The sequence below is a fragment of the Loxodonta africana genome, chromosome 27 (genome assembly GCF_030014295.1).
Source record: "Loxodonta africana isolate mLoxAfr1 chromosome 27, mLoxAfr1.hap2, whole genome shotgun sequence".
Classification (NCBI taxonomy): domain Eukaryota; kingdom Metazoa; phylum Chordata; class Mammalia; order Proboscidea; family Elephantidae; genus Loxodonta; species Loxodonta africana.
In genome coordinates, this window is record NC_087368.1 from 32,204,759 (window position 1) to 32,432,897 (window position 228,139).

Consider the following 228,139-nt stretch of genomic DNA (forward strand, 5'->3'; position numbering starts at 1 on the left):
GACCTCTTCAAAGTGTTGGAGAGCAAAGATGTCACCCTGAAGACCAAGGTGTGCCTGACCCAAGCTATGGTATTTTCAATCGCATTATATGCATGTGAAAGCTGGACAATGAATAAAGAAGATTGAAGAATTGATGCCTTTGAATTGTGGTGTTGGTGAAAAATTTGAATATACCATGGACTGCCAAAAGAACAAACAAATCTGTCTTGGAAGAAGTACAACCAGAATGCTCCTTAGAAGCAAGGATGGCGAGACTGCGTCTTACATACTTTGGACATGTTGTCAGGAGGGATCAGTCCCTGGAGAAGGACATCATGCTTGGCAAAGTACAGGGTCAGCGGAAAAGAGGAAGACCCTCAATGAGGTGGATTGACACAGTGGCAGCAACAATGAGCTCAAGCATAACAACGATTGTAAGGATGGTGCAGGACCTGGCAGTGTTTTGTTCTGTTGTGCATAGGGAGGGTCGCTATGAGTCGGAACCGACTCGACAGCACCTAAAAACAACACAATACACGTGGAGTCCCTGGGTGATGCAGACGGTTAAGCCCTCAGCTACTAACTTAAATGTTGGCGGTTCGAACCCATCCAGAGGTGCCTTGGAAGACAGGTAATCAGCTGTAGGAAGGTCACAGCCTTGAAAACCCTATGGACCCACTTTGTGAGTGGCATCTGGGGTCTTAAAAGCTAGCAAGCTGCCATCTAAGATGCATCAATTTGTCCCAATGGACCTGGAGCAAAGGCGAATGAAGAACACCAAAGACATAAGGAAAATATGAGCCCAAGAGACAGAAAGGGCCACATAAGCCAGAGATTACTTCAGCCTAAGACCAGAAGTAGATGGTGCCCAGCTACCACCAATAACTCCCCTGACAGGGAACACAACAGAGAGTCCCTGATAGAGCAGGAGAAGAGTAGGGTACAAAACTCAAATTCTAGTAAAAAGACCAGACTTAATGGTCTGACTGAGACTGGAGGCACCCCAGAAGACATAGCCCCTGGACTCTCTGTTAGCCCAAAACTAAAACCATTCCCGAATCCAACTCTTCAGACAAAGATTAGACTGGACTATAAGACATAAAATGTTATTGGTGAGGATTGTGCTTCTTAGCTTAAGTAGACACATGAGACTAAGTGGACAGCTCCTGTCAGGAGGCGAGATGAGAAGGCAGAGGGGACAGGAGCTGGTTGAAAGGACACAGGAAATACAGGGTGGAGAGGAGGAGTGAGCTGTCACATAGGGAGAGCAACTAGGGTCACATAACAATGTGTGTATAAGTGTGTAAGTTTTTGTATGCGAAACTGACTCGAATTGTAAACTTAAAGCGCAATAAAAATAAAAAAACCTCTATGGAGCTGTTCTCTGCACACATGAGGTTGCCATGGGTCAGAATCAACTCGAAGGCAACTAACAAGAACAAGAATACGCATTCTAATCCATATTCCTGTGAAAAACGAATTTAACTAAAATATAATATTTGTGTGCAGTTCATTTTCTGTTTAGTCTTACAATATGTAGTCAAAATACTATTCTTTCTGTGTTTCTTAGTTTGTTTATTTTCTTCCCCAAGCCCTTTAGGGATTTTAATTATTTGGTTTTTGATTTTGTGAAACATTGCCATGGTTCTAAAAGTCCCTCAACGAGATGGACTGACACAGTGGTTGCAACAATGGCCTCATGCGTAACAATGATTGTGAAGATGACGCAGGACCAGGCAATGTTTTGTTCTGCTGTACGTAGGGTCGCTATGAGTTGGAACCAATTCAGTAGCACCTAACAACAACAAAAATCAGAAGTATACAAAAAGATACACTCAGAGGATTTATTCTTCCCTCACCTCTACTGTCTCATTCTCCCGTTCTTTCTACCCTGTTCCCACACACCTCCTCTAGGTAACCACTCTCATTAATTTCTGGTTTATCCTGTAGCCAGTGAAAACCTTATGAATAGCAGTGGAACATTGTGACCCCCACGTGTCTGTCAGTTTGTCAGACTGTGGGGGCTTGAGTGTTGCTGTTTTGCTGGGAGCTATGCTACAGGCATTCAGATACCAGCAGGGTCATCCATGGAGGACAGGTTTCAGCTGAGCTTCCAGACTAAGGCAGACTGGGAAGAAGGACGCAGCGGTCTACTTCTGAAAAGAATTAGCCAGTGAAAACCGTATAAATAGCAGAGGAACCTTGTGATTTTGTTAGGTATTGCCAAATTCATTTCTAGAAGGGTTGTACTAATTTGCATCCCCACCAGCAATATATGAGAGTGCCTGTTTTCCACAGGCTCACCAACAGAGTATGTTACCATTCTTTTTAATTTTTGCCACCTGATAGGTGAAAAATGGTTTGTCACCATTTTCAATTTGCATTTTGTCAGCAGTCCGAATCTACCAGGTACTCCTTGGAAACTGTGGAGCAGTTCTATTCTGTCCAATAAGGTTACTATAAGTCTGAATTGACTCAATGGCAACAGGTTTTTTTTTTTTTTAATATGAGCTTCAGGAGGCCTGGTTGCATAGTGGTTAAAGCACTCGGCAGCTAACCCAAAGGTCAGTGGTTCCAACCCACCAGCAGCTCCACGGGAGAAAGTCGTGACAGTCCATAAGAATTTACAGCCTTGGAACACTATGGGGCAGTTCTACTCTCTCCTATAGGGTCGCTATGAGTCGGAATCGACAACAGTGGGAATATGAGCTTCCTCCACCTGTTTGTCAGTTTGTCATACTGTGGTGGTTTGCATGTTCCTGTCATGCTGGAAAGAATACCACCAATATTTCAAATACCAGCAGGGTCACCCATGGCAGACAGGTTTCAGTGGAGCTTCCAGACTAAGACAGACTAAGAAAGGCCTGGGGATCTACTTCTGAAAATTAGCCAATGAAAACCCTATGGATTACAACAGTATTGTCCCATATGGTCCTGGAAGTCGAGTCCCCTAGGTTGGAGGGCACTTGAAATACAGTGGCCACAACTGACTCAAACATACCAACAATTGATGCCCCAAAATTCATATCCTTGCCACATGTGAAACACATTCACCCCATCATATCATAGCAATAGTCTTAAATCAACTCCAAGTCCAAAATCTAAAAATTCTTTTCATCTGTGAAATACAGGACACAAGTTATCTGCTTCCAAAGTACAATGGTAGAACAGGCACAATCTAGACGTTTTCATTACAAATGGGAGACATTGGAGGAAAAGAAGGGATAACAGGCACCAAGGAAGTCAGCAGAACACATTACATTAGCTTTCAAGGCTTAAAAATAATCATCTGTTCTCTGAGACCATTGAGGCAATGGCCCTGCCCCCCACGCTCTAGGTATTGGCCATACTCTCTGGATTCCAGGTGGAGGCCCCTCAACCCTGGGCTTCAGCGCCATCTCACACCAGTCTTCTGGTTCTGCTGCGGCCACTTCCCTGTCATGGCGGCTTCTCTGCTGTTGCTTCTCGCCATCTGCGCAGTCTCCAGTGTAACGGCTTTCTTCACTTCCTTCTGAGTCCTCACCAGAATTGTCGTGGATGTCCATACTTTCACCAACATTCCTCTTCAAGGCAACCTAGGCTTTTACTATCAGGCACTTTGAAACTCTTCCAGCCTCTATCTGTTCACAGTTTCAAAACTGCTTCCACATTTCAGGTATCTGTTAGAGCAGCACCCTACTCTCTCCATACCAAATTTTTGTCTCAGTTATCTAGGACTGCTTTAACAAATACTACAAGCGGATAGCTTTAACAAAGAGAAATTATTCTTTGACAGTCTAAGAGGCTGGAAGTCCAAATTTAGGGTGTCAGCTCCAGGGGAAGGCTTTCTCTCTCTGTCGGCCTTGGGGTAGGTCCTTGTCATCAATCTACTCCTGGTCTAGGAGCTTCTAAGTGCAGGGACCCCAGCTCCAAAGGATGTGCTCTGCTCTCAGTATTTCTTTCTTGGTGATATGAGGTCCCTCTGTCTCTGCTCGCTTCTCTCTTTTATACCTCAAAAGAAATTGATTTAAGGCAAATCTGAATTTTTTAGATTGTGTCCTGCCTCATTAACATAACTGCCACTAATTCTGCCTTATTAACATCATAGAGGTAGGATTTACAACACAAAGGGAAATCACAACAGATCACAAAATGGTGGACAGTCACACAATATTAGGAATCATGGCCTAGCCAAGTTGACACACATTTTGGGGGGACACAATTCAATCTATAACACTCAGCATCAACCATTGGCTTCCCTTAAAATGCACAAATTGCCATGTCACTCATTGTAAGAAGTCAATCATGAGTTAGTGACTTAATTATAGAACTTAATATTTTTAAAAAATCTTTGTACAAAAAAATCCACATTTTTGTCCATTTTCTTAAAAGAACCATCAAATAAAATTAACTTTCTTTGAGTTTAATTTTGTGTATTCGCTGAAGTACTTTTTCCAGAAACCTTCTCTGGGAAGCTCCCAGAGAGGATTCTCTTCAGTCATTCTGGCTTTGATGATATTGTCTTGTTTATATAAAGGCATGGGATTGGTTTTCTCATTGTGGGCTTTCTATACTCTTGCACAATGTCCCTCTCTTTGACATAAACGCCTCCTGCATTCAGGGTGAGGGGTGTGTATTTAAATTGTATGGGAGGTGAACTATGTTTATGCACATAAGCAAAGCCAGCTGGTCCATTTGGGGACTGAACCCATGACTGACCTCCAGCAGGTTCACATGCATGCCGTAGCCATGTTACCATTTGCAAAAAAGATTTGGGGTGTGTTGACTCATCCCTTGTAATCATATTCAGGGCGTGGTAGTTCAGTTTGGGCATTGTCTAGGGCATTCTAGTCATTAGCTCTTCCATGTATGGAACGGGGGTAAGAAGTCCACTAGAGTCCATTTTGCTAAAGTGTCTTCCTGACAATTTAAAGTGAACTCATCTTTTCCACTGCATTTTTCATTTGTTTTGTTTTTTTATCAAAAGACCATGATTTTTGTTTTAGGCAGGGACATGACTTCTATTTACACTTGATCCTCTGTGCCTAGCTAAGTGCCAGAATAAAGGCATCCCTGGAGGAAATCAGGAGGTTGAGAAGGGAGCCCTTCAGTGGGGAGGAAGAGATACATGGATTTCTGGATTGGGTTTGGGAGGGCAAATTTCCTGTAGCATTAACAAATGTGAAAATGACCTTTTACCTCACAGTCATACAGACCCATGGCGTTGGCTGGGTTTTCACACACTTTTACCTGGTGGTTTCTGTGATACAAATGTACTTTCTGCTCTGTCAAGCCCTTTGGGGCCTGCTAGGACAGGTGGCCTAACAACTTTGTTTTCTTGGGTAGGGTAATTTCCTGATGTTTTACTCAAAAGACTTCAACTTTGATATTAGTGATTGAAGCATACCTTGGCAACTTTTACAGCCAAGCATTTCCAACATGTTTTAAGATGGTTGTGATATACAAGATCCAGCATTCTACTCTGGTAATACGTGCTCTCCTTGTTCCAAAGACTAAAGACAGAGTATTTTCTCTGGGCTGAGATAACTGGCATTGCATCTGAAATATTTAACACCACGTTCTGGGCAAGGGGAGACCCAACTGCCTGCTGGAATTTCATCAGCCGTGTGGACCACCTTCTAACAGATGAGTCATTGGTTATCTGTGTGGGGCTGGCACTAGGACAACTGCTTAGCAAGGATCGGGTAGTGATTGGAACACAGCCTCTTATCTGAACTGGAAGATCTTTTCAGGTTTGGGGACTTGGTTTAGGAGCGTGCCCAGGACTTTACGGTGTGTGATGGAATGAGGAGAGAAGAGGTGTGGATCCACCCAGAGCACACTGTTACATGCCCCTCACACAAGGAGGGTTGGGCAGGTGCCAGCACGTCGAGGTTCCCAGCCAACTCCAGCAGAATTTCTGAGAAACAGACTCTCATGATGCCAGCACCACCCATTATTGCTACACCTTCCAGACAACAGCAATATAACCTCTCCTGAAAAGATCTCCCTCTAGGACATTCTTTCTAAAACAAGGAAGACCAAGATGTGGGCACAAGCCCACCTCCAAGAAGTGGGAAATAGTGTTGGAGACAGGAATGGCCTAGTGGGTGCCTTTGTGTGTGTGGTGGTTTTTCCAATTTGGGCACAAGCCAGGTAGTACCCTCCGTTTTTGAAGGGCCACTCTTTACTTCTTTGGGTTCTTTTCTCTTTTGCTTTAAATATTTTTATTCATGCTCATACAAGATCTGTGTTCATACATGTGACTATGAACCTAGTATGTCGTTTTCCTATTTGTGAGCTCTCCAGGGAGTCCCCACCATTAACAAACTCAACATGCTGTAAGACAGAACCCATCTTCTCTCTTCCCAAAACTGGCTCCCCTTCCCAACTTCTTCGTTTCCTTCAGGGGTGCTTCCATTCTTACAACTCTCAGACTAGAGGCTTTATTTAGCAGTGCCATTCCATTTATTCATTAGTTCATTCATTCATTCAACAAGTAGTTCTTGAGTGCCTATATATGCCAGGCACTGTTCTAGGTGTTTAAGGATACCTCAGTGAACAACACAGACAGAATCCCCTGTCTTCTTGGAGCTCACTTGCTGCATTCCTTTTTCCCAATCTCGATCCCTACACACACACACACATAAACCACACCATTGCCTCAGAGTCAATTCCTACTCATGATGACCACATCTGTTATAGAGTAGAACTGTTCCATAGGTTTTTTTTTTTAATGTAATTTTTATTGTGCTTTAAGTGAAAGTTCACAAATCAAATCAGTCTCTCACACAAAAACCCATATACACCTTGCTACACGCTCCCAATTACTCTCCCCCTAATGAGACAGCCTGCTCTCTCCCACCACTCTCTCTTTTTGTGTCCATTTCGCCAGCTGCTAACCCCTCCACCCTCTCATCTCCCCTCCAGGTAGGAGTTGCCAACAAAGTCTCAAGTGTCCACCTGATCCAAGAAGCTCACTCCTCACCAGCATCCATCTCCAACCCATTGTCCAGTCCACTCCATGTCTGAAGAGTTGGCTTCGGGAATGGTTCCTACCCTGGGCCAACAGAAGGTCTGGGGGCCATGACCACCAGGGTCCTTCTAGTCTCAGTAGGACCATCAAGTCTGGTCTTACGAGAATTTGGGGTCTGCATCCCACTGCTCTCCTGCTCCCTCAGGGGTTCTCTGTTGTGTTCCCTGTCAGGGCAGCCATCAGTTGTAGCTGGGCACCATCTAGTTCTTCTGGTCTCAGGATGATGTAGTCTCTGGTTCATGTGGCCCTTTCTGTGTCTTGGGCTCGTAATTGCCTTGTGTCCTTGGTGTTCTTCATTCTGCTTTGATCCAGGTGGGATGAGACCAATTGATACATCTTAGATGGCTGCTTGCTAGCGTTTAAGACCCCAGACGCCACTCTTCAAAGTGGGATGCAGAGTGTTTTCTTAATAGATTTTATTATGCCAGTTGACTTAGATGTCCCCTGAAACCATGGTCCCCAGACCACTGCCTGTGCTACGCTGGCCTTCGAAGCATTCAGCTTATTCAGGAAACTTCTTTGCTTTTGGTTTAGTCCAATTGTGCTGACCTCCCCTGTATTGTGTGCTGTCTTTCCCTTCACCTAAAGTAGTTCTTATCTGCTATCTAATTAGTGAATACCCCTCTCCCACCCCTCCTCCCTCCCCGCTCTCGTAACCACAAAAGAATGTTTTCTTCTCAGTCTGAACTATTTCTCAAGTTCTGATAATAGTGGTCTTAGACAATATCTGTCCTTTTGCAACTGACTAATTTCACTCAGCATAATGCCTTCCAGGTTCCTCCATGTTATGAAATGTTTCACAGATTCCTCACTCTTCTTTATTGATGCGTAGTATTCCATCGTGTGAATATACCATAATTTATTTATCCAGTCATCCACTGATGGGCACCTTGGTTGCTTCCCTGTTTTTGCTATTGTAAACAGTGCTGCAATAAACATGGGTGTGCATATATCTGTTCATGTAAAGGCTCTTATTTCTCTAGGATATATTCCAAGGAGTGGGATTGCTGGCTCGTATGGTAGTTCTATTTCTAACTTTTTAATGAAGAGCCAAATTGATTTCCAAAGTGGCTGTACCATTTGACATTCCCACCAGCAGTGTAGAAGTGTTCCAATCTCTCCACAGCCTCTCCAACATTTATTATTTTGTGTTTTTTGGATTAATGCCAGCCTTGTTGGAGTGAGATGAAATCTCATTGTAGTTTTGATCTGCATTTCTCTAATGGCTAATGATCGTGAACATTTCCTCTACATCTGTTGGCTACCTGAATGTCTTCTTTAGTGAAGTGTCTATTCATATCTTTTGCCCATTTTTTAATAGGGTTGTTAGTCTTTTTGTAGTTGAGTTTTTGCAGTATCATGTAGATTTTAGAGATCAGGCGCTGAACCATAGGGCTTTGTTGGCTGTAATCCTACTCTGCCATGTAGGGTCGATATGAGTCGGAATTGACTCAACAGCACACAACAACAATCTTTATGGAAGCAGATGGCCAGAGCTTTCTACCATGGCACTACTGCGTGGGTTTGAACCTCCAGCCTTTAGGTTAGTAGTCAAGTGCAAACCATTGGAGCCACCCAGGGACCTCATCTTTCCTCCTGAAGTGGTCCCACCCTTTGCTCTTTCCTCTTCATTTCTCCTTGCACCATGCTTCTTCCTGATGTCTAGGGCACCACAAGGCCTTAGCTCTCTGCTGCCCCTAGTCTCCTGGCCTCGCCTTCCCAGTACCCATTTTCTCCTGTGTTCTATGCCCACACCACAGTGTGTGGGGCTGGAATCCAGTTCTGTCACTCACTAGGAGATGGAACTTGGGGAAGCCAAATAAACCCTAAGAAGACATCCATAGAGCCACGTTCATCCGAAGAACCAGGACGTGTAGCAGACGCTTGTCCTCTTAAATCCCCTTCCCATTTCCCATATCATAGCTGGTATGTGTCCACTCCCAACTGCCAGCCTTGTGTCTCTGTTGACACTTTCTGAGCTAATTCATGGTTTTTTAAAAAAATTTTTTATTGTGCTTTAGATGAAGGTTTACAGAGCAAATTAGTTTCTCATTAAACAATACACATATTGTTTTGTGACATTGGTTGCCAACCTCACAACATCTCGATACTCTCCCCTTCTTGACCTTGGGTTCCCCATTACCAGCTTTCCTGTCCCTTTCTGCCTTCTCGTCCTTGCCCCTGGGCTGGTGTGCCCATTTAGTCTCACTTTGTTTTATGGCCTGTCTAATCTTTGTCTGGAAACCCTGGTGGTGTAGTGGTTAAGAGCTATGACTGCTAACTAAAAGGTCAGCAGTTCAAATCCACCAGATACTCCTTGGAAACCCTATGGGCAGTTCTAGCTGTCAACAGACTCCCCTTCTCAACCTTGAGTTCCCCCTTACCAGCTTTCTGGTCCCTTCCTGCCTTCTTGTGCTTGCCCGGAGCTGGTGTGCCCATTCAGTCTTGTTTTGTCTTATGGACCTGTTTAATGTTTGTCTGAAGGGTGAACCTTAGGAGTGACTTCAGCACCAAGTTAAAAGGGTGTCCAGGGACCATACTCGGGATTTCTCTAGTCTCTGTCAGGCCAGTAAGTCTGGTCTTTTTTTGTGAGTTAGAATTTTGTTCTACATTTTTCCCTAGCTCTGTCTGGAACCCCCTATTGTGATCCCTGTCAGAGTAGTTGGTGGTGTTAGCTGGGCACCATCTAGTTGTACTAGACTCAGTCTGGTGGAGGCTGTGGTAGTCGTGGTCCATTAGTCTATCACTGATATTGCTAATCACCTACTGTGAGCCCGCCAGGCCCTCTGCTAGCTGTCTTATATATATGCTATCTCTTATCCTCAGCAGCCTTCAAGGGAGATATGACGAGCCTTTAGATTTGGACTGAGTTCCCAAGATGCAGACCATGGAATGTGATCCATCAGGACACGTTCCAAGGAAAAATTGGTAAGGGAGTAGAGACACAAGAAGGGAAAGAGGCGGAGCAAGGAAAGTACCATAGGGGGTGTCCTAGCTGCAAGGAAGGTACCACAGGGGGTGTCTTAGTTGCAAGGAAAGTACCACAGGGGGTGTCTTAGTTACCTAGTGCTGCTATAGCAGACATACCACAAGTGGATGGCTTTAACAAACAGAAATTGATTCTCTCACAGTCTAGGAGGCTAGAAGTCCAAATTCGGGGTACCAGCTCCAGGGAGAAGCTTTCTCTTTCTCTGTTGGCTCTGGGGGAAGATCCTTGTCATCAATCTTCCCCTGGTGTAGGAAGTTCTCAGCAAAGGAACCCTGGAGCTGAAGGATGCACGCTGCTCCTGATGCTGCTTTCTCGATGTTAGGAAATCCCCCTATCTTTCTGCTCACTTCTCTCTTTTATGTCTCAAAAGAGATGGATCCAAGACACAACTTAATCTTGTAGATTGAGTCCTGCCTCACTTACAGAACTGCCTCTAATCCTGCCTTATTAACAGCATAGAAGTAGGATTTACAACACAGAGGAAAATCACAGCAGATGACAAAACGGTAGACAATCACACAATACTGGAAATTATGGCCTAGCCAAGTTGACACACATTTTGGGGGGACACAATTCAATCCATAGCAGGAGGTAACTAACTTAATCCCCCAAGGGAGAGCTCTGGAGATAGTGTAGGACATACTCAGGCTTGTCCTAAGCAGAGGCAAGAAAGCTGGGATATTTATATCCTGCACCAGCCAATCTTGGGTTAAGGGTTGCCCCCGGGGTTGTACACTCCTAGTCACTGTGGTTCTGTTCTGTATGCTTGGTGCAAAATGGGCTTTGTCAGTACTCTGTTAGTAAAGCCTTAGATATCATGAGACCAGGAAACTTCAATTTATTGTCAAATGCCTTGCTTGTATTTTCTTGTAGTTAAAGCATTAAGCATCATGACAACAAAAGAAAGCAATAATATCCCCGTTTGGGGGCAGTTTATGCAAAAGTAGGATCCCTGGTGTGCAGTGGTTAAGGGCTTGGCAGTTGGAATCCATCAGCTTCTCCATGGGAGGAAGATGTAGCAATCTGTTTCTGTAAATATTAGAGCCTTGGAAACCCTATGGGGCAATTCTACTCTGTCCTATAATTATGGTCACTACACGTCGGAATTGACTTGACAGCAGCGCGTTTGGTTTTTTATACGTTTATGCAAAGGCCTAATTTACAAGGCTGCTAACCAAAAGGTTGTTGGTTCAAATCCACTCAAAGGCTTGGGTGTCTGCTTCCAAAAAATCAACCATTGAAAACCCTATGGAGCAGTTCTACCCTAACACACATGGTATCGCCGTGAGCCAGAATCGACTGGACAATAATTGGTTTTACTCCCATTATACGGGTGAAGAACCACAAGGGGCTTTGCTTATGGACACAGAGTTAATAAGCGGCAGGGCTGAAATTCTGCCTTAGCTCCAGCTGACTCCCAACATTCTGAGATTTCCAAGCCACCACATGAAGCAAATTTCTACTTGGGCAACTGTGAATGGCAAGGTAGCCGGAAGTGCAAAGAGAGGTGGGGTTATCAGAAAGCCACCCCTTGAGAAGGGGCAGTTTCCTGTTTGGTGAGTTTCTGGAAGAGGTTTATATAAGATTAACCATTACCATTCTATCACGTAAACAAAAAAAAAAAAACAAAATAAAACAGACCGTTGCCTTAGAGTCGATTCGGACTCATAGCAACCCAATAGGACAGAGTACAACTGCCCCATAGGGTTTCCATGGAGCGGCTGGTGGATTCGAACTACCTTTTTAAAAACGACTTTCATGTAATTTTCTCGTTTTTCTCTTCATATCCACCTTTTAAGATAAATTACCACAACCAGCCTTAGACAGAGAGAATCCAAACCCTGCCTTCTCAAACCCTCGGCTGGAGTTGCAAAGAAGAGATGGCTCTGGGTTGAGAGCGATTCTGGAAGGGGTGGAGCCAGTGGGGCCAGCTCAACTGGGCCCAGGTTCCTGGGGGGTTGAGAGATTCCTGTGGGGTTTGAGAGATAGAAGAGAGCCTCAGAGCTCAGCTTAGGGGTTTGGATTTGGTAGGTAGGATATTCAAACAAAAACCCATTGCCGTCGAGTCGATTGTGACTCACAGCGACCCTAAGGGAGCAGACGTGAGCAGAGAATTGGAAAATGGTTTCATGTCAGGCCCAGGAGGCCAGGGCGAGTGGTGAGAAGCAAGAGGGGAGACCGTGGAATAAGTGGGAAGCGCTCAAGCTCAGAAGTACTGAAAAGAAGACACTCGAGCAGGAAACTGGAAGGTTTACTAGAGTTGGAGACGGGAGAGAAATTGGGAAATTCTGCCTTTAATCCAGAGGTTACAGAGGAGCCCAAACCCAGGAGGGTCTCATTCCAACCCATGCTCTTGGCCTTTCTGTATTTTGGTTCTATTGAACCAAGGGAGAACTTGTCTCCTCTCTCCCAGATTTTGTCATCCAGCCCTCAGGGAAGACCTCTGTGGCCCAGATACCTCAGTTTCTGAGACCCTGAATTCAGACCCACTAGCCCCTCACCAAGTCCAAGTGGTCTTTACTTTGGGCTCATGTCTCTCATTTATGCCACGCTGGGTCATTGGGCCTTTCCCAGTTCTCTGAAAATCACCTCCTTCCCTGGCTCTCACCTTTGGATTAGGTCTGCTTCTGAGCAAACCAAGAGACCAAGCATTTCTCAGCCACCCTTCCTTATCTTGACAGTGGAGACCTTCCTTCCTGCCCTGCCTCCATGCACAGGACTGGGGGTGGGTGGGGTGGGAGGGTGAGAGGTGCCCAGGGACTGAGTATCCAATAGCCAGGTATGCCTAAGATTAGTTGTGCTTAGTTACCATATGTGAAAACCCAGGTGAAATTGTGCACTACAGATTTGTTAACCAAAAAATCCAAACTCGTTGCTGTCGAGTCGATTCTGACTCACAGTGACCCTATAGGACAGAACTGTCCTATAGAAGGGAACTATATAGGAGAGAACGGAAACCCTGGTGACATAGTAGTTAAGTGCTATGGCTGCTAACCAAGAGGTTGGGCAGTTCAAATCCGCCAGGCGCTCCTTGGAAACTCTATGGGGCAGTTCTACTCTGTTCTATAGGGTTGCTTTGAGTCGGAATCGACCTGATGGCAATGGGTTTGTTTTGTTTTTGTTTTTTTGTTTATAGAAGAGAACAGCTGAACTCTTAACCGCTGTGCCCCCAGAGCTCCTCAGATGAGTAAGTAAATGCAATTAAGCCCACATATGCCTTCCTTACTTTAAACCTGTACATACCTTGTTAATCCAATGGGGATTAAAATAGCTGCTGTGCACCGGCATTGTGAGAAATAAGTAAAATAGTGGCTGTAAAGGGCCTCACTGAGGGTCTGGCTCGTACTAAACCCTTGGGGGATGGGAACCAGTGTGTTAGGAAAAGGTACTGTCCTTCTTAAAATGTTGGTAATGGGACAACCGCCTCACATTAACAGAAGGCATCTTTTAACTACAGTGATGGTCTGGATGACTGAGACCTGTTTCACTCCTGTGACTCCGCTGACTCCTGGTGGCCGCATCATGGCTCACGAGCGCCCACTCACTGCTTGAGAGATGAAAATAATCAGACCCCCAGAGACTCTGGGGAGCCCTGGTGGCGCAGTGGTTAAGAGCTCAGGCTGCTAACCAAAAAGTTGGAGGTTTGAATCCACCAGCTGCTCCTTGTAAACCCTATGGGGCAGTTCTATTCTGTCCTATAGGGTCGCTATGAGTTGGAATTGACTTGAGGGCAATGGGTTTTATAGTCCTTGGACAAGGAGCCCCGGTGGCACAGTGGTTAAGCGCTTGGCTGCTAACTAAAATGTCGGTGGTTTAAACCCACCAGCCACTCCGTGGGACAAAAGACCTGGCAATCTGCTCCCATAAAGATCACAGCCTTGGAAGCCCTGTGGGGAAGTTCTACTCTGCCCTGTGGGGTCGCTTTGAGTCGGAATATGCTGGACGTCTTATGACAATGACAGAGTCCCTGCACGGTAGCTCCGTGGTAGAACTCATGCCTTCTGTGCAGGAGACCCAGGTTCGATTCCCAGCCAATCCACCTCATGTGCGGCCACCACCCGTCTGTCACAGGAGGCTTGAGTGTTGCTCTGATGCTGAACAGGTTTCAGTGTAGCTTCTAGACTAAGACTAGGAAGAAAGGCCTGGCAATCTACTGCTAAAAATCAGCCAATGGAAACTCTATGGATCCCAATGGTCGGATCACCCCGGATCTCTGGGATGGCCCAGTATTGGGCCGTGAGTCGGGACTCCATGGCGGCTAATAACAGAGTCCTTGGCATAATGGACTTGACTTGGCATAATGTGGTCTGGAAGTCTTTCTCTGGCGCCCCCTGCTGGGCATCCGCTTCTCCTGAACTCTGCAAGGGACAGGACCTTGGTTCTACCGAGGTGATACCTACCTTTGTTTCCACCTGGAAACAAAATTCCTCTGGAGCTCCACGGAATGGACTCCACCTTTGTCCGCATGTTTTCCGTCTACACAGATGTTCATGGCTAAGGCCAGTGGTGAAGTGGAGGGAAAGGTACCTGGGAGTCAGTCTCCTGGCCCAGCTCTTGAAAGCTGTGTGAACTGAGACAGTTACTTAACCTACCTGGGCCTCCTTTGTCTGCAAAAGGTATATGAGGGAACTGGGCTGCTTAAGGGCTCATTTCACCCCCAGCCACGGCGGACAGTGTGGATTAGTATGGGCCAGGGATTAAGAAACGGAATGAGCAAGGAGGACAAGTGTGCTGGAGCTTGCGGCACGATGTGCAAGACATGATGTGAGGGCCTGGGGCTTGGAGCTGGGGCAGCCATCTTGAAACATGAGGTGCCAATCCTGAGAATAAAGCCCGGGTGCTCAGGTCAAAGGAGAGGGGCCGGGTCTCTGCTGGCACTGTTGTGCGCTCTGGGAAACTGTTGTTGTTAGGTGCCGTCGAGTCGGTTCCGACTCATAGCGACACAGAACGAAACACTGCCGGGTCCTGCGCCATCCTCACAATCGTTGTTATGTTTGAGCTCATTGTTGCAGCCACTGTGTCAGTCCACCTTGTTGAGGGTCTTCCTTTTTTCCGCTGACCCTACACTCTGCCAAGCATGATGTCCTTCTCCAGGGACTGATCCCTCCTGACAACATGTCCAAAGTATGTAAGACGCAGTCTCACCATCCTTGCCTCTAAGGAGCATTCTGCCCGCACTTCTTCCAAGACAGATTTGTTCGTTGTTCTGGCAGTCCATGGTATATTCAATATTCTTCGCCAACACCACAATTCAAAGGTGTCAACTCTTCTTCGGTCTTCCTTATTCATTGTCCAGCTTTCATATGCATATGATGCGATTGAAAATACCACGGCTTGAGTCAGGCGCACCTTAGTCTTCAGGGTGACATCTTTGCTCTTCAACACTTTAGAGAGGTCCTTTGCAGCAGATTTGCCCAGTGCAATGCGTCTTTTGATTTCTTGACTGCTGCTTCCATGGCTGTTGGTTGTGGATCCAAGTAAAATGAAATCCTTGACAACTTCAGTCTTTTCTCCATTTATCATGATGTTGCTCATTGGTCCAGTTGTGAGGATTTTTGTTTTCTTTATGTTGAGGTGCAATCCATACTGAAGGCTGTGGTCTTTGATCTTCATTAGTAAGAGCTTCAAGTCCTCTTCAGTTTGAGCAAGCAAGGTTGTGTCATCTGCATAACGCAGGTTGTTAATGAGTCTTCCTCCAATCCTGATGCCCCGTTCTTCTTCATATAGTCCAGCTTCTCGGATTATTTGCTCAGCATACAGACTGAATAGGTATGGTGAAAGAATACAACCCTGACGCACACCTTTCCTGACTTTAAACCAATCAGTATCCCCTTGTTCTGTCCGAACAACTGCCTCTCGATCTATGTAAAGGTTCCTCATGAGCACAATTTATTAATTTCCAGAACACTTAATTGTGGTCATGAGGAAAGCATCCTAATGACCTGGAAAAAAAAAATCCATTTGCCTTCGGGTTGAATCAACCCTAACTCATGGTGACCCCATGTGTGTCAGAGTAAAACTGTGCTCCGTGGGGTTTTCAATGACTGATTTTTCAGAAGTACCTAGCCAGGCCTTTCTTCTGAGGCACCTCTGGGTGGACTCAAACTTCCAACCTTCCGGTTAGCAGCCGAACATGCTGACCATTTGTGCCCCCGGGGACTCTGTCCTAATGACACCTGTATGTGAATCCCCAGGAAGGCAATACTCCATCACCGGAAGTCTAATTATTCTTACCTGTTGGGGGTGCTTGCTAAGGGTGTACAGAGAAGATTCAGAGGTGTTGGTGGGGCCAACACTAATCGCCTAAGTCACACAGGGTCTGCAAATTGTGTGGGGGGGAAGTGCCAGAGGTTTTTTTTTTTTAATTCCCCTGGATTAGCTCTGGAAACTCTGGTGGCGCAGTGGTTAGAGTTACGGCTGCTAACCAAAAGGTCAGCAGCTGGAATCCACCAGGAACTCCTTGGAAACTCTATGGGGCAGTTCTACTGTGTCCTATAGGGTCTCTATTAGTCAGAATCGACTGGACCGCAATGTTTTTTTGTTTGTTTATTTAGTTTTTTGGGGATTAGCTCTGGGTTGACCTGGGTCTTGGAGCCCATGACATTTGATGAATCCTGATAAGGATGTTTTCACCTTCTTAAAAGTAAGAATGACCTCTATTCTAGGTTTTTATTGTGAGGGGCTTTCCACCTGAGAAAGTAGATCAATCATTCCTGTCAGCCTCACTCCATTACAGTTATAAATGTGACTGGGAAAATCTAATTAATTTATATGACATATTTCTGAAAGTGTGGTAATTTGGAGTGAATCTGGAAAGAATCTCAGTTTTTACATTTTAGTTTATATAAAAACAAAGGTCTGCTCCAAAAATTAAGATAGGAAACTGTCTTAAATCACTTTGGGGACATATATTAAAAAGAAATAAGTTTATCTAAATACATACCAATCAGTCTTTTACCTAATCACTCCTTATTTAGGCAAAAATCAAGTTCTATTTAGTTTGTCTTATAACTACAAAAAATGACCCTCTGGGCAAAAAAAAAAAATTGCTTTTGCATTTAAAAATGGCCCCTATTTCTAACAGGCTCAGGTAATACTCCATTTGTTGTTTAGGTTGTTGTTGTTAGGTGCCATCAAATCTGTTCTGACTCATAGCGACCCTATGTACATCAGAATGAAACATGGCCTTAGGCTGGGTTCTCCAGAGAAGCAAACCAATGAAGGGTGGATAGATAGGTAGGTAGGTAGGTAGGCAGGCAGGCAGGTAGGTAGATAGGTAGATAGATAGGTGGATAGATAGGTGGATAGACAGGTGATAGGTAGGTAGATAGATGATAGATTGATTGATTGATAGACAGGTGATAGATTTATCCTAGGGAAATGGCTCATGTGGTTGTGGAGGCTGGCAAGTCCCAAAGTCTGCAGATCAGACGACAAACTTAGGTTCAAGTCCCAAGAACTGTAGGTCAGATGATGACAAGCCAGATGCAGGATCCAGAGTGAGCAGAAGCCAGTGAGCTTTGCCAGCATATCCATATACATTGGATGCAGGCCACACTGCCAAGGAAACTCCCTTACGACTAATTGGCTGATCACATCAGATCACATCATGGAGATGATTACATTATATCACAAAAAGAAGGATAACTACATCATTACATAACTGCCGAATGACATCATCACACAACTGCCAGACTACACCATTACCTAACTGCCAAAACAGTCGTAAGATTTAAATTATTCCATTATGGTTTATTACTAATTGTATTTCCTCTTGTGTGAAATGTCTTTTTAATCATTTTTTCCAACATTGGCATCTTAGTGTTTTTCTTATAGTTTTATTTAAACTATTAGTGTTTAAAAGTGTTAATTCAGCAGGTAATCTTGAGCTCTTTTATGTTCTAGATGTTGGATATATAATGGTTAACAGGAAAAACCCTAGCACTCATTTAGCTTATATTCTAATATGTGAGACAGAAACAATGTAAGAAAATAGAAAACCTAGTATTTTAGATATTAAGAAATGCTGAGAAAAGAAAAATGGAGAATAAGGGTTGATAGGCTGTATCATAAAGTGTTGAACTTTTCAATGGGATAACAGTGGACGTTCTCATTGGAATAGTGATTTTTTTTTTTTTTGGTAAAAACTTGAAGGAAATGAGAGAAACAACCTTGACAGTACATAGCTAGAGAAAAAATATTCTAAAGAGAGGATGCAAAGGCCCAGAAGTGGCAGAACGCCTGGCATCTTTGAGGAAGAGCAAGAAGGCAAAGAGGGGAGAGTGGAGGGAGAAAACGGGAGGAGGTAGGAAATGAGGTGAGAATAAGAAGGGTAGATTATGGAGTGCATGGAAGTCATAATAAGGACACTAGTGGGCGCGCGCACACACACGCATACACACACAGTCACATGTTTCATTCAGATATAATTCAGATGCCATAAAGTTCACCCTTTTGTACAGTTCAGTGGTTTTTAGTGTATATTCACAGAGTTGTACAACCATCACCACAATCAATTTTACAATATTTTCACCAACCACCCCCTAAAAAAAATTCATTAGTCGTCACTCCCCATCCCCCATCTCCTTTGCTCCAGCCCTTGGCAACCACTAATCTACATTCTCTTCCTATAGATTTGCAGATTTGCCTATCCTGGACATTTCATATGTTGTTGTTGTTGTTGTTAGGTGCCATCAAGTCAGTTCCGACTCAGAGCGGCCCAATGCACAACAGAACGAAACACTGCCTGGTCCTGAGCCATCCTTATAATCGTTGTTATGCTTGAGCTCATTGTTGCAGCCACTGTGTCAATCCACCTCGTTGAGGGTCTTCCTATTTTCCGCTGACCCTGTACTCTGCCAAGCATGATGTCCTTCTCCAGGGACTGATCCCTCCTGACAACGTGTCCAAAGTATGTAAGGCACAGTCTCACCATCCTTGCCTCTAAGGAGCATTCTGCCCGCACTTCTTCCAAGACAGATTTGTTCATTCTTTTGGCAGTCCATGGTATATTCAATATTCTTCGCCAACACCACAATTCAAAGGTGTCAACTCTTCTTCGGTCTTCCTTATTCATTGTCCAGCTTTCATATGCATATGATGCGATTGAAAATACCATGGCTTGGGTCAGGCGCACCTTAGTCTTCAAGGTGACATCTTTGCTCTTCAGCGCTTTGAAGAGGTCCTTTGCAGCAGATTTACACAATGCAATGCGTCTTTTGATTTCTTGACTGCTGCTTCCATGGCTGTTGATTGTGGATCCAAGTAAAATGAAATACTTGACAACTTCAGTCTTTTCTCCATTTATCATGATGTTGCTCATTGGTCCAGTTGTGAGGATTTTTGTTTTCTTTATGTTGAGGTGTTATCCATACTGAAGGCTGTGGTCTATGATCTTCATTAGTAAGTGCTTCAAGTCCTCTTCACTTTCAGCAAGCAAAGTTGTATCATTTGCATAACACAGGTTGTTAATGAGTCTTCCTCCAATCCTGATGCCCCATTCTTCTTTGTGTAGTCCAGCTTCTGATATTATTTGCTCAGCATACAGATTAAATAGGTATGGTGAAAGAATGCAACATTTCATATAAGTGGAATCATGTATGTGGTCTTTTGTGTCTGGCTTCTCTCACTTAGGACTTGTTTTCAGGGCTCACCCATGTTGTAGCATGTATCAGTACTTCATTCTTTTTATGGCTGAATAATATTCCACAACGCGGATATACCACATTTTGTTTTCTGTTGATGGCCATTTGGCTCGTTTCCACTTCCGGCTATTATGACTGATGTTTCTAGGAACATCCTTGTACAAGTTTTTGTGTGGACATATGTTTTCATTTCTCTTGTGTTAATACCTAGCAGTGGAATTGCTGGGTCGTATCATAATTCTTTAGAAACACTGGTGGCGTAGTGGTTAACTGCTACGGCTGCTAACCAAAGAGTTGGCAGCTCAAATCTGCCAGGCGCTCCTTGGAAACTCTATGGGTCAGTTCTACTGTGTCCTACAGGGTCGCTATGAGTCAGAATTGACTTGATGGCACTCGGTTTGGTTTTCGTTTGGTATAATAACTCTTTAACTCTTAAGATTCACAAATAACCCTTTGAGGAACTGCCAGTCTTTTCCAAAGTGAATGAACCATTTTACATTCCCACAAAAATGTTTGAGGGTTCTAATTTCTTCACATTCTTGCCAACACTAGCTATCATCTATTTAATTATAGCCATTCTAGTGGGTGTGAAGTAGTATGTCATCAAAGGCTTTTTTTTTTTTTTTTGAGATTGTATTATAATTTTCCCAACGTTTTATTATGAAAAGTTTCAAACATACAGAAAGTGGAAACATTTTTGTGTGTGTGTGTGGTAAAAATATATATAACCTAACACTTGCCAATTCAACAATTTTTACCTGTACAATTCGGTGACATCGATTACGTTCATCCTGTGAAGCCATTAAGGTTTCGATTTCTATTTTTGTGAGGGTTCATGATGTTAAGCACCTTTTCATGTGCAAGACTATTTGTATATCTTCTTTGGAGAAATATCTATTCTCAGCCTTTGTCTACATATTTTAATTGAGTTATTTGTCTTTTATTAATTATTGTGGTAAAATATATATAACAAAACATTTGCCACGTCGAGATTTTTACCTGTACAACTCAGCGACGTGATGTTCACCACATGTGGAACCACCACGGTATCCATGTCCAGCTCTTTTCATCACCCTTAAGAGTAACCCAGTACCCCTTAAACACTAACTCCCCACCCCACACCACCACCCCTGGGAACCACTAACAAATTTTGGTCTCTGTACCTATTTAGATATTTCATATAGATGGGATCACACAATATTTGTCCTTTTGTGGCTGACTTATTTCACTCAGCATGATGTTTTCAAGGTTCATCCATGTTGTAGCATGAATCAGGGCGCCACTTCTCTTTGTGACTGAACAATACGCCATTGTGTGGCACACTGCATTTTGTGTACCCATTCCTCTGTTGATGGACCTTTGGGGTGTTCCACCTTTTGGCTATTGCGAATAACGCTGCAGTGTACGTTGGTGTACAAGTACCCACGTTCCTGCTTTCAATTCTTTTGGGTAGATACATATAGGAGTGGAATTGCTGGGTTTTATGGTAATTCTGTGTTTAACGTGCTGTGCTGAGGAACCACCAAATTTTTCCAGAAACTGCACCCTTTTACAACCAGCAAAGGATGACGGGGAGAGGTGGGACTGAAACCCTAAAGAATAGTAACCCTTGGGTAATGGAGCATCCCGGCATTAGCAGTTGTGGAACTGACAGTTCTCTGTGCTTTAATCCATTAACAGTCTCCCTAGTTTATTTTTATGTCGGATTCCCAGGGGGCAAAAATTGCCGATTTCACACATGGCTCTTCAGTCTGGGACGAGGACAGCATTTGAAGATTTCCTAATAATTAAAGCCGTAGTCCATTTGTCTCTGAAAAAAAGTCACTGAAGTTCATTTCTGGATATTATATTCTATTTGGAAACCTTGTCAGAATCGACTGGACAGCACTGGGTTTGGTTTTTGGGTTTCGGTGGCATAGTGGTTAAGTGCTAAAAAAAAGGCTGGCAGTTCAAATCCACCAGGCACTCCTTGTGGAAACTCTATGGGGCCGTTCTACTCTGTCCTGTAGGGTCACTATGGGTTGGAATCGACTCGACAGAAACAGATTTCAGGTTTTATATTCTATTCCGTTTTTTATTTTTCTATCCCTGTGGAGAGCAGGCTACCTGAAAGCAAATGAAGAAGTAAACAACATATGAAGAAAAGAGATAAAAAAGATGATGTAACTTAGAGGAGAAAAACACCTTTATCAACGGAAGAACGGGGACCAACATGGTCCCAAACAAGGACTTATCTATATCAGCCAAATGGGCTCAAAGAGCTCCAACTAAGTCATAAACAAGGTTTTATCAACACTGGCCAAAAGGGCTCAGAGAGCCCCAACATGTATAAAAGAAGAGACACTAAGACTCAGCTTTGCTCGGAGCGTATCAGAGCCACCCTCTTTCGGACAGTGGAGAGGCGGTGTGAGACCCTTCACCTGCCAGAGGAGTTCCTGTGCAAGAGGTTGATCGACCTAGGTCCCAGAGCCAGCTGAGTTTGGAAGTAAGGGTGATTGGCCTTCGAGCCACCCCCGTCTCCACTCAGTTTGAAGGCAAGTTGATGATCCCTCTGGGACCCTAGCTTGACAAAGGGCTTGCTGAGGTAGAGGCCTGACATAGTGCTCCTGAGCCCAAGGAGACAAAGTGTATCAAGAGTGACAGGGGTTTCTGGACTTTGGATTTTGGACCTTGGACTTTGCACTTTGGAGTGTGTTTGCTGCAAGCTTGCTTGCTCTCTCTCTCTCTTTACCCTTTTGGTGACTGAGGCCTCTGGCATCGGGGGTAGCCAAGAACCTGTGTGCTTAATAATTAATAAAGACATTGTGGAAAGACGCAAATCATGTGGAGTAGTCGATAGCGACCTCCTGCTCACGACAATCCCTGCATCAATACCACAGTATTTTTTATTGGTATTACTTTATAATATCAGATAGGACGAGTACCCACACCTTATTCTTCTTCAGGAGTGTCTCAGGTAGTCTTCACCCTTCGTTCTTTTGCATAAATTTTAGAATAGGCTAATCAGGTTCCTTCAGAAATAAACTCTATCATCTGCAAATAACGACAGTTTTGTTTGTTCCTTTCTTTCTAATTGCTGTATTTCATCCTTTTCAACCAATTAGAATAGAATTGATGCTGGTGGGCATTCTTGTCATTGTCCTGATTTTTAAAGGAATGCATTTTGCTACTTATAGTTAGATAGCATATTTACTAGATGTCTTTTTTTTTTTTTTTTAGTTACCTAGGGCTGCTGCTGTAACAAATACCACAAGTGGGCGGCTTTAACAAACAGAAATTTATTTTCTCACAGGGGAAGCCTTTCTCTGTCTTTTGGTTCAGAGGAAGGTCCTCGTCTCTTCTGATCCTCAGCTCCTGGGTGATCTTCAAGTGGTTTGGTATCTCTCTTCCCCCATCTCTGCTTCCTAGCTGGCTTGTTTAATCTCTTTCATATCTCAAAAGAAATTTGACTCAAGATACACTGTATGCTAATCCTGCCTCATTAACATAACAAAGACAACCCATTCCCAAAGGGAATTATAACCACAGACATAAAAAAAAACAAGAACAACCTGTTGTTGCCTTCAAGTTGATTGTGACTCACAGCGACCCTATAAAACAGAGTAGAACTGTCCTATGGAGTTTCCAAGGAGCAGCTGGTAGATTCGAACTGCCCACCTTTTGGTTAGCAGCTGAATGCATAACCACTGCACCACCAGGGGTCCACCACAGACATAGAGGTTGCGATTTACCGCACATATTTTTGGGGGACACAATTCAATCCATAACACTGAAGAATTTTTTGTAGATACCTTTTATCGGTTTCAACAAAGTTCCCTTCCATTCTTAATTTGCTAGTTTTTTTTTTTTTAAATCATGAAACATTATTCAATGCTTTTGCTGTGACATGACTTTTCTCCTTTTTCTGTTAATGTGGTGAACTGCATTAATAGATTCTCTCATATTAAGCCAGCTTTTCATTTTTGAAATGAACCAAGTTAGTCACTGTGTACTTTGTTTCCAACTTTAGTGTTTTTGGGGTGTTAATATGCCATATAGATATCTGTATCATTATATTCATGAGTGAAATTGGTCTGTAATTTTATTTTCTCTCTTTGGTTTTGTTATCAAGGTTATAATAGCTTCATAAAATGAGTTCAGGAGCACTCTCTCTTTTTGTATTTCTGGGAAAAAAAGATGTTTGAGATTAGAATTCTATGTACCTTAGATGTTTGGTAGAATTTGTCTGTAAAACCATCTGCTCTGGGTTTTTGGTAGTTTGTTTTTATGTGCAGTGCTATGGATTGAATTGTGTCCCTCTAAAATGTGTGTCAACTTGGCCAGTATTGTGTGATTGTCTTCCATTTTGTGATCTGATAATCCTATGTGTTGTAAATCATACCTCTATGATGTTAATGAGGCAGGATTAGAAGCAGTTATGTTAATAAGTCAGGACTCAATCTACAGGATTAGGTTGTATCTTGAGTCAGTCTCTTTTGAGACATAAAAGACAGAAGTGAGCAGAGAGATGTGGGGACCTCATACTATCAGGACAGGAGAGCCGGAGCGGAGCTTGTTCATTGGACGCAGGGTCACTGCAATAAGTTCCTAGATTAGGGGGAAACTGATGACAAGGATCTAGCCGCAGAGTGAAAGAGAGAGAAAGCCTGCCCCTGGAGCTGGCCCCCTGAATTCAGACTTCTAGCCTCCTAAACTGTGAGGGAGTAAGTTTTTCTTTGTTAAAGTCGTCCACTTGTGGCATTTCTGTTATAGCAGCACTAGGTGACTAAGGCCTGCAGCATTTAAACTACTGACTCAATTTTTTAAATAGTTGTAATATAAATCATATTTTACATTTCTTATTGAGCCAATTTTGGTAAGATATATTTTTCTAGAAATGTATCCATTTCAGAGTGTTCAAATTCATGATTATTTTTTAAATCTCTGCTGTATTTGTATTTGATCTCCTTCTACCTTCCCAAGACTGTTTATTTTTTCTTTACCTATCTTCTAGAAGCTTGTCAGTTTTATTAGTGTTTTCAAATACTTTAATGGACCTGTTTTATTTTTGCTTCGTTTAACTAATTTATCCTCTCATATTTATTATTTCCTTCCTTATACCTCCTTTGGGTTTTACAGATACTTTACTATTGTTCAGTTATAAGTGTTTTCTATTTTCCATTATGATATCTTCTTTGACATCCAGGTTACATAAAAATGTGTTTTCTAGTTTCCAAATGTGTAGAGATCTCTAGTTATCTTTAAAAAAAAAAAAAACTTGTAATTCGTTTGCAATCTTTATTTCCTTATAAAAGTTTTTTGTTTGTTCGACCATTTACTGAGTGAGGGACTGTTTAAACTTCATTTTCCTAATGTTAATTCAGTGTTTACTGGGTTTTAAGGATATTAACTCAATTCTCACGAAATCTTATGAGAAAAGTTTACTCTCCCCGTTTTGCAACAAGGAAACAGGCTTAGAGGGGTCATGCAACTTGCCCAAGGTCTAAACTCTTAACCTCTCTGCACACTGCCTCTTGCTTTACTTTCTGAAGCTACATCGGTTCATACAATTTAGAATTGTTTGTATCTGGTTGCTGGGTTCACCTTTTAATTACCCTGAAGTGCCCTGACCAGGTACCGCACTTAGTAACTCCAGGGAATACCGGTTACATAGAATGTTACTATTCAAAGTGTGGTCCTTATTCTAGAAGCTCTGCTGAAAGGTGTTCAGCATCATACAAAAAAAAAAAAAAAGTGCCATCGAGTCGATTCCGGCTCATAGCAACCCTATAGGACAGAGTAAAACTGCCCCATAGACTTTCCAAGGAGCGCCTGGCAGATTTGAACTGCCAACCCTTTGGTTAGCAGCCTTGGCACTTAACCACTACACCATCAGGGTTTCCTTCAGCATCATAGCAACACCCAAGCCTCCACTGACCGATGGGTGGTGGCTGCATGTGAGATGCGTTGGCCGAGAATTGAACTGGGGTCTCCCGCATAAAAGGTGAGAATTCTACCGTTGATCCACCGAGGCTTCAACGTCTCGTCTAGTGTATTGGAATCCATCCTGTCAGACTTACTGAAGAACATTGCTCGTGTGATTTCCCTATCTGTCCTGCATCACCCGTTTCCTGCTCTCTGCTGGGTCTTCCTCATTAACATAGAAGCATTCTAAAATTTCCTCACTGCCACCACTCTCGTCACCAACTACAAGCCCATTTCTCTACACTGTCTCATTCTCCTTTTCGTGTTCTTCCTGATCCTTTTCCGGTTGTATTTTCGCCCCCCACTTCTCCACCAAAGCCACTCTTTTCAAGGTCAGCCATCACCTCGCCACTGCTGAAGCCAATGATCAGTTCTCAAACTTGCCCTTGCTTGACCTGTCATCAGCACAAGACAGAGCTGAGTACTCCTACCTTCTTCAGACATTTCTTGTGGCACTTTTTTCATGTGCTTTCAGGACATGACACTCTCTTGCTTTTCTTTCTTCCTCACTGGCAAAGCCTGCTCCTTGCTGGTCCTGCTAATCTCCCCCAAACTCTTAATATTTGGAGTTGCAAGGCTTGAACCTCTTTTCTGTCTACACTCACTTCCTTAGTGATTTCACCCATACACTGACAAACCCTAAATTTCCTCTCTAGCCCAGACCTTCCTTCTGGAACCCCAGATCCATATTTATCTACTTCACTCAGGTTTATCTCTAACTTAGCCTGTCCACATTGATTTCCTGATCCCCACCACCCTCCAAAAACAGCCTGCTCCTCCCCTGGCTGTTTTCCATCTCAGTTAGTGGAAACTCCGCCCTTCTAGGTGCTCTGGACAAAAACCTTAGCTTCACTCTTGGTTCTTTTTCTTTAATTTTTTCACACTCTACATCTAATCCATCAGCAAATTCTGTCATCTCTATAACCCCAAAAGATATCTGGAGCGCAACTACTCAATACCACCCTGCTACTACTCTGGTCCAAAAAAAAAAAAAAAATTTTTTTTTTTTTTTTCCCACCATTATTTCTTACCTGGAGTTTTGCAGCAGCTTCCTGTTTGGTCCATGTGCTTCTCTCTTCTTCCTCCTTCATTTTATCTCCCACACAGAAATCAGAGGACTGTTAACACTAAAAAAATAAAAATGTCATTCCTCTGCTTAAAACCCTCCAGTGCCTTCCCACTCTTTCAGAGTAAAGGGAAAAGTCCTTATTATAGTGTACAGGCCCCTAAGCCATCCAGTCCCCTCCCTTTTCTCTGGCCTACCCGATCTGAGCTCTTCCCGACTCATGCTGGTCCAGCCACACTGGTCATAAGCGCCAAGCATCCTCCCATCTCCGTGTTTTTGCACTGACTATTCCCTCTGCCTAGAATGCTCTTTCCCACGTAGTCTCAAGGCTCGCTTCCGTACCTCCTTCATACCTGTCCTCAAGAAGACCTTCACTAGCCATTCTAATTTAAGTTGCAATTCCCCCAACATTCCCTATTCCACTTTCCTGCTTTATTTTTCTCCACAGTGTTTGTCAGTATCTACCCACTTAACTTTTATTATCTGAAAAAAAAAGTTTTTTTTTTTTTTTACCCACTTAACTTTTATTATCTGAGTTCCCCATGTCCCCAGTTCCCAGAATAGGGCCTGTCACATGTAGGTGCTCAGTAAATGCTAGTTGAGTGAAAAAATAAATCTCGTCCCATGATGCTTCTCAGAATTTTTAGGATACTTCTTCCATCTTATTATCCAAATTAGTACTCACCCCTGAGATTGGCTCATCATTTATTTCTTGAATCAGCAGATCTTTCAGGTTGGGCCAAAGAGGAAAATTTGACAAACAAAATCCTTTCTGCCCACACACTTTTCCCTCAACCAGCAGAAGCTATTAGGGGCTGCGTAGTGCTGGTCTGTAAGAATCAGTATTAAGTGCTAAGTACTCCTCACGTTCTAAGCGCCATGCCCAGGACCTTACTAAACTTCACAACTATACAGGAGTTAGGAAATGAGGCTCAGGAAGGTTAAGGATCTTGCCCAGAGGCAAAGGCCAGCACTCAAACCCAGGTCTGACACCAAAGCCTGGGTGGTTGACTACCACTGCTCTGTAGCTATGAGTCCTATGGGGCTATTCCTGAAGACTTTGGGAGTTTATTGCTCCTAATTTCAGACATGGAGCCCTGGTGGCTCAGTGGTTAAGAGCTCAGCTGCTAACCAAAAGGTTGGCAGTTCAGATCCACCAGGCGATCCTTGGAAACCCTATGGGGCAGTTCTACTCTGTCCTATAGGGTCGCTATGAGTCAGAATCGACTCGATGGCAGTGGGTTTGGTTTGGTCCCTGTGGGTTGGTATATGGTACATGTGGCCTGGGGAATGCACCTTGATGCCTTTGGAGTAGAAACAAGCCTTCGTACACTAGGGGGCACTGTAGTCTCATGTTACTGCTTTTCTTAGCAAGGATGGCGAGACTTTGGACAAGTCATCAGTAAAGACCAGTTGCTAGAAAAGGGTATCCTATTTGGTAGAGGGTCAGTGAAAATGGGAGAAACCCTCAGTGAGATGGACTCAGATACATCAAAGACCCTGATGATGGTGCAGGACGGGGCAAGAAACATCTGTTCCACATACTATCACCATGAGTTGGAGCTGACTTGATAGCAACTAGCAACAACAAATACTACCTTGGTTTGGGATAGGGTTTGCACTGGGTATTTTAGGTTGGTCTGCTCACCTCTAGTTGGGCTTCAGAAACTGAGCCTAGGGGAAGATGGTGTTAGGAAAATATCAGGCGTGAGGGAGTTAGCCCTGTGTCCGACTGATTGTATTGCCTTGAGCACCTCAGCCTCCTTTCGCCCCCACCCCCGCCCCCCTTCCATTTCCCATTCGATGAAATGGGTGTTACTACAAATTTATCCTTTTTTTGGGTGGAGACAATGTTTAGTTTCAAAGCCCTTACTGGAGGAAAGCCTATTTCCTCTTACTTTTTGTTTGTTTGTAGTAGTTTATTTTGTCATTGTTGAGAATATACACACACCAGTCCAACAGTTTCTACATGTACAATTCAGTGACATTGATTCCATTCTTCGAGTTGTACAACCATTCTCACCCTCCTTTTCTGAGTTGTTCCCCCTCATTAACATAAATTTGCTGCCTCCTAAGGCTCCTATCTAATCTTTCAAATTACTGTAGTCGGTTTCATCCTGTATAGATAGTTCTTAGAAGAGCCTAGTTATCAAGGCAGACATTCTTTACTAGTTGAGCTAAATTATTGTTTGGTTTCAAGAGGACTTCAGGGGATATTTTTGGTTTAAGGTTTAAAGATTATCTCACGACAATAGTTTCGTCCAGCCTCCATGGCTCCAGAAAGTCTGGAATCCATGAGAATTTGAAATTCTGTTCTGTATTTTCCCCTTTTTGATTACAATTCTTTGATAAAGTCTTTGATCAAAATGTTCAGTTCTTCTGGTCTCATGGCAAAGGAGGCAGTTGTTCATGGAGGCAGTTAGTCACACATTCCATATCCCCCTCCTGTTCCTGACTCTCCTTCATATGTTGCTGTAGGTGAATAGAGACAAATTATTGTGCCTTTTTCCTGTTACTTTGGAAGACTGACTTTCTCCAAGGCAATAACCTGCTACAGTGGAAACCTGGAATCTGTTTTTACCTAAACATTGATTCAGGAACTGAATGTGGTCTATTGGGTCCAAGTCCAAATATCCCCTGGGATCCTAATTATGGCTAATAAGGGCAATATGGCATGCTCAGCTATTTCAAGAGAGGAAACCATCCCTGTGTATGTTGTTTATCCTACTAATTTCCACTGCTGGTTCAATTGTTGAGCACCTATATGTACCAAGCACTTGGCTAAGTGCTTTATAAATATTAGCTCATTTAATCCTCCCACAATCCCTTGAGGCACACATTATCCCTCCCGTTTTACAGATGAGAAAATCGAGGTTCACAGAGCTCATAAGTGGTGGCACTAAGGAACAAATCCAGACTCAATGGGCATCAAAACAAGTGCTCTCGACCAACACGCTCCACTGGAGCTCACACTCTCCTCACCCATGGAGTCCCTCATGCCCACCATGTGGCCAAGTTCAGTCAAGAAGGCACTAACTGGCTTTCAAAGGGCCTGCTCTAGAACCACGTTGACCAATGACTACTTATGATGATGTTTGGGATCTGCAGAAGATACCATATGTTCTAGAGTTGTTAACACCACCTCCCTCCAGGCCAGGGCCCATGGATATCTAGACAATGTGCTCAGATGAACACGCCCAGGTCTTGCTGGGGGATGTGATTTCATACCCTTTAGCCTGTACCGCCACAGCTCTGCATTTGGAAAAATATGTTCCATGGAACATCCATCTTGTAAATTATACTGCATGGTGGGTGGAGAGTCACTGGTTGCAGGGCACTGAATTATTTTTATACTGCCCTTCTAGCCATGGCCCTGTAATTTCCACAAAATGAATGGGTGGGGCTATGCAAATGAGGTGCTTGTGGCCCACCAAGGGGATTGGACAGTTTTGCTAATGCAAATAAGGCGCATGGAACCCTTGTGGGGGTGGGCCCATGCAAATAAGGTAGATGGAACCCTTGTAGGGGACTAGTCAGTTTTGCTACCCTACTAGGCTTAAAGGGAGCCAATTCCAGAAGTTGGAGGGGGACCTCACTACCATTAAGAAGAGCCAGGAGTGGAGCATGTCTTTTGGATTCAGGGTCTCTGCACTGAGAACCTCCTAGACCAGGTGATAGAGAGAGCTATAACACCAGGGATGGTGCAAGAAATGGCAGCAAGCATAGCAGAGTCTAGTGGCAGAGAAATGGCATCAGCAGAGCCAGGAGACCTAATCAAAGAACTATATCCTGAGTTGTTCCTGTTACCTTCAAGTTGATCCTGATCCTGAATCGTAATCTATCACTTCCCTAGTAAACCCCATAATTGTGAGTATAGTCCGTGAGTTCTGTGTGGCCATTGCAATGAAATATTGAATTTAGCAGAGAAGTAGAGAGTGCCGTGGCAGGGATGGCTTGTGTCAGAATTGGTAAAAAGTTTGGAGAGTGGAGTTATGTCTGATCTCCACCTCACAGGAGTTAGCCTTGTGGTGATGTTGACCTTGAATTTCTCCAGAATTAGACGAGGTCTGATGCCACGCCATTTTTATACTGATCAAATCGTTTGGGATGGTTTTATTCTATATCTGCCTTCCAGAGACTCACAATGACTTTAGCATTGCAAAGGCCCTGAGAAGCGCTGCAGTAAGGAACTGTGTTTACCTGAACCCAAGCCCAGCATTCTGCAAACTTACCTGACCACAGATCCCCATTCTTCTTTTGTAGGATGTCTACAAATCTGGTCCCACAGTTCATACTCTGGGAAATATCGATCTAGCACAGGGTTTTTCAGTCTTAGCACTACTGACATTTTGGGCCAGATAACTGTCATGTGGGGCTGTCCTGTACGTTATAGAATTTTAGCAGCATCTCGGTGGCTCTTTAAGCTGAACCAAAGAGCTGAGTACCTGTAGACACACGGAGGGGAAACATCTGGAAGCTGGCAATACACTGAGGTTATGCAAGAGACTCAGGATTGATACCAACCCCTTGGCTACCCAGCCCCAAAGGAACTGTGCCATCCCAGTCCACTGTCAGTGAAAGCTCCGCTATTCCTAAGCAGTCCAGGGCCTGGGGGAGCGAAAGGTCTCCCTGCTGGAAAAGGGACTTGAAGCTGTGTTGTCATGTCACCTCACACAAGATTAAAAACCAATTGCTATCAAGTGGACTCCAACTCGTGGCAACCGCACGCGTACCAGAGTAGAACTGGGCTCCCTAGGGTGTTCGGCGGCTGATTTTTTGGAAGTAAATCGCCAGGCTTTTCTACCACAGCACCTCCAGGTGGACTCCAACTGCCAAGCTTTTGGTTAGCATCCCAGCACTTTAAGGACACACCAATTATTGAATTACAGAATGTAGTTGGCTAAAGATAAATTAAAAAAAAAAATTTTTTTAATTTAAAACTTCTCTTAAAAAAAAAAACTTATTTCATTTTTCTCTTTCATATCCAGCAAAGAGCAAAACTTTCTAGTTTTCAGTTATGAGAAATGAGTGACTAAGAGTGGCTAAGAACGACTAAGAGTAATTAAGATTCACTCATTTCTGCTTCTTACTTCTATCAAAAAACCCATTTGAGCTCAGCAGAGATGAGTGAAGGATAGAGCTGCACTCACAGGAAGCCACGTGCCCTTCAAAGGCACCTGTCCTTCTTAGCACTGTACTTCTCCAGCAAGCCTGACACTGCCTCACAGACCTTCCTCAGAGCCACTCAGCAAGGCAAGGTAAGTGGGAATGGGGACACTCCCAGGGCCTCAGGCTACGCACAGCTCTCTAGAGGTGTCTGGACTTGAGGACACACCCAGCCCCAACACTCAGGAGTCTTTGTCATTCCAGCACTCACAGCTGCCACATAACTTGGGTCTCACACACCATCTGAATCCACAATCTCTGAGCCCTCCTCTGCGGGGCGTCTCTCCCTGCACACATCGGGTCTAAGTCCTCGTACACAACACGTCCCGGGTTACAAACGTCTGAACGTCTGATTTATGGACAAGTCCTACCAGCCCTTTAATGCTAAGTAGATTTGCGCTCACTTTGAAACGACTGAACCAACCCCTACTCTCAAAAAATTCTTCACTTGCTGAATGTGCAGGTTTTAAATCACTGAAAAGGCTACGAGCCTTTTCTTGCACTAAAATAAGGCTGAATAGGAGCCGTTCGCCCTCGTTCTGACTTACTGCAAATTCAACTGAAAGGCACACTTGGGAACTGGTTCGCAATCTGGGGACTGCCTGTATGGATAATTTGCTTCCAGAACTACAAACTTCCCTGCTTCTCTCTTCTATCGCGACCCCCCAGGCCAGGAACACACACAAACAAGGGCTAAGGAATAATTCCAAACGGCTACCAGCTGTATTTATAGTCTGTTTGTTCCCAGCCCCTCGGCCTGTTTCATTACTTTAATTTTCACTGATAAAACAGTGGAGAAAGACAAGAACTGTTGCTCACTTAACAAATTTTGGGGGACCCTATACACTGCACCAGGTCTTCGGCGTTGGTTTACAGGAGTAAATCAAAATCCCTCTCTTGAGAAACCCACTGTTTGGGCGTTTGGGTGCGTGTGTGGTGGGGGACAGCGGTGGGAGTAGGTGTGAAAATACCTGAACGGTGAGAAAAAGGTTTTAAAAAGGCATGTCAGGATGCCATGGGAGCATGAGAAAGGAAGCTAGATGGGGTGGCCTTGAGTCAGAAGGGGCCTTCCATCCCTGAATTGCTTTGATTCTCATGAGAGCACGCATGCAGCTTTAAGGTATTAACCTCAATCTGCTGATTTAGGAAATGAGGGTGGCTGGGGAGAGAGAGATTTTATTTCTGGCTATAATATGCCTTTTCTAGATCAGTTAGATGAATTCTCACTCTAACAGAACTCAGGGCAGTTTACATTGGTTCCTATACGCTGTTTGATGAAAAGACCAAGAAATTCCCTCAAATTACCCAACTGAGTATTGCCACCTTCTGACGGGCTTGAAACACATTTGTTGCACGAGTGTCATGTTGGCCCAAGAGCGGCTGGCCACCGGTGCAGGGAAGGCCAGGCACGTTTCCCCTGAGCGGATCCCTTAGAGCAAACCGGGGACGTGGCAGGGGTGTCCTGCAGCCAGCTTGCCCCAACTTCCGAAAGCTGATTGTTAAATATTGAAGAGTTTTGTGAAGCAGTTATTAACACGTTGGTAACTTGAAATTAAAGGAGCCTGTTTTTTTTTTTTTTTTGATGGCACAGTGGTTGCGTGCTCAGCTGCTAACCCGAAGGAGAAAGATGTGGCAGTCTGCTTCCATAAGGATTACGGCCTTGGAAACCCTATGGGGCAGTTCTACTCTGTCCTGTCGAGTTGCTATGAGTTGAAATGGACTCAACAGCAATGAGTTAACCTGAAATTAAGGAGCCCTGGTGGCGCAGTAGTTAAGCCCTTGGCTGCTAACCAAAAGGCCAGTGATTTGAACCCGCTAGCCCCTTGCAGGTGAAAGACATGGCAGCCTGCTTCAGTAAAGATTACAGCCTTAGAAACCCTATCTACCGGGCAGTTCTACTCTGTCCTGCAGGGTCGCCATGAGTCAGAATCGACTCGACGGCAATGGGTAACTTAAAATTGGCCACAGTGAGAGTATTTACACCATGAGAACCAGGCAGTGCTACAACACAGGACATTGTTTCCCCCATCCCCGTCGGAGACCTGATTTACTAGCACATCTCTGGGACTTGGGGTCTGAAGCAAGTTCTACAAGTAGCTGTGTGGTCCTCGGAAGTCAATCCACCTCTCTGAGTCTTTCACGGCTCATCTGAAACACGAGCCCGTTAGGCTTCACTTGGCTCAGAGCACAGGATTTTTGGTGGAGAAGGGGATGGGGCAGGAGCGGGACTGCAGGGTTGAGGTGCATGGTCTGTGCAAAACCTGCTTTGAAATCTATGAAGCGCAAACGAAGCAGGCAGGAGGAATTCCTGTTTTTAAATAAAAGCAAGTGACCAGCCCAGCTCCCTTCGAGTTCTACCTAATTAGAATCAGATAATTCTAATGATTAGATACTTCTATTGGTTATCTCAGCAGTGAATGAGTTTTTAGAGTTACGTACGATCTGAACCGAAGCGTGCCTAGATTTCACACGTTTGCTTGTTTGTGGGGAAGGTCCTGGGTGCCCTACTGTTGGGAATATTAACTGATCTTGTCATCACTGCAAGTGACTTCATTGACACCTGCTGCCAGTTGCTGTCTAGTCAGTTCCGACTCGTGGCGACCCCATGTGTGTCAGAGTAGAACTGTGCTCCACAGGGTCTCCAATGGCTGGTCTTTCAGAACTAGATCACCAGGCCTTTCTTCCAAGGTGCTTCAGGGTGAACTTGAACCTCTAACCTTTCAGTGAGCAACCAAGCACTTTAGCCATTTGCACCACCCAGGGACTCTACCCCAGACTACAAAATACCTTTTATTTATTTTTTTTTAATTGCGCTTTAAGTGAAAGTTTACAATTCAAGTCAGTCTCTCATACAAAAACATACTCCCATTGTTATGTGACCCTAGTTGCTCTCCCTACAATGTGACAGTACACTCCTTCTCTTCATCCAGTATTTCCCGTGTCCGTTCAGCCAGCTTCTGTCCCCCCCTGCCTTCTCATCTCCCCTTCAGACAGGAGCTGCCCACATAGTCTCATGTGTCTACCTGAGCCAAGAAGCTCACTCTTCATGAGTATCATTTTGTGTGTTATAGTCCAGTCTCATCTTGGTCTGAAGAGTTGGCTTTGGGAATGGTTTTAGTTATGGGCTAACAGAGAGTCCCTGGGGCAAAATATCTTTTAGAAACACATCCACGGCCACCTGGAAAAGGAAGTTTTACTATCCCCCACCTTACAAAGGAGAAAACTGAAGCTCCCAGCAGAAAAACCCGCTGCCGTCGAGTCCATTCCAGCTCACAGTGGCCCTGCAGGATGGAGTAGAACTGTCCCATAGGGTTTCCAAGGAGTCGCTGGTGGATTTGAACTGCCAACTCTTTTTGTTGTTGTTGTTTTATTGTGCTTTAAGTGAAAGTTTACAATTCATGTGCACTGCCAACTTTTTGGTTAGCAGCCGAGCTCTTAACCACTGTACCACCAGGGCTCCGCTCCCAGCAGAGGGGAATGAAAATTCCCCTGTAAGTGGCAGCAGCAGTTCAGAATTTGAACCCAATCTGCCTGACTCCAAAGGCCAGGGTTATTTCATTTGGCTGAGCTACCTTTGAGAAACTGAGGCCTTCAGTGTGGGAAGATGTACAACAATCCGGGCAATAAACATTAAGCAGCTCGGTTCTGCATTCAAGGAGCCCTGGTGGTGCAGTGGTTAAGCACTTGGCTGCTAACCAGAAGGTCAGTGGTTCGAACCCACCAGGTGCTGCGTGGGAGGAAGATGTGGCAGCCTGTTTCCGTGAAGACTTACAGCCTTGAAAACCCTCTGGGGCAGTTCTACTCTGTTCTATAGGGTAACTATGAGTCGGAATTGACTCAACAGCAGTGAATTTGGTTTGGTTTTTTGGCTCTGCATTCAGCACAGTTGTGGTTGGTTTCTGTTCTTACACAAATCTCGTTTGCTCTTCCCTTATTAGCTTCTGCGGATTGGGCCCAGGCCTGCCCTGAGGAGTCCGTAGATTTAAAAAAATGAACCCCACGGATATAACAGACACCACCCTGGATGAAAGCATGTATAACAATTATTATCTCTTCGAGAATATCCCCAAGCCTTGCACCAAAGAAGGCATCAAGGCATTTGGGGAGCTCTTCCTGCCCCCTCTTTACTTCTTGGTCTTTCTGTTTGGTCTGCTTGGAAATTCAGTGGTGGTTCTGGTTTTGATCAAGTTCAAGCGGCTCAAGTCCATGACTGACGTGTACCTGCTCAACCTTGCCATCTCTGACCTGCTCTTCGTGTTCTCCCTCCCTTTCTGGGGCTACTACGCTGCCGACCAGTGGGTGTTTGGACTGGGTCTGTGCAAGGTTATCTCCTGGATGTACTTGGTGGGCTTTTACAGTGGCATATTCTTCATCATGCTCATGAGCATTGACAGGTATCTGGCAATTGTGCACGCCGTGTTTTCCTTGAGAGCGAGGACCTTGACTTATGGGGTCATCACCAGCTTGGCCACATGGTCAGTGGCCATACTAGCCTCACTCCCAGGCCTCATATTCAGCACTTGTTATACTGAGCGCAACCACACCTACTGCAAGACCAAGTACTCTTTCAACTCCACGACGTGGAAGGTGCTGAGCTCCCTAGAGATCAACATTCTGGGGCTGGCTGTGCCCTTGGGGATCATGCTGTTCTGCTACTCCATGATCATCAGGACCCTGCAGCACTGTAAAAATGAGAAGAAGAACCGGGCTGTGAAGATGATCTTCGCCGTGGTGGTCCTCTTCCTTGGGTTCTGGACACCTTACAACGTAGTGCTCTTCTTGGAGACCTTGGTGGAGCTCGACATCCTTCAGGACTGCGCCTTTGAAAGACATCTGGACTATGCCATCCAGGCCACAGAAACCCTGGCTTTCGTTCACTGCTGCCTTAACCCGGTCATCTACTTTTTTCTGGGGGAGAAATTTCGGAAGTACATCATTCAGCTCCTCAAAACCTGCAGGGGCCCTTTTGTACTCTGCCAATACTGTGGGCTCCTCCAAATTTACTCCGCTGAGACCCCCAGCTCATCATACACACAGTCCACCGTGGACCACGACCTTCATGATGCCCTGTGACAAACGAGAATGCGAGCACCAGAGCTAAAAAAAAGGACTTCCCAAATGAAGAGCTTATCTTAAAGTAGTATTTCATTAAGAGTTCAGGAAGAAAGCTTACATCCAGAGTGGAAAGTTGACTTCTCACCCCGAAGTTAGCTATCCCTTCCCCTGGGCAATTCCAGCCTGGCCAGAGTTCACCTGGACTGAGGCATCCTGCCACCCATTGGGCTTGCCTGTGGGGATGAGTAAGTTGGAGAAGAATTCTGAGTAGTGTTTCAATGGGGTGACAGATAATATCGAAGGGGAAAGGTCATTTCCTTCTAACTTGAACTGATGGGGTTCTCCAGAGGGGGCTGTAGAGAATTGGCCGATGGAGTACATTGCTACCCTCCTGCTGTGAAAAATAGCCCTGGAATTAATCTCTGCTTTTGTGAAATAACATATAGACAATTTTGACTTGCCGCCCCACCAGAACTTCCCTAACAATATACTTGAGGTGTGGTAGAGGACATGAAGTCAGGTATATGCAGGAAGATTTAGTACTGAACCTAGATCTTCATGCGTTTATTGTAAAGGGTTCTTTGTAAATTGAAGCCAAACATTTCATGCTGATGACAAGCGTGAGGACTTGAAGGCGTTAGCAGGCCTGACTTCCAGTCACGAACAGACAAGGCATTCCCAATGCAAACATACTTGTGGAAATTCAAACACAGTTTTATTTGCTTGTGGGTATGTTTTGTTTTAATTATAACAGGCAAGTATTTAAATTTCAAAAAGAAGACATAGGTCCCCCAAAACACTTTTGGGGTCTTTTAATTGTTTACAAACAGGCCTTCAAAATTAAAAATAAGGAGGTTTTTTTTTTAGATAATGTCTGATGATGCCTCCTTAGTCATTTTGAAGGGCATGCCACCAACTGAGCTTAGAGTGATCAACTACAAGTTACGCTGATGTGGCATAAAAATGACTGTCAAAAAATTATGAAACCGTAAAAAGTGTCATTCTCTCTTGGAACTATTGGCCTCGGTTTTTAACTTTTGGATGACTCAAAATTCTTGTCAGTCATTTCAGTAAACTGATTAACCATTTTACACCATTAAGATAAATTACTGCCTCCATCTTTACAGCCTTAGTTACTCAGGACTGAGCAGAGACGCCCACAAAGTCTGGAGAGACCTCTCATCCCTCAGAAAGCAAAAACCTATTTTGCAAGCTACTGACTGAGTTAATCAGTTTAAGAGGCTTCTGTAAGTTTACACATTATTGCACCTGCTATGTTAAAGAACGCATTTCCAGAAAATTTATTTTCAGGAGAGTGATTTTAAAAGGGAAAGTTGATGTTGCCTTTACAGAAACAAAATAAACTTGTCTTGTTTTTTTTTTTTAATTGTCCCATGCAGCCTTTTTTCCTTATCCTGTTTTCGCTTCGATCTCTTGATACGGATGGGAACCCGAGCTGCCGATATTCCCATTGCTTTGCCACTGGCTGTGGGTGTCATGGGCTTGCCCAAGGGGAGGAGTCAAAGGGTCCACTGCTAAGATCTGTACTTGGGGTAGGGAAAGGAGCTGTTACTTGGTAGTAGTGCACTTGGAGACAAGTGTGGGAAAGAAGTTAAGGGCAGACGAGGATCCTGGGCAGCGTCTCCTTAGAAAACTTCTGCGTGGTATGTTAAAAAAAAAAAAATCTTTTTTTTTTTTTTTAGGACCTGCCAAATTCTACATATATTAGCACCTAGAGTTCAGAGTGATTAAAAAAATAAAAAAGATGATTCATGCAAAACGCCTTTGTTCCTGGGTCAGAGATAAAGGGTGGTTTTGGATCTGCTGGATGAGGGACTACCTTCCCTTTCCTGGTAAAGCCTGTTGCTTTATTCATTTAATCACAGAGAGAAATTTCAGGACACCAAGAGACCAAGACTGGCTAAAGAAGTTAAAAGAACAAAACAAAACAAACCACCCGTAGCCATGGTGTTGATTCCTACACGTGACAACTCAGTGGGTATCAAAGTAGAACTGTGCTCCACAGGGTTTCTTTTTAAAATTTTTTTTTATTGTGCTTTAAGTGAAAGTTGATAAATCAAGTCAGTCTCTCGTACAAAAACTTATACACACCTTGGTATGTACTCCTCGCTGCTCTCCCCCTAGTGAGACAGCACACTCCTCCTCTCCACCCTGTATTTCCTGTGTCCATTCAGCTAGCTTCTGTCCCCCTCTGCCTTCTTATCTTGCCTCCAAACAGGAGTTGCCCACATAGTCTCATGTGTCTACTTGAGCCAAGAAGCTTACTACTCACCAGGATCATTTTCTATCTTATAGTCCAGTCCAATCCCTGTCAGAAGAGTTGGCTTTGGAAATGGTTCCAGTCTTGAGCTAACAGATGGTCTGGGGACCACGACCTCCAGGGTCCCTCTAGTCTCAGTCACACCATTAAGTCTGATCTTTTTACAAGAATTTGAGGTCTGCATCCCATTGTTCTCTGCTCCATCAGGGATTCTCTGTTGTGTTCCCTGTCTGGGCAGTCATTGGTGGTAGCTGGGCACCATCTAGTTCTTCCAGTCTCAGGCTGATATAGTCTCTGGTTTATGTGGCCCTTTCTGTCTCTTGGGCTCATATTTACCTTGTGTCTTTGGTGTTCTTCATTCTCCTTTGCTCCAGGTGGGTTAAAACCAATTGATGCATCAAAAAAAAAAAAAAAATTTTTTTTTTTTTTTTTTTAGATGGCTGCTTGCTAGCGTTTAAGACCCCAGAAGCCACTCTCCAAAGTGGGATGCAGAACATTTTTCTTAATACATTTTGTTATGCCAATTGACCTAGATGTCCCCGGAAACCATGGCCCCCGGGTCCCTGTCCCTGCTACTCTGGCCTTTGAAGCGTTTGGTTGTATTCAGGAAAATTCTTTGCTTTTGGTTTAGTCTAGTTGTGCTGACCTCTCCTGTACCGTGTGTTGTCTTTCCCTTCACCTAAAATAGTTCTTGTCTACTATCTAATTATTCACAGGGCTTTCAATGGCTGATTTTTCAGAAGTAGATCTCCAGGCCTTTCTTTTGAGGTGCCTCTGGGTAAACTTGAACCTTCAACCTTCCCGTTAGCACTGTAACTGCACCTCCCAGGGACTCCCAGGGTCCACGGGGCTCCCATCTGTCTGCCTGGGGGTGGGTGTCTTCCATTGCCTCAAGTCACTCAGGGCTCCCCTTGTTCCAAAGTTGGGGGGTATTCCCTGAGGGCGGGAGTTGAGAGCTTCTGCTGACGTGCACACAAAACCCTCTGAGAACATCAAAAAGAAAGTCTCTTCCCATTTATTGTCAAAAACATAGAAAACAAGCCAGCATGATTTCTACATGAAGGTCGGTTTTAACTGTAACTTCTCAGACGTTAAATGTATTCCTTCCTCACTGCAGCACGCCTAGCTCCTGGGGAACCCAGACTAGGTGTGATTTGTTTAAGAATCATAGAAAATAGCTGAGTCTGGATCTGTCCCATAATAGGCACTCAATAAATTTCATCCACTTCCCACGAGAAGAAAAAACACACGGTGATGCCAAAGGGTCTTCAGACCTTCACAGTTTCCCCCCAAGAAAATTTCACAACAGTTTATAATTATTTGACGTCATTAATTCCTAATTGTTGAGTGTCTGTTTTGTGCCAAGCCTAAGTACTAGGTTATGGAAGGAATAAAGGGATAAATGAGTAAATTCTGCACTTGTGGAGTTTATAGTTTTTTGAGGGGAAAACACAAACGCAAGATTAACTATAGTCCAAGCAAGACAGATTTGATAACAGTGTTTCAGTGTTCTTTGAGGCACCCGGGAAAGGAGAAATTGATTCGATCTTCCATAATACGATTGGCTTTTGAACTAAGCCTTGGGGGGGGGGAGGGGAGCGGGGCATGGTTTTGATGGATGGAAGGGAGGAAGTAGATTCTAGGCTAATGAAATAGCATGTGAAAAGGCAAGGTGGTGTTAGAGAGCATTGTGTTCAGGGAGTGGTGAGAAGTCTTTTTGTGTGTGTGTGTGTGGTTAAAATGAAGTTAAAGTGAGTATGTCTACGTTGGAGGAGAGAGGGGGAAGAGCAAAACAGACCCAACAGGCAGCAGTTTAGAGTTCTCAAGTCATTGCCGCCATCTTGCCCTGGGCTTTAGGAGACTGGAGTGGATGCTGTGGTGTGCTCCCCACACACCCTCCTTCAGTACTGAAACACTGCAGAGTTGGCAGCTGATAGGTCTCAGCTAGTCTCCTTTTAGGAATTGTCCTCTCTGGGGGCAACTCATACCAGTGACTAGATAATGAGGGGCTATAAATACCTTCACCAACACCATAATTACGTTGTTGGCAAAGAATATTAAATATACCATGGACTGCCAGAAGAATGAACAAGTCTGTCAGAGCAAGTACAACTAGAATGCTCCTTAAAAGCAAGGATGACAAGTCTTCACCTCACATACTTTGGACATGTTATCAGAAGGGACCAGTCCCTGGACGAGGATATCATGCTTGGTAAGGTAGAGGTTCAGTGAAAAAGAGGAAGACCCTCAAGGAGCTAGATTGACATAGTGGCTGCAACAATGGGCTTGAACATAGCAATGATTGCAAGGATGGTGTAGGACTGGGCAGTGTTTTGTTCTGTTGTAGATAGGGTCACTATGAGTTGGAACTGACTCCACGGTACCTAACCACAACACAAATACCCACCCCCTTGCCTTGATTTGGTACAACTCTGAAGGACCATTCCAACTACCCAGCTCCCTGTAAAATTAGCTGAGGACTCTGTTGCACCTATAGGGGTGATATGAATCAGGATCAACTCGACAGCAATGGGTTCTGTTGCAACTACATCACAGTCCAACTTTTCCTACTGCCCAGTCCTGTTTCTTTCGCTCCCGTACAGGTATGGTTCCTGGGAGGACCACCATTAAATCTCTCGCACAGTAATCTCTGAGTCCCGGAGTCTGCTTTCAGAAACCCATCTAAAACAGGGACTTTCTGATCACACTAGGGACCGACTCTGCAATTCCCAGATTAGCAAGCAGGAGATTTAATGGTGTGGGGGGGTCCTCTTGCGAACAATATAAGTGGAAACCAATTCCAGGTGTGGGAAAATGTGGAGGCATAATCTTCAACCCCATTTGGATCTTAGTTCCTAGGCTCTTCTTCAGCCAGTCTCACGCTCGCCCCCGTAATTTTCCTATCTCAAGCCCTGAGGCATCAACCACTAAACCACTCTCTCCTGGTTGCGGTCATAGCCCCTCTCTACCCTTGTCCATGCCACAGCCAGCTGACATCCTATTTCCTGTATCGATCAGCAACTGAACACTCCATCCCCTGCCTCTCCTGGCTCAAGTGAACCAGACACAAGCTTCATCCATTCTTGTGGGTACAATACTTCACTCAAAAGTTTACAATGGGGTTGGCTGTGGGTCCTTGGTCTGGCCAGAACCTTTTATCCTGTGCAGAGCTGCTTCAAAGCCTTATTAAAAGTATGTGGATCCATGGTGCCCAGCCACAACCAATGACTGCCCTGACAGGGAGCACAACAGAGAACCCCTGAGGGAGTAGGAGAACTGTAGGATGCAGACCCCAAATTCTCATAAAAAGACCAGACTTAATGGTCTGACTGAGACTAGAAGAATCCCAGCGGTCATGGTCCCCAAACCTTCTGTTGGCCCAGGACAGGAACCATTTCCGAAGACAACTCATCAGACATGGAAGGGACTGGACAATGGGTTGGAGAGAGATGCTGATGAGGAGTGAGCTACTTGTATCAGGTGGACACTTGAGACTGTGTTGGCATCTCCTGTCTGGAGGGGAGATGGGAGGGTAGAGGGGGTTAGAAACTGGCAAAACGGTCACGAAAGGAGATACTGGAAGGAGGGAGCGGGCTGACTCATTAGGGGGAGAGTATGTGGGAATATGTAGTAAGGTGTGTATAAACTTATATGTGACAGACTGACTTGATTTGTAAACTTTCACTTAGGGCACAATAAAAATTATTTAAAAAAAAAAAAAGTATGTGGATCCCTGTGAAGCCCTGCTACCCCCAAGTTTACCAGGTTTGGGTAGGAATGGCTTTGATGGGCTCCATCATTTAGAAAATTAGGAGCGCTGTTAAAAGAAGTAAAACTTTGAAAGCTTCAAGTCCTACGCCTGCCCACGGTTACCACTAACCGACTTTACGTGGAGTTCCCATCAGATGAGACGTCAGCCTGGCTGTAAATTTAAGCAAGTGATGTGAGATAAGGACGGAACATCACTGTACACTCACGCGAGCACCATTTACTTTGTGATGTGAATAAATGTGTCTGTGAGACTTAAAAAAAAAAAAAAAAAAGGCTACAATGGCTCAAAATTCCCCTTTCAGAAAGTCAAAAGTCCACAGAGCACTTTCATATATTGAAACTCATTTCAGCCTCACAAAGTAGGTAAGGTTGGTTTTATTTACCCAAGAAACTGAGGACCAGGGGCAATAATCTTGTAATCACGAATTAGACAACTCCACCAACAGTAACCACCACCTGTCCACCCAGCAAAATGCCTAGGACAAAGCAGCTGTTCAGTTGTTTTTACTGGATGACTGGATTTCATCTCGCAGCAGGCTACGCTGGCAATTAAGTTTCTATTTCACTCTACAAAGTTCACCAGTCCTGTCTTCAAAATCCCCATTGTGTTTCTAATAAAACTTTATGTGGCCAAGTTTCAAAGATTGACTGAATTGCCTTTGAGTTCCAGAAATTAGTGGGTGGGCTTTGGGTCAAAAATGACTTCATGAAGATTTTTGGTACGAGCATCCCTGCGAAAGTCTGCATTTTCACCTTCTCTGGGAAATTGTTAAATAACAGCATGACGAATGCATTTAAAAACACCCACAAACTTCATTTTCAATCAAACCCAGAGGGGGAGAGAGAAATAATTTTCAGACTCCAAACTATTGGTAAGGTTTGTCAAATCAGCCAGTATCAGACAGAAAGTGCAGGGGAGAGAGCAGAAGAGAAGGCTGGAGGGAGGGTGTGGGCGTGGCAGTGACGTCAGAGAACACACTGCAAAAATCCATTTCCTGAAGGTGTCAGGTGCACCACAAGGTTGAGGAGCTGAGTCGAGCAGGGCTGTCAGTCCAATTTCGTTCAGAGGGGGCAGATTCACTAGATTTCAAATTTGCAGGAAGTACATGTCCCTGCAATAGTAGAAAATAAGAGAGCCACTGGGCTGTGAAAATCAGCTGTTCTGGAGAACTACTTGACCACAAAAACAAACAAAACTGAGAACTACTTGACCACTAAAACAACAACAACAAAAAAACTTGTTGCCGTCGAGTTACTTCCGACTCATGATGACCCCATGTGTTGTAGAGCAGAACTGCTCCTTAGGGTTTTCTTGGCTGCAATCTTTACAGAAGCAGATCGCCAGTCTTTTCCTCCGTGATGCTGCTGGGTGGGTTTGAACTGCTGACATTTAGAAGTTGAGTGCAAACCATTTTCACCACCTGGGTACCTTAAAACCCATTGTCATGAAGTGGATTCTAACATATGACAATGCCATGTGTTGCAGAGTAGAACTGTTCCATAGGTTTTATTTTATGGAGGCAGTTTGCCAGGCATTTCTCCCGTGGAGCCACAGGGTGGGTTAGAACCACTAACCTTTAGGTTAGTAGCCAATTGCAAACTGCTTGTGCCACGTGGCTCTTTACTTGATCACACACACACACACACACAAATATAAGCATATTTAACAATTCAAAGATAAACACTAAGTAAAATAATGATGACTATAATCAGGCCGTGGATGAGAGGAGGGAAAGAAGAGAAAAATAGTAATTCAGGAATATGATATTTCATGACAATGAAAAATATACCTATGTCAGCTCAAAATGTATAATGGGGAACCCCAGAAGCATTCCAGCTAAAAACAGGGACCTCCAGAGACAAGAATGCCTGCTATCACCACTTCTATATGGCATCATACTGGAAGTACTAGCTCCAAGCTATGTTGTTGTGATGCGCTGTCAGGTCAGTTCCAACTCATAGTGACCCTATAGGACACAGTAGAACTGCCCCCTAGGGTTTCCAAGGAGCAGCTGGTGGATTCTATCTGCTGACCTTTTGGTTAGCAGCCAATCTCTTAACCACTGCGCCACCTGGGTTCCAAGTTCCAAGCTTTAAGGGGGAAAAAAAAAAACCCAAACCCATTGCCATCCAGTTGATTCTGACTCATAGCGACCATATAAGACAGAGTAGAACTGTCCCAAAGAGTTTCCAAGGAGCGGCTGGTGGATTCAAACTGCCGACATTTTGGTTAGCAGCCAAGCTCTTAACCACAGCAGAACCCAGAATAAATTAGAGGTAAAACAAAAATTGGAATAGAGGGACATTCTACAAAATACCTTATCGGAACCCCTCAAAACTGAGAATATGGAAAATAAAAAACAAGGAAAGTCTGAGAGGTTGTCATAGCCAAGAGGAGCCCGAGACATGGCAACTAACTGTAAGTAGTTCTGGAACAGAAAAAGGACTTAGGTAAAAACTAAGGAAATCTACATAACGTATGAACATTAGTTAATAGTAATGTGTCAACGAAGGTGGCACGGTGGCTCAGTGGAAGAATTCTCCCCTTCCACGCAGGAGACTTGAGTTCAACTCCCAGCCAATACACATTAGGCATAGCCACCACCCGTCTGTCAGTGGAGGGTGCGCGTTGCGGTGGTGCTGAACAGGAGAGCTTCCAGACTAAGATGGACCAGGAAGGAAGGCCTGATGATCTGCTTCTGAAAATCAGCCAGTGAGAACCTCATGGATGACAATGGTCCGATCCCAACAGATCATGAGGATGGTGCAGGACGAGGCAGGGCAGGATTTTGTTCTGTTGTGCGTGGGGTTGCCGTGGGTCGGGTGCTGATTCTGAAGCAGTGAACGACAGCAATAATGTATCAATATTGATTCAGTAATTATAACAAGTGTACTACACCAACAAAAGATAGTAATACTAGCGGAAACTGGGTATACGGGAGCTGTGGACTAGCTTTTCATTTTTCCTGTAAATCTAAAACAGTTCTAAAAAATAACGTTTATTTTAAAAAATTGGAAAGGAAAAGATAAAGTATCTCCAGTTGTAATGATAGCATTGAATACCTGGAAAATCTGAGAGAATTGCTTAAAAAACTATTATAAACAATAAAATAACTAAGCAAATTAAATGGGGAAAAAGGTTAAGACATCAAATTAATTACATTTTTATTTACATAAAACAATCAGAAGATGTAATTTAAAAAACTGACCCACATTATGAAAGAGAATAGAAAAAAATCCTAATTAAAAAATATATGACATATATATGAAATAGAAATAAAATATATAAGCTCCCCCCATGCACATGCTTTAAGACACATTGCAGGACACCAAAAATAATGTATATGAAAAGGCCTGTGTGTACCTGTACAGAAAAGCTCAGTATTATAAAGACACTTGTTGTCATTGCTGAACATTGTATACTTTTCTAGTGATTGGTTTTGCCTCATGACAAGCCCAAAATAAGCAAGACTGTGTCTTGCCACCTTCGCTTCTAAGGAGCATTCTGGCTATACTTCTTTCAAAACTGATTTGTTCTTCTGGCAGTCTACAGTATATTCAATATTCTTTGCCAACACCACAATTCAAAGGCATCAATTCTTCGGTCTTTCTTATTCATTGTCCAACTTTCACTTGCATATGAGGCGATTGAAAAGACTATGGTTTGGGTCAGGCACACCTTAGTCCTCAAAGTGACATCTTTGCTTTTTAACACTTATAAAGAGGTCTTTTGCAGCAGATTTGCCCAATGCAATGCATCGTCTGAGTTTTCCACTGCTGCTTCCATGGCGGTTGATTGTAGATCCAGGTAAAATGAAATCCTTGACAACTTCAGCCTTTTCTCCCTTTATCGTGTTGTTGCTTATTGGTCCAGTTGTGAGGATTTTTGTTTTCTTTATGTTGAGGTGCAATCCATGCTGAAGGCTGTGGTCTTTGATCTTCATTAGTAAGTGCTTCAGGTCCTCTTCACTTTCAGCAAGCAAGGTTGTGTCATCTGCATAACGCAGGTTGTTAATGAGTCTTCCTCCAATCCTGACGCCACGTTCTTCATATAGTCCAGTTTCCTGGATTATCTGCTCAACGTACAGATTGAATAAGTATGATGAAAGAATACAAAACGCTGCCGCACACATTTTCCGATTTTAAACCATGCAGTATCCGCTTGTTCTGTTCTAATGACTGACTCTTGATCTATGTGTTCCTCATGAGCACAATTAACTGTTCTGGAATTCTCATTCTTCTCAATATTATCCATACTTTGTTATGGTCCACACAGCCAAATGCCTTCGCGTAGTCAATAAAACACAGGTAAACATCTTTCTGGTATTTTCTGCTTTTGGCCAAGATCCATCTGACATCCCTTGTTCCACATCCTCTTCTGAATCTGGGTTGAATTTCTGGCAGTTCCTTGTTAATGTACAACTGCAGCCACTTTTAAATTATCTTCAGTGAATTTCTTCAGGGAAAAAAAAATGGTAGTTTTTCCTAAGTTAAATTATTAAATTCAGTGTTATTCTTGAAGACACATCAATGGAATTTTTTTTAAATTACTTAAGATGATTTAAAGTTGATATAAAAATGAATAAAATAGGGCTACTCTGAAAGAGAAGATTAATGAGGATATACATATTATGAGTTAATATGTATATTAAATTAATTAGTTAATTAAGAGAGTATGGCAATGGTACAATGGAATGGAGTGGAATGAGAAATCTAGTACTAGATCAAAATGTTGTTGTTAGGTAATGTCGAGTTGGTTCTAACTCATAGTGACTCAATGTACCATAGAATGAAAAGGTGCCTGGTCCTACACCATCCTCACAATTATTGCTCAAAATACACATGGAATATTAAAGATGGCATCTCAAATCAAAGGAGGGCTATAATGATCTGTTTATTTAAGGAGTGAGCCAAAATAACTGCCATCTGGGGAAAAAATTAAGTTTGATTCATATGTCAGATGTCATGATTAAATTCCAAATAGGTAAAATATTTAAATATAAAAGTTGCAACAATAAAAGTTTTGAAAAAAACACGGGGGAGAATATTTTCCCAACTTTGGTATGGGCAAGACGTTTCTACAAATAACTCGAAATTTAGAAGCCGTCAAAGAAAAGATTAATAAATTCAACTATGAGAAAATTTTTTTTTTTTATGAGAATGTAAAAATATCCGTGACAGAAACATCTCCAAAAGAAAAGTAAAAAGATAAGTAACTGGGGAAATTATTTATATGCAATTGAACTTTGTTCTAATGACTAAGTGGCATGTGGATGTTTGTTAAATTATTCTTGGGATTTTCTTTTGTGGTTGAAATATTTAATAATAAATACATTAATTAATTAATGTATAGCCATACTATGGAATATTAAGTCATTAAAAAGAATCACTTCCAATTTTATTCGTACCGCCATGCAAAAATGTCCATGATGTATTAAGTACATTTTAAAAATCTGAAGGGTAAACCCCAAACTGTTAGCCATTGTACAGAGGAAAGAATTATGCTTTATACTTTCTAGGCTTATTTCTTTAAACAAATGTGCATTATTTTCATAGTCTCTCAAAATAATAGAGATATTTCCATTTTAGAGAACAAAGAGAGAGACCTTCATGACTGATGGAGAGCTGACCAATAAGTCATACAAAGAGTCTCAAAATCTGAGGTCACAGGTGAGGTAAGCAGATGGGTGCTTATCCTGATATGACACCTGCCCACAGAGATGTGCGGTGCTTTGAAGAAGGTGCTGACGTTAGTCCTGGAGATAGGTAGCAGAGTTTACAGAAAGAGACATGTTCAAGACAGCACGTAGGAGCCTGCAGAAAGTTTGTGTTCTTTTGACCACAGATGGGATAAACCAAGACTATAACTGGAGGCCACTCAGGCAAGATGAAGATGAGTGCCAAGACTGGACTGTGTAACCACCTCTCTATGGTTGTCTTGGTTAGAAGGATTCCTCTTCATTTCAATGACACTACATACATGCAAATAAACAGTGATCTAGGTGGAGCATTTTGTGGTCTTACTTTTGGAGAAACGACTAAGAAGGAGTTTGAGAGGGATTGTTCATGAGAGGATGAATTTGTGTTGTAAATAAAGGAATTGTCCTTAATCTGAGTCCTGAGAACTTCTTGGGGGTTGCAGACCTGTTGCATTTACCACCAGGAATACTTCCAATGAAAGTGGAGCAAGAAGATCACATTTTTTTCCTTAGAATTGCTTTTATTGAGCTAATGAATAGATATTTTTATTCCTGAAATATTACATCTTTATTCTTCATATTAATGGCCCTTCCTATGCATGAGTAAATAAATCATCCAGTTACTCGTAGTTCTAAGAAATTCACTGTTTGGGGTCTTCCTGTGTTCCAAAACTCACTGAAATACCATAGATAAAATATAACAAGAGAAGTTTGGAAAGATGGTTGGTACAAAAGCAGGTTTGGAAAACTGTTTGACAGTTCTTTGTAAAATTAAACACATACCTACCCTATGATCCAGGAATTCTACACCTAGGTATTTACCCAAGAGAAATGAAAACCTTAGTCCATAAAAAGACGTGTTCAAGAATGTTCATAATATCATACTTAATGGTGAAAGATGGAATGCTCCCCACCAGTGATCAGAAACAAGGCAAGTATGTCTGTTCTCACCACTTCCATCCAGCATTGTACTGGAGGTTCTAGCCAGGGAAAATAGGTGAGAAAAAGCAATAAAAGTTGTCTGAATTGGAAAGGAAGAAATAAAACTACCTTTAGTCATAGATTACATGATCTTGGATATAAAAATTCCTAAGGAATCCACACACACACACACACAATTTTAGAGCTAATAAATGAGTTCAGCAGATTATACAAGATCAATATACAAAAACCAATTGCATTTCTATACACTAGCGAAGAGCAATCCAAAACTGAAACTAAGCCAGCAATTTCATTTACAGTAGTATAAAAAGAATATACTTTTTTTTTTTTTTTTAACAAAGCTATAAAACGCATGGAAATAAACTAAAGGAGATCTAAATAAATGAAAAGACATCTTTGTTGATGGATTGGAAGATTTAATGTTGCTAAGATGACAATGCTCTCCATATTTATCTACAGATTCAACATAGTCCTTATTATACAATCCCAGTTAACTTTTTTTTTTTTGGTAGAAATTGACGAGCTGATCCTATAATTTATATGGAAATGCAAAGGATCCAGAATAGTAAAACAACAGTGAAAAAGAAGAAAGTTGGAGCGCTTACACTTCGCAATTTCAAAACTTACTACAAAGCTACAATAATCAAGACAATGTGATACTGGTGTTAGAATAGACATATGAATCAATGAAATAGAGCGGAGGGGCTAGAAATAAACCCTCATATTTATCTTCAGCTGATTTTTGACAATGGTGCCAAGACAATTCAATGAGGGAAAGAACGGTCATTTCTATAAATGGTGCAGGGACAACTGGATGTACAAAAGAATGAAGTTGGACTGCTACCTCACCGTACACACAAAACTTAACTCAAAATGGATCTAAATGTAAAAGCTAAAACTGTAAAATTCTTAGAAGAAAACACAGGTGTAAATCTTTATGACCTCGAGTTAGGCGATGGTTTCTTAGCACGACACCAGAAGCACAAGTGACAAAAGAAATAACAGATAAATTGGACTACGTCAAAAATCAAAACTTGGTGCTTCAAAAAAGTTCCAGAAGGCGGAGACTTAATCTCAACCGATTCAGTGTTTCACTCTCTCTTTCCACTGCTCACCAGTAGCATCCAGTGTTTCAATGTTGGAGAAGGGACTGTGGTCTTGGTTTGTCACCTGTTGATGTCAACAGCTGCTGATATGTACCTCATCCTGTTTGGCCTTCAACCATCAATCCATGACATGTTCTGCTGAGCTGATCTGAACTTCCACATACAGGACTTCCACAAGGTCACTTCTCACTCAGATCTTTGGCACTACTCTTAGCACACATGCAAAGCTCTTTTCTCCTGCTCTGCTCTGTGACCTTGGAGACCTAGTGGGGCTATCTAGAGCCTTTGGTACTTCTGCTGGTCTTGATGGTGTGAGACACCATTCTACTGCTCTCCACTGCATTTGGCTCATGGGAACCCTTGAAAGGCTGCTTTGGGCCCATGTGCACAGACATGCACACACTGCTGCACCGTGGTGGGGAACTTAGGGATCTTGCTCCTACCCCAACCTTGACCTTGGAAGTGGTGCCTCAAAAGTTCTATTTTCTCCGATTCCAAAACCTTAGTGGAGATTCTATTGTACTTCCCAAGCCAAAAGGCTTGGTCATGGGAGGGCGTAGTGTAGGACTCTTATCAATGACGCTCACTGGCATCTACCATTTTTGCTTTTCTTCTGACTTCTCTCTCCCTCTTCCCTAGACCAGGAAAGCCTCATGCCTCTAAGGCCCCTTCCTAAGAAGTCTGACCTGAAGGAGAAAGGCAAACTCATGTCATTTCAGGAATAGATATGAGATATGTTTAGTTTTTAAATTATTGGAAGCTCAGAGGTGGGAGTGGACAAAGAGGGGGGGAAGTGAAGACAAAAGGATGGTAGCCAATATGGATGGTGGTAGAGTGTCTTTAAAAACTAAGCATCTAACAGTGAATACTACTGAGCTTATGCTGTTGCAATGTAGACCTCCCTCCTTCCATCTCTTTAAAGCTTTTGTAGTTTCTACATCTAAAAAGGCCCAATGTGGGTGAGGTTTTTGTGAAGCTCAAGGGACTCAGTTTCATACCTGAGTCAAGACATTACAAGAGAATGTGTGGGATGGCAAGATCATCATGAGCTCAACTAATTCAATGGAAGCAGAGCTGAAAAGTCTAGCTAGAGGAAACTGTGAGAAAGTAAGCCCTTCAGGAGTTCATAGAAATTGTGGGAAGGCTTTAAAGACAATCTCATCTAATTTTTTAAAGAGGAGAGACACTTCAGCTGTCATCTGAGCTAGACATGCCTAAAGGAGTGCTGGAAACACTGTGGACCCACCCTTGATCCTTGAATGAAGTCAGCACTCAGCCACTTTTTATTCGTCCTGGAAGTACTGATTGAGGATTATGACCTGAATGTGAGATCCTGGGTAATAAGGATATGAGAATGACAATCCTACGGTACTGTCACAAGTCTCTTTCAGACAATGGTAAACAAATAATTACAATCTTATAAGCTAAGGGCCATGCAGAGTCCCTGAATGCTGCAAATGGCTAAGTGCTCAACTGTGAGCCAAAAGATTGGCAGTTGGCACCCTCCCCAGAGGAGCCTTGGAAGAAATCCCTAGTGATCTGCTTCTAAAAGGCCTTAGCCTTGAAACTCCCATGGAGCAGTTCTACTCTGCACACGCGGGGTCATCACGAGTCAGAATCAACTTGACAGCAGCCAACAACAACCACTACAAGTGCCACACAGAAGAATGTAACCTGAGAAAGGGTTAACAGCCCCTGCATTCGTAAACTTCTGGGAAACCTGGCTTGTAGAGGACAGGTGAGACTTGATTCTCAATTATATTCCATTTCCTTTCTGCCTGCAACAGAATGTTTTGCAAAGATTGTCCTAATTGGAAAGTCTGAATTTCTGACACAGTGCCCCGGATATTTACGTGTCTTTTGACCCACATAAAAGATGAGATTTCCTCTTCGCTTCTGTTTTTATTATTATCACTAACTACTGCTTACAGCCTTCAGTATGGATTACACGTCAACATGAAGAAAACAAATATTCACAACTGGACCAATAAGCAACATCATGATAAATGGAGAAAATATTGAAGTGGCCAAGGATTTCATTTTACTTGGATCCACAACCAACGCCCATGGAAGCAGCAGTCAAACAACGAAATGACACTCATCAACAGGTGGATGGATAAACGAACTATGGTACACACACAACGGAATACTACACAACAATAAAGAACAATGATGAATCTGCCAAACACCTCACAACACGGGTGAATCTGGAGGGCATTATGCTGAGCGAAATCGGTCAATCACAAAAGGCCAAATACTGTATGAGACCACTACTATAAAAATTCATGAAAAGGTTTACACCCAGAAAAAAACAATCCTAGATAGTTACGAGGGAGGGGAGGGGTGGGGAGAGAAAAATGCTAAATAGACAATAGATAAGTGGTAACTTTGGTGACGGGTAAGACAGAACACAATACTGGGGAAGTCAGCACATCTTGACCAAGGCAAGGTGAGGGATGTTTTATAGACACATCCAAACTCCCTGAGGGATTGAATTACTGAGCTGGGGGCTGGGAATCATGGTCTCGGGGGACACCTAGCTCAATTGGCATAACATAGTTTATAAAGAAAATATTCTACCTCCTACTTTGGTGAATAGCGTCTGGGGTCTTAAAAGCTTGTACGCAGCCATCGGAAACCCTGGTAGCATAGTGGTTAAGTGCTACTGCTGCTAACCAAAGGGTTGGCAGTTCGAATTCACCAGGTGCTCCTTGGAAACTCTATGGGGCAGTTTTACTCTGTCCTATAGGGTCGCTATGAGTCGAAATTGACTCGACGGCACTGGGGGTGGGGGAAACAGCCATCTAAGATACTCCACTGGTCCCATCCCATCTGGAGCAAGGGAGAATGAAGAAAACCAAAGACACAAGGGAAAGATTAGTCCAAAGGACCAATAAGCCACAATTACCACAGCCTCCACCAGACTGAGTCCAGCACAACTAGGTGGTGCCTGGCTACCACCACCAACTGGTCTGACAGGGATCACAATAGAGGGTCCCAGGCAGAGCTAGAGAAAAATGTAGAACACAGTTCTAACTCACAAAAAAGAGACCAGGCTTGCTGGTCTGAGAGACTGGAGAAACCCTGAGAGTATGGCCCCAGGACACCCTTTTAACTCAGTACTGAATTCACTCCTGAGGTTCACCCTTCAGCCAATGATTAGACAGGTTCATAAAACAACACAAGACTAAATGGGCAGACCAGCTCAGCGCAAGCACGAGAAGGCAGGAGGGGGCTGGAAAGCTGGTAATGGGGAACTCAAGGTTGAGAAGGGGAGAGTGTTGACATGTTGGGGGGTTGGCAACCAATGTCACAAAACAACATGTGTATTAATTGTTTAATGAGAAACTAATTTGCTCTGTAAACCTTCATCTAAAGCCCGATACAAAAAACGGAAGGATGTATTGCATTGGGCAAATCTGCTGCAAAAGACCTCTTTACAGTGTTAAAAAGCAAAGATGTCACTTTGTGCACCTGCCCCAAGCCATGGTATTTTCAGTCTCCTCAATGCATGTGAAAGCTGGATTATGAATAAGGAAGACCGAAGAATTAGTGCCTTTGAATTATGGTATTAGTGAAGAATATTGAATATATCACGGACTGCCGGAAGAACGAAAAAATCTGTCTTGGAGGAACTACAGCCAGAACGCTCCTTAGAAGCAAGGGTGGCGAGACTTCACCTCACTTATTTTGGAAATGTTATCTTGAGGGACCAGTCCCTGGAGAAGTACATCATGCTTGGTAAAGTAGAGGGTCAGCAAAAAAGAGCAAGACTCTCAGTGAGATGGATTCACACAGTAGCTGCAACAATGGCTCAAGCGTAACAACGATGGTGAGGATGGCGCAGGACCGGGCAGCATTTTGATCTGTTGTACATGGGGTCGCTATGAGTCGGGACTGACTCGACGGCACCTAATAACAACATTGCTAGCAAGTGCAGGACTAGAAACTGCAGAGGCTACGTGACAACCAAATTATTACACTGCGGTTAAGCTGACAGGGAGGAAAGGTAGAGCGTTACGAACATGTGTCACCAAAACAGGAAAATGCCCATTGACTCAAACACCTTTGGGCGAGACCCAGGCCTTAATTTCCACAGTTAGGGCAAAAAATAACAGACTCCTTTGGAGGGGGCATTTGTCTCCAACAGACCAATGGTGAGATTCTCGGCACATTCTACACGAAGATGGAGGGTTTTTACAAGGCGTGCTGTTTTTTTCTTTAAGTGGGAGTTGAAAAGAGCAGCTCTACCCCACCCTTTTCCATAGTGACAGCACCAACATAGAAGAAAACCAATTTTCTAAGTTTCAAGGAGGGAAATAAGTGCCTGCGTTGTAGACTCTTGCAGCGGAGGAGTTGATGGGAATTCTGTAACAACTGTGCAGGAAGTCCAAGGTTTCTTGTTCTTCCCTCTCAATGGATGAACCAACTAAGGCAAAATAACCCTTTGGACAACTCAGCAGAGACAGACAGTTCTTCCTGACTGAGGCCCTGCTTGGGCAGCTGAAATAGCTTTACACGTGATAGGTCTGAGGTGGTGGCAAGAAAGAAGAGAAGGGAAGGGAAGGGCCTAAATCATGGTTCTCTCTCCACCACTGACTCAATTTCCTGATCTGTAACATGAAGGCAAGGTCCCCTGGGTTGTGCAAATGGTTTGTATTCGACTACTAACCTAAAAGTTAGCGGTTCAAACCCACCCAGTGGTGCCGTGGAAGAAAGCCCCAGTGATTTGGTTCCATAAAAACTGCCGCCAAGAAAACCCTATGGAGCGGTTCTACCCTGTAACACATGGGGTCACCACGAGTTGGAATGGACTTGACAGCAACGGGTTTTGGATCAGGAAAGCAGAGGACTCTGAGTCAGAGAGAGGAGGAACAAAGACTTAGTAACACAGTCAGTGGTGGTTTGGGTGTTGTTTGTTATGTAACATAACTTAGCCTATACTGACCGATACAGAATATTAGCCCAATACCTCAAGAATAGTATCTTCATTACACAGTTATATGAGCCCCTTTCCACCTAGCTCCTTGATACCATTCAGGCCCCCTGTGTTCTCAACATCCTCCATCACCCTCACCTGCGTTTCTGTGAATGGCCTTGCACTCACTTACCTCTGGCCATCTGCATATACTGTTTCCTTAACCTGGAGTGCTCTCCTACTCATCCTTCAGGTCTCAGTTTAGATTTCTTGTATTCTAGGAAGGCTTCTTTAGCAGACGTTGATCTCCTTTACAAACTGATGCACCCATTCACCTGCAGCGGTGAGTATTGGTTGCTAACAGCTCAGATACCTGCCTCTCTGGAGCATTATTTTTGGCCAACAGGAGCCACCCCCTCACCACCCCACACAGCACAACTAGCCCTCTCCCTCTCGGTGGCAGCCTGCAACCAATGGCTGGCTGATATGGGGAGAGGGATTATAGGCTGGCCCCCATGACTTAAGGGGAGACTAACTTTGTTGTTCAGTTAAGGTGAGCAGGTTCTCTGGAACTGGACATTCCCATTTGACCCACTGACTGACCTCAGACACAAGGCCAGTGGCGCCTACTCCATACTAGAAGAATCATTAGCATGGAGTCCTGGTGGCACAGTGGTTAAGAGCTCAGCTGCTAACCAGAAGGTCAGAGTTCAAATCTACCAGCCACTCCTTGGAAACCCTGTGAGGCAGTTCTGCTCTGTCCTGTAGGGTCCTATGAGTTGGAATTGGCAACGGGTTTGTTTTTTTTATTTTGACTTAAGCTGAACGTAATTTCCTTGCTTATCTTAATTCCCCTGCCTTCTGCTTGTTCTCTTCCTCCTTAGAGCATCTGCTCTATAAACCACGTGCTCCTGGGTCCCTGTCAGAGGATCTGCTTTAAGGCAGACCCTGACTGTCAGGCCTGATCGGGAAGCCCTTCTGTGCTGCGCTACCACACTGGACTGCCCCAAACTAGGGTGCCTGTGAGGCTCTACTGAACCTGTCATTTACTTCTCTTTCCTGTTAACTGTCAACCCCTTGAAGGCATGGGCCATCCTTCTACTATTATTGCTGTGGATTGTTGTTATTGTTAGTTGCAGTCGAGTTGATTCTGACTCCTAGTGACCCCATGTGTACAGAGTGGGACTGTCCCATAGCGTTTTCAAGGCTCTGACTTTCAGAAGCAGACTGCCAGTTCTATCTTCTGCGGTATCTCTGGGTGGGTTCAAACTGCCAGTCTTTAGGGTAGTAGTGAAGAACTTAACTGTTCACGCCACCCAGGCAATAGTAGCTCAATACTCTAAAAAAAAAAGAGATGGAGGGGTGGTGTGGTGAGGTGGCTACCATTTTACCTCAATGCCTAACATCTAGTAGGTACTCACTAATAGTTATTTGAGTGAAGTGAATAAAGGTTGTCCTGGATTTAACCAAGAGTTGCAGGCTGCGAGCATTTCGTGGGGCATATAGGTGGTAAAAAAAAAAAAAAAATTTTTTTTTTTTTTATAGATGGTTAATAATATTTCCATAAAGAACCGATCTTAGAGAATTTTCAGGCGCAAAGGCCAAGGACTTAAGTAATAGGATCTCTGAAATGAAGACGGGGCAATCCCGGTATATAGAAACATGGAAGCAGAAAATAGCAGCATTTTGTCACCAAAAGAAGAGGAGCAGTTGGGACGATGTTGAAGGGTCCTGTTCAGTGAGGAGGGACCGAAAGTTCAGGCCATATCTGCTGTACAGTGTTCACATTCTACATGCGTTACCATACAGGTAACATGAGCATGAAGCCCTGGTGGTGCAGTGGTTAAGAGCTCAGCTGCTACTCAAAAGGTCGGCAGTTCGGATCCACCAGCTGCTCCTTGGAAACCCTATGGGGCAGTTCTACTCTGTCCTATAGGGTTGCTATGAGTCGAAATTGACTCGACAGCAATGGGTTTATCATGAGCATAAATTTTTATACCAGAGTGAGGTCTAAGCCAGATCTCCCACATGGAAATGAGAATTCTACCACTGAAACACCACTGCCCTCAGTGGCAGATATTTACTGCAAAAATCCTGTCTAGTTCAAGGATTTGGCACTTGGGTTCTAGGAGATCCTAATTTTAGAGTACAAAACAATTAAGGACTCATGACTATCACCAGGGGGCCCTGGGAGGGACTCAACAACCTCTGATCCACTACAAACAAGCTCTTTGGTGTTTTCTCAATACTTTGTTGTATTCATTCTTTGGGCTTTGCAGATATGTGTTGGTGTCTACTGAGCATGGCAGACAGTGGACAGATGAACCCAGTCACCCACAAGGAAAGTTGTAGGGTTCTTACCATACAGAGGGCTAGAGTTGATGTCAGTCTGCAGTGCTTCTCCACCCACTCTCTGTCTCCTTAGACCCTGTCAAGCCTCAAGAAAGAGCTCCCTCAGGGGAAAAACCAAGAGTCGCCATTTGTCTGCTCAACTTCAATTCCATGTAACTTTACTCACTTCTTTCAGAGAAACTCACTACTCGCTGAACTTGTCACGTAAGTTACTGGCGAGTTTGCTGTGTGTCAAAGAGCAAACTAAGCAGAAGAGACGCTTGGCTATGAGATGGTGGGTTTTGTCAGCAAGGGAAGCGGGGCCTTGGGAGCAAGCCATCTTCCAGTGTGGAAGATTCCTTGCTATCTGTGTCCATTGGTCCCACGTATATAGGTCTGTCCGCTCAACACAGATGCACACAAGACTCATAGTCATTCACCAGAGCCTGGAGCTACAGCATGTATCTGATCTGACTATTAGGCTGGGCACAGTGAATGAAATATTGTTCTTCCGTGTTTTGAGTTTGAGTTTTCTCAAATGGAATATAAACCTTTCTCCCTGAAGCTCAATCAATCCAGGCAACCTGTGTATGGGAAAAGAAAGTGGGATTTGGAGGCAAGACGCTTGGGTGTGAATTTTGGCTTCTTCCTTTAATTTTTGGTAGGTTACAATCCTCTCTGACCCTCAAATCTTCTAACCTGTAAATTGGGTTGCACATTACTACTAACCTGTAAATTGGGTTGCACGTTACTACTGGCCCTATTTCTTCTGCCCTATAAAGACTGCGTAAGATACTGTGTGCAAAATAAAACATTAAGAACCTTTTATATGGGATGCAGACCTCAAATTCTAGTAAAAAGACCAGACTTAATGGTCTGACTGAGACTGGAGGGACCCCAGAAGACATGGCCCCTGGACTCTCTGTTGGCCCAAAACTAAAACTCTTCCCAAAGCGAACGCTTCAGACAGAGATTAGACAGGACTATAAGACATAAAATGATACTGGTGAGGAGCGTGCTTCACAGCTCAAGTAGACACATGAGACTATGTGGGAAGCTCCTATCTGGAGGCAAGACAAGAAGGCAGAGGGGGACAGGAGCAGGTTGAATGGACATGGGAAATACAGGGTGGAGAGAAGGAGTGTGCTGTCACATTGTAGGAAGAGCAACTAGGGTCATGAAATAAGGTTTTGTATGAGAAACTGACATGAATTGTTAACTTTCATTTAAAGCACAATTAAAAAAAAAAAGAACCTTTTACAAATCTTGTTTATGTTATTATTAAGCACCATTGAAGTTGAAGACATGGCCCTAGAAACTTGAGAGGACATAAAGATGTGTGAAAAGAATCCATTTTTCAGGATAATATTATCTAGTTGGAGAGACCTCTGATCCCTGGGTCTCTCTCTAGCTTCCCCTCTCTCCACTCCAAACTCCAGCCAGACTGAGCTACATGTCAACAATTTCTGGAATTCCCCATCATCTGTGTAGACCCTGGGTCTTTGCAGATACTGCTTCCCTCCCCGCAGCACCTTCTGCTCTCCCTATGTTCAAGTTTTCTCCTCCTTCTCTTACTCTCCACCTGCCTCAACTCCAGATTTCCCTTGGCTAATCCCTGCTTCACATGGTGTCCAAGCCTGGATCCAGCATGCACCCATACTCTGGTTTTGTCCCCATCATTGTCTCCCTTACACAGTACTGCATTGCCCCTTTCCACATATGTATGCTCCCTCAACCAACTGCTGTTGAGTCGATTCTGACTCATGGTGACTCTATGTGTGCAGAGTGGAATTGCTCCACAGGGTTTTCAAGGTTGTGACCTTCTGGAAGCAGATTTCCAGGTTTTCTTCCGAGGCACCTCTGGGTTAGTAGTAGAGAGCTTAGCTGTTTGCACTGCCAGGAACTCCCTGAGTGGCGAGAAAGGTGTCCTACTCAGTAGCATAGGGTTCAAAGTATTGAAGGAACGTTTATTGAGTAAAACAAAACAAAACTATAATAATTAAAGGCTGAGAAGCATACCACGGCCCTAAAAACAATAAGAACTGAAACACTAGGGCTCTTTCACTGGCACTTCTTGGGAGACTTCTTGACTTCAAAGGCCATGGAGAAAAGAACAGGTGAACCACAATAGCCAAAGGATTCTGGGAAAAAGATCCCACTGCTGCATGTAAACATTAAAGCAAAGTCGAAGTAAATTGGACAGACTGCATTTCTTGCTCAGACATCTAAATCAAAAGCATTTACCGCACAACAACAACAAAAATGATTTTACCAGAAGATAATAAAGAAACCAGGCTGAGCCTTGAGTGCTGGGCCCACCATTTCACACCAGCACGTACACTGCCTGGTGGGTGATACACGCAGATTTCCTGCCTAGGTGACAACTGGTAGGCTCACCAGGGGCCAGGTAACCTGCAAAAGAGACAAAGCAACCCAATTCATGAAACACAGGCTAAATGGGCCCATTGATGGCCAAGCACTGTGCTTTGCCAATGGGTCCTTGGACCAAGGATGAACACGACTCAATTCATGCTCACGAGATTCTCAGACTTTTAGTGGAATGGACAGAAATACACAAAATCAACAGTCTGCTCCCAGCGTTGCTTTCTTGGTGGGATGATGTCCCCCAGTATCTCTGTTTGCTTCTCTCTTTTATATCTCAAAAGAGGTTGACTTAAGACACAACCTAATCTTGTAGATTGAGTTCTGCCTCATTAATACAACTGCTTCTAATCCTGCCTCGTTAGAATCATGGAAGTTAGATATATAGCACATAGGAAAATCACATCGAATGACCAAATGGTGGACAGTCACACAACACTGGGAATCATGGCATAGCCAAGTTGACAGATATTTTTGGGGGACACAATTCAACCCATGACAGAAGGCTCAGCCACATGGAAAGACCACATGTAGATGCTTTGGTTGATAGTGCCAGCTGAGCTCAGACTTTAAGTCATCCCAGCCCAGCCTCCAGACATGTGAATGAAAGAAACTGTAGATGATTAGCACCCAGCTGAGGCCCCAGACATCATGGAACAAAGACAAGCCACCTTTGCCGCGCCTCTCCCAATTCCTGATCTATGAATTACACACATAACAAAGTAGTTGCTATCTTATTGGACCTATGTGAACTTATTGAAGTGGCTTGTTATGCAGCAATAGACAACCACCAAAACAGTACACAATGATAGGGATTGCCCTTTGAGCTAAAACTGGAAAGTTGCTTATGTTTGGAAACAAGTGAACGGAGGCTTTAGGGAAGTGGATTATTGAGGAAGGCCTTGCTGAAGTCTTTTTGATCAAAATCCTGAATCTCTCCTCTTGTCCGTGGGTCCAGGCTGCCCACGGACAATTTCAGGTCAATGCTGGGGGGTCTTGATGGATGATACTCCTTCGCCCTTTCTAGGGGCCTTCCTCCCCTTTCAGTCTGCATCCTGTTTTGGACTGTCTCCTTCACCTTTAGTATCCTGTAGCCCAGCACAGTGGCTGGTCAAAAGGACCAGGTTATTGAACTAAACTGGACAGAAAGGGATACAAAGAAAGGATGGTGCATCCTAGGTGCCGTTGCATCCCCCTTGCACCTCAACATTCCAGATGACAACTAACCTGCTTCTGTGGGGAATGTGATAGGAGAGAAATCAGCATTTAATAACCACCTACTACAGAGTGGTGGCACAGTGGTTAAGAGCTTGGCTGCTAACCAAAAGGTTGGCAGTTTGAATCCACCAGCCACTCCCTGGAAACCCTGTGGGGCAGTTCTACTTGGTCCTATAGGGTCACTGTGAGTCAGAATCGACTCCATGGCAATGGGTTTGGTTTTGGTTTTTACTTCATAGCAAGTGCCCTGTGAGGTGCTTATTGCACTTGATTTTAAAATTCCAAGAGGTGGAGACCACACCTGGGAGACCAAAAATGAAATTTCCCAGTGAATCACTTGCCTAAGATCACTCAATGGGGAGGGATGGAGGGGGAACATGAACACGTGTTTCTGTCCCCAAAGCCTGTCCTGTTTCACCCTGAGAGACAATGCTGCTTGTTGGGAGTCTGGAGGACTCTGAGCTCGTGGGAGGCTTCCTTCCTCACATGTGGGAAAGCCCCTTGGGGCTCCAAGTAGAGCAACTGCCTAGTGGGGATCAGTTCAGAATCTTCCCTGGGTGTTTACAGACAACCAGAAACCTGCTGGGTTTCTAGTTCTAACCAAGTTCAGGGCCAGATGGCTGGTGGCCAAGGGACAACCCAGGAGAAAATGTCCCTGCTCTGTCAGACCTAGAGCTGAGGCTGGGCTTGAACCCAGAGCCACCCTCACACTCATTAAGTGGACACTGACTTATCTCCCAGCCCATGTGCTATTGGTCCACTCTAGTCGTACATCCTACCACAGACCAGACAGTTCGCTCACGCTGACTGAAAGAGCGATTTCAGAAAATGACTTTGTTCATCAGGGGAGAGACAAAGCCCACAGAAGATCATTTCCTATTTGTATTATCTATGGCAGAAGACACATTGCTTGTTGGGGAAACAATGGTGGCGGGGGGACAACTCAAACTCAGGTTAGTGCTAAACAATTTCATTCTGAATAAACTGGATTTGCTGAGAAACAAAGACTCACAGGCTAACAGAAAGAGAGAGACACTCAACAGCCACAGGCAGAGAGGGGAAAAGACAGAACAGAAGGGAAGAAAACTCCAAAAATGGGGGGGGGGCGGGGGGGAGCTTTGTTAAAGAGTGTGATTTTGCCTTTTCTCTCATTACTCCTTAGCCTCAAAAAAGATGTCCTGAAATTATTTGGCAGTTTCTTTAAAAGTCAGATATTTACCATGCGACCCAACAATTCCACTCCGAGGTAAAAAAAACCAAACCCATTGCCATCGTGTCAATTCCTACTCATCGTGACCCTATACGACAGAGTAGAACTGCCCCATAGGGTCTCCAAGGAGTGGCTGGTGGATTCGAACTGCCGACCTTTTGGTTAACGGCCAAGTTCTTAACCACTGTGCCACCAGAGAAATGAAAACATACATCCACACAAAGAGAAATGAAAACATACATCCATGCAAACAATTGTCCATGAATGTTCACAACAGCATCATTCATGTAGCCCCAAACTGAAAACAATTCAAATGCCTATCAGCTGGCAAATGGATCAACAAAATATGGACTATCCATACACTGGAATATTATTCAGCCATAAAAACGAAAAAAATTCCTGAACATGGTACAACATGGATAAACTTCAAAAACATTATGCTAAATGAAAGAAGTCAGACACAGGAGACTACATATTGTGATTTTTACAAGAATTTTCTATAAAAGGCAAAACTTTAAAGACAGAAAACAGATTAGTGATTGGGGATGGGGGCGGAAGTGAAGCTTGAGTGCAAATGGGCATGAGAGAACTTTCTAGAATGAAGAAAGTATTCTAAAACTGGATTGTGGTATTGGCTGTGCAGCTTGTATAAATTTACGCACACTCATGGAATTGTACTTTAACGTGAGTGGATTTTGTGATCTATAAATTAAACCTCAATAAAATAAGATGTTCTGTAGGTCACAAAAATCCAGAGTGCCCGTGGCTCTGTGCAATAGGTTGAGTAATGTCCACGCAGAGGTATCAAACCCTAATCTCTGGGACTTGTAAATACAGGTTTATTTGGAAAAAGGGTCTTGGCAGATGTAATTAAGACTTGAGATGAGGAGACTACCCTGGATGGTTCACAGGAGCCTGAAATGCCATTAAAAAAAAAGTTGCCATTGAATCAGCTCTAACTCATGACAACCCCATGTACTTCAGAGTAGAACTGAGCTCCATAGGGTTTCCAAAGCTGTGACCTTTCAGATGCAGATCACCAGGCTTTTCTTCCAAGGTGCCTCTGGGTGGATTCGAACTGCCAACCTTTTAAAGTAGCTGAGTGCTTCACCGTTTGTGCCACCCAGGAACTCTTCAATCCCTTCACAAGTGTCCTTATATGAGAGAGGCGGAGGAAGATTTCACACAGACACACAGAGGAGAAGGTGATGGGAAGAGGGGGACAGAGATTAGCGCGACACCACCATAAAGCCGGGAACACCTGAGGTCACCAGTGCTGGAGGAGGCAAGGAAGGATTCCCCCCAGTGCCTCCGGGACTGCGGCCCTGCCAGATTTCAGACGTCCATCCTCCAGAACTATGAGGGAATAAATTTCTGTTGTTTTAAGGAGCCCTGGTGGCGCCAGGGGCAGATTATACAATAAGTAAGGTAAGCACAGGTTTACTAGTGCTTTCTTACTAATCTGTAGTGAACCATTTCACGTGGGTTTCACCATGTCTTCGAAACCCATGTGAAATCATTCATTACAGATTAGTAAACACAAGCTGGTGCTTACATTGCTTTCTCGGTCACCTGTCCCGTCAGGGATTGTAAGTTTGAAAACAGGCTTTGAATCTGTAGGCAGGTGCTATGTGGTTGCAAGAGAGACAGATGCTAGCCATACTTAGAAGCAGAATCTTTTTTTTTTTTTGATTGTCCTTTAAGCGAAAGTTTACAATTCAAGTCAGTTTCTTATACAAAAATTTATACATACATTTTTATGTGACCCTAGCTGCTCTCCCTATAACGTGACAGCACACTCCTCTCCGCCCTGTATTTCCCATGTCCATTCAACCAGCTCTTGTCCCCCGTCTTCTCATCTCACCTCCAGACAGGAGCTGCCCACATAGTGTCATGTGTCTACTTGAGCCAAGAAGCTCACTCCTCACCAGTATCATTTTATGTCTTATAGTCCAGTCTAACCTTTGCCTGAAGAGCTGGAGAAGCAGAATCTTTGATGTGGTGAAAAAACGTGAACTTGTTCACTACAGGTGAGTAAGTAAGCCCAAGTTAGCCCACGCTTACATTGCTTATTGGATAATCTGCCCCTGAGTGGTACAGTGGTTAAGCACTTGGATACTAACTGAATAGTAGGCAATTCGAACCCACCAGCTGCTCTGTAGGAGAAAGATGTGGCAGTCTGCTTCTGTAAAGGTTATTGCCTTGGAAACCCTATGAGGCAGTTCTTCTGGGTCCCGTACGGTCACTATCAGTCAGAATTGACTCAACGGCAAACCCCTGTAAACTCCATATATGTGTCTACTGATGTATACAGGCCTGTGTGGAGTGGGTGGATATGTGCAGTGCTTATGCGTAAACATACAAATGGGCTCAAACTTACAGTAATCTGATTTTTTTCACACAATATGTCATAAAAGCACTTTCATATAAATAAAGGTCTACATCAATAGTTAGTAGCTGCGAATTCTTCTCAACCCACCTGGAGCAAAGGAGAATGAAGAACAGCAAAGACACAAGGTAATTATGAGCCCAAGAGACAGAAAGGGCCACATAAACCAGAGACTCCATCAGCCTGAGATGAGAAGAACTGGATGGTGCCAGGCTACCACCAATGACCGCCCTGACAGGGATCACAACAGAGAATCCCTGATGCAGCAGGAGCAAAGTGGGATGCAGACGTAATTCTAGTAAAGAGATCAGACTTAACGGTCTGACTGAGACTGGAGGAACCCCAGAGGTCATGGTTCCTGGACTCTTTGTCAGCCCAAAACTAAAACCATTCCTAAAGCCAACTCTTTAGACAAAGATTAGACTGGACTAGAAGACATAAAATGATACCGGTGAGGAGAGGGCTTCTATGTGGGAAGCTCCTGCCCGGAGGCGAGATGAGAAGGCAGCGGGGAACAGGAGCTCATTGAATGGACACAAGAAAGAAATACAGGGTGGAGAGGAGGAGTATGCTGTCACATTGTAGTGAGAGCAACTAGGGTCACATAATGAGTGTATAAGATTTTGTATGAGAAACTGACTTGAATTGTCAACTTTCACTTAAAGCACAATAAAAAAAAGAAGAAAAATAGTGGCCGCATAGTATCCTACTGTACAAATGTATGTACACGCTCTAATTATTGATCATTTAGGTTATTTGCATATTCCTTATTCTGAATTAGATTTATAGGCAACCCTGGTGGCGTAGTGGTTAAGTGCTATGGCTGCTAACCAAGAGGTCAGCAGTTAGAATCCACCAGGTGCTCCTTGGAAACTCTATGGGGCAGTTCTACTCTGTCCCATAGGGTCACTATAAGTCGGAATCGACTTGATGGCAGTGGGTTTGGGTTTTAGTAGGTATCAGGAGCCCTGGTGGTGCAGTGGTTAAGAGCTCAGTTTCTAACTAAAAGGTCAGCAGTTCAAATCCTCTAACTGCTCCTTGGAAACCCTATGCAGCAGTTTTAATCTGTCCTATGTTGCTTTGAGTCGGAATCAACTTGACGGCCAATGGGTTTTTTAGCAGGTGTCCCAGAAATTGAAAAAGACGTTAAATAAGAATCAGAAAAGCAGCTGCCCACTAGACTGAACCAAGGCTATTTTCCACCCCTTTCAACCTCAAATGAGTGAAGTCGTTTATTCAGCCCACTTGAGTAAATACCAAAAAACAAACAAACAAAAAACTTGCCATTGAGTCAATTCTGGCTTACAGCAACCCTTGGGATGGGGTAGAGCTGCCCCATATGGTTTCCAAAGAGCAGCTAGTGGATTCGAACTGCCAACCTTTTGGTTAGCAGCCAAGCTCTTAACCACTCACCACCAGGGCTCCCACTTAAGTATAGACATGACTTAAGTCAGACCATATAGTTTAATACCCGCTCAGTGTTAGAAACAATAGCATCATCAGTTGAGTACAAATTTTATTTAGCAAAAAGATAACATGATTCTCCCAAGATAAAAATCAGAAATACACCGAGAGCTTCCACTCCAAGTCTGCAGATCTGTCTGGGCGACACCGGGCTATCGCCTCCACCATGCAATCACGGTGGACCCCAAGGCTATAGGGAGTCGTCAGGTGAAACGCCCACCCTAAATTTATTTCCCAATCAAACGTTTCCGTGAATGTTCGCATTAAGGGGCGGGTCTGTGAGGTATGTGCAGCATCGCAGTCATCACACGTGGTCCAGCCGTGGGTCTTGACTTGGCAGCCTGGTAGGGAGATGCTTGTAGGTCACAGCTGCGCTGATCACCGGCTGGTCCACAAACTCCACGGCACACAGTTCACGGTCCACGCTGCTGCAGGGGGCATGCTCCAGTTCCAGCACCGTGACGGTGTTTGGGGCTGAGGTCACCAGGATGTGCCTAGGCACAAACAAGGTCATCTGGGGGCCCCGTGCGGGCCAATATCGGCCGAGGTTAAAGCCATTAATCCACACCTGGCCCTGGGGAGAGAAAGGAGAAACAAACCATCAGTCGGCATGACCAGGTGCTCTGCAAACCAAAACCAAACTTGTTGCCAGTTGAGTCAATTCCAACTCATAGCGATCCCAAAGGACACAGAGGAACTGCCCGTAGGGTTTCCAAGGAGCGGCTGGTGGATTCAAACTGCCGATCTTTTGGTTAGCAGCTGAGCTCTTAACCATTGCGCCACCAGGGCTCCCCTCCCCGTTTCTGTGACACAACCTCCCGCCCAAGTGCCAAGTCAGAAACTCCAGCCATCCCAACCCCCACTTCCTTTACGCTCACCTGCACCATCAGTTTCTGCAGATTCCACCCTCTTCATACCTCTCCTGTCTGTCCCCTCCCATAGGGGCTCCACATCCCCGTCCTGGCGCCCAATTCTCTCCGCTGAACACCTGCAAATGCCTCCTTATTGACTGGTCTCCCTGCTTCTACGCTCAGCCTTTCCCATGTATCCTTCACACCGCTGTCAAAATATTTTCTTCCATCAATCAAGTCTGATCAAGTTATTATTATTCAGAATGCTTCCATGGCTCCTAGTTGCTTACAGGTTAATATCTAAACTCTTCAACCAAGCAGACAAACCCAAACCAAACCAAACCCATTGCCGTTGAGTCAATTCCGACTCATAGTGACCCTACAGGACAGAGTAGAACTGCTCCATAGGTTTCCAAGGAGCAACTGGTGGATTCCAACTGCCGACCTTTTGGTTAGCAGCCATGGCTCTTAGCCACCCACGAATTAATCCACACCTGGCGCTGGAGAAGAGAAGAGAAATCATCAGCTGGCACGACCAGCTGTCTGAGGAGTGTGGGGGCCCAGATGCACGCGGGCCTGGCAGTGGCGGCGTCAGGACATACCCCATAGGGAAGCCTTCCATCACATACAAGGGTTGGGAGCCAGGCCCTTGGCAGTGACGGTCCCAGCATCCGCTGAGATATCTGGCCACGTTGGGGCAGGAGGTGGAGGGAGGAATGACAAAGTCACCCCAAATACCCAACTCTGCTTCAGAAAGATATGCGTTTGGTCCCTCTGACTGGCTTCAGCAGCCACAGTTGTGAGTACTGGGAGCAACATAGCAGTTCCAACAAGTTTCTGGATTTCCTGGTACCCTGGGGGCTGCCTGACTCCACCAGCCTCTGCCTGTTTGAATTCTTCTCACAGCCTACCAGAGTGGGGTGTGAACTCCGCATCTGCTTCAAGGCACATGGGTGATCCTACCAGCTGCAAAGACTATCTCTGTGAGCAGAAGCTGCTTCCCACTGCAAAACTGAAGTGGAGGGGATGCTCCTGAAGAACCGGGGCCGTGCTTGGGTATGTGCACTCGGATTAGCTCATCGGATAGGACTCACCAGTGGGTGGAAGAGATGGAGCATTCTATTACAAAGAAAAGGAGAGCAAGAGAGGAGGAAGGAGGCCATGCACACACCAAGGGAGAAAGGAAGAGACAGAAAGAGAAAATGTGGGGAAGAAAGAAAGGAGGGAGAGAGAAGGAAAGAAATTACTACCCACAGTGGTCCAAACAGACTGGGGACACCGCAGAGGCGGCCCAGTCAGGGCCATCACCTGCTGAGCCCTTGTCATGGATTGAACTGTGTTCTCCAAAATATCTGTCAACTTGGCTAGGCCACGATTCCCAGCATTGTGTGATTGTCCACCATTTTGTTATCTGATGTAATTTTCCTTTGTGTTGTAGATACCACCACTATGATGTTAATGAGGTGGGATTATCAGCAGCTGTGTTAATGAGGCAGGACTCAATCTACAAGATTAGATTGTGTTTTAAGTCAATGTCTTTTGAGGTATAAAAGAGAGAAGCCAGCAGAGAGACAAGAGGACCTCATACCACCAAGAAACAAGAGGCAGGAGAACAGCACGTCCTTTGAACCTGGGGTCCCTGTGCTGAGAAGCTCTTAGACCAGGGGAAGATTGATGATAAGGACCTTCCGCCAGAGCCCATGGACAGAGAAAGTCTTCCCCTGGAGCTGACGCCCTGAATTTGGACTTCTAGCTTCCCAGACTGTGACAGAATAAATATCTGTTTGTTGGAGCCATCCACTTGTGGTATTTCTGTTATAGCAGCACTGGATGACTGATCCCCATGGTAAGGTGGCTGCAGTTGTCTCCTTACAGCTACTTGGCAGTTCACCTTTGGGAACTTGTCAGCCTCCAGGTGTTCCCTTTTACCAGCTCCCTTTGAATTTCCAACCTGAGGTCAAATCTCATGCCTGTCACTTACTAGTTGTCTGAACTTGGGCAGGCTCCCTAACTTCTCCCGGACTCCGGGTTTCATAGTGGTGATTGGGGATGGTAACAGCAGGAGGAGGCAGTGTTCAGCACAGCGCCTGGCCCTGGGTGGTTGCCTGGTGACTGGTAGAGCCCCTCATACCATCCACACGAAGAGGTCTTGGTGTCCCCATGCCTACATAGGACACCAGTGATTAAAAACTGCCTGTCTGTGGGATTCAGTCATTTAGAAAAAGGATGACAGTTTCACACTTCTCAGAATGATTTTACTCTTGTTTTTAGCACGGGATACACTACTGCGATTCATCCTAAAAGGATCCACCACAACAGCTTTGCTGGGCTTTATCAGTTTACAATCTGCGGTGCCTTGTTTTTGCAGTATTAGGGACCGGCCCCACTTGGCTTCTGTGGTTGAGGTGGGAGATGGCTTCAAAGGCAGATCGCTGGAGGGCCTTGTGAGCAGCACCTGAGCAAGGGTGTGCTAAGTATGGGCTTTGTAGTACGTTCCCAGCAAAAGCTGAGCCTGCTCCTGACCAAACAGCGGGATCCCTTCTCACACCTAAAATTAAGCTTCACACGTTAGCCAAGACATGGTCCTTTCTGCTGAATTGTGCATATCATCCTGGTAAGTTGGCACCTGTTTCCCTGATCCCTTTCTCCAGAGGATTCTGCGTTAGTTGGTCAAAAGAGGACCTGGCTTGAGATTGAGCAGCAGCTGGTGCTCTTGGTCATTGAGGTTGGATACAGGGACTCAGAGCACCAGGGCTGCCTGGCCAGTTCCAGCTCACGCTTGGTCTCCTTTACTCTGCATCCAGCTATCTTCCTCACTCCTGGCCCAGCTGACCAGCAATCCAGTAGCTACACAGAGACAACAGTCCCCAAAGGCCTCTCTGTGAGCTCCCCAACATGCTACTTCAGCAGCCAAATCTGCTTCTTGAATTCCTCTGCCAAGGCCCACTGTCCACTCGGGCCAGGGCTCAGGAGGCTGGTGGGTGACTCCTCCTCTGTCTCTGCCTCCCTTTTCTGATGTTCCCATCCCCAGCTCCTTCCACATCTGTGTAAGGTTTAATTTCCAACAGAGAATACTCCTCGTGACTCCGCTTCCCAGACTCAACTGTGACTGACAGAGAACATCTCCAGTGTGCAGAGTCTTGCCTGGGTCTTTCTTCTTATCCATCCACTCTTCCTTCTTATCCAAACTTTGTCATCTTTGTTGCCCCTTTCCATCTCAGTTAGCTGCTGAGTTAACAGTTACACGCCTGCCTTTGCCATGAACTATAAGCTTCTAAAAGGCAGGGGCAGTGCCAATTCTCCTGCTTTACCACCAGCTGGCACAGGGCCTAGCAAGCAGTAGGCTCAACAATGACTGTTTAATGAATGATAATGGGCTAAAGCATTACTGCCTCCTTTAAGTACATTTATATATTAACCCAGAGTTCTTGGGGCTATGAAACTTTAACCCAAAATGGAAAGAAATTTCAAATTAAAAATATATAGAGATGGTTGGCTTCTTTGAGAAATCAGAAAAACAGCAACATTGGGCCTATGTTCACACATAACAAAAATAGGCTAGAACTCTGTACAAACTGTTCCTTTATTCAAGGCATATACTACCCAGGTGCCCACTGTCCCCCAACACTGTTTACAACCTTACACCTCACCACTTCCCTCTTTCATGTTATCTGCCTGGCCCCTGTAGAATGTGTAAACAGTGGTATATTCAGAATGGAACACTATATAGAGCAGTAAAAAGGGATGAATTACTGCTTACACACCAACAAGAAGGAAGCCCAGACACATAATTTTGAGCAAGAGGAGCCATACACAAATTTACAGGGTTCAAAAACACGCAAAACTAATATTACAAGTCAGGATAGTGATGGAGGAGATCCAAAACCAAACCTGTTGCCATCAAGTTGATTCCAACTCACAGTGACCCCATAGGACAGAGTAGAACTGTCCAATATGGTTTCCAAGGAGCGGGTGATGGAGTTAAACTGCCGATCTTTTGTTTAGTAGCTGAAGCTCTTAACCACGGTGCCACCAGGGCTCCTGATGGATGAGAGAACTACTTAAATTTGAGAAAGTGTGTTTTCAAAAAAACTTCAATGAGAAGCATATTTAATGGTGAAATAATAAAGCCACCCCTTCCCTGAAATTGGGAATGAAAAAATAATGTCTGAATATTAACACTTCTATGTAACATCACATTGGAGTTCCTAGCCAGTGCAATATAGTAAGAAAAGAAATAAAAGGCACAGAAATGGAAAGAAATTAATGAAACTCTTACTAATTGCAAACAACATGATTGTGTCCACAGAAGATCCAAAAGTATCTACGAACAAATGATTAGGATTAAGAGGGGATATATTTTTTATGTGCAAGGCCCCTGATACAAGCTTTTATATATATATATATATATATATATATATATATATATATATATATATACATACACACATATATACATACACATACATATACATACACATATATAAATCAAATGCATTTCTGTGTATTAGAAAAAAATTTTTAGAGAATGAAATTAAAATACTATTAAAATAGTGTGCAAAAAAATCGTCAAATGCCTAGGAATAAATGTAATGAAAGATGTGTAAAACCTTTACCTAGAAAATGCTAAAATATTACTGATAGATATTAAAGACCTAAATAAGTTGGAAGGCTCAATATTGTAAAGATACTCAATTCTTCCAAATTCAACACAATTCCAACCAAAATCTCATTAGTTTTCTTTTCTGATGGAAATTGACAAGCTGAGTCTAAAATGTGTATGGAAATGGAAAGGGCAGCCAAGAATAGCCAAAAAATCTCAATGAACAATGAGGTAGGAAGATCTAGCTTACAGGAAAATCAAGCTTAGTATAGTAATTAATGCTGCTGCAAAAAGTGACATTGCTCCAAAATAGACCAATGGAACAGAAGAGAGCATGTCAAAACAGAGTCACATACACATATGGTAAGTGATTTGTGAAAAAGGGGGCATGGCAATTCAGTGGAGGATAGAATAGTCTCTCTGGGAAAAAAGTGAATCTTGACCCCCACCTCACGCCATACACAAAAATCAATTCCGGGTGAAATGTAGTAGATCTAAATGTGAAATGTAAAATAAAGCTCTAAGAAGAAAACATACCAAAAAACCAAACCAAACCCATTGCCATTGAGTCGATTCCAACACATAGTGGCCCTATAGGACAGAGTAGAACTGCCCTATAGAGTTTCCAAGGAGTGCCTGGTGTGATTTGAACTGCTGCCTTTTGGTTAGCAGCTGAACTCTTAATCACTACATCACCAGGGTTTCTAAGAGGACAGATATTCACGGCACACAAATCATGAAAGAAATCTTGATAAACTATGCTACACTAAAATTAAGAACGTCTGTTCATCAAAATATACCATAAGAGAGTGAAAATGTAAGCCACAGGATGGTAGAAATACTTTTGATACATACCTGATTAAGCAGTTATTTATAGATTTTATAGAAAATGTCTATAAACATGCCTATAAAGAGATAGATAACCTAACAGATAAATGGGCAAAAATATAGAACTGTCTCTTCTTAAAAGGACACCTGTCAAGTGGCCAACAACCTAGAAAAATGTTTTCAGTTCATTTTTCATCAGGGAAATGCAAATTAAAACCACAACAAGGTATCAATCCCCGTCACCAGGATGATTAAAATAAAAAGGTGCATGATATCATAGCAACTGTTGTAAGACAATGGAAATTCTTATCCGCTGCTGGAGGGTGTCGGTCAGTACAAACACTCTGAAAAGCTCTCTGGGTAGCACACTCCCATGACCCAGCAATTCAATGCCCAGAATTCCACTCCTGTAAGAAAGAGGACCCCTAATGGCATGTCTAAGGGGATTCATAGGGTAGCACTATTTTTATGCCCATTTCCAGTAAAAGGGATAAATAAATGTCGGCATTTTCATACAACTGAATATCACACGGCAATTAAAATCAACAAAGGACTGTTCTCCGTAATAAGCTAAGTATAAAAGGCTACATAACGTATGGTTACATCTATATGTAGTTCAGACTTAGGCAAAACTGATCTATGGCGAGCGAAGTCAGGATAGACGACATCATTGGAGAGGAGGTGGGATGTGACTGCGAGGGGGCCTGAGGGGTGTTTCTGGGTGCAGATAACATGTTATTCCTTGCTCTGAGTGGTGGTTATACAAGAATGTTAATTTCTTGGAAATTAAACTGTGTGAGGACAATTTGTGCACTTTTCTGTATACATGTTGTGCTCCAGTAAAAGTTTGTCTTCAAAATGATGACTGGAATCTAATGAAATAGAAAACAAACACAGAGAACCAATAAGCCCAAAAGTTGGCTTTTATAAAAAATAAACTGGTAAACCCCAAGTAAGACTGATCTAGAAAAAAAAAAAGAGAGAAAGAAAGACAGAAAGAAGGTAATAGATAACTAGTACACAGCGCTGGATAACTACTGTATTTTTACCCAAATAAAGCACGGGTAATACATTTTTTTGCCAACTGCACAACCCCCTACCCCATGCTGTTTTTGTAAGGACGCTATGCCACACGTTTCACGAGGTGGGTGCGTTATTGACATGGGCTTTTTTTTTTTTTTTTAAACCAATTATTTATAGTAATTGTTGTTATCAATTGCTGTCAAGTTGGCCCCTGGCTCATGGCAACAGAAATGAAAAGCCGCCTGGTCCTGTGGCGTCCCCAAGAGTGGGTGCTGATGGGACTGTTGTGACCCATAGGATTTTCACTGGCTGATTTTCAGAAGCAGATTGCCAGGCCTTTCTTCCTAGTTCTTCTTAGTCTGGCATCTCCGCTGAAACCTGTTCAGCAACTAAACTTGCAAATTGTTGCTCCTGGCTGCTGCTTCAAAGGTGATCTATTTTTCTTCTCATCAATTCCTTGATTCTACACACTGATCTGTCGTATTCTTTTCTCCCAAAGATTATTGCTTGTGGCCCATTTTTTTTTTTTAATACTTTTTATTGTGCTTTAAGTGAAAGTTTACAAACCAAGTCAGTCTCTCACACAAAAACCCATATACACCTTGCTACACACTCCCAATTACTCTCCCCCTAATGAGACAGCCCGCTCTCTCCCTCCACTCTCTCTTTTCGTGTCCATTTCACCAGCTTCTAACCCCCTCCACCCTCTCATCTCCCCTCCAGGCAGGAGATGCCAACATAATCTCAAGTGTCCACCTGATCCAAGAAGCTCACTCCTCACCAGCATCCCTCTCCAACCCATTGTCCAGTCCACTCCATGTCTGAGGAGTTGGCTTCGGGAATGGTTCCTGTCCTGGGGCAAGGGAAGGTCTGGGGGCCATGACCACAGGGGTCCTTCTAGTCTCAGTCAGACCATTAAGACTAGTCTTATGAGAATTTGGGGTCTGCATCCCACTGCTCTCCTGCTCCCTCAGGGGTTCTCTGTTGTGTCCCCTGTCAGGGCAGTCATCGGCTGTAGCCGGGCACCATCTAGTTCTTCTGGTCTCAGGATGATGTAGTCGCTGGTTCATGTGGCCCTTTCTGTCTCTTGGGCTCGTAATTGCCTTGTGTCCTTGGTGTTCTTCATTCTCCTTTGATCCAGGTGGGTTGAGACCAATTGATGCATCTTAGATGGCTGCTTGCTAGCGTTTAAGAGCCCAGACGTGCTTGTGGCCCATTTTGAGCTGTCGGCTCCCACGTGAACACCACCTCCTCACCCAGACACTGCTGTGATATATAGGTATCATGCTGTGCACATGTCCTGTGAATCCCCCCAAACTTTATCTCATACTCAGCACTACATCATCTTTGGCCTCAGTTAATTCTCCAGAGCTGCCTGCTATAAACTTCTTCAGAACAAAATTTCCCTCCATCCTCTGCTATTAACAGGTTGTTAGCTGCCGTTGAGTCGACTGACTCACGCAAACCCACGTGTTACAGGGTAGAACTGCGCCACGGGGTTTTCTTGGCTGTCATCTTAATGGAAGCAGATCGCCAGGCTTTTCCTTCTGCAGCACCGCTGGATGGGTTAGAACTGCCAACCTTTAGGTTAGCCGTTGAGTGCAAAGTGTTTGCACCACCTAGGGACCTTGGCTCTTAACAAAATGGGCATTAAATGAGGTATACAGTGGTTTAGTTGCTTTTCCAAAATAGAAAAAAATAAAAATTTTCTTTTTTTTAATTTATTTTTATAGAGGAGATCATAAATACAGAGATCTGGGGCAGAACTTGCCGCAATGATGAAACCATCCTGTGCTGTCTAACAGAGTAGCCACTAGCCACATGTGGTCACGGAGCACTTGCAATGTGGCCAGTGTGAAAGAGAAGCTGAAGTCTTACTTTTAGCTCACTTTCCTTAATTTAAATTTATGAATTTGTGTGTCATCCTTGCACAGGGGCCGTGCTAATCTTCTCTGTACTGTTCCCGTTCTGCTAAAGCCAGCAAAAATTAATTTACATTTTAACTTAAACTGCCTCACGTGGCTGGTGGCCACCATACAGGCAGCGCAGCTGTGGGTGAAACGCAGATTGTAATTTCATCATCAGGCCACAATCTCTTCACTTCCCTTCATCCTCATAGCAGGTCTTCTAGATCAAGTCATCACCATTGCTGTCTTAGACCACCGAAGCCTCCACACAGGTCTCCCCACTTCCTCTCCTAACCCTACAACCTGGCTATACACAGCAGCCACAATGAAAATCTGACGCTGTCACATTCCTGTTTTTAACCTCCTTGTTAGGACTCATAGTGAGCCTTCTTTCTCTCACTCCGTGTCCGCCATTCTCACCCTTGCTCATTGGGCTTCCTGGTGGACTTCTTGTCCATTCCTAAACACACCAGGCTTGTTCTCACGTATGTACGAGCTATCCTCTGTGCCGGAAACACAATTTCCCCAGGTCTGTAGACTTCTGGTAACTCGGGTCTCAACTCCATCATCACCTCTTCAGGGATGGTCATGATCACCCTCCTTCATATCAGGTCTTCCACCCCAAGTCACTCACTTGTTACTATTCGAAATTCTTATCATTTGTTCGATTATTGATTTATTCAGTATTTCTAGCTATACTTCAGGCTCTGTGAAGGGATGGGCCTTCTCCTTATTCGAGGCTAGAGTCTCAGCACCCCGCAGAGCAGAGTGACATTCAGAGTACATTCAGCAGCACTCAGTAGCTAATACCAAGAAAACAGACCAAACCAGTCGCTGTCAAGTCAGTTCCAGCTGGTGGTGACCCACGTGGGTCAGAGTAGAACTGTGATTTATACAGTTTTCAATGGCTGTGAGCTTTCGAAAGTAGATCAATGGTGCTTTCTTCCAAGGCACCTCTGGGTGGATTTGAATGGTCAACCTTTCAATTACTAGCCGAGCACTTAACTGTTTGCACCACCCAGGGACTGCATCCACAGATTATAAAAACCAAAACCAAACCTGTTGCTGTCAAGTCAATTCCAACTCAGCGGCCCTACAGGACAGAGTAGGACTGCCCCATAGGGTTTCCAAAGCTGTAATCTTTATGGAAGCAGACTGGCATGTCTTTCTCTCATGGAACGGCTGGTGGGTTCAAACCACGGACCTTTTGGTTAGCAGCCAAGCATTTAACCACTGTGCCACCAGAGCTCCTTTCAGTAGATAGTACTTGTTGATAATTCTGCCTGAGAAAGGATTCGCTGAAGAGGTCACACGGAGCCCTACTGCAAGAATACTTCATGCTCCTGTTTCTACGAAGTGGTTTGAGTCTTTGGACAAAGTGTCTCAGCACTGGCCACAAGCGTCTTCTTATGGTGGAAGCCAAAGAAACTGGCTTTGGGAGAGTTACACCAACCCAACTCTGCTCTTGGTTTAAGAGTTTTAGAGAATACTGCTCACTGGAAGAAGAAATATTTGCATTTCTAATGCTTTCTAGTTCAATCAAGTATATGAGACCAAATGGGCAACACGTGCCCAAAAGCGAAGATGAGAAAGCAGGAAGGGAAAGGAAAGCCGGACAAATGGACACCAAGAACCCAGGGTGCAAAGGGGTAGGGTGAGAGTGCTGACATATTTCAGGGATTGCAACTGATGTCCCCAATTTGTGTATAAAATTTTTGAATGAGAAAGCAATTTGCACTGTAAACTTTCACCTAAAACACAATAAAATTAGAAAAATAAAATACTTGCATTCCCCACTCGATGAGAAACAGTCACTTTAAAAGAAGCAAACCTTTAAAAATTCTATTAAAAAAAATACATTCACTGATTTTTTTCCTCATTTAGAATATGATGGCAAAATTGGTGGGGGTGGGGGAATATGCACATTTCGGTAAACATGATCTAAAAGCAGACACACTCTCAGTAAATGGAATGAACCCCTGTGGGGCCAAGCATTACAGAGTGAACACCGGTGGTTTCTGGGGCCTCACGGGATTGACCCAGTTAAAACAGTTCCATCATGACAAAATCGGACTTTCTCTATGTCTTGACCCTGGCAGGCTTCCCACTCTTCGCTATTATCACCAAGGTGAAAATAATTGTTTAAATAAATGTTGTTGTTGTGGTCAGGTGGTGTTCACACTGTCTCCAACTTATGGCGACCTTATGTATAACAGAACAAAACACTGCCCCATACCGTGCCATCTTCATGATCATTGCTATGTTCAAGTCCATTGTTTTGGCTATCGTGTGACAGACAGGTGGTAGTTCAATAAATGTTAGCTTCCCGGAAATGCCTGACCTAGTTCTTTTGTCGATCAGACAGATTTGTGTGTCTGTCTGTCTGTTTTAAATTCTTGGGATAGATACAACCCTCTTGTGACAATTAAAACAAAAGTTCAGATGCTGTTTTAAGCTGCAAATGTGGTCTGCAGCTTCTTTAAAAACAATAGAAATAAATTTGAATTGAATGATGACTTTGTTATTCTCTGGAAAAAAAGAAGACGCTTAGACACTTGGGGGACTTAGGAAAGACAAGGTCCAGTTCCCAAGAAGAAGAGGCTTTCACCCCACGTACCTCATGAGCAACTGTGATGCTAACTTGGGAGAAAGAAATTTAACAGCAACAAAAGGCAAAAAAGTTAGGGGCTTGCTAAGAGATCAGATATTAAATAGATCTCACCAAAGTACACAGGAGAAAATCAATTACCCCCTCTCTTGAAATTCCCAAATGGACCTGTAGCTGATGCTAATCATATGCCTTTGCTTCCTCCTTAAATAAAGTTTAAATTAAATAAAGTTAATTAACTTCACCGTCTCTCTGTGTTTTAGGACAAACTCAAATAAAATTGGAGTCATCAAAGCATACGATATTAGTTGAAGAATGAATCACTTCCTCCCTGCCTCAAACCGTAAATATAAATTCCTTTCCTCCTCAGCTTCCGTAAGTTCCACTATTGCTTAAAATGGAGGCAGTAAGAAAGAACTTCTCACGTAACACCACACCTAACAATGGTCATCATGCCGCCTCATCTATCTGAATAAAACAAAGACCTGATAAGCAAAAACCACCTTTGGACAGACAAGTAGTATTTGTTATAAGGTCTGTACACTAAGGCTTGCAGGAGACCCTATGGTCTTTACTCAGAGCCTCCCCTGCTTCTACAAAGTTCTCAGGGTAATGTCCAAACTCCTTGACACCTGAAGCCCTTCAAGTCTGGCCCCAAACTACTTCTCCATTTTCTACCACTCCCCTCTCTGTCCTTGAACTCAGTCCCTCTGCCCAAAACGTCCCCTCTAAGAAGACCCAAAGGAGCCTTGGTGGTGCAAAGGTTAAGTGCTTAGCTGCTAACCAAAAGGTTGTCGGTTCGAACCCACCCAGCAGCTTCTTGGGAGAAACACCTGGTGATCTGCTCCTGTGAAGATTACAATCTAGAAAACCCTATGGGGCAGTTCTACTCTGTCACATGGGGTTGTTCTGAGTCGGAATCGACTCGACGGTACACAATAACAACAGGAGGACCCAGTCTCTCTCAGCAATCCTAAACATTTATAATCTCTTCTTAGTGGCCCCGTGGGTTCACACCCTACTGGCGATCTCCTCTCATGGTCCTCCTGGGCTCTGTCTATATCTCCACTTCCCCCAGTGGACTGAGACCAGATGATTGACATTGAGCCATCAGGGAAAAGGCTGACAAGCTCTATAAACCCTATTTAAGAAGGCAAAGAGATGTCAAAATCAAGATGCCAAATTGTTCTGAAAATAGAGGGTATTTTGCCAGCCGTTTGTTATAAATTCTTTTATTTTGTGTTTTTGCTTTTATAGCTGGAAGGCACTAATAAACCAAAAAAAAAAAAAAAAAACAACCCACCGCCATCAAGTCGATTCCGACTCATAGTGACCCTATAGGACAGAGTAGAACTGCCCCATAGGGTTTCCAAGGGTCTCCTGGTAGATTCAAACTGCTGACTTTTTGGTTAGCAGCCATAGCTCTTAACCGCTATGCCACCAGGGATTCCTTTAAAAAGTCAAATTACTTTTAGTCAGTACTCCATCTTGAATCTTAGCTTTTCAAAACATAATTCTGGTTGTGGGAGAATGGGTCATTGCCTGGTTCTTTCACCACCAAGCTTTGTCATGCACTCAGATCTATAGCAAGAGGCTAAAAAAAGCTGGAAAGCTGCATAGGATACTAATATGTGACTTGTCCACACCACTCTGAGAGAGGTAAGTGGCACGAAGGTCACCCCACTGACAGACAACTTTTCAGGTATGACACGTATGTATGTTCCAGAGCTGAAGCCCTAGAGGGGAACATGAGCTTAGGGAGTGTCTGTGGTCAGACAGGAGCTCTGTGCTGAGGAAACGCTGCCCTGTGTCTCTTCGACAGAGTGAAGCCTACCTGACCCCGGCCCCTGAAATCCCAGCTGACGTTTGGACATTTAACCAGAAAGCCACATCCGACTAAAGTGAAGCCAGAATAACCAGAAGTGATGTTTTATCTCACAAATCACCCGTATCAGTGACTTTACTTACTAAATCAGGGCAGTTTCTTGACAGCAAATGAATCAAAAAAGCCAGGAGGCCTTAACAGGGGCCTCCCCTGACAGAGAGGGTGGAGGCAGGCTAGTGGGCAAGAGACAGGGCTGGAGGCAAGAATCTTAGAAAGGGCTGGGCCTCACGGGGTTGGCCCCCTCATCTGACAGATAGCTAATTCTCCCAAAAGTCAGAACTCAACGTCCTGTGGGGCGCTGGATCTGCCCCTTCTGAGGCTGTTTCGGACCCTCAGGAGCTGGCCCAGGACCGTCCTCCGCAAAAGGACACTGCCCACCACTAAACAACAAAAAACACGTATGCTCTGCCTCACATATGATATATGTGCATCCTCTGACCTTCAGACCTACTCAACCTGGGACGCACAAATCCCTCGGATGGGCTCCCCATCCCCGCCTTGGTAACAGCTTCACTGAGAGATAACTCACATACCACACAATTCACCCATTTGAAGTGTACACTTCAGTGCTTTTCAGTCTATTCATAGAGTTGTGCAACCGCCACCACAGTTAAGTTTTGGAACATTCTCACCACCCCAAAAAGAAATCTCATACCCTTTAGTTTTCACTCCCCACTTGGCCCAACACTCTCCTTGCCTGGTCTTATCGTTGTTGTTGTTAGGTGCCGTTGAATCAGTTCTGACTCATAGCGACCCTACAGGACAGAGTAGAACTGCCCCACAGGGTTTCCAAGGAGTGGCTGGTGGATTTGAACTGCTGACCTTGTGGTTAAAAGCCATAGTTCTTAACCACTATGCCACTAGGCTCCTCCTTAGGCAACCACTAATCTACTTTCTGTCTCTATAGATTTCCCTATTCTGGGCTTTCAGGTGAAACCCACCAACCCATTGCTGTTGTGAAAGAATCATGTAATATGTGGTCTTTTGTGACTGGCTTCTTTCACTTAGCATAATGTTTTCAAGGTTCTTCTATGTTGTAATATGTACATAGTACTTTATTTCTTTTTATGGCTGAATAATATTCCATTATATGACTAGACCATGTTTTGTCTATCTACACATCTGCAGATGGACACATGGGCTGTTTCCACCTTTTGGTTATTATGAATAATGCTTTTATAAACATTTGAATAATGCTTTTATGAACACGCACACATTTGAACACTTAGGTACAAGTTTTTATGTGGACGTATGGATTGGGTGGGGCTTTCGGGTCTGAACCCTCTGATGTGTTCACAGATGTGTGCATATGTACTTTTCAAGTGTGAAAGTGCTGTGTGTTCATCAGACCAAAAAGGAAGCCCTGCCCAGTTAACTAGCACAAGCTCCTCATTGGCCTTTATAAATGTTGCCTACCTTTTCATATGGGCCTTCAAGTCAACCACACCTGGAGCTTAGATACCTGTTATGGATTGAATTGCGTTCCCCCAAAATGTGTGTCAGCTTGACCAGGTTATGATTCCTAATATTGTGTAATTGTCCATTTTGTCATCTGATGTGATTTTCCTACCTATTGTAAACCCTGCCTCTATGACATTAATGAGGCAGGATTCAAGACAGTTACATGAATGAGGCTGGACTCAATCTATAAGATTAGGTTGTATCTCGAGTCAATATCTTTTGAGATATAAAAGAGAGAAGTGAGTAAAAAGATAGGGGGGACGTCATACCACCACGAAAGCAGTGCCAGAACAGAGTATGTCCTTTGGACTGGGGGTTCCTGCGCTGAGAAGTTCCTAGACCAGGGGAAGACTGATGACAAGGACCTTCCCCCAGAGTCAACAGGGAAAGCCTTCCCCTGGAGCTGGCACACTGAATTCAGACTTCTAGCCTCCCAGACTGTGACAGAACACATTTCTCTTCGTTAAAGCCATTCATTTGTGATATTTCTGATCTAGCAGCACTAGATGACTAAGGCAATACCTATGTTCCACGACCTACTTCTGTACCTCATACAAAATTACTTAGCTCTCGAGCTTCCATTTGCTTATCTGCAAGCCGGAGGCAACGATAGGACATCCTACCACAAGAGCTTCTTTTGATGATTAAGATGATAGTGTTGCTAAAAGGCTGAGCAGAATGCCCAGCTCAGTAACTCTTGGGTCTGATATCTTTATGACCTGGCAAGGTGAACCTCCTCTGACCTCCTAAAATGCCTCATGCTTCCATGTCGGCACTTTGCTTCTATAACTCTCCCACCTGAAATTCCTTCCCTAACAAAACTCCCTCTGGTAAAAGGCCATCCATCTTTCAGGTCCTCTTCAAGCTCAGTCACCCAGCCCTTCTCACAATTCCCAAAACACAGGTTCTCCTTCTGCTTTGCAGATCTTAAGAGCTTTTTCTCTTAAGGTCAAACTGATAGCACTCGGTACAACAATGGTGTGTGTTCAGGTCTTCTCATCTTCCTTGGCCTGCGTCCACAGCACACAGCAAAGCCCCACAACAACAAAAGGACATTCCTCCCATCTACTTTCTTCCCAGGCACTCAACAACACAGGCAGTTGTGCACCTACCTATTCATCTGAAAACATTTAAAGAGCAACCAGGTCCCTGGAGGGGCAGGATGGTGAATAAGCTGGGCGCCTTATCTGCCCCCCACAAAGCTCGCAGCCCAGAGGGCTCAAAACTTTGTGACCCAGAGTTTTCACTCACTGAATTTTCGGAAGGAGATCGCCAGGCCTTTAGTCTGGAAGCTCTGCTGAAACCTGTTCAGCATCATAGCAACATGCAAACCACCAATGGCAGACAGGTGGTGGCTATACGTCAGGTGCATTAGCCAGGAACAGAACCCGGGTCTCCTGTATGGAAGGTGAGAATTCGACCACTGAACCACCAATGCCTCATACAAAGGGTCTGGGAAGGTTTTATAGAGGAGCAAATGCCAGTCTCGACAGATGAATCCATCATGGCCAGGATGGCAGGGAGAGGGAAGGAAAGAGCAAGAACAAAGGAAAGAGATGAAAAGAAGACACCAAGAGGGGGAGGGGGAGGGGAGAACGAGAGGAGGCAAGGGAATAAGTACATGCATGTTAACTAAGTGATCCCTGGTGGTGTAGTGGTTAAGTGTCTGGCTGCTAACCAAAAGGTCGATGGTTCGAATCTACCAGCCACTCCTTGGAAACCTTATGGGGGCAGCTCTACTCTGTCCTATAGGGTTGCTATGAGTTCGAATCAACTTGACAGCAATGGGTTTGGTTTCTCGTTGTGGCTGTTAGCTAAGTGAGGGGAGATTCCAGGGAGGGCTTTATTTTGATTTTATGCTCTAGAGCTCCTAGACTTCACTTATGGGCCACAGGGAGGGGGTCGGGAGAAGAGATGGAAAGGCTGACAAAATGCAGGAGGAGAAAGTATGGGAGTAGAACCCTGGCCTGAAGGAAGAAGGTGGGGAGGGGAGTCAGAGCTCAGACTTCCTCCTAGAGGCCACCGGGCAGGAAGCGAGGGTGGAGGCAGAGAGATGAGTCTGACAGGAAGCTGAGGGAACAAAGGAGTTACACCTGATAGCAGGATGAACCCCTCAGCTGAGGGGGTGGGGGAAAGAGTAAGGTGGCTTACAGAGAGATGCATAAGTTACAAAGACCAACTGGAGAAAGGGGAAAGACAGAGACCAAGGACTTTTGGACAAGGCCTAGGCCTGCTGAGGCTGGGGACAGTGACCCTGATAAGGGACTGGAGCTACCCATCTGCTGTGCTCAGTTACCACTGAGCAGGAAAGCCATCATTCACTCAAGGGGGTTGCCAGTAAATGGTGCAGAGGGTGGGACCTCCAAGCTGGTCACCGAATCCTCAAAGATCTGCCCCACCTCGCTCCAGAGGAACGGGTAGGCTAACGCAGAAAACCCTCCACAGTCACAACCGTCACACAGCATCTCACTATTGGCTCTTTGAGATTCTTTCTCAGAAACTAAAAAAACAGATGTTTGGGGCCTCAATTCAAACACTTTCCATGAAGACACATACCTTGGTCCAGCCAGGAAACTGGATAAAGGTGTCCTGGGGCAAGTCTGGGATTCCACTGGGAATGGAGAAGTTCCCCATATAAAAGGCGGGGAGCGTAAAGTTCGATGAGCTGTGAGGCTCTGGTTCAGTATGGTAGCTGTTGCCATGGCCACCCCAGCCCCGCAGGTGGCTGCGCACCGCGTCCTCAGTGTTCAGCGGAAAGATCAGCCAGTTCGTGAGGATACTGTTGCCGAGGGTCAGGTTAGAAATCAAACCCTGCAAAGGAGAGACAGAGCACGGTGAGCTGGGGGCGGCAAGGAAAAGGGCTTCAAGTGTTTGTGCATTCCAGCCCTGAATTCCTGGGAACAGCAAACTGGGATACACAACACCAACAGTGAGTAAGACTCAAAGTAACACGTATCTGGCTTGAGGCTGAATCACACCTTCTTGGCTGGAGGTACTTCGCCCAAACCACAGCCTTCTCTCTCCCTTAGATGCCAGGATGCCCCACAGAGGACCAGGGTTCTGACCCTACAAAAAGGGGATGGGTCACTATAGCTTTTTTTTTGCCTTAAAATATCAAGTATTTACTCATCGCATGATTCTGTGCTTTGGCAGTTTGGGATGTGGCTAGCTGGGAGGTTCTTCTGGTTTTGGCTGAGTGGTCAGTTGCCAGGTCTATTGTGGGCTGGATGATCAGAAGGGAGACCTCTTAGCTCTAATCCTCCAGCAGGCTGGCCTGGGCATGTTCACGTGAGAATGGCAGGGTTCCAAGAGAGAATGAGAGGAAGTGGGAAAAACCTCTTGAGGCCGAGGCTTGGGATGCACAAGGTCACCTCTCCTGACCAAAGCAGGTCGCTACAGCTCCTGACTCCAAATCCCCCAGTCTTCAGTGTTTGCTTTAGAGCCATGGCTAGAGTGGAAGAGAAGATGGAATCTGAGGCGTGGAAGAAGGAAGTGGAGGATGAAAAGAACATCATCCCGTTCGAGAAGGGAGGCATGGAAGCAACCGACTCTGCCCTTTACACATAACTGGGAGCAAGTCTTGACCTTGAGCACCTCAGAGGGACCCACAGAGATGACCACACCTGAGACCACACACCTGCTGTAAGCACTAAATGAGATAACATAAACAAGAACACTGTGATGTCTGTAAAAGGAGATAAAGGGTAGTGATGACGATGGTGAGCCTCGAACTTGCATTCTGAAATTGTTCTTTTTGTCCTGGGGTTGCTGGGGTGCCCATGATGGTAGCCGCTTGCATTGAAGCCTGTGCTCATGGCTAGTCTAACTTCACCCTCCCGGCCTTTCACGTGGGGGAACTTCTCCATTCCCAGATTGGCCTCAGGACACCTTGCAGTATCAACTGTCAAGCGCCCGTTTAGTAATTCCAAAAACATTACCCAGGCAGCTAGGTGCTGTGCTCTTTGCTGTGTACTGGGGACCCAGAGACCACACAGCAGAGTCCCCGTCCCTCCATGGGCCAGAGTGGCCTCTGAGGACTAGGCAGGCAGAGTCCTACACAGCCTTAGCATAGAGGCTGTAAGAGAAATATTTATTCTGGAGGCAAAGGTGGCCCCCATACTCCATTTCCATGTGGGTGCTTGCCTTGCCTTTCAGCTGCCAGCAAGAGTGTCATGAGATAGTCCAGACACCTGCTGTCCTAGACGGGGTGGTGCTCTAGTTCTCTCGGTGCAGGCCGCTTCTGGCAGAGGTTGAGCTACCTGAGGCTGAGCCTGTATCCCGACATCCTTGCATCCCCTGATGCACCTCGTGTGTAGCAGCATCTCACGCAGAGCAGGAGCCTAACAAACGTTTGTGGAATAGTGCTCTAAAAATACTTGTTAGACACATTTGTCTAGACATCCAGGCACAAAGTAAGCAAAAGAGGCAAGAGGTAGGGCACCAAGGGAAGGCTTTCTGGAATTCAAGAGTTTGTCATGGGCCGTCCACCCTCAGAAAACTGCAGACGAAACCCTAAGCTGGGTTTGCCAGCAAGGGAGTGCCTTTCATGAGCTGGGTGGGTTTTTCAAGAGGAGGAAGAGCACTGCGGAGTGGCTTCCTTCTTCCGTTTCTTTCTAAAGGATGATTGAACTCAAACACAAGAGAAGCGTTCTGCTTGCAGAGCTCAACTTTCTTATCACCCGCAGAGGAAGAGGTCTTCAAAGCAGGGCTTCCTTCAGGTTGGAACCCCTGCTGAGAATCTGCATTTCTAACAAGTTTCCAGGTTGATGCTGATGCTGCTGGTTAGGGACCAATTCTGAGAACCACTAGTAGAGCAGTGGGAATCTTGTTAAAATGTAGATTCTGATTCAGTCTATCTGGGGATGGAAATGCAAATTCTCAGCAGGGGTTCAAACCGGACAGAACCGGTTCGAAGCCCTGTTTCAAAATAATGCAAAGTTTAGGCTGCAAAACAAATCACGGTGGGTTTTCTCATTCAACTTGGCAAAGCATGTGTGCTTTTAAAAACTGCTTCTGCACACACAAAAAATTCCAGACATGCTGGCCTGACAGACACTGGAGAAACCCCGAGAGTATGGCCCCTGGACACCCTTTAAGCTCAGTGATGTAGTCACTCCTGAGGTTCACCCTTCAGCCAAAGATTAGACAGGCCCATAAAACAAAATGAGACTAAAGGGGCACACCAGCCCGGGGGCAAGGACTAGAAGGCAGGAGGGAAAAGGAAAGCTGGTAATAGGGAGCCCAAGGTCAAGAAGGGAGAGTGTTGACATGTCGTGGAGTTGTTAACCAATGTCACAAAACAATATGTGTACTAACCATTTATTGAGAAAATAGTTTGTTCTATAAACCTTCATTTAAAGTACAATTAAAAAAAAATTGCTTCTGCGTTAAAAGATTCGGAGGGGAAGAAAGTGTTTTGTGAGAGTTTTTTTTTTTTTTTAATTGTGCTTTAAGTGAAAGTTTACAATTCGAGTCAGTTTCTCATACAAAAACTTATACACACATTGTTATGTGACCCTAGCTGTTCTCCCTATAATGTGACAGCACACTCCTCCTCCCCACCCTGTATTTCCTGTGTCCATTCAACCAGCTCCTGTCCCCCTCTGCCTTCTCATCTCACCTCCAGACAGGAGCTGCCCACATAGTCTCACGTATCTATATGAACTAAGAAGCACACTCCTCACCACTATCATTTTATGTGTTACAGTGCAGTCTAATCTTTGTCTGAAGAGTTGACTTCGGGAATGGTTTTAGTTTTGCACTAACAGAAAGTCCGGGACCATGACCTCTGGTGTCCCTTCCTTCTCAGTCAGACCATAAGTCTGGTCTTTTTACTAGACTTTGATGTCTGTATCCCACTTTTCTCTTGCTCTTTCAGGGATTCTCTGTTGTGTTCACTGTCAGGGCGGTCACTGGTGGTAGCAGGGTACCACCTAGTTCTGCCAGTTGTGAGAGTATTTTAATGGCTATACAAAAGCTTCCTCAGACTGCTTAGGCACAGCCCCATCAGCCCTTGAGCATCCACTTCCTAGCGGTGTGGAGACAGCAGGGGCTGTGGGGCTCAGGTGGATCTGTACTCACATTGCTGGCTCGCCATTTACCCTGAGCCAAGATATCTCCCTTCTATCAGGCTCAGTTTCTTCCTCTGTAAAATGGGGGCAATAATACCTCTCTTGCAGGAGTACTGGAGAATTTAATGAGAAGATGTATATAAGATCCCTGAACACACATTCAATAAATGATGTTGTTAGTTGCCGTCGAATCGATTCTAACTCTGAGCGAGTACAACTGCTCCATAGGGTTTTCAAGGCTGTGACCTTTTGGAAACAGGTCACCAGGTCTGTCTCCCAAGGCACTGCTGGATGGTTTCGAACTTCCAAGCTACTACTTGAGCTCTTAAACATTTGTACCACCCAGGGACTCCATTCAATAAGTGATACCTCTTCAAAGAGATGCTTACCATAAAAAACCAAAACCCGTTGCCTTCAAGTCAATTCTGACTCATAGTGACCCTATAGGACAGGGTAGAATTGCCTCATACGGTTTCCAAGGAGCGGCTGGTAGATTCGAACTGCCAAACTTTTGGTTAGCAGCTAAGCTCTTAACCACTGCACCACCAGGGCTCCAAATGCCCACCATAGAGAACCAAATAAATACATGTAGGGAGGCATTTCTAGGGCTGGTATAATGGAATGTTCACCATTTACATTACATATTTCAGGACGGTTTGATTGTTTTTCCCCCACAAGCATGTCTGACATGTATAATTAAGTGAAATAACTACCTCTATTTCGAAAAATACAACCAAATGATGATACCAATGTTCCGCTTTTTGTCCCAACTACCCACTGCCTTGGAATCAATTCTGACTCCTAGTGACCCTATAGGACACAGTAGAACTGCCTTATAGGTTTCTAAGGAGTGGCTGGTGGATTCGAACTGCTGACCTTTTGCTTAGCAGCCGTACCTCTTAACCACTGCACCACCATGGCTCCTTTGTCCCAACTGGGAGGGCCATAAACCAGAAGACACACACGATAGTGTGCCCTGGGTGTAGAGTGTGTAAGCCTCCTTAGGTTGTGCATGCCTGAGAATAAAGAATGAGAAATATATGGACTTTTACTTAATACGTCGTAGCTGTGTTTCCATTAAAAAAAGAATTTTTTTATGTTTCCAGGGAGACATGATATGTACGGCCACAATCTTTCTGACTCTATAAAATCAGTCCGTTGGTTTATTCAGACCCAGACCTAAACCTGCAATAAATGCAATTCTGCAATTCAGTGTGAAAATCTACTGAGGATGTTCATATTTCCTCTTTGTGTATCTGCTCAATAGTTTAAGGACATCCATTAAGGTTAGAGAGCTCAGGAAGTAAGAGTGCTTCAAGTACAGTGTTTTAAGGCATTTTCAAAGCTTAAAAGAAAGTAGATTGAGTCTGAGTTAGAAATAAGGCCTTGGGTCCGTTTCTCCTGTAACCCAAACCAAACCAAACCTGATGCCATCAAGTTGATTCTGACTCACAGAGACCCTATGGGACAGAATAGAACTGCCCCATAGGGTTTCCACACCTACGTGTCTGTCAGTTTGTCATACTGTGGGGGATTGCATGTTGCTGTGATGCTGGAAGCTATGCCACCAGTATTCAGATGCTAGCAGGGTCACCCATGGTGGACAGGTTTCAGCTGAGCTTCCAGTACGTAGGGTCACTGAGTCAGAACCAACTTGATGGCACCTAACAAAAACAACAATGACAACATAGGGTTTCCAAGGCTAATGGGTTCAAACTGCTGACCTTTTTGTTAGCAGCCAAACTCTTAACCACTGCACCACCAGGGCACCATTTCCCCTTTGCTACTCCTAAATTTATCAAAGATCTATTTATGGCAAGTTCTGCTTCTGACAAAGGCAGGCTAATTGAAGACAACTAAAAATCCTCAATGGGATATATTTTATAAATCTTCCTGATGGCATTAAGATCTAACAAGATAGTGAGAAACTCATAGGTCAAGATGAGGGAGAGGATGGGAACCCAGAGAGATGAGCCCCAAAGCCCCACTTTTGCCCTAGGGGCACCTGTAATTGGGAAGAGGTAGGTAAGAAGCTGAGCGGTGTTTTTGGGAACCTGATGGACCCAAGGGAGACAAAAATCAGAAAGATGTGGCCCTGATAAACCATGCCCTTATTCCCCACCTTGGGTTGAGACCACTGAAGGGTGACCTGGACGAACTGCAGCCAGGCTTCATGTTTTTCAGACAGCCCCAAAAAAACCTTAAACCTGACTTAAGGTGGTACCGGATAATTAGCATCCCCAGGAGCCTACAGAAACAAACAAAAATCATCCCAGGCCTCAAATGATTTCTAAAATATTTTTTAAAACACATTGTGCAGAACACAATGCAAAATAACCAGGCACAGGAGGGGACAAGATACCATCAGGGTGAATGAGCAAAAACAGACAACAGAAATAGATCCCCAGTGGCTCCAGACATTGAAGTTATCAGGCATGAGCTATAAAAACAATCATGCTCACCATATTTATGGAGAAAAAATTAAAACTTAAACATTTCAGCAGGACCCTGGGAATTACAAAAAGTGGCACAGGAGAGCTGTAAAGAACGTTTAGGTATTCTAGAACTCTGTAGCTCCTTGTGGTTAACTGACGACAGAGGGAAAGTCAAGGCAATCAGGATCCTGGCTGGCAGCAGACTTGCAGTCATGGTTCTAACCTTTGATGCTGACTGGATTCTCAAGCATGTCAGCAACGGTGTCTTCAATAAAAAGCAAAGAGGCTAACATGTCTGCAATAAGATGACAGAGGTCAGCCCAATAACGCGAGTGCCCAAATGATCTGCTTTTCCTACCTTAGAGTCATTGGTATATCTGCCATAGTTGACACGCCCCATGTTTTCCACCAGCAGGTCCAGAGTGGCTCCAGCTTTCCCTGTTATGTTAGTAACGAACACCTTGTTTCGCTCAAGGATTCCCTGGGGGACCTGTAGGATCAATGCCAAATAAGAATTGACTAGGTAAGAAGATCAGCGAAGGAAGACAGCATGCTCAGTTTATTTAGCTCTCATTTTGCAGCCTTGAAGTTGTGCCAGACTTGGTAGGGAATGCTTTGCTAGCCTGTGAGCCCCATCACCGGCCACATGGCCAAGTTCCCTTAGCACTGACTTCTGAACAGGAAAATCACCAGACACAGCTCAAAGCAAGGGAAAGTCTAGGTTGGTTTCCTTTGCCCTGGGATGTTTTGCTGCTCATCTATTTTTAATAGAAAGCAAATGGGGGGCAAATTTCCAGGGTGGATTCGTATTAGAGGAATCGCTTCATATTCTCAAAGCACATAAACCAGTCACATGAAAAACAGCTTCTAAACAACATAGAGAGATGAGACAAAATCAGATAAATGAGATAAAATCAGAGTTAGCTGGAGTATTCTCACCTCAAAAGACTTGATATAATGCATTAACCACAAAAAAATTATTGAGTAGAATGAAGGAAAAACAACAGTATTTTATCAGCAACATAGTTCCTAATGTTTTTTTTAAAAAACCTAGATTTTTAAAAATTGACATTACATGACCACAACTCACTAAGACAAAATTGAAGGAAAACAGAAAAAAAATCAGTATAGCATAATGTCTTAAAACTTGCTCCAACTGAAATTAAAAGCACTGATCACCACAGAATGGAAATGTTTTAATTTTTAAGTCTTCTGAACAAACTTCCCTGGTTAGAAAAATCTCTTCATGTGTTCTTTCATGTGATGACTTCAGTGACAGGAATGGAAATCCTAAAATGTACCTGTGCTTTGTTGTGAAACAAAGTTCTTTGTGTATTTTAGTGACGACGATCATAAAACATCCTTGAGAATATAGTTTCTCATGCGGGATGAAGGCACAAAGCTAAATGAATCAGTGCCATTTACAAAGCTGAACCAGAAATGGACCCTGTCCTCCTGGAGCTCAGCGTTCAGTGAGAAAAGAAGCCTCGGGCAAGACTCCATCATGGTCAGTCAGAGAAGGGTGGTTTTGGGGGAGAAGGGAAGGTGCTAGAGAAGGTGGGGCCTTGAGCACAGCTCCCAGTAGCGAGATGGGTGAGGGGGGTAGTCAAGGCAGATGGAGCATGGGTGAGGCCACACCAGCAAGCAAAGTGCCCAGCTAAGGGATGCAAAGAGGAGACCGAGGTTGGAAAGGTAGACAGAGGCCTCAATGCCACATTCCTCCCCCGCCCCTGCCGCCCTGTTAAAGCAGAAATGCAGTTGAGAAACAATTCTTACCCCATTCACTGAGATGTAGGCACGATCACGGACTCCATTTAAGGGTGCAGAGAGTGGTGTCGGGTCGCTGCAATTTTTAGGGAGAGTTGTCCGGTATAGCACAAACCCAAAATACTGGTAAGAAACGGATTGAAGTAAAATACATCACTCTAGCCATTCATTTTAAGACAACTCGGTTACCCTTGATCTACGTGACAACAGTGACATTTCTAAAACCATAAGGAATGAAGAGCTTCCCCCACCCCCAGCAAAAATTCAGTCTGAAAGAAAGGGACTGGCTCATATCTTTAGATCACAGAATAACTACCATGGCAGAAAATGGCAAGAAAGGCTGAAGGGTGCCTCATCAAACACCCCTTTTACAGAAGAGGAAACTGGACTCTGGACAGGCTAAGTGATTTGTCACTTAGGGGGATCACATCATATATACATAAGAAGGTTATTTGTGTTAACTCAAAAAAAAAATGAGGAGTTAGTTATTGCTTAAGAGGTACTGAGTTTCTGTTTGGGGTGATTAAAAAGTTTTAGAAACAGGTAGTGCTGATAGTTTCACAGCACTGTGAATGTAATTAATGTCACTGACTTGTACACTTAGAAATGGTTAACATTACAAATTTTATGTTATACATATATATAAACACACGCTAAGAAAACAAAACAAGAAAAACCAATTAAAAACGAACAAAAAACGATAACACAGTCAAGAGATGAAGCGGTGTTTGTTGAAAAGTTTTCCAGGCTCTTGGGCTAAATCTGCCATCACATAAAAAATACCAGGGGAGGAAGGGCAAGAAGGATAGCTAAGACAGTAGCACGCGACTGGCTGCTGAGTCAGAAAATACTTTTAGGTGCTGAAGGCCTCGAACAATAGCCTCAGCAGTCGCAGTACAGAGCATCACAGCTATTGACTTCGCCTGTTTATCCCACGAGAACATTGGCAAGAATGAGCTGGGATGAAGTCCTGAGTTACATGACAGAACGCAAATAGCACTCCAGCAAGAGACAGAAAAACTCCCCGTTTTGGAGGCCAGGAAGAAAAGGAAGTGCACCTCAGGCGGGGGAAGGGCGATCTGGAGGAGTTGAAGAAAACAGGAATCCACTTTCTTGTGGGGAAACAAAAGAAATGCCACTGGGTCCGCCACCCATACCTTCCAGCACAAGAACCCCATCCCCCCAGGCCCCAAATCTCAACCTCTCTCTCATTTGTTTCTTTTTAAACTAATCGAAGTGGTAAGCGCTAGCTGGGAGGCTGAGGAACCTTTGTTTCCAGGAGAGGACAGAAGCTATGGCACACTGGCTGCAAAGGTAGGGCCGAGGCCTCAGGGGCCAGCAGCCTGCAGGGGCACTGGGGCAGCACTCTGCTTCCTGGAGCTTGCATCCTATCTCCCATGGGTTTCACTGGCAATAAACATGCCAGGGGCTTGCCAGAACCTGAAGCCCCCACCCAGTCCGAGGGCACTACCTTGGCCAAGCGTTCTGAGAAAGAACACTGGTTACAAGTGATTATACATTAACCTGGAATTCACTTCCCAAGGTCAACAAAAAAGGGGAGGAGGACTTAATTATCCATTTTTACTCACCACAAAACAAGAGTCCTTGAAATAAAATACACAAGTGTAAAAATAGTAACTGGAGGCAAAATACACTAAACTAAGATAAGATATGCTGTTATTTTACAACCAAAATCAGAAAGGAGGATTCAGGTAACCTTCCATTTCAAAAATGGGGCTGGCTGTGATCAAAATTTTTTTTTATTTTGCCTCTGTTGTTGAGAATATATACAGCAAAACATAATGGATTCAATAGTTTCTACATGTACGATCAGTGACACTGATTACATTCTTTGAGTTGTGCCGCTATTCTCACCTCCTTTTCTGAGTCGTTCCTCCTGCATCAACATAAACCCACTGCCCTCTAAGGTCCCCATCTAATCTTTGGAGTTGCTGTTGTCAATTTGATCCCATATAGAGAGCTCTGAAAAAAGCGCACTGCTCAAGGCAGACATTCCTTACTAGTTAAGCTAAACTATTGTTTGGTTTTAAGGAGACTTCAAGGGATATTTTTGGTTTAAGGTTTAAAGATTATCTCAGGGCAAGAGTTTCAGGGGTTCATCCAGCCTCCGTGGCCCCAGAAAGTCCAGAGTCCATGACTGAAATGATCAAACTTGACATCACCAATAAGGGGACAAACTGACCTCATGGGCATCCTGTTATGGTGCCCTGAGAACATGTCACCTTTGCCATGTGTCATGTAAAAATGTTTTACTTGAATCTATTCAATGAGGGACAGTCTACAAAACAACTGGCTTGAACTCTTAAAAAATGTCATGTCATGAGGAGGGTATTTAAAAAAAAAAGACAGTAAAAGTCTTAGGTTAAAGAAGATTAAAAAGATACTATAATTAAATACAATGCGTGATCATGGATTAGACAGTGGGTTGGAAAAAAAAGTAAGCCATAAAGTACATAGTTGGAAAAATCAGGGGCATTGGAATGTGGAATGCTCGTGAAGTAATAGACTGCATCAATGTTAAATTTTTTGAACGTGAGCATTGCACTGTGGTTATGAGAGACAATGTCCTTAGAAGACACACGATGCAATATTTAGAGGTGAAGTGACATGATGTTGGTAATTAACTCAAAAGGTTCAAAAGAAAAAAAAAGTAAACTATACACGCGCACAGAGAAAGATAAAGCAAGCATACCTAACTGTTAACAACTGGTGGATCTAGGTGAAGAGTATATGGGTAGTTGTTGTATTATTCTTGCAATTTTTTTAGACTTGAAAATTTCCAAAATAAGATGCTAAGAAAAAAAAAAAAACTTTTGAAAGAGACGGGGCAATGTCTAGAGATTTAAAAAACAAAACAACAAAAAAGAACGTAGGTAAACCTTCGTCTACGGTATGATTAAAAAAAGTTAAAAAAAAAAAAAGAACGTACTCTGTTCTCAAAACCATGAAAAAGAATCTCCAAGAACTCAATATACCAAGAACACAGTCCTCATAACTTTGGGCTAAGGACAGGCAAACAATTAGATTTTCTTTTTTGAGTATTAAAATAATGTTTTTCCACTGATACCTAGTAAGACAGGTTAGTTAGACCAGTTGCACTCAATTTTTAACTTGTACAGAATCATGTTGAAACAATGACAAACACGTAGACCAATGGAACAGAACTAAGAACCCAGAAGTAAACCCATCTACCTACGGACAGCTGATGTTCAACAACGGGCCAAAATGCATTAAATGGGGGAAGAAAGAGTCTCTTTAACAAATGGTGCTGGCAAAACTGCATATCCATTTGCAGAAAAATGAAACAGGGTCCATACCTCACACCATATAAAAAAAATAAGATGGATCAAAGACCTAAATATAAAACCTAAAACTAAAGATCATAGAAGAAAAAATAGGGGAAAAACTAAGGGCCCTAATTTATGGCATAAATAGACTATCAAACATAACTAAAAATGTACAAACAACAGAAGATAAACCAGACAACTGGGAGCTCCCAAAATTAAACACTTAAGTGCATCAAAAGACATCTCCAAAAGAGTAAAAAGAGAACCTACAGGTTCTAAGCCACCAAACACCTTGAGGGACTGAGTCACTGGGCTTGAGGGCTTAGGACCATAGTCTAGGGGGACATCTAAGACTAATCTCTAAAATTTATAAAAAAAACTTTAACACCTCAACAACAAAAGTCAAACAATCCAACTAAAAATTGGGCAAAGGACATGAACAGACACTTCAACAAAGAAAACATTCAGGTGGCCAACAAATACATGAAGAGATGTTCACAATCATTATCCATTTTTTTTTTGTAGTTGTTATGTGCTGTCGAGTCGGTTCTGACAGATAGCAACCCTTTAGGACAGAGTAGAACTGCCCCATGGGACTTTCAAGGGGCAGCTGGTGGATCTGAACTGCCAATCTTTTGGTTAGCAGCCGAGCTCTTAACCACTAGAGGGATACAAATCAAAATTATAATGAGATATCATCTCACCCCAGCAATAATAGCTATGATAAAAAACAAAACAACAAATGCTGGCAAGGGTGTAGGGAGGCTGGAACTCTCATTGTAAAATGGAATAACCACTGTGAAAAATGGTATGGCATTTCCTTAAAAAGTTAGAAATCAAGATATCACACGATCCAGCAATCCCACGACTACATATATATCCTAGAGAAATAAGAGCTGTGACAGGAATAGCCATATGCACACCTGTGTTCATCACAGCATTATTCACAATAGCAAAAAGATGGAAACAACCTAAGTGCCCATCAATGGAGGAATGGATAAACTATGGTACAGACACATAATGGAATACTACGCACTGTTAAAGATTAATGATAAATTCATGAAACATTTCACGACATGGATGAACCTGGAGGACATTATGCTGAGTAAAATAAGTCAATCACAAAAGGACAAATGTTGTATGAGACCACTATTATAAAAAATCGAGAAAGGGTTTACACAAGGAAAGAAACATTCTCTGATGGTTACCAAGGATGGGAGGGGGAGGGAAGGAAAATCACTAGATGGTAGACACATATTAACTTCGTTGTTGTTAGCTGCCGTCGAGTCGGTTCCGACTCATAGCGACCCTATGCACATATTAACTTAGGTGAAGGGAAAGGCAATACACAACAAGCTGGATGTCAGCACAACATGAAAAAGGCAAAGCAAGACACTGGGAGGTACTCATGAGGGAAAGGAAACAATGGTAAGTACTATTATATACATAATCCTGCAAAAACACTAGTGTTGTTGTTAGGTGCCATCAAGTCGGTTCTGACTCATAGCGACCCTCGGCACAACAGAACAAAACACTGCCCAGTCCTGCACCATCCTTAAAATCGTTGTTATGCTTGAGCTCATTGTTGCAGGCACTGTGTCAATCCACCTCGTTGAGGGTTTTCCTCTTTTCCGCTGACCCTGTACTCTGCCAAGCATGATGTCCTTCTCCTCCAGGGACTGATCCCTCCTGACAACATGTCCAAAGCGTGTAAGATGCAGTCTCGCCATCCTTGTTTCTAAGGAGCATTTTGGCTGTACTTCTTCTAAGACAGATCTGTTCGTTCTTTTGGCAGTCCGTGGTATATTCAATATTCTTCGCCAACACCACAGTTCAGAGGCGTCAACTCTTCTTTGGTCTTCCTTATTCATTGTCCAGCTTTCACATGCATATGATGCGATTGAAAATACCATGGCTTGGGTCAGGCGCACCTTAGTCCTCAAGGTGACATCTTTGCTCTTCAACACTTTGAAGAGGTCCTTTGCAGCAGATTTACCCAATGCAATGCGTCGCTTGATTTGACTGCTGCTTCCATGGCTGTTGATTGTGGATCCAAGTAAAATGAAATCCTTGACAACTTCAATCTTTTCTCCATTTATCATGATGTTACTCATTGGTCCAGATGTGAGGATTTTTGTTTTCTTTATGTTGAGGTGTAATGCATACTGAAAGCTGTGGTCTTTGATCTTCATTAGTAAGTGCTTCAAGTCCTTTTCACTTTCAGCAAGCAAGGTTGTGTCATCTGCACAACGCAGGTTGTGAATGAGTCTTCCTCCAATCCTGATGCCCCATTCTTCTTCATATAGTCCAGCTTCTCGTATTATTTGTTCAGCATACAGATTGAATAGGTATGGTGAAAGAATACAACCCTGATGCACACCTTTCCTGGCTTTAAACCAATCAGTATCCCCTTGTTCTGTCCGAACAACTGCTTCTTGATCTATGTAAAGGTTCATCATGAGCACAATTAAGTGTTCTGGAATTCCCATTCTTTGCAGTGTTGTCCATAGTTTGTTATGATCCACACAGTCAAATGCCTTTGCATAATCAATAAAACAAAGGTAAACATCCTGTTGGTATTCTCTGCTTTCAGCCAGGATCCATCTGACATCAGCGATGATATCCCTGGTTCCACGTCCTCTTCTGAAACCAGCCTGAATTTCTGGCAGTTCCCTGTCGATATACTGCTGCAGCCGTTTTTGAATGATCTTCAGCAGAATTTTGCTTGTGTGTGATATTAATGATATTGTTCTATAACTTCCACATTTGGTTGGATCATTTTTCTTGGGAATAGGCATAAATATGGATATCTTCCAATCAGTTGGTCAGGAAGCTGTCTTCCATATTTCTTGGCATAGACGAGTGAGCACCTCCAGCGCTGCATCTGTTTGTTGAAACATCTCAATTGATATTCCATCAATTCCTGGAGCCTTGTTTTTCGCCAGCCCCTTCAGAGCAGCTTAGACTTCTTCCTACAGTACCATCGGTTCCTGATTATGTGCCACCTCTTGAAATGGTTGGATATCGACTAATTCTTTTTGGTATAATGACTCTGTGTATTCCTTCCATCTTCTTTGATGCTTCCTGCATCACTTAATATTTTCCCCATGGAATCCTTCACTATTTCAACTCGAGGCTTGAATTTTTTCTTCAGTTCTTTCAGCTTGAGAAACGCCGAGCGTGTTCTTCCCTTTTGGTTTTCCATCTCCAGCTCTTTGCACATGTCATTATAATATTTTATTTTGTCTTCTCGAGAGGCTTTTGGAAATCTTCTGTTCACTTCTTTTACTTCATCAATTCTTCCTTTTGCTTTAGCTGCTCGACGCTCAAGAGCAAGTTTCAGAGTCTCCTCTGACATCCACCTTGGTCTTTTCTTTCTTTCCTGTCTTTTCAGTGACCTCTTGCTTTCTTCATGGATGATGTCCTTGATGTCATTCCACAACTCGTCTGGTCTTCGGTCACTAGTGTTCAATGTGTCAAATCTATTCTTGAGATGGTCTCTAAATTCAGGTGGGATATACTCAAGGTTGTATTTTGGCTCTCGTGGACTTGCTCTGATTTTCTTCAGTTTCAGCTTGAGCTTGCATGTGAACAATTGATGGTCTGTTCCACAGTCGGCCCCTGGCCTTGTTCTGACTGATGATATTGAGCTTTTCCATCGTCTCTTTCCACAGATGTTGTCAATTTGATTTCTGTGTGTTCCATCTAGTGAGGTCGATGTGTATAGTGGCCGTTTATGTTGGTGAAAGAAGGTATTTGCAATGAGGAAGTCGTTGGTCTTGCAAAATTCTATCATTCGATCTCCGGCATTGGTTCTATCACCAAGGCCATATTTTCCAACTACTGATCCTTCTTCTTTGTTTCCAACTTTTGCATTCCAATCACCAGTAATTATCAATGCATCTTGATTGCATGTTCGATCAATTTCAGACTGCAGCAGCTGATAAAAATCTTCTATTTCTTCATCTTTGGCCCTAGTGGTTGGTGCATAAATTTGAATAATAGTTGTATTAACTGGTCTTCCTTGTAGGCGTATGGATATTATCCTATCACTGACAGCGTTGTACTTCAGGATAGATCTTGAAACATTCTTTCTGACAATGAATGCATCACCATTCCTCTTCGAGTTGTCATTCCCAGCATAGTAGACTATATGATTGTCTGATTCAAAATGGCCAACACCAGTCCTTTTCAGCTCACTAGTGCCTAGGATATCGATGCTTATGTGTTCCATTTCATTTTTGACGATTTCCAATTTTCCTAGATTCGTACTTCGTGCATTCCAGGTTCCAATTATTAATGGATGTTTGCAGCTGTTTCTTCTCATTTTGAGTAGTGCCACATCAGCAAATGAAGATCCCGAAAGCTTTACTCAATCCACGTCATTAAGGTCGACTCTACTTTGAGGAGGCAGCTCTTCCCCAGTCATCTTTTGAGTGCCTTCCAACCTGGGGGGCTCATCTTCCAGCACTATATCAGACAATGTTCCGCTGCTATTCATGAGGTTTTCACTGGCTAATGCTTTTCAGAAGTAGACTGCTGGGTCCTTCCTCCTAGTCTGTCTTAGTCTGGAAGCTCAGCTGAAACCTGTACTCCATGCGTGACCCTGCTGGTATCTGAATACCGGTGGCATAGCTTCCAGCATCACAGCAACACACAAGCCCCCACAGTACGACAAACTGACAGACAGTAGTAACAAACAATAATTTACAAGTAGATACATATGTATATGTGTAAGTTGAACAGGTGTGGGATGGTGTATGGGAGTACTCCCACGAGCACATATAGGATTGGCAGAGGGTGTTTCTATGTACGTATTTGTATGTGCTGCAAGATACCCATGTACATAGTACAGCACACAGGGGGCAAAGTTATGCAAACTTCTTAGCCGCCAAACATCTTGAGGGACTGAGTCACTGGACTTGAGGGCTCAGGACCATAGTCTAGGGGGACATCTAGGTGAATCGGCATAACATAGTCCATAAGACAATGTTCTACATTCTACTCTGGCGAGTAGCAACTGGGGTCTTAAAAGTTTGCAAGCACCTGAGCCCAGAAGAACTAGATGGTGATTGGCTACCACCACAGGCAGATCTGACAAGATCACAATAGAGGGTCTTGGACAGAGTGGGAGAAAAACGTAGAACAAAATTCGAATTCACAAAAAAGACCAGACTTACTGGTCTGACAGAGACAGGAGTAACCTCCAAGACTATGGTGCCTGGACGCCCTGCTAACTCAGAACTGAAGCCACTCCTGAAGTCCTCCTTTCACCCAAAGATTAGACAAGCATGCAAAACAAACAATAACACACTAGAGGAACATACTTCTTAGATCAATCAAGTACACAAGGCCAAGTGAGCAACACCTGGCCAAAAGCAAAGATGAGAAGGCAGGAAGGGAAGGGATAGGAAACCTGGACAAATGGACACAGAGAACCCAGGGTGGAAACGGGGAGAGTGCTGACACATTGCAGGGATTGTAAACAATGTCACAAAACAATTTGTGCATAAATTTTTGAAAGAGAAACTAATTTGCTCTGTAAACTTCAGCCTAAAGTTCAATAAGGAAAAGCTTGCGAGTGGCCATCTAAGATACAACTATTGGTCTCTTCCCGTCCAGAGCAAAGAAAAGTGAAACAACTAGTCTAAAGGACTAATGGACCACACAAACTACTACCAACTGCTCTGAGAGGGATCACATCAGAAAGTCCTGGAAAGAGTGGGAGGAAAATGATGAACAAAATCCAAATTCATAAAAAAGACCAGACTTATTAGCCTGATAGAGACTGGAGGAACGCCCAAGACTATGGTCCTTAGACACACTTCAAAAGTGGAACTGACCCACTCCCAAAGATCACCTTTCAGCGAAACAATAAAAAAAAAAAAAAAAAAGATCACCTTTCAGCCAAACAATAGACGGCCCTATAAAGTGAACAGCAACACCCATGAGGAATGTGCTTCTCAGAATAATCAACCATAACAGACCAAGAGGGCAGAATTTGCCCAGAAACAAAGTTCAGGAGGCAGGGAGGAGCAGAAAAGATGGGAAAATAGAAACAGGGAACCCAGTGACCAAGTGGGTAGTGTGCTGTTCACATTGAGGGGATTGCAACTAATGTCATGAAACAAAATGTGTATAAATTGTTGAATGGGAAATTAATTTGTTCTGTAAACTTTCACACAAACCCCACCCCTGCCCCTGACACACACACAAAGTTTGTAAGTGGCCATCCAAGGCACAACAATTATCTCTATTCATCTGGAGCAACGGAGGAAGAAGGAGAGTCAGGAATGGGAGAAGGTTATTGAATATCTGGCTAATTGCCTCCATGAATAACTGCCTCCTTTGCCATGAGACCAGAAGAACTGGATGGTGTCCGGCTACCATTACTGAACATTTTGATCAAAGATCCCATAGAAGAATCCTGACCAAAAAGGGCAAAATGCAGATCAGAATTTCAAATCCTCATAGACTCTAGACTTTCTGGAGCCACGGAGGGTGGATGAACCCCTGAAACTATTGCCCTGAGATAATCTTTAAACCTTAAACCAAAAATATCCATTGAAGTCAACTTAAAACCAAACAATCGCTTAGCTTAGCTAGTAAAACAAGTCTGCCTTGAGCATTATGCTCTTTTAAGAACTATCTATATAGGATCAAATTGACAATAGCAACTCCAAAGATTAGACAGGAACCTTAGGGGGCAGTGAGTTTATGTTAATGAGAGAAGAACAACTCAGAAAAGGAGCATGAGAATGGTGGCACAACTGGAAGAATGTACCCAGTGTCACTGACTTGCACACGTAGAAACTATTGAATTGGTGTATGTTTTGCTGTGTATATTCTCAGCAACATAACAAAATAAATAAAATTTTGAAAAAAAAAATAAAGAACTCATGTAACCACCAGAGTGGAATTAATAAGAATGTCGACACACTGTGAAAAATATAATCAATGTCACTGAATAATTGGTGTAGAAATTGTAAAATGGGAACCTAATTTGTTGTGTAAACTCTCACCGAAAACAATAAAACATTATTTAAAAAAAAAATTATGTTGAAGCAAGCTGAAATACTTCCTATTTGAGCTGTAATAAGAAATGAAGGGAAAATATAGGGAAGATCAGCCCACCACACAGTGCTTAAAGCTAAGGAGAGCCTGGAAAACCACGGTTCATTTACCTGGGGTTGGAGTCACCTGCTTACCATTCTGGTCCTTGCACTGGGAACAGGCATTGCCAGGCAGTGCAGAAAGCACATTTTTGCAAATGGGAAAAAATGGCAAAGCATTACCTTTGAAGGCCTACCTGTTTCACCTGGACAAAGGTCAAGGGATACAGGCTTTTTATGGGCCCAGAAGGAGACAGAATGTTCAGAGCTTCTCCCACTGTCTTTAACTGAAAAGAAACAAAAGCAGCATTCACTCACTCGCACCTCTCACTGGCAATCACAGCAGAGGGCATGACTTTCCACGTTATCAAGGACATTCATTAGTGAATGTGACCTAACCCCCAAACAAACATCGATCATTCCAACTTCACTCAGTGTTGCTTCCCAGTCACCTGTAGTTCCTCTCCATCAGCTCCCTAATTCTTCATGAAAAATACAAATGATAGTCATCTTAAAAGTGTTGCAAACATACCCGATCAGCTTCATAACCTTCTGAGACAAAAAAAAACAAAAAAACAAAAAACCAAACAGTTGCTGTATCATGTATCAGTTGTTTGCCTTTGCCTTCCTTGCCTGTCAGCTCCTTGATGGTACGGTCTGTAGTGTTGCATCTTCAATGCCCAGCACATAGCACACGTTCAATAAACGTTTCTTTATTCAAGCAGAACAGTTGTGTATTCTTGCAACCCAGCATGCTTATCACAATGCAACAACCACAACAACAACTATCACCGCATACCTACCAACTCTAGGTGAGAGAGAGCATTTTACGTGCACTGCCCCATTTAAGGAGCCCTGGTGGTGCAGTGGTTAAGAGCTTGGCTGCAACCAAAAGCTCGGCAGTTGGAAAAACCCTATGGGACAATTCTACTCTGTCCCATAGGGTCACTATGAGTCAGAGTCAACTTGACGGCAACGGGTTTGGCTTCTTTTTTGTGTGTATGTGCCTCATTTAATCCTCACAACCATCCAGCGAGACACTAGTTATTATTCCACGAGAGGAAACAGAGGCTCAGAGAAGCAAACCTAAGTGATGGCAGAGCCAAATTTCATAGTTGGGTTTGACTTCAAAATCCGGGGCTTTCCATGGCTTGATACCGATTAGGAATTTTATATTTTCCATGGTTTTTTTTACCTTGCTGATGTGGAGCAAGGGAGGAAAAAAAATCTTAGTTTTAACTCTATCAAGTCAGCTACTCACGGGGTGTTTACCCACCTGGACAGCTAAAGGAATTCAACTCAGGGTGAAAGCTTTTCTTCTACATAACTACAATCTCAATAAACTTAATTCCATTACATGCCAAGGAGCCCTAGTGGTGCAGTGGTTAAGAGCTATGGCTGCTAACCAAAAGGTCAGCAGATCGAATCCACCAGCTGCTCCTTGGAAACCCTATGGGGCAGTTCTACTCTGTCCTATACAGTTGCTATGAGTTGGAACCATCTCGACAGCAGTGGGTCTGGTTTTTGGTATACGCCAACTTACTGTCTTAAGTTGTATATATTTAGTCGACAATGAAAAGCCATTTGCACTAACACGGCTTTCCTTTCGGTAAGCAGAATGTGCTTTCTGTACTAAGCTAGGTTTGTTTTAGCAGTGTTGTTGTTTTGAGCATTTGCAGTTATTTTCTGCTACATAAAAATAAATTTCTCACTGCTCTAAAACAAAGCTTTTCCTTATGTAGCACTAGCAATGAGCAAGTAGAGAATGCTCCTTTTGCCAGTACAATTAAAGCTTGATCAATCTAAAGAAAGATTCCTATCAGGTAGAGAGACCACGGTCTTTGTAGAATGTGGCACACACATCTGACACCAGGTGGAAAATGTTACAAGAGCCCCACAAAGAGTTTCACCAGTGGAAAAATTTATACAATCATGTTTGGCATTTTGCTAAAGATAAAAACTTGCGAGGCTATTTTAGGATATCAAGATTCTTAAGAAATACATAACTTCATGTTTTTTTTTTCTTGTGAGTTAGAACAAGGAGGAGTTAGGGATTATAAGAGGGGAAAACCTGAAGACAGAGACAGTCAAAACAAATTGACTTTAGCTTTCGTCACTCCAGATATTTAACTAAAACTTTTCTTCTTTTTTCTTCCCCTAGAATATCATACCCTTAATTCCTATTTCTGATTAATTTCTAGCTTTTTCCCCTGATGTCCCACTTACCATATAGACCATAAAACTAAAAAACAAATCCACTACCATCGAGTCGATTCTGACTCATAGCGACCCTATAGGACAGAGTAGAACTGCCCCATAGGGCTTCCAAGGATGTAATCTTTAGGGAAGTAGACTGCCACATCTTCCTCCCACGGAGCAGCCAGTGGGTTCGAACCACTGACCTTTCAGTTAGGAGCTGAGTGCCTTATATAGACTATAGACCATAAGGGAGCCCTGGTGGTACAGTTGCTCAACTGCTAACCAAAAGGTCAGCAGTTCAAATCCACCAGGCACTCCTTGGAAACCCCGTGGGGCAGTTCTACTCTGTCCTATAGCGTCGCTATCAGTCAGGATCGACTTGACAGCAATGAATTTTGCTTATAGGTAATGGTTTTGAGATGGGGGTAGGGAGTGTATAATTTAGGGCAGAGACCTATCAAAATGCCTACGGCTTTTGGGAACTATCTAGAAAAAAGTGGATTACAAAAAAAAAAAAATCTTCTGTGGGGCACGCTGTGCTACAAAGGCTCCTGGCACACGTTGGACAACTGAGAATTGAACCAAAATGATGGGAATGATTTGAGAACGCTTCCAAACTCCCCTGTCTCCTCCTGCTCACAGCCCACCCCCATCAATACACACACTGTATCCTCCCAACTCCCATCTTCCCATTTTCCCAGAAACACCGTCTGCCCTATCAGTCGCCCAGAAAAGAGATTCACAGGAAAAAACCAACTGATTCCTCAGCACAGCACTTTCACTCTGCCACTAAGCTCCAGTTCCTCACTCCCACCTACCTCACTTTCAATTTAACGTTTCTGGTTTTGGGGGTTTCTGTCTTACCTTCTTCAGAGCAACTTTTCCATATGCAAACTTCGGTGTGGATGGAGGGATAGGCCCGTCTGGTACCTTCTCAAACTATAAACCAGTGGGAAAAGAGAGAGAAAAGAAAAAAGTTGTTAAACCCTCAGAAACGTATCACATAAAATTCATTTTTCAAAAGGGCGGGGTCAAGAAAGTCAAACAAAGCAGTGCGTGTGATTTTTTGGAAAGGCAATGAACAAAGGGATTCCGCTAAAAAACGATCTGGTTCTTAAAAGTCTGTGAGTGAAACCCACAGCACCAGAAGAAAACAAATAATAAAAATTAGAGCTGAACTAAATGAAATAGAAAACAGAAAAACAACTGAAAGAATTAACAAGACCAAAAGCTGGTTTTCTGAAAAACTCAACAAAATTGATAAACCATTGGCCAAACTGACAAAAGAAAAACAGGAGAGGAAGCAAATAACCCGGATAAGAAATGAAAGGGGCGATATTACAACAGACCCAACTGAAATTAAAAGAATCATATCAGATTACTATGAAAAACTATACTCAAACAAATTTGAAAACCTAGAAGAAATGGATGAATTCCTAGAAACACACTACCTACCTAAACTAACACAAACAGAGGTAGAACAACTAAACAGACTCATAACAAAAGAAGAGATTGAAAAGGTAATCAAAAAACTCCCAAAAAAAAAAAGCCCTGGTCCGGAAGGCTTCACTGCAGAGTTCTACCAAATTTTCAGAGAAGAGTTAACACCACTACTACTAAAGGTATTTCAGAGCATAGAAAAGGATGGATACTACCAAATTCATTCTATGAAGCCACCATATCCCTGATACCAAAACCAGGTAAAGACACCATAAGAAAAGAAAATTATAGACCTATATCCCTTATGAATGTAGATGCAAAAATCCTCAACAAAATTCTAGCCAATAGAATTAAACAACATATCAAAAAAATAATTCACCATGACCAAGTGGGATTCATACCAGGTATGCAGGGATGGTTCTACATTAGAAAAACAATCAATGTAATCCACCACATAAATAAAATAAAAGACAAGAATCACATGATTTTATCAATTGATGCAGAAAAGGCATTTGACAAAGTTCAACACTCATTCATGATAAAAACTCTCAGCAAAATAGGAATAGAAGGAAAATTTCTCAACATAACAAAGGGCATTTATACAAAGCCAACAGCCAACATCACCCTAAATGGAGAGAGCCTGAAAAGATTCCCACTGAGATCGGGAACCCGACAAGGATGCCCTTTAACACCACCCTTATTCAACATTGTGCTGGAAGTCCTAGCCAGAGCAATTAGGCTAGATAAAGAAATAAAGCACATCCAGATTGGCCAGGAAGAAGTCAAAGTATCTCTATTTGCAGATGACATGATCTTATACACAGAAAACCCTAAGGAAGCCTCCAGAAAACTACTGAAACTAATAGAAGAGTTCAGCAGAGTATCGGGATACAAGATAAATATACAAAAATCAGTTGGATTCCTCTACACCAACAAAAATAACATCGAAGAGGAAATCACCAAATCAATGCCATTTACAGTAGCCCCCAAGAAGATAAAATACTTAGGAATAAATCTTACCAGAGATGTAAAAGACTTATACAAAGAAAACTACAGTACACTTCTGCAAGAAACCAAAAAAGACTTAAATGAGTGGAAGAACATACCTTGCTCATGGGTAGGAAGACTTAACATTATAAAAATGTTTATTCTACCAGAATCGATCTATACATTTAATGCAATTCCAATCCAAATCCCAACGACATTCTTTAATGAGATGGAGAAACAAATCACTAATTTCATATGGAAGGGAAAGAGGACCCGGATAAATGAGGCATTACTGAAAAAGAAGAGCAAAGTAGGAGGCCTTACTTTACCTGATTTTAGAACCTATTATACCACCACAGTAGTCAAAACAGCCTGGTACTGGTACAACAACAGATACATGGACCAATGGAACAGAATTGAGAATCCAGACATAAATCCATCCATATGAGCAGTTGATATTTGACAAGGGCCCCAAAACAGTTAAATGGGGAAAAGACCGTCTTTTTAACAAATGGTGCTGGCATACCTGGATATCCACCTGCAAAAAAATGAAACAAGACCCATACCTCACTCCATGCACAAAAACTAACTCAAAATGGATCAAAGACCTAAATATAAAATCTAAAACGATAAAGATCATGGAAGAAAAAATAGGGACAACGTTAGGAGCCTTAATACATGGCATAAACAGTATAGAAAACATTATAAAGAACGCAGAAGAAAAACCAGATAACTGGGAGCTCCTAAAAATCAAACACGTATGCTCATCCAAAGACTTCACCAAAAGAGTAAAAAGACTACTTACAGACTGGGAAAAAGTTTTTAGCTATGACATTTCTGATCAGCGCCTGATCTCTAAAATCTACATAATACTGCAAAAACTCAACCGCAAAAAGACAAATAACCCAATTAAAAAATGGGCAGAAGATATGAATAGACACCTCACCAAAGAAGACATTCAGGTAGCTAACAGATATATGAGGAAATGTTCACTTTCATTAGCCATTAGAGAAATGCAGATCAAAACTACAATGAGATTTCATCTCACTCCAACAAGGCTGGCATTAATCCAAAAAACACAAAATAATAAATGTTGGAGAGGCTGTGGAGAGATTGGAACACTTCTACACTGCTGGTGGGAATGTCAAATGGTACAACCACTTTGGAAATCGATTTGGCACTTCCTTAAAAAGCTAGAAATAGAAGTACCATACGATCCAGCAATCCCCCGCCTTGGAATATATCCTAGAGAAATAAGAGCCTTTACACAAACAGATATATGCACACCCATGTTTATTTCAGCACTGTTTACAACAGCAAAAACATGGAAGCAACCGAGGTGCCTATCAACGGATGAATGGATAAATAAATTATGGTATATTCACATGATGGAACACTACACATCGATAAAGAACAGTGAGGAATCTGTGAAACATTTCATAACATGGAGGAACCTGGAAGGCATTATGCTGAGTGAAATTAGTCAGTTGCAAAAGGACAAATATTGTAAGAACTTGAGAAATAGTTTAAACTGAGAAGAAAACATTCTTTTGTGGTTATGAGAGGGGGAAGGGAGGGAGGGTGGGAGAGGGACATTCACTAATTAGTAGATAAGAACTACTTTAGATGAAGGGAAAGACAGCACACAATACAGGGGAGGTCAGCACAATTGGACTAAACCAAAAGCAAAGAAGTTTCCTGAATAAACTGAATGCTTCGAAGGCCAGCGTAGCAGGGGCAGGGGTCTGGGGACCATGGTTTCAGGGGACATCTAAGTCAACTGGCATAATAAACTCTATTAAGAAAACATTCTGCATCCCACTTTGAAGAGTGGCATCTCGGGTCTTAAATGCTAGCAAGCAGCCATCTAAGATGCATCAGTTGGTCTCAACCCACCTGCATCAAAGGAGAATGAAGAACACCAAGGACACAAGGTGATTGCGAGCCCAAGAGACAGAAAGGGCCACATGAACCAGAGACTACATCATCCTGAGACCAGAAGAACTAAATGGTGCTCGGCTACAACCGATGGCTGCCCTGACAGGGAACACAACAGAGAACCCCTGAGGGAGCAGGAGAGCAGTGGGATGTAGACCACAAATTCTCATAAGACCAGACTTAATGGTCTGACTCAGACTGGAAGGACCCTGGTGGTCATTGCCCCCAGACCTTCTGTTGGCCCAGGACAGGAATCATTCCCGAAGCCAACTCTTCAGACATGGATTGGACTGGAAAATGTGTTGGAGAGGGATGCTGGTGAGGAGTGAGCTTCTTGGATCAGGTGGACACTTGAGACTATGTTGGCATCTCCTGCCTGGAGGGGAGATGAGAGAGTGGAGGGGGTTAGAAGCTGGTGAAAAGGACACGAAAAGACAGAGTGGCGGGAGAGAGCAGGCTGTCTCATTAGGGGGAGAGTAATTGGGAGTGTGTAGCAAGGTGTATATGGGTTTTTGTCTGAGAGACTGACTTGATTTGTAAACTTTCACTTAAAGCACAATAAAAATTATTAAAAAAAAAAAAGTCTGTGAGTGGCCATCTAAGATACACCTATTGGTTCCATCTCATCTAGAGCAAAGGAGAATGAAGAAAACCAAAGACACAAGGAAAATATTAGCCCAGAGGACTAAAGGGCCACATGAACCAGAGCCTTCGCCAGCCTGAGTCCAGAAGAACTAGATGGTGCCCATCTACCACCACTAATCACTCTGACAGGAATCACAATAGAGGGTCCTGGACAGAAGCAGGAGGAAAATGTACAAAATTCAAATTCACAAAAAAGACCATATTTACTGGTATGTCAGAGACTGGAGGAACTCCAAGACTATGGCCCCTAGACACTCTGCTAACCCAGAACTGAAACCTCGAAGCCCACTTTTCAGGCAAAGATTAGACAGGCTTATAAAACAAAGAATAACATAACACATGTGAGGAACGTGCTTCTTTGTTCAATCAAATACACGAGACCAAATGGGCAACTCCTGCCCAAAAGCAAGAAAAAAAGACAGGAAGGGAAAGGAACTGGACGAATGGACACAGGAACCCAAGGTGAAAGGGGGCACATGCTATCACATTGTGGGGATTGCAACCAATGTCACAAAACAATATGTGTATAAATGTCTGAATGAGAAATTAATTTGAAGTGTAAACTTCCACCTAAAGCACAAAAAGGAAAAAAAAAAAGGATCTGGTAAAGCTTTTTAATTCTAAGCTCCAGGAATCATTCAAATAATTATAGAACAAAAGTCTTCAAAACAGAAGAATGGAAAACAAGCAGAGAGAATGAAGGGGCAGCAGGAGAAGGCTGGGTGCGGGGGGATGGGGGAGGGAAGAAACGAAGTACAGGGCAAAACAAAAACGGAAGGATGGTGGCCTGCAGTAGAAGAAAAATCAATCCTGTGTAGACCGAAGTATTATATTAACGTTGAATTCACTGTGGTTACGTAAGAGTAAATAAAATTAATGATTTTAAAAAGAAAAGACTGTTATGAAAAGCAACAGTCTCCTTTGTCTCACTTTTAGTTCTGTTCTCCAGAGGAAACCACTTTTAAATCATTTAATTGTTCCTATTTCTGCTTCTTCTGGTCTCCAAATAGTATGCTTACATTGCTGTTTCTTGCTTGATCAACTTAAAACCCTATCACTGATTTCTTTAATGCATGAGAATTTAGCTCAGTTGTGCTACCTGGATATCTCCCCTTCCCGCTGATACAGTTATGTCGCCATTTTTCTCTGCTGGTTACCTTTGTAACTTTAAAAAATATCCTTATACCTTTATTTCGTAGTTTCATCAATTAAGACATTATCCTTCGTGTGCATACTTTTAAAGGCTATTAGCATCCTTCCCTGAGTTCTTCTCCCCACTCCAACCATCAGTTACACTATCTTATAACAGTAAGTTCCTCCATGTATACATTGACTTTGAATTAAAAATCACATTATTATAATTATATAAATATTGCTCTCTGCACAGCCAAGTGGTATATACTAAGATGGCATGTTCTGTCTTACTCAGCTTTTTGTGTTCTTTCCCCCCTGGAATTGGTAATTGCCTTTCTTTTTTTCCGTCTGCTTTTAGGCTAATACTTTCTTACATTGTTCCAAATTCCTAAGGTTGTTGTTGTTGTTAGGTGGCGTTGAGTCAGTTCTGACTCATAGTGACCCTATGTACAACAGACGAAACACTGCCGGGTCCTGCGCCATCCTCACAATCGTTGTTACCCTTGGGCCCATTGTTGCAGCCACTGTGTCAATCCATCTCGCTGAGGGTCTCCCTCTTTTTCACTGACCCTCTACCTTACCAAGCATGATGTCCTTCTCCAGGGACTGATCCCTCCTGATAACATGTCCAAAGTATGTGAGATGTAGTCTTGCCATCCTTGCTTCTAAGGAGCATTATGGTTGTACTACTTCCAAGACAGATTTGTTTGTTCTTTTGGCAGTCCACGGTATAGTCAATATTCTTTGCCAACACCACAATTCAAAGGCATCAATTCTTCTGTCTTCCTTATTCATTGTCCAGCTTTCACATGCATATGGTGTCTTAGTCGTCTAGTGCTGCTATCACAGAAATACCACAAGTGGATAGCTTCAACAAAGGGAAATTCATTCTCTCACAGGTTAGGAGGCTAGAAGTCCAAATTCACGGTGCCAGCTCCAGGGAAAGACTTTTTCTGTCACTCTGGGGGAAGATCCTTGTCATCAATCTTCCCCAGTCAAGGTGCTTCTCAGTGCAGGGACCCTGGTTCCAAAGGACACACTATTCTCCTGGCTCTTGTTTCTTGGTGGTATGAAGTCCCCATGTCTCTCTGCTTGCTTCTCTCTTTTGTATCTTAAAAGAGATTGACTTAAGACAGGACCTAATCTTGTAGGTTGACTCCTGACTCATTAACATAATTGCTGCTAATCCCACCTCATTAACATCATAGAGGTAGGATTTACAAAACATAGGAAAATCACATAGGATGGCAAAATGGTGGACAACCACACAACAGTGGGAATTATGAACTAGCCAACTTGACATACATTTTTGGGGGGACAAAATTCAATTTATATCAGGTGATATCGAGTTTCTTCAAATGGACCTTGTTTCCCCTAGAAAACTCCCTTCTGGAACCCTCAGTCTTCCTGCTCCAAGAGACTGAGGCTCTCTAGGCTTGATATCCTGGGACTTCGCTTCGTTATTTTCCTGGCTTTGAGTTCCTGCTTCTAGGATCTCATGACTTCATTTCATTGAAGCACAATCTCAAGTAATTTTCTAAGAATTGGTATGTGGGAGGTAAACTTCCTTAATCTTTGAATGTCGGAAAACGTCACACTTGGTTGATAATTTGAGTGGGTATAGAACTCTATGTTAAAAAACATCATCCCTCAGAATGCCGAAGGTATTATTCTGTGGTCCTCTACAATCCACTGTGGCTCATGCCACCCTCATTCTTGTTCCTTTGAAGATGAGTGTTTTTTTTTCTCTCTCTCTCTACAAGTTCACAAACTCTTTATTTTCAATGTTCTAAAATTTTCCAAAGACGTGTCTGCGTATGCATTTTTTTTTTTTTTTTTGCATTTATTATGCTGGGGAACAAAAGAGCACTTTCAGCTCTGGAAAAATTCAGTATTGTTTCTTTGGTATTTTATTTCCCTTCGCTTTTGCCTTGTTATTAGTAAGAAGTTGGACACCTAGATTGGTATCTCTTATCCTTTCTCTCCTATCTCCAACTCTGTCTTTTGGTTCTACTTTCTAGAAGATTATTTTTAAATTCTAAGAACTCTTTCTTATTCTCTGTTGTTAGGTGTTGTCAAGTTTGTTCTCACTCATAGCAACGAAACACTGCCTGGTCCTGCACCATCCTCACAATCATTGTTACGCTTGAGCCCATTGTTGCAGCCACTGTCTTAATCCATCTTGTTGAGGGTCTTCCTTTTTTTTGCTGACCCTCTACTTTTAGAACATTCAAAATACAGAGCTTATAAGCTTCTAGAGAGAAAAAAGCAGTCATCTTCAAATGAACAAGAATGAGGTTGGCATGAGTCACCGTGGATTGTAGAGGACAACAGAATAACACCTTTGGCATTCTGAGGGAAGATGTTTTTCAATGTAGAATTCTATACTCATTCAAATTATCAACAAATGTGACATTTTCCGACTTTCAGAGATTGAGGAAGTTTACCTCCCACGTACCAAATTCTTAGAGAGTTACTTGAGATTGTGCTTCAAGGCTTTACCAAGCATGATGTCCTTCTCCAGGGACTGATCCTGCCTGATTACATGTCCAAAGTGTGTGAGATGAAGTCTCACCATCCTTGCTTGTAAGGAGCATTCTGGCTGTACTCCTTCCAAGACAGATTTGTTCATTCTTCTGGCAGTCCATGGTATATTCAATATTTTTTGCCAGCACCACAATTCAAAGGTATCAGTTCTTCAGTCTTCGCTACTCACTGTCCAGCTTTCACATGCATATGAGGCAGCTGAAGATACCATGGCTTGGGTCAGGCGCACCTTAGTCCTCAAGGTGACACCTTTGCTTTTTAACACTTTAAACAAGTCTTTTGTAGCAGATTTTCCCAATGCAGTACGTTGTTTGATTTCTTGTCTTCTGCTTCCACGGGCTGTGATTGTAGATCCAAGTAAAATGAAATCCTTGATAACTTCAATTTTTTCTCCATTTATCATGATATTGCTTACTGGTCCAGTTGTGAGGATTTTTATTTTCTTCATGTTGAGGTGTAATCCATACTGAAGGCTGGGGTCTTCGATCTTCATCAGTAAGTACTTCAAGTCCTCTTCGCTTTCAGCAAGCAAGGTTGTGTCATCTGCATGACGCAGGTTGTTAACGAGTCTTCCTCCAATCCTGATGCCACATTCTTCTTCGTATAGTCCAGCTTCTCAGATTATTTGCTCAGCATTCAGACTGAATAAGTATGGTGAGGACACAACCCAGACACACACTTTTCCAGACTTTCAACCACGAAGTATCCCCTTGTTCTGTTCAAATGACTGCATCTTGGTCTAAGTACAGGTTCTTCATGAGCACAATTAGTGGTTCTGGAATTCCCATTGTTCACAATGTTATTCAGAATTTGTTATGATCCACACAGTCGAATGCCTTTGCATAGTCAATAAAACACACGTAAACATCCTTCTGGTATTCTGTGCTTTCAGAATCCAGCTGACATCAGTAATGATATCCCTGGTTCCGCGTCCTCTTCTGAATCCGGCTTGAATTTCTGACAGGTCCCTGTCGATGTACTGCTGCAACCACTTTTGAATGATCTGCAAAATTTTACTTGTGTGTGATGTTAACGATATTGTTTGGTAAGTTCCGCAATCTGTTCTCTAGTGGTTCCTTTTTCAAAGTATCTTTTTCTTATTTTACGGATGCAATATCTTATCAAATTTCTCTGAAGGATGTAAATTTGAGGGGTATTGCTTTATTTTCCTTAAGATCTCTCCTGTTCTCTGAATTCTTTGTTGCTTCTAGGGTCATTTTTCTGGGTATTTCATCGCAGTCTTTCTCTTTCGAGTTGCAGGCTTCCTGGCTGTCTTCAGGTGTCCGGTCGTTCTCGGTTGCGCCTTCGCATTTAACTGTGACGCACACGAATGCGCTAACACTCGCGTCATCACCTTCTGTATAGCAGCTCCACTCTGTGTGCACAAGCGTCTATTGGGGAGCTTAGTTTTAGGGTAATTGGGCAAAGAGCCAAGTATAATGTGGAAATCTTTGCTCTGGGGCTGTTTACTTTTTTTTTCTTTTTTAATCTTCTGGTTTTATGACCAGTGGAAAAACGCCTCTTGGCTGGACAGTCTACATACGACAGTGGGGGGAAGAAGTGGAAAACCTGATGGGAGATACACACAGTTTAATTAACCTTCCCATTTGTGGTCCTATTTCCGCCCCCATGCTTTGTTACACCTGCATTTCCAAAGCCCAACTCTCCAGGGTTCTTTAAGGCCTGTCTACTCCCCACCTCCCTGCTCCTACAGTCCCTTTCCATGCTGACCGGGGACTGAGATTTCCTTATCCTGCTTCCTCGGCTCCACTCCTCTACCTACTTTCCATTTTCCAGAAACCTTTTGAAATATCTTATGTATGAACAGTTCTCTTTCTTGGTGTCATAGTTTTTGTATTTTGTTACATTTTGGAAGGGACAGGGAATAAATATGTGGACAGTTGGCCATCCTAAACCAGAAAGTCTTTTGGACTTCTAATATTCAGTGAATTTACAATTCTGAGAAACTCGAAAAAGATAATATTAGAATAGATGACTCTGAGGACAAAGAGTTGCTGCTGGTCTTGGGCGGACTGAGTAAGAGCAAGATGTTTTAAGGTCTCTCTTCCCAGTTTTATGTGAGGCCCAGACAACATCCCTTCTCCTTTCTCAGTTTACCCACCCCATCTTCTTCAACAAAAGCAGAAAACAAATCCACAAAGGATACCTGAGAGCAATAGGATTTTTTTCCCTGAGGTCCTCTCTTTCCTTGCACATAGCAGTGGGCATGTCACAGCCAACTCCTAAAGTCAAAGTGGATTATTGTAGATAGGAACCACAATCTCTCCTACCGCCCTGGAAAAAAAAGTCATAGCACCCAGCAATGCATCGCTAGGTATATATATACCCAAACGAATCAAAAGCAGGGACGCAAACAGATACTTACACACCGTATTCACTGCAGCACTATTTGCAACAACCGAGAAGTGGAAACAACCCAACTGTCCATCGGCAGATGAGTGCCGGAATAAAAGGTGGTATAGAGCCATACGATGGAATATCACTCGGCCATAAAGAGAAATGGAGTCCTGACACATGCTACGGCAAGGACGAACCTTGAAAACATGCTAAATTAAGTCAGGCATAAAAGGACGAACACTGTATGATCCTACTTATATGAAATATCTAGAAGAGGTAAATGCCTAGGGACCAGCTGATTGGTAGGTGCCAGGGGCAGCAGGAGGGGGCAGTGGGGAGTTACTGCTCAAGGGGCCTTGGGTTTCTGTTTAGGGTGATGGAGAATTTTGGAAGCGAATAATGGTGAGTGTTGCAAAACGTGGTGAACGTAATTGCTGTTGTTGTTAGCTGCTGTAGGTCGATTCTGACTCACGGCAAAACCATGGCAGAGAATTGCTCATAGGATTTTCGAGGTTGTGACCTGCCAGAAGGGATGTGTGGTGAACATAATTAATGTCACTGAGTTGTACACGTAAAAATGGTTGAAATGGGAAAAAAATACATATATAAATATACACACACGTATATAACAAACACAAAACTTTTATTATTATTTAGGAACACCTTGGAAGGGAGAGTCCCTCCTAGTGCCTTCTCTTACATACACATATAAAGATAAGAGATCATTTTGGAATTTGCTACCAAAACTCATTGCTGTTGAGTCAATTCTGACTCATAGCGACCCTATATAATTTGCTAACATTATTTGGCAAAAGCACTTTTAGCATGGCCAAATAACATTAATAGTAATATTATTTATTGCATATTACAGTGCTTCAAATGGATACAACAGAATCTATATAACCATTCTTTCCATTTATGAGAGTTGAATTATTTCCATGTTTTGCTATCATAAACAATGTTGCAATAAACAACTTCATAGTATTATCTATAGCATTATCTTTCTTTTAAATTATTTGGTGGGATAAAGCCTCAAGTGAGCAGTTACTAGGTCAAAGGGTACGGACATTTTATACGACTCTTAAAATAGTCTATACAAAAGTTTGCATCAAAAGTCTATACTTATGTCCTTTGCCCAATGATCTATTTGGGTCTTGATTTTTTTTTAATCAGTGGTATGAGCTCATTATAATAGAGCTATGAAGCCTCCGGAAACCCTGGTGGCGTAGTGGTTAAGTGCTACAGCTGTGAACCAAAGGGTCGGCAGTTCGAATCTGCCAGGCGGTCCTTGGAAACTCTATGGAGCAGTTCTCCTCTGTCCTATAGGGTCGCTATGTATGAGTCGGAATCGACTCGACAGCACTGGTTTTGGTTTGGTTTTGGGTATGAACCCTTCACCTATTTGCCACAATTTTCTGTCTTTTCCTCTTTATTTCTGGTGATTTTTTTCACTGATACTAGTTGATTATCACAGAGCAAAATCCTCATTTTCTATCCAGCTAATGAATGTTTCAGAAAAGAAAACAATTAAATGAACATACCAGAAATGTATACTTCTGCACTTTCATTTCTCCATCATCATTTGTGCTTTGATCATAAATATGGCTTCTTGTCATACTTATTTCGCAGGACAGGTTCAGCATAGGAAGCTGTTCTTCCTATGTTTATCAACTTTTCCTTCACCAAGATCCCTAATGTTTTCATTCATTCGCCTAACAAACTTTTACTACGAAAATACTTTGGGTCAGGTCCTGGGCTTGGTACTGGGGATATAAATAGCTCCTAGTTCTGACAGTTGGAGCCCTGGTGGCGCAGTGGTTAAGAGTGCAGGCTGCTAACCAAAAGGCTGGCAGTTTCAATCCACCAGCCGCTCTTTGGAAACCCTATGGGGCAGTTCTCCTCTGTCCTACAGGGTAGCTATGAGTTGGAACAGACTCAGCAGCAGCTGGTTTCGTTTTTTTTAGGTAATGTGCACAAACAAGCTCTATTAACATACCACGGAAAGTAGTGTATTAAAAATTTCCACACTATGGGGATGTGGGGAGACAGAAAACAGTGTGACTAACTCTGCTGAGAGACAAAGACCCCCCGCCCAGAGGAGGTAATTGAGGCATGTCTTCATTTTCCAGGTGGATAAAGGTAGAGGAAACCAGGATGTGCAGAGGCGAGGAGTATGAACAGCATCACACCATCCACAGACTTTTTCGTAGCTCCATTGTAAGGCCAGAGTGTACATACAAGAAGGAGAGAATTGAAAGATGAGTTGAGGAAAAATGGAAGCCAAATCGTGGAAGGCATAGTGTGCAAAGCCAAGGACTACACTTTTCCCTGAAGGTAAGGGAAGCAGGTGGGAAACCCAACCAGATCAGTGTTTTAAAGAAATCATTCTAGAATATATACTAGAGAAGACAACTCCATAGGCGATAAAGATACTTTTGCTGTAAGAGTGCAGGTGATGAACTCTAACGGTTTGAAAGGCCACCTACCATTTATTAGGTAATATTCATTTTGTTGTCTTTAATTATTAGACATAAAACACTGTTTCCACCAGGACTGTGGATCAGCAAGAGATGGCTTGTATCTACATGCTTAGCTAATGTCACTCCAGTCATAAGCCAAGAAGGACAACCAATCTGGCAGTGTAGACTGACCAACAAATCAGGCAGTGCACACTGGTCCTGGGTCAACCAATCGGGCAGTGTAGACTGATCCTGGGTCAACCAAACAGACAGTATAGACTGATCCTGGGTTAGCCAATCAGGCAGTGTAGACTGATCCTGGGTCAACCAATCAGGCAGCGTAGACTGATCCTGGGTCAACCAATCAGACAGTATAGACTGATCCTGAATCAGCCAATTAGGCAGTGTAGACTGCTCCTGGGTCAACTAATCAGACAGTGTAGACTGATCCTGGGTCAGCCAATCAGGCAGTGTAGACTGCTCCTGAGTCAAGTAATCAGACAGTGTAGACTGATCCTGGGTCAACCAATCAGACAGTATAGACTGATCCCAGGTCAACCAATCAGACGGTGTAGACTGGGTCAGCCAATCAGGCAGTGTAGACTGAGCTGGGTCCAGATTCAAACACTTTATTTATCTTTTGAAGGATTCAAAATCATTGTGGCTGTGCCCCCACTCCAACCCTGCCTCAACTACCACCTTCGGGAATCCCAGGCTCCACTCATGTTATCAAGGTCCTCAACTGCCACTTGATTAATTTCTGCAGAGTGATCCATCTCCAAAATACAAGTTGAGCTCTTATCTTTGATGGAATTCTTATCAAGAACTGGAATAAGACTTTTTCAATGGGTCTTAAATTTATGTGAAAGCACACACTAGTAAACTCACCACTGCACTTCTCAGGAATCAGTAGGGAGGTGGAAGGCACTACCCTACAGGCTTATAGTTCATCCTCGAGGTCAAAGTGTTAACCATGTCTGGTTGAGCTTCACCCACACCAAAGACGCTAGGTTAGAAAATGCAAATATCATGACCTTTGTCAGGCCTTGAAGACTCATATGAAAATGACTGAGGAGGTTTTCAACACTGAGCACAGGCTTGTGCAGCCTGCTGGGAAACTTTCATCCTCAGGAGTCCATGGCAGTGGAAGGTATTGCCCATCACCACTCAATGCACTCTTGAAATGGGTTAAGACAAGACAAATCTTTGGTGAAGTAAGGAGACAGGAAGAACTACACCTGGGAGCGTTTACCATTCCATTTCCTTTCCTAGATGCAAACAGATATTTTGAAAATAACATTTTCTAAGACAGTTAACTGAAGGTCTACAGGTCTCACACCAAACCCATTGCCATCAAGTTGATTCCTCTTAGCAACCCTGCAGAACAGAAAAGGACTGCCCCATAGGGTTCCAAGGAGTGGCTGGTGGATTCGAGCTGCTAACCTTTTGGTTAGCAGCCTGAGCTCTTAAACAAGTCTCATAAGAGCCCGCTAAATCTTTTAGACTAATTCATTTCTCTCTTCCAAACTTGAAACATCAAAAAAAAAAAAAAAAAAAAAAAACAGAGAAGAGTGAAAAGGTGATCAAATACTGAGTTGCCGTCTATCATAAACTATTGAATTACTCCATTTCTAGAGGCTCTGTCTCTTTCGTGGGTTCATCTGAGCCTGCTAATCTGTTAAAATCTTGGGATTCCCTGGGTTTCCATTTGGCTTGGCCCACCACCCTTCTCTCTCAGCTCTCCGTGTGGGATCTGGACCTCTCTCTGAACTTTGATCTCTGCCTCCACTGATGACCCCTGAACCTGTGTTGGTACTGCAGACGCCCCCCTTGAATTGCTCACTCTTAAGTGCAGATGGCTGCTAGACAGGCACTTCTACCTGGATGCCCCCAGAAGCATCTTGCGCTCAAGCCCCAAAATGAACTTGCTCTGCACCCCTCCTACGTCTCCTCTGCAATTCTCTATCTAAGCTGCTGACCCCAATATCTACCCAGTTATCCAACCAAGGCTGTGACCTGGACGATTAAATGACTCCTCATTACCTATCTCTTCCTTCCCACTCCCTGCTGCTCCTGCCGTCATCTCATTTCTAGGTTACTATGGCAACCTCCTAACTGGTCTTCTGCATCCAGTAATGCCTCACCTCAGAGAGGGGCCCTAGCACTGTGTTCTCATGGTCATAGACTTTTGTTAAATCAACAAAAATAAGATTAAAAAAAAAAATTTTATTGTGCTTTAAGAGAAAGTTTACAAGTCAGTCTCTCATACAAAAATTTATAAACACCTTGCTGTATACTCCTAGTTGCTCTCCCCCAATGAGACAGCACACTCCTTCCCTACACTCTCTGTTTTCATGTCCTTTCAGCCAGTGTCTGACCCCCTCTGCCCTCTCATCTCCTCTCCAGACAAGAGCGGCCCACATGGTCTCTTGTGTCTACTTGATCCAAGAAGCTCACTCTTCACCACTATCATTTTCCATCCCATAGACCAGTGTCCAATCCCTGTTTGAAGAGTTGGCTTTGGGAATGGTTCCTCTCTTGGGCTAACAGAAGGCCTGGGGACCATGACCTCTGGGGTCTTTCCAGTCTCAGTCAGACCATTAAGTCTGATTTTTTTGCTAGAATTTGAGGTCTGCATCCCATTGCTCTCCTGCTCCCTCAGAGGTTCCAAAATCAAGATATTTTAACTATTACAGGCTAAGACCATCTCTTTTTACTCCAGTTTGCCCTGTGCCACATGTCCTCTTGTGCCAGGAGGCTTTAGAGTGGCCACAGGCATCTTTGGGACCCAAGTGAAGAGCAGCTGAAGTGGGAACTGACTTAATTTGGATGTAGTGGGACATTTATATGGTTCACTGGCAGTTCTACAAATAGTTAAGTTATTGCTAACAGATTATTCCTATCACCCAATGTGCTGACCCCGTTGGCATCATATTGCAATACACCATACCCTAAGGTAGCCAGCCCCAGAAGCACATAGGTTGTAGAGGAGAAAGAAGGTCTGAAATGTGTGAAGCCAGCCCCAGAAGCACATGGGTTGTAGAGGAGAAAGAAGGTCTGAAATGTATGAAGCCAGACCCTAGTCCATGGAAAAGTCTGCCGAATCTTACAGCTCATATATAAAAGAACTTGAGAGAGATTTTTCCCAATTTTCCTTACAATCCTAAACATTTATATAATAATATTATTGGTAACAAAATGTGAGGCTGAAAGTGGCTTTTCTAAAATATCTATGCTAAAGGACAAATTCTGATCAGTCACCCCATAGCAAAAGATTTCCATTCTCTCTAGAAAAAAAAGATTACCAACATTGCTGCCGCCTGAAGAAACAATTTTAAAAAGCACTTGGCTAAAAGAAGATAGGGAAAGAAGGACAGTAGGGCATTTCAAACAGTTAATAGATCCAAAACATGTTATCTGGGGGATTTTGTGATGTTTGTGACGTTGTGATATTTGTCAGCTCTTTTAAACTTTGTAGTTTGGAATGATTTCTCTACAATTCTAAATGCAGATTCATTTTTGTAGCCTCCTCAAATATCTTTTCTGAAATGCATATCTGACTATACTACTTTCCTCCCTAAAACACTTCAAAAGCACCCCGTTACCTATAATTCAAGCTCCTGATATCCTAAAGGTTGGCGATTCCAACTCACCCACTGGCATCATGGGAGAAAGGCCTGGCGATCTGCTGCCACAAAGATTAAACTATGCAGCAGTTCTATCCTGTGACACACGGGGTCGCTGTGAGTCGGAATCAATTCAATGGCAACAGGCTTGGTTTTGGTAACATGGCATATCCAATAACATTTATCTTCTCAGTGCAGGAGGAGATAATATCACCTGTGACATTAAGGAGAAAGTATGGGGCTTGAGGAAAAGGGCTTACTCTAGAGGGAGGATTGAGAGCAAAAAAAGAACTGGAGATCATTATAGACCCCATTGAGAGTGGACAGCACAAACCCCCGTCCCGGCCAGTCCACAATGAAGTATAAATGTCTCCTGCATGGCTTTGGGGCAGGGCCAGAGCAGTGCAGGCCAGCGGTTTGAACAGCAAGGCCTCTTCAACAGTGGCCCAAGGGCAAGTGGGGCATGGCAGTGAAAAGCTATTCCCTCCCTCAATCATAAGAGCCAGGGAAGGTCTAGAAAATGTGAGGGGTTGTAGGGGTGGGCTAGGGAGGAAGGAGGTAGCTAAGGTTATGAGAGAATAAAAATAGGGGGTAATAACAAGGTCACGTACAAAAGAAAGTGCACGTTAATATGTTTTAACCCCAGTTTGTATTTTTTTTTCCCGTATTGTTGCTGTCAGTTGCCATGGAATCAATTCCCACTCATGGTGACCCCATGAGTGCAGAGTAGAACTGCTCCACAGGGTTTTCAAGTCTGTGACCTTTAGGAAGCAGACTGCCAGGCCAATCTTGTGAGGCGCCTCTGCGTGGGTTCAAGCTGCCAACCTTTTGGCTAGGAGTCGAGTGCTTGACCATTTGCACCACTCAGGGACTCCTTTCTATATTAGGCATATAAAAACTTACTATTCTATGAAGAAGACCATTCTAAAAATGAACCTGAGGCGGTGTGTGTCAGAGGTGACGTTGATTGGCTTGGGGTGGTAGACATGGACACGCATAGATGGGCAGGTGGACTGATGTGGGGAATCAGGGAATGTCAAAAGTGACTGACTACTAAAATTACACAGGGAGTTCAAAAGAAGCTGAGGTGGTTTGTGAGATGAAGCGACAGGCTATAAAAGAAATAAGTCCGCAGGCATTATCATCGAATCTAACAAATCCATCGGTAGTTCTCGCTGAGAGAAGATGCACCAAAAGCAAACATGGAACATTGATTCCTGTCTAGGAGAAAACAATTCCTGTAACAAGACACCCTTTGTGTCCAGTTACCAGATAAGAACTAATGGGATGGCAGAGTAACTCCTTCTCTCTGATTTTCTTGGGCGCAACGAGGAATGGCAACCACTGCAGTGACGAAGACAAACTTGTCCAGAGGGGCTGCAGGATGAGCAGGCACAACTTTCCAGAAGAGTCTTCAACTCTGGTTTGAAAATTCAGAATGAGATAACAAAAACACAATACCCTGAGAAGAAGTACTCATCATACTGCAGAGAGGTGGAAGTGAGAAGTAAGGTACCTTGTCCACAGTGAGTACCGGAGTTAAGACTAAAGTCTTGCTTGGTTCCCCTCCAAAGCCTTTCCACTATGTGGCTCTGCCCCTCACACAGTACTGGGGGCTACTTCTCGAGAAAAAGGCTAAGACTGGCAAGATGGGTATCGAACTGCATATTTGCCATTTCTTTAAAACTTGCTCGAAAGCTGGCTAATCCTATCTGGAGGAACCCTGGAGTAAGAGGGATGCTTAAAGAGAAAACCCAAATTTACCTCTTCGGTGAGTTCCTCCAGTGGAGGGTCAACGTGTACTCATCATTTATTTCAACCATTCAACACCAAAGCTCTAAGGCTGATGCTGAATAAATGTCTAATGATGAAGTGAATGACCCATAAATCTCAAAAATACTGTGCGATGAATGCATTATGGTGTGTCCCGTAGGGGTTGGCAGCTGTGAATAACAAGTCCTGGGAAGGTCTGGAGAGTTCTTTAGGGATAAATACATCTCTGAAACTAGCTTTTTGTTGACAAACCCTCCCGTGGAAAAATCTAGAAAAATTGGACAAGATGTTTTAAGATATTTGTTTTAAGGAATCAGGAAGCTACCGAATATAGTAATGCTGTGTTGAACAATCTGATGAACACATAACATCACTGATCTGTACAGGTGGAGACTGTTGAAATGGCAAATGTTTTGTTATCTATATTGACCACAAAAAAAAAAAAACAAAAAACTAATCCTACACAAGATACAGCAATTGGTCTCTAATCGCCAAAAGGAAGAAGGAGACCCAGGAATCAGGCAAGGAAATGGACTCCATTGCCATGAGACCAGAAGAAATGGAGGGTGCCTAGCTACCATTATTGAGCATTTTGATCAAGGACCCAATAGTTGAATCTTGATCAAAAGAAGGAAAAAACATAGAACAGAACTTCAAATTCTTATTGTAAACCAGACTTACTGGATTCATTGAGACTGGTGGAACCCTTGAATCTACTGCCCAGAAACAACTTTAAAGCCTTGAACTGAAACTATCCCATGAAGTCATCTTTAAACTAAGCAACAATTTAGGTCATTTAATAGTGTTCACTTTGAACATTGCACTCTTTTAAAGATGTATCTGAGATTAAAAGGAGAACCAAAAAAAAAAAAAAAAAACCAAACCAAACCTGTTGCTGTCTAGTTGACTCCAGCTCATAGCAACCCTGTAGGACAGAGTAGAACTGCACCATAGGGTTTGCAAGGAGCAGCTAGTGGATTCGAACGGGCGACCTTTTAGTTAGCAGCTGAGCTCTTAACTACTGTGCCACCAGGGCTCGACAGTAACTCTAAAACACAGATGAGAACTTTAAGGGGCAGAGCGTCTAAGATAAGGCCAGTGAAACAATATGGGCAGGGACTGAGAGAATGGTGACAAAATGTGAACTACGTAACCGCTGCCAATGAACTGCACATGCAAAAATTCTTGAAGGGGGTGTATGTTTTGTTGTGTATACTTCATCAAAAATAAAACAAAATAAATAATAAATCCATCCTTTTAAAAAGAAGAAGAAAGCTACCAAACCAGCGAGGACTGAAGCATCTATAATTCCCCAAAGAAGGAAAATGAGGTGACGTGAGCCTGAGATTCCTACCACTTCTTCCCTCATGGCACTTGTCATTCGCAAAGGACAGCTGACAGACTAGAGGTTGAACACAACGCTTGTGAGTCTTTTGGAGCTGGGGAGATGAAAACTGGAGTTCAGAGACCATCGAGGAGGAGAGACACCTCACGATCTCCGTTGGGAACCCTACGCCGGTGAACCAGAAACAGAGCAGCCCACAAAGACGGAAAGCCAATTTCAAATAAGCTCAATCTCTGATTACATTAAAGTGATCTGTTGCCGCCTAACTGCCTGCTGGAAGTAAATCTCCTTTGGAAGACAAAAATCCTCTAGAGCCTAAATTATCTCTATCACTGTCATTGCTTTTAGTGAATTCTAGATACAATACATACACATATATGAAGCCCTGGTGCCATAGTGACTAAGACCTTGGCTGCTAACCAAAAGGTTGGCAGTTCAAATCCACCAGCTGCTCCTTGGAAACACTATGGGGCAGTTCTACTCTGTCCTAGGGGGTCACTGTAAGTCAGAATCAACTTGATGGCAACGGGTTTGGTTTTTTTTTTTTTTTTGGTTTATATCTATAAAAGGCCATCTGACCATCTATAAAGTATTACTAAAAAAAAGATCAGATGTTAAAATTTCAAAATGATCTATGTTAAATATGAGCATTGGGTACATGGATGTCTACATTATTTTGGATATTTCAAATTTTTAAGTATTTCATATTTTCAAGACTTAAATATATTTCATAAAAATATTTGGAAAATGATCCTTTTTATAACAACTTCAAAATAATAGAACATTTGGGAGTAAATGTATTAAGAACGCACAGGCTCATATTACGACAGCTTTAAACAAGGGGACATGAGAGAAGACGAATAAACGGTAAGGCAATTTTTTTCATGAACAAGACTCAATATTGTAAATATCACCACTCATTTGATCTATAAACTTAAGACAAAACTAACCGAAATATCAACAGGTGTCTGGGTTTTTCTTTTGTTTTGGAAGTTGATAAAATGATACCAAAACGTATGCAGAAAAGTAAACTTACAGAAATGGCCAGGGAGATTCTAAATGATTAAAGACAGAAGACTGGTGCTCCCAGGTATAAAATATAGTTTAAAGGTGGTAATTAAAATGGTTTAGTATTGGTAAAGGAGAAAAAGTTTCAGTAATATAAAAGACAGAGGTCCAATTCCATACGGGAATTGTTGTTGCGTGCCGTCAAGTTAATGCCAACTCATAGTAACCCTATGTAACAGGCTAGAACTGCCCCTAGGATTTCCCAGGCTGTAATCTTTAAGGGGGAAGCCTGGTGGCCTAGTGGTTAAGTGCTAGGGCTGCTAACCAAATCTGCCAGGTGCTCCTTGGAAACCCTACGGGGCAGTTCTACTCAGTCCTGTATGGTTGCTATGAGTCGGAATCGACTCGACAGCAACGGGTTTGGTTTTGGTTAAACTTTAAGGGAGCACATCTCCAGGTCTTTCTGCCCACAGAGCAGCTGATGGGTTCAAACTGCCAACCAAGCACTTAAGCACTGCACCACCAGGGCTCCTTATACGGAAATTAAGTAGATGATAAAGTTAGTAAATGAAATCAGTGGCAAGATAATGGATAAGTCAATGAAAGGTGCTGGGACAACTAGCTAGTCATTTAAGAGGTGAACAAATACTAGGCCCTCCTACCTCATTCCTTACAAAAACAGAAATTTCACTTACATCAGAATTTAAAGGTAAAAGATGAAATCATAAAAATATTAAGCTTTCCAAGGGAACTTATGTATACTGTTAGAGTCCAGAAGCAGCCATAAAGGAGAAAAGCAATGCATATGACTACAAAAAAATACAAGACTGCTTTTTGTAAAAAAAAAAAAAAAACACAACTGTGAAAATTACCACACATAAAAGAATTCTTACAGATGGAAAATGAAGTACAAACAGACAATTAGTAAATGAAAATGTTTACAACTCTAGTGCTCATCGTTAAAGAAATCCAGAGGCATTTTTTTGTTTTAACTATCTTTTTTCACATATCAAACGGCAAAGATCAAAAAGTCTGATAACTCACAGCATTGGTAAAAGTGTGGGGACATAGGAGCCTTAACTGATGCAACCTCACTGAAGGGCAGTCTGGTAATGCCAATCAAAATGTCTCATGCAAATAACCTTTGAACCACCAATTCTACTTCTAGGAAATTTCCGGTAGCTCTCCTTGAACTGGTACATCAAACGTCATTAAAAAAAGAAAATAATCTAAATGTCCATCAATTAGAAACTGATTAAGTAAATGGCAGCAATTCCAAATAGTTTAACACATCTAATTTAATTATTTCCAAAAATGCCACTAAAATTTCATCAAAAAGATTTTTGGTAAGACACAAATATATAAGAACTGAAGAATAGATGGAGAAAAATGTAGAACAAAATTCTAACTCAGAAAAAAAGACCAGACTTACTAGCCTGACAGACTGGAGAAATCCCCAGAGTATGGTCCCCAGACTTCAGTAATGAAGTCACTCCCAAGGTTCGCCCTTCAGCCGAAGATCAGACAGGCCCATAAAACAAAACGAGACTAAAGGGGCACACCAGCCCAGGGGCAAGGACTAGAAGGCAGGAGGGGACAGGAGAGCTGGTACTAGGGAGCCCAAGGTTGAGAAGGGAGAGTGTTGACGTGTTGGAGTTGTTAACCAATGTCACAAAACAATACATGTACTAATTGTTCAATGAGAAGCCAGTTTGTTCTGTAAACCTTCATCTAAAGTACAAAAAAAAAGTGGTAAAAAGCCAAAAAAAAAAAAAAGTGTTTCTACACACTAGCAACAATTAGATATCGAAATTTTTAAAATACTCTTTAAGATAACATCAAAAATTTGAAATACTTAGAAACCAGTTTACCAAATATGTACAACACTTGTTATGTTGCAGTGAATAACTTAATATGGTCCTTTTAGCCATAGTCTTTGTAACTCTTACCAAATAACTGGGTGGGATTATGCAAATGAGGTATATGGAAACCTAACCAGTGGATTGGTCAGTTTTGCCATCCCACAAGGCTTAAAGGGAGACACTGAGAGAGAAGTAGGAGCTGTAACACGGAAGGCAGAAAGGAAGAGCTGTAATACTGGAGACAGGGAAACCCAGTGGCAGAGAAACAGCGGCAGCAGAGGCAGGAGGCGGCACAGTGGGCTTCTCAGCTCACAGAGCTAGGACGCTGAGTGCCTTATGGCAGGTGATGTCTTGGCAAGTGGGGTGCCTCCAGGCACTTGTTGTAGCTAGGTTTGCAGACCCACAGAGCTAGAGCTGAGCGCCTTTGGGCCAAGGCTTACTGGCAGGGTGGGGTGCCTCAGGCACTTATTGATAGAGCTAAAAGAGTTTTATAACACTTACCCGAGCAGGGCAAGGGCCAGACCAAGGTACTGAGGAGCCAAGGGCCAGAGAGAGACCAGCCTGTAGTACAGCTGAGAAAAGATTGTCCTGCTTGAAGAACTAAACATTCCTGAACCTGAATTGTAACCTGTTACTTCCTTAATAAACCCCATATTCATGAGTTAAAAAAAAAAAAAGAACTGAAGAATAGAAGACATACAATAGCAACAAAATTTCTGGAAACTGGACGAATGAGTAACAGATGAATAGCAAGAAAGCCAAATCCTAACCCACTATGGGAGAAAGCTAAGAACCAACCCAACTTTTTTTTTTTTTGGTTTTATTTTTATACAATGTATTTTTTTAAATTAATTTTTATTGTGCTTTAAGTGAAAGCTTACAAATCAAGTCAGACTCTCATACAAAAATTTATACACAGCTTGCTATACACTAATTGCTCTCACCGTAATGAGACAGCACACTCCTTCCCTCCCCTCTCTCCTTGTGTCTATTCGGGCAGCTTCTGGCCCCCTCTGCCCTCTCATCTCCCCTCCAGACAGGAGATGCCAATACAGTCTCATGTGTCTACTTGATTCAAGAAGCCCGTTCTTCACCAGTAACATTTTCCATCCCATATTCCAGTCCAATCCCTGTCTGAAGAGTTGGCCCCAGGAATGGTTCCAGTCTTGGCCTAACAGAAGGTCTGGGGACTGTGACCTCCAGGGTCCTTCTAGTCCCAGTCTGATCATTAAGTCTGGTCTTTTTATGAGAATTTGGGGTCTGCATCCTACTGTTCTCCTGCTAGCTCAGGGGTTCTCTGGAACCACCCCAATTTGACTGCAGAATTAGTAAAAGGCTCAAAATTGGCAGCCACACATACTTCTGGAACCTGGAGGTACAGGTGTTAAAATAAAGAGGACTGGGAGAAAGCTATTTGAAAAGCGGTTCTGTGTTCAGATCTCTTCCCCCACTCCAAGCCAATGGCACCAAACTGTAGCGCACAGTGAAGTCAACTGTTGGTTGTTGTGTGCCATCGAGTAGATTCTGACTCGTAGCGAGCCCATGTGACGGAGCAGAACTGCCCCACAGGGTTTTCTTGGCTGTAATCTTTACAGAAGTTGATACCTTGTAACTTTATATAAACAAAATAATAATAAAAAAAAAATCTCTATAAATCAACAAGAAAATGAAACAAATGACTACCTGGTCATTTGGTTGGCAGCATAACCAAACTCTACCTGTGACTGTAACTAACGCTGCCTGTCTTGGCTGCTAACCAAAAAGGTCGGCAGTTCAAATTCACCAGCTGCTCCTTGGAAACCCTATGGGGCAGTTCTACTCTGTCCTATAGGGTGACTATGAGTCGAAATGAACTCGACAGCAATGGGTTTTGTCTCAGATTTGACATTGAGCGTACTGGAATGTGGTGGTTTTAAAGATAGGCCCACAAATACTTTGATATTCCTCCCCTCAAGAAATGGATTTTAATGTCCCTTCCCCTTGAGTGTGGGCTTGCTTCTAATGAAGAGGATACAGCAGAAGTAATGGGAGGGCATTCTGAGTTTAGGTAATAAAAAGGCTGCAGCTCTTGTCTTGGGGGTGTTCTCTCCCATGGATCGTTCACCGAGGGCCATGTTGTGAGGAGCCTGATGGAGAGGCCCACATGGCAAGCAACTGAAGCACCCTGGCAAGAGCTAAGTAAATACAGGTGGAAGAGGCTCCTTCAGCCCCAATCAAGTCTTCAAGCTCAGTGAATTCCAAGGGATTGGTAAGAGACCAACTATACTCTCTAACCAAAACACAAATATGTTAGAAACCAAGAGCAAACTAGAAAAATACTACATTTGGTAATGGAAAAAAAAAAACACTTCTAAACATTTCCTGGGTCAAAGAGAATTCAAAACGGACATGTTTAGAAGCAAACGATAATAAAAATATTGCATATCAAAATTTCTGAGATGTAGCCGTACCACCACTTGAAGGAAATGTATAACCTGGAATGTTTATATTAGGTAAGAAGAAAGTCTGGATTAAAAGACTCAGCTTCAAATAAAGGAAGGACATAATAAGGACAGGAACAGAAAGCTCTGAAGCAGAGAACAAAGATACGAGAGAGCTCAGGAGTTATCACTATGATTTCTGCAGAGATTAAACTCGTAATAAAAGGACAACAAGCAACACTCTAACAATGCATTTGAAAATTTAGATGAAATGGACAAGTTCTAGGAGAAGTCCTATTTTTTCTATAGGTTTAAAATACTTCATAATTCTATAGGTTTAAAATACTTCATAATACAAATCTTAAATTTAACACTCGTACTTAAAATTGAGAGAACAGCATACTTTAAAAAAAAAAAAATACCATTTACAGGCAGAAAACCTTTGTTTTTTAACTTCAAAACTCAGGTGACTGAGCAGAAAACCTGTGGGTTTTTTTCTTTTTTTTAAACCCACAGCAGAGACAGGAAACCCCACCTGGGTGTTTTAGGTGCCTCAAAAGGTCACATCGTTAGCAGGACTAAGCAGTTCAGGTGGCAGGCCAGAAGGAAACGGCAATCGCTCGCCTCAGATAGAAAAAAGAAGCATTGCTCAGGGCTCGCATTTGCACTGGTCTCCACAATTTCTACCAGAAACCAGTCGCTGTCGAGTCAGTTCCGACTCATGGCGACCCCATGTGTTTCAGAGTAGAACTGTGCTCCGTAGGATTTTCAATGGCTGATTCTTTGGAAGTGATCACCAGGTGTTTCCTCTGAAGTGTCTCTGAGTGGACTCGAACCTCCAACCTTTAGGTTAGCAGCTGAGCATGTTAACCATAGATAGGCACCAGGCAGGAACTCCGCAGAGTGTCTACAGGTGTGTTCTTCATACACGCTTTATGTGGAGATGCATTGTCTTGCCTTTATTATTTACTAAATAATAGGAATGGCTACCACTTATTGGACATAGACGTTTCAGGGACTGTCCTGGGTGCTTTATGTATGTTCTTTCTAATCCTTACAGCATAACCAGGTGCTGAGACCTGTTTTACAAATGAATACAAAGTAGAGCACTTTGCTTAGCCTCACTCTTAGTCAAGCAGCTGCCAAGGCTTCCACTCACATCTACCAGATGCATCTCTGTATCTGCCCTTTTAAACATGAAGGCTCCAGGAAGGAAGTCGCCTACAGAGCCACGATGACTTCAAGGGAGGCATCCTCCAAGATCAGTCCCGCACAGCCTGTGCAAAGTACCCACCTTCCGGATAATCTCTCGTACAGCAAAATATTTCTCAGTGAGGTCCCCTGCCTCGGTCAGTGGGGCGTCATAGTCATAGCTGGTGGGCTGTGCTGCATAGGGAGTGTTGGCCCCTACAAGACAAAAACATGCCTCTGGTCACTACCAAGGGCCCTGCCCCTTCGGGATTCATGGCTCTGTGGAAGGAGAAAAAATAAAGGACACAATTAAAACCAACTGTTAAGCAACACAGAAGTAGCCTTCCGGAGATGCAAGATTTAGAGAAAAGAGTTTCTTCCTACAGGTGGCACTTGCTAAGCATCTTAAGAGTTGACAAAGCACTTTTCCCACCCACTTTGTCAGCGGAAGCTGGCAGCTGCAATCCTGGCTGACATCACCACCACTGACAAGCAGGGAACCTGAGGCTCCCCAACAAAACTCACACAACATGTCACAACTAGAAATGGCAGGGCTTATGGCATGACCCATGCCTTTGACTATTAGCTCAGGCTATTCTTTTCATGACCTCAAACTGTGTGTCTGAGAAAAGTCGGCAGTGGAGACGCAGATGTCTGGGCCAAGGATGGGGGTGTTAACAAAATAAAGTGGGAGATAACCAAAGGCACACATTAACCTGTTGAACCCATTGCTATCCAGCAGATTCTGACTCATAGCGACCCTACAGGACAGAGTAGAGCTGCCTCATAGGGTTTCCAAGGAGCAGGTGGTGGATCAGAACTGCCAATCTTCTGGTCAGCAGCTGTAGCTCTTAACCACTGCGCCACCAGGGCTTCACAGACACACATTAGCCCACAAAAATTCTAATGTAACATGAAGGCCTTTGGAATGTCTACAAGGAGTCCCTGAATGGTGCAGATGGTTAACATGATTGGCTGCTAAATAAAAGGGTGGAGGTTGGAGTCCACCCAGAGGCACCTCTAAAGAAGGGCTGGCGACCTACTTCCAAAAAATCGGCCATTAAAACTGGGGTTGGTAACCAATGTCATAAAAAAAAATGTGTACTGTTTAATGAGAAGCTAGTTTGTTCTGCAAACCTTCATCTTAAGTACAACACACACACACACAAAAAAGTCATGAAAACTCCTTAGCCATGACCAAACACCTTGAGGGACTGAGCACTGGGCTTGAGGCGGCCCATAGCCTTGGGAGACATTTAGGTCAACTGGCACGATATAGTCCATAAAGACAATGTCCTACATCCTACTTTGGTGAGTAACGTCCAGGGTCTTAAAAGCTTGTGAGCTGCCATCTAAGCTCCAATTTATTGGTCTCTTTCCATCCAGAGCAAAGAAGAGTGACGAAAATCAAAGACTTGTGGAAACGATTAATCCAAAGGATTAATGGACCACATGAACCACAGCCTCTACTAACCTGAGACCAGAAGAACTAGATGGTGCCTGGCTACCACTACCAACCACTCTGATCATGGTTACAACAGGAGGTCTTGGACAGAGTGGGAGAAAAATGTAGAACAAAATCCAAATTAATAAAAAAAAGACCAGACTTACTGGTCTGATAGAGACTAGTAGAATCCCTGAGACTATGGCCCTTGACATCCTTCAAACCTGGAACAGAACCTACTCCTGGAGATGACCTTTCAGCCCAACAATAGACAGGCCTGTAAAGGGAACAATAACACGTGTGAGGAATGCACTCCTCAGAACAGTCAACCGTATGAGACCAAAAGGGAAGCATCTGCCCAAAAACAAAGCTCAGGAGGCAGGAAGGAGCAGGAAAGATGGGTGAACGGAAACAGGGAACCCAGAGAGGAATGGGATAGAGTGCTGTCACATTGAGGGGATTGCAACTAATATCACAAAACAAAATGTGTATAAATTGTTGAACGGGAAAGTACTTTGTAAACTTTCACCCAAATTAAAATAAAATGTTCCACAAAAAAAGCACAGACTGGCCTTTCTTCATCCCCCAAAGGGATCAGGTAAAAGTAAAGGTTCAGAGACCCACTGAGCACAGGGAGGGGCTGGGTGGGGGGCTGGCTCAGGGCCTTCAGGCCACTTGGGGTTCTACAGAGGGCATTGACTCTGGCTCCCCATGGCTTGGGTTTTAGTCTGGGCTCCACCACCTGACAGCTGAGTGGGAAGCGTGCAGGCCCTTTCTTGAGCTCTGCTTTTCTCTCCTGTAAAGTGTTGTTGATAGTCCCTAGCCTAAATGAGACTGCTCTGAGGACTAAATAAGAAAACAGAGGAGGAAAAGAGACTTCTACTGATTATGGTGGGGGCAGGGGAGAGAAATAAGGACGACTTCCATTTTCTGAGCAGTAGTTTTTCTATTGTCCCATTTGTTTCTTAAGAAGTAGATATTATTGTTTTAAATAGAATAAGAAAGATATTAAAATTTGTTTCACCAACTGTAAAGTGCCAAACAAACATCAGTTTTTATTCCTGGGTTGGATGATCATTTTCAATGCCATCAAAGGCAGCCAGGTAGAATCCTTACCTACTGAATAAAACACACAAGTCTTAACTCTTTCTAACAGGAAGACAGCCACACAGAGATGATCTAAAACATCAGCTATCACCCCTGGCACGCTATTATCTTAGAAGCAGTGACATGTGAGTTTTGCGATATCTCCATTTCTTAGCTTTAGTAATAGTGATAATGTTAACAGCGTCTTCTCCTAACTTATCCCACCCAGCAAAAAAGACTGCAGTTCAAAACATAAATTTCATGAATGGCTGGCTGTATCTAATTTCAAATCCAGGGAAATTTGGCCCCAAATTAAGCCTCCAAATTTCAGCCGTAGGGTATCCTCAGTGATTCAGAGAGACACACGCCAATCTAGACAGAGGTGGGGAATGGGGCCTGGAAAAAACTAATAGAGCACACAGTTTGTCTTTGCAAAAATGAATGACAACACAGAAAAATTTGTCACAATTTTTCCTACACCTAAAAAACACCTAAAAAACCATATAGAAATATAAAATGAAATGGTACAGCTGCTTTGGAAAACACTCGTGGCAGTTCCCCAGAAGGCTAAACATAGAGTTACCACAAAAATAAATAAATAAAAAACCCGTTACCATCGAGTCCATTCTGACTCATAGCGATCCTATAGGACAGAGTAGAACTGCCCCATGGGGTTTCCAAGGAGCAGCTGGTGAATTCGAAACACTGACCTTCTGGTGAACAACCGTAGCTCTTAACCACTGAACCACCAGGGCTCCAGGGTTATCTTATGACCCAGCAATTCTACTCCTAGGTAAATACCCCCCAAAACTGAAAACAGGTATTCAAACAAATACTTGTATGTGAATGTTCATAGCAGCATTGTTCATAACACCCCAAAAAATGAACACAACCCCCAAATCCATTAACCGATGAATAAATATATAAAACGTAGTATAGCCATATAATGAAATATTATTTGGCAAAAAAAAAGGGATGAAGTATTGATACATGCTACGACATGGATGAACCTTGAAAACATTATGCGAAGTAAAAGAAACCAGATACACAAGGCCACGTATTGTATGATTCCATTGATTGATAGGTGATGTCCAGAACAGGTAAATTCACAGAGGGAGAGTGGTTGTCAGGGGCTGGGGGGCGGGGGGCTGGGAGGTGGCATGTAGGGGTTGGGGGGGCTGTGGGGTGCAGCCTGGGGAATGACTACAGGGTTTCTTTTTAGGGATGATGAAAATATTCTGGATTAGATAGTAGCGATGTCTGCACAACTTTGTGAATATACTGAAAACCACCGAATTGTACACTTTCAAACGTTGAATTTTATGGCATATGAACTACATCTCAGCAAAACAAAGTGTTAAAGAAAAAGACCATATATGAACAAGTAAGCTACAGTCACAGACTATAGCCGAGGTGTACCCAGTTGGGTTTAAAAAAAAATAAGGCTTCTAAGAGCTCAGGTTATTTCCCTTAATTTTTTTTTTAAAGAAAAACTACTTCTAAAAAATTATACAGGCAATTTTATATAACTAAAAATTTAGGAAAACACACAAACAAAAAGTAGAAAATAAAAATGGTCTGTAGACACAACCCCAAGATCAACCACCAGGAACATTCTAGTATAAGCTTCTATAAACCCTTCGCCATCGAGTTGATCCCAACTCGTATTCTACTCTGTTCCATAGGGTCTATGAGTCGGAAGCTTCTACAAGTAGGTGTGCAATTGCTCTTACCATTCCAATAGGCAAAGTTGGTCCCACCTGTAAACATGTACCTACAAGGAAAAAAAGAGAACAGACAATAGTACTTCACTGTGACCCTCCAGCCCTCCAGGGCGCCCACCCCGCAGGCCCTCAGCACTCACAGATTCACATTCGCCCCAAGGGCAAGCATGTTATAGAGGGCGGAGGTCACCGCTTCAGTACTGACTCTTGAGTGAGGCTGGCCCCAGTGGTCTAACCAGCCAGTGTAGAATTCAGAATTGACCTGCAAAGAGAAAAGGACATGGACTTTAGACCAAAGATTCTGAAATGCTGGAACGTCCCTGAACACCCCACCTACACCATGGGAAGGCTGGAAAGGGGCGCTCACATGCACTCTTTGTCCAGAGCTGGGGACCAGTGAGGACTTGCAACAGCATCGCCTACACTCCCGCCCCAGCTGTTAACCCTGGCATCTGCTCCAAAGCAAGCTTTCCCCTCAGGCAATACCAGTGTTCCTGAAAAGTTGCACCTTACATCCAAATATTGTTAGCCAACCCTCAGTTTAAATGCAGTAAGAAAGCTCGAAGGACAATTTTATAAAATAAAGCCAAACCAAGCCTGTTGCCACTGAGTCGATTCCGACTCATAGTGACCCTATGGGACAGAGTAGAACTGTCCCACAGGTTTTCCAAGGAGCGGCTGGTGGATTCGAACTGCTGACCTTTTGGTTTGCAGCCGAGCTCTTAACCATTGTGCCACCAGGGCTCCTTTATAAAATAATCAGCTCCAAATTCACCCTTTGTATGAATCCAGATTTTTAGATCTCTGGTTGACTTAAAATGTGATAGACTTGTACAAATAAACTGCACAGCGGAGGCCCCAAACATGTCATATGTTTCTTTTGGGCATAACAGTGCCAAGCCCTTGGTCTGGAGAAGGAAAAAGAAATACGGACAGGTCAAGGTGCCTTCTGGTCTCAGGCTCCAGGAAACACAAAGACTTCCACACGTAGTCTGGAATGCAGGCTCTACACTGTTCACTCAAGCAGAGCCCAGACTCGGGAGGAGCCGTTTAAGGCTTGTACCCAGGTGGGACAGCCAGCCCTGTTGCAGAGAGTGCACGTGATCCAAGCCCTTTAAACTGGGCCGAGTAACAACTACCACCGCTGCTTGGAAGAGGAAAGAGCAGAGAGTGATGGATTGAGAGACTGTTTACACCTTGCCTGGGCCTCCTCAACTCCTCCTTCTTCTGGCAGTTTACACAGCAGGCCATAAAGCCCTGCAACTCAAAGTGTGGCCAGCAAACCCACATACATCCTCAGCATCACCTCGTTGCTTGTTAGAAATGCAGAATCTCGTGTACCACCCCAGACCCAGCAGATCAGATTTTTCCTTTGAAGGAGATCCCCAGGTAATTCATAAACACACTGAAGGTGGAGAAGCTTGGTCATAAAGAGGTCTCAAGGGATACACACCTGAACTCAGATCCTGGCCCTGCCACTCACTGGCTGAATGACCTTGGCCAAGTGACATACGTTCTCTGAGTCTCAGTGACACCATGTATGAGAGTTGCCAGAAGGACTAAATGAGATGACGTATGCAAGACACAGACCTAACACATGGCAGAACTTATTCATTGGTCTTCATTCTGTTCCATTCCATCCCGGGCCTCACTTCCAAACAGGACCATTGCTTCTGTTATCGCCTATGTCCCCAGATGGGCTAAGTGCACACAATCCTATCAGCTGCTGATCCCAAAACCCAAGGCTCTACTCCACCCTTCCACCTCCTATACACTCCCTCTTCCACCAGCTGGAACACAGTTCAAGCACGCCAACAACCTCTCTGCATCTCTTGCCCAGCTCTTACCAGTGGTCCTCTGGGCTCAGTCCTTCTCTGGGTTTGGAATGCAGCTGTGATGTTGGAAACTGAAAGTTGTGAGAGGGAGAAGAAAGGTCAGTCATGGGAATGACAAGAAGTTAAAAATAGGGCCTTTTGTGGGACTTGAGCCTGAGTCCCCTGCACCTCCCACACTCCCATGTGCCTGGAATGCCTCCAAGCTAATTTCAGACTGGTGGACTCGGCTCATCCCTTTGATGGATGTGTGGGGACCATGGGACACTGCTCCTCCCTGGACCAGTCCTGGCTGCATCCATGGAGTTCATTTCACAGGCCTGCCTTCTTCATCTGCATTTCCCAGGGGCCTGTACACATATCTTGTGTTCTGGTTGAACTAGCTGGATCAAAAACTCGCTACAGGAAGGGCCGACTCTGAAGATACCTCCTTGTAGCCTCCACAGTGCCACATATATAACAGTGCCACAAACATTTGTCAATTAATCGACAAATCAAAGGGATGAGGTGTTCTAATTATGTTTATCCCCAATTACTGGTGTATACAATGAATTCCAATGTGTAAGTCACCAGCCATTCCAGACCACTTGATCTTAACTTTTCCTTCTGAAATATCCCATTAGGATGCCTGTGACTTGTCTTGCCTTCCATATCTCCTTCCACTAGAAAGAAACAGAATTTCTCCACAGAAAGGTAACGGGCTGCCTCACATCTGTGAAAGAGCAAGCATGGACAGTGTCCACACCAACCAGAGCAGAGGACACCCTGGGCCCAAACTTCACAATCCAGTTCCTACAGCAGGTATCCCAGAGGGAAACAATGCCAGCTAAAACCCTCCCAATAACCCCTTGCTCTCTGGTTGGCCATTGGCTTTTCTGTAAAGACAGCGTTCAGGAGGGAGTGTGCTGATCAGGGAGATAAGGAAAGAGCAGAGCCTCTTTTACTTTGTGGCAGTAGGTGGGTGTTATGGGTTGCTCTGTACCCACCCAGAAGATAAGATACCCTATGGGACAGTTCTACTCTGTCCTATAGGGTTGCTATGAGTTGGAATCGACTCGAGGGCAATGGGTCTTTTTATGAATGTAACCTTGTCTGGAACCAGTCTTTGCAGATGTAATTAGTTAGGTTAACATGAGGTCATCCTGGAGTAGAAAATCCAAAAACAAGTTGCTGTCAAGTTGATTCTAACTCATAGTGACCCTACAGGACAGAGGAGAACTGCCCCATAGGGTTTCCAAGTAGCAGCTGGTGGATTTGAACTGCCAACTTTTGGCTAGCAGCCAAGCAATTAACCACTGTGCCACCAAGGCTTCCCTATGGGAGTAGGGTGGGTCCTAAACCAATATGATTGGAGTCGTTATAAAAAGAGGAGACGAGATACGCAGAGAGAGATGTATAGGAAAGAACACCATGTGAAGGCAGAGGCGCAGACTGGAGCTGCGCTGCCATGAGCCATGGAATGTCTAGGGCTACTAGAAGCTGGAAGAGACAAAGGAAGATCTTCTCCCAGAGCCTGCAGAAAGAGCACGGCCCTGCTGACACCCTAATTTTGGACTTTTAGCCTCCAGAATTATAAGAGGACAAATTTCTGTTGTTTTAAGCCACCCAGTTTGTGACTTTATTACAATAGCTGTAGGATACTAATTGTGGTGAGATGGATCACTTTTGTGTGGCCTTTCTTGCCATGGTCTTGTAACTCCCACCCAAGTGACTGGGCCAGGCTGTGTGATAGGGTAATTGTGGCCCACCAAAGGGATTAGTCAGTTTTGCTATCCCACTGGGTTTGAAATGAGCCACCCTAGAGGCTGGAAAGAGAGGATCCCACCACCACCAAGGAAGAACATCCAGGAGTGGAGAGCACGTCCTTTGGACCCAGGACCCCTGTGTTGAGAACCAGGGAGACTGAGAGAGAGTGAGCTGTAACGCTGAAGACAGTGAGACCCAGTGGCAGAGATCTGGCAGCAGGAGATGGCGTGGTGGGCTTTCCAGCCCACAGAGCTAGAAAGCTGAATGCCTTTGGGCGGAGGCCCAGGGCCAGGGAGAGGTGTGTCTATGAACACAGCTGAAAAGCTGTCCTGATGGAAGGACTGTATTCTGAGTGTTCCCGAGCCTGAATTGTAACCTGTTACTTTCCTAATAGGCCCCATAATTTTGAGTATTATCTCAGAGTTCTGTGTGGCCATTGCAATGAATTATCGAACCCAGCACAGAAGTAGAGAGTGCCGTGGGAGGGATGGTTGGTGTCAGAATTGGTAAAGACGGCAGAGAGAGGAAGCATGTTTGACCTTCGCCTCATGGGAATCAGCCTTGGGCTGTTGATCTTGATTCTCTTTCCCCCTTGGGAAGTTAGAGGAGGTCAGACACTGTCCCAATGCTGTTTTTACACTAATGGAGTCCCTACGTGGTGCAGTTAGCATGCTGGGCTGCTAACTGAAAGGTTGGAGGTTTGAGTTCACCCGGAGGCACCTTGGAAGAAAGGTCTGACAAAGAACTTCTGAAAAACAGCCATTGAAAACTCTGTGGAGCACAGTTCTACTCTGACACACATGGGTCGCCATGAGTCATGGTTGACTCGACTGGAGCTGGAGGACATTGATAAATTCAGATCTTTAAACATCATTCTCATGAATCTCCTGTGATCTGACTCCCAGACAATGGCCCTCTCCCGTATAGAAGAATGAAGCTGGCAAAGGCCCATGCTGGAGGGCCATCAGCTGCAGGTGCACTGGGGTCCATTCCTCAACCCACATCAGTAACGATCATGTTCTCGCCTTGCATGCAAATTTAAAACAAAGTCATAATAATCTTCAATTTGCTCCCCCCACAGGGAAACACCGTGCTCTTTCATCACCACGATGGGAAGCATGCCAAAGCAGGAGGAAACCAGCAAGCCACTTCCTCTGCAGCCCTTTGCAGGTGAGCTATTCCATCTCTCAACACTCTGCACTCTGCTTCCAGAAATGCTCAACCGCCTAACATGACTTCTCTTTTTCTTCCTTTATTTCTTTTTCTTTTGTGTGTGTGAGACAGAACCTCTTTAAAAATGCAACCTTAGTCTAATTTCCACATTTTAGTCTTTTGTACTTCTTTCTCAAAAGAGGGCCGCTGTTGGTTGCGTCCTGAGTATGAAGTACAGGCTTGAGTGACCAACAACTCAGAGAGAATAACAGCAGGTCTTTAAGCCATTTGAAGAACTCATCTTTTTTTTTTTCAGTAACTTTTTATTTTGAAATAATTTCCAACTTATAGAAAAGTTGTTAAGAATAGTACAAAGAACTCTCTTATCCCTTTTGTCCAGATTCCCCAGTTGTTAACATTTTACCACATTTAGTTCATCAGTTTCTATGTATATACGTATATTTTTCTGAACCATTTGAGAATAAGTTGCAGTCATGATGGGCCTTTACTCCTAAATATTTCAGTGTGCATTTCCTAAGAACAAGGACACTCTATAAATAAAACCAAACCAAACCCACTGCCATAGAGTCAATTCCAACTTATAGTGACCCCATAGGACAGAGCAGAATTGCCCCATAGGGTTTCCAAGGAGTGGCTGGTGGATTTGAACTGCCAACTTTTTGGTTAGCAGCAAAGCTCTTAACCACTGCACCACGAGGGCAGTGGTTAATACATTACAATTATAAAAATCAAGAAATTAATATCGATACAATACTGTTATCTAGTCTATAGAACTTACTCAAAGATAGCAAATGTCCCAACAGCCAAAAAAAACGTCTAGTCCAGGATCCTATCCAGGGTCACACACTACGTTTAGGTGTCGTGTCCCTTATGATAGCTGCGGTCAACCTCGAAGACTTTCTCAATCCATGCTCTGGCCAGAAGCATCCCAGTCACTCTGCCTGCCCACTCAGACATTCATCGGTGGACGCTCTGCAGCTTATGAGTGAGGCTAGATGGTTTTTGTAGCATCTACCAAGCCACTGCCAGCCATTCACAGTTCATAGTGTACATATAACACTATGTGTTGTGTAGAAAGATAACGGAAGTGTAAAGGAAGTTCAGGAGTCCCTGGGTGGTGCGAATGGTTAACGCGCTTGGTGCTAACCAAAAGGTCGGAAGTTTGAGTCCACCCAGAGATGCCTCCTAAGAAAGGCCCAGTGATCTACTTCTGGGAAATAGCCATTGAAAACCCTACGGAGCACAGTTCTACCCTGACACACAAGGGGCTGCCATGAGTCAGAACCAACTCGGTGGCAATGAGTTAACTGCATTTGAGGGGCTGACAGGACAAGGACACCCAGCTGTGGCTGATCTCAAAGTTCAGCCATGACACAGTCCTGAGCATCCTTCCAAGATGGCAGGACAGGGTCTGCAGAGAAGAGCAATGAAGCCACAAACCCCAGACACAGAACCTGAACACGGTGGCCTGCCTCAGGATAGAGCTTCTCACAGCCAGAACTGCGCCCACCACTTCCTAATTCTAGGCTGGCCACCACCTAATAGAGCAGGACCCCTTTTTACCAGGCTAGCTCCACCAGTGCTAAAAACAAAATAACAAATGACCGCTCTGACAGGGATCACAACAGAGGGTCCCTGATGCAGCTGGAGAAAAACGTAGAACAAAATTCAAATTCACAAAAAAATGACCAGACTTATTGGTCTGACAGAGACTGGAGACCCCCCAAGACTATGACACCCTGCTTGCTAACTCAGAACTGAAGTCACCTCCAAAGTCCACCTTTCAGCCAAAGATTACACAGGCCTGTAAAACAAACGGAAACCCTGGTGGTGTAGTGGTTAAGAGATATGGCTGGTAACCAAAAGATGCGAAAGTTCAAACCTACCAGGTTCTCCTTGGAAACCCTATGATGCAGTTCTACTCTGTCCTATAGGGTCACTATGAGTTGGACTCAATGGCAATGGGTTTGGTTTCTTGGTTTATAAAATAAACAATAACACACGTGAGGAAAATGCTTCTTAATTCAATCAAGTATACGAGACCAAATGGGCAACATCTGCCCAAAAACAAAAACGAGGAGGCAGGAAAGGACAGGAAAACTGGATGAATGGACACGGAGAACCTGGGGTGGAAAGGGAAAGGGGGAGAGTGCTGACACATTGCGCTGATTGCAACCAAGGTCAGAAAACAATGGGTGTATAAATTTTTGAATGAAAAACTAATTTGTGCTATAAATGTTTACCCAAAGCACAACAAAATTAAAAACAAAACAAAACAACAACACTGGTGCTGCTATCCTGTAAGCTCTTGGCCTAAAGGCCACATCAGCTTAGCTAACACAACCCTTAGGGGACAGCGAGTTTATGTTCATGAGGAAGGAACCACTCAGAAAAGGAAGGTGAGAATCGTTGCAGAACCTGAAGAAAGTGCTCATTGTCACTGAATTGCAGATGTAGAAACAGTTGAGTGTTGCATGTTTTGCTTCATATATTCGCAACAACAGCAAGAAAATCAGTAAAATTTAGAAAACAGCAGCTGCCCAGGGTGACCAACTGAGTGAAAAGCCCAAGCCCGCGTAGCCTTAGCTGTGTTTTCTGTTACTCCGAACACCAACCTGGTCCAAAGTCCACTGTGGCGTAGAGACCCTGCAGTGTCCCGCACTGCAGCAACGATTCCCGTGCCCCGTCGGTGGTGAACAGAAGCACATCGTCACCTAGGTGGGAGTGGAAGCATTTCTGCAGAAAACGCAGGTAGTCGTAGTCACAGGTAAAGTAGCTGCCATATTCATTTTCAACCTGCAGATTAAGAGAGAGTTGGGGGAAAGTCAGGAGATTGCAAGGTAGCCATTCAAGGGAGGCTTTTGTTGGGGAAATAATCCGAGCAATTGCTGAGATGACAGGGTTGATGGTCACCAAAAATGTGTTCTACCTTCAGCCCTCAAAACTCATTTTTGAAAAAGCAACTAAGCATGAAAACTTACCTTCTACTAAGCCCTCCAGAAAAAAAGAAAATAAAAACACTAAATTAGTTCTCAACTTTTGCTGTTACAGCACAAAAGCAGTCATAGACAGTATGCAAATGAATGAGCATGGCTGTGTTCCAATAAAACTTTATTTACAAAAACAGGCAATGGGCCAGATTGGCCCATGAGGGCTATAGTTTTTAAGTCCTTTTTCTAGAGTAACTATCCCATCTTGGAAGCTCCGTAACACAGCACCACAGACTTTTAAAGTGTGTTGATCTTCCACAACCACAGGTATAAAGAGGGCTATTACCTCATGGACACACCCCATTAATTGGAGGAAGTAAAATTGTGAGTGGAAGGTCACCCACTCCCAACTATTATTAGCTCTGGATATTATCGCTAGGTGTGCTTATTTTAGGTGTGGTCTTGGTACAAACTGTGATGAACCTCCAAACATGTAAACCACCACAGGTGGCACTGGTTTAGCCAATCTCTCCAGAAGATACACATTTGCATACATGGCTGAATATAAGCATCAATAGAGGCCCAGGCCCAGCTCCCTGCAGCTCAAAGACAAGAGTGTGAAGGGACCTAAACACCCTCATGCAGGAATTTGAGTCTTCTGGCCTGACTCCTTTTGGCCGTGCATGTAGAGCACAGCTCCTCTGAGGCCTCCTCAAACTCCGGGGCTTTGCTCACCAACATGGTGACCTGAGCAAAGCCATTCTTTTCTGCTCCTTGACCTGAATTAGTAATTCAGAGACAGAAACCAGATTTTACAGACAGCTACACACAGAAACACAGTCTACCAATCCCCTAATTCTTTCTTATCAAATCCATCGGGCTCCAGTCAATTCTCAGAACCACTCAGTAGGCTTGTGATGCATACAGGTGTGGGATGTGACCTCACGGCTGGCAGGCAGAAGGGTGGGGAGGCAAGGAGATGAAAGAGACACCTGGTCAAGGATAAAACTAAGTAAAGCACAAGTGCTTCACGAACTGAGGTATCAACCGAGGGTCCTGAGAATCCGGGGGAAGCCAGTAAAGTCAACTGGGAAGGCTCCCTGACAGAAGGTGCAGGCTTGACTACCACATCCCAAAAGATGAGCAGGGCAACCATGGAAGATAATGGACAAAGAACTTTTTTTTTTTTTTATTGTGCTTTAAGTGAAAGTTTACAAATCAAGTCAGTCTCTCATACAAAAATTTATATTTCACCTTGCTATATACTCCTAATTGCTCTCTGCCTAATGAGACAGCACACTCCTTCCTGCACTCTCTATTTTCGTGTCCATTCGGTCAGCTCCTGACCCCCTCTGCTCTCTCATCTCCCCTCCAGACAGGAGATGCCAACATAGTCTCATGTGTCTACTTGATCCAAGAAGCCTATTCTTCACCAGTATCATTTTCTATCCCATATCATTTTCTATCCCATAGTCCTGTCCAATTCCTGTCTGAAAAGTTGGCTTCAGGAGTGGTTCCTGTCTTGGGCTAACAGAAGGTCTGAGGCCATGACCACCAGGGTCCTTCTAGTCTCAGTCAGACCATTAAGCCTGGTCTTTTTACAAGAATTTGGGGCCTGCATCCCACTGCTCTCCTGCTCCTTCAGAGGTTCTCTGTTGTGTTCCCTGTCAGGGCAGTCATCGGTTATAGCCAGGTACCATTTAGTTCTTCTGGTCTCAGGCTGCTGTAGTCTCTGGTTTACGTGGTCCTTTCTGGACAAAGAATTTTTAATGATATGAAAACTGCTTATGACATAAGGACAAAGTGAAAAAGGCCAGATAAGGAAACTGGTCACAGAGCTTCAACTCTGTCATGGATTGAACTCTGTCCCCCCAAAATGTGTGTCAACTTGGCTAGGCCATGATTCCCAGTATTGTGTGGTTGCCCTCCATTCTGTGATCTGGTATAATGGACCTACATGCTATAAATCCTAATGTCTGCCTGTGGTTAATGAGGCAAGGCTAGGTTATGTGAGAGAGGGTTAGGGTGGGGTGCAACATCCTCACTCAGGTCATAGCCCTGATCTGATCTAAGGGCCGTTCCCTGGGGTGTGGCCTGTATCACCTTTTATCTTACAAGAGATAAAAGAAGAGAAAAGGGAGCAGAGAGATAGGGACCTCACACCACCAAGAAAGAAGCACCGGGAGTAGAGAGTGTACTTTGGGCCTGGGTCCCTGCGCTGAGAAGCTTCTAGGCCCAGGGGAGCCCTGACAACAAGGACCTTCACCCAGAGCCGACAGAGAGATAAAGTCTTCCCCTGAATTCAGACTTCTAGACTGTGAGAGAATAAATCTCTGTTTCTTAAAGCCATCCACTTGTGGTATTTCTGTTACAGCAGCACTAGGAAATTAAGACCAACTTACTCTGTAAAAATGGAAAAAAAAAAAAGGCCTAGGAAAAGAGTTAAAGAAATCACCCAAAATGTAGAGCTTTGCTTCTGACTGCCGAAGTTTGAGTGACTATTTTATTTTTTTGCTTTCTTATATTTTTCTGTTCCTCCCAACACTTGCTTATTTATTTATTGCATCATCAAGAGGCAAAAAGGATGAGGTGGGATTCAGACAGGTGGATCTGTGAGGAGGAGGAGGGGAAGGAGAAGGGGATCACCTGTCAGGGTTCACTGCAGTTGCCAGAATGGACACAAGAAGAAATGTCCCCAAGAGAGTGAACATCGCTCTCCTCTGCAGGTAATACTTGATTACGTTTGTCATGGGGTTTCGACAACCAAATGGGAGCAGAAAAGTTGTGAGTAGAAATTGACAGTAATTCAGGGAGAAGTGGGGACAGAAAAAAGAGAGAAGTTAAACAGGAGAGAGTTAGAGGACCCAGCTGTGCAGAGCAAAGGTGCGTCCAAGTTTTAAACTTGAAATCTTCATACAGGTAAGTGCGGCTCCTACAAGCCTACCCAGTACAGACTCAAGAGGCATAAAGGGACACTGAAGTGGGTCTTAGTTATCTAGTGCTGCTGTAACAGAAATACCACAAGTGGATGGCTTTAACAAAGAGAAATTTATTCTCTCACAGTCTAGGAGACTAGAAGTCTGAATTTAGGGTGCCAGTTCCAGGGGAAGCTTTTCTCTCTCTGTTGGCTCTGGGAGAAAGTCCTTGTCATCAATCTTCCCTTGGACTAGGAGCTTCTCAGTGCATAGACCCCGGATCCAAAGGGCGCACTATTCTCCTGGCTCTTGTTTCTTGGTGGCATGTGGTTCCTTCCCCTGCCCCCCACCGGCTGGGTTCTCTCTCTTATATCTCAAAAGAGACTGACTTAAGACACAACCTAATCTTGTAGATTGAGTCCTGCCTCATTAACAGAACTGCCTCTAATCCTGCCTCATTAACATCATAGAGGCAGGATTTACAACACATAGGAAAATCACATCACATGACAAAATGGTGCATAATCACACAATACTGGGAATCATGGCCTAGCCAAGTTGATATACATTTTGGGGGGACATAATTCAATCCATGACAAGGTGTTATTTATACATCCCTCTGGGAGCAGCAACCTCAAGAAAATATCGTCTTCCACTGAAAAGCCTTGGAATGGACGTGTTGGACAGCTCAGCCCTCTCACTGCCTCATACGACCTACTTCTAGAGAACAAAGGAGTGGCCATGCTCCACGGCCCACAACGACCAGTGCCTACAAAACATCCCTGGTGCGTCATGAGAAGGAAATATGCACCATACTCCCTTGGGGAGAGGCAGACCATGCCCCCTTGATTTTCCAGGATGCAGCCTGTTTTATATAACTTTATTCTTTTCAGTAAGTCCCTGGATGGTGTAAACAGTTTGCGCTCAACTACTAACCTAAAGATTGGCAATTCAAACCCCCTCAGGGGTGCTGCAGAAGAAAGCCTGGTGACCTACACTAAGGATTACAGCCAAGGAAACCCCGTGGAGCAGCTCTACTCTGTAACACATGGAGCCACCACGAGTCAGAGTGGACTCAACAGCAAAGGTTTTGGCTTTTGGTTCTTTTCAGTAAGAGCCCCCTAAAACCAATTCACTACTGTCAAGTCAATTCCGACTCATAGCAAACCCACAGGGTTTCCAACGCCGTAATCTTTACAGAAGCAGACTGCCACATCTTCCTCCTACAGAGCAGCTGCTGGGTTTGAACTGCCAACCTTTTGGTTGGCAGCCAAGTGCTTTAACTAGTGGGCCACCGTGGCTCCTTTCAGTAACAGCATCCTTGGAAAATGTACAATAAACACGGCTCTACATTAGTCTTTTCACCTATATCACTTTAAAAACTTTACAAATACCAAAAATCATTGAAGGCTAAGTGTCCTAGTTTTTATCTGGAAATACTTGCCCCATAATACACCAGCCCTTTGCAGGCAAAGAGAACATGGAAGAGGACGGAGAGTGGGGGCAGGAAGCAGGAGAGAAACATAATGGCCCCAGTTCCCAGCATCCCTTTCATACCAGTGTTAACTGACTCCTTACAATGCAGACACCACAGTGCCTCAGTGCACGCCACATCCCCACAACCACAGGCAATGTGGCAGGACAGAAATAGAACAGATTATGGATGAGTGGACCTAGGCTATACTCATCATTCTGGCAGCTGGGCGACCTCGGCCAAGTCGCTTAGTCTCTTTGAACTTCTTCATCTAAAATGAGAGGTTTGTTGGAAGAATTAAATAGCATTCGTAAGGCATCTGGCACAGAGCCTGGTACAGAGTAAACCCCAAAAGCCAGGCCCATTGCCATTGAGTCAATTATGACTCATAGTGACCCTATAGGACAGAGTAGAACTGCCCCATAGGGTTTCCAAGGAGCACCTGGTGGATCTGAACTGCTGACCTTTTGGTTAAGCAGCCATAGCTCTTAACCACTGTGCCACCAGGGTTTCCAAGGCTCCTTGCGTGTGCATTCAACAATGGCAATGCCTCCCTGAAAGGCAGTTTAAATAAAACCACCATCTGTGGCATTGCCTCTTCAAGAAACAGACTTTTGAGGCTCCCTCTGCACCGCTCCTATCACGTATATGATGTGGGTGGATGAACACCTTCCTCCCACCTCCCATGGTTACCTGCACTGTTATTATTGGCCCTCCATTCTGATACAGGAGAGGTTTCATCTTGGGCAGAAGGACTCCCAGCCACTTGTCCACAGCTGCGAGGTAGTCTGGGGAACAAGACAGGTTTAACAACATCACACACTGTTTAGTATCAAGAGACACCAGAGAAGGTTTATCACACCGGGGCTGGCAGTAAAGATGGGGATAACCCAAATTCAACAACTACCCTCTACGGCAGCACAGTCACACACAATAAAAGACCGATCAAAGTTGTCCCACAAGGTAGATGTATCCTCAACTGAGCTCCTCATTGGACAAGGACCCACGTGCCGGGTATCTGCCCTTGCTACTAGGACATAAAGCCTGGAGCCCAGGAAGTATTTGTCGAATGAATAAAAGAGTAGCCGAATAGTGTTTCCTTCTATCACAGAAGGTTGTTTTATTTTCTTTTTAAAATTAAATTCTAATAAGCTGTATATTTATACTGTCAAATGCTAATAATAAAAGTACATACTGTATAAAGTGGCTGCAAGGATTAGAGAAGATTACACATCAAAAACATAATACTCAAAAAGTGTGAAAAACCCAATGACCAAACCTGTTGCTGTCGAGTCGATTCCGACTCACAATGACCCTACAGGACAGAGTATAACTGCCCCATAGCGTTTTCGAGGAGCGCCTGGTGGATTCGAACTGCCAACCTTTTGGTTAGCAGCCGTAGCACTTAACCACTACATCACCAGAGTGCAAAACATGAGGGTAATATACTAAGAGGGAAATACACACAAAGAGCGTAATCTAGTAGCCTTGCCCACAGTCAACTTCGTAAATGTTAGCTGTGGTTATGTAATCTTTACCACCAACCACCACCACCACCAGCAGCAGCAAGGGACACGGAAGCCTTCGAAAGTCAGAAATGCAGCTAAGGAACCTTCTGCCCAGTCCTGGTCTATAGCAAAACAGTCTCTAGTGGTTTAGAAAGATAAGGGAAAAACTATCATTCTCACTCCGTAAAAATAAACTTAGAAGGCATTGCAGTTACTAAGAGATCCAGTGACATCATCTGCCATTTTGATGAGCTAGGTGCTATCACTGGTAGGGTGATACACTAAGAGTGTAGGAAGAGAAAGCAGTAAATCAACCACAAACAGAGCTCAATGCCATTTCAGACAGTTACCAGTTTATCGACAAGATCTGGTCAAATAGTTCAAGGTACCCTCATTTCCTACGTGTTCAGTGTCTAGTGCAACGCAATGGATGACGACTAACACTCAGACGTTCACTGAACTTCCACAGACGTTTGCGCAGAAGTACCCCAGCCTTTGAAATACCTGACCCTTTGGATATAAATTGCCTTAGCTTTCATAAACTCTCCCAAGACATTAGAAACAACTTACATGGGTCAGATGAACGGAGAACAATAGATTGTTTTTCTAATAGCCAAGCAGGCAATCCCCCCTGTGACAGAAAAAAAGGAAGCCGTTTTAAGGTCTATTTCACGAAAGTAACTCAGGGCAGAGAGAAGTTACTATTAGCAGTGAGAGGAAAAGCTTCATGGAGGAGGGGTATTTGAGCTGGACTTTCTGATTTATAACTTTCAGGGAACTTAGAAATTACAATACAGTAAAAAATGACATCAGTCGGCATTGAGGTAATGTTTAGCTAACCAAGGCCTTTTATATAGATTTATTTCACTTAATTTCACAACTACCCTTTGAGGTAGACAGGGGAGACACTATTAACTCCTCTTTAAAGATAAGGAAACTGAGTTAGTGTGAGTGACGGCCAGGGGGAGAACCCATGCCTTCTGAACCTTACTTCCTCTCGGTCTAGGTAGGCGCCTCTGGAAGACGAGGCCCCTAGACTGGCAAGCACTATACAATGGCTGCGAAGATGGACTCAAACATGCCAACAATCATGAAGATGGCACAGGACTGAGCAACGTTTTTTTATGCTGTACACACGGTTGCCATGAGTTGGAGCCAACTTGTCAGCAACTAACAACACCTAGGTGCTTCCCTAGGGTGAAAGACACCTATACTGGGTGTTCAAACCAAAAACCAATCCTGCTGCTGTCAAGGGGATTCTGACTCACGGTGACCCTATAGTACAGTGTAGAACTGCTCCACAGGGTTTCCAAGGAGCAGCTGGTGGATTCAAACTGCCGGCCTTTTGGTTAACAGCTGAGCTCTTAACCATTGCACCGCCAGGGCTCCATGCTGGGTACAGTCACAGGGAATTAGATTTTTATCTAAACTGCTTTGGTTCACTTTCCCCAGATGCCCTGCCAGCCCACCCCTGTTCACACACACCAGGAAGGCAGATCCAAGTTGAGCCACACTTGTTGTCCTAGTTACCTAGTGCTCCTATAACGGAAACACCACAAGTGGATGGCTTTAACAAACAGATATTTATTCCTTCACAATCTAGGAGGCTAGAAGTCCCAATTCAGGGTGCCAGCTCCAGGGAAGGTTTTCTCTCTCTGTTGGCTCTGGGGGAAGGTCTTTGTCATCAAGGAGCTTCTCAGTGCAGGGACCCCCCCGGTCCAAAGGACACACTCTGTTCCAGGCCCTACTTTCTTGGTGGTAGGAGATCCCCGTCTGTTGTTCATTTCTCTTTTATGTCTGAAAAGACACTGAGTCAAGATACAACCTAATCTTGTGCACTAAGTTCTGCCTTTTTAACATGACTGCCTCTAATCCTGCCTCATTAACATCATAGAGGCAGGACTGACAACACATGGGAAAATCACATCAGATGACAAAATGGTAGACAACCACACAATACTGGGAATCACGGCCTAGCCAAGTTGACACACATTTTTGAGGCACACAATTCAATCCATAACACTTACCATGTCCCACTCTGCACAGATGTAGGGTCCAGGCCTCAGGATCACCAGCAGTCCTATCTCATGAGTCAGCTGAATAAAATGTTCCACATCATGGTCGTCCGAAAACTGGTACTGTCCTGGCAGGGGCTCGTGAAAGTTCCAGGGTATGTACCTGCCAAGACACACACAGCCCCTTCCTGGAACATGTGGCAGAGTAAAGAAGAAGAGATGGGAGAGAGGAGCTTCTTCAAGACTACCGCTGATGCACTTACGGTAAGAGGGAAAAGAAAAAAACAGGAAGGACACTTAAAAAAAAGAGTCATCCAAAACTTGGAAATAAGCCAAAAAACATTCCTTTCAACGTCATATTGGACCATTCTCCTTTGGGCCCACCCAAGGCTTATTTCATTCTCTGGGGGATATATTTTTGTTAGGATTAGTGTTTATTATTGATTAGGGGAAAGATTTGTGAGGTTGCAGATTTTTTGCCTGGTAGAGATGCCAATGTTTATTGCCATACAGAGAAGACAACCCCATAAGTTAGTTTCTTTACCTTTTAGGACATTATCCAGTTTTGTCTCTGAAGACATATTGATTTCAGCATACTTTCCTGACTGACTATCTGAACCTCTGTTCTTCAAATTCTCCTTTGTAGTTAGGTCCCCAGAACTCAGTGTCCCAAGTCCAGATAGCTCCCAAGGTCATTCTACCAGTGGCCTTAATAGCAGCTTTACTACCCAGCTAGTTCCCCCATTATTGAGGTGCTAGGGATTGAATTGTGTCCCCCAAAAAGACATGTTGAAGACCTAACCCCTATACCTGTGAATCTAACACTGCTTTGAAATAAGACTTTTCTTTTGTTATATTAATGGGGCTATACTGGAATAGGGTGGGTCCTAAACCTAAACCCTTCTGAATGGCATCTTATAAAAATGGAAAACGGACCTGGAAAAACACACAGGGGAAGATACCATGGGAGGATCCCTCTACTAGCTGAGGAATGACAACAGCACCCAGGGCTGTCAGAAGCTAAAAGCTACAAGGAATGGTATTCTCCTATAAGCTGACGGAGCACAGCCCTGCCAACGCCCTGAATTCACACTCCTAGCCTCCAAAACGGTCAGATGAATTTCTACCACTTGTGATATTTTTGTTACAGCAGCCCTAGGCAACTAAAACATGAGTTAAATAAGTTTTGGCACATGTTCACTATACATTTGTTTGTGAGTAGCATTTTTAGCTTTTTATAATTATAAACCAAAATCAAACCTGTTATCATCGAGTTGATTCTGACTCATAGTGACCCTACAGGACACAGTAGAATCGCTCCATAGGGTTTCCAAGGAGCAGCTGGTGGATTCGAACTGCCAACCTCTTGGTTAGCAGCCGAGCTCTTAACTACTGCACCACCAGGCTCTGAAACTGTCATAGCCTTCTGCAAACTTTTTCACCAGTGTGCCAACTTTCAGGAACTCACACACATTGCAATGCCAGAAACATAATGTCATAGTTTTCTAGCACTGCTATAGCCCTATGGAGCAGTCCTCCTCTGCAACATATGGGGTTGCCATGTGTCAGAATCCACTTGATGGCAGTGGGTTTGGTTTTGGCTTTTATTTTTGGTTAGCTTTATTGAAGCGTGATTTACATACAACAGGTTGCCCCCATGTACTCTGTTCCGAGTTTAACTTTCCATCACTACTAGGCTTCAGGCTCTTGTGTTCACGGGCGTGTGTCTTAGCCATCTAGTGCTGCCATAATAGAAATTCCATAAGTACATGGCTTTAACAAATACATTTATTCTCTCCCAGTTTAGGAGGCTGGAAGTCCAAATTCAGGGTGCCAGCTCCAGGGGAAGTCTTTCTCTCTCTGTTGGCTCTGGGGGAAGGTCCTTGTCATCAATCTTCCCCTGGTCTAGAAGCTTCTCAGCTTAGGGACCCCAGGTCCAAAGGACATGCTCTGCTCCTGGTTCTTCATTCTTCTTAGCATGAGGTCCTTCTCTCTGCTCACTTCCTTCTCTTATATTTCAAAAGAGATTGACTCAAGACACAACCTAATCCTGTAGACTGTGTCCTGCCTGTTTAACATAACTGCCTCTAATTCTGCCTCATTAACATCATAGAGATTAGGACTTACAACACATAGGATAATTATATCAGATCACAAAATGGTGGACAGCCACACAATACTGGGAATCATGGCCTAGCCAAGTTGACACACATTTCAGAGGGACACAATCTAATCCATAACAGCGTGCCTAGAGTTCACTCTCTCACAGTTGCTTCCATGTATGGCTTCAAGGGCCGTCCCAAAAGCTCTCACAGCCTGTGATGCTGCTACAATTAAAGCTACTAATCCTTAAAAGCCTTAGGATGCACAAGGAATCCTACCAACGATGGAGGGCGTGCATTAAAAAATGATGGCTGTAGGCTCTGGTCTAGTTGTCCCGTTGGCACCTCTGCCTGTTGGCACCCTTCACCATCCACCAGAGGGTACTGACCCACTCTGTCTAGCAGTCTAGCCTCCCATTTGAGGTCTGCTCTTTCAGATCCTAGCATTTTACCTCTGGAAGGGACTCTAAAAGTTTCTCAATTTGTATTTTTTTTTTTTTTTAACTGTAAGAAGGTATCTTACATTGCAACTCAGAACAGACATACATGCGTATGAAAATCTACATATATATATATAACAAAAATACCACAAAATAACATTTATCTTTGCGGCACTGTGGTTAAGAGCTTCTTCGAAACCCAGTGGGGCAGTTCTACTCTGTCCTACAGGGTCACTATGAGTCAGAATCGACTAGATGGCATCTGGTTTGGTTTTTTTGGTTATATGCTATATAGAAACAAACCCTGGTGGCGTAGTGGTTAACTGCTATGGCTACTAACCAAAAAGTAGGCAGTTTGAATCTACCAGGCGCTCCTTGGAAACTCTGTGAGGCAGTTCTACTCTGTCCTATAGGGTTGCTATGAGTCGTAATCTACTAAATGGCAACGGTTTTGGTTTTCGGTTTTTATATGCAATATATACTCTGATGTTTTCTACTCTCTTCCATTGAAAGAAAAGGTGCTATTCAGCACTCAAACCGATTCTATGACTAACAAATTAGATCAAACAAACAAACAAAAAAAACAAGCTGGTGCCATCGAGTCGATTCTGACTCACGGCGATCCCATGCGTTACAGAGTAGAGCTGTGCTCCATAGGGTTCTCCCAGCTGTAATCTTTATGGAAGCAGTTCACCACGGAGCTGCTGGGTGGGTTCGAACTGCTAATCTTTAGGTTAACAGCCACCCCATGCTTCTACAAAGTGGGTCATAACCCACAATTAAAAAAAAATATTGCCTTACAGATCATATAGTCCAATATCTTGGACATTACGGATAAAGAGGTGTGGGGCTAAAGAGGGGACTTGCCCAGGCTGCTCTGGAACTTAGAACAACACCTAGGATGAGGCTTTGGAGCCTTGGACTTCTCGTCTGGTGCTTTCAGCATTGCATGTTGTACTCAGAATTTCCTTAATGGGTTATGATGGTCCCAGTGAGGCATATCCAGTGCTCAGGCAGGTTGCAGTCAAGGGGGTGTGTGCGCCCGTGCGTTTTCCATTCCCAAGCCTCATGAACTACACACTGGGCTTTCCTACACCAAGTCACCTCCAGCAGGGCTGCGGGAATTCACGGTGGCCACCTGGATTTTTGAGCTACTTCTATCTTCCACAGAAGACCTCAGTCCAATTATTTATGCAAAGTATTATAAACGATCCCTTGTGGTGCAGTAGTTAAGAGCTACGGCTGCTAATGAAAAGGTCAGCAGTTCAAATCCACCAGTCGCTCCTTGGAAACTCTATGGGGCAGTTCTACTCTGTCCTATAAGGTCACTATGAGTTGAAATCAACTTGCTGGCACCTAACATTTGCTACAACATAATCCCACAGGACACACAAACCTCCCCCTCTGGCAGCCTCTCGGGAAGAGGCCTTGCTAGGAGCTTTCAAAGCAGTTTCCCAAGGTAATCAAACTTGGCAGAAACACTTTTCAGTCTATAACCCACAAAGAATGCCCACTGCCATTTAACGCGTGCTCTTTAAAAAGAGAAATAAATAAACGTGGTGGCACATTAGCGGGAAAGTTTACAGAGACTGCAACATAAAAATAATTCCAACACTGTGTAAACGTTCAAAAGGCAAAAAATACGTACAAAATCACATAAACACTGATTATCACTATGTAAAATGATGTACGTTTGTGTAGGTTTAGAAGAAATGAAAATACCAATGCTAAAGTAACACATATTTTTTTTTAATTTTGTTTAATACAAATAGAAAAACCTCTATCCCTTACTTCCTCCCGATAAATGATTTTACCAGGAAAACAGCGCGCAGGGGCTACAACGACAAAGCCTTCCTCCCAGCTGTCCTGGTTACCTACAGCATGGGATATGAATTCAAACGTGAAGGCAAGGGTCTCCAAGGTTTGTACGCTTTTTCCACAATCCCATGATTTCAGGGTTCCTTGGAACTAACAGCCTTGGTCTCCAGAATTCAGTGTCCCAAGTCCAGACAGGTCCCAAGGTCATTCTGCCAGTGGCCTTAATGCCAGAATAATGAGTGGGATTCTCCCCAACTACCTGTCCCAGGAATCTGCCCCTGGGTTTTCATACCACTTATCTTTCAAAAGTTATCTGCAATCCACATCAGCACTGCAAACACAAGAGAAGGCTAGCCACCTCAATTTTCTTCCCATTAGACACCTCGCAACAGCAACAGCGGAAGACAGGAGATAACCGCAGGGGTTATTCTATAGCCTGGGGTTAGACAGTCACTCCTGAAGAACCAGAAAGACAAGCCAGGTTGCACCATCTGCCTCATAAGGCATATTCCCCTAAGAGCTGAGAGGAGAGACGGCTGCCTAGCTGGTCCTGGCTGGACCTCTGACCAAAGGTCTGACCTTGGGCAAATTTCACTTTCACCAGCTGTAAACGGGCGCAACGCCTGCCTCAGAGAAGAGGGTCATTCATGTAAAGTGCCCTGTACGTGGTAAGCGGTCAATCATTGTCACTTCTCATTGCGTTTTTAAGCAGATATTCATTTATGATTTCTGGTGACCAAGTTCAAGACAGGAAGAAGCAGTTGACTGCCTAAAGAAGGGCCAGCCAAGCTCGTGACCAGCCCATCTCAGAGAGCCATGCCCCGTTCTTTCTCATTTCTATGCAGTGAAATAGCTGCACCAGGAAATGCAGCCGTACCTCCTTCCAGGTGTCAACGTCCAGGCTCAGGGGAAAGCCAAGTGCCTGCCTACTTACGTCTGGATGGCGTTCAGCCCAGCCATCTTCATCTTCAGCAGCCGGTCCTTCCAGTAGAAGCGGGGCACGCGATGGTAGTGAATGCTTCCCGAGATGTAGCGAAACGGCTGGCCATCCTTGAGGAAGCACTTCCGGCTGTCGTCGATCTTGAACGTCCTCTGGGAGGCATTCTACAGAGCAAAGAGGGGACCGCATGAGAATGTCTGCATTCTACATCTCAGCAGACCCTGCAGCTGGCAACTCCCAGCCTACTTAACTGGCCTAATGTGCTGACAGAGCTAATGGCTGGCTTCCGGGCTAGGACAAACCACTGCTAAGCCAAGTCAGCAGAGCAAAGGACACTGCCTCTCACTCAGTCGCACCCGCTTTGTGCACTCATGGACCCACATGCGTGATTCCATAAAGGCGTAGCTTTCCAGAGGCCAACGGCAATCTGAGAATCAGTGGCTGAGATGCAGAAGTTCTATTCTCAAAGACAGAACGCTCTGCTGGAGGTGACTTGGTGTAGGAAAGCCCAGTGTGTACTTCATGGGGCTTGGGAATGGGAAACACACACACACACACACACACCCTTGTGGCTGCAACCTGCCTGAACACTGGATATGCCTCAATCATAATGTCGCTGAGAACACCATGACCGACTAAGGAAATTCTAAGTACAACATACAATGCTGAAAGTACCAGATGAGAAATCCAAGGCTCGAAAGCCTTATCCTAGGTGTTGTTCTAAGTCCCAGAGTAGCCTGGGCAAGTCCCCTCTTTAACCCCACACCTCCTTCAACATAATGTCCAGGATATTGGACTATAGGATCTTCAAGGTGATATTGTTTTTTAATTGTGGGTTATGACTCACTTTGTAGAAGTATGGGGTGATTGCTAACCTAAAGATTAGCAGTTCGAACCCACCCAGCAGCTCCGTGGAAGAAAAGCCTGGTGAACTGCTTCCATAAAGATTACAGCTGAGAGAACCCTATGGAGCACCGTTCTACTCTGTAATACATGGGGTCGCCATGAGTCAGAATCAACTTGATGGCACCAGCTTGATTGTTTTTTGGGGTTTGTTTGTTTGACCCAATTTGTTAGTCATGGAATCAATTTGGGTGCTGAACGGTACCTTTTCTTTTAATGAAAGAGAATAGAAAACATCAGAGTACACTGCATAAAAAAAAAAAAAAAAAACAGGGCCGTCGAGTTGATTCCGACTCATAGCGACCCTATAGGACAGAGTAGAACTGCTCCATAGAGTTTCCAAGGAGCGCCTGGAGGATTTGAACTGCTGACCTTATGGTTAGCAGCCATAGCATTTAACCACTACGCTACCAGGGTTTCCATACTGCGTATAGTAAAGATAAATGTTATTTTGTGAAATTTTTGTTATATATACATATGTAGATTTTCATGTGCATGTATGTCTGTAACTGAGTTGCAATGTAAGATGTATTTCTTACAGTTAAAAAGAAAAAAGATCGAGAAAGTGTTCTGGAGTCCCTTTCAGAGGTAAAATGCTAGGATCTGAAAGGGCAGACCTCAAACGGGAGGCTAGACTGCTACCTAGAGTGGGTCAGTGCCCTCTGGTGGATGGAGAAGGGTGCCACCAGGCAGAGGTGCCAACGGGACAACTAGACCAGAGCCTACAGCCATCATTTTTTAATGCACGCCCTCCATCGTTGGTAGGATTCCTTGTGCATCCTAAGGCTTTTAAGGATTAGTAGCTTTAATTGTAGCAGCATCACAGGCTGTGAGAGCTTTTGGGACGGCTCTTGAAGCCATACATGGAAGCAACTGTGAGAGAGTGAACTCTAGGCACGCTGTTATGGATTGGATTGTGTCCCTCCCCAAAATGTGTGTTAACTTGGCTAGGCCATGATTCCCAGTATTGTGTGGCTGTGCACCATTTTGTGATCTGATGTAATTATCCTATGTGTTGTAAGTCCTAATCTCTATGATGTTAATGAGGCAGAATTAGAGGCAGTTATGTTAATGAGGCAGGACACAGTCTACAGGATTAAATTGTATCTTGACTCAATCTCTTTTGAGACATAAAAGAGAGAAGTGAACAGAGAGAGGACGGAACTTGAGCTACCAAGAAGAAAGAGCTGGAAGCAGAGTCTGTCCTTTAGACCTGGGGTCCCTGTGCCGAGAAGCTCCTAGACCAGGGGAAGGTCGTAGACAAGGCCTTCCCCCAGAGCCAACAGAGAGAGAAAGCCTTTGCCTGGAGCTGGAGCCCTGAATTTCGACTTCTAGCCTCCTAAACCGTGAGAGAATGTGTTTGTTAAAGCCATCCACTTGTGGTATTGCTGTTATAGCAGCACTAGATGACTAAGACACACTCAAGACCACAAGAGTCTGAAGCTCAGTTGTGATGGAAAGTTAAACTCGGAGCAGAGTACACTGGGACAACCTGTTGTGTGTAAATCGTGCTTCAATAAATCTAACCGAAAATAAAAGCCAAAACCAAACCCACTGCCATTGAGTGGATTCTAACACATGGCAAGCCCATATGTGTGTGCATATAGGAGTATCTGTAGGCACAGATACATAGACGTTTGTGTGTGCTGTACATATATATTCACATACATAATAAAGCAGGTATGGAACACAGTCATGGATACCTCCAGACATAATCAAACTCCTCACAGAATTGGTTTATGAGGTTTGAGGGCTTAGGGCCATAGTCTTGTGGAACAATTTGGTCAATAAGTACAACATCGTCTATAAAGTTTATGTTCTACATCCTAGTATGATAAGTAGCATCTAGGGTATTAAAAGCTTGTGAGCAGCCATCTAAGATACAACTGTTCGTTTCTACTTGTCTGGAGCAAAAGAGAAAGAAGGAAACCAAAGACTCAAAGAAGAAACTAGTCTGTAAGGTTAACTGCCTACACGAACCACAGCCTTATCTATCCAGAGACCAGAAATAGTTGGTGCCTGGCTACCATTACCAACCTTTCTGACCAGGGACACAACAGATGGTCCTGATAGAATGGGAAAAAATCATAGAACAAAACTCAGATTATTTTGTTTTAAAATTTTATTGTGCTTTAGGTGAATGTTTACAGCACAATTTAGGTTCTCATTGAAAAATTTATACACAAACTGTTTTGTGACGTTGGTTGCAATCTCCACAATGTGTCAGCACTCTCCCCTTTCTGCCCCCCGTTCTCCGTGTCCATTCGTCCAGCTTTCCTGTCCTTCCTGCCTTCTCATCTTTGCTTCTGGGCAGGTGTTGCCCATTTGGTCTCGTACACTTGACTGAACTAAGAAGCATGTTCCTCATGTGTGTTATTGTTTGTTTTATAGGCCTGTCTAATCTTTGGCTGAAAGGTGGACTTCGGGAGTGCCTTCAGTCCTGAGTCACGAGGGTGTCCGGGGGCCAGAGTCTCGAAGGTTCCTCCAGTCCTTGTCAGACCAGCAAGGCTGGTCTTTTTTTGTGAATTTGAATTTTGTTCTACGTTTTTCTCCCACTCTGTCCAGGACCCTCTGTTGTGATTCCTGTCAGAGCAGTCAGTGGTGGTAGCCGGGCGCCATCTTGTTCTTCTGGGCTCAGGCTGGTGGAGGCTGTGATTCTTCATTAGTCATTTGGGCTAGTATTTTCTTTGTGTCTTTAGTTTTCTTCATTCTCGTTTGCTCTGGACAGGATGGGACCAATAGAAATATCTTAGATGGCTGCTTACAACCTTTTAAGACCCCAGACGCTACTTAGGAAAGTTGGACATAGAATATTTTCTTTATGAACTATGTTATGCCAATTGACCTAGATGTCTTCTTAGACCAACGTCCCCAGCCCTCAGCCCCATGAACTTGGTCCCTCAAGGTGTTTGGATGGGTCTAGGAAGCGTCTATGACTTTGCCTTGGTCAAGTAGTGCTGACTCCCCCTATATCGAGTGTCATCTTTCCCTTCGCTAGTCTACTAGCTGGTTAGTCATTTCCCCTCCTCATTCCTTCCTTCCTTTGGAAACTCTAATTCTTTTTTTAAAAAGGCCAGACTTGCTGGACTGGTAGAGATTAGAGAAACCCCGGTGTTATGCATCTAATTATGTCCTCCCAAAAATATGTGTTGTAAATCCTAAACTCTATGCCTGTGGTTATAAAAATCCCATTTGGTTATAATGGGTTGTCTTTGTTATGTTAATGAGGCAGGATTAGTACAGGGTATATCTTGAGTCAGTCTCTTTTGAAATATAAAACAGATTAAACCATACAGGCAGCCCTGGTGGCACAGTGGTTAAGAGCTCGCTGCTAAACAAAAGATCAGCAGTTCAAATCTACCAGCCACTCCTTGGAAACCCTATGAGGCAGTTCTACTCTGTCCTTTAGGGTCACTATGAGTTGGAATCGACTTGACGGCAATGGGTTTGGTTTTGGTTTAAATCATAGAGTGAGCAGAGATGGGATAAGATAGATGCCAAGACACATGGAGATCTCCAAGGAACCAGGAAGCAGAAGTTGAAGAGACAAGGACCTTCTTCCAGAGCCAACAGGGAAAGACTTCCTCTAGAACCAATGCTCTAAATTTGGACTTGTAGCCTCCTAAACTCTGATAAAAAAAAATTCCGTTTGTTAAAGCCATCTTCTTATGGTTATTCCTTTTATTGTGGCACTAGATAACTAAGACACCCCAAGACTATCACCCTAAGCTACACTTTAAACTTGGAACTGAAACTACTCCTGGAGGTTACCTTTCAGCTAAATAAGACTGGCTTTTAAAATAAACAATATTACCTGTGAGTACTGTGCTCCTTTAAAAAAAAAAAAAATCCATTTGTGACGAAACTGTCAACATTTACCTTAAGCAAAGATGAGATGATGGGGGGCGCGGGGCAAGGAACTTGAATTAATGGAAGCTGAACAAGCAGGGCAGAAATACTGAGAATGCTGACACAATGAAGAAAATGTAAACAATGTCACTCAATAATATGTATAGAAATTGTTAAATGGGAACAGAAGTTGCTGTGTAAACTTTCACCAAAAACTCAGTATTAAAAAAAAAAGCAAAAGTGCCTATTTGATATCCCTTTATTCTTTTACTAAACAAGGATTTAATTTCCTCTCAGGAAATTAAAAGGCAAAATCTCTTAAAGAAAAGAATGATTTTGAAAACAGTCTTACAGAATGTATATGACTAAATGTCAACTAAGGGTACCCCACAAGTTCTGTGAGTTCCAAGGTGGCCCTTACGTTAGGGAATTTTTTTGGGCAGGTGAGAAGGGAGCGAAGCCACTTCGGGCAGAGCTGGAAAAAGGAAAGGGCTGTTTGAAGCCCACTTGTCTAGAGAAACGGGTTTGGCGGAGCAGGACATGAGGATGGCAAGAAATGTTGGTGGCAGACAATGGAACCTTGCCTTAGTTCCACACACGGTGGGTGTTGTGGATTGAATGGTGTCCCCCAAAAAGGTATGCTGAAATCCTGACTCTCAGGACCTGTGATTGTGACCTTGTTTGGAAAAAAGGTTTTTGAAGATGTTATCATCTTCATGACTTGAGGTCACAATGCAGTAGGGTGGGTCCTAGTCTAATCTGAGTGGTGTTGGTAAAAAAGAGAAGAGACTGGCAGACGGAGGCAAAAGGGCCATAGATGGAGTTGTGCTGCAGTTACGAGCCAAGGAATGTCTGGAGCAACCAGAACCTGGGAGAGACCAGAAAGAATCTTCCCCTGGAGCCAGAGAGCATGGTCCTGCTGACACACCAAATTCTGACTGTTGCCGTCGAGTAATTTCGACTCCTGAATTCTGACTTCTAACCTCCAAAACTGTGAGACAAAAAAAAAAAGTATATTCTTATAATCCACCCAGTTTGTGGTATTTTTTTATATTAGCCTTAGGAAATTAATACAGCAGGATATCCTCTTGGCCTTCAAGCAACCTCAAAGTTGGGCCCAAATATCTCCTTGCAACACATTTACAAATCATTACCAAGAATCTACTGTGTTCTGCACAATCACAAAGGGGGGCTAAACAGATGTGGCTGCTGTCCACAGGAAGCTTCCACCTAGTGTGGAAGAAAGTCAAGAATTAACACAGCGAGGCCAAAGTCGCAGAGTAAGGGCCAGAACCGGGTGCTACATGCGGGGTGTGGGCAAGCTTCCCAGAGGAAGGAATGCCCAGAACTGTGGTTCTCAACCCTGGCTGCATATCAGAACCACCTATGCAAGCTTTTCGAAATAACAAAGTCAGGCCTCGACCCAGCCCCAGAGATTCAGGTTTTAATTTGTCTTGGGTGGAGCCCAGGTATTGGTCTTTTTTAAAAGCTGCCCAGATGATGTCATGTGCAACCAGGGCTGAGAATCCCTGGCCTAAGCTAAGCCCCAGAATGAGGAGGAGTGAGCCGAGGGGAGGGCAACAGAGGCAAAGAAAACATGGCAGGCTGCTGAGCAGAGGACTTGGACAGGGTCCAGAGCAAATAAGGCCCAAAGGCCACATTAAAGGACTGGACTTTATGCCAAGAGCTATGGAGAGCAATTTACTGGAAGAATGATAGAATCAGACATGTTTTTAAACATTCAGCACTCTAGCCTTTCTTCTGAAGGAGTAAGAAGGGAAGCAAAGACGTAGACCTGGCAGAGGTAATGAGGCAGAAGCCACAGGACCAGGGCTGGATTAGGTGTAGGACACGGGAACTAAACAGAAGAGCAGGACAGGTGCGGGGAATTTGAGCATTAAAAAGAGAGAGAGCCATACCAACTGGAAAAAAGATAAATAACTACATGGATGTTAAAATCTATGAGTTCATAATTATAAACAGACAGGGAAAATATCATTCATCACCTTGCCAGAGTACCAACTCATTACTGTAAAATATGAAAAGAGAAAGAATCAAGCAGTTGATCTCCCTTTCATGTAAGAACTGTATTTCAGGGTAACTCTAAAGTTGACCAGAAAGGAAAAAATTTTTCGTAGAGTCCCAGCTAATAAGGATAGAAGAGATGATTAACGGATGTGCAGCGCGATAGATTGCTTTTGTGTGGCCTTTCTCGCCATGGTCATGGAGCTTCCACCCAGGTGATTGGGCAGAACTGTGCAGACAGGGTAATCACAGCCTACCAAGGGGACTGGTCAGTTTGGCCCACCCACTAGGCGTAAAAGAGAGCCAATTTCAGAGCAGAAGGAGGATACCACCACCACCAAGGCGGGAAAGACTGGCAGGAGATGGCGTGGTGGGCTTTCTAGCCCACACAGTGAGAAAGCAGAGTGCCTCTGGGCCAAGGGCACTTGGTGGAACTAGGTATGCTGACCCACAAAGCTGGAGCTAGAGCTGAAAGCCAAGGGGGCAGAGAGGCATGCCTGCGAGCACAGTTAGGAAGAGGCTGTCCTGATGGAAGAACTGCATCCTGAGCGTTCCTGAACGAACCTGAATTGTAACCTGTTGCTTCCCTAATAAGCCTCAAAACCATGGGTATTGTCTGTGAGTTCTGTGTGGCCATTGCAATGAATTATCGAACCCAGCAGAGAAGTAGTGAGTGCTGTGGGAGGGACGGTTGGTGTCAGAATTGGTAAAGATGGTGGAGAGAGGAGGTATGTCTGACCTCCACCTCAGAGGAATCAGCCTTGGGCTGTTGATCTTGATTCTCCTTCCCTCTCGTGAAGTTAGAGGAGGTCAAGCACCACCCCCATGTCATTTTTACAGAACGTTAGAACCATTAGAAAGGTTGATGGAAATTTTATAAAGAAGGGGTCTGGAAGATGCCATGTGCTGCCTCTGCTCCATCTCAGCCTCACTAAAAGTGGAAAACCAGGCATTAAGTCCCTCATGTTATGATTCAACAGGAAGTACACAGCCCTACCTATGAAGTATTCCTCATTACTGAACCTAAATCTAAACTGAACCTGAATCTAATGATACCACAAGGAAGCAATAAGCCAAATCCTAAATGTGGGGCACTCTAAAAGTCAAATGATCGAGCTGCTCCAACAAATCAATAGTGTTAAAATAAAAATAAGGAGTTAAGAGTGGGATATTGTTAGAAAATAAAGGATGAGTTAAGAGGCATAACAACCTAATGCAATGTGTAGACCTCGTTTGGATTCTGATTCTAAAAAACTGTTAAAAAGACAACATTGAGATAGGACAAAACTGAACACAGCCTGGGCATTAGATATTGTTAAAGAATTCACATTAACTGTTAGGGTAACAATGGCATAGTGATTATATAAAAGAAAAAAGTTCTCATCAGTTAGAGGGGCATACAGAAAAATTTAGGGATGGAATTACATGACATATGAGACAAAAAGAGAAAACAAAAAGAATAGAGAGTACCTATAGCAAAATTACACATTGTTGAAGCTGGGTGATGGATACACGGTGTCCTGGTTATCCAGTGCTGCTATAACAGAAAATACCACAAGTAGATGACTTTAACAAAGAGAAATTTATTTTCTTACAGTCTAATAGGCTACAAGTCCAAATTTAGGGCAGCAGCTCCAGGGAAGTCTTTCTGTCTCTGTTGGCTCTGGAGAAGGTCCTTGTCATCAATCTTCCCCTGAACTAGGAGCATCTCCATGCAGGAACCCCGGGTCCAAAGGGCACACTCTGCTCCCGGTGCTTTCTTGGTGGTATGAGGTCCCCCTGTCTCTCTCCTCACTCCTCTCTTTTATATCTCAAAAGAGATTGGCTCAAGACACAATCCAATCTTATAGATTGAGCCTTGCCTCATTAACCATAGGCAGAGATTAGGATTTACAACATATAGGAAAATTATATCAATCACAAAATGGAGGACAATCACACAATACTGAGAATCATGGCCTAACCAAGTTGACACATATTTTTTGGGGACACGATTTAATCCATGACAACAGGTATTCCTTCTATATCTGTATGTTTGAATTTTTCCATAATAAAAAATTTTTTTAAATGCATGTGCCCTTTCCCCAGAATTTTCCCCATGGATGTACTTACAAATGTACAATTTTTTATTTATTTATTTTTTTACTGCAACTCTGTTTAAACCAAATTGCCCTTTAAAGGTAGACTGGTTACTGATTCAGGAAGAACTGGGTGGTGCCCAGCTATACTGCTGACCATTCTGACCAGAGACACAATAGAAGGTCCTGGATAGAATGGAAGGTAAATGTAGAACAAAATTCAAATTCCTAGGAAAGACCAGGCTTAATGGACCGATAGAAACTAGAGGAACCCCTGAGTCTAACACGCTAAGATACCTTTTGAAGTTGGAACTGAAGCCACTCCTGGAAGTTACTTTTCAGCTAAATAATAGATTGGCTTATAAAATAAACAATATCACCTGTGAGTAATGTGCTCCCATAAACAATCAACTATAGGAAACCAAACGGTCAACATTCACCCAAGGCAAACATGAGAAGGCAAGGAAGAGCAGGGAAGTTAGATCAACGGAAACAGAACAAACAGAATGGAAATAATGAGAATGCTGATGCATTGTGAAAATTGTAACCAATGTCACAGAACAATTTACATAAAATAAAAATTATTAAATGGAAACTTAATTTGCTGCGTAAACATTCACTTCAAATACAATAAAATATATATTTTTTAAAGTAGACTGATTACAAGAGAAATAAAAACATGTATCCATGAAAAGACTTACAGAAGAATGTTCAGAATGCTCATAGCAGCTGTATGCAGAATAGTCCAAAACTGGAAACAACCCAAACGTCTACCAACGGGGGAACAGATAAACAAACTGTGGTGTATTCATATGACGAAATACTACTCAGCAATAAAAAAGAACTACTGATACTTGCAACAACGTGAATGAATCTCAGAAATGGGAGGCTAAGTGAAAGAAGCCTTACACAAATGTGTTCATGGAGCAGGAACCCATTTACATGAAGGTCTGGAACAGGCAAATCTAATTACAGTGAGGAAAAATCAGAACAGTTATTGCTTCTGCAGGGTGGGGCAGGTATTTCCTGGGAAGGGCTTGAAGGAACTTCCTGGGGAATGGTAATGTCCTATGGCTGGATAGGGTTTCAGGTTACACGGGGTGTGCATTTGCCAAACTCATCAACTGGTGTGCTTAATATTTCTGCATTTCATTGCATGTAAACTTTACCTGAAAAGAGAAAAAAAAAAAAAGAACTATAAACAAATATATTGACCTCTAGCTAGTGGTACGCATGCTGAAGTATTTGAAGGTAAGTGCACGGATGCCTGCAACTTACTTTGAAATGCATCCAAAAAAAAAAAAAAAAAACAAGGATTGATGGATAGATAGAAGGATAAAAAACAAAAAACCAAACCCATTGCCATCAAGTCAATTCTGACTCATAGGGACCTTACAGGACAGAACAGAACTACCCCATAGGGTTTCCAAGGAACACCTGGTGGATTTGAACTGCCAACCTTGTAGGTTAGCAGCCATATCTCTTAACTACTACACCACCAGGGTTTCCAGATAGATGGATGGATTAATGGTAATATGTTAATGGTAGAATCTAGATGGTGGGTATGAAATTTTTTCAACTCTTTTGTATGTCTGGAATTTTTCCTAATAAAATGTTGACACAAAAAAAAGTGGACTGATGAAATAAATTGTGGTATATGTGGTGTCTGTGTGTAGGTAGATAGACGACAGATTAGATAGATGATAGATAGATAGATGGACAGATAGATAGATGATAGACAGATAGATAGATGGACGGATGAAATATTATGTAGTTCTTGGGAATAATGAGGTACTCCACCTTTTCTAATGTGGAAAGATCTCCAATAGATGTAGGGTGAAAAAAGAAGGTAGAGAAGAGCATTTTTTAAAGCATACATAAATAAATACAACATGCTGGCGTGGCCATCCCCTTTGATCTTCCTCTTGACCCACTGGTTGTGGACAGTTCTGCACCAGCTCAGCACGGTGTGGCCACAGCATCTCCACTCTAGTACACAACACAGCTCATCTCATGTCTTTTAGCTTTCCTGCTCTAACACCATAGGAACCTGCTCAGCCCAGGAGTCCAGGAGTGCTGGGGGGTTCATGTCCCTGGGGACAGCCATCAACCAATGGGGGACGGAACAGGAGGATAACTGCATTCTCCTGGCTTTTAGGCAGACGATTCTGGCGTCATTTGTGCATTTTTCAGGAGGTCTTGGCAGAACCATGTTCCTGTTGCCCAGACTGATAACCATGACATACATCTGATGTAGCTTCTTCTTCTTCCCACCCACCACCTGTCCCTCGTTCCTGCGCCCTGGAGTCACTTCTCAAACAAATTGCATCCAAACCCTAGTTTCATATTCTGCTTCCAGAGGAATCCAAATTAAGACAACTGGTACTAAGATTGGCTTCAACGGCAGCTCCTCAGGAGATGACACTATACCAGGATTTCTCATATGGCAAATAGCAACAAGAGCTCCACTACTGGTGCTAAGTGAGGTGGTGATATCCTGTGCTGTGCAAATACCAAGACCCCTACTTGTGCTGGAGTGAAAGGAGGCACAGGCAGAAGGGGAGGAGTTGGCATCTGCATTCGCTGTACCCCACGGCTCCATCCAGCCACCAACCCACCTTATTTTTTGGACGCAGTGGGGTCTGCTAACTGTGAGGGCTGTGAAGTCACCTGGGTTTTTGTTAACAGACTTGGAACTCTTGAAGAAAGAAACCGGTTGACAGTCTCAGGTCAGCCACCCACTCAAGGTGTTTTGGAAAGCCAGAGGCTTCTGTGGCAGTGTTTAAGGAGACTCACACTTCCCCCCACCGGAAGGCAGGCTATGCAGAAAGTAAGGCCAGGATTTAATCACAGAAAGACACTGGGAGTGGGCCTGGAGGAGGCAGGATATAAGGTTGAGTGGGGGAAGCCTACTGACTTGATGTGCTCTCCCATGACTCATGATTTACCATCTTAGTAAAGGCACTGGAAGCCAGTCCTTATGCTGCTCAGATGGTTCCCTAGAATCTGGACACGATACTGGCCTGGAGGAAATGGGGGGAGAGGCCAGGGCCACCTTGGTGTCCTGTGGAAGGTGTAAGATGGCTCAAAATGTGGAAATGTCAAGATGTGACCAGAGAACTCACCATCTGACTACGTTGTCCAGGGCAGCCCAGAGAATACTCCCTTCAGTGACAAACGCACTCATGAAGAGGGCCCTGGTATCCCTGAGAAGCTCCACAAGGACTGTCCTCTGTAGGTGAGGTATGACAGAAGATGCTGCCATGAGCCTGGGCTCTCTAGTGTCACTGGAGATGAAATCCGGCATAATCAAGGTAGGACCACTGTTATGGATTGAATTGTGTCCCCAGAAAATATGTGCTGTAAATCTTAATCTCTATGCATGTAGTTGGAGCCCTGGGGCACAGTGTTTAAAAGCTCAGTTGCAAACCAAAAGGTCACCAGTTTGAATCCACCAGCTGCCCCTTGAAAACCCTATGGGGCAGTTCTACTCTATCTTATAGGGTAGCTGTGAGTCGGAATTGATTTGATGACAACAGGTTTGGTTTTTTTTTTTTTTTGGTTTGTGCCTGTGGTTATAATCCCATTGGGGAATGGGTTTTCTCTGTTAGTGAGGCAGGATTAGTGTAGGATGTGCCTTGAGTCAATGTGTTACAAGGTATAAAATAGAAGCCAAACCCCATGGAGATCTCCAAGGAACCAGGAAACAGAACGCATAGAGACAAGGACCTTCTCCCACAGCAGACAGGGACAGAAAGCCTTCCCCTAGAGCTGGTGCCCTGCATTCGGATTTCTAGCCTTCTAAACTGTGAGAAAATAAATTTCTATTGAAGCCATCCACTTGTGGTATTCGTTATAGCTGCACTAGATAACTAAGACAACCATTTAAGTGGCAGAATCAAGTGGATATAATTACCACGATGACGAGCAAGGGCAGAGTGGCAACCAGGGTATGTTACCGCAGGGCTCTGTGACAATGGATAATAACCCACAGCCTTCCCAGAGGCAGCCAATGAGGGTGTTGCTTGATATGTCTAGCAAAACAAAAACAAAAAAATCAAGAGCTGGCAAGCAGAAGGCTGACATCAGCTGCTGCAATGGAAAATTGTGATTCCTTCATCTAGTTCCCCGCTCTGAGCCAGTTCTCTGACAAAAAGCCAAGTGCTTAAAGGGAAGGTTAGAGGGATCCCCTTGCGGAAGGGCGCTGTGATGCCACCCCAAGTACACACAATAAATACTTCCCCAACAGGACCTAGAATACCTATGTCCTAGGGAAAGGACACCCTCAGGCCTTCTGAGGATTGCTGGATACCCAAACCAAAAATCTAACACCCATTACCGTCAAGATGATTCTGACTCATAGCAACCTGGTTAAGACACAGTGGAACTACCCCATAGGGTTTCCAAGGAGCACCTAGTGGATTTGAACTGCCAACCTTTTGGCTAGCAGCTGAACCCTTAACCACTGTGACACCAGGGTTCCAGGGTACCTGAAATGTCATCACTCTCCTTTATGGCTTTTAGGGAGATCAGGGGATAAAACGAGTCTTGGCCCAAGTCCTTCTCAGAGTGGGTTCAATTAGTCAGTGGACCCACCTATGGTGATTTCCCTTGTCCTAAGTGCAAATAGGGATGGATTTACTTAACAGCCAGCACAACCCTTGCCATGAATGAGCCACAATGGAGGGAAAGTCAAGTAGAAGTCCTGAAACTATCCCATCCATGCCCCCAATCGATATAAATCTGAAGTGATTCCACAGTCCTCCTGGAATTGCGGATATTAGTGTCCACTCCTCAAAGGCTTAAAGATGGCCCCACCATATCTCCATTCAAGTCACCTGTGAGGCCCCTGCAAAAAAGAGATCACAGTTGATGATGGTGGAATACTTAATTGACCAAGGAGTGGCCCCAAAGGCAGCTGCTGTGTGGGTGTGACATTATTAGAACAGACAAATGCAGCTCCCAGCTAATGTTTTTATCTTTTCAAGCTCTATCAATAAAAAGGATCAAAGGCATTTGTTTTTAAGTGGGCAAGGGAGCAGTACACATTCATCTTCTTGCCCCAGAGCTGTGCTGACCGCCCTTCTCTCTCACACGAGAGACCCTGACTGTCAGGACATTCCTTAGAATGTCGCGTTGGTCGGGTTTTTGAATGACACCATGTTCCTTGGACCTGGGGAGCAGTGGGAAGTCTCTGAAACCCAAGCCTAGAAAAGCAACACAGAAGGGACCCATCTGGACAGCTGCAAAAGCAGCAGCATCTACGACAGCTTCTGTTGACTGTCACCCCCATTGCCGCTGAGTCGATTTCAGACTCACAGCGACCCGGTTGGACAGAGGAGAATTGCCCCATAGGGTTTCCAAGGCTGTAATCTTTTATAGCAGATTGCCATTACCTTTCTCCCAGAGTAGCTGGCAGGTTCACACCACCAACTTTTCAGTTGGTAGCTGCGCGCTTAACCACTGTGCCACCAGGGTCCCTTGTTGACTGTCATGGACAAGGTAAACAGGGGGAATGGACTTCATGACTCCATTGTGACGCCATTCAACATTTAAAGACCTGTGAGGACCTAGTCTCTAAGAGGCAGCTTCCTCAATGTCTATGAGCGGGAGCACAACTGCCAAGTGAGGTGATGAAGAACTGCATGAGGAGAAGAGGTGAGGTGCCTTCCAAGTCTACACCGCCAAAATGCAAATGCCCCAAAGCCCCGTGTGCCAGTCACACCCTCTTCTAAAAATAATGGCGCTAGACTGGATTACCAAAGAGCCACAGTTTTATTTCACACATGCAAGGGTGTGGTATCAACAGTATTTACAATACACGAGGTCACAGAAAACTTAAAAACTAAAAGTCAATTCCATGCAAAGCAAAGTCCACACCTTCACAAGGCACCCCCCCCCCCCCAGACATAATGCATGTAATACTGGAGAAAAAAACACAGCAGTACAAACAAAACACCCTTGGACCAAATACATCAGGGACCAAACACTGTCCCATGGAATTTTTTAAGTTATTTATTCACCTTAGATTATTTCAGTGGTAAATAAGCATCTCTTTAACAAATATCAAACATAACACTTATACTTACATCAGCAGGTAATTCCCCGAGTTTCCTAATCCTTGGGATTGAAAATAATTATATTTGCATTGCTTGTGCACGTTCCTCAACCAGAATAAAGAAATAAAGGAGCTCAGTGAGATGACAAGTTACAGCGTCATGCTGATTGTGAAGACACTCTGTCTTGTTATAACTCTATTAAGCATCTACTCAATGGTGCACCCTATAAACACTACCCACCTTTTCAACTCACCCCCAGAGACCCAGGAATCTCAGGAACTCCTGGCAGGAGCTGTTCAGCTCTAGGGCAGCAAAGACCCCATCTTCTAGCACCCTAGGGGTGAGGGAAAAGGAACTGAGGGAAGAAAAAAAGGAAGGGGGAGAAGAGGGTTTTTACACCATGAGTGTCTTAGTCATCTAGTGCTGCTATAACAAAAATATGACAAGTGGATGGCTTTAACAAAGAGAAATTTATTCTCTCACAGTCTAGAAGGCTAGAAGGCCGAATTCAGGGCATCACCTCCAGGGGACGGCTTTCTCCCTCTGTTGGCTCTGGAGGAAAGTCCTTGTCATCAATCTGCCCTTGGTCAAAGAGTTTCTCAAAACGGGGTACCCAGGTTCAAATGACACGCTATTCTCCTGGCTCTTGTTTTTTGATGGTATGAGGTCCCCATGTCTCTCTGCTCAATTCTCTCTTTTATATCTCAAAAGAGATTGGCTAAGACACAACCTAATCTTGTAGGTTGAGTCCTGCCTCATTCACATACCTGCCACTAATCCCACCCTTCTCATCAACATCATAGAGATAGGATTTACAACACATAGGAAAATCACATCAGATGACAAAATGGTGGACAATCACACAATACTGGGAATCATGGCCTAGCCAAGTTGACACATATTTTGGGGGGACACAATTCAATCCATGGCTATGGGTCTCTCAGATTCCAGAGTTCACAGAACGAAGACAAAGAATACTTTAGGTGATTACATGACAAATTTGATTATGCCAGAGCTTAGACCTTTAAAGCACCATTACATCACATCAGACACACTGAAGAAACAGCAAAACAACCCCAGGGAATGGCTGAAACTCAACCATGGATCTGAACAAACTTCTGGATGACCTGCTGTAGTGTGTGTTCTATTTTTATTATTTATGTATGCCTGTCTTGTTCCAAAAAGACTTTTTCCCAGCATTCCTAAAGGCTGGATAAAGAATGTACATTATAATCGAAGAGGAAGGAAAATGGCAGAATGGACTAGAAACAAGCACATGGTCTGGTGCTAGTACCCAATCCTCACAGACTCACAGACATTTACAGATTTAATTCTTCTCCCTCATCTCAGAGAAAAGATAAGTGCATAGTTGAAACAATGAAATTAAATTAAAAAATACAAATCTTAAAAACTGAAAACAAAGAAATCTAACTTTCTACACACAAAAGAATTATTTCAAGTGACTGTGAAATAGAGTTTTGATTGTATTGAGCCTAAGAAGAAAAAATAAACCTTAAACTGTATTCAAAAAAAAAAAAAACCCTGCTACGTCCAGTAGAGTTCATCTTAATAACATTGGTATTATTATTTTGAATCATAATATAGTAGGATAAAGTAAATAAGTAATTATGTCAGGTTGTTACACTGTTAGTGTAAAAGAGAAAAAAAAAAATCCAAGAAAGTTAAGTTAAAAACTTGTATTCTTCCATTTGAACTGGAAATACTAGAATAAATTTTTCTTTTTCTAAGAAAAAATATTTTATTTCCTGGTACAACCCACAGAAATAGGTTAGAAAAGATACTAGTCAGTAGCAAATAGCTCCTGTAATTGTAGTCTCTAAATATTCCCACTAAAAGTTAGAACCAGGACTCTTCCTTCAAAAACTTCCTTAACCAAGTCTGAGACAGAGTATGCACAAGACGAGTCTAAGACTATCAAAAACTATTACAGTCACATCAAGATGACCCTTTAAAGGGGCCCCAAATGACCAAAGATGGGATACTCTGAGCATCAAAATATTTATGATTTTAACGGACCGAAACACATCAGATATGGAAAATATGCAAATTCATGAAAATATGCACCAACACCACCACCAAAAAAAGAAAAGAAAAACTTATTGGTCAACCTTGGAGGTTGCTAGAGCCCCAATTCATTATTCTGAAAATTGATAAATAGATGGGAAGAATCAAGCATCTAGCTTGCCTTTACTATACATACTTTTATAGAATAAGCAAACAGTTAATGAGGAAAGTTCTTTGTAGAAGAATCACAGCTAGTAAACGTAGAAGAAAAGATGGGCTTTAAAAAATCACCCATTGGCAACCCCTCTCAGCCACAATCACCAATGGCCGCTAAAACATTAGACGAAAAGATGATGAGGACTTGACAGTGGACAAGACGTATCAGGCTGACAACACCTGAGCCCACTGGTCAATCTCAGCACTACTGAAGGCGAAGTGCCAGTCCCAGTGGGATGTAATAGCAGGGACTCAGCACCAAGTCTTCCAACCAAAAGAGTTCAACGTGAATCTAATCCAGCCTCCAGCACTAAGTACCAGTTTACAGGAAATACAAGCAATAGAAGAACATGTTAAAGAACACCACAGATCTAAAATGTGGGAAATTCTAAGACATATGTCCCAGGTAACTTGAGCAAATAAATGACCTAAAATGGGGAAATGGAGAAGGTTATAGATTTAAAGAGATTTAGGAGCTGTATCAAAGCACAACGTAACAACCTTGTTTTAAGATCTTGTTTCAATAAAAGAATTATAAAGAGATATAACAGATAATTTAGGAAAAACTGAATGCTAACTGGATATTAGATGATGTTAAAGAATCACTGTTAATTTTGTTAAATATGATAATTATAAGCACTATGGCTATGCTTTAAAAAAAATGTGCTGAAATATTTGTGTGAAATTACATGTTTTCTAGGATTTGCCTTAATGTACTTCAGCCCTCTCCCCGCCAAAAATAATAATAATATAAGGATGTGGGGCAGGGGGTAGGTGAGAGAGAACGGCAAAACGGTCACAAGTGTTGAAGCTGGGTGATGAGTTCATGGGAATTCAACATGCTTTTCTACTTTTTGAATATTTTTAAACGTCTGTAATAAAGTTTAAGTCAAAATAAGGAAAAAAATGGATGGATGGATATCTGGAATTGACAGGCAGGAGGATTAAATTATTGCTACTACAACAACATCATGCGACTTGATGGCATACAACAACATACATGCTATTTTTAATTTTTAAAAGGCATTAGCTTTCATTTTAACTTACATTTAGCATTAAAAGAAAAAATGAAATGGCAAGAATTACTGAGCTTCAAGTAACAGTTCCTGGTAATTCCCACCACCTCTCCCTAGCCACCACATAAACGAAACAAAGAAGGTAAATGGGTAAAGAACAAAGGACAGAGGTATAAAGGGTGCCATATAGAGCCCCCACCAGGCAATATCTGGATAGTAACGAAGAAATTTCTGCTGGGAAAACTTCCACCAGGTCTGGGAATACAAAGCAAGTGTGAGAAGTGTTGACAACTATTTCATGGGCACGTGGGATGGGCCTGTTTTATTTCTGTTAGCAAAGAGGAATCCATCCAGCAAGGACTTCAGGGAGATTGGAGGGTGTACAAGGCCACAAAATGCTGGCATTTGAGAAGAAAAAAGGAAACAAGAAAAAAAAAAAAGGATTTGAGGAAAACCAGTTTCATCAAGCTCAGGGCACTGATGAGAATGACCCAAAGTCAAAAAACCATGAAGTGGTGTATCAGGTGAGTCAAACGTCACCCACCCCACTGAAGAGCACAAGGCCTGCCCAACATGCCCAAGCAAAAAAAAGACCAAACCTGTTGCCTTTGAGTTGATTCTGACTCATAGCGACCCTATAGAACAGAGTAGAAGGGCCCCATAGAGTTTCCAAGGAACACCTGGTGGATTCAAACTGCCAACCTTTTGGTTTGCAGCTGTAGCACTTAACTACTATGCCACCAGGATTTCCTCCCAACGTGCCCAGTCTGGTGAAATCCAAAACAAAAGAGAGCTGAAAAGCCAGTAAGAGTGATCCCCCAAAATGGGATCGACCACAAAAAAGTAAGAACGTTTGGAAGAGCAGCCTCCCCGAGAGGCAGAGGGGTGGCAACCACCACGTGGTGCCATGGAGAAAGGACCCGGCGAACTGGGTGCTGGGCCACCAACCTGGGCAAGGTACTGCACCTCTCCTACAATCCCATTTGCAAAATGTGTTGAAAGAACGGCTCACTGGGGTCCCTTCCTTGGTCCCTTCTCCCAAATGTATTCCCGGCTATAAGGATAATCAAACACAAGGGGAAACGGTAAGCAACCCACCAGAATCTCAACTCAAAGACACATTTTAAACTTGAGTGGATGGCCCGCTATCACATACCTTGGCTTCCAGGGAACAAAAGGGCTATTCTCCAGGATCCCCTGGGTACCCCATTGTAGACGAGGAAACAAGAAGGAAAATGAAGACATTCCCTCTGGCCAGGCAGAGCATGCACAAAGAGACACGTACACAGACAGAAGAGAGCAAACGCCCGCAATTGCTACTTTGACAAATCCACGGGTCCCGGCAGCAGACGGCAGCTGCCCACCTGTTCCCCAGATTGGCTGCTCCACGCGTTCTCTGGTTACCCATGCCCAAGACTGACAGGGAACCATTCCTTAGCAAGCCTCATTGGGACGTTTAAAAACTAACATTTGAGTGCTTACTGTGTTTTCTGTGCTACGGGCAACTCTTGCACCATCTCTGAATACTCTCCCAATGAAACAATCTTGAGGTAGATACAATAACCCCCATCTTATGGCTGACGAAAGCTGAGGCTCAATGAGATCAAGTCACTCGCCCCATGCTGCCTGACCAGTGAGCAGCAGAGTTGAGTCCCTCCAGTCAGGGCAGGTGTCTCTGTTCTCTGTTGGAGAAAGACTCCCAGTCATAAGAAAATCAACACTGGGCCCAAGTCCCCAGTCTTCTCAGTCAGGTCTTTCCTAACAAGATGTGTATTTCACCCTAGGGTCAAAGGGCCTCTCGTCTCTGGCTGACAAGAGTAGGGTTGATTCTAAACATGGTCGAGAGGCCAGCAGAGATGGCCCTATCATCCAAGGTCAGCTCTTAAGGGATCAGGCAGGTGGGCTGGAAGCCACCCATCAGGAAGGACAATCCCAGAACTCCACAGGCAGGGCCAAGTGGAAGGGAAGCCCTGCCTGACACACAGAGCCTCGCCACTCCCATCCAAGCCTGGACTTCCCCTTTGGCAGAGTGAACTTTGGCTTCTCACAAAAACTCAGACTCAAACCTGGGAGGGGGGTTTCAGTTCCCTGGCTCTTCTTCAGAATTAACCAACATCCTGAACAGAAATGAGCCGACTCCCTTCCAGGTTCCAGTTCATGCAGTTGTATGTGAATTGAAACCAGTTTCAAGGAAATCATTTTGAAAGAACATCAGGCTCTACAGTTCCTTGTTCATTCTCTTTCCACGTTTCAATCCTGCATGCACCTGTAACGTAACCCTCAGACGGTGCAAAGAACACTTTTATTGGGAGGTGGAAGGTCTGGCTTCTGGCACCGAATCTCCCCCTCACCTCACCATGTTGCCAATGCCTCACTGTCCTCACCTGTAAACAGGGAAAAACAGCCTGTCCCTAATTACCTCACCCACCCAAGAAAGGTAAACCCACTGCCCTCAAGTCGATTCTGACTCATTAGTGACCCTACGGGACAGGGCAGAACTGCCCTATAGGGTTTCCAAGCCCGTAAATCTTTATAGAAGCAGACCACCACATCTTTCTCCTGCACAGTGGCTGGTGGGTTCGAACCGCCAGCGAACCGGTTGGCAGCCAAGCACTTTAACCACTGTGCCACCAGGGCTCCACCTCACCTCAACCCTACTCTTGTCAGCCCACCTCTCATGTCAGAAATGAGAGGCCCTTTGAACCTAGGGTCAAATACCCATCCTGTCAGAAAGGACCTCACTGAGAAGGCTGAGGACCTGGGCCCACTGTTGATTTTCTTATGACTGGGAGTCTTTCTCCAACAGGGAACAAGGACGCCTGCCCTGACTGGAGGGACTCAACCCTGCTGCTCACCTGTGTTGTATAAGCAAGATGAGGGAGGCAAAAACCCCTCAGAATTCCTAAGCAGCAGGATTGTTATCATCACCTACCACACTGTTCATATTTCTTTCCACCTCCCCCCACCCTCAAAGGTCCAGGAGAACAGGCAGTTAAACAGCAGCAGCTAACGCTGTGTACAAGGTACGCCTTGTGTCCCAGCGGGTTTTACTGATGCCTTTGATAAAGGTGACTCTGACAGGGTCAAGGGGGAAAATAAGCCATTCTTCTCCAGTACTCAGAGGGGCCTCCATCTTGCCTGCTCTCCCAGATTTCCCAACAAGACTGCTCCCATCCTCAGAAAAGTTCTGGATCAATGATTCTGGAAGCTAAGTCCTAAAGATGGGTGAAAAACACCAAGAGGAAAACACGCCTGCTCCTTCCCTGCTCCGCTTTCTAGAGGGATCCCTCTAAAGCAGCCCCATGTTTGGATTCTTACTGTGAACTACACATAGAAGGAGGGTCTCACATCACACCATTCAGAAAATATATGCACGTTCTTATATACATGACCATGGTGGCCACACAAAAGCATATAAAAAGGCAACCGGCCATCTACAGAGTTAACCTGGCTCTGAACTTGATAGGCAGCTCCAGGGCAAATCACTGTTCAAATGGGGCTTGTGACCAAGGGCGTGCTGGCAGGGCTGGGCAGGAGAGGCTGTGGAGGTAAAGCAGGCAGACTACTCTGAAGACGAGAGGACAGAGTGAAGGGCAAGGGCAGGGCCGTGCTCAGGGGGCCTGTTGCAGGATGAGCTCCGTAATCTCTGCCCTGCTACCCAGCCTCATTGGTATTCCATAGTAGGCCGTGCCTGGGCTGACATACACAAACGTTGTCTGGGCCACGTGGTAGAGACCAGCAAAAAAAGGGTTCAGGAGATAGGCCGCCACGTTCAAGGGGAAGATCTGCCCAGCGTGTGTGTGCCCAGAAAGGATCAGGTTAATATCTGGCCGTGCCTGGAGGGCTCTCTTGGCAGCCAGGGGCTGGTGAGCTAGCAAGATGGTGGTATGGTCTGGGCTGCAGTCCCCCAGGGCCTTGACGAGGTCCATGCCGTGGCCAGCGTAGTGCAGGATATCTGCTTCGATATCATCCACCCCAGCCAAGCAGATCCAGTCGCCATCTTCATGACCACCATGTTGGGCCCCTGTTGCAGAAATCTTCACATTCTCATTGTGAAGGGGCCGAACGTGCAGGGATTCCAGCAGTGCAAACCAGTTGCTGACATCCGACGTGTAGTACTCATGATTTCCAGTGACGAAGTAGGTGCCAAGGCGTGAACGAAGCTGGCCCAAGGGGGCCACGGCCGTCTGCAGGATCGATGCTTCCGAATCGGACAGGTCACCCACGATCACTGTGATGTCTGGCTCCAGCACGTTCACCATCCTCACAAACATCTCCATCTTGGTCCTGCCCACTGTGGGGCCCAAGTGGATGTCTGAAAGGAGTGCAATCTTGAGATTGTTCATAGAGGGGGGCAGCTGATGGATGGGCACCTCCACGGTTTTCACGGCTGGAGGCTGGGCAGCATTCAGAAAGCCAACCACGCTGAGCATGGTGGTCACTGCCACCGCCAAGGCCGGCCTGAGTGCCAGCCTCCTTGTCTTATCAAGGCTGCTGACAACCCTGCCACTGCGCCAGGCCAAGAACTGGTAGGCCTGTTCCATGCCACTGAGGATACAGAGGAAGAAGACCATGATGATGTATGCCCCGAGGCAGGAGTAGGCTGCCAAGGAGAAGAGATAGGGCTCCTCGGCCACTAAAAAGAGCATGGTGAAGAAACTGGAGTGGGCCAGGGCCAGAAACGTCACGACAGCCATCTTCCAGAGCCGAAAACAGGCTGACTCCGCGGCTGGGGAGTGGCAGAGGTTGCTCACTGTGCTACGCCAGATGTAGAGGGAACCAATGAGCATAAGCGAGTTGACAAACAGGACAAGCTGCAGGCGGAACAGCCAACGCCAGGCCCTGAGCTCCAGGCTCCCTGCCAGATAAGAGCGGGAGATGATCATGGACATGAAGAGAATACCAGCAGCCAGGGTGGCCTTCATGCCCAGGGACAGCTGCCTGAAGGTCGCCATTTTCTCTGCTCCTAGAAGGGTCCCCCACCAGTTCTGTTCAGGCAGGCTCTGGAAGGTGAGTTCCTTAGATAGAACAGTGGCCAAGGAGAGGTTTCCAGGTCAACTCCGCCTGCAACCAGGAACTGGCATCAGCTTTGTGGGATATTAGAGTCCTCATCCCCATTCAAAACCTGAAGGCCACTTAGGTCTTCCCAACCCACCTTGAATCCAAGCCATTCAAATACCAGTCAGTTGCTATTCTTTGTTATTAAAATACAAACACATAGGATTGTGATACGATAGGTGGTTTTCATTTTCTTACCTACAGTTTTCTGTACGTTTAAGGTTTTTTTTTCCCCTACAATGGCAGGCAGCTCCATCACAAATCATTGCTCAAAACAGGCTTGTGACCAAAGGCATGTTGGCAGGGCTGAATTTTTTTTACAATAAGAAAATGATTCAAAGTCAGCAGTTCTTAAAGTACGGTCCAGGGACCTCTGGGGTCCCCAAGGCCCTTTTAGGGGGGTTCATGAAGTCAAAATTTCCTCAAATAATGACACTAAGCCATTACTTCCTCTTCCATTCTCATTCCCTCATGGGCGTACAGTGGAGTTTTCCATGGGCTACAGAACATGTGATATAGCAACAGACTAAACGCAGAAGCAGAAATGAGACTCCCACTGTCATCTATTAAGACAGACATTAAACAGATTTGCAAAAATGTAAAACAATGCCACTCTCGGCCCTAAAATTTAGGGGGATATACTGTAATTTTTCATAAAAATGTTAATGCTATTAATACATAATCGACTTATTTTTTTAAACAAATTAACAAATATTTTTTAAATTTCTCAGCTTTAATTTCTAATATGAGTTAAAGTTGGAGAATTGCTGTCCTTAATAAGTGTAAACGAGGAAATAATGTAAAGCTAGCCCAGACCCACAGATGTCTTCCTTCAGCTCTCAGCCCATAAAGGAGACGTAAACACCTGATGTAAGAATTCCTGGGGAGCAGCCGGCCTCCCTGCGTGGACTTTGGGATGGCAGCCACAGCTCACCCACCTGCTGAATGACAGCGCACAAGATTAAGTGCAACCATGACCCAGGGGGCTGCTCTGTCCACCCAGCTCCTCACCCCTAAATCCTATCTTTCCACTTCCTCCCCCTCCTCCGGATATTGATAAGATCTGCTTTTCTGTGCCTACCCTACCAGGTTCCCTTGAACTTTCTGTTCCCCAACTCCACCCTCACTTGGGTTCCCAGCTGAACCTAAGGCTTCTCCAAGCCTCCCAGACAAGGCACCTACTCTAGGAAAACTGGGGCTGGAGTACCACAGGAGGGCGAGGGGGATGAAAGAAGGCAGCAAATACTCAATTTGAGGTGACCTATTTTTGACCTATTATAGGGTCACTGGAAACCCTGGTGGCCTAGTGGTTAAGAGCTATAGCTGTGAACCAAAAGGTAGACAGTTTGAATCCACCAGGTGCTGCTTGGGAACCCTAGGGGCAGTTCTGCTCTGTTCTTTAGGGTCGCTATGAGTCACAATCGACTGGAGGGCAACGGATTTTTATTTTTTAATTTGGTATTACGAAATGGATTGGCACAGTGGGTACAACAATGGGCTCAAGCATAACAACAATTGTAAGGATGGTGCAGGACCAGGCAGTGTTTCCTTCTGTGGTACACAGGGTCGCTATGAGTTGGATCTGACTCGATGGCACCTAACAACAACAACATAGGGTCGCTGTGAGTCAGAATTGACTCCATGGCAATGGATATTTAATAGGGTCGCTGGGGCCCTGGTGGCCTAGTGGTTAAGTGCTAAGGCTACTAACCGCCGGTAGTTCAGATCCACCAGGAAACTCTATGTGGCAGCTCTACTCTGTCCTATGGGGTCGCTATGAGTCGGAATCGGAATCAACTGGACGGCAGCGCATTTGTCTTTTTGGTTTCAGATACCGTACCGAAAGGCTTTTTATCAAAAGGTGTTATTTACAAATCAATGGACTCAAATTCCACCTAAATTCTACCTAAAACATGCCCCAGACTTAGCCCACCCAACTCTGTTTGTTCGCCGAGCGTGCAGAGCGGCAGGTCCCAGTTTCAACTGCCCACCCTCCTCTCCTGGGGGTGATGCACAGCTCCCAGGCAGCGCTTCGGAGCCCCTCCCCGTCACTGCCGGGCTATCCTGCCAGGACGGGTGGCCAGGGGCTGTCTTTCCTCTCTCCAGCCAAACCTGGGCGTCTCCACACCTCGCCCAGTCGCCCCGCCAGACATCCCGCCATCAACGCTGGCGGCCACCTGCAGCCTGGCCCCTGCCCGCTCTCCACCTGGACCGCCGAACCCACACGAGATGAGAAATCCAACTCCAATCGCAGGCGGCGGGGAGGAGCGAGAAGCGCCTGGCTGCAAACGGAGCGCACCCCAGAGAAAAAGAACTCAGCGCTGCCAGTGCGGGGGCCTCTCCTGACCCCGTTTTTCCCCTTCCGGAGCGCTCCACAGAGCCCCAACCGGACAAGGGAGGGAGCCCCGAGCCAAAGCCGAGGCGTCCTGCAGGAACGCGAGCAGCTTGGAACCCCCCTCCCGGCAGACTTCAAAGCTGGAAAGGTTTGGGGCTCACCTTATCTCAAGCCCCTCGCTCCGCGGGTGGAAAGGTGAGTCTGAGCGAAGGGCGGCAGAGGCGGAACCACGGGCGACGGGGCTACCGGGAAGGACGCACGGCCCGCCCCTGGCGGGAGGCCCGGTCCTCTGCCTGCGCCCCGCCGGCTGCCTGCCTGCCTGCCGGCGGTGCCTCGGGGGTCTCATAGTCCCCACCTTGAGGGACCCCGGGCAGCCGCGGCCCCAGTCGGCCCCCACCAGCAGGTCCCCAATCAGTGCGTCCCCGCGCGGGCCCACGGACTCACATGCAAGCCGCGCGCCGAGCCCAGCAGCAGCGGCACCAGCAGCAGAGAGAGGGCGCGAACCAGGAGCCCCGGCATGTTCGCGCTCCGACCGGCCGGCTCCGCAGTGGGCGCCCGGGCCAGCCGCTCGGCGTCAGCTGACTGAGGACCCGCCGCCTGGCGACAGCCCCGCCGCCAGCCCCGCCCCGCGCCCGCCCCGCGCCCGCCCCTGGCAGCGCAGCGCAGATCCGGGGTGGAGACGCGCGGGCAGGGCCAGCCTGGGGGGCACCCGCGGCCGCGTGACTCCAAGACGCGGCGGTGTTATCTGGCTTTTGCCGGCGTCTGCCGGGCAGAGCGGCCCCTTTGGAACAGCAGCTTGATAACGCGCCCGGGGGTTGGGCATGGACAAGGGTCTCCTCGCTCCCTGGCTGCCTTGAGAGGGCAGAAGGGGGAAAAGAGAGCTGCCAAGTCTATGTGTTAGTCTGCTTCTGTAAGATGACAGCCTTGGAAACCCTGTGGGGCAGTTCTGCTCTGTCCTGTAGGGTCGCTATGAGTCGGAATCACTCCAGGGCAATGGAAGTGGACTAGATAGAATCGTAGCCGAGCACAGGGAGCTCTCCGGGAAACTCTAAACCTGGGGCTCTCAAAGTGTGGGCCCTGCAGTACCAGGAACTTGTTAGAAATGCAGATACTGAGACCCCCTCCCCCGCTCCGCCGCAGAAACTCTAAGGATGGGGTCCAAACCAAAACCGAAGCCTCTGCGGTTGTTGTTGAATTGGTGTACGTTTTCAACAACAATAAAAAAACTTGTGCTCTGTCAAAAAACAACAACAAAAAACAAAACCCGATGCGGAGAAGTGGAGATACCTCAATAGTAGCATAAGAACAGGGAAGCAGAGATGCGCAGCCCGGTAAAACAGATGGAAACTGCTTTGCCGTCATAATAGGGCTCTGCGCTCAAGTTAAAAATCAATCTCAACCCTTTTGATGGATCCGTTTTCCCTATGAGCTTTCCTATTCAGTGAATTTCAAGATCCAGTTTTGACCTATATTTCAGTGTAAATTTTTATCGAAATTTACATTTATAATATTTTTAAAATCCATTAAAATGCTTGAAATTCGGAAATAGTTTTTAGGTCTCAGGAGGGTTCAGTGCCATGTGTCAAAGTCAAGGAAAAAACAAGGTCTCCCTTAAAGAGGGGCTGCTGGGTGGTGCTTGGCTGCTAACGAAAAGATTAGAGGTTTGAGCCCACCTCAGTTTTTTTTTTTTTCAGAACAAAGGCAGTCATTTGAGACCTCATGGAGCACAGCTCTATTCTGACACCCAGGGGATCACATGACTCACAACTGACTCAAGGGCAACTGGTTTGGTCTCGGTTCCACTAAAGAGACATGACAACGAAGTGCCATGCATGATCCGGGATTGCATCTTGGACCAAAGAAAAAGCAGCTCGAAAAGGTATTATTGGGACAGTGAACAAAAACTGAGTATAGACTGTGGATTAGAAAACAATATTGTATCAATATGAAATTTCCTAGTTTTGATAATTATCCTGCAGTTATGTCCTTAGGAAATACATGCTGAAATATTCAGGATAAAGAGGCATAATGTTTGCAACTTACTCTCAAATGATTCAAAACAAAATAGTGTATATGTGCATATATAGTTACCTATTATATGTAATATACATATATGTTACATATCTATAATGAGAGCCAATGATAAAGCAAAAGAGACAAAATGTTAACAAGTAAACCCCAAAACCTGTTGCCGCTGAGTCGATTCCAACTCATAACAACCCCATAGGGCAGAGTACAACTGCCCCCATAGGGTTTCCAAGGAGCAGTTGGTGGATTCAAACTGCCGACCTTCTGGTTAGCAGCCAAGCTCTTAACCACTATGCCACCAGGGCTCAATTAAGTAAAAGGGATACAGAAATCCTTTGTACTATTCTTGTGATTTTTTTTATAAGTTTGAAATTGTATCAATTTCGAAAGTTACTGAAAAAAAGGAACAAAAAGCCAAGGTCTCTGGAATACAGATACGGACAATTCTGTGCAGCAGGTCTTTATCGTTCTCACATATCTTTGGGTTTCCTGACACAAAGTACAGAGAACCTGAGTGCCGGCCTTAGGTCGTGCAATCAGCCGATAAGTACGGTTATGAAACAATAAAAAGATAAAATTGTGAAAGAATCCACCAATGGTTTCTCCAAGTTCCCAGTAAAAGCAGCTGGATACCAGGAACTAGACCGTGCTGTATAGCGGTCATGAGTCTTAGGGTGTCTTGATTTCCATTTTGCCCTTTCAGGAGTTTGAGATCTCTGAGAATGTAAAATGCCCCAAGTGAGGCCAGTCTCAGGGGAAAAAAAAGAAAAAAAATTGCTGACTTTGTTTCAAGCACTTTTCTTTCCTGTCTTATTTCTGTTGCCCCCTATCTCTCAAGGGCCCCTGCCCCTCTGTGCCTCTCGGCTGCGTCTTTGCACGGTTTTTTTCCTTTCGTGCCTGATCCATCATCAAGGCTTGTTTCTCCTTCATCTGGGCCCCCTAGGTCTAGCCCACCCTCACTATCTTTTAGCCACATATGCGGTTGTGGCTCACTTCCTCCCTGACTGATCACACTGGCTTTCTAGTTAGAGGGAGGATCACAACTAGATGTGGCCAGAGGCTTTTTTGACTTGGCAGTCACCGCCTTCACCCACCAGCGTCTTTAATTAACTGTAGTTGCCAATGTTAAATCAGGGGATTTTACATAACGATCTGGATTTCCACGCTCTCTTCAAAGATCAGAAGGTCTAGCGACACTGGGCCTACAGTCCCACGGGGTGACGGTGGATCAGACATACTCATTGGGACATTCTTTTTTTTTTTTTTTTATTAATTTTTATTAAGCTTCAAGTGAACGTTTACAAATCCAATCAGTCTGTCACATATAAGTTTACATACATCTTACTCCGTACTCCCATTTGCTCTCCCCCTATTGAGTCAGCCCTTTTAGTCTCTCCTTTCGTGACAATTTTGCCAGCTTCCCTCTCTCTCTATCCTCCCATCCCCCCTCCAGACAAGAGATGCCAACACAGTCTCAAGTGTCCACCTGATATAATTAGCTCACTCTTCATCAGCGTCTCTCTCCCACCCACTGACCAGTCCCTTTCATGTCTGATGAGTTGTCTTCGGGGATGGTTCCTGTCCTGTGCCAACAGAAGGTCTGGGGACCATGGCCGCCGGGATTCCTCTAGTCTCAGTCAGACCATTAAGTATGGTCTTTCTATGAGAATTTGGGGTCTGCATCCCACTGATCTCCTGCTCCCTCAGGAGTTCTCTGTTGTGCTCCCTGTCAGGGCAGTCATCGATCGTGGCCGGGCACCAACTAGTTCTTCTGGTCTCAGGATGATGTAGGTGTCTGGTTCCTGTGGCCCTTTCTGTCTCTTGGGCTCTTAGTTGTCGTGTGACCTTGGTGTTCTTCATTTTCCTTTGCTCCAGGTGGGTTGAGACCAATTGATGCATCTTAGATGGCCGCTTGTTAGCATTTAAGACCCCAGACGCCACATTTCAAAGTGGGATGCAGAATGTTTTCATAACAGAATTATTTTGCCAATTGACTTAGAAGTCCCCTCAAACCATGGTCCCCAGACCCCTGCCCTTGCTCCGCTGGCCTTTGAAGCATTCATTTTATCCCGGAAACTTCTTTGCTTTTGGTCCAGTCCAATTGAGCTGACCTTCCCTGTATTGAGTGTTGTCCTTCCCTTCACCTAAAGCAGTTCTTATCTACTGATTAATCAATAAAAAACCCTCTCCCTCCCTCCCTCCCTCCCTCCCTCCCCCCCTCGTAACCACAAAAGTATGTGTTCTTAGTTTTTACTATTTCTCAAGATCTTATAATAGTGGTCTTATACAATATTTGTCCTTTTGCCTCTGACTAATTTCGCTCAGCATAATGCCTTCCAGGTTCCTCCATGTTATGAAATGTTTCACAGATTCGTCACTGTTCTTTATCGATGCATAGTATTCCGTTGTGTGAATATACCACAATTTATTTACCCATTCATCCGTTGATGGGCACCTTGGTTGCTTCCAGCTTTTTGCTATTGTAAACAGAGCTGCAGTAAACATGGGTGTGCGTATATCTGTTTGTGTGAAGGCTTTTGTTTCTCTAGGGTATATTCCGAGGAGTGGGATTTCTGGGTTGTATGGTAGTTCTATTTCTAACTGTTTAAGATAACGCCAGATAGATTTCCAAAGTGGTTGTACCATTTGACTTTCCCACCAGCAGTGTATAAGAGTTCCAATCTCTCCACAGCCTCTCCAACATTTATTATTTTGTGTTTTTTGGATTAATGCCAGCCTTGTTCGTGTGAGATGGAATCTCATCGTAGTTTTAATTTGCATTTCTCTAATGGCTAATGATCGAGAGCATTATCTCATGTATCTGTTGGCTGCCTGAATATCTTCTTTAGTGAAATGTGTGTTCATATCCTTTGCCCACTTCTTGATTGGGTTGTTTGTCTTTTTGTGGTTGAGTTTTGACAGAATCATGTAGATTTTAGAGATCAGGCGCTGGTCGGAGATGTCATAGCTGAAAAGTCTTTCCCAATCTGTAGGTGGTCTTTTTACTCTTTTGGTGAAGTCTTTAGATGAGCATAGGTGTTTGATTTTTAGGAGCTCCCAGTTATCGGGTTTCTCTTCATCATTTTTGGTAATGTTTTGTATTCTGTTTATGCCTTGTATTAGGGCTCCTAGGGTTGTCCCTATTTGGGACATTCTTTTTTTGTTGTTTGTGTATTGTGGTAAATATATAGGTGGCAGAACACCTTCCATTTCTGCAATCCTCACGTGTACAGTTCAGTGACATTCATTCCATTCATCATGCTGTCCAACCATCACCATTAACTATTCCCAGATTTTTTCATCACTTTTAACAGAAGCTCGATGTGGGATATTCTTTAGGCAGGGTAGGTAGCCCTCCAGTTCACAGCCGTCTCCATCTGGTTCACTTCACTTTTTTGGAAGTTCTGAGCCAGAGTTCTGGTGGTAACTGGGTCACAACCTCTATGATTGCTGTATCAAACACATCTTAGGTGACTTCTCGGATTCTCTCAGCCTCACTTGTCTCTTGAACCCTTGGCTGCCTGCTTCCCCACAGGCCCCCATGCACATCTACCAACCCAAAGCCAACCATGTGGAGATTTTGGCTTCTCTGGAAATCTCTGGGGCTGCTGGATTGAAAGACCACACTTCTGGAGTGATTGCCAAAGAGGCTAAGTGATGCAACCTAGCACTGCAGAAGAATTAACTACCCCACTGATTGAACTTAGTACAATGGAAGGCCAGAGGTGGGAGAGAGCCAGTAAATAACTGAACCTGTAAATAATTTCCCTCTCCCTCACTCTGATTAATTACTCAAAGGTATGGTTCAGCCTCCAGAGACATCCCACGAGGTCTAGAGGGTGCATCTGCCGAGAAATTGGCTGTATGTCTTCTAGGCTGTCCATGAAGCAGAAGCCAGCATGGTACCATGTAACTTGTATGGTTTCCCATCCTCTCTTGCCTCGTGACTCTCTTTCCTCTGACTCTCACTGCCTCACAGTTTGGAATTGCGGCTTCCACATCAAGTATTAGCATTTCATCCTTGTCTCAGGCTCTGCTTTCTAGGAAGCCCAAAACCAAACCAAACTCAACCCAACTCATTGCTGTTGAGTCGATTCCAACTCATAGTGACCCTATAGGACAGGGTAGAACTGCCGCATCGGGTTTCTAATGAGTGGCTGATGGATTCGAACTGCCGACCAAACACCACTAGTTAAGTTCCAAACGCTTAACCACTGTGCCCCCAGGGCTCCAGGGATCCCAGGATGACAATTATTTGCTCAGCATAACGAAGCTGCTCTGCAGCCTACCACTTTCTGTATCCTTTTCTTGAGTCTAGGGTTTGGGGATATCCTCTTAGATTTTTCTTTTAGGACCGTAGGTCCACAATTGATCCCCAATTCAAACCCCAGGTTTAATGCCTCTTTCTTGATGAAGTAATAAATGATTGCACTACCTAAATTTCTTTCCTTCCAGAGATTTCCTTAGTGCTCTATCTACATCTCACTTATGGCACTTACCTTTCTGTACTTGCCATTTAAGTTTTGGGTTTTCATTCATGTCATGGATTGAATTGTGTTTCCCCAAAATACGTCACCTTGGCTGGGTCATGATTCCCTTGTCTGATTGTATGTCTACCATTTTATCTTCTGATGTGATTTCCCTATATGTTGTAAATCCTATCACTATATGTAATATAATAACATGGATTATTGGCAGTTATGTTGATGAGGTCTACAAGATAAGTAGTGTTTTAAGCCAATCTCTTTTGAGATATAAAAGAGAGAAGCAAGCAGAGAGACGTGGGAAACCTCACACCACCAAGAAAGCAGCGCTGGGAGCAGAGTGCATCCTTTGGATCTGAGGTTCCAGCGCTGAGATGCTCCCAGACCAAGGGAAGACTGATGACAAGGACCTTCCTCCAGAGCTGACAGAGAGAGAAAGCCTTCTCCCGGAGCCGGCACCCTGAATTCGGGCTTCTAGCCTACTGGACCGCGAGAGAATAAATTTCTCTTCGTTAAAGCCATCCACGTATGGTATTTCTGTTATAGCAGCACTGGATAACTAAGACAATTCAGGACCTAGTATTTCTTATGGAGATCATTTCGGAGGTCTCCTCCACTGTTTTTTGAGCTCTAATCCCACCTTCTCCCTAAACGAACCTTTGCACATGTTGCTCCCTCCACCAAAAATCTCTTGCCTTTTCTGCTTTTGGGGCCCACCCACTACTCTGTACACATCTGTGTCCCAGCTTCCTTGATGGTATGGTAATTGGTTTATTGATCTGTCTTCTCCTGATGTTGAGTTCCCTGAGGTAAGAGTTTTTTTCTAACAGCGTCTTGGCACACAGTAGAAGGTCACTATAGATTTGTGTAACAAATTAAAAAAAAAAAAATGTCTTATTTCCTTTACTTAACTGGTTGCTCCTTGTGGACAAGGATGTTTAATTAATCTTTGCATTCTAGCACCAAGTGCAGGATCTGGTACAAGGAAGATGCTGAACAGTGTACATAATGAATATATTCGTGATATGAAAGAGAATTTATAAATAAAGTCATCTGACTCAATGGCAATGGGTTTTTTTTGGGGGGGTAACACTGTCTCCTTTCCTGAGGAGACACCTTCAGACACAGCTGTGACGAGCTGACTCAAGTTCCCAGACCTTATTGAACAGCCCCATAAGCAGGGATCAGCTACACTAGACAATGTCTGCTTCCACTTTCTTTTCCAAATTGTGTTGAATTACAATGGAAAGCAACTATCCCTTCACCTACACTGCCCACTACAATCTTGCTCCTTGAAGGCAATTACATTTAAGCTTTGTGGTCCTGTACCCATTTTCCCCAGCTCTAGTCACACTCGCCTCCCTTCAGTCCCTTGTACCTTTCATCTCTCCTTTTTCACAGCCATCTTGTGTGGGGGCTTGTCTTAGGCTGGGTTCTCTAGAGAAGCAAAGCCAGGGCAGTATATAAATATATAGAGAGAGCAATTTATATAAAGGAAATGATTCATGCGGTTGTAGAGGCTGGAACGTCCCAAATCTGTGGGTTAGGTTGGAAGATTCTCCTGACTCACATAGCTGTGTGTGCTGGCTAATCCAAGATTGGAAGGTCAGATAGGAGGCCTCTGGCTCACAGGCTGTGGAATCCCGAGATCAGCATGTAAGATGGCAGGTGAGCTGCTAGCTCAAGTCCCAAGAACTGTAGGTCAGATGAACAGGAGCCAGCTGCAGGATGCAGAGCAAGCAAAAGCCAGCAAGCCTTGCCAGAAAGTCCACCTATATTGGATGCAGGCCACTCCCCCAAGGGAACTCCCTTTCAACTGATTGACTGCTCACAACAGATCTCATCATGGAGGTGATCACATTATATCAGATCTCATTATGGAGATGATTACATCATTATACAACTGCCAAACTACATCATAACTGCCAAATCACTGAGAATCATGGCCCAGCCAAGCTGACACACAACCTTAACCATCACAGGGCTGATACACTAGCTCGTGATATATGGAGGAAGCCTAGGATCCACGCAGCTCCCAGATATTTCCCAAATTGCAGTGTCAAAGCAGATTTGCCTGGAAGTGTCATAGAGCTGATGAACCTGCAGGAGTTTGCCAAGGGTAACGAAGGATGACTCCTTAGAGGTGACCAACCAGGCCCAGATGACGTTTCAGCAGAGGCCAGAATACACATATGATAGTCTCTCCCCATCAACCCCATCATGTTGACACAAATTGACTTCAAGGGGCCAGATCATAAGAAAAAAAGGAGTTGTCCATCTCCAACTGTTGGTCAATGTATCAGTTAGCTAGTGCTATGTAACAAACAACCCCAAAACTTAGAGACCAACAATACTCATTTATTAAGCTCAGGATTCTGTAGGTCAGCTGGGTAGTTCTTCTGATTTGGGCTCTACTGGACTTCCCATGCATCTGCAGGCAGCTGGTAAGTTGTCCGGCAGCTGGATTTGGCAGTTGGCAGGAGTGATGGAGAGTCAGTTGGGTCACGTATCTCTCATCCTCCAGCAGGTGAGCCTAGGCTCAGTCACATGGAGACAGGGTTTCAAGTGCCATCAGAAGGCAAGCTCCAGTGCACACTGGGGCATTTGCTACTGTCTCATTGGCCAAAGTAAATGTTATGGATTGAACTGTGTCCCCCCAAAATGTGTGTCAACTTGGCTAGGCCATGATTCCCAGTATTGTTGTTGTCCTCCATTTTGTGATCTGATGTGATTATCCTATGTGTGTTGTAAATCTTAACCTCTATAGGGTCGCTATGAGTTGAAATCGACCTGTTGGCAATGGGTTTGGTTTTTATTTTTTTATGACATTAATGGGAGCCCTGCTGGTGCAGTGGTTAAGAGCTATGGCTGCTAACCAAAAGGTCGGCTGTTCAAAGCCACCAGTCGCTTCTTGGAAACCCCATGGGGCAGTTCTATTCTGTCCTATAGGGTCACTATAAGTCAGAATCCACTCGCGGCAATGGGTTTGGTTTGTTTTTTGTGACGTTAGTAAAGCAGGATTAGAGGCAGTTATGTTGATGAGGCAGGACTCAATCTACGTGATTAGGTTGTATTTTGAGTCAATTTCTTTTGAGATATAAAAGGGAAAAGAAAGCAGATAGAGGGACCTCACACAACCAAGAAAGAAGAGCCAGGAGCTGAGTACGTCTTCTGGACCTGGGGTCCCTGTGCTGAGACAGTCCTAGACCAGGGCAAGACTGATGACAAGAACCGTCCTCCAGAGCCCACAGAGAAGGAAAGCCTTTCCCAGGAGTTGACCCCTGAATTTAGACTTCTAGCCTCCTAGACTGTAAGAGAATAAACTTCTGTTTGTTCAAGTTATCTGTTTGTATCTGTTACAGCAGCACTAGATAACTAAGACAGCAAGTCACATAGCCAAACCCAGATCCAGAGAAATGGACTCCACCTCTTGATAGTGAAGCTGCAAACACATTGCAAAAGGGCATAGCTATGAAGATGGTAGGAGTTTGAAGCACTCTTGCAGTGGAACTCTTTTATGTGCCCTTTTTGCTTTGAAAAAACAGCTTGGGAGATTTTTTTTGCCCCCTAAGTCCTGAGGAGTTATCACCTTTGCCGTACTTCTTTGGAGAAGAAATTTGGGGGAAGGAGAGACTCTCAGGCTGTTTTCTCCCCCAAATGGTTTGTTACATTTGCCCAGCAGATTTCCTGGATTGACTGGCATTTGCTGTAAACAACCTGGTGGTTTGATACTTTGGTCTGGTAATTAACAAGACCTGAGTTGATTGACATCCCATGGGTAATGGAGGATTGGTTGAATTCTGGTCTGGTGAGGGAGGCCCTGCCTTGTAACTGGTGAAGAGTGGAATATATAAATGGCTGAAACACAGGGGCTTTAGAGGACTCTTGGTTGAGAGAGAGATGCTGACTTAGAGCTGGGCTGGCGGAGAAGCAGAGCCAGGTGAAAGCTAAGTGGTCCCCAAAGCTGCTACACTGGCTATCTGCTGGGCCAGTTAGCCGCAGAGAGGGCAATGGCAGAGAGGCCTGATAGCAGAGAGCAGCTAAAAGAGCTGAGCAAGCTGCTGCATTTGCTGTGAGCTGGGCCATTTAGCAGCTGAAAGGCTGATGGCAGACAGGTCTGATGGCAAAGAGGCTCAACGGAAGAGAGCAATTAAGAGAATTGAACAAGTTGTTACACTGGATGTGAGCCAGACCAGTTAGCAGCCTGGTGGACTCAATGAGGAAAGCCAGTGGTGGATAGCCTAATGGCAGAGCGCCTGATGGCAGAGAGGCCTGACTGGAGAGAGCTGTTGCTAGGAGAGCAGTAGCTGAGAGAGCTGAGCAAGCTGCTACACTGACTGTGAGCTGGGCGAGTTAGCGGCAGAGCGGCTCAACGGCAGAGAGCCAGTAGCAGATAGCCTAACGGCAGAGCCCCTCATAGCAGAGAAGCCAGAAGGCATGAAGGAACAGCTTTGTGCTGATCCTGATTCTCACCCCTCACAAATTTAGTCAATTCATTATACCATATTACACAACCATAATCAAATTGTCAGCTCATTCTATCTCTTAGATTAGGTTGTTTTTTGTAGAGAAGCAACAGTTCTTTGTGCATGTCTTAAAATGGCCTTCTGCTTCATTTTGGCACTCCAGAAGACGGCTAACAAATTTTGAGTTATTTAAATTGCTGCCTTATCTCCCTCTCTAGGTTTATGCTGCTCACCACACTGGACTAAGAATAATGCTTTGTACACAGCAGGGGAGTACACTGGTAGTTCGTTGGTAGGTTCTTGCATCCCCTGTGGGAAACCTGGGTTCGATTCCTGGCCAATGCACCGCATGCGTAACACCACCTCCTGTCTGTCAGTGGCCCTTTGTGTGCTGTTATGATGCTAAACAGGTTTCAGCATACTTGCAAAAATCGGCCAATGAAAACCCTATCAATCTCTGGTCTGAGTCAGGGGTCAACTTGACTACAGTTAACAATAACAAACCTCAAGGATAACAAGTCCCAAGCAAAATGGTCACTGCGGATTTCCAAGGCAGAGGCTCCACAGGACCAGGTAAACTCTCCCTACCGCCTCCCAGCTCTGCTCTCTCCACAGGCTCTTTCCCCACATTCAGGTCCCTGCTCAGTTGTCATTTTCTCAGACAATCTTCCCTCATCCTATCCCATCCACTTGTTTTATTTTCTTCATTATAACCACGACAACTAATTTTTCTTAAAATTGTTTTAAAAAATAACCGGTAAATACAAAATCACATTTTAAAAATAACACATATGGCATCAAAAATGATACAATGAACATTCTCGTATCCACGGTCCACCTCCCAGCCTGCCTTCCCCCTGGTGTGACTCTCTTCCAAGTCCACCTCTTCCTTCTGCCTGATGGGAAACCACTATCTAAAGTTTCTCGTTATTCTCTTTTCATTATAGTTTTATCCCGTGGGATTATATGAGGTAAGACTATTATTCGCATTCTTAAATAATATGTTCACTGGTGGGTGCGCTCTTGCATATTTTAAAACTTTAGACAAGTGAGATCGTTCTCTATTTTTTTTTTTTGCCATTTTATTCCTGAGCTTGAACTGTGCTACGTACACCTGTAATTTGTTCATTTTCCCTGCAGTAAAATACTCCTCTGTATATGTATACTCATTTTTTAAAAATCCACTCCGTTTTCATAGACAAGTTATTTCTGCCTTCTGCTTTAAGAAAAGTACCGGTCTCAGAAGGAATTAGGGTTAGGAACCATCCTACTGCCATACGACCTCATGAATATAACAGTAGAAAAACCCTTATTTCCAAATAGGGTCACAGTCACAGGATTTTACCACGTTTTGGGGGGAAGTCATTCAATCCATAGAGCCCTGGGGACTCAATGGTTAAGTGTTCAGCTGCTAACCAAAAGACAGGCAGTTTGAATCCACCAGCCGCTCCTTGGAAACCCGATGGGGCAGTTCTACCCAGATGGGGCAGTTCTACCCAGTCCTATAGGGTTGCTACGAGTCAGAAAGTTGCAATGGGTCTGGTTTTGGCATTCAATCCATTAAGAATTTACAATAAATATTTTTAAAACAAAAACAATCAACGAACAGTGCTGCTGTATCTCACCAGACACACTTATTAACTACAAAAGGAAACGAAGTGGAGAAATGGGCATCATCTTAACCACGTGATCAAAATCACCATCACCGCTAAGCGGCAGGTACTGTGCGCCTCCAGGTGTGACACCAGAGAAGGCTGCAACGTTACCGCTGTGCTGTTCCGGCCAAGAGAGTTTAATCTGAATCTAATCATGAGGAAGCATCAGAGAAGCCCATTTCATAAAATTACCGGTCTGTGGTCTTCAAAAAGGAAGCCCTGGTGGTGGTGTGTGTTTAAGTGTGCTACGGCTGCTAACCAAAAAGTCAGCAGTTCAAATCCACTGGGCGCTCCTTGGAAACTCTATGGGGCAGTTCTACTCTGACCTATAGGGTTGCTATGAGTCGAAATCGACTTGATGGCAATGGGAAGGGTTATTCTTCAAAAATGTCAAAGACAAGAAAAGCTAAGGAACCAGTGCGGATTAGAGGACACTTAAGCTGTGGAGGCTAAAAGTCCACACAGCCACAACGATGGACTCAAACATACCAATGATCACGAAGCTGGCACGGGACCAGGCAACTCTGGGTTCTGTTATACATAAGGTAGGCAAGAGTCAGAGCCAACTCCACCATGTCTAACAAGGACCACAAGTAGATGGCACAACTAAATAGGATATGTGATCCTGGACTAAGTCCTGTCCAGGGAAAGAAGTGCTGTAAAAGGCATCCGGACAGCTGACGAAACTGCAACAGGCAACGTAGCTTCATGTTTTCCATCAACGTTAAATTTCCTGAATTTGGTAACTGGTCTGTGGTTACATTCTTAGGACATACACCCCGAAGAGGGTAAGGGGGCGGAATGTTTGCAACCTACTCTCAAATGTCTCCAAAAAAAAAAAACATGTAGTTAGATACAGACCATGAAACGAGATGTGGCATACTTGTGAATCTAGACAAAGAATATATGTGAGTTCTTTCTACAATGCTTGCAGTTTTTCTATAAATTATTCCAAGAGAAAAAGTTTAACGAATTAAAAAAAAAATCCATGCGTATCTTTTGAGGCACGGGTGCAAGTTTCTCAAGCATATTCTGAAGAGCGGAATCACAGAGTCATAGGTGTGTATCTTCAACTCGACCCATTTGTTTATAAAGTGCCACTGACATCCTTACTAATTCTGTGTAAGCATTGTCTTTCTCACTATGATGTAAGGTCGAGGGCAGTCTATTCAAAGTGCAGGCCGTGGACAGTCAGCATCAGCTGGTTAGAAATGCGAATTCTCAGGCCCGGACCCAAGACTTGCCGAATCAGAAGCTCAGGGGGGTCCAGGAATCTGCTTGTGCACAGGTCCCCCAACGGATTCCAAAGCAGAAGTGGCGCTAATCTACGGCCCGTCCGGCCCGCGTCTGGCTTGCAGGCCGCCGTCCCCGAGCGGAGGAACAGGGAGCCCCTAAACGCGCGTCGGGCGGCGCAGGAGCCAGCACACAGCGCGCCCTGCCCCGGGAAGGCCAGCCGGCCGCGCGCGCTCCCACCCGGACAGCCGGGCCCGGACCCCGCGCTGGCTGGGGAGCGGCGGCCGGACGGGGGCGGGTCGCAGGCAGCGTCCCGCCTCCCGGAGCCGGCCCGCCGCGTCGCGCCGGCCTCCTCCTCCTCCCTTTCCTTCCCGCTCCCTTCGTCCTTCCTTCCGCCGGGCGCGATGGAGCCGAGGCGCGGGGCGGCGGCGCTGCTGGCGCTGCTGTGCGCGGGCTGTGCGCTGCGCCCCGGGCGCGCCCAGTACGAGCGCTACAGCTTCCGCAGCTTCCCGCGGGACGAGCTGATGCCGCTGGAGTCGGCCTACCGGCACGCGCTGGACCAGTACAGCGGCGAGCACTGGGCCGAGAGCGTGGGCTACCTGGAGATCAGCCTGCGGCTGCACCGCCTGCTGCGCGACAGCGAGGCCTTCTGCCACCTCAACTGCAGCGCGGCGCCCGAGCCCGCGCCCGCCGCCGGCCGCGCCCGCTACGCCGAGCTGCGCCTCTTCGGGGGCCTGCTCCGCCGCGCGCACTGCCTCAAGCGCTGCAAGCAGGGGCTGCCGGCCTTCCGCCAGTCGCAGCCCAGCCGCGACGTGCTGGCCGACTTCCAGCGCCGCGAGCCCTACAAGTTCCTGCAGTTCGCCTACTTCAAGGCAAGCCGGCCCCGCCCTCGCCCCGGGCCCCGCCCCGCCAGAGGCCCCGCCCCGGGCCTGTGTCCAGACCGCTTCCCCGGGTCCGGCCCCGCCCCGCCAGAGGCCCCGCCCCGGGCCTGTGTCCAGACTACTTCCCCGGGTCCGGCCCCGCCCCGGGCCCCGCCCCGCCAGAGGCCCCGCCCCGGGCCTGTGTCCAGACCGCTTCCCCGGGTCCGGCCCCGCCCCCGCCCCGGGCCCCGCCCCGAGGCTGCTTCCCCAGGTCCGGCCCCGCCCCGTCAGAGGTCCCGCCCCGAGGCTGCTTCCCCAGGTCTGGCCCCGCCCCCGCCCCGGGCCCCGCCCCGAGGCTTCTTCCCCAGGTCCGGCCCCGTCCCCGCCCCGGGCCCCACCCCGAGGCTGCTTCCCCAGGACCGGCCCCGCCCCTTCTGAGGCCCCGCCCCCGGCCCCGCCCCATACGCCTTCCCCAGGTCCGGCCCCTCCCCGTCCGAGGCCCCGCCCCCGGGTCCCGCCCCACCCCGGGCCCCGCCCCAAGGCTGCTTCCCCAAGTCCTAACCCGCCCCGTCCGAGGCCCCGCCCCGGGCCCCAACCCCGCCCCGGGCCCCGCCCCAGACTGCTTCCTCAGGTCCGGCCCCGCCCCGAGCCACCCCCGAGGCTGCTTCCCCAGGCCCAGCCCCGCCCCGTCTGAGGCCCCGCCCCCAAACAGCTCCTCCAGGTCCAGCCCCGCCCCGGGCCCCGCCCCAGGCCCCAACCCCGCCCCGGGCCCTGCCCCCAGACTGCTTCCCTAGGCCCAGCCCCCCTGCCCCAGGCCCCGCCTCAGACAGATTTCCCCGGCCACGCCCACTCCTGTCCCAGGCTCCGCCCCATCCCCCGCCCTCACACTGCTTCCCCAGGCCTGGCCATGCCCAGATCTTGCCCGGACCCAGCCCTCTTCCCCCTTTCAGCCTCAGGCCGCACCCCAGAGCACTTCCCCCAGGCCCCGCCCACCTCCCAGGCCCCTCCCACTCCCTCCCGGGCTCTGCCCATTTCCCGTTCCAGCCCCGCCCCTGTCCCGGAAGCGCCCACCACCCTCCCTTGACCCAGCTCTCTCTGGCTCATCTTTGCCGCCAAATCCTGCCCGGTTCTTCATCTTGGGGCTCTAATGGTGCAGTGGTTAAGAGCTTGGCTGCTAACCAAAATGTCAGCAGTTGAAATCCACCAGCCGCTCCTTGGAAACCCTGTGGGGCAGTTTCACCCTGTCCTATAAGCTCTCTTTGAGTTGGAATCAACTCCACGGCAATGGGTTTGGTTTGGTTCTTCATCTTAGAAATGAAAATAATGTTCTTGAAGGGTCCTTCCAAGGTAGAGAACACAGCCATAGAACACGTGCCATAGTGTCTAGCTCTCAACAAGCGCTCATGCTCCGTGTACACCATAAAATCCCGTTTCCTCAACTGAGTGTTGCCATGGAGTCAGTTCTGATCCCACTGATGGTGACTCTACAGGACGGAGTAGAACTGCCTCAAAGGGTTTCGAAAGAGTGGCTGGTGGATTCAAACTGCTGACCTTTTGGTTAGTACCCGAGCTCTTAACCTCTGCGCCACCAGGGCTCCAAGTCCCTTTTATAGAGGAGGAATTGAGGTCAGGGAAAGACAGGGACAAGTTGAGGGGACACATCCTGGCTTCTTGTTGTTATGTGCCGTCAAGTGGGTTCCAACTCATAGCGACCCTCTGTACAATAGAAGGAAACACTGCGCAGTCCAGCGCCATCCTCACAATCATTGTTATGCTTGAGCCCATTGTTGCGGCCATTGTGTAAATCCACCTTGAGGGCCTTCTTCTTTTTCGCTGACCCTCTACTTTACCAAGTGTAATGTCCTTCTCCAGGGACTGATCCCTCCTGTTAACATGTCCAAAGTATATGAGACATAGTCTCGCCATCCTTGCTTCTAAGGAACATTCTGGTTTAGGGAAGCAGAACTTGTGGACTGCGATTTGTCAGGGTCACTGACAAACTGACTGACTTCTCTCATCCAGAATTTAACACACTTATCTTCCTTCTTTTTATGTCTTCCTTCAGCTTAAATCCCGTCTGTGATTGCTGGCTAAAAATAGCCATGAACTGTGATTCTCTATCCTTCTAGTCTTTACTGCGGTGACCCACAAGGTTTAAGAATGGGCTGCATTCCCTATTTTACAGGATAAAAAGGCCTCCTCTTGGCGGATCTTCACAGGGTTTTGCCAAGAAAGCCCTCTCAAAACCCAGGTTCTACTTTGTTTTCTTGAAAAAAAAATTTAAAGGAATATATTGCACAGATTTTAATGGCTACAAAAATAGATCGGTGGCAGAAGGTAGAAATTTTTTTTTTTAACTTTGCTTTGAGTCCTTGGACTGCAAGGTCTGTTTTTCATATTTCTGCTAAGACAGCCACGTGTCTGTGGCATCCGTATGAGCGATAAAATAACACACAACTCCAAATAGGAGAAACACTGGGTTATTTCTGTGCTTAGTTATTTTTATATAAAGTATCAGTTTTGTGAATAACCTGGCAATAAAAAGCAGATTTAAAATAGAACCATGGGATAAGATTAATAAAATTCCAGGACAATGAAAAATGATGCCTGGCTCATACCGGCGCTATTTTTTTAAGCTAAAAATGTCCCATTTAATTCTCTTTTTTGTGTTGCTTTAGACAAATACAATTTGAACCAAATTTGAGTCACATAATGGGGGGGGGATGTTTTGTTTTTAAACCTGATGGTGCTTGGAGATTGGATTTCTTTAGTACGCATGTGAACTAGAAACTAGTGCTACAGGGAGAAGAAGAGAATTTTACTTAATGTGACCGGAAGGCATGGGTTTTCTCCTTTAACATGCCAGCCTCTAAAGGTCAGGATGTTCCTAGCTTCACTTCAAAACGCTTTATAGTCTTGTGACAATCACATCCTTAGAAAGTCAGTAAAATACCATCTGTCTTAGTATTTTTGGATCTCTTATAGGACAGATGTTTTACTTAGTGTTGCCCGAACAGAAATACCAAAAATGGGTGACTTTAAAGAACAGGAAATTATTTTCTCACAGTTCTAAAGGCTTGTAGTCCAAATTAGGGTCTTGCCCTAGGCCTCTCTCCTAGTTTCGGGCAACTGCCAGCAACTCTTGGCGTTCTTTTGCTTGTAGACGTTTCCTCCCGTAGCAGGTCTTCCCTCTGGGTGTGTCTGTGTTTATCCTGCTGTTTTTATAACCCTGAAGTGGTAGGTTTGGGACCCACCCCACACTGGTATGGCCTCCTTAATACAACAGAAGGAAAACATTTCCAAACAGGATCATATCCACAGGTACAGGGACCAGGACTTCAATACATATTTTGGGGGGATACAATTCAGTCCACAAAAACAGGACACAATTAAGAATTTTATTAATAAGCCAGAACATTGACTTAATTGCTTTAACAGAAAAGATCACTGAGAAAGTGATTTTAGGTGGTGTATGGTTTATTTATTTACTTCTCCCTCAATGATGTTTATGTTTTCAACCTCTGTTTATAGGTAGGGAGAAAATGATTGGTGCCAGGCATGTACATTCTACCTGGCACCTGAAGGCTGGAGAGAGATGCTGGGGGATGGTGCTGCAGGGTGGTGGTGGCAGGACGTGGGTAAATGTTTCCGTGCCATTCTGATTCAACCACGCTCCCCAGAATCAAGCAGGCCTTTATTTCAGTGATTAAGGGGAAAAATGCCTGAGTTGAACATGGGACTGGAGAAGGTGGATATGCACTGTCCTGGTGAGGCAAGGATACTCAGATGTATGCTCTGGAGGAAAACCAAAAACCAGTCAGTTTGCCATGGAGTCAACTCTGACTCTTGGTGACCACATGGACTCCTGGTGACTCCATAGTGTTTTTCAATGGCTGGTTTTTTGGAAGTAGATCCCCAAGTCTTCCTTTCAAGGTTCCTCTGGGTGGACTTGAACCTCCAACCTTTAGGTTAGCAGCTGAGTGCATTAACCATTTGCAGTACCCAGGGATTAAAGTGCTTTTGGTGTGTAGCCCCCAAGCCCGCCGTAGGTCCCAGGTCACCAGCGCATCTGTGGTTTCATGTCCTGAGCTGTGGGTTTTCTGCCCAGCTGCCGCCTTCCGTGAAATGCTCACCTCCCCCAGTGGCCAAGCAAAAAGCGAACCCCAGCGCTTAATCAAATCCTTAATGTCTATTTGCTCTGAGCTGGACAGAGTTGGCTGGCTCCCATGCACCCTTACCCACCCCTTGCTTGCACATGAACTCTGGTCTCCCCCGAGCCACAGGGGGCAGATTTAGGGTGGCTCATTTGGCAGGTAGCTGGGGCTGCCCTTCAGGCACCCACCATCCCCAAAGCCTGCCTGGGGTCTGCCAGAGTTTAGTTGCCAAGATGTGGCCCTGTGTTCTGGCTGGCAGAGCCTGAGTTGAAGGAAACAACATTACCTTTTCCACAAGAGAGTCTATTTTCTTACAGCTCAGATTCTGAATTAAAAAAACAACATGTTGAGTCAATTCCAATTCATAGTGACCCTATAGGACAGAGTAGAGCTGCCCCATAGGGTTTCCAGGGAGCGGCTGGTAGGTTCGAACTGCTGACCTTTTGGCCAGCAGCCGTAGCTCTTAACCAGTATGCCACCAGGGCTTCAGTTAGGGGCTGAGAAAATTCAGCTCTGTGTCCCTCCATTTCTGGATGCTCTTCTGGGCATCAGGGAATCTAATTTCCTTGGCAAATGCTTTAAAAGGCTGCATTCACACCCCCTCCTTCCTTCTCCCTCTAGACCAGCCTTTTTCTGGCCACGGGGTGTAAGCTCTCTGTAGAACTCTTTCAGACACAGTCCCGCCTTAGGCCTCTGACTAAAAAACGGCATGGGGGTGGCGTCTGACCTCCTCTAACTTCACAAGAAAGGAGGAGAATCAAGATCAACAGCCCAAGGCTGATTCCCATGAGGCAGAGGTCAGACATGCCCCCCTCTCCACCATCCTTACCAGTTCTGACACCAACTGTCCCTCCCACGGCACTCTCTACTTCTCTGTTGAGTTCGATAATTCATTGCAATGGTCACGCAACTCACAGACAATACTCACGATTATGGGGTTTATTAGGGAAGTAACAGGTTACAATTCGGGTTCAGGAATGCTCAGCTTCTTCTATCAGGACAGCCGCTTCTCAGGTGTGCCCGCAGGCAGGTCTCTGGCCCTTGGCTGCTCGGCCTCTGCCCTGTTCCAGCAAGTACTACAAAGCCCTTTTAGCTCCGCCAGTAAGTGCCTAGAGGCACCAGTAAGCCTCGGCCCAAAGGTGCTCAGCTCTAGCTCAGTGGGTTGGCAAGCCTAGCTCCACCAAGTGCTCGGAGGTACCCTACTCTGCCAGCAAGCCTCCTGCCCAAAGGCACTCAGTTTTCTCGCTCCGTGGGCCTGGCCTTCTGCCGGTCACCTGGTTCTGCTGCTGCCATTTCTCTGCCACTGCTTCTTTCTGTCTTCAGTGTTACAGCTTTCTCTCTCTCTTTCCTTCTCTCTCTCTCCTTCTCTCTCGGTCTCCTGGTTCCAGGAGCTTCTGAGCACAGAGATATTGAGTCCAAAAGATACACTCCACTCCTAGCTCTTCTTTCTGGTGATGGTGAGATCCTCCCTTCCCGCCTCTGGGATGGCTTATTTTAAGCCTAGCGGGATGGTGAAACTGACCAGTCCTCTCGTTAGGGTTCCATATACCATATTTGCATGGTCCCACCCAACATGGGTGCCATGAACTTTATCTGCATTATTAGCAAGCTATCCAGTCCCCTTGGTGGTCCACAATTACCTTATTTGCATAGTCCCACCCGTTCGCTTGGGTAGGAGTTACAAGACCATGGCAAGAAAGGCCATATAAAAGTGATCCATTGCACTGCAGACTGGCATTCTCAAAATATCAGGGGGTCTGCCTTCCTTTCTACCCAGCACTTCTCCAGTGGGACTCCACTGAGGTGTCAAGATGACTTGGACACAATTCAGGGACCATCTGGTACAGATATCGGTAATCCTATGTGTATCATAAATCCAGAGTGTACCAAATATCCATTTATTTTTTCTCCCCAAACCGATTTTCCTAATTCTTGCTCTCAGTGCCCTCCTGGAAGGGCTGGGGAGTCTCTGTGCACAGGTGTAGGCACCTGCTGTTCCCCCACCAGCTGAGCCATGAGTCCAGGGCCCTGGGGGACAGAGCCAAAGCATCAGTATAGGGGCTTCTGCACAGGGAGGCGTCCACATCCCTGTCTGCCTGGCCCCTGGATGACCCTACAAAACACACCATCCCTCCCTGAGTCTTCTGCCTTCCTGGGCATTGCCAATAAGGGTGCCAACCCTGAAGCTCCAGACCTCACAGAGTTGCTGCTGCTCCAGACCCCAAGGGAAACATTTTTCTAGTCTGGGAGATTCCCTCTTTCTCCCTCTTCTTCTTCCAGGCCACTCAGCTTCTCCAGGCAGCTCCCTCTGTCAACTCCCCACCTCTCTTCAAACCTGCTAAATTTCATCCGGAGCACAGGGCTTTTGTCATCTGAGTCATTTCTGCATTTTGACCTGACATCTACCTCTGTATAGCAGTGAAACTCAGAACCAGCTAGTCACTGCGTAAATGGGGAGTAGAGAAAGGGGAATAGAGAGGGTGAGGAAAATGTGAATTAATTTCTCAAAATATTATGCAGTTATTATGGCATTATGTTCAAATCACCAATACCTAGGATGTCCCACCTTGTCCTAGGTCCTGTGCCACACCAGGAACGTGGATATGAATAACATGCAGCTGGGTCCTTCAAGGAGATAGACTCGTTAATTGAGATACAGTGGGGTATGAAAAGTGGGGAGACAGGGCATGGGGGGAACATAAAAGACAGGCTCTTCATTGAGGTTGTGGAAAGACAGGGAGAACTTATTTGAATTTATGGTCCATGAAGGCAAGGATTTTTTTTTTCTTTCCTTCTGTTTTGTTCATTACTACAGACCCACTTTCTGGAATAGTGCCTAACACATAGGAGGCTCTCAGCAAATGTTTGTTGAGTGAATAAATGAGTCAGTGAGGAGCTGGTGAAGGTCATCAAGAATGTAAGCGGAAGAAATAGTGCAGGGGAAGGCTCTGTGAGAGATTTAGGAAAACATCAATGCATTGGTGCAGGTTCTAGCAGAAAAGACGTGGGCAGTCATATTGGGTAATTTGAGGGAAGTTGAATAAGATGGTTATTTGCACAGTTATCTGCAGGGTGTGGGCAATCCATAAGAGATAGTGCAGTACCCCAGGGCTGGTAATACCGGGGTATGTTGTTGCTAGCTGCTGTTGAGCTGGCCTTCAATTCTTCAACTCATGGTGACTCCATGCACAACAGGATCGGACTTTTGTGATCCATACGGTTTTCACTGGCTGATTTTTCAGAAGCAGATCACCTGCTTCCTAGTCTTTCTTAGTCTGGAAGCTCCACCGAAACCTGCTCAGCATCACAGCAACACACAAGCTTCCATTGACTGGGTGGTAGTTGCACTCACTTGAGATGCATTGGCCAGGAAGTCAAACCTGGGTCTCCTTGGAAGGCGAAAATTCTACCACTGAACCACCGGTACCCCCAGATAACAGTGGAGTGTGATCACCCCTAGGCCAAAGGGGGCAAGGTAGAGAGCAATTACTGGAACCTGGGAAGACGGAGATTCTATGGAGAGGGCCACCTTGAGGAGCTGTGGCCTTCAGTTAAGGGACACAGCAGTCTCAGGTGACTGAGCTAGGAGGGAGCCAGGAGACTAAAGAGCCCATGCTGACTCTTCCCTTCCTTCAGTCTCCTGCTGGGACTCCTCACTAGTGAGCCCAATTGGAAGCCAGAGAGCATGAAGTCCATTATTATAGTCTATGCAGACCAGTCGCCTGGTGCACAGAGCAGGTTGGAGACAGTGGTGAGTAGATTGGGAAAGACACACAGATACCATCCAAACAGTCACCTTCAGGAAAAAAAAAAAAAACAAACACTCATCCAGAGTGGCTGAAAGCAAAGATATCACTTTGATGACTAAGGTGGGCGTGATCCAAGCCATGGTATTTTCAATCACCTCATACGCATGGGAAGGCTGTACAAAGAATAAGGAAGATCAAAGCAGAACTGACGTCTTTGAATTATGGTGTTGGCGAAGAATATTGAATATGCCATGGACTGCCAGAAGAATGAACAAATCTGTTTTGGAAGAAGTACAACCAGAATGCTCCTTAGAAGCAAGGATGGCGAGACCTCATCTCACACTTTGGACATGTTATCAGGAGGGACCAGTCTCTGGGGAAGGACATCATGCTTGGTAAAGTAGAGGGCCAGTGAAAAAGAGAAAGACCCTCAACAAGATGGATCAACAATAACAAGGATTGTGAGGATGGTGCAGGACTGGGCAGTGTTTTGTCCTGTTGTACGTAGGGTCGCTATGAGTCGGAATCGACTCCATGGCACCTAATAACAGCGGCTGGGCCATTCTTGAGGGGCCCTGAAAGTCAGTGAACCCCTAGCTGGGAACATTGTGTATGAACACAAAATTTCTGAAGATCTGAACAGAAATTTCTTGTTTTGCAAAAATCACTGCTCAGCATCCATTGAGTAGCTTTTGTCTTTCTTCTCTGTACTTAGGCAAACAATCTTCCGAAAGCCATCGCGGCTGCGCACACCTTTCTACTGAAGCATCCCGATGACGAGATGATGAAGAGAAACATGGCGTACTACAAGAGCTTGCCTGATGCTGAGGACTATATCAAAGACTTGGAGGCCAAGTCGTATGAGGTATGTTCAGATTTTTACGCAGCAGTTCATTGCGATGTGAATCATTAAAGAAGTGTATCTCGGTTAACAGCTATTGACATCTAAGGACCACTATTGATTTTCGTGACATGTTATGAATATTATCACAATAGAAATGATTGACTTTAAGCACAAAGTTTATCTACTGAAGAATGAGTTTTTACATTCCATGATGATTTTAAAGCTACCGTTTCTTTAAATGCTACATTTTAGGAATACGATCATTTGATCATTTCATTTAAAGATGGTGAAGTAAAGACGTGTCTTGGAAATCATCTGAAGAGGACCAGTGTCTTAGTTACCTTGTGCTGTTGTAGCAAAACTACTACAAGTGGGTGGCTTTAAAGAACAGAAAATTATTTTCTCACAGTTCAAGAGGCTGAAAGTCCAAATCAGGGTCTCCGCCATGTTGATTCCTTCCTTGCAGGGAGACCCTGACATTCCTTGGCTACTTGGCTTGTAGATGATCCTTACATGGTGCCTGTCTTCCCCCATGTGTGTGTGCCTCTGAGTCTAACCTGCTCTTTTTATGACTCAGAAGTGATTAGATTTAGAACCCACCCTACTTAAGTATGATCTAATAAACCTAACCAGAAAAGCCCTATTTCCAAACCAGATTACATTCACAGGTGTACAAAAAAAAAAGTTGCCATCGAGTCAATTCCAACTCACAGCGACCCTACAAGACAGAGTAGAACTGCCCCATAGGATTTCCAAGGTGGATTTGAACTGCCGACCTTTTGGTTAGGAGCCCAGCTCTTAACCACTGTGCTAGCAGGGCTCCCGTACAGGTATAGGAGTTAGAATTCTAATACATGTTTTGTGGGGGACACAATTTATTTGATAACAACCAGGAAAACAAGAAACGGCATTGTAAACGTCTCTCTTTGATGAAACTATGATATATTCCAACCTCGAATTATAACATATATTGCATAGATGAAGGTGGAAAGGGGACAGAGAAGCTGGGGGACCCACTTGACAGAGCAGAGGATATGGAAACCCATGTTTCTACAAGGGAGGGTTCTGATGAGAATTAACAATAACAGCAGCAATAACAATAATAAGGTCCTTTTATTAACCCTTATGACCACCCATTGCCATTGAGTTGAATCCAACTCATAGCAACCCAAGGTGGTCCAATGGTTAAAGCGCTCAGCAGCGGATAACCCAAAGGTCTGCAGTTGGAACCCACCAGCTGTTCTGCGGGAGAAAGATGTGGCAGTCTGCCTCCGTAAAGATTTACAGCCTTGGAAACCTGTGGGGCAGTTCTACTCTGTCCTTTAGGATCACTATGAGTCAGAATCGATTCCAAGGCAAGGGGTTTGGTTTTGGGTTTTTAAACCCTATGAACACTTACAGTTGTTAGGTCCTGTTGAGTTTAGGCACTGGGGCCATAGGTACCAAGGAAGGCTGAGGTAGGGTGGGGCAAGTGCTGACAATGGGGATGTATTGAAAGTATCTATGAGGAACTGTCAGGTCCCAAGGTGTGATGACAGGGTCCCTATAGTGTGATCACACCGCAAGCTCACTTTTTCACTGGCAGGGACCCTCAGATAGAGTATGCAGAAGTCTCTCTTCTGGGGACCCTTCAGTTTTCCAGGAAAAAATTCTCCAGTCTTCTGCAGGGAGAGTGGGGTATCCATGCTTGTGTGCTGGTGTCTGAGAGAGCCAGTCTGCGGAGTGGGATGGAGGGGGGAGGTCACACAGCTGAGCTGGAAGACTTCTCCTGCCTCAGCTTTGTTGGCCCTAGTTATGTCTCTTATATTCGGTTTAGTCAACAACTAGCAAAAATTCTTTGAAGTTTTAACTATCTGGCACATGGCCGCCCTCCCCGGTAACTAAGGCTGATACAGGGTTCTCCTGTTGTATACTTCACTGTCGCGGGGAGATGGGGAGTGCAAGGGGGGTAGCGGAGGAGGGGTATCAGACACCTGCTCTCAAGCTCCTATCTTTTTCTTGATTCATTTAAAAAATCAGCTTTAATGAGCTATAATGTATTTGCATTATATTTACCAATTCAATGGGTTTTGATAAATGTATACAGTCGCCTAACTTCTACCATAATCATGATAAAGAATATTTTAATTTCCTCCAAAAAGTTCCCTCATGCCCCCTTGCTGTCAACTCCTTGTCCCAATCCCTGGGCCCTGGCACCACTGATGTGATTGCTGCCTTTTCCTTGATTTCACATTTGATTTAGTTGTCAAACACCACCTACATTTTCAATTAAAACTAAATAAATAAAAAGTGTACCCACTGTGAGGGTAGAAAAATCTAGATATAAAATAAGCTACCAATTGGCTTCATATTTTATTAAGGGCCAGTACAGTTTCTTCAGAAACCCTGGTGGCATAGTGGTTAAGTGCTATGGCTGCTAACCAAAGGGTCGGCAGTTCAAATCCGCCAGGTGCTCCTTGGAAACTCTATGGGGGCAGTTCTACTCTGTCCTATAGGGTCACTATGAGTCGGAATCGACTCGACAGCAATGGGTTTTTGGGTTTTGGTGGTTTCTTCAGCGTTAATGAGAACGGAGCTTGGAGATGGTCATGATTCCTTTGGGGAGGACATATCTGTCTCCCTCCATGGCCAGGAGCAAGCTTCGCTTGCCTCTTCTTGTGTTTCAGAGCCTGTTCATCCGAGCAGTGCGGGCGTACAACGGCGAGAACTGGAGAACGTCCGTCACAGACATGGAGCTGGCCCTTCCTGACTTCTTCAAAGCCTTTTATGGGTGTCTTGCAGCCTGTGAAGGCTCTAGGGAGATCAAGGACTTCAAGGATTTCTATCTCTCCATTGCAGGTTGGTGGTGGGTTGTGTCCTAGAGGTAAATGGAATAGCTGGAATCTGTCTTCCTTGGATGTCTGCTATCTCTCTACATTCCTTCTAGGTGACTTGAGTGGCCTCTGAGGAGACTTTGAGCTTAAATATTCATGGGTTAACTGGGGCAGCCAACACCTACATAGCCTGTGTCACAAGCCTGTGACTCAGCAGAGACTGCTCGTAAAATAAACTTAAAAAAAAAAAAACAAACCCACTGCGGTTGAGTCGATTCCGACTCATAGCGACCCTATAGGACAGAGTAGAACTGCCCCATAGAGTTTCCAAGGAGCACCTGGTGGATCTGAACTGCTGACCTCTTGGTTAGCAGCTGTAGCACTTAACCAGTACGCCAAATAGCTGAGTATAACTTTCAAGCACAGGCCTGGGGAGGTCAGTAACAAGACTCTCCTACATCGGCCTTGCTTGATGACAGATTCCCACCCACCATCACAGGCTTCTGGAAAAATAAAAATGGTCCCAAGAGCAAGTAAGTGACTCACATTTCTGAGATAACTCTGATTATGGAAATTTTGCAACACACGCGCAGGTAGAATGAAGAAACCTTAAGGTGTAAGTCAGCGTTAAGGTAACCGAAAAAAATTTTTTTTCTGATTATAAAACAATGTATGCTCATTATACAAAGCTTAGAGAACACAGGAAAGAAAAATGAAGAGAGAAAGAAAACCTACAACACCGCCCACATATAGCCTCGGTTTCCCTAAGGTTTTTCTGTAGTGGATAGGGTCACTGCGAAAATGGGGAATCGCCGAGAGGAGATTTCCCAAAGGGGTTTGAGGAACGCTGATCCTAGAACTGCACCTTGCAGAAAGGGTACCCTGGCCACATGAGTTTGGGGATGGGCTGTGCACCGTCACTCAGAGAGTCACTGTGCACTTTAATGGTTACTCTTAAGGGTTTCCAAGGCTGTAATCTTTAGGGAAGCAGACTGCAATATCCTTCTCCAGTGGAGCAGCTGGGGGGTTCGAAAGGCCAGGCTTTCAGTTAGCAGCCCAGTGCTTTAGAGTCTTAAAAATTCTGCAGTGTGGAAGTTCATTCAAACTTACTGAATCCAGGGCTTTTCACCATTTTTTTGTTTATGAATCTCTTTTTTCACAGAGTACTATTTTCTCTTCTTAAAAAAAAAAAACATTTTACCATGGGAAATGTCAAACATACACAAAAATAGAAAGAAGATTATAACAAATTCTCGTGTACCTGTCACCCAGCTTCACAACTGTCAGCTCATGGCCACTTAGGCTTCATCTAATTCCCACCTGTGTCCCCCTCTCTTGGAGCCCTGGTGGCACGGTAATAATCTACTGATAGATTATTATAAGTAATCTAGAGATGATTTAAAGTATATGGGAGGCGGTGTGTAGGTTATATGCAAATAGTACACCGTTTTAATATAAGGGACTTCAGCGTCCTCAGATTTTGGTATGCGGGGCATAGGGGTCCTGGAACCAATGCCCGAGGATACTGAGGGACAACTGTACTGTGAAAAATAAGCCTCCTTCTGTATGAGGCAGGGTCCTAACTGGCACACACAAATCAGAATAAATTCAAGAAGGATTTATTTACAAAGGGATTATTTAGAGAAGCGTGGGTGTAGGGAAACCACGAAGGGCAGTGCAGTACCTCAGGAGGACTGGTACCCCGTATGATACGTGATGTGCCGATGTCTAAGAAAATTTCCCAGAAGTGGGCCGCTGGGTCAGAGGATATATGTATATTTTAACCTCTGATAAATTTTGCCAAATTGCTTCCAAAAACTTTGTTCCTGTTTTGCTTCCACCAATAGAAAATGAGAGTGTAAGTTGCACCATTCTTTCCCTCACACTGGGGGTTAGCAAAGTCTAACATTTTTGCCAATTTAACAGTTTAAACATTTTAGGGGAGATTGTATCTCTTTAATTACGAATGAGGTTTAGCATCTTTTCACAATGTTTATTAGTCATTTTTTTTTTTTAAATAATTCTGTTGTGTTGATACCCTTTGGCCATTTTTATATTGGGGATTTATTTTTTCCTTCTTGTTTATCTTTTTCTTACTGATTTTAAGGAGCTTTCTGTATATTAAGGGAGCCCTGGTGGCGCAGTGGCTAAGAGCTCAGCTGCTAACCAAAGGTCAACAGTCTGAATCTACCGGCTGCTCCTTGGAAGCCCTGTGGGGCAGTTCTACTCTGTCCTGTAGGGCTGTGTGAGTGGGAGTTGGTTCAACAGCAATGGTTGTTTTTGTTTGTTTGTTTCTGTATATTAAAGATGTTAGTTAGCCCTTTATCATAAGTGTTGCAAATATTTTTCTTTTACCTTTGTCCTTTTTTTTTTTTTTTTGCACCGGAGGAGCATACCAAGAGAGCAGCGTGTGCAGTACTCTGAATATTTGTGTGTGTTCTTTCAGATCACTACATAGAAGTCCTGGAGTGCAAAATACAGTGTGAAGAAAACCTCACCCCGGTGATAGGAGGCTATCCTGTTGAGAAGTTTGTGGCCACCATGTATCATTATTTGCAGTTTGCTTATTATAAACGTAAGTAATCATCTTCTTTGAGACCCCGGGTGAGGCACTGAATCCTTCCAAGACTCAGTTTCCCCATCTGTAATATAGAGTAACAATGCTTACCTCCTGGGGTTATTGGGAGAGTTTGTGGAGGTCACATCGACAGCCTTGGTGCCATGCTCTGTGCAAAAAGGCAGCTTGGCCTGGTGATTCAGGATGCAGACCCTGCAGCCAGACTGCCTAGGCTTGAATTCCAGCCTCATCACTTCCTAACTTTTCTGTGTCTCAGTTTCCTCACCTGTAAAGTAGAGACAATCGAGCTAACCTCATGGGATCATTGTGCAGACTAAATGAAACGCTTCGGGTAGTCACACTCTCCGTGAGTGTTTCCTTTTCATCGTTGTTTCCCGTCCTCCCCAGCACTAGCCTTATGTAAGTCTCATTCCAGTTGGTCCTCCCTTGAGCTGAGACTGGAGTTTTTCAATCAGAACATTCTAAGTGGACAAAATGAAATGAACGTGGGAGAGAAGGTATTTCAAAGTCGAGACTTCAGAGCCTGTCCGTTTTGGCGTTTCCTTCTCTCCACGTCACTGACTTTGCAGAGCGCCACTTGTTTGCACTGTGGTCACTTGGCGGTGCGGTTACAGAGCACTGGACGTTTTATTGGGAAAAGCTGCAGCAGAAACTAGTGTGCCCTGATGAAGAAATGCCAGGGTCTAGTTGTAGCAGGTTTCTTCTGCCCCTGGGACACCCCTTCAAACTCAAGAGCAGCTGGTCTCAGGGCTGTCCTGGGGAGAATGAGAAGTGACCTTAGCTTCTGTAGCTAAGGTTCCATAGCCATATTCTTTGTGGGACTCCCTCTTCCCATAACAGCCATCCCCCTTTATCCCAGCTTCCTTCATCTTCAGGATGCAGTGAAAGTCTTGTGTGCCAAAGGACACACGCACACACACAGAGTCGTTCACGCCAAGTCTTCCCGAGTAAGGGGACTTACCTCTGTCAGCAGTGAACCCGCTCTTCCGGCAGCCTGCACTTCATCTCAGGATGCAGTGAAAAGCTTTGTTTCCTTGGTTGGGATATTTTTGGGATCAGCAGGAGCGCGAGGTGTGTGTAAACCTGTATCTTTCCCAGCGGTCCCCCTGCACCGAGAGCAGGATGAGATTTTCCTTGTCATTGTAACCCCGGCACCAGCTGTCTGGTAAATGATTATTTAGCCTAGAGGACCAGAGGCTACTTCTACATAGGCTGTGAACAGCACCCAGTACATAGTAGGTCCTCAGCAAATGGTTACTGACCGTATTCTAGTGTTGAGAGGATAGTTTCTACAAGGCAGTGTTTTTTGCCTATGAAAAGCCACCTTTTAAAAAAATATATATATATATAATTGACTAGTTATTGCTTTCTTCCACAAAAGCTTATAATAACAGGCTTGTTGCTGTAAAACTAACAACTCAGAGATGAACAGAGAGACGTCCATCTCCCTCCCCTTCCCTCACCCCCTACCCAAGGGTTAACAGTTTGGTTATATTCATCCACACTTGTCTCTATGGAAGAGCCCTGTTTTAATAAGAATTATGAAAAATTCTATACATGAGGTTTTGTTTTGTTTTTTAACTGATGGAAGTTTTCAAATGTACACAGAAAAGTGGAGAGAATGGTATAGTGAGTTCCAGTGAGCCCGTCACCCAGCTTCGACTTCTATCAATACTTCGCCAATCACCGTTTAAATATTTTTTGTTGGGTGGAAACAGAAGCTGAAGTTTTATTTCATTTTCATGAAAATCTGTGCTGACACCTCTCTTTCATTGATCCCCTGCTTCACGCCAGCCCTGTGTTGGATTTTGAAACGTGGGGAGGAATCCATGAGGCTGTCTAGCCTGGCTTGGTTGTGGGCACACAAGACTAGCAGACAAGTTCAGAAGTATACTAGACATATCCTGGCTGTGGCAGCCCAGTGGCCCTGCCCGCCCCACCCCTGGTGATCACACCCAGGCTCACACACCCCCATGCTCCCCCTCTGAAAATCGCTTTGCATATCAGAGACCGTGGCAAAGACTTATAAACACTGGTAGACCAAAACCTTTGGCTTTACTTGCTGCTTTCCAAGAAATCTTTGCTTTCTGGGGTTATAAGTTATCTTGGTTATCTAGTGCTGCTATAACAGAAATACCACAAGCAGGTGGCTTTCACTAACAGAAATTTAGTTTCTTACAGTTTAGGAGGCTAGAAGTTCAAATTCAGGGCACTGACTCTCTATGGGCTCTGGGGGCAGGTCCTGTTCCTTGGCTGCTTGGTGATCTTCGTGTGGCATGGTGTCTGTCTTCTCCCACCTCTGCTGGCTTAATCTGCTCTTTCTAGATCTCAAGAGATTGATTTGAGACACACCGTATACTAATACTGCCTCACTAACATAACAATGAAAACCCATTCCCAAATGGGATTATAACCACTGGGATAAATCAACACCCTTTGCCGTTGGGTCCATTCTGGCTCACAGCAACCCTACAGGACAGAGTAGAACTGCTCCAGAGGGTTTCCAAGGAGCAGCTGGTGGATTCAAACTGCCCATCTTTTGGTTAGCAGCCCCACCACAGGGATAGGGGTTAGGATTTACAGCACATGTTTGGGGGGGACACACTTCCTGAAAGCCTGCCCTGTTTTGAACTCTAAATTTCTTGAGGGGAGGGGTTGTTTCTCATGTTTGAATCTTTTCCATTCCGGGCAGACACTGGCTTTAAAGTTGTCATTACAGGAAACGGCCACTGGGTGGCAGGATTTATTTATACGCGCACACAAACACAAAAACAAAAACCCGTTGCCCTCGAGTCAATTCTGATTCTTAACGACTCTATAGCTTGGTAGCTGAGGTAGTATTCCTTGGTAAATTGCAGTGGAATGGAGGCCTGGTGTGTAGTAGTTAAGAGCTTGCAGCTAACCAAAAGGTTGGCAGTTTGAATCCTCTAGCCATTTCTTGGAAACCCTATGGGGCAGTTCTACTCTGTTCTATAGGGTCGCTATGCGTTGCAATCGACTCGATGGCAACGGGGGGTTATGGGTGCCAGAATAAATGCGCAGTGGCTTTTGTGTCTCCTGACCTGCTCCCCTTTGCCTCCTACTCCCAAGACGAATCCAACCCCTCCCTGCCAGGTCTCCACGCTGAAGGTGCTCTGTCACAGGAGGGGCAGCACTAGGTCGGGAGGCTGGAGGTGGGAACCCAAGCCCCCAGGAGATACCAAGACCAGGTGGCTTTTCAGATCTCTTCCAGCTCAGAGTGTGCACCAGCCTTCGATTTTCCAGACCTGGTTCAGCTGTAGGGGCTTGCCTGGATGTGGAGACTCTGGCCCATGCAAGTGAGGCCCAGGCATGCAGGTCAGCTGTAGGTTCCAAGTGGGAGCATGTGCTGCTAAGCTCACCCTCCCCTGCTCCCAGGAGCTAATGTCAGCCCCAGGACAGTCCAAGCCTCGGGACCCAGCCTTCCTTGGGCTGCAGGGCCGTGAGACCAGCTTAGGTCCCTGGAGCCAGAGGCCCTACGCAGGCATTTCTGCAAAGACATCTACCTAACAAAAAAAAAAAAAGGACGTCCATATTCCAAAGCCAGCTCCAGCCCTCCGTGGAAGCCTCATGTGTGACCTGCCCTCCTGGGGCTGATGCCCTCGTTGGAGGCCTTCATGAACTTTTCTTTGAAAAGGTGACCTTCTAGGAAGAGCGGCAGGTGAGAGGAAGGATGGGCAGGGTTTGCTGATGTCCCCCTTTCTCCCTGACCCCAGTGAACGACCTGAAGAACGCAGCCCCCTGTGCCGTCAGCTACCTGCTCTTTGACCAGAACGACAAGGTCATGCAGCAGAACCTGGTGTTTTACCAGTATCACCGGGAGAAGTGGGGCCTCTCGGACGAGCATTTCCAGCCCAGGCCTGTAAGTGCCCCGCGTCTGTGCCCCGTGCCCCGTGCCCCGTGCCCCGTGCCCCGTGCCCCAAGCATTGCTTTGCCTCTTCTCCTCCTCAGTTTCACTTTCAGGAGCCCACTCTGCACACTACGAGAATGGGTTATTACTGAAATGAAGGAAAACTCTTTTATTTTTTTCTGTAGTTTTTTTTCTTCCTCTTAACATACTGCTGTTTTATTCCGATACCTGAATCAATAAACCCAGACCCAGTGCCATCGAGTCGATTCCGACTCATAGAGACACTATAGGACAGAATAGAACTGCCCCATAGAGTTCCCAAGGAGCGCCTGGCGGATTTGAACTGCCAACCCTTTGGTTAGCAGCCGTAGCACTTAACCACTACGTCACCAGGGTTTCCCCTAAATCAATGGAAATTCTAAAAATTGCAAACCTTCCAGAAATATTTCACTTAGAAAGTGAAATTCCTTCCTAAGCCCTCTCCTTTTACCCCTTGCTTTATAGGCAAATATTCCCTCCTATATACAGAACTCCTTGGAGCTGAAATGAAATTGGAGATACCAGTAAAACTTGTGATTTCTAATATATACAGATGTATTTCCTAGCTCTGTCTGTTGAAGGAAACCCTGGTGGTCTAGCGGTTAAGAGCTACTGCTGCTAACCAAAGTATCAGCAGTTCAAATCCACCAGGCGCTCTTTGGAAACTCTAGGGGGTGGTTCTAGTCTGTTCTGTAGGGTCACTATGAGTCCGAATTGACTTGATGGCAATAGGTTTGGTTTTTTGGCTTTTACATAAAGCTTATGTTTTATTGTAGGAAACCCTGGTGGTCTAGCGGTTAAGTGCTACATTTGCTAACCAAAGGGTCGGCAGTTCAAATCCACAAGGCGCTCCTCGGAAACTCTATGGGGCAGTTCTACTCTGTCCTATAGGGTCACTAGGAGTCGGGATTGACTCGACGGCACTGGGTTTGGTTTTTGGTTTTTTATGTTTTATTGTTACAGAAGAAGGATTGTACTCTACATACCGTTTGGTGACTTGCAGTGTCTTTATGAACAATTTCTTCATAACATTTTTTCATGGCACCCCCATATACCTCCTTCATTTTCTGACCCTTTCATGGTACGCTGTTTGAGGATGGGCCACTGTTTAACGAGTCTCTCTTTGATGGACGAGCTCACAGTTTTGCATCCAATGTCAAAGGATTCCATTCATTACCTGTTGTTGTTGCTAGGTGCCCTCGAGTTTTTGGAAGTTCCCTGTCAATGTACAGCAGCAACCGTTAATCATGTACCACTTTCAAAAGGTCTCTTTCTGTTAATCTTTGCCTTTAGCTGGTATTGCCATTGGGGTTTCTATATGCTCCCCTGAGTTGCCGTACTCACGTTTTCCTACCCCCTTCCCTCGCCTGCCAACACACACACACACACACACACACACACACGTTTGCTTGCTTGCTCGCTCACTCACTGAGCTGACTGTCCTTTTATTGAGATATTATTCATATTTAATAACATTCACTTTTTACAAGTACATATTTCAGAGGATTTTAGTATATTCACCGAGCTGTACAACCATCCCCACTATCTCATTTTATTAATTTTCCTCAACTTCTCATGAGATACCAGTTCAGCTAACGATGTCATTGTTGTCAGCTGCTGCTGAGTAGCCCCCTGACTCCTGGCGACCCATGCACTCCTTTGTCTCATTTTAGAACATTTTCATCACCCCAAAGAGAAACCTCATTCTCCTCTTTCCCCAGCCCCTGTTGAACACTAATCTGTTTTTTGTTTCTCTGGATTTGCCTCTTCTAGACATTTCATATAAAGGGAATCATAGCCTATGTTTCTCCATTCATCTGTTGGTGGACATTTGGGTTGTTTCCGCTTTTCGACGATTCTGAATAATGCTGCTATGAACATTCACCTACAAGTTTTTATTTGGACATATGTTTTCATTTCTTTGAGTACATACCCAGGAGTGGAATTGCTAGGTCATATGGTACCTCTATGTTTAACGTTTTGAGAAACTACCAGACTGTTTTCCAGAGTGGCTGCACCATTCTCTATTTCTACCAGTAATACATGGAGGTTTCAAGTCCTCCACATTCTCTCCAGCACTTGTTATCATCTGTCTTTTTGATGGTAGCCGTCCTAATGGGTGTGTGGCCACTCCATTGTAAAGTCAGTGTCTTGGTGGTTGGTTTTCCATAGGCACTATGCTAAGACGCTAGTGTAGACTAGTGGAGGAATACCAAATTGGGATCATTCCGCATTAAAAACTTGATGTCCTAACATTAGAAGGCTGGTCACAAAAACTGTTCTCTGTTTGTGTCTAAACAGGAAGCAGTTCAGTTCTTTAACGTGACCACGCTCCAGAAAGAGCTGTATGACTTTGCTAAGGAAAACGTAATGGATGATGATGAGGTAAGTTTTCATGTCCAGCACACGTCTGGCTAAGAGAAAATATTACTCACATCGGCGCTAAAGTCACTGGAAGGCCAAGTTATCCCCAAAAATAAGAAACAGAAGGAGACCTTGAGAAATATGGTTTAGGTGGGTGTTTTAATGGAAGTCAGAATACTGGCACTGAAAAGAACGGCTTTCTAAGAAACCGAGGCTGAAGCGCTACATTTCCTGACGGGGAATACAGAGCGACGCTCCAGGAATCCATCATGCAGTCATCCGACCACCATTTTTTAACTTTGTAAAAACAGTGAGGTTACTTAGAACCCTCCCCTCTCCCTGATTTTTATCTTTGTTGTTAGGTGCCGTGGAGTCACTTCCGACTCATAGTGACCATATGAACAACAGAACGAAACATTGCCCTATCCTGTACCACCCTCACAATCGTTATGTTTGAGCCCAGTGTTGCAGCCATGTGTCAATCCATCTCGTTGAGGGTCTTTCTCTATTTTGCTGACCCTCTGCTTTACTAAGCATGATGTCCTTCTCCAGGGACTGGTCCCTCCTGATACCATGTCCAACGTATGTGAGATGAAGTCTGGCCATCTTTGCTTCCAAGGAGGATTCTGGCTGTACTTCTTCCAAAACAGATTTGTTCGTTCTTCTGGCAATCCATGGTATATTCAGTATTCTTTGCCAACACCGTAATTCAAAGGCATCAGTTCTTCAGTTTTCCTTATTCATTGTCCAACTTTCGTATGCATATGAGGTGATTGAAAATACTGTGGCTTGTTGGGTCAGGTGCACCTTAGTCCTGAGTGTGATATCTTTGTGTTGAGGTATAATCCATACTGAAGGATTTTTAGACTTTGATCTTCATCAGTAAGTGCTTCAAGTCCTCTTCACTTTTAGTGAGCAAGGTTGTTAATGAATCTTCCTTCAATGCTGACGCCAAATTCCTCTTCATATAGTCCAGCTTCTCAGATTATTTGCTCGACATACAGACTGAATAAGTATGTTGAAAGATATATCCCTGACACACACCTTTCCTGATTTTTAAACACGTAGTATCTCCCTGTTCTATTCCAATGACTGCCTCTTGGTCTATGTATAGGTTCCTCTTGAGCACAGTTAAGTTGTAAAAATGGCTTGGGGGCAGTGTCTGATCTCCTCCAACCCCACAAGGAGGAAGGAGAACCAAGACCAACAGCCCAAGGCTGATTCCTATGGGGTGGGGCTCAGACATGCCTCCTCTCTCCGCCATCTTTACCAACTTTGACACCAGCCATCCCTCCCACAGCACTCTACTTCTCTGCTGGGTGCAGTAAGTCATTGCAGTGGCCACACAGAACTCATGGACCATATTCGCAATTGTGGGGTTTATTAGAGAAGCAGCAGCTACAATTCAGGCTCAGGAACACTCAGGATATAGTTCTATCAGGACAGCCTCTCCCCAACCTTGCTTGCAGGCACACTTCTCCCTGGCCCTAGGCTTCCCCCCAAAGGCACTCAGCTTTCTCTCTCCATGGGCCGGGAAGCCCACTGCCTCACCTGGGCTCATAAATAACACAGAATTCACTAAATCCTTTTCCCCTTCTCTGATCGTTTCTTTAGGATAAATTCCTGCGTGTAAGGCTACGAGTCTTTTGAAGGCTTTTGATGTATGAGAACAATGTTATTAGGAATAATCATAGATGTTGGATCAGAGTCAGTAAAGCTCTCTCATGTCACAGAGGAGTAAACGAGCACAGCAAGGTAGAGTGACTTGCTCAGAGTCACACAGCTGGTCAGCAGTCATCCACCGGAACAGACCAGGCTTACTCCAGGCTGTACAATTCCTAGCATTTTTGGAGTTGGTACTCTCAAGATAAAAGGCATGACGTTGAAGGCCCTGGAGTAGTTAGCTTGTTAAATGAGTTCAATGAGGCTTTAGAATGGTGAAGGAACTAATCCATCTATAAAGAATGAGCTCTTTTCTAATACCTTATGTATTTTATATAACGAATTGTAGCAAGTAACAATTTCCAACTAAAAACAAAACCAATACAATAAAAGCTCAGAAGAGACAAAGCCCTTCCGTCAGAGCCCGCAGAGAGAGAAAGCCCTCTTTTGGAGTGGCACCCTGAATTCGGACTCTAGCGTCCTAAACTGTGAGAAAATAAACTTCTGTTTGTTAAAGCCACCAATTTGTGATAATTTCTAATATAGCAGCACTAGAAAACTATGATATTATCTTTCTGGCATTGTAATGTGTGTGAGAGTTTCTGAAAATTGGCACATTGGTTAAAAAAAAAAAAAAAGAGTTTATAGAAGCCTATGACAGTTTCAGAGCCTGGCGGCACAGTGGTTAAGAGCTCGGCTGCTAACCAAAAGGTCGGCAGTTTGAAACTGCCAGCTGCTCCTTGGAAACCCTATGGGGCAGTTCTACTCTGTCCTGTAGGGTCTCTGTGCGTCCGAATTAACTCCACGGCAACAGGTATGGGAAGCAGAAGTTTGGACCAATAAGTAACATTGTGATAAATGGAGAAAATGTTGAATTTGTCAAGGATTTCATTTTACTTGGATCCACAATCCACGCCCATGGAAGCAGCAGTCAAGAAATCAAACAATGCATTGCATTGGGCAAATCTGCTGCAAAAGACCTCTTTAAAGTGTTAAAAAGCAGATATCACTTTAAGGACTAAGGTGGGCCTGACCCAAGGCACAGTGTTTTTCAATCGCCTCATATGCATGTGAAAGGTGGACAATGAATAAGGAAGACCAAAGAAGAATTGATGCCTTTGAATTATGGTGTTGGTGAAGAATATTGAATACACCATGGAGGGCCAGAAAAACAAATCTGTCGTGGAAGAAGTATATCCAGAATGGTCTTTAGAGAGCAGGATGGCGAGACTTTATCTTACATACTTTGGACATGTTGTCAGGAGGGATCAGTCCCTGGAGAAGGACACCATGCTTGGTGAAGTAGAGGGTCAGTGAGAGAGAGGAAGACTCTCAACGAGATGGATTAACACAGTGGCTGCAGCAGTGGGCTCAAGCATAACAAGGATTGTGAGGATGGTGCAGGACTGGGCGGTGTTTCGTTCTGTTGTACACAGGGTCGCTATGAGTCGGAGCCGACCTGATGGCACCTAACAAGCAGAAGGGACTGTCATCCCCTATGTCACAGCATCTCCACAACAGGAAACAGTAACTCTGGGAGCGGATGTCTTGGTTATACGCATAAACCCTGTGCCATACCACACTTTCCTTTTGGGGGTCCACAAAGCAAGCAGTGGCTTTCTACTCCTGTAACTTTAATTTCTAATCTCAGGCACAGCATGGTAGAAAAATTTGATGAAAATAATAAGACCCCTCTTTTGTGTCTCACATACTTGATAGATTTTCCACCTGCTCCCAAATGCTGAGGTATTTTATGAACCTCTGTGTTAAAATATAAAAAGGAGCAAATAGGCTCTTGGGCTGGTGTGGTGACCTCTATGAGCTTTAGCAAGAAGTGGTCACTATTGGTGAGGCTGGCCTGTGCTGAACCTTGAGGGAGGGAAAGAGGGTTGGCCTTCTTAGCGATTCATTCCTTCTCTGAAGTCAAGGGAATGGGTGTCATCACCTGGTGGCCCACGTGGGCTTTGGGAGGAAGATCAATACAGAGAAGGAAATTGGGAATTATGCTGGGCTTCTATGGGGTGAGCCCCTCAAGGCTAGTTATAGGAGGGAGCAGGTGGGTGGGCTCCTGGTACCAATGGCAGATGGGTCTCACTCTTCCCAAGAGTGTTTCCTTTAAGTAGAGTGTTCCAGCCATACCAGCAATATGCATGCATGTACTCAGCCACTTATCCTTTAGCACGTTTATCGAGCACCTTCTGTATGCCAGGCTCTGAGGAAGAAGGATAAACCCAGGTCCTGGTTTTTGAAGAGCTCATGGTCTGGTGGTCAAGGCAGAAAGGGAACAGACAGACTGTGGCCCTGTGAGATAACAGCCAATGGAAAGGGGAGCTGGGGTATAGGTGCATGGGGGCTGCACAGAAGGACGGGCACTAAGTGGAGTCTTTCAGAGGGTGGCAGGGCTGCTGGCTTCATGCAGTCCCTCTGTGGTCACAGAGCACATGGTGCCAAGTCCACGCAGACTGGAAGCCAAGGTCCATTCCAAGGGAGGAGTCAGGTCCTCTGGGCCCAAGGCCAGAGGAGAAGGTCTACCCCAGCCTGAGCAGGCAGTGAGCAGTGGCCTCTTGGAAATAGTCTCTGCTCACCAACACTTTTAAAGTCAGGTAGCCCACTTAACAGAGGTGTGCTTTTGTCTCTTACAGGGAGAGGTTGTGGAATACGTGGATGACCTCTTGGAGATGGAGGAGACCAGCTAGTCCGCAGCAACCAAAGTGACTTCCCCTCGATGTTCAGGAAACACAAGATTCTTTGTCCAACTTGTTCTCAATGTGCCAGGTTGTTGATACCTCAAAGCCTCCCCTTCACCCTGTGAAGTGAAAGGGAAGCCCCCATCTCTCTCACTCCACGTAACTAGGGGTCAGCCTACCTTTTCCGTGTTCACACTTGTCTTCCCATCTTCACACTTGCTTTCCCTATATTTGGACCTCTCTTCCCATGGTCACACCTGCCTTCCCCATTTTACTTGCCTTTCTCACCATTCTGGCTGGAAGGATAGTCTTCCATGGCTTGTTTGTTTTTTCCCTCCAGAAAAATCAGTATTATTTTTTAAATAAGAAAAACACTCCTAAAAGATGATTGTTGTGAAAACCTACTTTGGCCTCTCTTCCAGATTTTGTTGTTATTGTTAGGTGCTGTCGAGTCAGTTCCGACTCATAGCGACCCTATGTACAACAGAACAAAACACTCCCCAGTCCAGATTTTCATCTCCCTTTTCCCATCCCCTGGTCAGGAAAGATGGTGGAGGATCAGAGCTAAACTTCTCCAAGCCTTATGATGGTCTTCACTCAATCTAACTTGCCCCATTTTGGCACCCACTGAAAAATGAGTTGGATAGACAGTGTAGAATGCAGAAAAATAGCTTTTGCCCAACATTTTTGCACTCCAGTCTTACAATGGTTGGTTGTTCCCACTTGAAGACATTGCTGAGTTACAATGCTCAGAGCTGGAAATGGAAGAAAACCAGAGGGTGTCTAGTTTGAATTCAGCTTTTCAATAAATATTTTTTTAGCAACTATTATGTGCTAGGCCGTGACCTGTGCACTGGAGCTACTGCACAGAATAACAGACAAAAAACCCGATGCCGTTGAGTCAATTCCGACTCATAATGACCCTAAGTTTTTGTCTGTTATTCTGTGCAGATACCAGACCCATTGCTGTTGAGTTAATTCCAACTCATAGCAACCCTATAGGACAGAGTAGCATTGTCCCATAGGGTTTCCAAGGCGCAGCTGGTGGATTCGAACTGCCAACCTTTTGGTTAGCAGCCGAGCTCTTAACCACTGCACCACCAGGGCTCCTCTGTGCAGATACTGCACAGAATAAAGTATGAAAGTACTCATCACGAAGCTTATTCTTCAGGGAGAGACTGACAACAAATAAACCAGAATAAATACATACAATGTACCTGATGGTGATGCTTGCGAAGGAGAAAAATTAAGCCGGGAAGGGGTGAGAAGTCCTGGGGTTGCAGCTGCAGTGTTGAATAGGGCAGTCGGGGAAGGCTGCATGAGCAGTGACATCAGAGCAGAGACCTGATGGAAAGAGGTCCCAGGGAAAAGCATTTCAGGCAGAGGGAACAGCATGTGCAGTGTCCTACAGCAAGAGCAGGCTTGGTGTGGTCTGGGAACAGCAAGAAGGCCAAGGAGTAGGCATGGAAAGGGGACAAGTAGGAGATAAGGTTATGGAGGTTTAAGTATATGGGGTGGGGTGAGGGCGTATGGCTTGAGGCCTTGACGCCAATGTAAAGCTTTTGCCATCTGTTCTTAGATGGGAGCCATTGGAACGTTGGAGCGGAGGAGTGCCTTGACTGACGTACTTTTTTTTTTTAATTGTATTTTACATAAAGGTTTACAGAATAAACTAGTTTCTCATTAAACAGTTAGTTTAAACAGTTAGTATACATATTGTTTTATGACATTGGTTAACCACCCCACAAAATGTCAACACTCTCCCTTCTCAACCTTGGGTTCCCTATTACCAGCTTTCCTGTTCCCTCCTGCCTTCTAGTCCTTACTCCTGGGCTAGTGTGCCCCTTTAGTCTCATCTTGTTTTATGGGCCTGTCCAATCTTTGGCTGAAGGGTGAACCTCAGGAGTGACTTCATTCCTGAGCTGAAACGGTTTCCGGGGGCCATACTCTCAGGGTTTCTCCAGTCTCTGTCAGACCAGCAAGTCTGGTCTTTCTTTTTGAGTTAGAATTTTCATCTACATTTTTCTCCAGCTCAGTCTGGGACCTTCTATCGTGATCCTTGTCAAAGCTGATTGACTTACATTTTACAAGGCTCTCTCTGTGGCCACCATGTTGCAAAAAACGGAACATGGGCAAAGGTTGGAAGCAAGGATACCAGTTAGGAGGAAGCTACAGCCAGGGAATGTTGGCTTGGATCTGGGCAGTAGCCATAGAGGTGGTGGTGAGCAGTGATCAAATTCTATATTTGTGAAAGCACAGCCAATAGAATTTACTGACAGATTGGATATGGAGCGTGAGAGAAAGACAGGAGCTGACAAAGAAGTCAAGATTTTTGGCCTGAACAACTGGAAGGTTGGAATTGTCATTCACTGAAATGAAGAAGATGAGGGTGGGTGGGTGACTAAGGAATTTGGTGTAGCAGGCGATCTGAGGTTGGGAGGAGAGGTTCAGACTGAAAAATGTCTTTGAGAGTTTTCTCAGGTCAGGTTCCACAGCAGACCCTGAGGAAGGGGTCAGAATGCACGTAGTTTATTGTGGAGTGATCTTGGGAGAAACCTGTGAGACCCTCTATCAGTCAGTCATTGATTGTGAGAAGTCCCTGTTGGGGGAGGGTGTACCTTTGAAGGGTAATCACTTGGCCAGGTAAGGGCAAGTCTCTGGAAAGGGGGCAGCTGTGGGCCATCGGTAGCCACCAGGTACAGTAGCAGGAGGGGTGCACGTGATGTCTACTGGTTCTGCAAAGAGGATCTGGGAGGAGCATCTCAGCGCCCACTAGTGGAATCAGCTTGTAAATGGCATTTAAAACCATGAAGGAACACCTAGATTTTGTGTATTGAGAAGCATGAGAAAATTCTGGGCCAAAGACAGAGTTCTGGGGCTCTTTGGGACATGAAAAACCAGCTAAAGAGACTGAGAAGGAGCTGCCATTGAGGTCAGAGAAAACCAGGAGAGTGTGATGCTCTTGGTGCCAAACTTTGTTTATTAAACTTTATTTTCCTCTTCTATGAAGCCACTTTGTCTAGTTGGGCCCTCCAGGGATGGAAGCAGGAGAAGACTGGTGTCTTAGGCTGGGTTCTCTACAGAAGCAAAACCACTAAAGCATATAAATATATAGAGAGAGAGAGAGATTTATATCAAGGAAATGGCTCACGTGGTTGTAGAGGCTGGAAGTCCCAAGTACGTGGGTCAGAATAGAGGCTTCTCCTGATTCAGCTGCAGGGGCTGGTGAACCCAAGATCAGCAGATAAGAGAGCAGGACTCTTGCTCACAGGCTTCAAAGATCAATGAATCCCAAGACTGGCAGGTAAGACCACAGGTAAGCTGTTAGCTCAAGTCCTAAGAACTGGAGGTCAGATGAACAGGAGTCAGCTGCAGGATCCAGCATGAGCAAAAAGCCCCAAGCCTTGCCAGAATGTCCACTTACATTTGACGCAAGGCATAAACCCAAGGAAACTCCCTTTCAACTGATGGGCTACTCACAGCAGATCCCATCATGGAGGTGATTACAATATCATAGACTGCAAAACCACTGAGATTCCTGGCCCAGCCAAGCTGACACACAACCTTAATCATCATAACTGGCACGGCATTTGGGAGACAGGACCTTTCCCACTATGGCACGGAAAGGAATGAATGTCTTTGACCTTGAATTACTCCTCAAGGAGATGAGAGTTTAGAATCTTTAGTGCAATAGTGATTAATTAGGGGTGGAAACCTCACAAAGTTTTGTTTTTCCAGCCTTCTTTTTTTGCTCCCTCTCACATTATTCCTACCTCTGGGAACTCAGATTCATCGTTCTATTGTTCCTTCCTCATCCTCCTTCTCCTGAGAGCATCCTTCTCTCACCTGCACATAGATCCCCATCCTAGGTTCTGCTTCCAGAGTACCAACCCTAGACAATAGTCTACTACTGCTCTCTTTGGCTGCATTTGCCCTTGTCAGCAGAGTCTGTACTCTCACGTGACTGTGTGGCCAAAGATGTTAGTGTTATTATTGGCTTTGTTAAGGGGTGTGTTTATGTCCACAGCAGCCTCCCAGTCAGAGCCCCCCTCCAACCCAGCCCTGAGTCAGATCCTACATGACGTCCTGCTAGGGAACGTGGCCTTTCCCATGGAAAACTGGGTTCTTTCTTTCCTCACCGCACTCTCCACTTCACCCAAGAAGCATCCCTTTGAAGTCAGTGGGGAAGAGGGTCACGGGGCAGGATGATAAATAGAGGGGAGCCCAGTGAGTGGACGCCCTGCCCCTGGATTCCTGAGTCTGTGTAGACTGTGCACCCGGCCACTGCTTACCCACATAACTCCTGGCCGCAGTTGTCCTCCCAGCTGTATGAGGAAATAAAAGGAGACCTCCACAGGGACCAGGCTGGGCTGGACATTCTGACTCACTCCACCCTGTACCCTGCAGGGATTCCATTTGGTCCCTTAGCTTTGAGCCTGGGGAGAACTGTTCTGTGGATGATGTCCCACATGGGAGTAGGGGAGGGAGGAGGCAGGGGCAGTCCTCATTCATTCCCTGCAATCTGCCTCTTTTCATGGGGGATCGGAAAGGCCCTTACCCCTGAAGAAGAGCCCTTGGTGACAGCATGGTCAACATCTTCAGCACTTTGATCAAAAGCTGTGGAACCAAGTGACTAAATTTTTTATTTCAAAAGAAATCAAAACCAGTCTTTCAAAAAATAAATAAAGTGGGCTGGTTTCTCCAAGCCTGCCATAAACCCCAGTGTGCAGGCTGCACTCAGCGACCTCAACCCAATGCCTCCCTGAGTGTGTTTCTTGGAAGAGCCTAGAAGATTCCTGGATTGAGCCTCCATAGGTTCTGGCCTGTCTTTTGAAAAGACAAACATATTTGTAAGCTTTGTGGGAGTTTCAGGCCTACCCTAAGATGCGTCTCTTGGCCTCTGACCCTCGTGAATGGAGTCCAATGTTTGTTTGGTTTCCTCAAGCCGGTCACCCACCATGGATTAGGGGAGGGAAGCTATATCCAGTCCCACATCTGCTTGGGCAACCCAAGCAGGGGGCACCCACTGTGAGTGATCTGAAGGCCACCCCACCATGGATCAGGGGAGGGGAGCTGTATCCAGTCCCACATCCGCTTGGGCAACCCAAGCAGGGGGCACCCACTGTGAGTGATCTGAAGGCCACCCCACCATGGATCAGGGAAGGGGAGCTGTATCCAGTTCCCACATCTGCTTGGGCAACCCAAGCAGGGGGCACCCACTGTGAGCGATCTGAAGGCCACCCCACCATGGATCAGGGAAGGGGAGCTGTGTCTAGTTCCCACATCCGCTTGGGCAACCCAAGCAGGGGGCACCCACTGTGAGTCATCTGAAGGCCACCCCGCCATGGATCAGGGAAGGGGAGCTGTATCCAGTTCCCATATCCGCTTGGGCAACCGAAGCAGGGGGCACCCACTGTGAGCGATCTGAAGGCCACCCCACCATGGATCAGGGAAGGGGAGCTGTATCCAGTTCCCATATCCGCTTGGGCACCCGAAGCAGGGGGCACCCACTGTGAGCGATCTGAAGGCCACCCCACCACGGCCCCTGTCAGGGTGCAGCATTACCTCTGGAGGTTTGTGCATACGCCTGTGTTTAAAAGTGACTGACTGAGATGTAGCACAAACACATTCAACACGCTAAGATCTTTCTGGTTTTTTGAAAGCTTCTGATTCCTGCCACCAGCCTCTTGTGCTCACCTCTGGGAGCCAGAAGGGGAACCACAGGGAACGCCAGTCCCAGAAGCCACCTTAGGAAATGTGTGCTTTCAAGAGTTCTTATTAAAGGAGTTATAAGAGGACAAAAATTTTATTGAACCAAACCCGGTGGCAAACAGAAAATGATTTGTTAGGCCGTCAACGGGAAAGCATTTATTATGACTGCCGGTGGAATCAACAGTGGCGGTTTTTGCCAACATTTATGGAAATAACGTTTTCAAGTTTTAAACGTTGAGCTGTAAGCGACTTCAGTTAAAAAAAAAAAAAATTCAATACTTAAACTGTGGGAGAAGGTGGATGGGCGCCAGAGAAAACATTCTCTTTTAATAGTGTTTGAACATGGAACTGCAACACAGCTTGTAGCGAGGCAGAGAGAAAAACCCACAACTAATCCTCATCACAGCTGTCTGAACTCTTGATCATCTGCCATCACCCAAACAGCGACTTCTTTTTTCTGGTGACTTCGGGCTTGAATGACCTAGTGTAGGGAGTTTAAACTGTGCATGTGGAGGGAAAAGGAGCCTTAAATAAGCCTCAGCCAAAGGTTTTGTGCACTGGACTTCCCGCGCCTGCGGCCAGGGGCAAGGCTGTTCCCCATGCCTGTTCCCAGCGGCATCTCTTGGAGAGAGAGGACACCTTGACTTTTAGCTTTTTGCCTTGATTGGCCTGTGCCTATCCCAGGAATAAGAGTCAGGAGGAAGCTGTGGTTTTGTACCATTGTTGTTGCTGTTAGGTGCCATCGAGTCAGTTCTGACTCATAGCAACCCTAAAGGACAGAGCAGAACTGCCCCCCATAGGGTTTCCAAGGAGCAGGTGGTAGATTTGAACTGCTGACCTTTTGGTTAGCAG

The 228,139-nt window shown here is 44.6% G+C and overlaps 4 protein-coding genes and 2 pseudogenes across 8 annotated transcripts; 3 read left to right on the forward strand and 3 right to left on the reverse strand.

Moving 5' to 3' along the window:
- Positions 1-31,770: 31,770 nt before the first annotated feature.
- On the forward strand, positions 31,771-39,549 carry CCR4 (C-C motif chemokine receptor 4). Its single transcript, XM_003415712.4, has 2 exons — positions 31,771-31,915; positions 35,762-39,549. Exon 2 carries the CDS (start codon positions 35,814-35,816, stop codon positions 36,894-36,896), a length of 1,083 nt encoding a protein of 360 aa, XP_003415760.1. The 5' UTR covers positions 31,771-31,915; positions 35,762-35,813; the 3' UTR covers positions 36,897-39,549.
- A 1,230-nt stretch (positions 39,550-40,779) lies between these two features.
- LOC135228770 (ATP synthase subunit ATP5MJ, mitochondrial-like) lies at positions 40,780-43,183 on the forward strand (annotated as a pseudogene).
- Positions 43,184-66,623: 23,440 nt separating this feature from the next.
- Positions 66,624-182,644, reverse strand: GLB1 (galactosidase beta 1). 2 transcript variants are annotated; one of them, XM_064277429.1, is made up of 16 exons: positions 182,536-182,644; positions 156,522-156,691; positions 151,240-151,390; positions 149,783-149,843; positions 148,398-148,492; positions 143,001-143,181; positions 137,482-137,540; positions 135,775-135,896; positions 135,644-135,684; positions 131,484-131,596; positions 105,512-105,586; positions 102,646-102,735; positions 92,038-92,151; positions 90,620-90,751; positions 84,312-84,566; positions 66,624-67,163 (listed from the first exon to the last, which is right to left on the reverse strand). In XM_064277429.1, the coding sequence occupies exons 1-16, from the start codon at positions 182,608-182,610 to the stop codon at positions 66,894-66,896; spliced, it is 2,004 nt and encodes a 667-aa protein (XP_064133499.1). In that variant the 5' UTR covers positions 182,611-182,644; the 3' UTR covers positions 66,624-66,893. The 2 variants fall into 2 exon arrangements, with proteins under 2 accessions (XP_064133499.1, XP_064133500.1); XM_064277430.1 differs by lacking the exon at positions 182,536-182,644 and adding an exon at positions 182,253-182,339.
- On the reverse strand, positions 75,789-75,885 carry LOC111752171 (U6 spliceosomal RNA; annotated as a pseudogene).
- TMPPE (transmembrane protein with metallophosphoesterase domain) lies at positions 166,003-182,649 on the reverse strand. 4 transcript variants are annotated; one of them, XR_010319606.1, is made up of 3 exons: positions 171,682-182,246; positions 169,979-170,231; positions 166,003-166,551 (listed from the first exon to the last, which is right to left on the reverse strand). XR_010319606.1 is itself a non-coding variant. In XM_064277432.1 (2 exons), exon 2 carries the CDS (start codon positions 179,651-179,653, stop codon positions 178,310-178,312), a length of 1,344 nt encoding a protein of 447 aa, XP_064133502.1. In that variant the 5' UTR covers positions 179,654-179,762; positions 182,536-182,649; the 3' UTR covers positions 170,239-178,309. The 4 variants fall into 4 exon arrangements, 2 of the variants coding, with proteins under 2 accessions (XP_064133502.1, XP_064133501.1); XR_010319607.1 differs by lacking the exon at positions 169,979-170,231; XM_064277432.1 differs by lacking the exons at positions 166,003-166,551; positions 169,979-170,231 and adding an exon at positions 182,536-182,649 and having other exon boundaries at positions 170,239-179,762.
- A 13,701-nt stretch (positions 182,650-196,350) lies between these two features.
- On the forward strand, positions 196,351-222,787 carry CRTAP (cartilage associated protein). The gene is made up of 7 exons (XM_064277433.1): positions 196,351-196,829; positions 205,436-205,585; positions 208,231-208,402; positions 210,824-210,952; positions 214,690-214,835; positions 217,164-217,247; positions 221,531-222,787. Exons 1-7 carry the CDS (start codon positions 196,362-196,364, stop codon positions 221,582-221,584), a joined length of 1,203 nt encoding a protein of 400 aa, XP_064133503.1. The 5' UTR covers positions 196,351-196,361; the 3' UTR covers positions 221,585-222,787.
- Positions 222,788-228,139: the final 5,352 nt, after the last annotated feature.

Coding starts and splice junctions, on each gene's coding strand:
- CCR4 (XM_003415712.4), top strand. CDS start 35,814: ATGAACCCCACGGATATAACAGACACCACCCTGGATGAAAGCATGTAT.
- TMPPE (XM_064277432.1), bottom strand. CDS start 179,653: ATGGCGACCTTCAGGCAGCTGTCCCTGGGCATGAAGGCCACCCTGGCT.
- GLB1 (XM_064277429.1), bottom strand. CDS start 182,610: ATGCCGGGGCTCCTGGTTCGCGCCCTCTCTCTGCTGCTGGTGCCGCTG. Junction 151,391..156,521: donor GGGCTGAACGCCATCCAGAC/GTAAGTAGGCAG, acceptor GTGTCTTGGCAG/GTACATACCCTGGAACTTTC. Junction 135,685..135,774: donor CTTGGGGCGAATGTGAATCT/GTGAGTGCTGAG, acceptor TTTTCCTTGTAG/GTACATGTTTACAGGTGGGA.
- CRTAP (XM_064277433.1), top strand. CDS start 196,362: ATGGAGCCGAGGCGCGGGGCGGCGGCGCTGCTGGCGCTGCTGTGCGCG. Junction 205,586..208,230: donor TGGAGGCCAAGTCGTATGAG/GTATGTTCAGAT, acceptor CTTGTGTTTCAG/AGCCTGTTCATCCGAGCAGT. Junction 210,953..214,689: donor GCAGTTTGCTTATTATAAAC/GTAAGTAATCAT, acceptor CCCTGACCCCAG/TGAACGACCTGAAGAACGCA.